At 38.0% G+C, this 254,858-nt stretch overlaps 2 long non-coding RNA genes across 3 annotated transcripts; one reads left to right on the top strand and one right to left on the bottom strand.

The window, feature by feature from the left end:
* Positions 1-52,657: 52,657 nt before the first annotated feature.
* Positions 52,658-71,769, bottom strand: LOC148057456 (uncharacterized). The gene is made up of 3 exons (XR_015699836.1): positions 71,717-71,769; positions 55,071-55,230; positions 52,658-52,907 (listed from the first exon to the last, which is right to left on the bottom strand). It is a non-coding gene; the product is annotated as an uncharacterized LOC148057456 (long non-coding RNA).
* On the top strand, positions 69,965-212,669 carry LOC148057455 (uncharacterized). 2 transcript variants are annotated; one of them, XR_015699835.1, is made up of 7 exons: positions 69,965-70,336; positions 71,580-71,682; positions 194,755-194,840; positions 199,721-199,854; positions 201,593-201,624; positions 209,736-209,864; positions 212,506-212,669. It is a non-coding gene; the product is annotated as an uncharacterized LOC148057455 (long non-coding RNA). The 2 variants fall into 2 exon arrangements; XR_015699829.1 differs by lacking the exon at positions 194,755-194,840.
* The last annotated feature ends 42,189 nt before the right edge of the window (positions 212,670-254,858 follow it).

Here is a 254,858-nt window from a genome sequence, read left to right as displayed (position 1 = left end):
GGAAACAATAAAGCAAATGCAAGTAAAAACATACTGATGCATCCATGTGGGACTTTGTAGAAGTAAATGCAATGAGCTCGTGATCTGCAGAAATAAAATCAAACAATTATTGCAATTAAAATGCCAACCAGACAAAGTGCAATATATTTTTCAATATTGTAACTCAAATATTTATTCAAAATGAATGAGTGATTACAATATCTATTCCCCTGCATCTGTCTATCTTTTAACTGTTACAAAATCCATTCAGTCTCTTTAAATAAAAAATGGATTATATAAATATAGTATTTCATTACTGAGATTCATTCTTTTGTGAAATAGTTTTACTTATTTCTAAACTAGTTTCCTAACTAGAGCTACTTGTAAACAGAATTAGAATAAGACATGTCTGAAAAACATGTCGATGTACTGCTGCCAGTAGTCTTGGAGGGAAGATCTAGTGTGACTTTTATTACACTGAGAGATGTAATTCTTTGGAATTTTTTATATATCGGGGTTTTTTACATTGATGGTATTGTTCCTTGCAATCATTCCAGTCAGACAGGAACTGTATTTGTCAGCAGGCCGATCGATCGGTTTAAAATACAAGTTAGAGTAAGATACAATGGGGTGTAAAATTGCTTCTCCACAGATGTGGAGTCAATATCTCTCTTGCGTTTATTAACCCTTATTAGCTAATTAACTGATTAGTAACTAATAGTTAGGCTTGGAGGAAGAAGTTTTTGGTTTGTTTTGTTTTTTTCCCCAGACAATTTTTTCTTTCTTTTATGTGGTAACTTTTCAGCTAGATCTGTCACTGAACCAGCTAAGTGAGTAGTCATGTGAGCATGAATGCAAGAAAGGGGTAAGAACATGTGGGATGAAAGGGTCCCTGAGATTTTGGTAGTTTGTAATATGTTTTGTCTTAATCTAAAGAAAAGCCTTCCATAGAACTGATTTTTCAGTGGAAGTGTTGAACTTTTGTATGCAATCTTATATCTGAAATTTTCCTGAGAGGCCAGACAGGTTTAATATTTCTCTCCGATACTTTATTTTTCTTTTTGTTATTTGGGACATAGCATGGTCATTGTTCATAATTAAAATAAGCATTATTTTGGTTATTTGAAGATGAAAATGAATCTTTGATAGACCAAATGTCATGCCCTGTACCTTTGCTTCAGTAGGAGGTATAATTCCCCCTGCCCTTTGTTAACTCAAGCTGTGATTCTGTGGGTGGATGAAGGAATGCAACAGCCAACAAAGAGAAACCAGTACCTTGTTTCCCTCTTTCTGCCCCCTTCCCTAGTCATGGTTGAGTGGCCCTAACCTTTTCTTTGAGCAAAGTCTGTTGCTTATTAGGCTTTTTAAAGAACTAATTTAATTTACTCACTGGCAGGAAAAGTACAGATTCTTTGTCAATAAGCAGAAATTGTTCCTGGAAAGTTTTGAAGAGGTGTAGAGCAGAGTAAGGTAGTGAGTGGTTTGGAGGAGGAAAGGTAGGACTGGGATGTTTCCATGGAGGCAAGTGAAGAGAGGGGACCTCTCAAACAAGGTTACAGAATCAGGTTTAATTGCAAAAGACAGCAGTTTTGTTGATTCAGGTTGCTGTGATACAGCAGCTGCATTGTGCCTACTTCTTCATGAAATGCCTGTGTTTTGGGTCAATCTGTAAATTAAAAAACGTGCTTAGGGTAGGATAATTAGCTGTTTACTGGCTCCTGACATAGAGCAATCCTGACATTAGTCAGCCACTTCAACCTACAAAGGATCTGGGGAGAGGAGGACATCAGCAGCTTTCTTCTCAGGTTACACCATTACATTCTTTTTCTTAGTAGGTCAAAATACAACAAAATATTGTGTTTGACTCCAAGTACTTTTCTTGTAGTTTTTTTCACCATGATAAGAAATAAGGCATCTTGACATTTTGGTTTGAGTTAAACTTAAATCTTACTTACAGTCTCCAAAACAAAAACTTCGCCCATCACTTTTGTGCCTTACTTTTTATTTTCTCTGCATCTTAAGGTCAAGTATCTAAAGGACAGAAGATGTCTCCTAGCTGTTTTGTGGCCTCTCTGGCCAAAGGTCTAGATTAAATACTTACTGAAAAAAATAATATTTTTATTTGGGTTTCAATTATATTTAAAGCTACTTTCTGCTAAGCAATTTAGTGCCCCCTTCAGTATCCTGGCTTCTTGTTTAGAACAGAAGAGTTACTAGCTACTGGTTGTGGAGTGCAAGAAAGCAAGCTTCTGAAATGTTATGACAGATACAAAGTATTGTTTCTTTTCATTCTTTCCTGTGCCAAATAAAAAAAAAAAACCTTCTAGAGATGTATAATAATAAAGGCAGCAACCTATGCAGCTGTCTTATTTGCTAGATTTCTTCAACCAAATTCAATGAAGAATGAGTTATGTGAGCTCATTTCTCTGCTTTCCCAATTGAGATGCCAAAGTCAGGATGAGTGAGTGCATGCTTTGAGAGCGTGCATTTTAGGGATAAAAATAGCTCTTGCTGGTAAGTTTGCAGGTAGATATATAGGCAGAACACGACCAAACACATTAATGAAATAAAATCAAGCTTGAATAAAAGAAGCAACTTTCTGTCTTAGGAAAGGCTTTGTTTGCAGAGTAGTTGGCAGTTGCTTTGAAATAATGCGGTTACACTGACTGGCACTAATAGCCATGGTCAGAGGAATTTCAGATCAAAAAGCAAATGAACCAGAACAAAGTAGGACAAAGGTGTTGCCAAGTCCCCTCCTTTCAAACACAGGCGGATGTGTCAGTGTAAGAATAATGTGTTCAGATCTGCTCAACCATACCAGGAGCACCAAACTGCAGGTTTGACCAGAAATGGAGAAATTCTCCTTACTGAGATGTTTCCTTCTTTATAAAATTAGGGCTGAGGCAGGTGACTAGCTTTAGCTGAAGACTTCTCAGGCTGTCTTGATTTTTATACAGCTCTCAAATGCATTACAAACTCATCCTCATAACGGTAAAAGTCACAGTGAATGACTCAGAGCTAAATTTGTTACGTTGTCAAATGCTTGCTTTTCAAAGACAGCCTGCTTGTTAATGTAGTGGCAGACATACACAATTTTGTGGGATTTGTTTTGGTTTGGGTTGAAGATTTTTTTGTGTGTGTGTGGTTTTCTCCGTATGTCCATAGCTTGAGCTGGACGGTAGACTTACCTTAGAAACAAGAAAATCATAAGAGAGTGCTCAGAAGGAAGACATGGCCTCCATTGAATCAGCTGGGTTTTGCCCAACATTACTGGCAAGCAAGACTTAGAGTTTCTGAAGTTTCTGACCATTTATTTGTGCATGTTTGTTTTGCAGGAGTCCACAACAGATGCACACAATGCTGCCTAGGTTTGGGCTACACAGTAAATTTTAATGTACTAACAGATGGTACTTTATTCATGGCCACACCCTTTCCTTGCCAATGCAAAGCACTTCAGCTTCAGGGTAAACAAAGTCACCTTCCTTCTTTTCCTGCTGGTAAAGGTTCCTGGATTCCAGCTAATGAAGCAACTTTCCTCTGCGCCTGGATCTTTAGTTGGTTAGTTTCTCCACCTAAGGAAAGCCCAGCAAGGCCCTAGCAATCATCTCTGCGCTTGACCTGGAAATTCTCCCACAGAGAGGAAATAAAAGGGTTGTTCTTCTTAGTGCAAGTGAAATCAGTCACCTGGAGAAGTCAGAACCAAGGAACCTATAGACAACAGTCTTCCCAAGACAGCTGTTTCTCCCCAGGATTCTTTCAAATGCTATATATGTTAGTCTGTAATGCTAAACCAATCACAGTTGTCAGCAGCAGGATATAATCACAACTGCCATTTTACACCAAACACCCAGACAGTATGCAGAAAACTGTAATTAGCTATTATATATTTATCATCAAATCTAAGACATATCAGTGACCATTCTCATTCGTTATGTAATGTCTTTGAGTTGCCTTTTAGTTCCTTTCCTTTGAAGAACAAGTTAAAAATAAGTTACTCAATCATTGATAAAGAAAAAGGGTTTTTGTTTGTTTGTTTGTTTGTTTGTTTGTTAATGTATTTGCCTTGGAAAAAATGATGCTGATGGTTACTCCATATAATATTTAAGGATTAAAAATGACAAAAATAGGACCACAGAGTTGTCAAAGAGTATTAATTTGCAAAGATATCATGGTGCTGAAAAATAAACTACCTCTGAAACAAGGGGATTCTCTGATGTTCAGAAGTTTTCATTAATGTATTGCACTAGGAGGTGCTGGTTCATTATGATCCTAGTTTGAAAGACACTCAGACTCTGTAAAATGTCCTTTAAAATGGTGTTTGTTAGAGCTAACACTGTAAAGTAAGAGAGAATAGTAGAGATAATTTTATGTCCCTTCATATGCCAGGGACCTCCAGGTGTGCAGCATGTAATGGGCCTCCAAACAGCATGCAGCAAGCTGTGCAGACCCTGTCCATAGAAAGGTTTCCCCAGTTATTGTCATTTGAGCTACTATAGGATTTTTCTTGCAAGAAAACAACTCTATTCATTATTTCAACTGTCAAACAAAAAAGGATGTTTACGTGAGAACTTCTTTCTGCGCAAGGCCATGCAGGTGATGTAGTCACCAGTACTCTTCCAACGAGCTGCCTAGACTACAATTGTCTACCTAGACTTTAGTAAGGCCTTTGGCATTGTCTCCCATAAGATCCTCAAAAAGAGGCTGTTGATGTATAGGCTGGATGAGCACATAGTGAGGGGTGGGTGGAAAATTGACTGAATGGTGAGGACCAGAGGGTGCTGCTCAGTGGCACAAAGTCTAGTTGGAGGCCAGTAACTAGGGGTGTACCCCAGGGGTCAATACTGGATCCAGTCCTGTTCAACATCTCATTAATGATCTGGATGATGGGGCAGAGTGCACCCTCAGCAAGATTGTCAACGACACAAAACTGTGAAGAGTAGCTGGTATGCCAGAGGGTCATACTGCCATCCAGAGGGACCTCAACAGGCTGGAGAAATGTTCTGACAGGAACATCATGAAGTTCAACAAGGAGAAGTACAAAGTCCTGCACCTGGGGAGGAACAACCCCATGCACAAGTATACGCTGGGGGCCACCCAGGGTCACCCTGCTGGAAAGCAGCTTCGCAGAAAAGGACGTAGGTAGTCCTGGTGGACACCAAGTTGAATATGAGTGAGCAATGTGGCCTCATGGCAAAGATGACTAATGGCATCCTGGGCTGCATTAGGCAAAGTATTGCCAGCAGGTCGGGGGAAGTGAACCTTCCTCTCTGCTGAGCACTGGTGAGGCCATACCTGGAGTCCTGTGTCCAGTTTTGGGCTTCCCAGTTCAAGAAACATGAACATGTGGGAGAGACTCCAGTGAAGGGCCACGAAGTTGATGGAAGGACTGGGTCATCTTTCTTATAAGGAAAGGCTGAGAGAGCTGGGACTGTTCAGCCTGGAGAAGAGAAGACTGAGGGGGATCTTATCAAGTTACCCAGAGAGGTTGTGGAGTATCCACACTTGTAGATACTCAAAAGCCATCTGGACATGGTGCTGGTCAACATGCTCTAAGCGGCCCTGCTTGAGAAAGGGTGTTGGACCAGAGGTCCCTTCCAACTTCAACCATTCTGTGATTCTGTGTTTCCGAGCTAGCTGAGTTTATCCTGTAGACAAGGGATTTGTGCAGCACAGCACAGGCCTGGAGGCCTGCTCATGTGGATCTCTTAACTCTTCGATGTACAATGGTCTTCTGATCAGGATCACTACAACAATTTAACGATGCTGGATTCACATACGATTTTTTTTATGGCTTGGAAATTCTGAAACAAGTGTGATAGGTTGTGGTAGTATATTTTTACTCAAACATAGGACTTGTAGGACTGATATATTTTATATTCACCTTGTGAAGTGTAAAGATTTATATTGGGAACATATACAGCCTCCAGCAAAGCAGGATGCCTTGTTCTAATTGAACCTCTACATTCCTGAACAATACTTAATTTATAAGAATGTGGAACTCATTATGGCTAAACTCTCATATATTACTGTCTTATTTTTTTTTTTCCTTCCTCAGAGGAAAGAAATATTCAATAGGGAGAAAAAGTGCAGATCTGGAGCAATATTTCGTTCCTGTAAAATTACTATTAATCTGACATGATTTTCCATTTACTGTAATTTGCTCAGTGATCAGAGGAAGAATGTATTCATTTTTCTTTTTTTTTTTCCATGGAAAATCTGGTGAAAATTATTATTTGGATTATGGACCAAGTAGGTCTGCCTTGCAACACATGCTTTTAAGTGTCCAATGGGTTGTTTGTTAACAAGAGGAAGAAGCAGTAAAAGTGTTTTTTGTCTGAGCTCAAATATGAATATAAACAGATTTTGGGGGCTTTTCTTTTTTTGGAGCTTTTATCAGGGCTGCTACTGTAACTGGCGTTAACTGGGGTTAACCAGTTAACAGGGGTTGTTGAGTTTGGAGAAGAGGAGGCAGAGGGGAGACGTTATTGCTCCCTACAACTACCTGAAAGGAGGTTGTAGTGAGGTGAGTGTTGGTCTCTTCTCCCAAGTAACATGCAATAGGACAAGAGGAAACGGCCTCAAGTTGCGCCAGGGCAGATTTAGGTTGGATATTAGGAAAAACTTCTTCACTGAAAGAGTAGTCAGGCATTGGAACAGGCTGCCCAGGGAAGTGGTTGAGTGCACATCCCTGGCAGTATTTAAAAGATGTGCAGATGTGGTGCTTAGGGACACAGTTTAGTGGTGGACTTGGCAGTGTTAGGTTAATGGCTGGACTTGATGATCTTAAGGGTCTTTTCCAACCTTAACAATTCTGTGATTCTATGATTCTATGTATCAAATTGGATCAGTGTTCCCTTCAGTAAGAAGGGTGTAAGAACTTCCTTTTTCTTTCCTGCAAAAAAGAAAAGTTTTGAGACTTGGCATTGCCTTCCCTATTTGTCTTGTGTGTGTCTCTGTCCAAGAGATAAAACTGTCATACCCTGTCCTGGCTTTTGTACATTGCAGTAGCTTGGTCTTTCCTTAATTTACCTGGAAGGTATGCAGAAATTATATTGGTGTTCAGTTTCCTTCATAAAAATTACAAGTATTGTTGTTTCATCTGCTTCTTAAATGCCTCTTTTCTTTCTCAGAATGAGTTACTAAAACTTGAGAATTTCAGTCTGAACCCCTTGAGTTTTTTTCCAGTTCCGTGTGAAAGAATGAATACACAGTTTTCTTACTGTTTTGCAATAGAGTGGGGATTGCCTTTCATTGATTTCCTTACTCTGCAAACTTTTGCAAAGCAATAGTTGCTATGCTAACAGGTCTTACTGGATCATTTGAATTTCTGAACCCTAGTTTATCGCAGCTTTTATGCCATATCAGCAAAACATAACTGCAGTTTCAAAACCTGACTTGGGAAATCAGTGATGAAACAGTGCTGCAAACAGAAGTCTCATACTTTATCCAACGAATATTTTAGTCTTGTTCAGTATTGTCTATTGGTTGTATATAGTTAACTAAAAAAAAATCATCCTAATACTCCAAGGGTAAACTGCTATAAAAATGAATAAGGAATTGCTAGAATTAAATGCTATATGTAAGTCTACCTGCAGGGAAGATTACTTTATGGAGTCATTTAAACATTGACAGCCTAAGATATGGGCAAGGCCATTCTTGAGTTTTGCAGTATTTTTGAAGTAATAAAATTATGCTCAAATGGTTCTGGAGTTTCCTGAAAGTCAGTTAGTCTAGTTTTATTGCTTCTGGGTATTCGAGTTAAAAATGAATACGTATGGACTAGAAACAAGCATTTTACTTTTTTATTTACAATGTTTAGGGATTTTCTGACACTTAAAAGATTAAAGTGATTTGCAGCTCTCTACAGATAAAGGACACTATGTACCCGATGTTTTCTATACAAATTTTATTTGTACTCTAATGGCATTACACCTATAAAAAGGCAGAATAATTTATATTAACAGTAGAACAGTAGCATGTATTTATTTCTAACAATATGTTAACCATTGTCTCAGGGATTTTTAGAAGATATTATGCATATGCTCTACAAATTTCTTTATACATTTCTCAACATGTTATCTTTTTGTGGACATTTTAGAGCAAGGATAAATTCACTTAATAACTCTGTGTGCCTTCATTTGAAAAATCTTGACTATTTGTCTCCTGAATAATTGCTGTATTGGTGATTACTTACAAAAAACATTTACAACGCTGCACAGTGAATAGATTGGTAGGAAAAAATTATATACTAAATAATTTATTTTTTCAATATCCCAATCTATGATAAATGATTTTGCTTTAAAAACAAACAAGAAATACAAATAGCAGAACACTATAAAATCAGTAGCAAATTTTTTTCTAGAATGAGTCTTTATAAATATAGCTACGGTGCCATGCTTACAGCTCAGTAAGTTGATTTTTCAGTACATCTACTCTACCACAAGTGACAATAAAAGATAGTTAGCTCTACATGGTCAACCATGTGCATTGAACCAATACTTATGATGTGATAGTTTAAAGAGAAATATTGTCCATGTAAGTTGAAGGCATTATAAATCCTTTTGTAAGCATATAAGATCTTTTCTATGGAAACTTCCCTAATAACTCTAATACAATGTTTATCATCTAGGGCATTTCTTTATATAACCTACGCTTCTAAAAAGACCTTTAACTGCATTGCTACAACTACAGATAGATAGTGCAGGCGTTTCACTGTGATCTGGGTTGTATGATTCAAAATCCTTTCTATTTGTTGAGTCAGCAGGGACAGGAAGTTATATTCACGTATCTCAGGTGGGGCTCTGAGTGGATTCGAAGACAGTTTAAAGGGGGGGAAAGCGTGAATGGGAAAATTAGTAAGTTTCTTTCAGTTATATGTCTTGGCTTGGCAGGCAAGGAAAACTGTGTAAGCAGGTGGGATGCTGGACATCATAGAATCACAGAATAGTTGAGTTTGGAAGGGACCTCTGGAGATCGTCTAGTCCAACCCCCTGCTAAAGCAGGTTCACCTAGAGCATGTTGCACAGGATTGCATTCAGGTGGGTTTTGAATATCTCCAGAGAAGGAGACTCTACCACCTCTCTGGGCAGCCTGTTCCAGTGCTCTGTCACCCTCAAAGTAAACAAGTTTTTCTTCGTATTCAAATGGCACTTCCTATGTTTCAGTTTGTGCCCATTGCTCCTTATCCTGTCACTGGGCACCACTGAAAAGAGTCTGGCCCCATCCTCCTGACACCAGCCCTTAAGATATTTGTAAGCATTGATAAGATCCCCTCTCAGTCTCCTATTCCAGACCCAGCCTTTCCTCAGAAGAGACATGCTCCAGTCCCCTAATCATCTTCATAGCCCTCCGCTGGACTCTGTCCAGTAGTTCCTTGTCTTTCTTGAACTGGGGAGCGCAGAACAGGACACATCACTCCAGATGTGGCCTCACCAGGGCAGAGTAGAGGGGGACGATAACCTCCCTCGACCTGCTGGCCACACTCTTCCTAACACACCCTAGGATACCATTGGCCTTCTTGGCTGCAAGAGCACATTGCTGGCTCATGGTTAACTTGTCCACCAGGACTCCCAGGTCCTTCTCCGCAGAGCTGCTTTCCAGCAGGCTGACCCCTAACCTGTGCTAGTGCATGGGGTTATTCCTCCCTAGGTGCAGGACCCTATACTTGCTGTTGAATTCATTAGGTTCCTCTCCACCTAACTCTCCAGTCTGTCCAGATCTCGCTGAATGGCAGCACAGCCTTCTGGTGTATCAGCCACTCCTCTCAGTTTTGTATCATCAGCAAACTTGCTGAGGGTACACTCTGTCCCTTCATCCAGGTCACTGATGAACAAGTTGAACAAGACTGGACTCAGTATTGACCCCTGGGGAACACCACTAGCTACAGGCCTCCAACCAGACTGCACCACTGATCACAACCCTCTGAGCTCTGCCATTCAGCCAGTTCTCAATCCATCTCACCATTCACTCATCTAACCCACAGTTCCTGAGCTTACCTATGAGGATGTTATAGGAGACAGTGTCAAAAGCCTGAAGTCAAGGTAGACAACATCCACTGCTCTCCCCTTATCTACCCAGCCAGTCATGCCATCATTCCATAAACTTCCTTCTTCCATCTGAGTTTTGCTAGAAGCTCCTTGCTCATCCATGCAGGTCTCCTGCTCCCTTTGCTTGATTTCTAACTCATAGGGATGCATCAATCTTGAGCTTGGAGGAAAAGTGATGCTTGAATATTAACCAGCTCTCTTGGACCCCCCTACCTTCTAGAGCCCTAACCCATGAGATTCCTGCAAGTAGGTCCTTGAAGAGGCCAAAGTTAGTTCTCTTGAAGTCCAGGGTTATAATCCTACTTATTGCCCTGCTTCCTCCACACGGGATCCTGAACTCCACCACCTCATGATCACTGCAGCCAAGGCTGCCCCCAGCCTTCACATCCCCAACCAGTCCTTCTTTGTTTGTTAGTACAAGGTCCAGCAGAACACCTCTCCTCATTCACTCCTCCACCACCTGTGTCAAAAAGTTATCATCAGTGCACTGCAGGAACCTCCTGGACTGTGTGTGCCTAGCTGTGTTATCTTTCCAGCAGATACCACAGTGGTTGAAGTCCCCCATGAGAACCAGGGCCTGTAATCATGAGGCTGCTTTCAGCTGTCTGTAGAAGGCCTCATTGACTTCTTCTTCCTGATCTGGTGGCCTGTAGTAAACACCCACACCAGTGTCACACATATTAGCCTGCCCCTTTATTCTTACCCATAAGCTCTCAACTTATTCTTCATCCACTGCTAGGTAGAGCTCGATACATTCCAGTTGCTCTCTCACATAAAGAGCAACTTCACCACCTTGCCTTGCTGGCCTGTCTTTCCTAAAAAGTGCGTAGCCATCCATGACAGCATTCCAGTCATGTGAGCCATCATTTTTTACTCCTTGCCATATTGTGCGTATGCCTATGTTGCAAGCTCTCCAAAGTAACAAAAGTCCAACTTGCTTTCTAACATGTTACATTGAAAACAAAATTTAAAAAGTTGAAAATAGCTGAGTCCAAGCAAAAATACCTAAACTCGCAATTCTAACAAACAAAAGAAGTGTGAAGATGGAAATCAGCAGACCAAGGGTTATGTCCTGTATATAGACTTAACTAATAAAGCAAAAAATTCTCTGTCAATTTGGGTGTCCTTAATTTGATACGGATCCCAGCACAAACCAGTATCTTATGGACAATAGTAAATAAGCTTTCAGATCACAGCTGTCACATCCACCACTCTGGGGAACCTGACATGACAAATGTCACCTTCTCTATACCATTCCAGGTACATATCACAAGAAAAACAACCCACAAGGAAGGGTCTGGCTGATATATTGAACTGCTGCTGGCTAAAGCATAAGGCTATGTGCTGAACATGTAACCTCTCGTGTCTAACTCCTGTCTTCTTACCACCTCTTCACAACGTTACCATATTTCCCTTCTTTTCTATTTCTTTGTTCTCTGTTTAACAGGAGCTGATACATTCAGTTAAAACTATTGTGAACTGTGACCAGAAAAAAACACTACATGCACTGTCATAAATAACCTGACACAGATACGATTTTGCTTATGGCTGTTAAAGTGAGAAGAGGTTAGTGGCTGCCTCTCAAAAGCAGCAAGGCTACAAAGAGCAGTAAGCATCACAGACATAAATGCCATTTTACTTCTCTCTCTATTTTGTTTTCTGCCCTTTCCTGTTCATTTGTCTTCAAAGCAGCAGGATCATTTTTCAGCACAAATCCAGCTCACCTCACCTTACTTCTTCGCCTCAAAAAGGACAGTTGTTTTCATCTTTAGCTCTAATACACCACCAAACTGTTTTTCCCTCTGCAATTTCTCTGAAGTAGTCAGGGAAAGAAAGCAAAAGACATTGTCAAATTAAAGACCAAAATACTTTGTATTTCAAGCTTTAACTGTTTTTCCCATCTTGCACTGTACCTCTAACGAGAACCTGGCCAACAGAGACCTGTATTCAAAACCTTAAGTCTTGTTTAACAGTTCAGTGTTGTTCAATGGCAAGGTTGTCTTTGCATCTCTGTGTGACACCCTGAGTCTAACTGTTCCATGAAAGCATACACAGTTCCTCACACTCTTCTTTATTCTGGGCAGGCATCCCACTTCATTGTCAAGAAACAAACATTTAGAGGCCAACTGCCTTCAGTAGCTGCTGCTGGTTTAGATTTGACTCTGCCACCCATTTAGCTATGAAAATAGGAAGCAATACTCTGTGAAGAAAATGTGCACTTGAGGTGGCCTAGATTTCACATCCTGAAGTGTATTCTGATAGTAAATTTAATAAATAAGTAGAAAAGTAGACCGAGACTTTAGTCTGACAGCTCTCTGTTTCTAGAATGTGAGTGTGGGATCGAGGGACACTATTTCTAGGAAAGGACACGTTTTATAGGTGTTAAAGTTGTATTTTGACTGGTGAGAATAGCCAGCCTTTTCCATATATGTCCTTTATATTCCCCATATGCCAGATCAGTGTTGGACCACCATTTTGTGGGTATTGTAGAAAGGTTTCTCAGTGAACTTACAACCTAATTAGGGAAAGACAAGCCAGAATCATAGATATAGCAAACAGAAACAGGAGGAGAGGAAGGAACAAAAAAAAAAACACAGCAAGAGCATGTTTTTTGTACCACCAGACTTATTTAAATTCTGAGATAAATGACAGCTTATGTGCTGGAGTGAGTGTAAGCAGCTGTTACGCTAATTGTAATTCTTCCCATGTGTGCTAGTGCTAACCGTATTGCATTGGAAACACAAGAGGCAGAAGCAGGAATGTCAGAGAAAATACTTTTTTTCAGTTCTTTCATCCCTTTTAAAGAAGAATCTGCAGTAAATAGTCACAATGTTCTTTGCCATTTCCTTCAGTGACAGAAAGACAGACAGGATCTAAACCTAGATGGTCAATGAAAGCATGTACTATTGTTTTATTGGTTGTTTTCTCTGCCCAGTGCTTATATATTATAGGAATATAGAGAATTTAATATTTTACAGGAATTTTTTTCCTCCTCCTCAGTTGGGATTTTCGTAGACCTGTACTGATCTGTATGATGATAGTAATTCACAACTATAAACGTATTTGTTTTTAAAGCCCTGTGATACAGAAAAATTCTCCATTTTATGGATGGAGAACAGATATAGACAATGGACAAACGGGCTGCTCAGTCTCAGAGGAAATCTGGATGTGCAGTAAGGAATACACTCAGGAGACCCTGGTTCTTAAAACTGCTGCCCTAACCACTTTTCCATTGTTTTTCTTCTCATACGTATGATGAATACAAGCATAAAAATGGCTGAACGGGACCAAAACCCTATTTAGTTGCCTTTACAGTATTCAGCAGTAGGCAGTATGTAGAGTTGCGTCTTCTGAATACTTTCACAGTTTTGGGCTGTTTGTGGCTCAAGGTATTTGTGGTTTTGAGCCATAGAAGATGTCCTTGTATTTGATACTAGTCAGTAGAGTTTTCTTCCAAAAGGTAGTCTAATCAATCAACCTTCAAGCATTTGAAATACCCTGTAGAGATTATATTACAAATTTAAATGTACATTTCTGTTTTGGACCAGGTACCTTTAGTTTTTTCTAATAGTCACTAGTTCTAGCTCTGGAAAATACTGTGAACAATAATTTCATATCCGCCTTTTTTAAGTCAGCTATAATTCTGTTAATAACAATAATATGCCTCCTTAGTTGCCCCTTTTCCAGTTAGAGTTCTTGTCTTTGTAGTCATACATAAGCCATTACTGTTGCTCTTCTCTGTTCCTGCTGCAGTCCGACTATATCCTTCTTGAGAGAGGGAGATCAGAACTGCATTCATTATTCACAATGTGGCCACATTATGGGTTTATATTGTTAGTTTATGCTGGTTTATGCTCCATTTCTTTCCTAATAATCCCTATTAGTCCGTTTGTTTTGTTTTGTTTTTCTCAAATAATGCAAATACAGGAGATACAAGCAAGCAAACAAGCAAGCAACCCCCACCCTAGGTTTTTGGATTCTTTTGTCATTAAAAAGTATTTGGACATCTGATACCTTTTTTTTTTCCTTGAAGAGCTATGTAGGAACTGTAGTTTTCTCCTCAAGAAAAGTGAATGCTTTTTTCCTAAAAGTTAGAACAACAAAGAATATAAAGTCATTTCCTAAGAAAGAGAAATTTCAAAACATCCATGCTTCCTGTTGTCAAGTCTGAACCTCCCCTGATGCAACTTCGAACCATTCCCATGTGTCCTGCCATAGGATACCAGGGAGAAGAGATCAGCACCTCCCTCTCCACTTCCCCTCCTCAGGAAGCTGTAGAGAGCAATGAGGTCACCGCTCAGCCTCCTTTTCTCCAAACTAGACAAACCCAGAATCCTCAGCCACAGGACATGCCTTCCAGCCCTTCCACCAGCTTTGTTGCCTTCCTCTGGCCACATTCAAGTACTTCAACATCCTTTTTAAATTGCGGGGCTCAGAACTACACACGATACTCCTGGTGAGGCCACATTGACACTAAATACACGTGAATGCTAAAAACATGTCAACATTGAGTCAAGGAGTAGGGCCTAAAACCCAAAAACCTCAAAGACCTTGACCCTCTGGAACAATGCAGGAAATACTTAAGCTAATGCCAGAAGGGCTGGCTCAGGAACCAAAGTAGAGTTGCTCCTAATCAGTTATGTTTACCCATATGTTGTCCTGACCTGTACCTACTGTAAGGTGGTAAATAGTATCTGTGAACCTACCAGCTAGCTAAAGGCCAGTTGAGGATCCCTACATCAGGCTGCATCGTGATGCACTGCATCTCTCTGAACTTCCAAAAATAGAGCTAAGAACACGTACTACTACGTTGATGTAGCTGCTTGTCTTTGGTTTGTTTTTATTCCCCTTGTGCATTCAGCTCTTTGGTCTCCTACATATTCAAGAAAGGTTTTTTGATATTGTTTAACTTTTATTTATTTTTTTAGTCACAAGCATGAGTAATGAAAAAAAAGATTATGCCTTTATGTCTGTATAGCACGTGGCACTGAGGAAATTTCCAGGGAACAGAGCAGCACATTGCAACTAATACAACTGTTCCTGCTATTTACCCACTGTGTGCCCATTAAGGACTTTGTTTTTCCCCCTCATCTGCATCATTTTTTATATAAAGTGCATAAAAATGACTGCCCCCCACAGTTATCTCTTTGAGATAATCTGATGAAAGGTGAAACCGAAGAAGAAAGGATTGGTATTATTAGCAGTAATGTTGCAATTAGTTCAGTATCATTGCTATGAACGAGAGCTTTAAATTGTTCTTGTAGTAGGAGTTGCACTTCCGTACGGATACAAATGAAGTGCAACTATTCTGGTCTGTGGCAATTGTGTGTGTTTGGTCAAATGAACAGAGGAAACACAATAAACATGATCTGGATGCTATTTTGGGAAAATGCTCACTTTCTCAAACACCAGATGATTACCACAATGTCACCTGCTATAACTACTTTTCTAAATAATTTTTTGCAAGGACTTTTACTAGAAGTTAACCGTGTTCTGCAGGTTATTGCTCTGAGATAATTGTTACCAAATAATGAAGAAATTGGCTAATTGATCTTAAAACAAAAATGCCAATATTCTATGCAATTTTAGTTCTCATTCATTTATACATGCACATAGCTTGGTAAATCCTGTTATGAACTAAATTTATAGTATGCTAATCATTAACTATGATGAGTTTTCATTTTAAGGTTATGCTATACTTTTATTCTATACATTTTGCAGGTATGAATATTGTTTAATATAGTCAGTATGCATGTCTAATTTTTGCCAAGCACAAAGTCAGACAGAATATCTAATGAATGGAAATGTTTTTCTTTATACTACATCTTGATAAAACCTCTTTATGATGCAGATCATCAGCCTAACTGCAATTAATGATGGAAGTCTGTGAGAACAGCTTCCGTGCTACCAAAGCTTGTTGAAATTTGTAAATATTTTTGGGTAGTTGTTAATCTAACTGGCAAAGATGAAGTAAGGAGAAAAAAAATCCACAAACAAAAACTACGTATCTCCAGGGGCATTTCAACCTGATCTTCTACTGCAGCCTTCTGCCCAAACAGTATCACTGCATGGAAATATGTTAAATGCTTATATATTTTGTTGGATTCTAACACCAGAGCTAGCAAATGTTACTTGACTGGCAATATTTGTGGAAAATTCAGAAATCAACATATTTTTGTAATCTAGTTCAGCTGATAAGAAGCATACAGGGAACTATTAGAAATACATGAAAACTGCTGTGAGGAGGTAAGTAGAGTGAATTATTTAAATTAAAAATCTAAAATTAAAAAAATAAAGTCTTGAATTACTGGAAAATATCTCTAATTCCGTGTGATAGAAGGTCTTTCTCCAAAGTGCTTGATGACATTTGCTTTCTCTATTAGTAACACAGTGTTAGCCTTCTATCTCCATCCTTAATGCTGACTTTGGGTTTTTTTCTTCTTTGGAAATCATCACTAATCACAGCCATATACCAACATATTTACACAGGCATATACCAACTATTTAAGGCTAACAGTAAGCAATTTAAATGCAATAATACAGAGTTAAGTGTGAGCTTCACAAATCCTCCCAGCTGTGCTGGGTAGTTAATAGGTGACTGAGGTTCCTACTTTTACAGGGAGATTGATATAGGGATCAAAGGTCGAAAAGTTTTTACTCTATACAGATAATTATATGCCAACTCCACAAAAAAGTCCCTGCAACTTTTTGTTTGTAGGACTGTGATGAAAGAGGGAAACGCTATAACTGTGAAGGGGATAGTTAATAGTCAAATATGTATCAGTAGTTTACATAGGCCATAGAAGAAGCTGCTAACTGGCTTATTCTGAGTATCTATCTCATCTGCCTCCATCTTCCCAGTAGTCTTGAGCTATGAGTGGTTGATTGTATGTCTCCTGGGTCTTGGCCAGCCTTGCTTTCCAACATGTGAGGAGTTGTCAGTGAGTCTTTGCTAGCCAAGGTCAAGACCATGTCCAGATGACAATTTCCAAAACTATCATAATATGTGCTGGTTTTGAAAATCAGCCATCTCAACAGCGACAAATGAAAGCCCATCAGTTTTCCTGGCTGAAGTGTCTTCCGTCAGACCTCATACTTCATTTTGTGGTCAAAGCACATTTCCATCTATGTGGAACAGTCTGTTGCTGAAATAAATGTTATCAGCTGTCCAATGAACTCTGTGAAGAAAATAAATTTCATCATAGTTAAGTCACAAAATAAAAATTTGCTTGGATTCTGTCATCCTGTCAAGCAAGCATAATGAATACAGCCACTCTGTCACTTTGTGTCCGTGAAACAGATTGAGGTATTATACTATAAACATAGTGCAAAAACCGCAAGATTTTTCCCCTTCTGACATGGTAGATATTAATGAAGGTCATTGTGAGAGTAACTCTGAATCTGAGAAGTACTACCCAAAACCCCCTTTTTTTTAATTGATTGTACAGAGTATAAATAAGCAGTGTAGTACATATCTTCGTGTTAGCAGCTTACATAACATTGTACCTAAATACAGTATGTTTCGCCCAAATTCTCAAATATTTTTTTTTGCCATGTATTTAAAATACTAGTTTAGTCAGAGTTGCAGGTCTGATTTTGAATGGATTATAGGAAGTCTTTGCTTAAGCTTCTCAGGCATGTTATGTCATGACACTAACATAAATACTCAGGGTAGATCAGAGGTTCATCAAAGAATGGTATTCATGTTGAAATACTAAAAAAAAATTAACAGTAATTAGATTTCTAAAAGTTGAAACATTTTAGAAAAATATGAATACAAATTCTGGAAATTATTTTGGAATGTGAGCATTTTGAAGTAGGCTTTGAAAGTTGAGTTGTATTTTATTGAAAATTTAAAAATTAAATAGAACCTCCATTTCCCTGGAAATCAGTTTCAAGTTTTGAGAAGCCATGTTTATTTACAAACAAGTCGTGTGAAGGATATTACAAGGATCATTTCACACTAAGACATGTTGTACACATCTATACAAAAGGAGGCCCAAGGTATTTTCTAGTTGCATCTGAAGCTGGAATCATATTTCTGTGGCTAGATCTTAGAAGACCATCATAATCTTATCACTAAATATCCTAAAGACATTTTTTAATTTATTTTTGAGTGCTAACCACATTAATGAAGCAGTTATGACTGGAATGATTTCAGATAGTAGAATTATTAATTAATATATTTAGAATATGACTAGTAAGCAGAATTTAAAAAATAGATCTAAGATGTTTCTTTCTCTCTATCTTTAATTAAACTTGGTTGTAAAAATGTAAAATAATGAAAATATGAAAATCTAAAAGGTATTGTCTGGAATAAGATCAGCTGCATTAGTATTGGAGAGAGAGATACCTCTGTTTTTAAATGCATTACTTACACAGAAAACTGCAAAATGCTCCTCTGGTTTAGTGCAGGTAAGCCTCAGCATTAGGATTATGTTTTCCAGTGGAAATCTAAAAGCACATGCTGTAACAATTAAGCATTTTAATTAACTCAGGATTCAGAAGGACTGGAGGATTTTCAGCATTAGTCTACCTCCCTGTCCCTGCATCTTTTATGGTGCTCATTCTGTAAAAAGGAAGAAGATTTAATCCCCCTAGCATTTTCTTCTTTGCTTATCCTGAGTATTAACATATTCTTTAGAATTATATGACTCCATTTCACTTTCAGAGATATGTTGAAAGCAGGTAAGAAAATTAAGGCACTTCACTGCTTGTGTGGATGGTTATACTGCAACAATTACATATTAGTAATACTCATTTGTATTAAAGTAGCACCTGGAGGCCCTTTCTGAAATTAGGGCCTTACTGTGCTAAGCATGGTACTAACATACAAAAGATGGTTCTTTCCCTTAGGAGCCTGCGTTTCTCAACACATAAGACTGACAAAGGCTAGAAGAAATCAAGAATTAATTCACCAAATTCCACAGATGGAAAACTGTAGCACAGAGAGGTTTAGGTCAGGTGGGTTTTTCTGGGGGCGTTTTTTGGGGGTTTTTTCTATGCTGATAAAGTTTTGCTGCTATGATTTAAGGTATAAATTTAAACTGAGATAGCTTTACCAGTAACCAGTATAAAATCTCTTTGAACAGTCATAATAAAATAAGTCACTTATTTCAGCTTAGTGGAAATCATTTGGGAACAGATTTACCTAAACTCAAATAAGCCACTCTTATTCCTAAAGCATAAGGTCCACACAATCTTTTGCATTCACTTAAAATTCATTTTAATGATACAATTCCCATGAACGCATGCCTTAAATAACTTGTAAGTAGTCTCATGAATAATCTGAAGGCACAGCTGTGACTTTGACCTGGGAAGACCTATTGTTGGGTTTATTGTGTTGGTCAGGAGGCCTTCTTTTTCTTATATATCCCCAATTCAGTATCAAGATAACTTTTTGAATTTAAATCCAAATTTCTTCATCAGCTGAAGCTAGGTGTCAAAAAAGACTGCCCAATGCACTAGTCTGTCCATTGCTTAGCATCTTATTGGACATCTTTCCAGACTCTCATCTGAACTGCCAATTAATTTATTTCAACTTCTCATTAACTTTATACGGATGAACTCAATAGGAGTGATTTCAATAGAACTGCTGTCATAGTAAATGCTCATGCAACTTAAGCATGAGTAAAAATGTGTTCAAAGTCTGGTGTAAAACTTAGAACTGAACACAACTTACAGCTTCTTTCTAGGGATGATTGCCAATATTTTAATTTAAAGCTTTTTCATCAATCCAGGCAGAAAAAAACAATGCCCGAAACCCAACTAACCAAACAAAAAAAGCCAGCACCAATGAAATGCTTCTGAGGGATTAGAAATATCCAAGAAACTGTGTGCATTTTTTTGATTTTATGACACATTAAGTTGTACAATTGTAGTTGCCTCTTTCTTTGAATAATGGAGCAGTAGTCCTATGAGAGACCCCAGACTGCTAGAACCACTGGAGCAAGTCTGCAGATACTACAGTACAAATGAGGCAGTGGGCCACGAAAGAACAAAAGTTGCCTTTAAAATGGCATTAATGCAAAATGGATTTCTTGTTGAGCCAAGGCAAAAATGACCAATTTTCTCAACTGGAAGTTGACAAACATCATTAAAAGCAAGATCTGTATCAAAAGATTTTAATTGTACATAATCTGTGCTTTTATCAGAGGAAAAAAATAAGGGAATAGTTCTAATGGTGCTGAAAGAACATTAATTATCTTGGCAATAGTATAACATGTTGAACTTACATCAGTTACTAATTGGAGATGTGACATTTGATTTGAGGATTAGTTTGTGTGATTTAAGACCAAGATTTTGTAAGTGACTGCTGCTTTTACATGCCTCCAAACCGAATGGGGGGCTCTCTTCAGAGTCTCTCACTTTAGGATATGCTCTGATACTCTCAAGATGTATGTTCCATTAGATAAGCACTAGTTATTTTTAATATCTAGGTTGATATGCACAATCAAAAAAGTGAAATTTACAGTTTTAAAAGTACACCCTTATAACTGTCTTGTCTTTACCTCAGTTAGAGGCATTTCATGTGTTCGATCTAGATGTGTGGGGTTCAGACTTTGTACGTGACCTCACTTAAATTTGATTTCACTGATACTTTCAAGTTACTCTTGTTGCTGTTTTAGGAAAAACATCTCTGATTTTCTTGCAGTGTGTATAGATGTCATCAATAGCTGCACACAGACAAAACTGCAGAGATTTTAAAAACTTTTTTTTTAAACCAATTTAGGTTATAAGACAGTTAATAAGACAGTTTCTTACAGTAGATCTTGCCATACTTTAACAATGTGATACTTACACTGTCAGAAGATTGAGAAAGGCTCATAGTACAGTCCAAAGAGATTTTGTTAAATCACCAAAAAGGAAGCTGCTCAGACTTTGGTAAACTAATACCAGAATGGTTCAAAATTTTTCCATTATATGCAGTTACAATTTCAGTCCTTCTCCTGATAGCTGTTGCCATCTCTGGCTCTGACTGAAGTGTCTTTCCTGGTCTTTTTAGTTTCTTCTGAATTTGCAGTACTCTGGGCTTGTCTCTCCTTTTCCTGGGTATTTGTTCCCAACTGGCTAAAAAGAAGAGGAAAGGGTAAAAAAAATATTATTTCTCCCTAATTACTTTTAGCTACTTTAAAAGATTTTATTTAGGATTTCAAAAAGGTAAGGTATATTCAGATACCAATCTTCTTTTTACTTGCAAATTTTTTATTGCATTCTGATTATCTCCTTGTTACCCTTCCTTCTCTCTTGATCTGACCCTTTTGCAGTACTTGCTTTGTCTTCCCTTTTATATTTCTGTGCTTTACATTCTAGCCTATATGATTTTTCCCTTACATGATATATATCCATATGAATTACCCCTCTATTTAGGGGATCCTTTTAACTTCTGTTTCAGAAAGAACTCTAGTTATAACACGTATCTATGAGTTGTGTCTGAATGTTTAAATGGCTGTGTTGTGAAGAACTGAGAAAATGTATTCTAAAAAAAGGAAGATTGTGCTTTGGCTGATAGTTTGTATTGGTTGCAAATCATCATGTGCTGTCCAAATGACTGATCTGTGCAATTGTGTGTTTAGGCAAAATGCACATATACTTTAGTAAGATCTTCAAAGGAGTCTGGGTTGGGGGATGGGCACCCATGATATTAATAACAATACTTACTGGAATACAGACAAGTTCTGTATTTCTTTTGTCTGCCACATATAGAGCTAGAGATTTAGAAAAATAAGAGACAATTCATGGACAATAAAGTTTATCAACATATGCCAGATATTTCTTAGCAAACTTATTTATAACTGCTAATGGATAGGAATCATGCCTTCTTCCCAGCAAAAGCTCTAGAAATGTTAGCCATCACTTACAAGTATTGTTTTGGGAAAATTACCTTGTATCTCACAGGATTTTGGGGCTATGTAATACTGCGTGTGTGGAGGGGGGGTGGCTTACTTTCTCTCTGTCTTTCTGAGCAAAGAAATACATGTAGAGGACAAAGCAACAAATGCACATCCCTCCACTCAATAACACTATCTTGACTTTAAGACCATTGTGTGTACAGTACAGCCAACAGACAAAGCCAGCAAAGTGTACCAGTGCCTTATCTCTCTGCTAAGCTCATCCAGGGTGTTTGATGAAGTGCATTTAACAAGAAAGAACAGTGAAGATAATGACAAAGTGCTTCCACCCTTTAAGTTTTGCAGATCCCTTGCCATGGGACTGTGGAAACTGCAACGAGAAATCTCCTCTCCCCCCAGATTTTGTTTTTTAGTGCAAGACATTTTCATTTCTCTGTGGAAAAGAGGGATAGTTTTATATCTGGACCCAGTGTGAAGTATTTTACTGATTTTAAAATTAAAGATTGCTGTGCTGGCAAGTCCAGAAAACTATACACCTGTACTTCATAAAAAAATAGTGTAAACTCAATGAATTAAAGATGTCCATTGTTCCTAAAACACCCTGTAAACGTGTCTTTGCAAACGTGCATATAAAATGGTACCAGGTGTGGGATGAAACGCAGCCTTGCTGCTTGACCCTGGCAGTCAACATTAAAATAATGTACAGCTCAATAGCACATTAACATTTTCAAAGACTATGATTTCCATTTCTTATCATAACAAAAAAACAAACCAAAACAAAACATAAAAACACATAACAAAGGAAGACAAGGTGCAGAAAGATTGTTAGTTAATTTAGCAACTACCTGAAATGCTAAGTGGAGCTGAGTTAAACTTTTAGAAACATAAATCACATCCGTCAGTCTTAAGTAAATCTCTGCAAACATTTGCTTTCCTTTAAGCTTCAATTTTAATTTAAAAAATGTTTCTAATGTTGATCATGTCTTTGATAGATGATGTAGGGCATGGTTTGTAAATACATTTTTGCAGTGATCTGAATATTTGTACTTGAGATATTGCAGCAGATATAAAAGAAAAGTGAGGTAGAGCAGAGAGCAACAATATTACCCATATTTTCTGTCAAAGCCATCATCATTTGGTACTGGCGCTTGCACCGTTCCTTCATCATGGGCCTCTGGCAGCTGCTATTCATAACACAACTCTAGCTGAAAAGATTGATACCAACCTTCATTTAAATAAAATAAATTTATTTCTGAAAAATGGTTGGAATATACTTAATCACGAAAAGGGAAACATCTAGACTGTGTCATGCTCATGGTGCTGAAAAATGTGCCATGTCATATAAAACCTATATGAATGTTTTTCATGGTTTTTTTTTTTCAGTTGGATCTGATATAGATGCCAGGGTTGCATGTCAGGACTTGCAGTCACACTTTTAAGCATTATCTTAGCTTGTGGTCCAAAAGAATTTCAGGACTTTATTAAATTGTTTTTGTGAAATAAAGTTGCCTGGAAATAAAAGTCAAGTGGAAAGTATAGTAAGTGAGACAGTAACCCAGATGTTCCATATTCAGTTTTCTATCAGTAAGTACTGTTAATATATTCTGCTATATTGTGTTGGGTAAATAATATTATTGGCAGGTTATTTACTTTCAATAATGTAAAAGAACGAGATTTCCATTAGAGAGAAAGATTTAATAAAGATACAAGTAATAAGACTATAAAAATTACAGAAAAAGTTAGAATATGCAACTGAATATCCAGCAGATGGAGCTTCTTACCTCTAAAATGTTTTGTTTTATCAGAGTAAATTTCACTTTAAGGTAGCTGTTAAGAAGCAATCCAAAACTAAATATAAAAATTACAGCAAATGTTGTATCAAAGCAAACTAAGACAGGATCATGATTAAAAAGCTTAAGCTTTTTAAAATCCCTTGTAAAGCTGGTTTTAAAAGCCCTCGTTACCTGCTGTCCTGTTAGTAAGGCAGCTAACAAAGCAAAAATAAGTGTATTTGATTAAGAAATACTAGACAAATGGACATTAGTATAGTTTCCTCTCTGTTTGTTTTTTTTTTTTTTTTTATATCTAAATTTGTACGTTCAAAGGACAAGCAGTAATTCTTATTCGCTTCTGCAGATTTTAGTACCAGAGAGCACCAAGTCATATTTTTGGAGATTTCAGAAAGACCTAATGAATACAGAGTTGAATATGTTAGAGAAATTTTTTCATAGACTCTGCATGGAATTAGTTAGCCTTGATTTCTGATGAGGAGATATTGAGGAGAGAAAAGAGGCTATGTCAATGAATTTTTTATGAAATATGATTATAATTCAGAATTAATATTTTTGAGGAAAACTTGAGACAACTTGAAAATAGGCTAATATGTCTGTATTTCTACTGTAGAATGATATTTGAACTAGCCTTTAGTTTCTATGAAGGTTGACATTTACCCTGTTTGTTATATTATAGCCTGTTTTTCCAGAAAGCTTGAACAGTGGTGTTAGGTAGAAAGCTTACTTGGAGGAGAAATAAATGTTTTTGGAAAGATGGGCTTTCCAAAGCAAGGGAAGGCAGTTATTGCACTTTATTATTTATATTCTAGGGGCATATTCAATCATTCCGTCTGCAGTATTTTGGATTCAGCTTCTGATGCTTGAAAAGATACCTAAACCTCAGCCTGTGTTAACAGAATTCTACCTGGGGTAAGCATAAGGCCAAAGGACCTTATATCAAGTGTCTGTGCCAGTCAGACCTAGATACTGGTAGGTATTAAACACCTCTTAAGCAATAACAGAGTTCATTAAGAGTGTCAAGAACTCAGTGGACTGTGGCTGTGATCTGTGAAAAGTAAAGGTTGGGTTTGATTTTGGTGGTGGTTGATTTGTAAATGATTTAAAGAGAAAGCAGTGAAAAATAACATGGTTTATGTGGCTGCTGTAAGTGATTTTGCATTAATATTACACAAGTATCTATGAAATCTGGTACTTTTGGAATAGCACTATATACAATTCAAGGTCTAATTGCATTAAATCCTGAGTACCTTAGGATTTCTGCATATACCAGTGAAGCTTTCATTCTGTTTTACTCAGAAAGATAGAAGTCACAGGACAGATCTTGAGACCCTTATTAACAACACAGATTTGAACTGGAAAAATGGAGAAAGGCAGGGAGTATTAGTTTGGATGTAGCGTGTCTTTGAATCTTGTGAAACAGAGCGGATTCAGTCCAATTCAGATTCGCAAACTGACTTTCAGACTGTCTGTGCCTATCAGCATAGATGCGTCTTAACCTGTTTCTGGCTTTTAAGCCATTTATTGCATATTTGCAGGCTGGAAGTCCAAAGAAGTGGGGAGACAGCCCATTTGGTGATGGGATGATTTATGAATTATTTCAGTAAATAATGACAAATGATCTCTGACTTTGCCCCCCTCTCCCAAGTTTCTTGTGAATACATTATGCCCTTGCAAGCATAGTGTTTGTTTTCACCCAGGAGCACAAAATTGGTGCAGATTTAAAAATGCATTAAATATGAAGATTTTATTTAGGACTCTCTTTCATGAACACACTTCTCTTTGGATTAAATCACATCTGATCATTACTGCCTTTAATGTTCCTTTTTGGACATCTAAATCCCCCCTCAAGAAACGGGAATTGCTCCTGACCCTCAAAGCCATCTCTTCCTTCCCAGAAAGCTCTTCTTCCTTTCTCTAGAGAAAACTGTCACTCTTCTCTGTGTCTTTTTTTTTTCCTTTTCTTGTTCTTTGCTTTCTCCATAGACAACTGTTGCTACATTGATGGAAAACCCATTTCAATGGATTCCTGCAGGGTAGACTAGCACCTTGAGGAAATCCCCTGTTGGCTTCTGTTCTCTGTGCAAGGCCAGGCAAATGCAGATGGAGGATGTGCTTGCTGAGCTCCCGCCCAGTGGAGGCCAGGGGAAGATGCTGCCAAGAGTCTTCCTTGTTCTGGTGCTGTTGGCACACATGGCAATAATAGGACACAGTGGACGGCATAGGGATTAGGTTCAGCAAAGAAAGTCAGGGCGACTGAAGGGAACATTCTCTGTTTCAGAGTCTCTTGAGGTCGCCAGTAGAGCTACAGATGTTCATGCCAAGCAGACATGAGCCCTCTCCTCTCTAATTTGTGTTCCTTTCGTGGCCCTTTATATCAGTGTTGGCAGAAATCGACGGAGTAAGTGGCTTTGAAGTTTGCAGAGAAAGATTCAGGCTAGAAAGAAAAGAGAGCTGGACTTGTCAGTTGGAACTGGAAATACTGTACAAGCCTTCAGGGGTCCCTGAGGCCTCTGCTTTCAAATCAGAGAAAGAACAGCTCTATGTGAAAGAACAGGGGCCAGTTGCACTCGAGTGGGAGAATGGACTCCTAAGGCTCTGCTGAATGAAAGGGAAAATGAAAAGGAAGGAATGCTGCTCAGAAACACTATTTCGTGTGGTGTGGAGTTCAGCTGTCTCCTACCAGTTCAGAGTAGGGGATTGTAGCATGACATGACAGAGGTTAAGGTGAGACCAGAGGGCAAACTGCATAGCCATAGGCATAAAAGTGTCTGTGTAAATGCTTTGCTCAGGATCGTCCAACACTAGATTCTCAATGGTGGTGATGACAGAAGAGTGGCTATTCATGCTATATTGCTGAATGGGGTAGGATGCTCTCAACAATTTCTCCTAACATGTGTTGAAGGACAGAGGCTATGCAAAGCAAATGATGTTAATAAATGTCCTGTTTGCAAAAAGAATTGCAAGATGTAACGGATAGATAGGAAGGAGAGCTGGATGTTAAAGGAACCATTTATTCATATTATTAACTCATAAAACAGCAGAAATTTAATTGCTTAGAAAGCATGTGACATATTTATCATTCATGTTCTCACTTTACATAAATATTTTCTGATACTTGGTTCAACATTATATCCATAAAATGTTCTAGACATTTTGAAAACAATATAGCAAACCACAAAACAGAAAATCTAACCCCAATGATGCACGTACTTCAGGCAATATCATTTTATTACCAACATCTGAAAAAGAAAATGCAGAAATGGGTCAGTAACCCATTTAGATGACTTTACAGCACACTCAATGGTGTACTTAGATGAAAGAAATGCACTTAACCTGACTGCTAAAGTTAACTTCAGTAGGCCATTTCTTGCATGACAGGAATCTGCACAATATAGCTAGCTGTATTTTAGTGACGCAGTAGCATTAGATAACTTTTATTTTATGGAATGGACCTACATTTTATTTGGTTTAGTTTGGTTTGGTTTTTGGAAACCTGCAATTAAAAATACTTCATTATTTCTTAGTATGACTGCAGGTGATATTTAACTGAAAACAACCTACAGATAAACAAGCTTGTGAAGCTATAAAGGGATCAGAATAATGCAGATATGGTAGTTAAGATTTAGTGCAAAAACAGTTCAAAGAAAGTAGGATTGTAATTTAAAATAACATCTCATTAGTTGGTTTAATTACTCACTGCCAGCAATAACTGATTTTTAAGGCTGGAAACAGAAGCACATAGCACTTAGAAAAAAGAAAGAATTTTTACCTCTGGAAAGCTGGACACAAGATGAAGGTTCCCTTGAAAGAGTGTAAGATTCTGATTATCTTTCTTAGCTACTTTGAATGATACTGATTATATTGTACTTGGAAATTAAGTGAAATAGCTACAATATCGATTGTATCTTTCTATAGCATTTCCTTAACTTTTCCTTATTAGTAGCAAAAATAATTTAAAAGTGACTATTCTTAAGACTCCTATTTAAATAAGCAGTTTACTAGGTGATGATTTCATGTGTAATATGCTTCTTTCTCTCCTCACAAACACTCTGATAGAGGGTTGTCATCAGTCCTCTGTCATATGGTAGCATATACATCTAGCTGTCAAACCATAGCACATAGAGCTTGCTGCTTTGTAATGCAGAACAGAAAGACCATCCCAGTTCCCCAAAATAAGATGAGCAATCCACCTATAAAATGACTAATAATGAGAAAACTACTTACTTTTGAGGTTTATTATCCCAGTATGAAATCTATGTTAAATCTTGAATCAGGGTTAGAGACTACAAGTCCCTATATCAGAGTAAGGAATTGTATGACTTCTCTAGTCAAAACTGCTCTGTGGAAGAATTCAGCCCTCCCCTCTCCAGATGGAGATTGGTCCAGTCACACTCTGAGATGGTCTTTTGTGTTTGGGCCTGTCAAGCTATGATATGGTGATACGCTATTACCTCAGTACTGCAGCAGTTCTGAGCATTAGCAGAAGTAATGTTCTGGGCGTCTTGGGAATTTTAAAGCGAATAAGGATGATGTCAAATTTCTTTTTCATTATTTTTTAAAAGACTTCAGTTCAAATTTTTAGTTATTTTCTGATGTGAAAGCAGATCATGTTAGTTTTAAAAACAAGCATTATAAGCCAAGCCTGAAGAAACAAAGAGACTAGGAGAATGGGGGTCTTTTTTGATGACAGAAACAAAGATTCTTGTTGGCTACCTGTTCTGTCCCGCTCCAGAAGTCACTAAAACATGTATTTAAATGAAGCCTTTTTTCTTCTAAACCAAGCACATGAATGTGTATTTCTTCCGTTACTTCTATCACATAATCACTTGTGCTACTTTTAAATAATATTCATACACAGAAAAAGCAACAACAGCAAGTATACTTTAAGTTAAAGCTGTTAGTAGTTACTAAATTTATTTACATAGTGAAATATTGGGGGGCTTCTCAGGCACACTGCAGCCTGCATGATTTGTAACAGACATAATGCAGTGACTTAAGCTGGTTTGCCCCAAGTTTAGTGAGTCTTGACTCTGCCCAAAATGGTGTTTGTGTACCTAGTTATTTTCACAGAAATACTAAGTTTCAGTTTCAAATATTCTTCACAGGAATGAAGAGAAATTGTATCTGTGTAAGGCAATGCATGCATAAAAAAACTTCTTCATGTTAAAATGAAATGTATTTACAAATTTTGATTATTTTTTTTTTAGTAACTTGAAATATATTCTACTGCATTTTACAAAGTTTGGACAGGGCTTAAATGCTTGATTTTTCAAGTGGTGGGCATACAGAAGCATTCATGTAGTCCCAGGTCTCATATAAACATTTCTGAATTCTCATCATGATGTATAAACTCAGTACATCATTTAAAGACAGCTGTGATCATGTCTTAAGTGGCAACTTTCCTAATGCACATAGGTATATTCTGGGGTTTCTGCTTCTTTACCCTCAGATTTCTCTGCTTCTGCATTGCTTCTAGACAGGACCAATTAAAAAAAAACCACTGAAAAAACCCAAACAAAGCCCAATAAGTCCTCCATCACTTTATTAAGAAAGTGTCTGGCATTTAGGCCTGATGTACACCATGTTAGGTTTGTTTCTGAATAGGCTTTATTAACTGATTTCTTTCCCCTTGGTCCAGAAATCCAGAACACCTTGAAGCATTAGTTCTTTTAAATGAAATCTTACACATTCTTTTTATTCCAGGTGCTGTGGCTTTCATAAGAATAATAAATATTCTAAGATATCATGTGAAACCACAAGAATTAACATAACGGTCTATTATTCTCTCATAAGAAAATTTCCCAGGTTGAGTCAAGCCATGAAAAAGTTCTTTATCAGCTCCAGTTAGATTGAATATCTTAGAGAAAACTATGAAATCAATCCTTTAAGAGGTTTCTTTGAAAATCAAGGATAAAATTTATAATCACAGCTTGTCTAGTCCTAAAGTGGTATGTGCTTTTTTTCCTTAGCTGCCTCAGTTGCAGCTACAGTGTCTCACTTTTGACATTGACCCCAGTCAATGTTCTTATACTTCCCTTGAACCAGAGAGATTGCCTCTGAAGGCTTTCTTCCTGAGTTTTCCCATAAGATAAAATATTTTTCCTAAGGTGATTTCTTTCTGTTCATTTTTACAGTGTTTTCTTTGTCTCTCCTGCTTTGGAATCCATACATGAAGCTGTCGGAGATTTTACTGGGGAGCTAGGAGTCTGGCTATGCCAATGACATTTGGTTCTTTAACTCACTCCTGTCTTAGCCATTGATTGCCTTAATTAGTGGCTGGAGAAGATTAAGGCATTCATATTGGCTAGATGACTGAGGTTCCTAAGGGTTCCTGGGCACATTTTATTACCTGGATTTGCAATGTTGGGTTTTGATTAATATCTAACTTAGTGTAAATGGTAGTCAAAATGTTCTTGCCAAACATCTTTGAGTTAAAACAGCTTTTAAAAAAATTAATATGAAGTAGGTATGGTTCGTTTGAGTCAACATTTTCCCCGTGCACTTTGTAAAACAACATTAAAAATCACAGCTTTGTTCAATGTTTGTTTGTTACATTTTGCATACTTTTTTCAAAATTGAAAGTATCAGAAGTTAAGAATACCAAGATTTGAGAGTCTGCCTTTTCTAAAATTTCTGAGTGTTCATTGGTTTTAACCTTCAAACCTCTAGCTGATTTGGGACTACTCCTTTCAAGAATCTACCTTTTTGCATGTTCTAAGTGGCTGAAACTACAGCAATAGTTAGTGGAGAAGCTCAGTCTGGAGTCCTCAGTTTTAATGGATGAAACATTTTCCAGGAGCAGCCTTGATCATGAAATTATCTTTTCCCTTGGCCCCTAAATAATTTGAAAATTTCAAGGCCAAGGTATTTTCTTATGTCTGTGGTGTGAAGATGGGAACTCTTTTGATTAATTCTTTGCTGAGTCAATCTTGGCTGGTAACTGTAGTGATGCTGTCAGTTACATATTGATTATGTATATAATTATTAGCAGACCTGCCTATAGTAGGTGCTTGAAAATGTAGTGTATATATTAAAGTAAGGTAACAAGATAATAGAGCACTTAGTTAAAATTACATTTATGTTTCAAATAATTGAAAAAAGTTACAAATATTCTTAAGCTGTATTTGTAATTTAGATGCATTTACAGTTTCTAATATAATCTTCCTGGCATGCTTCCCTGAAGCAAGAGAAAATAAAAGAAAAAAACAAAAGGGAAACTAATTATAGTTGTTTTCTTGCAGCTTTTACATTCTGAGGCACCTTTATGACCAATCATGATACGTCCTCATTTCAGAATTAATAAGCCAAAAAGGTGAAAGTTACTTCAGTTCTTGTTCTTCTACCGTTGTGATTGTTCCTGTTCTTCAGGTCATCTAAAGGGCTGAATTAAACAAAATGTAGATTTGGCTGCTGAATTCTCAAAGCAATATTCATATGACAGCTGATTGCGTTCTTACTAATGGTAGGCCTTTATGTAGTTGCTTATATCTGTGAATTATGTGGAAAACAAAAGAAATGAAAAAAAGGGGTTACAAACAGATTTAGGCACCCCAAATCTTGAAGGTTAGCTCCTGTGAGATATATATATATATAATGTTTTAACATAAAATATAAAGATACATATGCACACTGTAATGAGAGTTATTAAGTAACATTCCTTCTTCAAGAAAAGGTTATAAATTGAGATGTTTAGAAGCTGCATTAGACTCCTTTACCCTTAGCTACTAGATAATGCCCTTATAGGTAATTTTCAGACAATATACCTACCAGTGTATTAGTCGAGCGTTAGTAAAAATTTCCAAAAGATGTACTACATTATTTAAGTAGTAATAATAATAGATATAGTGTTTGGAATATTAGAAGCTAGAAATGGAAAAAAAACCAAACCACATTTGAAGTCCCTGAGAGAAACAACCTTGAGTGAAGTGGGAAGAGAGAATTTCTTCCTCATCTGTTATTCTTCATTTCTGTTAAAGACAGAATATACGTTGTGACCTATATCTGCCCTGGATGTCAATATCATTCTAACTCACATTTTTTTTTTTGCACTCTGTCAGCCCAAATGGCACAATTATGCAGAACTGAAAGAATGACAGTAGCAGTAGTTAGCCAGAAACTGGGCTGCAACCTCAAAAGTAGTGATGTTTGGCATTTGCACAATAGTCTATTTTTATCCAAACTCTGATCTTCTACTTTTTCTACAGCCAAAGCACATGACTGTTCTGCTGAATATGCATAATCCTCTAAACATAAGATTTCATTTGAGATGTCTCTCATGGCTAAAATTAAGCATTATTTAAGAGATTTAAGCCACCCTTAGCAGAAGAGCCAATTGAGAATGATATTTTTTGAGAGTTGTAAAGAAATTCTATCAAGCTTTTGAGTTTTGGAGCAGGACCCAAGGGCAAAACCAGATCAAACAAAGCCTCAATACCTATTTCTTCAAACCAAGACTTCCAGCTTCACATTCCTGTATTTTCCTCTACCTTCTGAGCAGCAACAACTCAGGATAAACAATAATGGGATAAAGATTTCCCAGCTACACTCTATGAAAGAGGTTTAGGCCAGAATTTGATTGTACTTCGTTTTGAAACCAGAATAATCAGAAGCAAAGAATATTAGATATCAATGAGAAAGAAGGAAAAGACCTGACAGCAGCTGCAGTACAGTTTGCAGCATCCATTTAAATAATTTCTTCTCCCTCCCCAGTCAAATAACAATTGTCCCAGTTCTTCAGGACAGCAACTCTGATCATTCTTTTTTTTTTCCAGCGAGCAGTTACTATGTCACTGGTTTTCTAAGTGACCTGGGCAGCTTTCTAAACAAATATATCCTGTGTCTTAAATGGAACTTTTTCTTTGGGGTTAAAAATAAAAGGCAAGTCCATGTGAACCACTTAAGTCCCATTATATTGGCTGCAATAAAACAATGTACAGTTCTTCTGGGATAAATTTTTCCTGATATGGATAACCAACCTAATTTATTCTCTGACTTCAGTGAAATTTTCTCGCAATATTCTCATTATTTTTTGTGAATCTCAAGATGATCATAAAATAAGAATTATGAAGCATTATGTATAAAGGTGCTACGCCTTTTGTAGAATTAAGAGACGTTTGCTTATATGCATGACTATGTGCTTTGCCTCCAGTTGAGTATAAAAGTAAGCATCTCACGAGACAGCAAACGTATTATGATGTTTTTTTCTGGCTGCCTTAAAGAAACATAATAAGTCAATTTGCATTTTGAAATCTACTGAGAGCAACTATGGATTGTTAAGTTCTTATGAATTCCACCTGGTGGAGCGTGTAGAGGAGTCCCCTGCAATATCATATGGTGACACTTTCATTATCTGAAACTATTTCTGTATGCAGACAAGACTATTCCTGTAATATTACTGTCTCACTGTGCATTGTGTACATAGAAGACTGATTTGCATTGTTATTCTTGGGTCTTTATGGTTCACTAAGGGTTGATGAAGTCATGTGTGCGCACTGTGGACCTTAGTGAGCTATATTATTACTTTGATACTCTTTAGTGTATGAATATGTAAGGATAATAAGATAGCAATTTTTGTATTCCATAACTTTCTGTATATTCATGAGAGAATTGTAGTATGGTACAACAAGTAAAAGAGCTTTTATGTTCACATTTTAAAGTAAGTGACTAAGATAAGAATTTAAATTAACTCCAATAATTACTGTATGTTAACTACCAGTAAATTGTACAAGTAGCAGGACAACATTACATGACTTTCAGTATGGTTTTATATATAAAACTGTATTTGCAGGTTCTGTTTTCAACATCTAATTTAAAACTTAAAGAATATAGAGCAAAAAAAAAATCTGTTTATTCCTATTTCCTATTGATGTCACTACCAAAACAATAAAAAGAAAATTGCACATTTTCAGTATATTTAAACTGTAGATTAAGAATTACTTTTCTAGAAGCAAGCTGTTTGTACTAGTGCTGACCGTGATGTAGGGCTTAAAATCGTTCCTACCAGGTATCAGTGTGGGGATATACCAAAGAGAATCTTGAAAATCTATCTTCCTAGTAAAATGAGCAAACATGAAGGGACTGTTAAATCAAAAACCAACACATATTTGATCTTTTTCTTTTATTTGTTTCTCTTCTCCAAAAAGAAACATGGGCATCAACATGCCTATTAAATCTAATTTTACCTCTTATTTGTTTCAAAGTTTATTTTCAAACGGTAATTATGCACCTAAATATCTGTTTACTTTGTTTCTAGTTCTTATTTATTGGTGTGACTGCAGCTATGCATTGAATCATAGTATTAAGGTGATTTTTTCTGTTGCCTTCACTGGGACTAATCCCGTAAATAAAGCTGCTCAGCCATTTTTGTGGGATTTACTCTTGTCCTTGTGAAAAGTTTCAAAATGTAGTAATGTTTTCTGTGATTCCATTCTAAAACAAATGAGGTGGGAAAGGAGTGCTTTTTTGCTTCAGTCCCTCAGACATAATGAAAAATATTCGCTGATTAGAAAAAAAAAAAACAAAACAGAAGAGATTGTATCAAAGCCTCAGAACTAAGCATGAATGTTTCTGAGTTAGCAAAAACAAGACACAGTAACTGATATTTTTTATCTGAGGTCACATTCTCTGTTTCCTTCTCCTAGCGATCAGCACTTTAATTCACAAATTATTTCCAAAAACAGTATCAAAATTTTAAATGGGATACCTTGGGATGCCTTGTAAAATGAGCCTGCATTTTGTAGGAATATAATATCAACTCTTAAAGATAAATGACTAAAAATAATTATTGTTTATTCTTACCTCCTTACTCAGTGTTGTGTTAGAATTGTTTCCCTTTAATGGAGTTCTTGCAAAAACTTAAGTCTACCTTGCATTCTGTTTCCACATTGTTTGAGCCTTCAAGTCTTCAGGTAGCTTTTTTTAACATACTGATGACTGAGTTAATGACTTTATTTATTTTTTGTCAAACGTACTTGAGTTTTGCATTTGTTACTAATTAGAAATCAAATGAATCTCATTAAAGGGGCCTTGTAACCTTTTTCTACAATGAGAAAGGGCCAAGATTTCTCATCTGAAAAACTGTACAACTGGCAGCACCTAATGAGTTTGTCAATGTTATTAGGAGTAAATAATAAACATAGAAAATGACTTGACATGAACTTTTGCAAAGGATCTATAATGAGCTTGACAACACAGATCAATATATTTCCAAGAGAGTGACTATTTATTGAAGGCACTAAAAGCTTTAGTGAGAGAACAGGAACATTTTCCTGCTCAATTAGCCTAGATCCCTTTCCAAAATGTGAAATGGATAAATGATGGCAGATACACAGCATAAACCAAATATGATATATTTTAGTAAAGTGTGTTTTTATTTTCTTTTGCTTAGATAATAAAGAATATAGGGTAAATCAATTATATTTTAAAAAGCTATTTCATATGTTTTGCCCGTGTCATTTTAATCTGTGGTCTTTGCATGTCATTAAACTTGCATTTCTAATTTCTCAAGAAATTGCCTCCTCTTCTATATGATGATAGAATCTTTATTTTATTCAGATATTTTCACACATTAGAATCTGGTATAGAAACTGAATGCGTATTCATCCACAGAGTAATAAGGTTTGAAAATAGTAAAATAGTTGAAGTTCCTTTTTTTTCCCCCTCTACAGTTAGTAACATATACCTTCATAGCTTCAAGCAGTCTGTCCTTCTAAAAAGGGACTAGGAACAGCTGTTCTGTTTTCAGAGCTGGTTAACACACCCAGAACTTTTGGCAAAATCTGGCTCACAGCTTCAGTGGTGATATTGCGGGTAACTTTTTTAATACTTTTCTTCCTTTTGTCCTTGATGAAAGAATAGATGACTCCAGACTTGGCTCTTAGTATATAGAAAAAACATTACAGTTTTCTTTATGTTGTTTTCAAGATTTAAAGTGTTATATAATTGGTAAGACTAAAATTATTACAGTGATACAGGGTTTGAAGGAAATCAACTACAAAGAAGGATCAAAGAAAAACTCTAGTGTTCTTTACATATTACAGGATCACTTAGTCTTGTTTTAAAAACCATGCACATACAGCATACACGATATATAAATCATACCCATATATATCTAATTAAAATTATAGCGATTGCCTATAAGCAAGACAAAACAAGGCTGCTTTATTAGAAAAGTGTTTCAGTTGTTTATAAGCTGTTTACAAGTCTGCCAAAATTTAATTGTTTGGGAGGAACTTGAAGGCTGATCTTCTTCCTCAGGCTAGCTTTCTGGAAAGTTTCAGCAAAATGATCAAAAGGTTTCTTCTAATTAGTTTAAGGAAATCACATTGTTTTTCATCTGAAAAACGACCAAGAATATTCTGTTCCATTTTAAACAAATGCATACGGCTTTGTAGCATGGACATGAAAATCAGCAAGCTGTCTTGTTTAGGAGTAACGGATGAATTCTTATATTCTACAAAACTTATACTTAAGTTGCTACCTCTGAAAATTTCAGTTTGTATATGCTCAGTAGTGGCTTGTGTACTGTGTGCAGGTCCCATAGATACCCTGTACAGAGATAAGCCTTAGTATGTCCCAACCCTAAAAACAGGAACAAAAAAAAAAATTGCATAGCAGCAGCTCTCCTCAGGAAATTGTAAAAGTAGAATGGGGTATGGAAGTGGCCACAATGGTGCTGAAGCACAAAACAGGAGGATTTTCTTTGTTCTTGGTCTTTCCTTCAGTGATGCTTGATTAAGAGGAGAGAGGATCTTAAACATGAATGATGAAGAGACTGAAGAGGTGCAATCGCACATTGGTAGAGAAAAGGAGGTGCACAGGCAGTCTGTGATGGCCGAACACAGCAGATGAAGGCAGATAAAGCTAGTGCGGATGAGCCAAATCTGGATATGCTGTAAAGATAAGTACTTCACATAAGATGCTGAACTGTGACTCAGAAAAGGAGGAAAGAGAAAGATGCACATATAAATAATTATGAAAAATGTTAATTGTGACATTGTCAAACAATTCCATGCTTCATTTGCAACCTTGTTGGTTTTCCTTTCTGTGTTTGTTTACTACAGGGTACCCAGCTGCATTTTAGTGGATGGAAAAATATAAGTTTAGAGAAAGTTTTCTAGTTAAATTTCAAAATGTACTTTTATACATATCAGTAGGCTTTGGTTCAGAATTGTTTACACTAGAAGCAAAAGAGTACAGCAAAAAATTTGCAAAATATCTACTTGAAAAGACAACTTGATTCATTGCATTTGTGATTAAATCTTGAACAATGAAGAAAATTAGTCCTATTGGCATTCATGTCTTGACAATGTAACTATGCAATGACGTGTGCACACCAAACTCCATGCGGAAGAAAATTTAAACATGGGCACAATAGTACACGTTAAGGGAATCCTGTGTATAGGATGATGTCATCCTGACAAAGCATGGAAACAGAAGAATGAAAACACCTCACTGAACTCTTAATACAGGAACAAATAACGATACTGATATTGTCCAAAATATGAAACTATTTTGTCTTCATTAAAAGACAATTAAATTATTCAATCATAAAATTTAATGCACCCTTGTTTTCCTTAAAATGTTGCACATACAAAGACAATACAGAGAAGATATCAAAATTGCAAACTGAATTTTTTGAAACAAAATAATTTTCAGTTATACATGATCTTGCTGAATTCACATTCCTCTCTCACATTACCCTGATTGAGGGAATGCTTTCGTTGTTCATGTTTGAAGCAATGAGGGTTGCAAGGGACCTTAAAAATCACCTGGTTCCAACCCCCCTACCATGGTTAGGAACAACTTCCATGAGACCAGGTTGCTCAAAGCCCCATCCAACCTGGCCTTGAACACTTGCAGAGATGGGACATCCACAACTTCTCTGGGCAACCTGTTCCAGTGCCTCACCACCCTCATAGTAAAGAATTTCTTCCTTATATCTATTCTAAATCTACCCTCTTTCAGTTTAAAGCCATTACCCCTTGTCCTATCACTACATGCCCTTGTAAAAAGTCCCTCTCCAGCTTTCTTGTAGGCCCCCTTCAGGTACTGGAAGGCTGCTGTAAGGTCTTCCCAGAGCCTTCTCTTCTCCAGGCTGAACAACTCCAACTCTCTCAGCCTGTCCTCATAGGAGAGGTGCTCCAGCCCTCTGATCATCTTCATGGCCCTCCTCTGGACCCACCTGAGCACGTCCATGTCCTTCTTATGTTGGGGGCCCCAGAGCTGAACACAGTGCTCCAGGTGGGGTCTCATGACAGTGGAGTAGAGGGGAAGAATTGCCTCCCTCAATTGGCTGATCACACTTCTTATTGTATGCTAACATTGAAAAAAGAGAAGGAAAATATTCAATCCTCTATCACTTATAATTTTTGTTTGTAGTAATGACTAATCATTTATAGAAAGTGAGATTTTTGAGGCTTTCTGTTACTCTTTGAGGTTTTACTGGTATCATGTGATGTTAAACCAGTGCCCTTATTAAATTTGAGGAGTTTAGATTTTTCTATAACATGTATTCAGATTGTTGTAGACCTCATAGTTCATTCAGTATTGTTTCTTCCATGTATTTTCAAACTGTAAAGGTTTCTTCTAGCCTTATTCTGAATGAAACAGAAGGACCAATAATATCTGATGTGGGTGGCAGTCACAACTGACTAGAAAATTCAAATGTTGAGCATCTAATATTTTTTGTGAACTCTAATTCAACTAAATTATATGAAAAAGTGCAATATACTTAAAAAACCCATACTATTAACAAAAAACCCAATAAATTACATTGAAGCAGGGAAAAAATTCCCATGTATCAGCAACTCAGTCCTTAAAAACAGGACATCCCAAAAAGAAAATATTAGTATGATGGTAAAAAAAGGGTTTGGTTTACAGATGGGAGAAATATTTGAAATTAATTGGAGGGAATTATCTTTTAATTATTTATTTTATATTGTCTTTTAGGAATTATCATGAAGCAAGACTTTATTAAGCTGTGTTTTGTGTTCAAAAGTGGGCAAGTTTCCCAGGATTTAGAGGTTTACGGTCATTGTTTAGTGCAGGCTTAATTGATGGCTTATGATGGGATTAATGAAATGGAGAACAGTTTTATGAAGATATTCCCCTACCTATTCTCAAAGGGCTGTGAATACTTTCACTTATAGAGCTCCAGTTAATAGCTGTACTGTAAAAAATTAATTTATATTAAAAATTCCATAGTTAACTATACTTTTCTGTAGCTACTGAATCTCTGGGCAGAGGGGAACATCTCTGTTTTCTAAAGATGAAAAGATGATAATCTTTTGTAAAGCTCTGACACAGGGTTATAGATAGTATATGGTTTTTCTCTTATATAATTTTTTTTAATAGAGTGTTGCTTGAAAAAGAGTAATTAAAACCCTAAAGTCTTCAGTAAAATGTTAAAACTTTGCCAGCAACTCAGCTAAACAAGCTGTCATCTCTATATAGAAAATTTTAACTTTGCTTACCTGTTTTATATTGTACAGTGACAGATTATATCAGTGCTTTGGCTTAACACAAGAAAGATTAGTGCTAGGAAACAATCCCGCAGCCATGCTAGTAGCAATGAGCAGCACTGTCGTGGTGTCTGGGACTTTGGTAGCATTTATCAGTCACACCTGCACTTTGGGGGGTGGGGAGAACAGCACCTCCTTTCAATTCTTTCAAGCCTTTCTATCTGTAACAAGAAAGCTTAGTAGGGACTAATTAAAAGTTCAAAATAAGCTTTTAAAATAAGTAAAAGGGAACCATAGGTGTGCACTTCAGTTATACGCAGATGTGAATGAAGAAGGGGAAAAAGTGCTTTCTGAGGCTTCAAAGTCACTTGCTATTGGCTTGGAAGCTTTCAACTTGAAGTTTAAAAAGCTTCATGAAGCGGACTTTTTTTTTTACTTTTACTCTGATTAAACTTTATAGAATGTTTGTAAAATTTATTTAGTGCTGCAGGTAGGAACTATTGACATTTACAGGTAGCAAAAATCCTCTAAACTTAAAAAAAACAACCTCCCTTAAACGACACCCCATCCAAACTGAAGGCCGCATGAACATCAAAGATCTATCAGATGTTTTATTGCATTACACAAGTTGTTCTGATGACACCCCAGTGTAACAATTGGCTGCTTTTAGCAACATGGTGATTATGAAGCACAATTCCAAGAAACGTCACAGCTTTGATTTTTGTCAAAGATTACATAATGATTTGAATGGAGTATATAAAAAGGCTGTGTCGCATCTATGGGGAGCTATTCAAGAGCACTACAGTTCACTGTTTGAGGACTCCTTTGTTGTAACCAAATCACTAAGTATAAAGATGAAACCATAGAGAACTGATTTATCTATAAGCGGAAAGAAACATGATGGGTTGTTAACTGTATTTTTCTTGTTAATAGTTAAGACATTAATAGTAAGTCCTGTTGTCTTTAGAGAGAATTATGAATGCTTTTATAATCTCTTCACACACTAATAAGACAAACTGTGTCAGCATTTTAGCAAATGTTGTGTTAGACATCTAATGTCTTGGGATTAAAAAAAAAAAACAAACATGCTGACTGCATAGCAAAATCAGCGGTACTTGAGAAGAGTAGAAAAACAATGAGAGAGCAGCAATGGCACGTCTTTCTAAAGGAATAGATCTGGAGAATGCAAACTTCATCTGACCAGAGGCACCACGGTAGGCAATGCTGGCAAGTAAAGTGCTGCAAGACTCCCAGGCTCATGTGGTAAATCTACTTTCAGACTTGGGCAAGGAAGCCTGAAAGATAGATGGGAAGATTATAAAGCCATAAAAGAAGAAGAAGCAAATGTGAATGGACAGAACATAAAAATATATTGTGGCACTTCTAGTCTCCTCTTTTTATTTTCTTTAATCTAGGACAGAGCTGTGAATCTCAAGGAATATAAAAGATAAGAAAAAGAACCTCTGTTAACAGGTGAGACCAGGTTATAAATAAAGGCTGTTGAGGTGAAGTAAAGTATGAGGAAACGTACCCTAGAAAGCTGCTAGAATTCCACCTGAAAAGATGAATAATAAACGCAAGGATTTTGGATAGCTTCCAGTTTTAAAGGAGAATTCTGATTTTTTTAATAACATTTTGAAATAAGGAGGGCAACACCTCCAGGAACAGCCCAAGCCTGCATGAAAAGATAAATTTTCAATTCACTTGGCTAACTATTACAAAACACCTGATTAGTAATCTCAGTGTCATAGAGTGAAAAAGTCCTGTACCATAGAGCTGCCATGGAATACTCTGTATTGGCACAGAAGAGTCTCATTTCTTTAGAAGAAAATCATAGCTGCATCATTCTTGTAAATTAAGCTAACAACTAGGAACTATATTGAAAAATATGACCAACGTTGACTCCTATTTGAAGTGCAAGCTGGGTATCTTACCTTCTCTAATGCATAACAAGACACATGTTCCTGTAAAAATCTTGCCATAAGCAAGCCCTTCTCTCCATTCTTTTTTCTGTAAAAAGAAGTGAGAGGAAAAAAACCCAAGCCATTACATGATTTCAACACATGTTCAGGTTCTAAAAAGAAAAACCTGTCAATCTAGGCAAAACTGGACAGAAGCCCAGGAATGAGTAGATGGGTTGCCAAAAAAATTTCCCAGAACAAACTGAATAGATTACTAATATCTGTTACTCTAAAAATACCTATACAACAGCTGACCTTTTGTATAGTAAATCAGTAAGTTCTCACCTCTTGAGAAGTACAAGAGAACTCCCCAAGGTTCCGCATTTAGCCCAGAACTGCAAGACTTTGCTGCGAATTACTGCTTTATTGCTTCATGATTAGAATAGTGTACATTTTTTGACTCATTAGCAGATTAGAAAATGTGTTATGTCTACTTTTTTATTTTTATTGTATTCTTCAGGCTTGTTTAATTACAGCAGTGGTGGGCTGAACTACATATTATTGGAGAGTTTAAAAATATAGCACAACTTTCTGCTGGATTTCACTGGAATTTTCCACCAGGGTCAAAAATCAAGATCCTAACACTGATGCTGTGATTGTTCCTTTTGAATTTGTGATAAAATGCATTAGGATAACCATACTAACAGTTTCTAAAAGCATACCTTGGAGTCCTCCTGCAAAACTAAAGTTTTAAAGAAGCCAATCAGCTGAATATTAACCTATATAGATATATGTATGGAAGGAAAAGCCAATTCATTAAAATCAAGTGTAAGAACTCTGACTTAAGATAGGGTGACATTTTCAAATTACAGAGCTTTTTCTACTTAACTTTGTTGTATTTCACTTTACTCAGATAAATAAATACCCACGATATACTGCTGTCTATCAATGCTGTTAAATTCTATGAACTACAGCGAATACCAGTATGGATAAGCAATTAGTAAGTGCCATAACCAAAAAAACAACCCAACAACCAAACAAAAAGACACTGATGTACCATATTAGTTTATTTTTTACTGTATTCAATAGCTTTCTTTTTTTTTCTATACTGTAAATTTCTGTAGGACAGTTGAACAATAGCCATTGACTTTTGGCATAATTCTGTGTAAAATTCTGGTGGTCCCATTCGTTTAACGTGTATGATATTCTAGAAAGTTTATTTCGAAGCTGTTAGGAAAAGAAATGGATGTTGTGGATCAAACTTAGATTCATGTAAAAGTAATACATGTATGGTGTACAGATGCATTATTTGAGAACTCCCAAAGAGAAGCTTATGATAATGTATTTTAAATATTCATGCTACTTTGCATGGAAATTGTATTTGCAGTATACCGTCATAGGAGCTATCTCATGAAACTGTTTTGCCAAAAACCAGATTATAGATTTGAGACCCATGGATTCCCTCAGACTCCAGTTCAATAAGAACATGCCATTGACTTTTGTGGGACTGTTCATACTCAAATTTAGGCATGTTCATGAAACCACTCATGCTTACCTTTAGATGCACGCCTAAGTACATGGTCAAGTAAAAAGCACAAAGGACAAATAATGTACCTTTAACTGAGAATGATCTGAGAATAATACAGTAGAAGGACTCACACTGACTTTGTTATTTTTGGGATTAGGCTTCATCAACTTTTATGGACAAGAGGGATCATAGTGTGAAAATGTGTCATTGTAAAGCCCTTTTTTTCACTAAGTAAGTTCACACCAACAATCCTTTATCTTGGCTTAAATACAAGCCACATGTTCTCATATATTAATGATAGAAGAAATTTGAGAGACTTGAATATTATTTTCTTTAAGAGTGAGTTACAATATCTCTGTTTTGTCAGGGAGCATTATTTTACATGCTTACTTTAACATTACATTCCTCTTAAGAAATATAACAATCTAGTCACTTTAATCATTGTAATACAGGCAACTCAGTCTTAGTGAGGTTTTACATCGCATAAGAATTAAGAAGAAGATCTTCACCATTGGTGACCTCTTTGGACATTTCTTTTATCATTACATTTTTTTCATTCTTTGTATTTGATTGATTGGTATAATAACACTGTCAATGAGATTCCTGATACAGTCCTGTAGTAGGTCTACATCTTTGTTTTATCATGCAAAAAATAACAACAGAAAACAATGTGGTGCCTAAGGGGGAAACAAGAAACTGTATCCATTCTTAGGTGAGGAAAAAATCAAAAGAGGAATAGTAACATTAACATTTTACCGTTTTATCATGACCAAATTAAGACTCTGGATAAAACATAAAAGTACTCAAAAAAGTGTAAAGTACAGAAAAATATGAGCTAGCTGTATTTTGCAGGAGCCACGAACATCTTTCAGAATACTTTACTGTATAACAAGATTGGTTGAAACCTTTGAAAATCATGTGGTTTACTTGCAATTTACAAATCATAGTGATTTGCACCTAAACAAATAGGCATATATTGGTTAAGTTAGGCTATTGTACCTGAATAAAAGTAGTTAAAGCTTCTTCACAATCATGAATAAATGTTTCTTGCTTGTCCACTGTGTACAAGGAAACAAATTTAATAGGCAAAGGCTGTAAAACTAAGACTTAATCTGGCAGCATTTGTGAAATCACTGGGTATGAGGAAATGCATATACTGAGAATAAATCTAATTTTGCTACCTCACATGACCGTAACAATGCCAGTTTACATTTATATGATACCTAAAAAACAATGTAGGTTTAAACCATTGCTGATACATTTTTTCACAGTTGTTCAAGCTGGTGAAAGCTACTCTCTTCCCTCACAAGAAGCCATAATACATGATACTAATGTGATCTTACAATGCACCCTCAGCCATTAAACACATATTCGATGTTTATTTAGTCATGTTTTTGTTCCTGCCATAAGCTTAAATTCTGTGTTAGAGGCTGTCCACTTTCTTTGCAGCCCTGGCAGGGCACAGAGTAGGTGAGGAGACAATAGGGTGTATTTTTGACATGTTCTGTCTATCCGTAATTGATGATATCTTAATTTGAGTCCCATAAAACAGATATATAAGTAGTCTGCTTTTCCAAAATCATAGTGGAAATCTCATGGATCATTACAATTGTAATCTCTGTTTTAACAGCAATCAAAATTTTCACCGACTTTCTGTTCAGCATTTGCGTCTTAGTGTGCTGTTCCAAGTAAGTATGATGTATAATCTACTTTATCCTTGATCAAATATTAAAAAGGTTCTGAAAAATGCATTAGCGGTGTAGTCTTCCTTAAATCAAAAAGGTAAGTCAATAGTCATCATAATCTACTCACATCAGAGAAAAACACCTTCCATGCTCTTGGTTTGAGATGTCCCATCAATAATATTGAATGTTTCTTTATTCATTAATTTCTGACTATCAGTCTGCAAGATACACTCAGTTGTACTATTTTCCTTGACGTATGTTGCTGTGGTGTCATTGTTCTGATATCTGAGACCTGAAAGAAAGCTCTAGTGGGTAGTTCCAACTTTCCAAAAGGGGTTACTGACATCGCGTAGTGATGAAAAAATTGTATTTGGAAGAAGTTACTATGCATACAAAAGAGACGATTTCACAATATTCCTACCTCAGCTCAAATGTTTTCACCTAACAACACACAGTGAAAAGTGCTTTCTGTAAGCAATAAGTCTTTTTTACAGCATTGGTGTTATCAATGTCCTGCTGTCCCAGATCTCTGATAAAGTGCAGTTTTAAGAAAATCTACCAGTTTGAAAAATGATGTGTCAATATCATCCATGCTCTGAATTTAAGGTCATTAGCTTTGAAAGGTCTAAGTCATAGCAAAATGCATAGAAATTTAGAATCCAGAAATTCATTTGGTCTAATCAGAGCAACTGAAGTATTAGACATAATGACAGAAAGCTTCTGGAGCTATTTCATAGATCATAGCTGTTAGTCATATAGGAATTTCTAAATGATAAGCAAAAATTATATCTTGCCAGACTGATCATTGAGACCATTCATGCATGGAATTACTACTGAAGTCAAAGGTAATCTTCCTGAATTGATTTACTAATGACTTCTGGGATTGAGTCATTTTTGGTTATGAACCAATAGATATTTTTCTCAAAAGCATATCTGATGAAGAAATATCTTGAAGGTATTGGCGTTTGCCACTTTTTTCACAAAGGACTCCATGAAAATTAAGCAGCTGTAAGAGTATTTGAAACAGAAAAAGAGAAGTCAGTCTGCCATTCTTTTTACTAGTAACTTCAGTAATGCTTATTTAAAACCCACTATGCAAGTTGTTCCAGTTATTTCAGTGTACACTCTTCAGTACAATTTATTATATACCTGTGCAATGAAATATATTCCAGAGGTAAATTCAAGTAGGCTATAACTACATTACTTACCCACTAAATGTCCAAGGCCTGAGTGAATTCTGCCATCGTCCTGAGGACTCGGCAGTGAGGGCTCAAGGCCAGCTGTGTTAGAGCATCTGTCTGGCCTTGATGCTGTTTGACACAGGACTGTTTGACAAGCCGGGGCAGGGCCTGGCCCCTTCTCATTCAGGAGCTGCGTTTATCCTGAGCCGCTCCGCCATGGTCCCTGCCTGAGCTACCTTGCATCCATGCCTCTGCTTGCCATGTACCTTCCTGATCTGGACCAGGATGCTGACCTGCAGCCCCCTGGCTGACTTCAGACCTATGTCATCACTGCAAATCTGCCTGGCAATCCCTGGCCAGTTAGCTGACCTACTGCTCTCCTCCACTCTTGTCTGGGTGCTTTGGTGCTGTGTCCTTGTCAGTGAGGCCACTGCCCTGCCTGCCTTGCTGTCACCCTTGCCTCCGAGTTTGCCTTCCCTTAGAGAGCAGAAAGCTGTTGGTGCTCCCTGATGCTAACTCCTTATTATATTCTAATAACTTAAGATCCTGAACAGTCATACAATTGCATATTGTATGCATACGCTCAGTAATGAAACACTTCATTTTTCCTCTAAAGAAGCATCTTTTGCCTCTTTGCAGATTACAGAAACCTAAAATACGTGGAATGGAAGATTAAGCCTTTGACTATTATGACATATAGGAATACATGTGAAATATATAGATCATGAGAGAGAAATTAATAAGTAATAAAGAAGGCTTCAGCATATAAGTGGAGATCTTGCAGATGGAGGAAAGTTAAGCACAGAAGGATGTCCACTGCAGAGGTAGGAATAAAATACAGATTTCATGACTGTCAGTCCGCGGTTGCATTCACTAAGCACTGCAGCCTCCATTCCTGCCCATGATCTGCTTATAGCTCAATTATATAGGCAGAATAATACCTTTCCAGGGTTGACAGAAATAGCTGAAATTCTGGAGAATAAAAGATGAGCAAAGAGAAGCGAGGAATTTCAGTTAACATGACTCCAATGCTGAAGTACAGCCAGCTGGAGGTAAGAAAAACCATGCTGAAGACAGGGATGGGACAGTGATTGATAGCCTTGTTTGAGAGATGGCTGAGACCAGCCTGACAGTTTCTGGCACAAATTGTATTTCCTGCTGTTCAGGCAACTTAATTTCATTTATGTTCATTTATGCCAGCTGGGTGTATCTTATTCTTCTCTTCCCCCTTCCATGTGCTGTAGTTTCACATTTTTTTCCTAAATAGCATCTCTACCTTTGGTAAAAAATGTAATTAAAAGACAGTTATTCACTTAATCCATCTAGCTGACATTTCTTTAGTTTTCCCTTTTGTGTGCTCAGTAAAAAAGGAAAGCTTTATGTGCTCTTTATTATGATTCTACCTGGAGATACGCAATTCAGACCACAGGCCAGTGTCAGTTTATTGACCTGTCAGTTCACTGACCTGTGAAATATTTCCTGTCCTGTTATCTGTCTGTTGTTCTGTAGCTTTCAAGATCTGCATTCCCTGTGACTCTGAAGTTATGTATCAGCTAACAGTGGGACTGCTGCCCCCTGTGTGCTGTACAGTAATGCATCAAGTATGCCATCATTAAGATAAATTATGTCCTTTTGTGAACATCTAGGTCTGTATTTTCCAGTACAAAAAAGCAGCTGTGCTTGAATTAGGATTCAGGATGTCACTTAAATGTTGGAAATAAATTGATTATTTAGCACAGTTTTGGCAAGGGAATTAAGAGGATTCAGGCTAGTGTTTTGTGCAACATGATATTTCTGTTGTAATACTGAAGCAGAAATAAAATTACAGGAAAAGAAATAAGAAAAATATCAGAGGTGGGCAATAATTTTTTTTTTTATAATTCAGGTTTGAATTATAAAGTTACAACATGCTGCTAAATCTGCAAACTTTTAGCAAACCTGCTATGTCTTGCTAAATGTCATGAGCTGCAGAAGGTAAGTGCTGAAAGTATTTTACAGTGGCAATGGTAGGAAAAAAAACATGGAAGAAAATTTATGCTGTCACATATTTTTTAAACATGCACATTTTTATGTACAATATCTTACACTCTGAATACGTGGACCTGTGTGTGTATTTATGTAAGCATAAAGTTCTGTGAGTATTGTAATGATTGCTAATCAGATTGATAAATATACACCATAAAAATATCTTGCAATATTAGGATTAGCATTGGCATTTAAGGAATCAAGAATTCTGTTCACTGCAAGTTTGAAAGAGCAGATGAAATGTCTCTGAGTAGGGAAATAGATGGAGGACTAGAAAGCACCTTGCAGATTATATTTCTATGATATACCGAGTGTATGAAATATGAACAACTGATTTTGAAAGTATACCAAAGAAATTTACAAATCCAAAGTCATATCTTCACTTCTTTGTGAGGGTCTCCTATTATACATCAGTGGCCACATAAATGGGCAGGAGCAGTCTAGTCACTCACACTTGTCCCCTCCGTCCATGGATTTTTTGGCAAAGGAGGAAAGGGAAGCAGTGAATGAGAGGAGTGAATGCTTCCATTCCTTTTACTTCTCTTTACTCCTTAGGCGAGCAGCATGGCTTACTCAGCCATTAGCATAATGTCCTATAATAATAGGACAATGTCCTATAATAATAGGACAAGTGGCATCAGGTGAACAGGAACTCTGATCCACAAGTGACATCCCTTCACCTATGGTTGGAGGAGGTTCTAGAAGCAAGGCAAGCTTCTGCTAAAGGTTTGATACGAATGTAAAATTAGAGCAACTTCAAAGTTAAAAATTCTCATCGTAGAACATTATAGGGTTATTGGAAAAATACATTACAGAGGCAATACAAAATATTCCTGCTCCTTTCTCAGAGAACAATAAATAACACATGATTCAATAGGCTAGCCCTTTATTATATTATGAATCTGTGAGACATATTAGTTTTCCAGGACACATTAAACTCAGTGTGTCATGTTCGTATTATGAAAGTCTGTCTGAGAAACATCTTTGTTGGGAAGTTAGAGTGCCAGCTTTCATGGTTGTCTCCAGGTATTCTAAAATATGTTGTTTCCCACCTCAATCCCCACTTTCTCAGATTTCCTTTAAATTTCCTAATATATTACTTGCTGCTTCTTAGATGAGTTTAAATGAGTTCTTTCTCCAATCCTTGCTAGCTATTCTCTTTGAACTGTAGGAATAAACTGAGATTTTTGTCAGAGTGGAAGCACTCATTAAAGATTTCAGTGTGTATTTGAGTATCGGTAGAATAAAACTAGTGTCTATACACTTGGTATTCAAAGACTTCTGATTTATCCTGTCAGGTACATAATAGTAATAGTAACATTTAAAAAACTTTGCTTATCTACTTGAGAGTTGAAACTAGTTAGCTGAGAGGGCTAAGAACTGATGCTTGTTGAGCTCCTTAGAGAAGATGTCATCTCTATTTTTGTGAGGTAGGTCAATTCATTGTTCCAAATTAAGTTACATGAGAGGTGATGTTTGGGATTTTGTCTTTCAGAAATTACTATGAAAATTTAAATACTCCTCAGCTGCTCAAAAAAAAAAAAAAAAGAGTAGTGGAGAAAGAAAGGAACATCGGGCTAGTTTGAAAAACAAATGATAAAGCTCCAAAAAGTGAGCTCAAGAAAGCATGAAACACATTGTACTGTGAATATGAAAATGTGCCATCATTAATTTTTTTCTGTGTTTATGTGGCTTTCTGGATACTAGTTTTATGATGGCAGACATATATATGTCATATATATACTTACTAGACCTTGGATTTGTCTCCCATCCTTGCTTCCGAGTATAAAAACATCCCTAGCTGAAAGTGAAGTCTTCACTGATAGAAAATGTATTTGAATTCAGACATGCCAAAGTATAAGAAAGGTGTTCATGGTTATGGTGCCTTGTTTTGCTCCCCAGGTTAGTCTTGGCAAATTACTGGAAAAATATCTACAGATACTTTACAGATACTTAAAAAGAAGGTGTATTGGGTTTGCGTGGCAAGGTTTTGGTAGCAGGGGCACTACAGGGGTGGCTTCTGTGAGAAGCTGCTAGAAGCCTCCTCTGTGTCTGACAGAGCCAATGCCAGCTGGCTCCAAGATGCCTGCCGCTGGCCAAGGCCAAGTCAATCAGTGATGGTGGTAGCACCTCTGCGATAACATATTTAAGAAGGGGAAAAAAAAACCCTACACAATTGCAGCCAGAGAGAGGAGTGAGAAAATGTGAGAGGAACAACTCTGGAGACACCAAGGTCAGTGGAGAAGTAGGGGGAGGAGGTGCTCCAGGCACTGGAGCAGAGATTCCCCTGCAGCCCATGGTGAAGACCATGGTGAGGCAGGCTGTCCCCCTGCAGCCCATGGAGGTTAACGGTGGAGCAGAAATCCACCTGCAACCCATGGAGGACCCCACACCAAGCAGGCGGATGCCCGAAGGAAGCTGTGGCCCCGTGGGAAGCCCGCACTGGAGCAGTTTTGTTGGCAGGACTTCTGACCCCGTGGGGGACCCACACTGGAGCAGTCTGCTCCTGAAGGATTGCACCCTGTGGAAGAGAAACACACCGGAGCAGTTCATGAAGAAGTGTAACCCGGGGGAAGGACTCACAATGGAGAAGTTCATGGAGGACTGTCTCGTGTGGGAAGGACCCCATGCTGGAGCAGGGGAAGCATGTGAGGAGTCCTGTCCCTGAGGAGGAAGGAGCAGCAGAGACAACGTGTGATGAACGGACCGCAACCCCCATTCCCCGTCCCCCTGCGCCACCTGGGGGGAGGAGGTAGAGAACATCGGCAGCAAAGTTAAGCCTGGGAAGAAGGGAGGGATGGGGAGAAGGTGTTTTAAGATTTAGTTTTTATTTTCTCAGTACCTTACTCCGATTTGATTGGTAATAAATTAAACTAATATCCCCAAGTTGAGTCTATTTCGCCCACGACAGTAATTGGTGAGTGATCTCTCCCTGTCCTTATCTCGAGCCATGAGCTTTTCATTGTATTTTCTCTCCCCTGTCCAGAGGAGGAGGGGGAGTGACAGAGCAGCTTTGGTGGGCACGTGGCATCCACCCAGGGTCAGAAGGAAAAAAAATAGGTGAGTGTAAGCTTATAAATATAATCACAGCTTATAAATATAATACAAGACTGTGGAATACATTCTGATGGAATGAATAATGATCAGAAAGTAAAAGAAAATAGGATAAAATGCCACATGGGTATTCCACAATTGAAACCTTCTGCATTACTCCGATTTCAGTAAGAACAAGTTTTCAACGGAAAATAAAGCAGGTCTAATATATTTCAGTGAAGTACTTGTTATGGTGCCATATGTAAATTATGTAAGGTGGAAAACGTGGTGTTTAATACAAGATTTACAAATAATGATTTGGCAAAACACAATGTACAGAAAGAGAAATATCAACTGAAGAACATTATTGGTAAAATTCTTTAAGGATCATTCTAGAGGCTGATTTAATATTTTTATTAATAATCTTATTGCAAAATGTAGTATTGCAGTAATTGAAGGTACTGATGGCTGCAAGTAGAACAAACTGTTACAGAGGAGGATCAGAAGCTTGTACAAGGCAACTCATTTTATCCCCTTACTTGGGGCAAATGCTTGAATACTGGAAAAGTTGTGCAATGCAACTGTCCCATGGAACTTTACGCTAGGATTCTCTTTTTTCCTGTTTCTGTTTTAGTCCTTGTTTTTTTTTAAAAAAAAAAGGAATAAGATTCCTGACATGTAATAAATATATGGAAAAAGAAATATTTCTTTTTTGTTTGAGTTTTTGGTTTTTTTTTTTTAATTGTACCCCTGGTAAACCTAAGAAAATAAATGAAAATTCTAGACTGATGAGAGTCTTCCTTTTTGAACCACTGGTTTGAACCGCTGTTTTGAGCTGCTATGAATTAGATGGATTTTTACAGAATTATATTAGGTCCAATGTTTTGGTGCCATTGTTCACAATTTCCAGTTTTACTAGGATAAAACTAAGCATCAGCTCACAGGGGAAAATAGATCAATGAATGGATGACAGATGAACTTTTATTTTCTATGCTATTAGTCATAGGATGGAGCTGATACTGTGAATCATTAGCAGCACCACTGATAATGCCTCTGCTGCATGAGGAAATGGGGAAGGATTTCTGATGGCCCAATCTACTTTGCAAAGCTTAAAATTTGGGATAGCAAGTGGGACAGATTATGAGCAGCTTCATCTACTACGTTTCAGCCGAGAATCTGGACTGTGTGATTTGCTACGCAAGCCACATATTAAGCTCTTCAAAAATGACTAGGTTCATTGAATGCAGGAGGTATTTTTGGAAATATAAAGATGTTCAGTTGCATAAATTTTTGTAGCTCCAGGATTTAAAGTAACAATAAAAAGAAGCTAATAGAATGTTGGTATCTTTTTAACTCCATTTTCATATGAATATATTGAAAGAATGACACATTGCCAGCATTTCCATGAAATGTTTCTGCTGGCACGTGGTAAGGTAACAGACATAGCATGCGTATTAGTCGACTTGTCAAAGGGCTCCTGTTCTACTTCAAGGAATTCTGAGGTGCAGCATCAGGAAGATCTATTTGACGATTCATCTAAATGATAATTTTGCAAACATATTCCATGTTTGAAATAAACCATAAACATCTTGCTATCTAAACTGAACTTTTGTACTGACCATTGTACTACAAACACTTTTAATTTTCTTTTCCAAAGTAATGAACATACATTCATAAGTATCACTGGCCAAGAACAATTTTGCAGCTGTTTCTATACAAGATATTGTCTACTAAGACAAACGTACAAGAGCAGAACTAAGGAAATTATTTTTCCTAGATATAAAAAGAAAATTTACTAGAGTGACAGAACAAAAGGCTATAGGATTTGTTACCTTTCTGCCAGCTGCTACATTAACAGAAATGAACTAGAGATTCCATGAAATATTGTCAGAAAGTAAAATTTAATTGGGTATTAAAAACTCAAGCAAATATTATTGTCTGGCATGTTTAACAGTCTCAAAGAACTGCGAGTACTACTTATATAACCAAAGAAAAATTGGGTAGAAGAACCGCAAAAAATGGTTGTTTTCTCATCTGACAACTTGCTCTTGATGAAATTAAAGGGCATTATATGTTTATTAAAGTTTTCAAAGTGGAAATGGTACAAGAAAGGGAAGATACTGGCTATTTTGAAGCAAAAGGAAAGAAAAAACCTAAGATTGCAGTAAGGTTATAAGCCTGGAAGATGGGGAAGGCAACTGAATACTAAACTGTGACAGAGAAAGAGGGGGAAATCAAACGCTTAAGATTGTCAGAAAGATTTAGGTGTGCTGTCCAAAAAGAGGCTGGAGACATCACTACTACAGCACCGTGCAAGCTCTGTGCCTTGTCACCACAGCTTCTTATAATTAAAGGGAACTTGGAGGATGATGGGTAGAGATGTTGACAAATTTTTCCCATCCATCCATTTCTTCGTAATCTGTCTGGGAAAAAAAATGATACAATATGACTTTTACTTAAGCTACACTCATCTCTGCCTACTTATGATGCTTCAAATGCATGTAAACTCTGTCAATGTGTACTGATCTCTGCGTAGTCAGAAAGCAGAAAGCTTAGTATCATTTATCTCCCACCAGCAAATATACAAATTAACCAAAGACTTGAGGTAGCATAGGCTATTACAGTGGTGTTCTTCGATTGCATTTGTGGATCAGTAAGAAAAATATAAGATGTTCTAAATTCTACAGTTCTTTCTTTTTACAGTCTGCAGAAAATTTACGAGAAATGGTAGAGAATAGCAAATACATAAACAAAACTAAAGAACACTCCACGTCAAATGTGGTTGGTTAGCAACTGAACTGTTTTTCTGGTCTGTTTATACTTTTCTGTGTCATATATATTTAGCAGATGTAACAATACTTGCTCAGTCCTAGAAACTTACAAGTGGCTTTCTCTGAATGAGGAAATAACTTTAGGGAAAGAATTTCTGCTTTTTAACATTAAAGTAAATCCAGCCATGGCATATATGAGAATTGGAAGCTACATCCATACAAGTAAATTAAATGTGCCTGGGACCATTCCTTACCATTAAGGACAATTGGCACAAAACACTAGGCACACAGGCCATTAGCTATCTCAGCATGGAAAACAGTTAGCTAGATACAAAGGGTCTGGTAAGGACAGTCACTCAGCCATGCCGACTCCAGAGCGGTGCCAGTTTGGAAGAGTGCTAGCCAGTCAGGCTGCAGCACTCCCAGGCACAGCTGTAGCAGCTTCCCAATGCACACAGCCCAGTTCCAGTGCTGGGATCTGTTTTATTTCCTAATGCAGGCAGGTGCAGAGTTCCTTTCCCTACCAGCACTCCATCTTCCAACTGTCATTAAGGGGGACAGAGTAAACACTTTTTCTTACTATGTATCTAATGCAGTGACTTGCACGGGGGCGTTGCTGATGATGGCATTCCATTGAATGGAAATCTGCCTTTCACCAAGTAAAATTTCCAGTGGAATCTGGCAGGTTTTTGTCAAGTGAACTGGATGATTTTAAGGCCTCCTAGAACTCGCAGTGCCAATCCTAAGATTACTAAACCCTTCTGTAGGACATGATCTTTCAAAGCACTTAAGCAGGGACATGAACTCCAGAAAAAAAGAGTATTCTTATTTTAATTTAAACAAGTGCCTTTTTGGATGAGGGCCTAGAAGGCATGTACATAGAAGGGCAGAGTGAGGCTTGCAGTGGGATTCTTAATTTAAACTTTCATTTGCAGGAGGAAATCACAATCTTAGCAAGCCTATAACGTGTGTTTTCCTACTAAGTTATAAATTATGCAGTATAGTAAAGGCTTGCTTCTGTTAGACAGGAAGTAACTGAATAAATAACTTAGATCTTTTTTTTAAGTTCTGAGCATTCATGTAGCATAAATTGTCTAATTATAATAACTTTTTTTACCCCCTTTGAAGTCATTGGTAAAATATTCTGGCAAGATTTGAAGGAGAAAAAACATAAGGCTTGAATTTTTCAGCAAAGAAGGCTCTTATTAATTTTCTCTCAGTACAATAATTGTAAAAATACAATTCTGTTTCATCTTTAATACAAGGTAGAGAAATGGAAAGTGAATTTTCTGCCTTAGCAAAGAGATTACTAATAATGACATTACTGTCTTCTTGCAAGTATCAATTTGCTGTTTAGTAATGTGCTAACACATTGTTTCAGACTTCTATGATGTACCATACCAGAAAGGAGCAAATATGATTGTCATTTGAATTTCTGCTGCAACTCATCATGTTATATTGCATGAAATGCAGGTGAAAAGCTTCACGTAGTCAGATGACATGACACTAACCATAACAGCATCTACCCAAATCTATTTGCCTTGAAAAATTCGTTAATTCCTATCTGATACCTAAAAGAATGATCTCTGTTTCAGTCTGTGAAGAATCTCTTCCCCTCCTGCCTTCCTCCAAAATCTTCCCAAATGCTATCGTGCTTCTCCTGCTAGATGTAGAAAGGTCTGTGAGGGGTGAAGATGCCATGTAAAGATAGCATACTCCCTTTCTCTTAGCCCTCTATTTTTAAGAGGAGCAAAGAGGCTGTAGTGGGCCTTTTGAGGTAAAATTACATGACAGGTCAAGGTCTCCAGTACATACCTGAGAGAACTGCATACCACAGGTTCTCCATCAGGGTCTGTGTGTCGCCTGTTCTGAATGCTGACTCTATGGGCAAGGGGAGGTCAGTGGGATGTGGAAGAAGCGTGTCAACGGAAACAATTCAGCTCCTTTAAATTCTCTTCACGCTCCCAGGTCACGGCTGAAAGAAGGTGTATATTAATAGAGTCACAGAGATATTCATTGGCACCTCTTCTCTAAGGCAGAAGCATCAGCTAGGACATTAATACTCTCCAGAGCCCAGGATGAGCCTGTGAGGCTAGGAAAGACATGATCTGAATGGAGAAAAGAAGCTCTTGGCTTCTGTGACAAGAAAAAGACATGTAGAGTAATGGGCACAAGAGGAAAAACATCATGTATAAGAAATATTTAGAAGCTTGCTGAATAGAAAAGTGTTCCTTTATATTGGGTCATAACAAGTAAAAAAAAAATACCACTTTTATGAATATCCTTTTCAAATTAGTCTTTACAAATGCCTTCAAAATTGTTTTCTTCACAACTATTTTAGCATTCATATATTATTCTCATTTTTTCTTGTTAGTTATCAGCCACATCAAATTCTTTTTGTTTCATGGCTCTTTCATTACTTTTCTGAGCCCAAACCATCAGATAGCAAAAAGTGCATCAGAGAAGACGCCTTTTGCTAGACTTCAGTTAGGCTTGAGTGCCACAAGCTACCCATTTTTTGCAACACTTTAAGTGCTGAAATCAAATAACCTAAAGTTTCCCTGAAACATCTCTCAGAAATAATTTGCTGTTTATAATGGAAAATGAGTCTCTGCATGTCTTCTGCAGTGCATTTCAGACTTTCCCAAACAATTCTTTTAGCAGGAGAAATTTAGCTACTTGACGGAATGACATTTCGATATCTTATACATTATAATTTTGCAAGGAGAGAATAAAAACGGGTTTAGAAATCATATTAGCACTATAACCATATGTGGATGTAAAAGAAAGGCCAATTTATTTTTAACCACATGCCTTTTTGACAGGAAAACAGCACAAGTTGTAACCTTTATGATCAGAAGTATCCCCATTAGGTTTGTAAAAAAGGAAGGGGTATACAGACATGATCCTCCTTACAAAAGTGACGATAATAAAATACTTTCTTTCTTATGACATACTAAGCAGTTGTTCTGGATTACAACAAAAACTGCTAGGACTGGAAAACATAGAACTTGTAGGAGTCAGGTTTGTCCACTTGTGGAAGACCTCCTACTACACATGTCATGACTTTCACCATTGTCTGTTCTATGTCATCTACATTAGTCCCCTTACAATATTAACAAGCTAGGATATTTATTATCTTTACTCTGACAGCAAAAACAGATTGGCCAGCTTCATCCCAATTCACATTTTACGCTGCATTGCCAATAAGTTTGGCTTCAGACTTTGGATGCAAGAGCTAGTCCCATAGAGGCTCAGAGATCTTTTTTACAGAAATACATGTTCTATTTTATTATCATTTTTTTCTGAAGTTCTACTGAAGAAAAAAAGCTGATCAGTACTGATCCCTTGAGATGTCACCATTTTTTCTACAATTCTAGTTTCACCCAGAACTAGATTTTTTCTGCTCTTATTATTAGCATACCAACATATTTTTATTTTCTTTATATAAATACATTTAGAGTCACAGGAATACATTGACTGCAGCTGCTGAATTTGCTGCGGTATGTGTTTCTGAATCAGAGAGCTGCAAGCCCTGAAACGTTCCAACATCTTCTACAAGCTGTCAAGTTCTTTAATAGCATCTATATTAAATATTTTGAGCTACTTCATTAAGCTGTTATGAAAAAAAAACAAAACCTGGCATCTTCTTTAAATAATGTAGCTGTTGTGTGAGAAAATGGGGCAGTTCTGGGAGGGGAAGTAGAGAAGGGCTGCACAATTAAATCTAACACCCCAAACCCTAAAATTGTTTAGATGAACAGAACGGAAGAAAAGTGAATGTGTAACAGACAGATGAAGAGGTGCACAACTTGGTTTAGGTTTAAAAATGCTAATTATATTAAAATAATCCTGTGTCAGTAAACCAGCTCCTGGCTTTAACAATACCCATGCAGTGAAAACAGATTTCTGAAAGCATAGCCTTATTAGTAAATGCAGACAGATGGCCCCTCTATTTACCATCATGTCTTCCACTGATTTCCCAAACAGCCTGAGGAAACTGCATTTACCAAGATCTCCTCAGATAGCTCTAGCAAGCAGGGCACTACCCATCAGTATCGGAAGCACAGTCCTCTCTTTCATATCATATTTTGAGCACATCCAGTAATCTGACCTGTCGCAGGCGCCAGCCAAGTGGAAATGACAGTGAATGACAGTAACAGACTAAATAAGATGGCTGCCAGGAGTGCAGAGAGACCCAGGGACCTCAATCAACTGAACCACAAATCCATTAAATGATTTAATTTTGTGTATCCAACTGTGGGGCAATGTTTACAGCAGGAGAGCGAAATATACACACAAAAAATAAAAGCATGTATAGGAATAAACAGTTTGCAAAATAAAAGTACTCTGAGGAGAAGTTAATCTTACATGCTTGATTATGGCTTTTTTTGGAAGATGCTACAAACTTTACGCTGTTCTATAATATGACCTTACATTTTAGAAAATGATTCAGAAATGAAATTGAATTTGACTGGTAATGCAGAAACGTAAAAAGCTACCATGTTCCATGAAAATAGGCTAGTCAACTTGATTTTTGTTTGAAGTCATTTTCCTATCACTTTCACTTTCTGGCTGGCACTGCAGTGGCTGAAATGCAGAAAGAACGTATTTTTACTTGAATTAATTCAAGCTGGTAAATGCCTAAATATGGGCTGTACTAGTAGGCATTGAATTAAAGGTCCAGGCTCAGCCTTGCATCTCAAATGAAACCTCAGAAACAAAACTGGTGTAAAAAAATATGGCACAATGTCATACATATGCTGTAAAACTTTATTTTTCTTTTCATCCTCTCTATCAAAGGCTAGTTTGCCTCATTCTGTACTAATTATTTCAAATGCAGTTAAATCTAGTTAAAAAAACCCTAATCCCAGGATATAGCTATACTGTGCTTTCTGAGCATCTCATGAAGAGGTAAGGTGAAGATCTATTGCCTCCCCCTTTGCTGTGTGAATAGCATGGTTTTGATACATGATGAACTTGGGCATTAACTCATGCCAAAGTAAGGTGTTAAGTATCAATGACGATTAGGCTCTATTCATTCAACCGCATAAACTGCTTGTAGCTGGAAAAATTGTTCATAAAACATACACAAAAATTAGAAAAGGTGGTTTACTTTTGGTTTTGTTTTTGTTTGTAATGTATCGTATCTGCTTAGGAAGCGAGATATTTTTCTTTAATTAGTAACAGCCAGATGCGCCTAGTTGAAAAGCAAGTCAGCATGGTACTCTTCTATAATTCTTCTGGTTATAAGAAAACCCAGATCAAATACAGCTGTATAGTGTGGCTGCAATGCAACTGATAGGACTCTATAGAGCACTCCAGACAACATTATATTTTAAGGCTGGAGACACTCATTAGATGAAGGTTGAACAAAGCTTCTGTAAAGCTACATAACTGTGTGATCACCCTGTATAACGTGCTTTTGCTAATAAGCAGTGCCTTCCTCCCAGTGTAGACTCATTATTATGTTAGAACATTGAATTTGCTCTTCTGAATAAAAAAGGTAGAGAATTTTGTCCAAGAATCCCTGCCTTTAGCCAAAACACTTGCAGGGAATGGATTTCTTTCTAGTAGTTTTTTCTTTTAAACTATTTCATTCTGTGAGAAGGTTTAAATTTGTAGCAAGCAGATCAAAAAAACCCAACCCCATAGGAAAAATACCATTTTGTTTAAAATTGGTCAAATTCCCAACTGTCAGCAAAAGGGTACTCAGTCAGGCTTTCTAACCTTTTGAAAGAAATTGCATGTCACTGTGATACGTCAAATGGCATTCTGTTCTGCATTTTCATAATATGCCACTAAGTCAAAGGATGCATTTCTAATGTTTTTTGAACGCAGGCCAAAACCAGCCTTCTGGGTAGACTGAACAGGGTTCAAGAATGTGTTGCATGAATATTAGTCTCTGTTCATTTAGAGGCTTGAGGTGAGCACCAGAATATGCTTCGAGAGGTTAAAATGCAAAATCAAATACACAGTTACTTGTAATTGATGAACATTTATTCGATCCTTTGTATGCAGCCATGGGCAGATATGCTGGTTACAAGCTTTTTCCTCAACTGTCTGCTGCAAGGCCAGTAATACTCAAAGGCAACTGAAGCTTGAAGAATTCTTACAGCACAGTGGGTGTATCACACAGTCCTGTACCATGAAATAGGACATGAAGACAGGAAGCATCCTGGGTTTTAACTCAATCCTTGGCATGACCTCTTGTGCAAATACGAGCAAAAGAACATAGGAGGATAAAGGGATTTTTTTTTCCGCATGTATTCTAGTTGTCCAATATAGCTGAATATACTGCCTCATACATCTTTTTAATTTATCTGAGTACATGCAGGTACACACATTCAGATATTCAATTATTTTATCCCCACTGAAAGCTTTGCACTAGTCTAAAGGAAAGCTTTGCATTGTTTTTTAAAAAAAAGAAGGAAAAAAATTCTACCAAGATAAACAGATTTTTTTCAAAAGAATCATATGCTACTCGTTTCCCAAAGAAAATATGGAAATCTTAATTATGAAGGCTAATTCAACTAGACCAAATAAAACTGCTCAGTCTTAGAGCAAAAGAACTACAACTACTGCTTGTTTCTAGTATGTTGCAAATACTGCCCTATCTCAACAAGCAACGTGGAGTGTATCGTTAGATGCAGAACTACTTCTGTTCATGGATTTTTCTTTTTCAAGACCAGATTTGGCTGTGTGTATTTTCTTTTTTGTGGAACTATAAATTAAGCCCTCAGAATGACCATTTAGACTTTGATGCATACTAATCAATATAAACATGTCATTTTATAATTAATTCTGAACTAATTAACAGTAATTAGGTGTGTCTGTCAAAAATATCAGCAGTCATTTGGAGTATAGTACTTGTCAGTCAAATATATTTTAAATAAATTTTTATGGCATTTCTGGCTCCAATTAACAGAACATCAGAATCTTGCTACAATTTTCATGGATGTTTTTCTAAAATATGTGAGGAAGGGACTATATACTTATTTATGGAAGAGTATTGCCAACTGTATTGCTAATATTAGAGTGGCTTGAATCAAGAAAAGTGCATTATCCTCACATAGCTAAATCATAAAGAGCTGAACTAGAACTATAATAGCCAGCGAGGGAAATAGACATATATAAACTACTTTATTAAAGCCTAAACCAGAATTAGAAAATATAATTTTGTTTTCCCTTTTTTTTTATATAACTTTTATGACACTATTGATTCTATGGCTCATAAATCATTGCCTAATAGTATCTTCAAATTAGAGTTTTTGTAGATGACTTTAAATTTTACGTCCAATGTGGGTGATGGAGTTGTACCTGGGTTAGGCTTCAAAGGATATTTTTCCAACCTCTGAATGTTTATATCTATCTATCTATCTATCTATCTATTTATCTATCTATCTATCTATCTATCTCAATATATATCAGGCTGAGAATTTGATCTTTTCCATGTTGTGGTTAGAGATGAAGCTTCATTACAATTATGAACAAATGAGAAATACAGCAATGAATGACTAAGCATGTACAGTTATTCTAGATTTATACCAGCTACACTATGCCTGTGTAGACAGATGTTGTTAGCTAATATTCTGACTACACATCTAAAAATAAAGCACCTCTTCAACAAATAAGTAAGTACAATCAACTTTCTTCAGAGACAGAAATTCTACAAACGTGAATCCTTTTCCAAGGAGCGGCAGCACAGCTATGGGGCAGGAGGGCACAGAAACTTCCTTTCTAATGATGTGGACTGACTCAATGAGAGTCACCTACCATTCCCTTCCATCTCTGTTTGTCAAAAAGATGCTGTGAAGGAAGAAAAGAGCTTAGAAAGTGATTCCTGTGTCTGGAATCCATGCTCTAAAAAGGACAGGGATGGAATGGGTTGAAGATGGGTCAAATTTAAGGTAAAAACATTGCTGCTTTATGGACTTGATAGGAAATTTTGCATGGAACTACACTGCTAAGAACAGCTAAGGGGAGAGCTGGTAAAATCAAAACAAGAAATACATCCCAAGAGAGCTCAAGCCTCTTGCCATATTGGGCTTTTTGAAGGTGAACCTGTGGCCGCCTTTATAGGTAAGAGCACATTTTATGCTCCAGAACAAGCAAATGAGCGAGAGTGCACTTTTTTCTGGATGTCTCCTTTCCCACACTCTTTTCAGAATTTTTTATGAGAGGAGAATGATCTGATTTCTGACCAATCAGTCATTAATGATCATTAGGTAATTAGACAAATCAGGAAGGAAATCCCCTTTCAGAGAAGAAAAAACAGTGACTTAGCAGGTAAACAGATTTGCAATGCTTCTTCCTAAGATCATACAACGTGGTATTAAGCTGTCAAAGCTGAATTATGGGGTTTTGTTTGGTTTATATTCTCTTTTCCTGCAAAAAAGTGTATCTCCTGGGTTATGGTTCTGTCTCTGAGGAGTCTACAACACTCTAGAGATTTAGATGGAGTTAAATGCTTTGTTGCTAGGTTTATCAGAAACCACAAAAGCAAAACAACATACCATCCTCTAATTTCAACACTGACGTGAAATGTCAGTTCTTCTCTTCAGGGATTTGGTATCAGAAATATGTCCATAAAAATGTGAAATCAGATCTTGAAGGCTGAACATGACCTTGGAATATAATTGGAAAAAGTTGTACAGATTCCAGGTGAAAGGTATTTCCAGGAGTAAAAAAATACACTTTTGTTGAAACCTTTAAGTATTTTTTCTACAGCATATTCATGCTAAGACTAACTCTTTAAAAGCACATTCTTGAACCCCTTCCTCATTCTTTTTCCATGTTTTGAATGCAAGCTTTGTTTAAATATTAAGACAAATTAAAAGAAGTGGCTTAGAAAAAAATAACAAAAAAAGTTTCTCATAGCATACAGCTATCCAGAAAAAAAGGAAAAAAAAATGTGTCAACAAGGTTTGTGTTTTTTTTTCAAACACACCTCATGAACTTATTTGAAAAGCAGTAATAATTCCTTAGAAAATAGGCCAGTACAACAACGTGAACAAAAAAGAGACCAGGATACGTACGGGTTATCATAATGTGTCAGGTTTTCACACATTTCTTCCATACAAAATACCTGGTTTTCTGAGCTTGCAAATGACAATATCTTGGGCCTTTAACTTGCATTTACTTAGCACACAGTTCTGATAGTTTAAGATGGCACTACATAAACTGTTTGTTATTATTTTTCTCCCTTTCCTGTGTCTTTATGTTGATAAAAATGGTGAAATGAAACACATGCTCACAGCACTGTGTGAAGTAGAGAGGCTCATCTTAAGCTACCCATCTCCTCGGCCAACAAAGAGAGAAGCATGAATTGACACTGCTTTCCAGGAACACCAATCTACAGTACAGAGTATTTTCCTAGTGTATTGTCTGGCTCTTGCTCCATTTCCTGCTATTTATTAATAAAAATTCTACATCTTCAAACTAGAAATTATAATACAATAAGCTAATATAGTGCCTGCAATTTTTTAATAAAACAACTGAATGTCTAAACAATTGCTTCTAGATGTAATTAAGAGGTTAGATACGTATCCCATCTGCATAGCATCAATGTTGCTGTGGTGTTAATAGCTGGTCTGAAGCTTAGTCACTGCTTCTCATGGTTTTTGTTTCATTAAAACTTGAGTATCATTATACATTGATGCACTGGGATGTTTGATTTAAAACCAGTCCAGTCCTAGTTCACTTGGAAAACCTGCTTTTCTCACTTAGGCTCTTATCTGGGAGAAGAGCTTGGATGAATATATGCTTCGAAGTGTGCGGAGCGGACCCACTGCTATATTGCTGAACTCACACTGATTTTCTTCTTTCATTCTTCTTAGCCCTATGCTGGAGACTACACAAAGGAGAAGAAACATTACTAATGAAGGGACCTCTGCAGACTGTTAACTGACATGACCAATGAGCGAAAAAATGAATGGTGTGCAGGAAACAGTAACTAATGGCAGCTAAGCATGTCTCCTCACTCAGGTGATGCTGTGTCAGGGATAGATGAGCTGGCTACTGGAGAGAGGGCACAAACCCACAGTGTGGTGCAGTGTGGAGGCAGGACTCTAAGGAATGAGGTTAAGGCTGGGTTAATTGCGCCTGCCTGTGAGGACTAGCAAGTGTGGGTAGAGCGGGAGCCTAATATGGCTGTAATGCTTTCAGCTCAGGAGCTAACAGCTAAAGCTAAGTCAAGGTATCGCTCCACACTGCTGCGTTCACAGTGTCGCCATATTCTCACAGTGTCAACCTGCTTTTTCTGACAAGAAGCTTTTAAACTCAAAACCAAATGTCTGAGTTGCAGATCCTTCCTTATGGATGAGAATGATAGGGACAGCATGAGAACCTTTTTCCCCCCTCCCACTCTCATCTCTATACTTCTGCTATTTTCCTATTGTGTAATTACATACTGTGTAAGGACATTATTCTGAACAGGCAATGAGTCATTATTTCCCATTAAACATATCTAGGGAAGTAGAGATAGTGTTTGTACTTTCCATAATGATCATGTCAGACCAAAGGTCTACATCTGGATCAAGACACAGATTGGTATTCTGTGTAGTTATATCCTGCTTAGATCTTACTGAGATCATTTAAATATGGAGCCAAAACAACAACTTTCCTAACTCCTCCTTCCCCCAGAGAAGATATGGATTCTAGAGGGAACTAAAGCGTTTTTGGTTTGCTCTTGCTTCTGAATACTTTGCCTCTGACACCAAAGTACTTAATGTGAAAAGGGGTAAAGAGCAGGTGATCTTTGGTACAATACAGAATCTGCTGTTAGGATGCCTTTTCACGGTTGTGATTCCCATTTTCTTTATTACATATTATATTCTAACAGGTTTATCTTCAATGTATGGAACATTTTGGTTAAGTGCATGGTAAATTGCCAAGGAAGTCTCTAACTTCCTTTGAACTCTTTCTGGAGCCAAATGTTTACGCTTAGTTATAAATTGCTACCCTTTTCTTTCCATTTGAAATTCTCTAACTATTCTAATTAGGCTTCCCCAAAGGTCAGAGAACATTAACAATCAGGGCACAGTCTGGCTTTTTGAAGTGCTTGGAAATCTACTGTTAGTGCTATTCGAGGAAACATAAGAGAAACCCAGCTGCCCTGGCTAGCACAGAATAATTAATAATAATAGCTATGTAGTGATGACAGATCCAGGTTAATTGCATACTAATTAAAGGCTACAGTAAAGCAAATGACTGTTTGCATTTGAAATAATGGCTCGTGGCCACATTAACTCACAGAAATGTACTGTATCCTCTTGGCAAGATCTCAAATGGGAATGAAATTCATTTGAGACATGTACACATGATCTAGTCTGAGAAGTCAAGAGCTTTGAGAAGCTATCTGCAGTGAGACAGTGACAGTCGTTAATGAAGAAGAGTTTGATATGAGCTGAAGTGAAGTTCTGAAAGAGTGAATGGAGAGAGTGACTAGCAGAGCTGGGAGTCAATCAAAAGATAATTAACAGACACTGCAAAGTATGAGGAACTATTCAGCATGCAGAATCAGATCTTTAGTTAGGGACAAACATGGAAGGAGCCAGGAGAGGAGTCCCTCAGTTAGCTACTCCCGGATGCTTAGAAATAAAATTAAGGAGCTTGCCAGTTGAACGATGACTGGCTGAAAACAGAGTGCTGGCCAGGTAAGAACTATATTAGAACTCGGTGCTGTTCAGAAAACTAGTTTGAGGCTCTACCTGAGGGGTTTTTTAGTGTGCTGTGAGAAAGTGAACGGGATAACAGGCTATTTCTGGGGAGGAAGAACATCTGACACATTGAATAATCAAAAGCTAAACTGAACACTCTGAAGAACTTCTCATGTTAGTAAAGACGTCCAGAAAGACAACTTGCAGTCAGGCACTACTAAGTACATAGGCTAATCGCAGGTTGCCATCCTGGATTTCTCCTGTGTCTGATTCTTATTAGACTTTGGCCACATCCAAACTAGAGGCATTCTTTTGATAAGAGAGCACAAAGGAATATAGGAACTGAGAAAAAAGAAGAAAGAAATGGGTTTGTATCTAGTGGTTAGATTCAAGTATAGCTGAAATTCAAAGGGTTTGGAATTATATATGGTTCTATTTACAGAAGAATTCAATAGAGAAATATGAAATTTGAAATAAAATAACAAAAGCAGTGACATGAAATAGTGACCTAATTAAAAAAAAAAAACAAAAAACTGTTATAATGATACTTACTTGTGTTCAGTTTCAGTCTACAGGTTCTATTGACATGCCTCAAGGACCAAACCTCTCCCCCAGAACCTTGCTAGAATGCATAGCCATGTAGTCCTTGCATTGTAGTTAAAGTAGGACTGAGTCATCCCTCTAAAACAGTAAAGGATTTCAGAGAGGATTTGCCCTGGAACGCCTCATCCTGGAAAAGATATCAGTATCCCTTCATTGTGAATACAGATGGAATGAGAGGGAATTGACTGTAAACAAGTTCTCACCCTAAAATTCTAACTTGGTTTCCTTTGTACATGACTGCAACTCTTAGAGCAGATCATACCTATGTGGGGTTTTTAACAGTAAAAAAACCCCTGTATACTGGATATTTCCTTATGTGCATTTTAGTGTTTCATTATTTGATTGAATTAAGAAAATAATAAATAAAACTTTAAAATTATTCTGTGCTACACTGGAATACGCAAAGTAATATCCAACTGATTAAGAAGTTGTGAATATTCTAATTAATACATCCTGCAGCAAAAAAACTTTGTAGCTAGCTTTCAGAATTTCTTCTGATTGAGCAAAATACTTAATCCAAATTAAGTTTTGCGAGGATGCTCTGTTAATCTTGTTTTTATAGTCCAAACTAATGTAAACTTTAAATACAAATGTCTTTGTTTATACTTGGTAATAAAGAAATAACCAAATTAGAGCCATTAGTTTCAGAAGATCTGATCATATAAAATTGTTTAGTCAAAAATAGCCTTTAAAAGGGTCTTTTTTAGCCAGAAAAATAAACTATACTACCTTATCAAGGGGCTAGACCTGCAGCTGATGTTAGTTGGCATTGTAAATGGACTTCAGCAGTGTAATGGTAATCAATGTCAGTTGAAGAGTTGGTCCAAACTGATAAGCAAAATATTAAATACATCATGTGTCTTATATAGGTATGCTGTTTTGCCTGTAAAACTCTACAGCACCAACTGCAGCTTTTTCCACTGTTTTATTATGGTCTCCTTTTTTTTCCAAGATAAAAAGAAGTGACTCAAGAATTCTTGCTCTTGCAGTCAAGCTGCTGAGAATGTGTTTTAGAATCATTAATAACAAGATACTCAGTTCTTTTAGCAGCTTAAGTGAACTCAAACTATGGAGTCAGAATTTAAAAAAAAAGAAAGATGACTTCATGCACTTTGAAATCAATGTGCAAATCTGAGAAACCTTGAATAGGCAGAAGCAGCTAATGGGGCTGAAACTTTGCAGGACCTGAGCTAGATAAATGACCTGCAGCCTACAAAGCCACCCGTTTTCTAATATACACAGTGACAAAAGATTAGGATGTAAGTGCCAAGCTTATTTAAGCAGAAGGAAAAAGTATAGTTTTGCTGTTCAAGGCATTTGAGGTATATTTTTTTCTGAGGAATAAGCTGTTCACAAAAAGAGAAAAGAAAAAAAATGCTGAGAGAAACCTGAAACCCACTGAGGCAAATGATGAAGGGTAATCAGTTACTGCCAATATTAAGAAACTGCTTTTACAGGACAGGAATTTAAATAGATCACATCTGAAAGACACAAAGGGAAATACTACCAGAGAACTATTTAATTATTTAATTAAGGGTAAAACAACAACAATATCCATCTACCCCCCAAATTTTAGAACCATTAGAGAGGCATACTAAAAGCAATGATTCACAAGTCTGGAGACATGCACTGTACCTTCTCCTCCCTCCCTCCTCTACCAGAGAAAAATACTTACAGTGCCAGAACCTCAAAAATGCTTTAAAGGGTGAGTTTAACAACACAGTTTTAATTTTGGCTATGTAAGTAATAAACAGAGCACTAACCAACAGATATAAGCCCAGAAGAACTATTTATACAGAAATTGGTGCTGTAGTGTGAATAAACAAGTCCTACTCACGCATTACTACCTTAATGAGTGAGATGGGAAAAGTAGAAGGGCCAACTATTCTGACAGACAGAGGAAACACCATGTTAAGTGTAGGGACAATGACAAATCTAAATTTCTACCTGAAACTAATAGTGAGTCTGAAATCCTTAGAATCTTTAAATTGTGGGGGGGGATATGATAAATTAATGACAGTTGGTGCCGTGAAAGAACATTTTACAGCAAATGAGATAAAAAAAGGGATATCCAGCTGTTCCTGAAGACATAAAAAACCTGCCAAGGCATTGTAAAAGCAAGCTATCAGCAGAAAATCATGCCAGGAGTATAAACACTGCTGTTAACTATGATGCTTGACATGTGGAATATGAGGCAGTTTAATAAACTGACTAATAAATTTACTGATGACCAGTGAAAATAGTTTCCTCAATAAGTATAGTAGAAAAGAGAAACATCGGTCAAAATGCATGTTAGCCCAGAAGAAAAGTAATAGAACAGTAGTTTTGAAATAGTACAGCATCGATACTCCAGGATAGCGTTACTTGGACAGTCTTAGCTCTAAGTTCATGCAGTGTATTAGACACTTTCTCAAGATACTTGCCAATTGGACTGCAGTAAGTAACTGCAGGTAAATTCTTTCACTTCACTGCTCCTCACTAGAGTTTTCAAAGGCTGCTCCTCAGTGTATCACCTGCACAAGGAATGTCAGGAAAAAAAAGCTGCAAGCATATTAAAAGAGCTAATAGGATACAAAGTCACTAGTAGTAGATAACATGAGGGCCACGTAAAAATTCACTTCAGAGAACGTGACAGCAAATTGAGAGCTCTCCAGGAGAAATCACTACCTATTAGTGATCTAGCAATCACCTTTTGAAAGTACTCACATAAGTGGCACTTTAACCTGCAAAACAGAATTACACCACACCAGGACCACCTTCACCAGATACACCATTTGTAATGAGATGCTTTTACTGGACTTAATCAGAGGGATTTTTTAGAAAGTAAGGGGTTGTCCCTAAAAGTATGACTGTTTGCATTGGCTTCAGTCTATCAGAGTACCTAAGAAATATGCGCAAACCTTAAGAGAACACCAAGACCCACCAGGATATTTAAGATATTTACCCCAGTTCACTGAACTAACAAAACATGCCTGTGAAACCCCAGACTATACCTCAACTAAAATTAATGAACTGCTGTGTGGGCTTCACTGCAGCTGTTAACAATACTGAGCCTTCTCTTAGGACCTTCTGTTGGACCTGTGTAAAACCTGGGTGCCTGATGCTGCTTTGAATCAGCAGAACAAACCAGACCACAGAAATTACATGAGGTAATGTAAGAAACTACTGAGATAAAAAACACTTTTGCACTGCTCCTACTAGTACAGCCCAATGCACAGTAGAAATACAATTGTTAATGCTTGTACAATAGATAAAAGTAACTATAATTCTGCTCAAAAATTTTCTTTAAACCTGCAATAAAGGGTTTAATGTACTTCCAGCACAGCATGTCAGGCTCCTGCTTTGTTATGCTTTTTGAAAGAAAGGTTTAGGTTAACAGTTTCCTCTCTCACACCTGGCATATTGTGATTACCACTGCAGAATTTGAAGATTTCCATCAAATGGTGGCAAGTCTGACGTTTATGAGTCATACTGGATTACCTGGTTATATTTACCTCTACCTGCAAAACTGACGCTGAGCGTTTGTGAATCTAATCTGAAATGGTGCTTAATGTTAGAGAGGAGTTACTCCTGAGTTTTGCAGAACAAAAAAGCCTCTTTTAATAGAAAACATGCTATTGGCTAGATTTTACACACTAGATTTTGAACCTGATACAGAGTTTAAGGAAACATTGTCATTTGATTTCCATTTGGTTACTCTGATTTAGTTTCTGTGGTGGGTTGGCCTTGGCTGGCTGCCAGACACCCAACCAGCTGCTCTCTCACTCCCCCTCCTCAAAGGAAAGGGGCAGAAAATAAGATGAAAAGGTCATGGGTAGAGATAAAGACAGGGAGATCACTTATCAGTTACCATCACTTACAAAACAGATCTGGCTTGGGGAAACATTAATTTATTGCCAATTAAAATTGAGTTGGGTGGTGAAAGACAAAGACAAAACCTAAATCACCTTCCCCCCATTCCCCCTTTTCCCAGGCTCAACTTCATTCCTTCATCCCCGACTCCTCTGCCTCCTCTTCTCTAAGCAGCGCAGGGGAACGGGGGGCTGCGGTCAGCCCGTAGCAGCTCCTCCCTGCCGCTCCTTCCTCCCCACACTTTCCCCTGCCCCAGCCCGGGGCCTGCCCAGGGGCTGCAGGGAAACACCTGCCCCAGCGGGGTCCCTCCCGGGGCCGCAGGGGAATCTCTGCCGGGGCGCCTGGAGCCCCTCCTCCCCTCCTCCCGCTCCCCCCTCGGGGCTCGCAGGGCTGTTTCTCACCCTGCTGCCCTCAGCCCCGGCTGCCGGGCAGCGTTTCGCCCTTCCTCACCCAGGCTTTCCCCGAGGCGCCCGCCCGTGGCTGAGGGGCTCAGCTGGGCCCTGCGCTGGGGCCGCTGGAGCCGGCTGGAACCGGCTGGGTCCGGCGCGGGGCAGCCCCGGCCGCTCCTCACAGCGGGCCGCCTGTGCAGCCCCCGCTGCTGCTGCTGCCGCTAACGCAGCTGCCCGGTACAGATTTACATCTGTTTTCTGTTCTCTATTCAATTCATAGATTGAAAAGTCGTCTCAGGTACATGGCTTCACAGAGGTATTTACTAGCTACTGTTTTCTACTGTCTGTTTAAGAAAGACATTTTCTTTGAACCAGTACCTAAGGATCAGCTCAGCACTACAGGCCAGCAGTCTTCTTGAATGGATGATGACATTAGGTACAGATCTTCTTTCTCAGCCTGTCCCCTCCTTAGCCTCCTGAATATAAATAGGAAATTTTTAATCTCCTGTGAATTTGAAAACCAGCTGGATCAAGTTACTGTATAATAAAAGCTATGCTGAAGATGTGGTGTCTGATGGTAAGTAGCATTAGCTTTATGCATACTTGTTTTTGGCTGGGCAAGTAATGGTTAGAGTTATCACGATACAAATATTTCTCTTCATGTAAAATGCTCAGTAAGAAAGAATGTATGCCTCCAAAATGTCATAACATTTTCATTGTCATCCATAATTTTTACAACATATACTTAGAGAACTACTTTTATATACTTTCCTGGTAAAGAATGTGGCCTACTCCTAGCTCAAGATATTGCTAGATATAGCCAACTTAAACCTTGTTAGCAACAAGAACAACAATAAAGAGGTGGGGGGAAGACACCACAAAAAAATAAGACAGTAAAAACCAATATTAGGCTTTCTGACATACAAGCACTACGTAACCAAAAGTGACTTTTGTAAAGCTCTCACAAGGTGGAGGCAGGATTTTTTTCTAAGTAAAGCATTTTTCTGAATAAAGCATCACAAGATGCAGTCAGACTTTCCAATCAAACACAAACCTCCACAGTTACGCCTGACTATTAATTACAAACATAAATAACAACATAGCCACATTTACAGATTATTTCATACTACTGACAAAATATTGCACCAATAAAATACACTTCTGGGCAAACTGACCACTAAAGAAGGTGATGGAGATCAATTAGTATTCTTTGTTCTTAGGACAGAAGTATTTCACGGTTTGGAAATAACCTGCTGAGAACTCAAGCTAACTCATCTTCCTGTTCCATACAATCATGGTTTAAGGCTGCAGTTTTCTTTCAAACCACTATGTTTAATATTAACAGTCTTGAGTACTGTGTAGTACCTGCATTTTTATTCTGTGCACAGTAATGCAAAATAGCATTTATTTTAGGACAGGATGACTGCAAAGAAATACACATTCTTAAATAACAGTGTATAGACAGGTTAGTTTTTAAAGTGTTTTTTTCATACACCCTTGGGGTACTGGAACGTATGGGTACAAACTCTGTTCTAGTCTACATCTCTGGATGCATAGCTCCAACCCCCGTTAATGGCGCGCTCTGAACCATTTCATAATCTGTTTCTTAGCTTCTTGAAGCAGAACAAATAGATATGATTTTCTGCCAAAGTAAATATCTCCAATATATTTTCCTAAGAATTTGTGCCAACTACTCAGGAACTCAGAATCAGGGTAGCAAGTACAGCTCTGACAAAACTTCAGTCGCTTTGAATATCCATTTGTTCCCTGCAACTCACAGAATATGCTAAAACACTCTACAAAATTTCCATATTTTTTAGGTCTGACTGACATCTCTTTCATCACTCTGACAATTTTGAGTCATCAAAAGTTGCAAGGTGTTTCTTGGTCATCTGTCCCTTGCCAAAGAAATGCCGGTCAATCGTAAGTGAATCTTTTATTTCTTCTCTGCACTTACCACTGTTGCCCTCTAAACTGTGTCTTGCAGCATGATGAAGGGTGCACTGCTGCTCCAGATACCCAGTTCCTGTATTTTTATTTGTCCTGGTTCTAGCTGGGATAGAGTTAGTTTTCCTCCCTAGTAGCTGGTATAGTGCTGTGTTTTGGATTTAGCATGAGAATAATGTTGATAACACACTGATGTTTTTGTTGTTGCTAAGAAGCACTTATACTAAGTCAAGGACTTTTCAGCTTCCCATGCTTTGCCATCGAGGAGGTGCACAAGAAGCTGGAAAGGGAGCACAGCCAAGACAGCTGACCCAAACTGGCCAAAGGGATATTCCGTACCATATGACGTCATGCTCAGTATATAAACGGGGGGGGAGTTGGCCAGGGACAGCAATTGCTGTTTGGGGACTTGGCAGGTTCTGAGTGGTTGCATCACTTGCTTTTCATGGGTTTTGTTTCTCTTTTTGTTGTTTTCCTTTTCATTGTAATTTTTTATTATAATATTTTATTTCAATCATTAAACTGTTCTTATCTCAACCCACAAGCTTTCTCACTTTTACCCTTCCGATTCTCTTCCCCACTCCACCGGGGGTGAGGGTGAGCAAGCGGCTGTGTGGTGCTTAGTTGCTGGCTGGGGTTAAACCACGACAGTCCTTTTTGGTGGCCAGTGTGAGATCTAACCAGAGTATGTTAAAATAAATTTGTTATAAGCATTCATTATATTAGTTTAATAGTCGCTGGTCACAATGTTGTTTTATTTGTCTGCATGGTTGTATTATGTAAATACTTACTTGCGGTATGTATTCCCTGTGGTGCTGTTTATCACTTCTGGGAGATGGATCAGGATTATAATTTTGGTGTACTGTGTAACATCGGCTTATGATATGATAATGTAACTGGTCAAGAGATTAATCTGGTATTTGTACTTGGTATTGCTGTCATCTCCATACCTTGGGCACCATCTCTCAGAAATTATTAATAATCACACTCTTCACCTTTTCTCCTTGGAGAACCAATCTATGGGGAAGACAGCGAGGGATGCTTTCCCTCCCTCTTTCACCTTCCCTTTCTCCTTCAGGCTAGTTACATCAGCTCTCGAGAATTTTGAATGTCCTTGGGATGTTCAAGCCAGCATGTTCCTGTTGCTGTGTCTCCTGAATGTGTTTCAGGTCTTCTTTAGGGTTAAACAACTATTTTAAAAAATCACCCAGAGATCTGCCCCGAGGCTGGATGGTTATGGGTGGCACGGCATGTGGGAGAATATGGGCAGATACGCAGAGAATTTCTCACTTCCAGCGGTCTGGAACTTCACTCCCAAACAAATACAGGATCCTGATGAAGTGATAGACTGCTTGAAAAAGAAATTCTGTGGTTGTTCCAAAGAGGCACAACTTACTGCACTGTGCTGTGCCCTGGTTGGTATCTACCAAACACTGCTTGGTATTGTTCAGCACCCTCAGGGAGAAGAGAGGGAAAACAAACCAACAGGCACTGTGGTTACTCCAACCCTGGCGACGGGCACTGGGGTTACTCCAGCCCTTGCGACAGACTGGTGCTTAGTTGCTGGCTGGGGTTAAACCATGACATTATTAGATATGACTGTTCTGACTCATAGCTCTTTGGGACTGAGCCTTTCCCACAGTTCCTAACTGAAAGCAAGTACTGTCAGCATAAAACAATGACCCATGCTGGAGCTGTTAATTATCTGAATATACCAAAATATCTACTGTTTGAATGAAAAGAGGCTCCATATCTTTTAAAGAAATTGCTGATTCATGTTGTGAGCACGCAACTTCAGTGTTAATATTCCTGTAGATACCTGTGGAACAGTGAAAATTCTCCATTGCCTGTTTATTACAAACCTCACACTTCTGTTGAGGAAGAAAATCAGACAAATAGAGGAATTTTCATCTTTTCTTATTACTAGAGAAGGCAGAAATAAAAAGTAGATTCTTTAGAGAAATACACTGGAAATCTTACAGGAGGAATTGGATCTTTTACAATTTCATCAGTATTTCTAGACCAAAAAATTCTGGATAAATTATTCAAAGGAAATCCTCAAGCTTTTTTTTTTTTTTTTTTTTTTTTTTAATTGCCCAGCCCTAAGTTAATGTAATTTGTGTATCCATATCACAGTGCATTTTTTCTGTAGTTTTGGTAGTCCCTCCTTCCTTACCCTTACAAAATGACACAGGATATTAGTTTTGCTTTAGAAGTTACAGCATTTAACACTGCTCTGGAAGTAGACGAGTATATTCCCCTTGAATTAGTAGATTGAAAGCTGAAGGAAGATGTATCTGGTAGAAGTACTGATAGGGCTTTTTTTTTCTCACAGCACTCTCTAGAATTTGGCTGGAGTAGAAGGGTTTGCCAAAGAAGGGAGTTCTGATGAGTATCTTGAAAATACATAGGTAAAATTGGGTATATTTTGAGTTCTTGCAAATTAAATGACCTCCCTGCATTTTTCACTTAATACCTTCTGTCAACAACACATCACTACTTATCTTGCTCACCTGGACTTTTTGGCATATGTCAGGCCAGTGGAGTACAGCTGTGTCTTTCTGAATAGTGAATACTTGAAAGAGTAGCTGATGAGACTGAGCTTTGATACACTCAATGTATTAAAATTTTCATAATAGATGCATTCAATAAATTAGATGTGGAAATGGAGAAGGAACTAGCAAAGAAATCTGAAAGCACAGATCAGATTTTCACATGCACATGAATTACATAATTTTACTGTATGCCTTTTTTTAAAAAGATCAAACCAGCTAATACTATATTGTAACTCTTCTCCAGTTGTTTTTGTGTCCCAGAAGATAGTAGTAATTGGCTAACATCACTTTCTGATCCTCTTAACCCTTTTTGCCTGACAAATGTATCGGATGCCTTGGGAAATGATTGTTTCCATTCCTAGTCACTTTGGTATCCTTTGTATTCTAATATTGTTAGGGCTTTAGATTGTCTGCACCATATGGATTTGACAAACTCCTCAACTTTTGATTAAATCAAAACAGAATGCTACACCTTCTCTGGACTACATATAATGTCCTGTTGAAAAAAAAAAAGTACCTCATGAATAAATAATAGGCAAGGTTTTGTGCAGCTGAAATCAAGAATACATGCAAAATTGGGTTCAGATGGAACAGAAAGTTCTCTACATAGCACTTGAAAAATATTTGAACATAAAAGGTGTAAAATTTCCAGATATAAATAAATAGATGTGGCAAAAAAAATCTAATGGAAATACTAAATGGTGCTTAATTTTGTTTTTCATTGGAAAGTATGTTGAAACTATTCACAAAGAGAAAACTATTAGCAGCGTTGTATTAATGTGCATTCATTGATGGATGAATAAATCTAACAATTTGTGCTCTTTGAGTAGGTGATAAAGCAGTAATTCAGCATCTTGAGCAAAACGCAGCAAAATGTCATTTGCAGTGGAAAAATGTTATTTTTATGAAATACTTATCTAGTCCTTTTTACGGTGCAGATTTTGGCCCAAAACACAGGCTGCTTAATGATCAGAATAGTTTAGCGAACATGTAACACATCCTCTCAATACGTCTCCTTTCTGCTGTGTATAAAGGGGCAGCTAGGCTGACCATTTCCATCTGCACTGTACGTGTGGGAAGTTAGATGAGAACAATTTCACTTTTTGCATCTGAAATTCTTACAAGTGTAACCAAGACTGTGTTACGTAGCAAAGGTGGCAGGCGCAATGTATAGGCTAAATGCTGGCTGCAGTACCCAAGGATTTTCCTGCAGGTTAGTAAGCGGGCAAGTAAACAGAGGATGATTGCTCAAGACAGTACCTGGAACATATTTAGCTCAGTCCCTACAGCCACAATAGCTGGGACAATTCAAAAGGAATATAGTCAGTGTCAGGCACTGAGTTTGCATTTTGTCTTCTGGTAACTACCAGAGGAGCCCTTGTTTGGCAGAATAACAAAACAGCACTAGTGGTTTTGGTGTTCATACAAAGTGTTTATGGCCACAGCTATGGTTTTGTTCCATATTAGAACTAAGTTGAAAGATATTGATAATTAGCTTTGGCTGTCATCATATTAAGATCAATAGGCTTTTCACTGTATTATTAAAGTTTGTCTCAGAATTCTGTGTCTTGGCCCCGAGGGTACCACCATCCCTGCCCATCCCTGCCCAGTGCCCGCAGCTCCCCCCACCCTGCCCAGGGCCCGGGACCCCATATCAGCCCCCTGGGGCCATCAGCCCCTGCCTCAGTGACACCACAGCAGGGGTGGTCTCCAGCTCCCCGCAGCCCTGCCCTGCCTGGCCATGGGCCTCCTGTCCTGCAGGCCCATGGCCTGGCCTGGCCTGGCCTCATCCTGCCCCATCCCCAGAGAGGTGCCCAGTGCCCAGGACTGGGGCTGCCCCGGTGCCCCCTGGCTGCCCTGCTCCTGGCTGAGGTGGTGGGTTGGGCCCTGGCTGCCAGGCCCTGCTGTGCCCAACCCAGTGGAGCCCCTGATGCTCACAGCCCCAGGTTGCTGCAGGTCCCCACAGTGCCCTGATGGGATTTCAGTGTCTGGCCACATGCAAATCAGTGAACCATCATTATCTTCCAGCCCCCCCAGAGTCTCAATATTCTGTGCTCTCATTTTGGTAATTCCTCACATCAGATATACACCTGGGTTCCCCCGCCCCCCCCCCCCCCAATCTTGCTCAAACTAACTATACTGTACACCTGAAGCTTTTAAAAGCAAATGACATGAGAATGAAAATAAATGTCGTCTTGTCAAATGAGATCCACAACACCACATGTTAGTTTATCTTTCTTAAGGCAATGCATCTAATTGCTGAGCAGTCACTAAAGCATTATTTAAGAATTGTCCTAAGTAATTAAATTAGGCTATTCCAGTTTGCTTAAACACACATTAATCTTTCATAGTGACATCAAAGTTGCAAACACCTTAGGGAAAAATTCTGCTGTAAATCGTTTGTAAATGTAATAAACATTTAACCTGTAAAATGAGGTAGATGAGGTAGAATACTTCAAAGCAATTCTAGTTTACTTCTTTTTTTCCTTGATTAAAAAAGTGAATCAGAGCTGCTTAACAATGTCATTGTATCATTCATGCACAAAGTCTACTGTGTTGTATTTGACTGATGGGAAAAGGGGCAATTTGTATATGTTTTAAACTTAAAAAGTTTTTTAAGAGTTCACATTTTAAAAGTTCAAATTCTCCTCATGTTACATTCAGTAAAGTGCATAGAAGCTGCCTTGTTTTCCCACTCCAATTTAAAACTGGAAGTGGGAATGCAAGAAATACTATTTTTTGATGCCATGGCCTGAGACTAGACTTAGAGACATGACCAATGTTGGAAGGTAATTCAGCAATATCACTTCTAATATTTGTGCTCAGCCTGAGTTAACCTTGTGTGCAGTTTTCTCTCAGTGTGAGGCAAGTGGTGGCATTAGAAAGTTACACAGTAGGTCTCTGCCACTCCTGTTGAAACTTGGCACAGCGCACCTGGGCTGTACACTGGGTGAGCTTTCTCCTCGAAGTAGCTGAGCCACAGCCCTTCTTAGAGGAATCGGTAGCAGCTGTGACTGCTCTGCCAGGTGGTGCTCATCATCTCACTGAATTAGACACTCTGTGAGCAAGAGCATCAAAGTGTACCAGAAACTGAAAATGCTACACTGTGTTCTAGAATGAGGCAAGTGGGAAATACATGCTATGGGCATCACCGTACGTTGAAATGATGTTCACAATTTGCCTGCATTTGGTTTTCTGTCAACAACCCTATGGAAATCACTTTTTTGTGTGCAAGTGAGTACTTCATATGAATCCATGTATTTTTGTTTCTGTAAATCAAACACATTGTTTCATAACGTATATTTTATATCACTTGTTTGTGGAAGTGATAGTATGAAAAAGTGAGGCCCGCACATGACTATCCAAACTGAATAGCAGACGTGCTACAACATCAGCTGAGTTTTTCGTTGATCAGGGGATACTCTACATATTCTGTGACCAGCCCAGACCACATTGTATCATCCTTTTAACATATGCTAACATTTCTTTATAAATACCAGGGTGCAAGCAGGGCACAAACATGATCTGGAAATGAAAAGAGCTTTTGTGTCCTGCAAGTCTCTGACTATGACTACAGCAGCAAACAGTTTGGACAAGCAGAAGTAGATTTTTAGCACAAATGCTGATGCTGAGAAACTGATGTCTATGTTGTAGCTGTCTACTGTAGAGTGCAAAATATGATGCTGATGCTGAGGATCTGACATGCATGCTATACACATTTCAAACGCTTTCTTTGATTTTACTTTTTCAGGCTTTAGACTAGTTCTAGACTGGTTCCATTAGTGGCATTAAATGCACTCCTCAAACACTTTCTGGCTTAAAGCTATCCCTGGAGTGAACCAAAGCCTAGTAAATGGGAATTATCAGAAACTTTGATTCAGAAGTAGTCATGATTTGAATTGCTGTGTTCATGTAGATACATTTGCAGTGAGAAAGTTAGTAATACACAACTGGAAATTAGATTAACATCCCATGAAGAAAATTTTCTTTAAAATTAGGCAACACAATTGGAATGGGACAATAGAGCTCCTCTTATTGATTTTCAGGTGTATAAAAGTTCAGTATCTATTTTACATTAATTGTTTAGGCTTCCAATACAGGTAACAGGAACAGAGATAAGTACGGTGAATAAAAAATGTTGGATGTATCATCATTGTCTTAGAATGGGTGAAATTATATTTTGTATGATGTAACAAACTTCTTTCATTGACATCAGAGAAGTCTAGAGCAATGCCAAGATGCTTAATTCTTAGGCAGCTCAAAAAAGATGGTGTGAGCTCCAATTCTAGTAGCATCTTTTAAGAAACAGCGTGAGCTTTAAGTTCTCACTGCTTTTTGGTGATTTTATGCTGAAGGCTATATGTATATATAAAAAAGTCTGTGGTTTGCAAACAGTGCTGGCAATTTCTGATTTTCAGAAGAAATCATGCCCTTTTGAACTGAGGAAAATGGGTGAAGCCAGACAGTGGTTCAGTTGCTCAGCTGGTGTGCTAGTGGTGTTTGAATGTATTACCATAGTTTCACAAATAACTGAGAACTAAACTGAGCTTATGGGTGAAGTGCTATTATTAAACCTTCACACATAGAAGTGTTTCGGGACTTCAGATGGGATGGAGGGCCAGTTGTGTCAGGTTTCATACAAAGTTAATAAAAAACAGTAACTCTAAAAAAAAAAAAGTATAAAGAAAGCCCTTGTCAAAGGAGAGTGCCTGGGGCATAGTCTTCCACTTACAATAATGTATAGAGGATTCTGATGCAGTAGTTAATTTCCTACTGAGCAGAGTTTCTTATTTCAGATGACTGTTAATCAGTCATAGAGGGAACACAAAGCGAGATCCTCAAACCAGGTTATTGCACCTGTGCTTAAGAATTCAATGATTAATCTTTTCTGCTTCCTTATGACACAAACTTTGTCAAAACTGATGTGTCAGAATGTTTCAGCTTCAGTGAAACAGCGTTTTTTCCTGTGTGACCAGCTCCATTTATCACGTTCATGTCAATGTTAAATTTGCTGGTGAAAAATCCAATTTGAACTAGCGTGAAGTTTTCTGAAAGGGCTTGTCCGGAATTTGTAACTTAAGAAAAACTTTGCTATCTGTAATCCTTCCCATTAGCAAGCAAAACCTGTTTCTGGGATTGAGGAGACTCCAGCACTACTCATGGCACTACCCACTCATATGTCCAATGGGAGAGAGACATAGTGAGACATGCCCAACAGTACTGCAAGATCAAGAGCGTGCAGAGAATTTGCAAGAAACAGAAGTAATTCCAAGGGAGCAGGACTGCACCACAAGGGAAGACTTAAGAATTATCTTGTATTAGGAAATATCTTTTGATGCATATAGAATTTTCAGGAGGATGCTTATGAGGTTCTTTTTGGACATGCTTGCACTTTACTGTATTTTAGGTGTTTTGATAGGCATCAGCCCTTTCACCTGTCATAAAGAGTTCAGAGCAAGCATAAGAATCCCACACTTGCTTTTTATATTAATTTCTAGACTCTGTTGATTGTATTAAAGTCAATAATAGAGCTCCTAGTTTTTCAGCAGGATCAAGATCTGAGTATTTTACTTTCCTATGAATTTTGCTTGCATATAGAATCTAATAAAGGACTGCATTTTTTATATTAGAAGCCATAAAAAAGTGTTTCCCAGTTAGAAAGAACAGAGAGAAAATATTCATTTTCATAAATATAACACAATGTTTATTACTTGGTGAAACAACATTTTCACTACCGTAATAATGCATTTTATACAATTTTATTATCATAGGCTTAATAATTTAAGGGAGAGGAAAGCCATTTTCTTCAGCATGGGTCCCACATGGTCTTGCACTAACATACAATACAATTATATGTCTCAGATGAGGATTTGATAATAATTGTGACAGACGGACAATGGCCTGGTAATAAATGACTATTTCATAACCAAAGTGCATAAGGGAAATTTCTTTCAACTTTAGGAAAAAAAAAAATCGTCCCAGCCAGATGGTTTAACTTCAGCAGCAACGAGTGGACAGGCTCATAATGAATGACTGCTTTATAAGTTAGTTTCCCTGAGAACAACTTAGTTGTTCAACAATCTTTCCAAATATGCTGAGATTTAATAATCAGGCTGACTAGTTGTGGGGTGTGTTTGAGCCTGTTCTTTTGCCTTCATCTGTCTTCCTCTTGCTCCAAAAGAATAGTAAAAGAAGTTGTGTCTATATCTTTGTTAAAATGTCACTACAGCTCTGCAGCTGATCTACAAGCATGCTCTCTAACTTAATTTGGTTTATGGGCAATGTAGGTCTAGTTGCTTTAAGCAAACTTTTTGTGTGAAATTCTTTCTTCCTCCCTAATCTTACAGAATATACTTTTGAACGGCTGTATCAAACAGTTCATCCCTAAGGAGAAAGGTTCACTGGAGAAAAGGCCAAAAGATTTAATGGTATATTAGCCTGTTGCTTTGGGATATGGTTTCCTCGGGTGAGAGTTCAGATCCTTTGAGTCTTTTGAGTTACTGCTAACAAAAAGTAAATTATTACAGTATCACCTGTACTGCAATGCTATTAAACTTTTTTGACAGGGCATCTGAGGGATTTCATAATACTGCTGTTGAGGGCAAGAGTATCTTTTTCTGCCCTTCTTAATACTCATCTGGTAATGGCTAGGGGGTCAGAGCCTCTGCTTGGGTCAAACATTGTTCCCTGGAAGAGGCTATAGCAAAGCCAACACTGAGCAGGCTTGGATTTCATTGTGCTATTGAGTACTGCTACCTTCAGACAACCTTCTCTTTGTCTGTCACTCTTCTGAGATCCACAGGAGCTCTGTCCTGGCATTTTCCTGAGGGTAAGGAGCACCACAGGCAGTGTTGGGCTAAAATGCAGTCTGCTTCCAACTTTTTCCCCTCCCCAGCAGAGAGACAAAGCAAGTACCAGTATTATTGCTGCTGTTTTGGACACCGGTTATGGGTACCGGAGCATGACAAAATAAACTGGAGATGAGAAATACTAAGTTCAAATGCACTGGACTGTGCAGAGCAAGGCACAGCACTAGTATTGCTGCAGAGAGTGCAGCAATGTACTACTATCAGCACCTAATAATTGGTGTCACATGATCTAAATTTACAGTGTTATAATGACATAGGTATATTAGCTATTACCAGTGCCATGTTGAGATATACCTTTGAAACTGTTAATTTAGTCTCTTGGGCTTCTGTTTTATTTGCTCTCATTCAATTATTTGCTCTTTTAATAGTTAGATCTCCAACCACACTACTTGCAATTAGCTCACAAAATCTTGTCTTTCTGACAATTAGATTGTACCATTTTGGTTGCTTACAATAAGAGAGAATGAATTTACAAAAAGTATAGGCAGGTTAATGAGCATATCACTACTATGTCTCTGTCAGAGATACATTTTACTCCTCATCCTTGCGTGCAGCAAGATACTTGAGCTAGTAGCTAGATATCCCTTTTGGGACACAGTGCACCCTTGTAATCTTGAAATTGTCTCTGGTTCTCTCTGCCATTCCATTCAATCTACACGTGAGCTATGCAAGAAATTTTCCCACTAGCTCCCTAAAAAGCTGTACAAAATTGCCCTCACCATCATATATGGCTAGACATAGCAGGGCTGACCCTAATATCTTATTTCTGGAGAACTGCCTCTTAACTTTTTAAAATCCTTTTCTTTTGTTGTACAGCTAGTAAATCAACAATAGCAAAACAACAAAACAAACCTTCTACCCCAAAAAGCCAACCCTCCAACAGCTGAGCAAACGCCAATATTCTGATATTTAAAGTTTTTGCATGGTTTGTTTTTCTTTTTTTTCTTTCTAATCTATTGCAGGATTTTCATTTTGTTGCTGAAATTGGACACGTAGATAATTATAGCTCTTGGTAGCTCATTAACAGCTCTGCCTTTAAATCAAAACATTTAAATAATGAGTTGGTCTAATTTGATTTCCCTGTTGACTGTCAACAATTGCTTTTCTTCCCTGTCTTAATGAATGATTTTATTCTTTAATTGGGAAACTAGTTCCTGGGCTAGTCCAAGAGGTAGGTCTTTCATGATTGCATATGCGTATGCACTTTTCTTTAGATTTGTCATAAATCATTATTTTATGGTATCTTAATTCTTTATTCTACTGTAAGCTTTATGGAACTGAAATTTCTGTCTATACTTATATATTTCCATGGATGTGTGTTCCATATGTTTACTGTGAAATTTATTCCAAACAGAGATAGGGAGGCCTATAACAACCTTTTAAAACTGTATCTGAGGTGAAACATAATGATTGGTTTGCAATATATAGGAGTCACAATAGTGATTAATAATCTTTATTTCAACCAATACATAAACTGTATTTTCACAAGCACTGTATTTTTTAAGCTCATTTCTGAAATCTCTCAAGAACTCTTTCTCTTTGTGAGATATGAAGACATCCTTTATTAGTGAGGTGAGTGAAAAGATGGAACGACAACTCAGCAGCCCTGCATGTTAAGATATTTTAGAATGTCATGGTACAAATATTTTGAGTTTACCTGTTCTGACTGAGGCTGCCAGAAATACAGACCATGCTCCAGTAAATCTTGCTGCAAGAGTTAGAGATGTTATGGTTCCCCATTGTCTGGCCTGCCTCACTTCTGAAAATTATTACCTGCCTCACAGAAGGGGCAAAAGGTTGTGCCTGGCCATTTCAAGTTGTCTTTTCAGTGTCTAAACTTAAGCCATAGATGATTGTGAGTTTGAACTAAAACAGTAGGCTTAGCAGTGGGTAAGATACAACTATCCTTCTGCTGCCTTTGCTGGAAGAGCTGCTACTAGTGATGTGTGGGCAAGCTATAGCTGTAGCAGGGAGTCTTGGTGCTTGTCTACCACTGTCAGTAGAACTGATCTCTATTGTTAAGTTCTGCCAAGATGACAGAGCTGTGGGGAAAGAAAGCATATGCTCTACTTAACGCAACTGTGCCTTCAAAACTCTTGATGTCAGTGTAGCTTTACTGAATGCAAAGCTTCTGTCAGTTTAACTGTTTGTGCTGTTTCAGGAAGATGATATATCTGAGCTGGCAGGACAACTGGAAGCACATATTTCTTCTCCACTAGGAGGAGCTCTGCTGAGAGACCAATCTTATAGTCTCCAATATAGTCATGTATACTTTCAAGAGGCTGTGGTATGTTCTTCTGTCTGTAGGTATCAGAAAAACATGTATCAGAAGTGGGATTAATACCAAGATAAAAATAAAAAATCAAATTTAAAAGTTCTTACGGTATTACGTGATAGCAACCTACTCATGAGAGAAATCACAGCAGCAAGGAGTGAAATGAAAAAAAACAGTCTCTCTGATCTGTTTAGCAGAACCATGGTTTTGAGCATTTTGTCTGTAGGTGAAATAATTGGTTGAAGGTCCCCGTTAATGATCTCTGTTATGACAATATCTGTTTCTTTATCTATTTCTTATAGTTGCCTCCTGCCAGTAAGAGTTAACGGGTTGACACTTAAATTATCCTCTCTTTATGAGAAAGAATAGAGTGAGGAGGAAAACAAGCAATGTAAATGTGGGAAATAAGGAGCTGCATGCAGCCTCGAGTTAGGATATGGAGAAATGCAAAGGAAAAGGTTGGAGAAATGTGGAACTGAAGAGAGGTCTCACACTCCTTCACTGTAGTATGTGAAGAATGGGGGAAGAAATGAAACATGTGCCGCCAATAGAACTGAGGTGTATAGTGGCACTTACGTACACATTCATGGCTGGCAATAAAATGGTGGAAGGCACACAAAACTCTTCGTAAAAGACTCCTTATGATACAGATCCCTGAGAATAAGGGACAACAAATCATGATCCAGTGTTTTTTAACATCAGTTGTAAGAAGAATTACAAAGACTTAAAAAAAACAAAAAAACAAAAAAAAAAACCCAAAAAAGACACAATATAACAGTTGAGAAGGGCTTTCAGGAAAATGTTTGCTTTGTAACTGAATAAAAGGGAAAGTAAGAGAACAAGTTTTGTTGATAAGCTGTCTTTGGATTTGCCTAGACCTGGAGACAGGTTGTAAAAAGCCAGCAGGAATCCCACACAGGATGTTCTTAATGAAATACCAGGAATACTTTTTCCAGTTTTCTACCAGTGCCAAATGCAACTCTAAGTGATAGGTCTTCCAGGCTTCCCTGGTTCATGCAAAAAAGTACAGTGACAGTTTTATGCTTTGTGCTACCCATTGCCATTCGATGGGTATACCCAGGCTGTGTAACTTCCAGTGATCCTCAGTGGAGCTGCTAAAAATGTGATCATCAGGCCCACCTACAGCAAATACTAATATCGGACAAGCAAAACCTATGTGAGTTAGAGACAGAATCATAGAATCATTTAGGTGCTTTCCTCTGCTCTTTCTCTTCAGTTCTTCATCAACTGCAGTTCTGTTGAATTTGGTGTACAGCTTTAACTACCATGGCTGATATAATTGAAAAATGTATCAAATTCTTTAAAGTGGTTTGCTGTACTAGTGCAGAGTACTCTATCTTTTTACACTATTTCAGGAAACTTTGGAGGGTGGTTAAATGCATGCTATCATACTCCCCTCAGAGAAAGCAGAAGCTTTTATTTACGTTTCTCAATTCTTAGTTCTTTTGATGGAAGGGAAAGTTATTTTTCAGTAACAGTTACTGTAAACCCTTCTGAGACATCAATGCTTTAAATAAGGCATTTGTTCTAATAGGATCTAATGAATAAAGCATTTTGCACTGTTTCCCATGACATGCTGTACAAGCATGTCTGCTGTAGCTTTTGCAGAATTACCTTTTCATAGGTTAGATAAGCAAAACCAGTCCAAATGTTATCGACACATTAAATCTCACACCACTATTTCTTTGAAAAATTATGAAGTCTAAATTCTTTGTACATTTCATTAGTTTTATTAGCACTGAAAGGTGCAGTGATATAATTTTGGCCAATATGATCGGGCAGATACAAGTTGGTGCAGAATTGTTTCCAAATATTCAGGGCTCAGGCTAAAAGGCACAATACCTGGACAATGCAAATGGTCAGAGTACTTTCATAGAATCATATCACAGAATCATAGAATACCAGGTTGGAAGGGACCTCAAGGATCATCTGGTCCAACCTTTCTAGGCAAGAATTTGGGCAGTCTAGACAAGATGGCTCAGCACCATGTCCAACTGAGTCTTAAACGTGTCCAGTATAGCGGAGTCAACCACTTCCCTGGGGAGATTATTCTAATGGTTGACTGTTCTCATTGTGAAAATTTTTCCTCTCGTGTCCAATCGGAATCTCCCTGGGAGTAACTTGTGCCCGTTACCCCTTGTCGTCACCATGTGACTCCTTGTAAAAAGGGAGTCTCCACCTTCTTTGTAGCTCCCCTTTAAGTGCTGGTACATGGTGATGAGATCACCTCTAAGCCTCCTTTTCTCAAGGCTGAACAAGCCCCGTTCTCTCAGCCTATTCTCATATGGCAGGCTTCCCAGACCCTTGATCATCTTGGTGGCCCTTCTCTGGTCCCCCTCCAGCCTGTCCACATCTTTTTTGTATAACGGGGACCAGAACTGTACACAGTATTCCAGGTGTGGCCTGACAAGCGCTGAGTAGAGTGGGATAATGACTTCTTTATCTCTGCTGGTGATGCCCTTTTGGATGCAACCCAGCATCCTATTGGCCTTCTTGGCCGCAGCAGCACACTGTTCGCTCATATTGAGCTTCCTGTCCACCAGGACCCCCAGGTCCCTTTCCACAGAGCTGCTCTCTAGCCAGGGGGATGCCCGTCTGAGCTGCACTCCTGGATTACGTTTTCCCAGGTGCAAGACCTTACACTTGTCCTTGTTAAACTTCATAAGGTTCTTGTTAGCCCCCTCTTCCAGCCTATCCAGATCTTCCTGCAGGGTGGCTCTCCCTTCCAGAGTGTCTACTTCCCCACTCAATTTGGTGTCATCTGCAAACTGCAAATTTTTATTGTTCATATAGTATAGTGTTTGCCTTTTTCTGAAAATTCTGAAAATACTGAATCAGACTCAGTTAGGTTGGCCTCCTTTGTACTTTGATTCCTAAATTCTTACTGAAGGGCCTGGTGAAGGGGAAAATAATTATTCCTTATACTCAATTGTGCAAGATCAAATAAAAATCAAAAAGGAAGACCTATGTTCTATGGCATGTTCTCCTTCACAAAGGTATGGCTGTTTCACGTGAAAAGTAAGAGAGTAAGTAGTGCTGCCCAGATAGTCTGTCCTCTGTGCACAAAGCACAGTGCTTATGAGTGTGATGTGAGTAAGCTTTTCCAGGGGTTAAAAAAAAAAAAAAGAGATAAAGATATAGAAGGACAGAGATACTGTTGTGTCCAGAACCTGCCATCGCGTCTAAGTATGAGAAAAACTTTGAGCAGAATTGTTTATACGTACTAGAGGGAGAAAAAGAGTGAGAGAAACAAAATTTTTAAAAGAGAAAGAATCATTTCTTCCTCTGTCAGGATTAGCAAATAAATATTTCTCTGATACTAAACTGTCCTTTAAAATTGTTACCTTTTAATGTAATTCTTCATTTAGGGATAGTCATTAGGCTGAGAATTAAACATTCTTTTTTTAAAAAAATCAGCCCCCAAAAGAAATTACTACCTTTGAGCTCTCTGAGCTCTTATATACGCATGAAATAACGAGGGGGAAAATGTCTGTCCTTCCACAGCTGGTATAGGAAAGATTTTATATTTAACACAATACTTGTCTTTGTATAGTCACTTCTACTAATTTTCCAGGAGAGAGACATGATGGAAACACTACTAAAAGAAAAGTGGGGTGAAAGCAGGGTGAGGCAGGAGAGAGAACTTGTTTGTGATGTGGATAACTTGGCTTAGTTCTAAGGGGTGGAGAGTTTTAAATGCTGAGCCCCTTAAAATTCAATGGACTTGTAAATATTTGTGCAACTCAAAGTCTTGTAAAGAACATTGCTTATATCTGATGAGGTCCAAAATGAGTAAAATGAGAGAGGACCTTCAGAGAATAGCCTGCTAAGAAATAAATGTAGTCTGGTAAATTAGCATATTGAGATTGCAGCTTAAAATCTGCCTAAAGAAATGACACTTTTACTTCAACTTTCCAGTCTCTTTGCTCTTTATTATGTTATTTACTGTCATTTGCTGTCTGGACATAGTCCTATGGGTGGCCCTGCTTGAACAGGGATGTTGGACAAGATGACCTCCAGAGGTCCCTTCCATCCTCAACTGTTCTGTAATTCTGTTATTTAATCTAATGTCCAATAGCATTTGCCAGTGATCCCCATTTGTCACCAGAACTCTCCTAGCATTCACCACGTTCAGGTGATGATTAATCCAGGCTTGTGGTACTCAAAGACATTTTCTGTCTTATTTTGCCCTTCCAGGGGTGGCTGTTTTCTGCTCTGGGTGGGGTTCTGGAGTTTTCTGCCACTATTTATTATTTGCTTCTCAATCAGACCAGTTACCTTCTGTAAAAAGTAAGAAAGTGTCAGTCGGCCTGAATACAGTTCACTGAGATGGGTCTTTAGCTTCCCCCCTCCTTTCCTACTTACTTAGCTGTATTTTTTTCTTGTTTCTTTTTTTTATTTTTTAATTTCCTTCTTTATTCATTTTATATTCTCAACTGTGACTCAGACATTAGAAGACATTGACAATCTTGCTCAGCCTTACTTTGCACATTTCATTTGTTCTGTCCCAGCCATTCCAGAGATTTGACATTTGGTACTATCTCACTATTATATCTCTAACTATTGAGACAGGAGCAGGAGTCTTGGCAGCTGTGCTTGCTGAAAGCAAGCTGAAATGGGAATGTGCAGCTGAAAGAAGGAATAGTTGGTGTGTGAAGAGGTAGGTTTCAGTAGGCCTGTTTGCCCAAATACTAATAACATACAGAGGCCGTGACCTTTCTCTGATTTAATGGAGGGTAAGAAAGATTGCTACTTTCCCATCACGTAGGTACTTGCATTGTGATTGAACTCTTCAAACCTGACCTGAGGATTTAGCCACACAACATTCATTAATTTTAATAGGAGTTAACTCCCATAAACTCATCCTATCTCTTTGGGGTTAAATTTTGTCTTCAGTTGCATCCATATAGTGTCACTGTCAAGTTCCTAAAGTATGGTCAAGAAGAGAGAATTGTGTAGCCAAGGCCAGATTTTTGTTTAAAGACTGACTCTAGCTGACAAGGGTCCTTAACTGCAAGTGAACTGGTAGTATACTGTGTAATATCTTCAATTTACTGACAGAGGTAAATTTGCTTAACTGAAAACAGAGATCCAAGTTAAAGTATTTGTTTGTAGTTGCTGTTTAAGACAAGAAAATATATATTAACATACTTTGTTCTTTCTTTTCTGATACAAAGTGGAGGGATCATTTTCCAAAGTGAAAAAAACCAATGTACAAACCTGTCTATGCCATCACTGTAATGATGTTGCTGTGACTAGGATTTGAGATTTGATTCAGACACTTTCTCGAGACGTTGCAGAACTTCATTTATCTTAAAGGTTTACTTTTTCCTAGATGCTTAAGGAAAACAAATTAATGTATAAAAGGATACCATCAAGAAAGAAAGTCTTGATTTGAATTCAATTAAATGTCAGCTTGTCATATATTAAGTAGCACTGTGGGAGGACTGCTTTGTTGTGTAATTAATATGGCTCATTGTTAAGAAGAAATATTTACAGAGATATTGAAATATTAGTTGGGATTTAAACATGCTTATAAACTGGTCTCTTGATACCTTCTCCACGTTATTTCCTCCAGCAATTGTATTCATTCCTACAAGTTTCATTCAAATTGCTAAAATCAGTATTTTCACCAAAACGTGGATCACCCTGGCCTAAATAAAAATGCATTTACTTACTCCAGTTGCAAAACTGGGTGTTCATCTGGCATTTTATCTGTAACGTCATTAACAAAACAACACAGTTTTTCAAACCTTTGCGATACTGAAAGCCAAAAAGAATCTCTGGAGTCATCCAAAGTGTTGCCCCAAAATCTGTCTGTAACTAAGACATGTCTAGCTAGAAGGAGAACTGGAACAAACTCCTAAATCTGACTGCCACATAAAAGCATACCTGTTTGCTCAATTTCTGTGAGCAAGTGCAGATACTGTCTTCAGTCTTGGGAAAAATAGATCTGGCAAAAAGCAAAACAGACGAGAACGTGTCAGGGCTATTTTCAGTTCTATACAAGATGAGGTCCTGGATGAAACTTCCGCATATCACAGAAAATACTTTAATATAAAAAGTCATAATCAGTGTCAGAAGCATGGATAAATGTATCTAACATATGGATAGGAAATACAGACCTTACGATGTCTAAGAAAGGATGTCTAACAAAACCAAGGAGTTTGTTCCACTAGACTTTCTGTTGGTGAACCACCATTTTTTCTGTTTTCTCAGGCTATATTCTGAGATCATATCCATACCTTAACATTTGACGCTACTTGTTCTTGCAGAAGAAAATCCCTTCACTGAGATGTGAACATGACCACATTAGCTTTGCAGAAAATAACTGTTGCAATGTTTTTTCTGGCACTGAATACTGAATGGGATACTTAGTGCCCTATGAAAGTGCTGCGATGCTTGAGACCATGTTACACTTAGACATTACCAAAGGAATTAGGAAATACGTGTAATTAATTTTCAGCTTCTTAAACAAATGCCCTAGTTCATCAGAAAAGACATGTAAGCTTTGTACCTTGATTTGCGCTATGTTGCTTAGAGATATTATAAAATGTGTCAGGAAAGAAAAGTCCTTGAATTTCTTCTGCTTCAGTTGCAAGTCTATTAATAGAATGGGCAGAGAATTGTAATGCTTCATTGCTTTTGGCTGATGGAGGGGAATACAAGGACTTTCCTACTTTCAAAGTGGCTTTGAAATAGTATTACCAGCAACAAGGCATCAGAGGAGTTCAGCACTGTAAAGTAAAATGACATTTAAAGAAAGTAGAAAAATGCAATTTTCTCCTTACTTTTACTTTATCAGCAGGAAACTCAGATAACTGGCTCTTTCATTTTCCTCCTCATCTTCTGCAGCTTTAAATGAATGGGGTCATAAAGATATACTAATAAAATTTAACAGTAAAAGCTTTCCAGCAATCATCTGATTGAAGTGGACACTGCATGACCCTGTAGAATAATCATGATCAGTTACTAGCCTAGTGACTAGGAATAAACAGCTGATTATATGATTACATAAAGCTTCAAAAATTTAATAGTAGCTGAATCCCCAGTCTATCTGAAATGTTTGGCCTGACCTTGTGTGAGATATTATACAATGCCGTTCCTGTGGGCTGCTAAGGTCCTGCGGTTTTCCATTAAGCTAAATGAGAAAGTCTTGACCATCACAATTTGCACCGTTGGGTCCATTATCTTTTGCCCTACAGGTGATTTGCTATGTGCTTTATTACAGAAGACAGAAGAGTTGAGAGGGTATTGTCCTGCAGACAGCAATGTCAAAGCTTATCCATTTATGGGTACAATGATACTTTCCAAGTTATACAGCAGAAAGTGTTGTATGATCCCTATTAATTTTGGTAGGAAGTACATTATTTCATATTAAAAAATTACTCTGAAAAGGAGTTAGAATGATTTTATTGATGAAACCAAGCATAAAATTGCATACAGACATTTTTAGTTGCTTTAACACAATATATTTGAACCTAAAAGAAGAAAGCAGGTCTGTTATAACTGGTCACATAGCTGAAATACACTGTCATGTGCTGGCAGACTAAAATGTTCATGCAAGTGTAGTCGTTATATTAAAATGGCTGCAACTGTACAGAATTCCTCAGAGCAGATCTAAACAGCTTTTCAACCAGCATACTTGTTTCTTTTATTCTGATAGGTACCAAGCATCTCAGTATTCACTGATGAACTGTTACGCTGTGAAAAATGTTGACATGTGACTAACCTCATGTAGCTCTCTTTGACTTAATTCTGTGCATTTGTGTAGCAACGGCAGGGCTGATGCCAGGCGAGGTGAGGAATGTCTGTTAGTTAATCTCCTCAATAGCCGGCAGGGGAAGCTGTTGCATTGGTTTTCGGTGTGACTCTCAAATATAAATGCTGGTTATTTTTAAATCCACGGATGAAAAGGTGAAGTTATCTTAAAATGAGAGACAGAATATGTATGTTTGCATGAAGGAGTTTTTGTTAGACTACGATTGGGATGACTAAACTACTCACAAGTGAGAAAGCAAGGAATGAGTGGTGCACAATGAAACAAACAGGTGCTATTTAGTGTCTAAATTTAGGATGTCCTATATATTTACTTAGAGACTTCAAAAGCTGGCTTAATATAGATTCAGTGATTTAAGCAATTATTAGATGACTGTAGTCCTCGCTCCATATGCATAAGAAAAGTGTTTCTGTAGAAAAGATGCTGGACTGGAACAAGCCCGGGTTCTGCTCTCAGGCTCGTCATGACAAGTGTCAGAAAGTCACTTGGGTTCTGTTCAAAATATTTTTCTTAAGCACATGCTCATGGGCTTCACAGAATTTGGCTTTTAATCTTTCTGATGCTCAGTCTTTCATCTTTAAAGAACAATACAATACTTTGCCCTTCTCATCTTTTTCCTCATATTAAGAAGAGCTATGTTTTGATGGCCAAAAAGCTATAGACCTCCAACTGGTCTGAAATAAAAACAAAGTCTTAGCACATACTTTTACTTTATCCTTAAAGCATTATTAGGACCTTATGAGACTTCCACATTACAAGGGCAAATACCATGAAATTGATTATTAAAGAGAGCTGGGAACCAATAAATTTTTCCCAAATTTGTCTGCTGAATTTGAACTACTGTGTATATGATCCTAAAACCAATACTTTAGCTATTAATACATCTTTTCTTCTCAGTTTCTGCTAGAACAGGGTTTGTATGCGTGTTATCACACTGGTAAACTGGCAATATTCCCTTCGTGCTTTACTAATAAAAGATGTGTCAGATAGTGTGATAGAAAAGAGGTTTTAATTGGGCATCTATAGAAGCTCTGCAATTAGAAAGGCCATTGTCAATTCTAATATGAACCTTGCCTTGAGCTTATCTTAATGACCCATGAAGAAAGTTTTCTCGTGAAATCTAATACTCTTGGTTTTGTCCAAAGTAATGATATAGTCCTAATTCTAATTTAATTCTAATTCTAACCTTTCTGTTGACGTAACAGTCCCTCAGTAGGAACCTGCAAGATTGCTAGATATTTGAATGAAAATTATTATTTCATCTGTAGGAAATTTACTAGTTTAGGACTGACTCTTTCCTGTCTTTAGCTTCAAATAAATGGATTTTGTTCTCCAAATGGAAGTTTGTTTTAAAGATGCTTATAGATGTATAGTGGGGATTTACTTGTGGTTCTGTGCAAACTAATGCATTTGTATAGCAAATAACAAAATACTGTGTATTCAGATGTTATGATGTTCATGACCATAAATGGCACGTGTTGATACACATTTATAAGTTCAGTTCTACCCTGGTAGCAACTGAGGGAATGGCCACAATTTATCCCTTAAGGTGACAGAATCAGTTGGTAACTTACGAGTAGTAAAGGGAAATTCCTACCCCATATGCAATTATTTTCATGGTAGAAGCCCTTACAAGAATAAAGATGATTTGTATTAATCTTTTATCTTCAAGAAGATTAAACTTTACTTTAGAAATTGATTCAACATGTATTTCAGATCTTATAAAGGTTGCATACTTATGTTTCCGGAGGAGTCAAGACACCCAGAAGTACTGCTGTAGAAAGCTTAAACATTTAATTTGTCTGTTGGGGAAAGTTTTACCAAAAAGACTGAAAAACAAACCAGCAAACATTCAACTGGTACAGCTTGAAAGAGTCTACTTGGCACAATTTATTGCATCTGTTATCTTCTAAGCTGTTTGCTCTTGTTCAAATAGCTAATGCAATGCTGGAAGCAGGGAAATACTAGATGCAGGATGGTGGCAGGGATTTCCCCCCAAGAAAATATGGATAGCATTGTTGGAACACTGAGTTATGGGGTAGACTCAATGTCCAGGCTTCAGAATTAAAAGCAACTTTAGAGGAACCATAATTGTGGGGAAAATACCTTTATGCATGCTATTTAAGAGATTTAGCCTCTGGTTTAATCCAAAGAAATGACCAAGATCTATGTCTTAATTAAAGCCCATAAGCACCTCTAATGGAGGAAAGATTTTTGACAGCTTATCTCTAAATTTAGCAAGTAGTAGCACAAAAGAACTAGACCTGCCGTACAAACCTTGATACATTCAGGGTAAAAATAAGGGGTACAGTGTCTTAAACTATGTATGCACGCACAAGATAGCACAGTTCCCAGCTCCAGTTGTCCTGTTCTCAAAATTTTTCTCCCAGTCATTTTTGGTTGTGACAGTAGTGTTATAGACTGGTAGAGCCTAATCTATGTTATACAGAAAATCAGAGAAGTATAGTGATTCATTCTTTCTGTTCTTAAGAGTCTCTGAATAGAACAGTATGATTAGCAAAAGTATTAGCATTAGCCAAGTGATGTTTAGAAACAATCCTGTCACTAATTCCTTACAAATATTCCTATTTCCCCATTCTACAACAAAACCTGATATTCCTTTTCTATCTGCCATATTATAAAATTTCTAGTTTCCAGGCTCCCTTCCAGTATTCACTGACTTTCTATCACCTTTCTAATGAACTATCTGTCCAACACTTCCAACACACATATGGATGTGCTAGCTCACTATCTTGGGTGGTTTCAAAAAAACAACCAGAAATATTGCTTTGAATTCACTTCTTTTTTAACTTCCATATTATACCATATTTTATTTATAACTACCGTTTGCACTCCAAAGCCAACTACTTGCATCCATCTCATATTGCTTACAGGAATATATTAGCCTTTCTTATTTTACCCCAGCATTCATCTGTTTTCTCCATGTGCTTCTTGCTACATCTTGTATAACTGAAATATCTCCAGCATATAAAAATGTTGAAGTACGCAGGTACCCATTATACTTAGAAAAAAAATGGTTTTCACATACCCTTACATAATTCTTACCCTTTTAATTTTTTTTTTTTACATTTTACTTTTCTTCTAAGTGGTTGAAGTCACTGCCTGTTTTAGAGGAATACTGAAGGTGGTTTCTAAAACATCATATATGTAGTCAAGTTAGGTTAAATATGCATCCTTTCTTCACATTCTTCAGCAGTTCTCTTCCTACCTTCTGACTCTTTTCACAGGAAGATTTTATTAGAAGAAATTTTTAAACGCCTTTTAAATAAATCATGAATGGTTCCATTTACAGAGCAAATGTTTAGCCAAAGGCTGAAAGCTTGAAGCAATAAGAAATTTTCCTTTGGAGCAAGAAGACCAAATGTCTCACAGGGAGGAAAAAAAAATGTTTAATTTCAGAAAAGATAGTGCTCAAAGGAACTTGAATCTTTCTCCTAAGTTTGAGCATTTCATGTCTCTAGGTTTCTTTAAAGAGCCTCAAATTCTCACCATTTCACTAACATAATTGGTCCCAGCTATGCCTCTGGAATTAGGTCCTATAGACTTGATTTGGATGAATCACATGACTAGAAGCAGAACTGCACCCAGAGTCAGTAAATACCAGATGGTAAAATAGCCAAATACATTTGTAAACAGCTCCCTAGGCTAAATCTCTGCATCAACAGCTGGAAGAGGGTATTCAATATGGTTAGTGTCTTTTTCTGTGTGGATACCAACTGTTACCGGACATTTGCTGTGTTTACTGAATACTGGAAAGAACCTTGATGTAAATGGGGCTTTATATATATTTTTTAGCTTTTCATACATGGCAGATGTTGCCTGAAAACAATTAGGCAAAAAGCAAGTAGATTAAAAACTTCTTCAATAAATGATAATATAATTTAAATGACAAAATTTACATTAGACATCTTCTCAGAATAATTATGAAACAATTACCTAATAATGAAGCTTCCAAGCTTTTTCTAACAGATGGTTAGAAGCTGAAATATATTGGATCATAGATAATCAGCAAATTTAATATGCAGGATAAATGCAGCAATCTATCATCCTGCTATAACCCACTGTACTATAATGTACTTGTTATAACTCCAAGATCAGAGTAATATTCCAGGGTCTCTAATCTAATATAGAGGTGATACAGGGGTTCAAAGACAGCACTTCAGAAAGTTGTCTAAACTTGTAGCTTTACAGCAGCTACATTTTTGACTTACCGCATGCTTAGTTATGTCACCTTTAAAACACTCTTAAGACAACTTCAGGACTCATTATGTTTCACATCCAATTACTATAGCAGTACAAATTACTTGCTGTATGTTGTCATTATAGACAATGATAGCCACTTCTTGTTTTATGTGAATTTTATATTAACTTCTTTATAAAATGCTAAATAAAAACTAGAAGTGCGTATTATGTATTAGCCACATAAAATATATAATGTCATATAGGTGTATGTGGTGGGTTGACCCTGGCTGGATGCCAGGTGCCCACCAAAGCTGCTCTATCACTCCCCCTCCTCAGCTCGACAGGGAAAAGAAAAAATAACAAAAGGCTTGTGGGTCAAGATAAGGACAGGGAGAGATCACTCACCAATTATCATCATGGGCAAAACAGACTCAGTTTGGGGATATCAGTTTAATTTATTGCCCATCAAATCAGAGTAGGATAATGAGAAATAAAAGCAAAATCTTAAAACACCTTCCCTCCACCCCTCCCTTCGTCCCAGGCTCAACTTCACTCCCGATTTCTCTACCTCCTCACCGCCAGCATCGCAGGGGGACGGGGAATGGGGGTTGTGGTCAGTTCATCTCACGTTGTCTCTGCTGCTCCTTCCTCCTGAGGGACAGGACTCCTCACATGCTTCCCCGGCTCCAGCATGGGGTCCCTCCCACACGAGACAGTCCTCCATGAACTTCTCCATTGCGAGTCCTTCCCCCGGGTTACACTTCTTCATGAACTGCTCCAGTGTGTTTCTCTTCCACAGGGTGCAATCCTTCAGGAACAGACTGCTCCAGTGTGGGTCCCCCACGGGGTCAGAAGTCCTGCCAGCAAACCTTCTTCAGCGTGGGCTCCTCTGTCTCCACAGGTCCACAGGTCCTGCCAGGAGCCTGCCCCAGCACAGGCTTCCCGTGGGGTCACAGCCTCCTTCGGGCATCCACCTGCTCTGGTGTGGGGTCCTCCATGGGCTGCAGGTGTATATCTGCTCCAGCATTAACCTCCATGGGCTGCAGGGGGACAGCCTGCCTCACCATGGTCTTCACCATGGGCTGCAGGGGATTCTCTGCTCCAGTGCCTGGAGCACCTCCTCCCTCTCCTTTTTCACTAAACTTGCATGGTTGTTTCTCTCACATATTCTCACTCCTCTCTTCTGGCTGTTGTTGTGCAGCAGTTTTTTCCCTTTATTAAATATGTCATCCCAGAGGCACTAGCACCATCACTGATGGGATTGGCCTTGGCCAGCGGCAAATCTGTCTTGGAGCCAGCTGGCATTGGCTCTGTCGGACACAGGGGAAGCTTCCAGCAGCTTCTCACAGAAGCCACCCCTGTAGCCACCCCTGCTACCAAAACCTTGCCACGCAAACCCAATACAGTGTATAATGAAGTAGTTTTCAGAGTCAAGTACTGATCACCTCATACAAAAGAGGAGGTCTTATGCCTTCAGTATGTCTCATGAATGAACAGGACATCGCAGAAATGTTTATCTAGAATAGTTGCAAATAGTAACTACATATATGTAAGAATGCTTGAGCCAACTTCTGTTTCATTTTATAGTCCTAGTCTGTACCAAGCTGAAGTTAATGTGATTCTTTTACCTTCTGTATGCTAGCGTCTTTATTTGATGTAGTTTATACTTGTTATGACTAACAAGCAGTTTGAATTTCCATGTATGATTCTGCACTTCAAAGCTGATAGTAGTAGCGTGTGAGTGAAGACAGCAATACATTACAACTTAATGAGCAACTGTTCTTACTCTGAATCGTGCTAAGAACCACAGAAGGCAGAAACTAATATGAAGAAAGATGAAAAACAAAATTCAAACTAAAGGGCTTTTAATTCAGTATCAGTAGCATTTCTGACAGAAGGTTAAAAGTACCTTTTTGTTAATTTGATTTTTATCTTTATGTTTTGGCCATTTTAAAATAGATTAGGTTTTCCCAGCTCAGCTATACAGTTATAAGAGTAACTACACAGTGATGTCCAGAAAACCTGAATAGCTTAGTTAAGTGAGCTGACTTGATGTCGCTGGAAGGTATGCCATATATTTCAATGGCAGTTTCTGGTGCAGAACTGAAACAATCACAACTTCTACAGGAAAATTTAAAAACATTTAAAACCAAACTTAGAAATTCAGCTCAGGTTATAGTTTCAGCACTAAGTTATTAAATAGTACAAAAGATCCAATAAAATTACTCTTGGCCTTACTGTGACAGGATCACGTATGGTTATATTATGGAATCTTCATGAGCAATGGAGACTAATTGTACCTGTGAATAATGTAGAAAGAGTGCATACAGGACAACATAACAGTCTATGTAAATCAAGCCTATGTAAAGATGATCTACCATTTCCTAAAGTTTACTTTCATGTAAAATATAGTCAGAAACCTCAGCATGATCCTTGATGCATCTCCTGCATATACCAATAAACCTTCAAGCCTACACTTGAGGATCCTCTAAATCAGAAGTCAAAATAATCTATTACTTAGCAGTAAGAGTAGAGTCAACTTAGCAGGGTGAACATATAGTAGCATCTACCTGTATTCAGATACTACTGGGGCTTGATCCCCTTGAACAGGGCAGCAGGGGAGGAAATAAGCAATCTGACTGAAGGGTAGCTGGACAGCAGTGCTAATAACTAGTATCTTCTGGTTAAGACCTGCACATACGAAGCATAAATAGATCAGGACTAAAATCCAATGTTCAGTCATGGTATGACATAAGATAAAAATTGTAAATACTTAATTATATTGATTTATTATCAACAAAAATAGGTTAACAGTTACTCAATTGTGATTTATTACTATTTATTCTAATCATGTAATATTTATGTAATATAAAATTGGACACATCAAAATCTGTCATTTACTGATGGGAATTTAAGTAGTTTTATACCTTTTGCATTATGCAAGGTGCTATTCTACTCCAGCTGTACAGTCAGTCACATAGTAAAGCCAAAAGGATAGTCTAAACTTTTAATTTCTATATTTATTTAAAAAGTGACTCTTAGTAAATCCTTGATTTTATTTTCTTTGTAAATTACACTTATTTCCTATATGGTATTATAATCACTTCTAGCAGGCATTACATCATTGTATTTGTATGCTTACTTTATAATATCTTAGGTCTATGAAAAACAGATTCAGAAGTCACGCTTCCTAAATGTATTTTTCCATGAATATGTAATGGACAATCAGTGAATAAGATGCTTAATGCACAGAATTACAGATGGCTTCAGAAAGGAGAAGCCACAGTCAAAATAATGATGTTCATGTCTTAAACAGGACACAAGCTGGCTTTAAACATGTACATCCAAAAAGCCATCTAAAAAAAGTCTCTTTTACTATACCCCTGCAAGTATCCAGAATTTGTAGGCATCTTATTTTCACCTTTTGTATATTCTCTGGAAGCTAGCAATTTTCTTCGCTTGCCCTGAACTGCCTTGATGTGGCAATGAGATGCCTTTTCTGATGTTGAAATCCAGGAACCAGGTGGAATGAAGCCTAAGTCTCCTGGGAGCATCTAGTGAATGCATTCAAAGCATACCTATGCCATTAGAGAGACTTTATTTTTTTTAAGTGAAGATGATACATAACTTCTGTAGTGGAGAAATTACGTGGTTCAGAAGGGGAATGGTCTACCTTGCAGTTCATTAACTAGGACACGTAGTAGATTAGTCCCGGTTTCCCAGGACTATTGTTGCTTTAGCCTGGTACTGCTTTAATAGAAAACGATCATCTATACATAGGTGAGTACCCCAACCATAATGATACAGAATTATTTTGCTCTATATCTTTCTGATAGCATGAATGTTGCCTATCTTTCTTAATACTGGCCTAGAAAAGAAAACAACGAATAACGTACTTCTAGTGTGTCAGCTTCATGAGCTTCCTTTCACCTCTTCAGAAGGCAAAGATGTATATGGAGAGTGCTGCTTTTCCATCTACATCCTCGGGCATGAAAGTGTATGTTCTTAATTTTGAGACACTGTGTCACTGCTTTTGTGTAAGAGCACTGCCGTCTCTACACAGCTGCAAGATTGTTTCACATTAATCCCTCACTTGACTGATACAGTCGAAAAATACAGTCCAGCTTTTCCATACACTTTCTGACAGTTTTAAACATGCCGGAAAAGCACTACTGAAGGACTTCTATTGTATATTCTGGTGAATGTCACCACTTCAGGCTAATCTGAGCTTTGGAGCTCTTCTTTTCTTGCTCAACACCTCGCGAGGCAGCTAGCTTTTGGCACAGCACTCCTTGCAGCCCACAACCTTGCAGCACCTCTGACAGCTCCTCTTCTCAGCACCCCGCGCTGTATCCCATTCAGCTGCCAGTCAGTTCTCTCCTCTAATCTGTCAGCACGAAGCAATCCCAAGCAGAGGTTAGCAACCGCCAGTCCTGGGCCTGATCGCTTTCTTCACAGTCAGAAATCCATTTGCTTCACATAGGCATCTGGGGCAGAGACCTAAGCCATGCGAGGGCAAAGTCTTTCTACTGGTCATGTAAAATTTTCAACAGATGTCCTCTTACAGCCATGTGTCAGGGACAAATTGATTCAACTGATTCCAACCAGTCTGGCACAGCTGGGTAGGATCCAGATTAACGTTTCTGTGTATGCTCAGCCTGGAGGTGGGAGGTCTCATGAGTTTGAAGACAGCAGAGGCAGGAGGAGACACGGATGAGAGGATTTCAGGAGAGGAAATGTTGGGCCCTCGCTCCCACCACGGGCACACAAACACACCCAGACGTGCTTCAGTGTGCGCAGAGCAGCCCATGGAGTCAGGAGTGAAGCAACGTCCCTTGCAGGAGCAGGGAGGGGCAGAGGAGCCGGCCGAGGCGCAGTCACACACGTGCCTCAGGAGAGTATGTGAGCCCCTTGCCCCTTCCAGGGTGCTGGTGCCCACACGGAGGCCTACAGTCCTGTAGGTCCCTTGCAGGAGGGGTTCCCTGGTCCCTGGTGGCTGGTGACCAGCCCCTTGACTGTGAGGACTTGTCTGCGAGGACTTACGTGCAGTGCCCCAGAAGGAAGGTGTCATGGCAGCTCCTGGGCTGGCGTCATGCAGGGCCCGTGTGAGGGTTTGCCACCCAGGGACGGGCCTAGCACAGCAGCAATGTCTAGGTAGCACCCAGGCCTGCATGGGCCCCTGGCCTCCCTGGTGCTCTCCTCACCCTGTGGCCTTCAGCCCTGATACCACCACTGGGTCCTCATTGCCCCTGTATTAATGATTCTTGACTCATTCTCCATGCGGTAGCAGAGAAACACCCCAGTCCCATGTACCACCTTCGGTCCCCGTTCCCAGCACCCGGAGCCCAGGACCAGGTGACTTCCTGGTAGGGGTTCGGTGCTGGGGGAGGTGTCTCTCCTCCCTGTGCAGCACCAGCAGCATGCTAGGAGTCCTTCTTCCCTGGGAGTAAGACCTGCCCAGTGGGATAGGCACACTCAGGAAGGGTTGAAGTGGCTTCAGTTAGAGAAAAGATTAATAAGAATGGTAGACTGGCCAAGAAGTTTTTACATAAACAGAGACATCCTCAGCTGAGGTCATCTAGCCTAGCTCCTACATGGTCAATGAAAAGAGATATCCTGGCTTGCGTCAAATACGGATGATTGGATCCTGCTTCAAAACACCATGTATGATGGAAATAATCTCACCCTGTGGGGGAATGTTAGAAAGGAACCTTACAAGGCCAGTGTAGGTTTACTTTTGAACAGTGACCTGAGAAGATATAGTGTTTAGTTAATATCAGCTTATCTAAACTAAATCCAACTGCTTTATGGTCCTCCCCATCACTGGATTTCTAAGCAGTGGCAGCACCGAAATCCTCTTGAGTGCTGAGAGTCTGTGGTTGGCCTTGCCTTTGAAGTCCTATGAATAAGCATCACAATTGCTCGTATCCTTGAGCAGTAAAGTTTCACTCATGCATTGGTTTGTATGTATTCTGCTGGGGCATTGTGACAGAAGTGAAAAGAGGGTAAAACATGCTGGTTTCCAATTTCCAGATGTCATTGCACTGGTATGTTCAAATCTATCAAATAACAAAATGAGACCTGTAGAGGTTAATTACTAAATTGCAGCAGTGGCAAAACATTGTGCCACTGGTTTGTGTTTCTTACATAGGTTATGGCCAGTTGTTCAGAGGCTTGCCATGGCCTCAGTGTTTTCACTCCTTCTCTTGCCTGTACATCATTACTCCCGTAAGAATGATGAATATAGTACAGGTGATTTAATGCTATTACTTACTTGTTAACTGAGGGGGCTGGGGGGGGGGGAGGGGAGAAAAAAATTTACATAGATAATGAAGTTCAATTATTGAAGTAAACCTAGCTGTAGCAGCAGAGGCAAATGAATTGAGTGGCAGGAACTGCTGCTGCGTGAGAGGAAATCTGTAGGAAAGGGGATGAGCATGATGGGCTGAGCACTGCAGAAGCAAGCTTGGTGCACCTATTGTAGGCAGGGTTTGAGAAGAGGAAGGGAGAGAGATGTCTGTATGTAGCAAAGGTTGACAGTTCGTATGAACTGGTGGAATAATATCTGAGGAATTTCAGTGAAAGAATAGCATTTAAATTAGAGAATAAAATGCATATTCAGGTACCTACTCATTTGTGCATGGAAGAGCAAGTGTTAAGTGTTTAGTTAACACTGGAGGAGGTACTTATGTTACTGCAAAGCATGTGAAAACAGGCCTTTTGTTGCAGAAGCAGTAGCTTTTCCAAGTCAAGTAGCATTGTGAAACTAATGTAAAATGTAAAACACCTTCCTCTGTGTATGTAGCTGCATGCAACTGTGCTTTACTTGATAATCTAAAAAGTGTAAGACACATATTCTCATTATATCAAGTGTTGTTTTTGTTTTTAAACAATGAATCTAAATTTCGTACTGAAAATTTTTGTGTCTTGAAATTCCAAATTATTCTGGTTCATGATAGTTTAAATATTTCAGGTTGCTTTTTGTACTATGCTGCTGAAAACATGTTTATGTAGCTCAAAGATCAAGCCAGAACTTTAATAAATGCATACTTCATATTAATGAAAATACTATATTTAATAAAATAAAAAAAGTCAGAATACAACATTTAGATACTTTCAATTAAAAAATTTCCTTTTTCCCCCTTTCTTCCACGAAACCTTTCAATAGTGTGGAAATTACATTATTTCCAAAAAATAGTACCTTGCAGACATTTATTTGTCTGCTCTTAAAACTTCTGATCCTTCATTGTTCAAGAACAAATAGATACTTATAATCCTTTTTCATAATATGCAATATGAAATTGTGCAAAAGTCTTAAACTTCTTATAAGAATCAACATTCATTAATAAATACTCCTTCATGATGTACCATATATTGACATTGAATGCAGAAAAATCAAAAGGTTCTCTTTTTCTCTCATTCAAAATGCCTCTATGAACTGCTGTAGATACTAATATCCTTCTATGCATCTTTAAATAACTGTGACTATATAAACCCATAGCCTAGTCCTCTAGGTAATTTGCAGAAGATAGTAAAGGGCACTTCAACAGCAGCCATATGTCAAATCATGGCGCTTAGGAAATCTCTTCCTGATGTTTTTTTAATAAAAAGGGATGCATTCAGGTGTTTATTTTGTTTAATATAAAGCTTTAAAAACAGTGATACTGAAATCTTAAAAGTTTCTGATAAATTATTTAAATGAATCCCAGTGAGTTCAGAAGAAAATTTGCAAGACACATCAAAAGTACAGTTAAAAAACTAAAAAATACCCCTTCAAAAATGGAGTTCATTCCACTGCTTCATAACATCATTTTATTTCATTTTTTGTGTTTTGTCTTTTTTATGGAATTTTGCTTGAAGCAAGTGGGAACCATAATTAGCTAATTAAGATTCTAAGGCTCAAATATTATTGACCTTTTCTTTTTTGCAGTATTGGTTGGCAAGCATAAAAAAGTTGTCTTCTCATCTACTTGGGGCTCTTCAGGGCGTGACTTCTAATTGCATTCTCAGAAATCATCACCCCTAGTAATTTGAATATAGGGCACATACCATTATTTCCTCCTTGCATGGCATTTGCTGAGCTACAAGCAGAAAGACACAGAATTGGGAAGGTTTGTGAATGACTACTAATTGCATAGGGACACATGTTTGTACTTACTGTCTCTACTGGTGTACACAGGGGAGGAAAACTGCATTTGGTATTCCTGATATTTTTAGAGGCATGCAACCTTTTCTTAAACAAAGTAACCACCTCCCATCCTGTAAAAAACCCCTCAAACTATACATCAAAAACAAAGTAGACACACAGACAGATGTTTACCTTAGAAGAACCACTTTCATTCTGACTACTTCATTTGCATTTTTTATAAAACAGTATTAAAATCAATTGTTATATTACTGATGAAAGCTCAATAGCATACAGCTCAGACTGCTGTTTAGACACTGCATTACCTCTGAGGCAAGCAGACTGTTCCTACTTAAGAGGTTGTCTAACTTGTTGCAGAATCACCTGTAAATGTGCAGTAAACCCACGGAGCTTCAATCATTTTCTTATCTGTTCTGTTGCCCGCAGGAGAGTCATTACTGCAGTATTTACAGCTGTCACAATAGTTAACATAATCTAGGCTTAGCTACTTGTTTACTCATTGATGTGATGTGACAGTTTAATAATAACCATCATAATCATGGGTATATAAGAGCAGAAATATGTTTTACTCCAATGGAGATGCTGTTTTCATCTTCTACCAAAGGCATTGTATCCAGTCCTTTAATTTATTGCACTTCACTGGAGGCATTATAGGATATTTTTAGCTTTATCAGCAACTTAAAAACACACTGCTTTGTTTCCCCAAAGAGGAAGAAAAAAATGGCAAAGATTTTATTTTTTCAGATGAAATGGGGTATTCAATGGCAAAAAGTAAAACTGAAAGTTATCCCAAAAGGTTGAAAAACAAATAAAATCAGGTATAAGAGTATTAAATCGTAGAACAAGAAAGAAAAAAAGTTATGACACAAAGATTTACTGTGACAAAAAAAGCAGAATAGTTTCCACCATAATCAAATGCATTCGTTTACTGCTACATTTACTTAGCATTTTGTCTGTTTTCTATCAGGTTCAGATTAAATGGATGATTTTTAGCTGCAGTCTGAAAGGAAGATGCTTTGTTGGCCAAAGGACAAGGTTCCTATGGGTACAGATTTGGATATTTTGTATGACTGATCCCCAACCTCCTCACCCCACCTGCCTTTTAATCACATACAACACTCAAGAGATGAGAAAATGTTAGTCAGACAGTCCTTCATTTCTCTTTCATAGCACGGTGAAGCAAGAAACTCTTAAATAGTAACAGAGCAGACCATTGCATTTGTTAAGCTTTTAATCTTAGTGTCAACCAAAGCCTCACCAGATGAAATGAAGTTTGTCTCTTGCAGTTGTGTGAACATTTGTACTGTAGAAGCTCACTTGAGATACTGCAGTTGGATCTTGTGTCTATCCGTGACTGGCACATTAAAAAGACAGAAATAAAGCCCTTGTGTGGCTACTCAGTGTGAATGAATTGACAGATCCATCCAGGAAAGAATTAAACTGAAGGCTTTAAATGAAAAGGCAATGAATTTATAACAGGATTATACAGCAGCTTGAATCAAGTTTGTACAATGCTGAGCTGAGAATTCAAAGAAAAAACAAGAGAGGGCACAAAGTATTGGCATTTATAATTGGCTAACGAGACTTCATCGACACAGGAATTTTGCAGCAGCAGCAGATTCTCACATAGTTGGAAAGACTGAAGAGGATTTTAGTCCCTGTACTTCACCAGTTAGCTTTACTAAAAGATGAGTCCCCAAGTGAGTGGCAAGTTACATCTAGTTTTTTCTGCTCCTCAAAACTTGCAGATATTTTTAGTCAGAGTATTATTTTGGTTGTTCATGCACATCAAGTCTGGCCTAAAGTTTGTGACAGTTTTAGACCAGTAGGATAAAGGCTATTATCAGCTGATCAACAAGCTGTAGTGGAAAGCTTTCAGAACTTTCCTAAATTAGGGGATTTTCATACCCAGAATGTTTACCTCCTTGTGCTTACTCTATTTTAAAAGTGAGTTTGGGGCTTCTTTCATAGTGGTAGGGATGGATTAAATAAAATGTTCTATATAGAATTTTGCATACAAACCAAATCTCAGATGATGCAATTACCAAGTTCAATGGGAAAATATAGCAAAGGGAGACAGAAATTAAGAAGTACAAGTTAGGAAGGAAAAAAGTACTTTCAACCAGGATATGAAATCAGATGTTGATGAGGCAAAAAGATACAAGAAGGCTGTCATTTCAGGTATAAGGCACACATTGTTCCAATTTAAAAAAAATAATTAAAAAATAAAAAAGTCACATTTTATTGCACAAGCTTTCAACCAGAAGTGTTTACCCTTCATCTGTCATCTCAACTGACTATTCATATACTGTATTAGGCTATAAAATCAGCTCCCTAATGCTACAGAACATCTTACTAGAGATTAGACCTTGGGGAAATACTATCTTTGGTTGTTTCTCACAAATACTGCATACAAAAAGCTTTCCATTGTAATGTTTAATGTGGTAATTTTTGGATTTTCTATTGTAAATATATATATATAGATAGATATTGAGTAATTGACCCTCTGCTTTTGAAATGTCACTGTCAAAAGTGTGGTTTGGAAAATAGTAGTAGTTGCATCCCTAGAAAGTAATTCTTGCGAAAGAAATTACATTTAGGAACAGGCATTTAATCTTTAGTTTGTATTTATCCTCAAATATCCTGAAGAAGATCCATCTTTGACTACTTTTGACTAGCTCTCACAGCAGGCATCTTTGACATGTCATTTTCCGCAGCCTGGGACGCATCACAGGGTTCTTCTCAAACTTTATGTTGCCTATGTGCAGTTCCATTTGCTCAGATTGTTTGAGACATGTTTGGAAGAAGGAGGAGGGACTGAATATCTTGGGCTTTGCAGAACAATCTCCGGTGTCTGCTATCCCAGAGGTAAATCTGCCCTTTCTCCTTTAACAGCCTGGGCCACAGGCAAAACCAGAACTCCAGTGTCACCACCATGCTCTCCAAACTGATCTCCACCTTCATTAGTGCTTCCTAGACCACCCTCTCCTCCCTCACAAGTCACATAATGGTTGTTTCATACAGCAGTTTTAGAGCAAATATCCCATATTTTCCTCCACCATGAATCCAGGTTGATCCCTTTCACCATTTTACCTTCATTTGCCCCCTGCCCCAAGCAACCGTGGTCTTACTCCTCACCCTTTCTTAGACTAGCAGCTTCTTTCACGAGATGCTTTTTGTCTTCAGTGAGATTCCTGGTCTGGGCAGCAGCTGCAGATCTAACTCTCTCATTACAATATGTTGAAAGTAATCAAACCTGGTAAATGGAAATATATGCTATTACATTCTGAAAATGCATGTCATTCAAAACACTGGAGTAACCTCACCACCATACTTTTTTTTTTAAAGTTGAGGAGAGAATACAGATATTACTAAAAATAACTTAAAGCTGTGGCAAGTTAATTTTTTTTCATTTTTTCCTCTGTCCTCTCCCATGCTCCCAATTTTTCAGAGAATTTGTGATGATTTGGCCACTGGAAAAAATGACAGTCTCAAAACCTGAGCATAGGGAGTGCATAAATGTTCTCTTCAGTTCTGAGAGGAAAATTTAGCCAAGGAAGTTAAGGCTGTGTTTAGAAACTATTAAATCTGTCACTTTAAAATGTACCTACCCTCATTTTGACACTGATAAGGAAACTCCTGCTGCCTAAGTGTTTTAAAGGAATTTTTTCTCTTGAGGAATGACAGATCCACTGCCTTAACTGTTGCTTCCCACTGCAGTGTTAATGAAAAGTCTGTTTGCCAGGACTATCAAAAAAAAAATCCATGTAATTCCTTTTCCTGTCAACATACATATCTTGAAATCTACCTGTATTTGCAGTTACCATATTAAAAATAAGTGATGCTTTTCTATCACTAATGTCTGCATCAAACTTGTATCTGCTGGCACACCAGCAAATAAGCTTCAGTGAAACCAGTGGCATGTTTCTGAAGATTCAGTGACATGAGATTGAGCTTCAGTAATTTTATTCTATGTCAGGCCTAAATGTTTAACAATTTTCACAGCAGTCAATCAAGCCTGTTTCTTTTTAGCTTGTTCTTTCTTTCTCTCACTCTGGTGTAAACTGGGAACAATCCCCTCTGAATTCAGCAGTTATAACAGTCTAAGGAGAGAATAAGACCACTTTTGTCCTAGCTTTGCTCTCTGACAACTGCCTTAAAATAAGCAAGAATCAAAAAAATCCCCAGCAACCCTAAATAATACTGACAGGGTATGATAGAGGCAGCCAAACTACTGAAAGTCAGAAACCCTGCCAGTCAGTGTGATGACAACTATGACTATTTTTGTTCTTTGGCCTGATACATGGTCATTTTATCATGACCTCAGGTTACAGTTCTTGTCTAACATTATACAGTACCCAGAGGTATTCACATGCCTGTTCTATATCCCCTTCACATACGTAATTCTCACTGAGTTATTTGGGGAATTATTTTTTTAGAATTTTGGTGGATTATGACTACTAATTTTGTAAAATAACAGTTTGGCACTCATAGTTTTTGTAAATAAGTTAATATTATGAGATAATACTAAATTTTCTTTATAGTTCTTGGTATGGTGTCTCCTTGTTTATTTTTAATACAGTTATTGTACCATGGGCATTTTTTCTTCATGTGCATGGCAGATGTGTAATGTGTTTCACCATGTGATAGGGAAATGGAGTAGGTGACCTTTCAGGGTACCTGTTTTTCATGCTTCCCTATTTAAAACAAAGGGAGCTTCTCGGTATATGCAATATGCTTGCATCCTGTCTTCACTGTGTCTGCATTAAGATGACGTAATATAGATACAATAGGAATTTAAGAAGAAAATCATAAATATGTGTATTGCAAATCTTTCATAGAAAAGATCGGGAATGTTGCAATGTGTAGGTGTTACTTGTTTCTGTGTAGTATAGCTGAATTTTAACTGCCTTCATTTCTCCTCTTCAAAAGCAGATATATGGGATCTTCGATTACATCTTTTACATTTTCTAATTTCTTTTATAATTTGACCGTGCAAGTGCTTTAATTCTTTAATTCTTTAATTAAAATATATTTTTGGTTAAATTTTATTGACTTGTAAGACATTTTTCATTGTTAATCTTAGTTAAATGGATTTATTAAATGGTCCTTTGGAGAATATGTGTCCCCTCCAGGTTCTGCTCTTCCTCAGTGCATTAGAAATTGAGTCAGTCATTTAAATTACCTAGTATACTGAAAAGAAAGAACTTTTCCAGAAAACTGATGGAGTGCATAAGCCACTTGCCTGTGAAGTACAGTTTATTCTTCGTTTTCTTACAACAGTGTCATGTTTTGTACTATAAAAAGATAGTGTGGTAAAAATGTCATGACTATCTGATTCTGATACACTGCTTAAGTATATGTAGCTGAAACTTGATCCTCTTTTAACTGAAATCTGCTCTATTTTGTCAATCTTTTCTGCTGCTGCAGGCAAAGGAAGGAACATAAAGATAATCCCTCCATATTGTTTTTTAAAATCCTGATTTTTCTTCAGGTTTTAAACTTCAGTGTGAAGGATCACAGGTCAGCAGGAGAACACATGAAAAGCAGCACAAAGGAATTCCAGCCACTCCAGCCAGTAAGTCAGCTTCATCAGGGGCCCAATGTAAATGCCTCTATGCAAACATATGTAGCATGGGGTATAAACAAGAGGAGTTAGAGATGTGCAAACACCTGCAGGGATATGATCTTATTAGCATCCAGGAGATGTGGTGGGGTGGCTCCTGTGACTGGAGTGTTGGAATGGAAGGATACAGTCTCTTTAGGAAAGACAGGAAGGGGAGACAAGGAGGGGGTGTTGCCCTCTATGTCAGTGACCATCTGGAGTGCATGGAGCTCTGCCTGGGGATGGATGAAGAGCCAAACGAGAGCTTATGGGTCAGGATTAAAGGGAGGGCAGGGACAGGTGACATTATAGTGGGGTTCTGCTACAGGCCACCTGACCAGGAAGACCAAGTGGATGAGGGCCTATACAGACAGATAGGAGCAGCCTCGTGTTTGCAAGCCCTGGTCCTCATGGGGGACTTCAGCCATCCCACTATCTGTTGGAGGGACAACACAGCAGGGCATAAGCAATGCGGGACATTCCTGGAATGCATTGATGATAACATCCTTCTCTAAGTGATAGAGGAGCCAAGAAGGAGAGGTGCTATGCTGGACCTTGTTCTCACCAACAAGGAGGGGCTGGTGGGGAATGTGAAGCTCAAGGGCAGCCTTGGCTGCAGTGACCATGAAATGGTGGAGTTCAAGATCCTTAGGGCACCAAGGAGGGTGCACAGCAAGCTCACTACCCTGGACTTCAGGAGAGCAGACTTTGGTCTCTTCAGGGATCTGCTTGGTAGAGTACCATGGGATAAAGCCCTGGAGGGAAGAGGGGCCCAGGAAAGCTGGTTAATATTCAAGGATCACCTCCTCCAAGCTCTGGAGCGATGCATCCCAACAAAGAGGAAGTCAGGCAAAAACGCCCGGAGGTCTGCAGGGGTGAACAAGGAGCTCCTGGGCCAACTCAAACACAAAAAGGAAGCCTACAGAGGGTGGAAGCAAGGACAGACAGCCTGGGAGGAATACAGAGAAACTGTTCAAGCAGCCAGGGATCAGGTTAGGAAAGCTAAAGCCCTGACAGAATTGAATCTGGCCAGGGACATCAAGGGCAACAAGAAAAGCTTCTATAGCTACACTGGTGATAAAAGGAAGAGTAGGGAAAATGTGGGCCCTCTCCAGAAGGAAATGGGAGACCTGGTTACCTGGGATATGGAGAAGGCTGAGGTACTCAATGACTTTTTTGCCTCAGTCTTCACTGCCAAGTGCTCAAGCCACAGCACCCAAGTTGCAGAAGGCAAAGGCAGGGACTGGGAGAATGAAGAACTGCCCACTGTAGGAGAAGCTCAGGTTCAAGACCATCTAAGGAACCTGAAGATGCACAAGTCCATGGGACCTGATGAGATGCATCTGCGGGTACTGAGGGAACTGGTGGATGACACTGCTAAGTCACTATCCATCATATTCGAGAAGTCATGGCAGTCCGGTGAAGTTCCTGCTGACTGGAAAAGGGGAAACATAACCCCCATTTTTAGAAAAGGAAAAAAGGAAGACCTGGGGAACTGCAGGCCTGTCAGTCTCACTTCTGTGCCTGGCAAGAGCATGGAGCAGATCCTCCTGGAAACTACGCTAAGGCACATGGAAAATAAGGAGGTGATTGGTGACAACAACATGGCTTCTCTAAGGGCAAATCATGCCTGACAAATCTGGTGGCCTTCTATGATGGGGTTACAGTGTTTGTGGATAAGGAAAGAGCAACTGACATCATCTACCTAGACTCGTGCAAAGCATTTCACACTGTCCCGCACAACATCCTTGTCTCTAAATTGGAGAGACATGGATTTGATGGATGGACCACTCAGTGGATAAGGAATTGGCTGGATGGTTGTACTCAGAGTATCCAAGTGGAGATCAGTGACGAGTGGCGTTCCTCAGGGGTTGGTATTGGGACTGGCACTGCTTAACATCTTTGTCAGTGACATGGGCAGTGGGATTGAGTGCACCCTCAGCAAGTTTATTGACAACACCAAGCTGAGTGGTGCAGTTGACACACCTGAGGGAAGGAATGCCATCCAGAGGGACCTTGACAGGCTTGAGAGATGGGCCCATGCGAACCTCATGAAGTTCAGCAAGGCCAAGTGCAAGCTCCTGCGCATGGTTTGGGGCAGCCCCAAGCACAAATACAGGCTGGGCAGAGAATGGATTGAGAGCAGCCCTGCAGAGAAGGACGTGGGGGTGTTGGTTGATGAGAAACTCAACGTGACCTGGCAATGTGCTCTCGCAGCCCAGAAAGTCAACCGTATGCTGGGGTGCATCAAAAGAAGCACGACCAGCAGGTCAAGGGAGGTGATTCTCCCCCTCTACTCCGCTGTCATGAGACCCCACCTGGAGTACTGTGTTCAGCTCTGGGGCCCCCAACGTAAGAAGAACATGAACCTGCTCAGATGGGTCCAGAGGAGGCCCATGAAGATGATCAGAGGGCTGAAGCACCTCTCCTATGAAGACAGGCTGAGAGAGTTGGGGTTGTTCAGCCTGGAGAAGAGAAGGCTCTGGGAAGACCTTACAGCAGCCTTCCAGTACCTGAAGGGGGCCTACAAGAAAGCTGGAGAGGGACTTCTTACAGGGGCATGTAGTGATAGGACAAGGGGTAATGGCTTTAAACTGAAAGAGGGTAGATTTAGAATAGATATAAGGAAGAAATTCTTTACTATGAGGGTGGTGAGGCACTGGAACAGGTTGCCCAGAGAAGTTGTGGATGCCTCGTCCCTGCAAGTGTTCAAGGCCAGGTTGGATGGGGCTTTGAGCAACCTGCTCTAGTGGAAGATGTCCCTGCCCGTGGCAGGGGGGTTGGAACTGGGTGATCTTTAAGGTCCCAAACCATTCCATGATTCTGTGATTCTATGATTCTATGATTTGCTGCACATCTTTTCAGCAAAAAAGTCAGTGTCGGTGAGCTCAGAAATACTCAGAAACATTTTTGGTGCAATGATCTTTTGCTAAATCCAGGTGGTCATTCCTAAGAAACTAACTTAGATTCTTTGCCTAGTGTGCTCTAGTGCCTAGTATTTTTCTCCAGGGCCAACCAACTCTTCACTTTCAGCCACTTCACTTTTTTGGTATTCACAGAAAATCTAAAAGGAAATAATTTTAACTGAGCAGCTGACAGTATCAAGAAGTTTCAAGTTTGATGAAAATCATAGCTTAAAAAATCCAGATCAGTCCAATGGCTGGTCTGCTCTTGTGCTATGCTTTTAATAGCAATCATTAACAGATGCTTACATGTAGGTGTATAGCTGCTTATAGTGATCCTAATCATAGCATTGTCACAGGTGGTGAGAGCCTTGCTATGTATGTGGAGGGATCAGATCCATGTTCTCAGTCACAGACAGTGATATCTTGTTGGTTCTTCATAAACTTCAAAAGATCTATTTTTTTTCTAGCCCTGTAATAGGAAAGCTTCTGGATCTTTTTTCTGAGAGATGGAAAAAGAGAAGATTGTTTCCCACATCACTTCAGGTCAAAGCACTCCTGTTCCATGGGCTCCTGTAGAGCCAGGGGTCAAGGGTTTCAGGGACTGTGCTGCAAAAGCAGCATCCTAGAAATACTTGAGCTGCTAGTCTTCAATTTGTAGTTAAAAATGGAAAACAAAATAAGAAAAACTTTATTAAAGTGCCATTGAATGAGATGTAGTCTGTTGAATGTTCTGTCTTTGCAATTCAGGGCTTTTTTTTTTTTAATACATGTAGTTATTAAATAGTTAGTAGTTAGTGATAACTGTTTAGTTTTTAATGACTGTTTAGTTATTGAATAGTTAGTATATTAAAATACACTCCTGTGGTACCCACTTTGTAGAGATATTTAAAAAAAATCAACCAAATATATGTCATCTATAACTTTTAACTTCAGAAGTGAAATAAAAAGAAATTCCCTTTAAAGACTAAATTAAAGTGTAATTTTCAAGTGAAAAAAATTGCAAGTTTTTATTAGTGTGAGTGTTAAAATTCCAGTATTGTGAGGTAAGAATGGGTGATGTTAAAAGAGTAAAGAATTAAAAATTATTTTTAGATCAAAGCCCATAATTTAGGCCTCGTAGTTTCAGATTTTTCTGTGTAACCTTGAGAGAGATATTTTTAAGTAATGTTTCATATATTCTTAAGAGTCTGAGATTTAAAAATGCACTAAATTCAGAAGATTTAGGATGAAATGTCCCGTGGTGGCAACAATATTGTTTCAGGCTCTTGTCAACATCTCTTACATTTGTAAAACTACCTTATGCCTTAGGACTTTTCATGCCATAAACAGAGGTTGCTAGTGAGTTTTGTATTTAAAAACTTGTATCTTTAAGGTGAAAAGCAATTAAAAGAAGGTGCTTGTGGCACAGTACTCAAATGAAGATTCAGTCTCTCTCCAACATGCAATTCACCAAAAAAGTTATACATTGACTTTTTGGTATCTGTAGCATATCATGAAAATATGAACTTCTGTGAACTTCCAAAAAACAACAAAGCAGCCTGAGGAATCCAGAGCCCTGCAGCTGCTGAGTTTCTTCATAGCTCGGTTGAAAGGCTACATAAAAGATAGGTTTCCACAGCTGCAGAACAGGCAGACCTTGCAAGGCTTCTGTGATCCTTGATCTGGAGAAGTGCACGTATTTATAAGGATACTAGATGAAGCGAGATTTGCAGGTTCAAGGAGACATACTCCTGGCTTGGTGGTCAGGCTTCAAGGGCTGTAGTTCAGCTACGATGCTGCTCAGTTTTTTGTTCTCTCAAACCTGCCTTTTTTTTTTCTCTATTCTTGAAAAACTTTGAAAAGTAGCAAAAAATTCAGAACTGTCTTAAAGTTTTTGACCAATTCTACTTCCATTACTGTTTAGAATATCTTTTTTTTCCCTCTAGTAATCAAAAGACTGTTGTTTTCGAACTATACAAAATAAAGAACAAGTGACACAAATTCCCCTGTGACTCTTGAGCTCACTGCACTAAGAATAATCCTGGAATTAGAAGCCCAGGAGATAAATTTTAGGTGACAGGATACAGAATCAGTATACAGACCTGTGCAAAATAGGCATATTAGTCTGGCTTAGTACAAGTTTGGCACATCATGCTTCATTTTGCTGAATATTTCAGTCTCTGTAGTTCAATAATCAAACTCTAAGTCTATGAATACTCAAAAAATACTGAAAACTTGAGAAATAGTATCTTAATAGCAGAATTTGTTTAAAAACTTTTATTACATTTTATAGAAACATGTTGCATTATAGTTTTACATCAAAGGATAATAATTAAAGATACACCTAACTGTAGTTAAGTCTTGAAACCAATACATCACATTAGGGTTTGTAATTAATTTCATAAAAAGTGCCATACAATGCCATTTCTTGACTTCTAATATAACCCTGCCTGGCTAGCTATTCAGATATCTCCTTCCATTTCCCGTCAGTGGGGGGAAATATTCAAATATTCCTTACAATAGCTTGAGTTGTGTAGTAGATGTTATAATAGCACAGAATAAAACTCTTCCCAGATTACTCGCTCTCTGTCCTAGCTTTAGGCTGTTTTGATTTGGATCTGAGTTTGCTGTAGGTTCTGAACTTGCTTCCAGGATCCATATGTCAAAGTCAGTGTGTACCAGAACCTGAAAACAGGGCTAGAAATAAGTAACCCATTCATACTAAACCAAATCCGATGAAATGATTTTTAGGTAGATTAATTTTGTTAGGTAAACCATCCTCGGAGTGACAGATTTAGGAGTTTTTTGTGGTAGTGGTGGTGGTGGTGGTGGGGGAGGGTTCACAAGTATTTCAGTCAATAAAAGTGAAGATGCTCCCTGTTTCTGTAGAATACCATTATATCTAAGACTAAAATGAATTATGGTACTTGAAAGCAAGTAGTGAAACTGGGTCATTCTGAGGAGAAACTGCTTAGCACCTTCATTGTTCACATCTAAAAGCACTAAAATTAATCAACTTTTATCTTAGTTTTATATTAGCATTTCTATGTTTAACATTAATTTCACTGTTTTACATAGAAGAAAAAATATAATCTAGATACATTTTAAAAGACTGTCTTCATCCTGTTGGCTCTTTATGTATTCTTGGTTTACAAGTAATCAGTTTATCACTGCTCTGAACAGTAAGGGATAACCCTGGTGAGAGACATCTGGAGTGCTGGGTCCAAGCCTGGACTCTTAAGTACAAGACAGGTACGGACTTCTGGAGTGAACCCAGCGAAGGGCTACAAAGATGATTAAGGGTCTGGAGCATCTGACAAATGGTGGGAGGCTGAGAGAGCTGGGACTGTTCAGCCTGGAGAAGAGAAGGCTCAGGGGGATCTTATCAATGTATACAAATACCTGATGAGGGGAGTAGGGAAAATGGAACTAGATTCTTCTCAGTGGTGCCCAGTGACAGGAGAAGAGGCAATGGGAACAAACAAAAAACCAAGAAATTCCATTTAAACATAAGAAAAAACTTTTTTTTTTTTTTTATGGTGAGGGTGTTCAAACACTGGAACAGGTTGCCCAGAGAGGTTGTGGAGTTTTTATCCTTAGAGATGTTCAAAACCTGACTGGACATGGTCCTGAACAACCTTTTCTAGTTGGTCCTGCTTTGAGCATGGAGGTTGGGCTAGATGATCTTCAGTGGTGCCTTCCAATCTCAACAGTGATTTTGTGAACGCCTGAAGTTTAATGGGATAGATTTGAGCCTCTGACAAAAAGATATTAAGAGTAAAAGGAGGTAAGAGACCACAGCATATACTCCCTTTCACAAACTTATCAAACATAATCTTAAAAAATACATAATTGGAGGGTTGCTTTTTTTTTCACACTATCAATATATAAGGAAAGTACAGAAACTATTCTAGATAGCACCTGCTGGAATTTTCTCAAAAAACATTTCGAAATGAAAAAAAAATAAAATTAATTAAAGTCAAAACATCTTACTGAATGGTCTTCTCTTTTTATGGACTTTTAAAGAAAACAAAGAGATGGCTCTGACATATCTAACACACAGATTTCTGACAGAAACTTGCCTAGTTTCTAGCTAATTCATGGTGGGATTTACAATTCCCACACTTCTAAATCCCATAGCTACAGCACAGTAATGTCACATAATGTTGCACATCTCTTGTGCAGGAATTTTGGTAGTTTGGACTCCTTTCACAGAGGAGAGGGGTACAGATTAGTCGTCCTGAAACCCAGAGTCCCAAGTCCTGAACTGGGGATTCCGATGGCTCTAGTGAGACCTCTCTAGGCTGTTCTTTTGAGAAAAGACATACAGGAAAAGTCTCAAGCAATGTTTTCCTGAGGGAGTTTACTGTGTCTTCTGAAATGCAGGTTTTATTTAAGACTAATTAATGTTGGATTTGCAAAAAATGACATTTTTCATTGTTGTTAAATGATAAAGACCTTTTTATTTACCACATCTCACATAAATAACAGATTTATTTACTTACCAAATTGTATTTATTGAATAGTCTAGCTGTATAACACAGATAAGTTCTACATAGTGGTGTTGTTTCTAGGTGGCTGTCATTCAGTATATGAAAAGAATTAATGTGTAGTCCATTCCTGCTCAAAAATGTCTTAAAGGGGAGGAGAGTCCAAAAAGAAGCTGTGTTCTATTGACATCTGTTAAAGTAAAGATAAATGAAAGGGCCTTTGGAAAGGTTTACAGTATTCTTATGTTTTGTATGTTGCTGTATTTTTTTAGAAGCTTATAATGAAGCAGAGAAAAAATGGCAAGAATATGGCTCTTGGCCAACTAACAATACTTTAAAATTTCCTGGAGTAAATGGTCATGTTAACCTATAGCAATAATTTTGGCGTTGGGAAGAAGTTAAAGAACAGAAGAAATTTAAAAAATTAGAAGAAGTACCATGTTTCCTTCAAGTAGAGAACTAAATAAACAGGAACTGTTACCAAAGCTACACATAAAAATTTCTATCTTTGAATCACTTTGTTCAGATAGCTGGAGCCCACCCTTAGGGAGAGGGAAGACTGCAGATTGGATGTGGAGCAGAGCATGCTGAGGAAGGTCTCAGAAGTGGAGCAGGCACAACTCGCACAGCAGGCTGAGCAGCAGGTTGAAACCTAGCCTTGCTGCTAGAGACTTAAAAATCCCTAACTGTAATGTGAGGTGTAACTAGAGGAAGAGTGAAGTAACTACCTGACCAAGAAATTACCTTGGATATAAAAAACAGAACTGTGATATAATTAAAGTTATAGTTCAGGAATTAGGAATTGGATGGTATTGTGTTTCTATTTAGTTGTCTATCGTCTTTTCTCCCTTAGTAAAATGCTATTAGGTAAGCTAATTGATTAGTATTTGTGAGTAGAGAAAATTAGCTCACCAAGTACCAGCAGGTTTAGCTTAAGTTTTCCTCAGCTTCTGGGTGAAGATTCAAGCCACTGTTTGTCAGCAGACTTCTATTTTAAACTTAGGCCAAGTTGCTGCCAATCCAGATCTGAGAGGTGAGTAATATATCTGGATCTTCTGCAAATCGCTAAGCTCTTTCGTTCCCTTTAAAACTGCTGATGAATCCCACTCCTTTTAGAGATTTTGGAACAATGGGTAGACTTGGAGAGAAATCCTATGAACAGCACCTAGTTACCTAACTTCTACCAAAATGAATGGGAGGTAAGAGTTTTTTAAAATCTCCCCGATGTTTATTTGTGTCTTTAGGTATAGAAGTTCCTAGCAAAATTTGTCTTACAGAATCTCAAAAAAAATTATCAAAAAACTCCAAAGACATACTTTTGTCCTGATAAATAACCAGCAAGGCTCTTCAAAGTAAGTTGAGGAAATCTCCCCAACAACTGAAATAATCTGTATACTCCTAAAAAGATAGAAATATAAATTTATCCAGTATTATGACAAGTAATAAAGAAGGGGAAAATAAGGGAAGGGAGGAGAGGAAGTGTTCATTGCAAACTTAGTAATTTTTCATTGAGAGGGTCTACCTGCAGTCTTGTCTGGATTACTGTTGAATTAAAAACTCCAAACAGGATAAATTTGAACCCTCTAGTATGCAAATACTCTCCTGGGGCAATAGCACCTGCACATGTTATGTCTTTTCAATGCAATGGGTAACTGGTTTAATTTAGTTAACAGTCTGATGCTTTAGGCATACTGCTCCATTGGTTTGCACATGATTCCGGCTTTAATGCTTTCCTAAAGTTTAAATTAGAATTTTGACTGCTGCTGAACTTTTGAAATTAATTTATCTGATATATAATTCCAGTAGCTCAATGCCAGTAAAAATGGTAATTATTATTTAAGTCCAAATGTAAGGTGAGTTTGTGAAATGCAATAAAGTCAGATTTTCTAAGTATTTTTATAATGTCCTTTTGCAAATGTCATAAAATTTTAAGATACTAATAATTCTACTACTTGACAGCATTATGAATTATGAACAAAGCATATTCTCCTTTCATTCCCTTTTGAAGGATGCTTTTAATGCAAGTAATAAGCAAAAGTTTCAAGTTCTTAAACCACAGGTTCCTTGATCAAACTGGCTTTAATAAAATCAAGGCAAGTCCACCCTGAGCTTCCACAGAGTCAGATATTGGACATAAATGAGAAAAAAAAATTGACAGAGAAAGAGAGGATGAAAGTAAAAGGAGTAGATATTTTTAATTAATGACAATTCTACTATTGCTGTAGTTTACAAGAAACAAGCAAAAAAGGGTATCAAAACCAGATGATCTAAATATGATTCGTAGTGGTTTTGTTAGCTTTTTAAAATTTTTTTACCAAAATAGTCTACGAAACACCTGAACCATGACAGCGATGGTATTAATGCTTTATGATGTCTGTATTCACCTATTTATTTCAATTAGACCTCTTCTGGGCTGCATAGGAGCTCATGTTGGTATATTTCTGTGTGCACTTTTCTGGTTTTCTCAAAAAGTAAACTAATACGCAAAGCATTGAACAAACTTTATGCTTGACAGAGAATGCTAATGAGCAGTAGTGAAGAGGTTGATATTTTTCTGTCTGGTCCGAGAACAGTGGGACTGTCTATCTCAGATCATAGGCCAATATTGACTACATTTTAAAATAAATTTATATTCCTTTTTTTTCTGTCGGAAAATCTGTTTGAGTTTAAGCTGTGCATCTGACCAGTTTTATTCAAGTATTCCTCATCTTCCTCCACACTAAAAAAAGCATTGTAATTTCAAGTGTTTCTAAGTTACCTGCCTTGGATTGGCAACTAATCATTCTGTGTCTGGGACTTATACTGTCAGATTCAGTGTAAAGCAATGCTTTTTCTTGGGATGAGGCACTCAGCAATTTCTCTAACCTCCCAGAACACAAAAGCCTCTGACCTTCCCTTCTCTCTCCAGTAATGTATCACTACCTTCCCCACCATCCCACCAACAACTTTTGGGTACTCCAGACTTCTCCTTTAATCCTGAGGCAACATGGCAGAAAGCAAGGAACAAAAACTTAGCAGAAGAAAATTTGATCTAATCTTCCCAAAGACATGCAACAAGTTAAAGATATCCATTTTCCATTCAATATTAAAGCAGTTTTATTTTAGTGATTTGATGATAAAAGCATGACTGACATAGTGTTCCTCATATTCACCCCAAGGTTTCCGCCTGAAGGACTGATGATATCTTTAATGTTTTGCATGTTAACATCTAAAACTTGGGTAAGACTTAAGAAAGAAATCTTCAGTTTGTGGTTTTCAGAACTTAGCATTAAGAATGCTTTCTTTCTGTTAAATCTGTAATATTGTATTTTGTTTTGTGTTTCTATTCTGTGGTCATTTGCTGTATTATATAATTAATATTTTCAGAAACATTTGAAAGTATTTCTTTGGAGAACTTGGCTTCTTTGGATAAATTCCTTGAGCTCCTGATATGCAATTCATGTCAATAAATCAGCAATGTGCTGCTTCTATATGATGGCAACTGTCTTTCCTTTCAAGAGCTGTGTCCTAACCTTCTCCATGCCCTGGATGATTTGAGTCTCTCCCAGTTATTTTTTCAGGCTTTGAAGGAGGCAAAAATTCCATGGTGCCATGTGACTGAGTTTGTAGTCAAGAGAAACTGCTGAGGCACTGGATCAGTTGGCATTTTCCCAGTGAATAGTGTAGAAGGGGCTATCAACAATAAGCATGCAACGTAAATCTGTATTGTTTACATTTAAATATGTTTTCAGCATGAAGTTCAAAATGGACGATTTAGGACAAAATGAAGTTCCCAGTGTGATACAGGCTGATCACAATCTGTCACAACAATTAATGGCAGTCAGATGCAAAGACAGTCTTAATTACTTAGTCAACTTACAGGAGAATTCCTGAAAGAGGAAAAATTAAATCAATGCCTGGCAAAACTCAGAATAGGCTTTAACAATGAAGAGTAAATTATCTTGACACCGGTAATGTGAAGCTTAAAGGGAGATTAATTAGCAGTAAATCAGTAATTAAAATATTTCTTTTCACGTTTAAAATGTTGTTAAAGTTGTTTGTTGTTTTGATACAGAATGAGGTTGTTGACATATGTCCCATGAAAAATTGGTCCTAAATGTTATAGCTTTCAGTTCAAGAGTGGTATGAATTTGATTATTAACCTTCCTTTCAGATTTACTCATAAATGCTCTTTAAAATATTTATTTCCATTAACATCTTTCAGGGGCACTGGGATTAAGCTTAGGTCAAGCAAGAGATTTGAGGTTTTGATCTGGTTATCATGAGAGCTGCTTAGTTTTTGATAATTTGTAGTAGATCTAATACAGTTTCATAATCCCTTAGCCTGTGACAAGGTAAATTAAAAGTTATGATTTAATAACCCGATAGATGCACTATAATATCAGTTCCTATTTTCATGCCTGGAAGAACAACCAGATATTTTTCTACTTTGTTTTTGAATACCTAAGATGTCCATGAGCTCCAGCAGACTATGTATGTCCCAGCTAATATTGTTTTAACACCATAAAGCTGCCCTGGAGTGAAAATATCCATTTCTGTGGCAGCTTACTGGAAAATTTTATTCAAAACCAATTATCTATGGTTATTTTCAAGCTTGTAGATCATTCATTATTAATGGATGAGTTAATTAAATTAATTTCAGTGAAAATGTTGAGACAGAGTGATTCCTGTTGAGGTGATATGCCAAGATATGCCAGGCGATGTCTGCTTCTTCATTAATTTTGTCTTGATTGAGGTTAGGTGAATCCTCTGAGAGTCTCTTAGCAAGCCTTAGTCCTTTAGGTGAGAATCAATTTCTACTAAAGGCAGTCTTGTGTGTAGCGGTGATTTGTTTTTCTCTTAGCTCAAACAAGAAATTGAGACTTACATTAAGCCTTCCTATATACTGACTGCTTTTAATTTGTTAAGCATGAAGATTAAAGCTGCCTCCTTGTGCAAAACGTATCAGGAGCTGCTACCCTTGTGTTTTCTGGTGAGTAGAATAGATTTTATGACCTTGAATTAGGTTTGACCACTGGGTGCATATTTTAGGTTTTCAGTAGCTTCTGTTTCAAGAACAGGTAAGTGGAAGCAATGCAAATTTTTATTAACAGGAGAGGAATTCCCCTGAGCTCCATCTGCTCCAGGCCGTCAGGAAGCTCTGAGCAGTGCTGTGCAGATATCTCATGATACCTATTAGTTAGATTTCACCATTTAAATTTCTCAGCTTGCCTTGTACAGCTAGACAACATGACCTAATTATTTTTTCATATGTTTCTCTGTTCACCAAGAAAGACACACTGACAGCAATTTAATTAGATGTTGAAATACTTTTCAGTAGTGACCAGAACTGAAGATGTGCATGGGTGCATGGTGGCAGAGATTTCCTGCCGTCCTTGGTGGGCTCAGCCTGTGTATGGATTGGGATCATGCTCCTTTTCTCCTTTTTTTTTTTTTTTTTTTTTTTTTTTTTTTTTTTTTTAGTGAATAAGGCTTTTCATAGAGCATGCTGGAAGTCTGACTATCTGCCAGATAGACCTTAAGACTGTGGTCTTCTTACATGGTCCTGACAGTCAATACAAGGAGCTTTAACTCTTGTTTATAAATAGAGGGGATGGAGGAAGTTCTTTTTTTCTGAGCTTTCTCCAGCATACAGCCTGGTGGAGAAATATGGCCAACTAGGCCATACACTAAGATCAGTTTTGGTAGCACAGTTTCTTTGTATCACAGAGTCACAGCATGGTTGATGTTCGAAGGGACCTCTGGAGGTCATCTTGTCCAACCCCTTCTGCTCAGTCAGGGCCATCTAAAGCTGGTTGCCCAGGACCACGTCCAGATGACTTTTGAATAACTCCAAGGAGGGACACTCCACAACCTCTCTGGGCAGCCTGTGCCAGTGCTCAGCCCCCCTCTCAGTAAAAAATTATTTCCTGATGTTCAGGGGGAACCTCCTGTCTTTCAGTTTGTGCCCACTGCCTCTGATCCTGTCACTGAGCGTGACTGAGAAGAGCCTGGCTCCATGTTCTTTGCAGCCTCCCTTCAGGTATTCCTACACATTGATGAGATCCCTTCTGAGCCGTCTCTTCTCCCAGCTGAACAGTCCCAGCTCCCTCAGCCTTTCCTCATAGGAGAGATGCTCCACTCAGCCCCTGGCAGCCAGGGCCCATTCCACTGCCCCAGCCAGGAGCAGGGCAGCCAGGGGCACTGGAGCAGCCCCAGCCCTGGGCATCAGGCAACTCACTGGGGATGGGAATGGGCTGAGGTTAGGCCAGGACAAGGGTGCGTGTGTTGGCCCAGCCCAGTGGGGCCCGTGGCTGGGCAGGGTAGGGCTGTGGGGAGCTGGAGTCTGGCTCTGCTGTGGCATCGCCAGGGCAGGGACTGGCAGCCCCAGGGGTCTGACATGAGGTCCTGTGCTGTGGGCAGTGTGGGGGGAGCCCTGGGTGGCTGGGCAGAGACAGTCAAGGCTAACAGTGCTCTCAGGGACATGACAAATCCTTAGAGTTGATTTTGTCTTTACACTCAGTTTGGTTTTATATGGGACTTTGAGATTGGCACTTCTATCTAAAAAAAGTACAGTGTGTTGACAGAAAGTATTATATTCCACAGTTCTGTATTTATTATGTAAATATGCTTTTTTTTAAGAAATAGCTGTCAGTAATGTCTAAAATTACCCACAATAGCACTGTGAATCTTATTTTTCTTGTGTATGTTTGCCATATTTAACTGTTTGGCATGGAGCTGTTTGGATAAGGTGGCCTTGCCAGGGTGACTTCTGATTTCTCATAAAGAGAAATGTGAATAGGAGAGGCTCTGCCCAGAAATTAATCTTGCGCATATCTTATAAAAATCTTCTACACCTAGAAACAAGGACATAAAATGTAGTAATCTTGGTGTCAACTTTGATTTTTTTTTCTTTTTTCCTTCTTTTCCAAATGAAAAGACAATAAAACTTATTTAATATGTAAGCCTATGAAAAACTGCTGCACACATGCAGTTAAAGCTGATAGTCAAGTATTTTGAGGTTTCAATCTGTGTTGGCCAGAAACTTGGACTAAAGATGCAAGCAGGATCTATAGGAAACAGGCTGGTGGCTGATGATGGCTGCTAATTGCATGACAGAAGTGAAGGTGACAAGGTGTTGTTACAGGAATTAGGGCAGAGGCAGCATTGCTTTCTCCATTGTCCTCAAAAAGTGCTGTAAGGAGAAGGAGGGGAAACAGGGTAACTAGAACCGAGCGGGGAGAGGCACCTGAAGCAACAGAGTAAGGAGCCACAGAGTGTGATAGCTCAGGAAAATGGATCTGGGAGAGAGATCTGCACTGATGGGAGAAATAGTAGGACTTTATGAAGGCACGGAATCATTTTAAAATGGGCTTAAATTGGTGCTGTTGCTGAAAAAATCATCTCACTCTACTTCCATCTACTCCCACTATAGCCTGGAGGAGCTGGGAGAAGAGAGTGAGTGAGTGGAATACCAACGGGTATGAGATGCTGGAAGGGAAAATATGAGATGTAAATGGGAGGTAAAAGCTAGAGCCAAGGACAGGCTGGAGCAAAGGGGTACTGAAGAATGCATAAGAAGTGCTAAATCCAGTGCCTCAGCCTTTCCCTGATATCAGAAATAGTGTAATAGTTACTGGAAAATGTTTCCAGTTTCCATGTGCTGTGCAACACATGTAAACTGTGAGACTCTTTCATTATGATCACCTGCCTTGTTTCCTCAGAGGATTAAGTTCTGAGTATCTAAAAGTTCTTAGCTTCCTGATGACCAGTTCTTCCTGAGAGTCAATATAATTGGACACGTCAGAAACATTTATGCCAGGATTTTTTTAATTAAATACATTATTTTAAAAAAAAAAAATGTTTAAAAGTCAGGCATCTAAACTGGGAAGTGATTTTTCCAGATTAGTAATCTGGTTAAAACTCGCACATGAAGCACAAACATAATGTCAAATTAAGAGTTTCTGTTGTTCCTGACTGACTGTGCAGGATACACAGCATACGTAGAAGCAGCACCTACTCTGTTTTCTCCTGGCTCAGGGCATGGTTTTACTCCTGCATTAGTCCACATTGTTCAGACTCAGCTCTCAGTAATGAAGTATAAATTTCCTCCTGCAGCTTTCTGATGTATTTAACAGTTGACTATCAAATGCTTTGGATGGATTAATTTTTTACTTTGTAGAGGGGAAGCAACAGCCAGATTAAATTCAGAAGCTGATTTGGAAGTCTCTATTGCATATACACAAATATGATGAATTAAAGGATTATCTGTGACAATATAGTTCTGGCACTTGCTACTTTTTCCATTGTTTGGAAAACAATGTTCTGTAAATGTATCTATTTTGCACAAGATCTCCTTGGGCTCTTTCGCTTTTTTTATGTCATCGTCTGCTAAAAACATAGGAGAAATATAAAATAATTTTCTGCTTCTTCAGAAGCCTATCAAGAGTCTGTGGGAGCCATTTATCTGTTTAACAGCATACTACAGTAGAAGTGGTCATAGGATTAAGTGATCTTTTCTAATTGTGTTAGCCTTCGTCACAGTTTGTAAACGAGGAATTTCATTGCAATTTTAAATGGTGTGACATATCTCTGTGTTCACTTTGAATTACATATTGATGAGTTCTTTTCACATAACCGTGAAATCAGGAAGTAGTACATAATGCCGTAGTATCAGTTCCCTAAAGAGGCGGACTTCACATCTGCTTTTGAATACTGTTGCCACATGCTCAATTAATATGGAAGGGTTGTAAACATGGAAGGTAACCATGAAAGGGACGGCATATAAATGTGTCGGATTTTGAGATCTTCATTGTGAGAACATGTGCTGCTGCTTTAAACTGCAGTCAAAATCTCTGCAATTAAGGTATGACATGCTTTTCTGGTAATGAAGTTTTTCAAATTATGTTAGAATATGATTCTCCTACAGAATCACATGATTTTTTTGAGCCCACTACTGAGATCCCAAAGTATCATGCTTGAATTACAGGCTGTTAATTTCACTTTAATTAGAAAATCACCTTAATGTCCAGGTCCAGTTTTAAAGACAAGGAACCTTCAAAGCTTCCGTTCATTTAGTTTTTCTTATTCAGTAGTCAGATCCATTTAGTTTTAAAGCTTATTAATCCATTATCATTTAGGGACAGCAATATTAATCAATTAAAAGCCTACTGTATATATTAAAAGCATTTGCTCATTCAGATTGTTTAGTGTTTTTATTAAAATCTATTTTAAACTGATTAATAGGAATTTATGTATAAATTTGTTCATGTGAATGTAGATAACATTTAATGAAAGTAAAGCTCCCAAACATTTAACTTAGATAAGGAGTCACTTAATGAGCTTCTTATAAAACCCAAGCTACTTAGCATAAATAATCACATTATGATTTATTGCACTTTTGCATAGTTAAGGAAGCAACTCAAGAAGTGATTAATTTACGTTCCTAACTTTAATTTCTTTGCAAAGTAAATATTTTCACATTTAAAAAAATCAGTATATTCTTACATTGATTGTTGTAATTATTTTTCATAATACAGTCACAAACTTGAACCAGTCTTCTATCTTGGCCTTTAAAATAGATGACTTCAACAGATAAAAGCAGGTAACTGCATTGGAATAATGGATGTTATGAAAAAAAAAAAAAAAATAGAAACAGTCACATCCCTTTAGAGAAGCTATGCTAGTACCTGGAGCACAAAAGTAAGAAATTTGCCCAAGTAATTTTCTCTCATGGCTATGTGATACATCAGTAGCCAGCTTAAAACATTTGCAAGATATCCACCTCCTACAGAAAGCCATGCTTGTGGTAGCTGAAGGTGTTTCTTGATTGCATTCTCCTACCTATAGCAACTTCACATTTCATAGAGGCATCTTATGTAAACTGGAAAGCTTAATACAAATTCTTCCCTATAGATTTCAGAGTTGCAGAATGGTTTCTGACCTTGAAAGACACCTCTGGAGATCATCCAGTCCAAACCCCCTGCTCAGAGTAGGGCCAGCTGGGGAGTGGATTGCTCAGGACTGTGCTCTGTTGTGTTTTTAGCATTTCTGAGGATGGAGTCTCCAAGCCTTTCTGGACACCTGTTCCAGTGTTTGACCAGTCTCATAGTAAAAATGTTTTCTTGTGTTTAGAGGGAATTTTCTGTATTTCAGCTTGTGCCCATTGCCTCTTGCTCTTTCACTAGACATCACTGAGAAGCGTCTATCTCTGTTTTCTTTGCTCTCCCCAACTGATATAAATGCATTAAGGAGATGCCCCTGAACCTTTTCTTCTTGAGGCTAAGCAGTCCCAGCTCTCTTAGCCTTTCCTCATGTATCAGATGCTCAAATCCTTTTAACGTCTTCATGGTCCTTCACTGGATCTGCTTTGGTATGCCAACACCCAAAAGAAGCATCTAGAGGGCTTGCCATTGTCTATGCTTTGTGCCAAAATCAATCAATATTGTACAGGCATTTTGTGTTTCCTCATTTTCAACCATTTGAGTCTGAAGTACCTTATTATTATTATTGAATTTTTTAGTTTAGGTTTTGTTGCATGTGATGCTTTCAGAAGGCACAAGTTATCAAAACCAACTTTAAATCTTCATAAGCAACTTTATTTTGGTATTAAAATTATTTAAAAGATTAGTGGTTTTAAAGAATAGCTCAAAATCAATCTATGCCAATGGAGCATTTGGTTTATATAGTGTAATTTATAACTGTGTTACAACAGATTCATACCTCTGTAGGTACTGACTTGACCTGGAAAACATGTACGTCCCACCACTGTTTTAAATTACCTGTCTTCTACTAGAGATAGTGAAAGAGTGAAATAGACTGATGTAATGGGAAATAACAAATGCGTTAAAAACTGTGATAACAACAATCCTGCACTGTCAAATAGCTGTAATTGACCTGTGATGCCTTTCCTTTCACCAAATGTGCTTGCTATGTCCAATGTTTCTTTTACTTAAATTATTCAGTAGTTGAAGGCATACCTCTAGTGAGTTAAATTCCAAATCCCCAAATATTAATTTATGACAAGGATCATCAACTTTAGCTCAATTTAATTTCAAATCCCAAAGTGTGCATTGAAATTTCAATGAATATTTCTAGTGCTAATTACTCAATTTCTATATTTATAAGGGAACTGGCACCTCATAAATATCACATTGTGCTATTATCTCCATATGTGCCTGTTCCCTCTAAATATAGAAAATCAGCAATTAGCACTAGAAATATTCATTAAAGTTTGAAGGTAGATAAATAACAAGTAGGAATGCCATTTATTTATTATAATTTACAAGGCAAAGAACATCTAACTGCTTCTCATTTGATTAATGTGCCCCATACCACCAGTTACACTAAATACTTATCTGACTGAACTATCACTAGATAAAATTCATACTAGTTAGTAAGACAGTATGCTAAATGGCTTGTCAATTTTGGCATGACACAATGCCTTGTTAAGTTTTGATTAACCTCACCTCTAACATCAGGATTGCAAAACCATCTTAGAGGTACCTTTTTTCCCCCCACGCCTAGGACTGGTTTTTTTTTCAAATAGAAAACAAAGCCACGAAGTGCACCAGGGGTATACTTTATGTCAGGAATGTTGTTTCTTCCTTTTTTTTTGAGAAGCTGTCTGTCAAATTGTCAAGTCAGTGAGCCGCCTGTACTGAGAGCTGAGTCAGACTGGAAGGTACAAAACTGAGAAAATTGGCTTCATTATACAACATAATCTCTCCAAAACACATTCTCATGATAATTTCTGTACCATCAATAATCTAGCTAGTTTCTCTTTCCACATATTAACTGTTGCTTATTTGGTGCTGCACTGCTTGCTATGTAGAGCAGATGATATTGGAAGTTTTCAATACCTGTCCAGATACCAGTCTTAAGTATAGAGATGATTGAGTACAAAGTTGTAATTTTCTCTAACAGTATTAATGTCTCCCTCTGCACCAAAGATCAGGGCAGGTGAAAAGTCAAACCAGCATGTGTAAAATAACCTCTAAGCAAGGGAATCTTAGGGTTAATAAGCTGCCTTTCCTACTCTTTACCCTTTCCTTGACAGCACTTTGGTTTATGACTTGGATGTCTTTCCACATAGCCTCAAGGATTAGTGATACATTTGAAATATAAAATTATTCTTCCCTAAGCAATTCATTTTCCTTTAAGCATACATTCAACAGAAAACATTAAAAAGAAGTATCGATTCTATAGGTTCTTGGAAATTCATTTTTTAAAATCAAAATAGGGATAAAGAAATATTTAGAAAATCCTATTGTAATCTCAGACTGATTTTCATACTGTTTGTTTTCTGTTTTGCCAGTGTTAGGGCTTAACACACAGATATTCACGTTTCTGAGGAAATCATTCCAATTTGGATTAGTTTCACATCTTGTGTAAGTCAGTATATTTAAGTGGTATATGGCTGCTTCATATACACTAGACCTGATATTTTTTTCTGTGTGTGTGTAAAATGATTGTGTGTATTGTAAAATTGTTATAACAGGTACCACATATGAAAGGTTGTACATTTTCATCTTTAAAAAAAAAATCTTTTAGGAATAAGAGGATCTTCCAGATAATATGCTTATCTGTGCTGAACACAAATGATACTTATGGTTGAAAGTATAGAAAAAGAAAATGTTACCAATTTATTATTATAACAAACTACCCAAATGAGCCCTATTGAGTGTCTGTAATGGTAAAACAGACTAGAGATCAGGAAGAATGGGAAATGAACCGAAGTGCTTTTGTGACAGGGGATACTGTTGTGTGAAAGCTTTGGCTACATTAGTGTTAGTTAGGCTTTTAGGCAACATTGTCTGCCATCTTACACCAGAAAAATCTCTGATATGTTACTGAATATTTTGTTGTCCCTCATTCTGTGCAAGAATCTGTCTTGGGACAATTGCTTTGAGAATTTAATTTACTGTAAAACCATAGTAAAGCCACACCAGCACTCACTCTGTGATTTATCCGGCTAATTGATGTGTAAAAAAATATGGAAAATGAGGGCATATTTTCATGGCTCACTAATGATCCGAGGTACCTAATTGTGCCTCCAGATTTTGACAGAAAGAGATAGCCTGTCTACCTCCCAGTTTGGGAGGCAGTCAGTATGCTCCAAAGACCACACAAAGAACCTTGATGGCACAGAGAGATTCACCGAAGGGGAATCCATGACTGTCACTTATTACATAGGAAGGAAGAGAAATCATTTGCCAGTAGCAAAGGAGAACACAACACCTGGGACTGGAAGCCCAAAGGGAATAGAGTTCAGGATGGTTTCAACAGGCCACAGCAGCAGCTCAAGCTTAGTTTTTATACAGTGCTTAAGAATAATACAAGCTTTGCTACGGATGTCTCTTAAATTTACCTGTGTTTTATTTGTAATTGACTTTTGTTTTCTGAAGTGCTACTTTATGGCACATATCTGATAAAGCATAATACTTGCATAAAGCAAACATTTCCATACAATGATTTTGTTTATATGACTTATGAACCTTGTTCATACATGCTTAATATTCTCAACCGATATTCTTACCTCAGCTTTTGAGAATGTGTAATGCACTTAGCATTTTAAAGTAGGATAAGCAGAAAAAGTTACAAAAGAGAGGAAATTTAAGCACTTAGTACCAGACTGTGAAGTTAATCATATAACTTCCTGACGCAGCTGGTAAGCGAGCCAAGCACGGGAGGTGCCCCACTGGACCTGCTGTTTACGAACAGAGAAGGCCTGGTGGGTGATGTGGTGGTCGGAGGCTGTCTGGGGCTCAGCGACCATGAAATGACAGAGTTTTCAATTCCTGGAGAAGTAAGGAAGGGGGTCAGCAAAACCACTACCCTGAACTTTAGAAAGGCAGACTTTGGATTGTTTAGGAGTCTGGTTGAGAGAGTCCCTTGGGAGGCAGTCCTGAAGGGCAAAGGAGTCCAGGAAGGCTGGACGTTATTCAAGAAGGAAGTCTCAAAGGCGCAGGAGCAGGCTGTCCCCGTGTGCCCTGAATTGAGCAGGCGGGGGAGAAGACCGGCCTGGCTGAACAGAAAGCTTTGGCTGGAACTCAGGAAAAAAAGGAGAGCTTACCACCTTTGGAAGAAGGGGCAGGTGACTCAGGAGGACTGCAAGGATGTTGTGAGGTTATGCAGGGAGAAGATTAGAAAGGCGAAGGCCCAGCTAGAACTTAAACTGTCACTATGTTTCCCGGAAACATAGGAAAAACTTCACCGAAAGGGTAGTCAGGCATTGGAACAGGCTGCCCAGGGAAGTGGTTGAGTCTCCATCCCTGGAGGTATTTAAAAGATGTGCAGACGTGGTGCTTAGGGACATGGTTTAGTGGTGGACTGGAAGTGCTAGGTTAACAGTTGGACTTGATGATCTTAAGGGTCTTTTCCAACCTTAACGATTCTATGATTCTGTGGTTCTATGATTCTATATTAAAGCAGGTGGTGACAATAAAGACAGTTTTGTTGGCTGAACTAAGAGTAGAGTCTACTCCAAAGGAATTGGTACATTGGATGTGCTTTCAGAAGCTTTGGAGTATGTAATGATGTATGGACCCATAATGTACTGCAGCACTGTCCTTAAAATAAGGATAAACCTTGATACAACTTAATGTTACAACTTAAAAGGGAGTAAAGACTTGGGAGGACTGTATAACTTTCACCATTATGTGCACTTCATGCTGTTGGCATTACAGTATTTTATTGTGCATCATATAAGACTGCCCCTTGACTTTGCTTTAAAAATATTGGCTTTTTTTAATGCACTGCTGAAGGTGAATAGATGTCAAGAATGATACATTAGCTAACGTCTAAATGTATTCATATCAAAAAACTGAAGGACAGTTAGTTAAATGCAGCTGGACGGCAGGAAAATAAATGACAGGGTTCTCAGAGTGTCACTTAGAATTTCATAGTTGTCAGTCATCAGAATAAATTCCAGCGTGCCTATAAATGGGGACTCTAATTATATACATAAGAGGAAAGCTGGTTTCCTGTTTTGGCTCTTAAATTAAAAAAAAAAAAATCTTTCAGTATTAACTCTCATTATAACATTTTTATATATATAGGAGTCATCTGTACTAAGCTTATCATGTCTGAGCACTTTAACTATGAATGCTCATATTTAAAATACTTCTTCAAGTCCATTGTATAGTTTAATTATTATTAATTGGTGTGTGCTCTGGTAATACATGATGAATTACACTTGTTTAGTCATGATTCTGTAAGAAGATTAAATTAAATCTTTTCATTTTCAATCACTTACCAATAAATGTGGTTATATTATTACTGGCAGTTACCAGATATTACTTCTACTCTAGGTGGAATGTTAATCGTATTAGATCTCATAGATTGTTGCAGTCCTGCAGACTGGATGTGTTGAAGTTCCTGAGAAGAAGTCAGAGGATTCAGCAATAGTTATTAACCTAAATGTCTCTAGCTGAAGTGACTTACTAGGTGACGAACTGCTAGCTACAAAATATTATACAGCCTTATCTTTCTTTCCGGTAATTACTGCCTTTGTCAGGATCTACTGTATTTGCCTCCACTGGGCGCCAGTCCATAAAGATTGCAACCTATACTGGGTGTAGGTGCTTTCAGGGGAGGTCTGCAGGGGTGGCCCCTATGAGGAGCTCCAGCGGCCCCAGCGCAGGGCCCAGCTGAGCCCCTCAGCCATGGGCAGGCACCTCGGGGAAAGCCTGGGTGAGGAAGGGCAAAACGCTGAGGGCAGCAGGGTGAGAAACAGCCCTGTGAGCCCCGAGGGGAGAACAGGGGGAGGGGAGGAGGGGCTCCAGGCGCCCCGGCAGAGATTCCCCTGCGGCCCCCGGAGAGACCCCGCTGGGGCAGGTGTTTCCCTGCAGCCCCTGGGCAGGCCCCGGGCTGGGGCAGGGGAAAGTGTGGGGAGGAAGGAGCGGCAGGGAGGAGCTGCTACGGGCTGACCGCAGCCCCCCATTCCCCATCTTCCGGCGCTGCTTAGAGGGGAGGAGGTAGAGGAGTCGGGGATGAAGGAGCGAAGTTGAGCTTGAGAAGAAGGGGAGGATGGGGAGAAGATGGCTTAGGTCCTATCTTTTTTCCTCGCTATGAAACTCAATTTTAATTGGCAATAAATTAATGTTTCCCCAAGTCGAGTTGGTTTTGCCTGCAAAGGTAACTTATAAGTGATCTCCCTGTATTTATCTTGACCCGTGATGAGCTTTTCCATTCTGCTTAACTCCCTGACCACAGAAACTAAACCATTTTCAGGGCTGAGGTCCTTGGAAGTTTCCTCCAATGCAAAAGCTTGACTACGCTGCCTATCTCAGGGTTGTGAGAACCTTCAAATGCTGCTGTCAGTGCTTCACTACACAATAATACTCACATGGGTATTGTTGGTGAAGTGGGATGTGATACAGTAGCAAGCCATTAATCTGCTCTTGTGGCCAGTGGTCAAACTGCTGGTGTCATGTTAGGATGGCCAGGTATTTCTTGTGCCACTGGTCCTACCCCTATAGGAGCTTCTGCCTATACTTATCCTCCAGCAGAGAGCTCATTCAAGGAACTGCTTCACTGAGTTGTGGCTGCTGGGTTATTCCTCCTTCTCAGTCCCCTCATGAGTCAGTTCCTCCACAAACTATTAGGATGGATCCATCATGATGGATCTGCACAGCTTTGGCCCGGAGGTCGCATGCTGTCCCTTGCCAGGCTTTCTGTGGGAGAGGTGGCAGGGGGTAGCAAGACCTGCATTGCTCCTCTTCCGTTTTCTGTCATGTTCTGTAGAGAAAGCGGGAAATAAAATGGGCACTCCTAGCATCAATGCTTACATGATCTATGGGGAGCTGTGGAAGGCTTGAAGGTAGGTGGTTGTTGGGCATAGGCTATTTAACAGTACACCCTGATCTAGCTGCAGGCACAAGTGACTGCTAGGTTTTTTCACTGACATCCTTTCAGCAGTATTGTCAGGTCAGAAATGTAGGGGCTTCCTTAATCTAAGACTTGTCTGACTGTAACACGTTTTTCTATGCACTAATTCCCATGTGTTAATTTTAGTAGATGTTGACAACTTTGTGGTGGTATGTTTTAAGACTCTCACAGGATACGTTATAAGTTGTCTAGTCCTAAGGTGGGGAAGTAATTTGGGGCCTATCCCTGACTGGCAATGAAGCAGTATTATAAATGAGGAGGTGGTATATCATTTTGTGGCATAGTGTTTTTTGTAGAAGGATTTTCTGTGTGAATGCGGAGGAGGAGAAAGATGTTGTGCCAGGGAATGCTGAAAAATCTATCAGGAGGCGGGTATTGCTTCAGGAAAACATTTGTGCTTATTTCAGCTACCTGAAGGAGGTGCTGTGGAAAGGCACGGTCTTGACAAGTCCTGAGACCCTGAACTGTCAGGTTAATAGAAAGCGCATAACCTTTTACTAGTGATGGAAAAATCAAATGTACTGGGCTACATCCCTTAGCACACACAATGGCCTCTTTCTTCCCAATGGCTTATGAATTAACTGCCTTGGGGTTTTTTCAGTGCTCTTGATGTTTGTGACTATGTAAACAGACACAATTGAGCTAATGTTCTCAGAGGGCAATGTCGATAAAGATGTTTAGGCCTATACAAAATTTGTATGATAATTCTATTTTGGATTCTACCATGTCTTTCTAGCACAACAAATTTATAACAGGAAGTTCTTTAGCAATATTAATGTAGAACTCTTGAAAAAATATTTTAAGCCTTAATTAGAACTTTGCAAAATTGCATCTTTAAGTTAAATATGCTTAGCTTTCATCTTCCTGCATAAACGTTCAGCTCTGAAGTAATTTGGTTGATTTACAGTGGACATTTTAATAGCAAACCTATTATCATGTCAATCAGGACTTTCCATGTTTTCTTTTCTTTTAAGCAAATAAAAAAACTCCAAATTAGGTCCACTTAAAATATTTGCAATAAAAAGTGTGATAAAAACTTGAACAACTGCAGTTAGTACTAAAAGGCTTGTCTTAAAGTTTTCCAAAGTTATTGTTCCAAAAAAACTTAACTACTTGATCTAAGCATTTCTGAGGTTGTATGGAATACAGTGTTGAACTATTTCTACCCTGTAAAATTAAAAGACAAAACAAAACAAAAACCTGGTATTTTTACTTCATTGACATTAGAGTCAACTCTCATCCCTGATTGTGGGGTTTTTTTTATACTATCCTGTCAAAGTAAGTGCACAAATATTACTGATTTTATCAGTCTGATAAAATACAGAAAATTGTACTACTGTATTATTGGTATTAGTACCTTTTTTTTCAGGATTTTTTCACTATTTTGTACAACTAAGTTTGCATGGCACACCCAGGGTAAACTCATGTCTCCCTTTCTGAGCTATGAGAAGGCACAGAGTTGTGCCTCAGCACAACTCATTAGAGGATCATGTCCTAATCAAGTGTTGAACTTGATTTTGAAAGACAGTGGACAGTCTAACCTGGGTCTAGCCAAGAGTTTAGGCAGATGATTAAGCCAATAGATTTGCTCACTTTTCAAATATAAGTATATTTTTACATTCTGTGCTCTTTTGGATCCCAGCAACTAGAAAACTCTCAAAACTTTACAGTAGCTTCCCTTTAATATTCTGTGCTCAAGGTAACACTTTGTTGCCAAGCAATTTGATTTGATTGTTAAATACAATATTCACCGTGTGCTTTTGAAACACTGCTTTTATATTCAAGTGGGGAACAAAATATATGTTAAAAGTTAAGGGGCATCTTGGATATGCTTTTAAATCTTAATTTTCCTCATCTGTGCCTCTTGGGCTCACCATGACTTTGGCAAGCATAGTTCTGTTTTTCAGAATGCGAACTGGTAGATGTCAGTTCATTGCAGATGCAAAACATTTTACAAAATGTAAACTCAGATATTATGATCTGATCTTGTTTTCTAATTGCAAGGAGCAATTTCAGTGGAAGCAAAATGTGCTCCATCTGGCTTAAGGAAAAAAATAATATATAGTAAGGCTTAATATAAACATGTGCTTGATTCTGCTCACACGGATGACCATTCTAACTTTTTTATCACTGACAGTGGTCAGTGGTAGATGCCTAAGGAAACAGGAGGCAAGGCAATTGCATAATAATAGTTTCTCAGGTCCCAGTTGTGCTCATGCAAGCACTTTCTGATTTAAGAACTTCCTGAGGTCATATCCCTGTTGCTGTTTTAATATCATCAGTCATCTTCTTTCCCTCACTGAATGTATCTAATTGTTTGGGTTGAAGCTCCCAATGGTTTCAAAAGGTTATGACTCAAAGGCATGGTCAGAGAATTTACAGAATATGCACACATACTTGCTTTGTCTAAGTATGTCAACCTAGGAGTTTTCCTGGATTATTAGGGAGAAAGTTAGATTTAAAACAAAAAAATAATTTAATTTTATATAAAAAAATCTTATTTGTTCAACACTACAATTCAGAGCTGAGAATGAAACAGTTGGTGCATAATATGCTTGTTATAATTTGTATTTCTTTTACCTGACAAGATATTTTTGGGGGAAGAGAAACTTAGCTATTCTTTCCTATATAGTCTCAGTGGAATCCAGAGCAAAATGGAAATGGGGACATTTAGCTGGAAGATTTTTGCATACAAAATAAATGGCAAAGTTTTAAGGGCACATGCATTTGAATACTATAATCAAAATGTCATTTAATGCAAATTCCAAAAGTAGTATCAACACAGAATTATAAATTTGACAGTGAAGTGCCTTTCATGAATAAATAGTTAAAGAAAGGTTAGAATATTGCTGTCTCTATCATGCTTCTGTTTGCTCTTCAAAGTTCCTGCTATTTCAATATTTCAATTTTTTTTTTTTTTTGGCTATAGGTCACCAATTTTCAGTACTCTGCAGATATTCCAAAATATCATTTTCCTCTTAAAAGAGAGAAATAATCATCCATGTAAAAATATGCAGTCAAGAAATTACATTTGGCCATTAAAAGAATATTCAGTCAAATCACTTTAAGTGGGAAGTGAAAGGGGGTTTATTTTTAAGCTTGATAAAGTGTGTATTTTAAGATGGGAAAAGCAAAGTAGACCCATCTTAATTTCATGGTAATGCATTCACTGGAAAAGGGCAACATTATAAGATATAAATATATGTTCCATCTGTGCTGAATTTTCCTCATTGGATAAAAAGATAAAAATAAATGAATCATAGAATCATTTAGGTTGGAAAAGACCCTTAAGATCATCGAGTCCAACCGTTAACCTAACACTGCCAAGTCGACCACTAAACCATGTCCCTAAGTGCCACATCTACATGTCTTTTAAATACCTCCAGGGATGGAGGCTCAGCCACTTCCCTGGGCAGCCTCTTCCAGTGCCTGACTACCCTTTCAGTGAAGAAGTTTTTCCTAATACCCAATCGAAACCTCCCCTGGCGCAACTTGAGGCCATTTCCCCTAGTCCTATTGCTTGTTACTTGGGAGAAGACACCAACTCCCACCTTGCTACAACCTCCTTTCAGGTAGTTGTAGAGAGCAATAAGGTCTCCCCTCAGCCTCCTCTTCTCCACACTAAACAACCCCAGCTCCCTCAGCTGCTTCTCATAAGACTTGTTCTCTAGACCCTTCACCAGCTTCATTGCCCTTCTTTGGACACGCTCCAGCACCTCAATGTCTTTCTTGTAGTGAGGGGCCCAAAACTAAACACAGTATTTGAGGCCTGGCCTCACCAGTGCCAGGTACAAAGGGACGATCACTTCTCTAGTCCTGCTATTGATTCTGCCATCTTTTTTTGTGGGAGAAACACTGATTCCCATATGACTGTTCTGAGGTGCTTCCACAGTTTCTAACGCATCGACAATACTTATGCCTTTGATGCTGCGTGGATCTCCATCCCCTACCACCACTGAAATGGCTAAGGTGTTGCGCGCATTAGTACAGGGACATTTCAAATGTGCTCCAGCATACTCAGCACATCATGGAGCAGACTGAAGGACCTCGCTAGCATACTGTCCCACAGACACAGGCGTGTCGTCCTCAGGCTTATATCTAGCGAGCCTGGTTTTATCCTTTTCCCCCTTCAAATCTAGTTTAAAGCTCTTTTGATGAGCCCTGCTAATTCTTGTGCAAAGATCCTTTTCCCCCATGCAGAAAGGTGCACCCTGTCTGTCACCAGCAGGGCTAATGTGTAGACTAACCCACAATCAAAACACCCAAAATTCTGCCGGTGCCACCAGTCACGGAGCTAGGTATTGATCAGCTCAGTCTGCCTGTTTCTTCCCTCATCATTCCTTGCATATGGAAGGATAGAGGAGAACACTACCTGTGCTCCTGACCCCTTAACCAGTCGTCCAAGGGCCCTGAAGTCTCTCTTGATGGCTCTTGGACTTCTTACTGCAACTTCATTGCTGCCTAAATGAAAAAGCACTAACGGACAATAATCTGAGGGCTGTACCAGGGTAGGAAGTTTTCTCATCACATCTTTAACTCAGGCCCCAGGGAGGCAGCAGACTTCCCTAAGTGCGTCCTTTGTGCACTGTGGGGCCTTCTGTTCCCCTCAGAAGAGAGTCTCCTGTGACAAAGACACATCTTTTATGCTTTATTGAAGCGGTTTTGACGCAAGGCGTAGGCCAACTTAACCTTGGCGAGACCTCCAACCTAGATGAACCCTCATCCTCATCATTGTTTGGTTCCAGTTGCAGAACCTCATACCTATTATGCAAGGGCACCTGGGAAGGTGGGGTAGTCAGGGAGTTCCTACCCTGCTGCGCTGTGCAGGAACTTGTCACCATTCCTCCCTATTCCTTAAGTCACCACGTTCTGCTGGGTGGAGAGAGGATAGGGGATCCTCCATATCATGTGCCCTGTCTGCCTGACCGGCCTGTCCCAGGGAAGGTAGGGTGCAGTTCCAGTAGTCTCTTCTCTCTCAGACTCCCTGATACTCCTCAACCTACTCACCTCCTCCCAGAGCTCTGTCACTAAGCGGAGGAGCTCCTCTACATGGGCGCACCTCCCACAGGTGTGCTCACTGCTGCTGTCTGGTACTGGCATAAGAGTAGGGCACACCCTGCAGCCTGACACCTGGGTGGCAGTGTGTTCCCACTGGAGCTCTGCCTGGGAAGCTGCGTCAGTCCCGGCCATAGCCTTCTGCCAGGTAGATACCATTGCTCCCTGATTGAGCTGGTAGTCTTACATCGCCTTTCCTGTGTGAACTGACATGCCCTGGCCACTAATGCTCCCTAAGAGCTTCTTTTGTACGTGTGAGGAGGTTTGGCCACCATTGCTCCTGGCCCTACCCAGGTCTCCTCAGCCACTGTCATGCAAGCTGTGGGCTCCTGGCAGGTCTCTTCGCTCCCCTGAGGTTTCCCTGGTTCAGGAAACCCCTCCTGTGCACCACACTGGAGCGCTCTGCTGTGGATCCTGCTGGCACTGGAGCTGCTCCTCAGGGGAGCTTTTGTTGAAAGTCCACTTGATGGTGAGTGTTTATTTACTTGATGGTGGAGTATTTATTTAAGGTTGAATTAAGTTCAGATAGCACAGAGCATGTACATGTGGGTAACCTCTGCAGCCTTTTTCCACTCCCCTTTCTGTAATATGAGTGTGGTCATGGGTGTGTGTGGGACGTGCAAAACTGCCTGACAGGGCGTTTTCTCCAAAACTGTTGTTTAACAATAACAAAGTTTGCTTAGGATGACTGTCAGCCAGCTAAAATGCTATCCAGGGAACTGCCAAAGAGTTTTTGGAAAAAAAGGAGGAGTCAGCTTGAAAAATCAGTATAAAAGAACCAGTATAATTTGTAATGAGAGGGGAGAGAGAAGAGGTTAACAGCAAGAGTCGGACCCTGGTTTGACACTGCTGGCAGCCACCCCACAGGCATCATGATCTCTGCCTGGGGTTGACAGTGCAGCCTCGCCGTGAGGTGCCAGGAGCAGCCTGCACCCAGCTGGGGCCATGAGTGTGGGGTGCAGCAAGTAAGGACCTACACCTCAGGGTGTGTGTGTGGCCAGTCATAGGGTGCTCCCTCACCAGCACGTGCGGTAGCAGGTGGTAGGAAGCAGCAGAAGCACACACAGAGCTGGAGCACCCACATCTCCCACAGGAGAGGTGTGCAGTCAGGGAACCCACACTGTTCCCCAGTAAGGGGGTGTGCTGGTAGACCACACCACCAGGTGGAGGCTGTATGTATGTAACTGCGTGGGACTAGAACTGCTTAGGGTTGGCTATAGAAGGGTGTTGAGGCATTTTCACTCTAAAACAATGACACAAAGATTAAAACAGATAAGAATTTGCTGCTGCGTAGATGTGGTTTTAGAGGCAACTCATGTATGTATGCAAGAGCTGGATAGTGTTGAAATCTATATAATCACAAAGCATTCGTTACTGTTGTAGAGGCAGTGATGAGATTTTTAACCCCATTGAATATGTAGCCTTCTGGACTTCAAATCTGCTACACAGCTGTCTGTGAGAATCTGGACTTGACAAACTAGGTGCTTACTGAGTAATGAAGGCATATTAGCTCAGCTGTTACATCTTATAAATATGCAGTTTATTTACTACTTAGCAGGAGGTAGTCATAATACATGACTTCCCAGAGAGGTGGGTAATCTTTACTCAGCAATCATGAACTGTAGACTCTAGCATTAGAGCCTTACAAGTACTGTGGTTCCAGGAAGGGTGTGGTTGCCTCTGGTTGTGTTGGCTGACTTCTGGTAAATGCATGGGTGAAAGAACACAGCCAAAACACCTAGAACGTATACAAATTACAGTTTCAATTCCATATTTAATGTAGTACATTATTTTTGCAAACTACATGACACAATGCATAGGAGAAAAATCAGCGGAAGGAAGTAAATAAACAGGAACAATGGAAAATTAAATGGTAAGGTTTTGCATGGGCAAATCATGATAGTATGTAATATGAACGAGCCTTACAAATGAGTGGTATCAGTAAATTAAGGACTGTTAGGAAAGTAAGAATGAATTTTACTGTACATATGCTGAAAAAAATTACTTAATATTTTATAATGTGAAATATGCTTAAAAATACCTTTAAAGTTGATGTTCACTCAAGTTAAAGACTAATCTCACTTAATTTTCAATTAGTTCCTACACATTGACAGCATAGTTATGTAAAACAAAAACAAGCCTAAAGATCAGAACTTCCACAGGTGTTTTTAACTAACCACTGTTTGAGCTAACTGCTTTGTTAAATGCTTTCCACATTAAAATGTATGTGGATCTTTTTGACTTTTTTTCACCCATCACTCTGTATTTCTTATGATCTGTACAATTAATTTTTTTTTATTCCAGTGTACTCCCTTTAAATGCTTTCAAGCATATAACACTTTTTCTATTATACTTCAAAGAAGAGAATCTTTGAATGGCTAACACCCAGCACCGACTAAGGTCATAGAAAACTTCCCATTTGCTTCAATCAATGCTATTGTGAGTCTTGCACCACAATGAGTGAGTCTCGCACCACAATGAGTGAGTCTCAAAATTTCAAGTTCAGATTTTATTGTTAGCTTTGGGGACTGTGCTCCTTCCATCATAACTTAATAATGACATTTTTGTGTGTGTGCATGTGTCTCTAACCTTTTAATACTGAACAGTATTTGCTTCATACTAGTTAATATGATTGTTCTGTATTGTCGCATATTTCTAAGAGAACATGTCCTGAGTTGTCCTGCTTCCATCCAGAAACAAACATTTCAAAAAGTCAGAATTTAGTGGGTTTTACAAGAACCATGCTTGAATTTTTCTATTGGCGACTCATTGTTTTTCTGTTAATATGACAATTCAGTCTACTTTTATATCTTGGAGTATACATTTGCCTTGCAAAAGATCTGATAGGTGGTGGTTGAATCAGTATTTTTTCTGGTTGAACTAGGAATGCTAACACCCAAACATGCATGGCTGCAGGCCCAGGAATGCTTTAATTTCTGTTCTTTTTAACATTCCATAGCAACAAGCTGAATATTTTTCAAATACTAGTGAGGGAAGATGAGGGAAGTATTTGAGGGTGTTATGTCTCTAAAAGAATATTAAATAAATTTTTGAGAGAATCTTGGTGTTGGGGGCATAGAAATACAGAGAGATGGTGAATATTGAGATTCTGTCCTTTGATCAGTCCTGGCAATCAAGCAGATTTTAAATGATGCCAATATCATAATTAAGTGCCATACAGTGGAGACTTTGGCATCTTTCAGATTAATTGGTAAGTGCTTGAAAAAGGTGAGGAAAAGGAATGGTCATAATTTCTGTAGCAGTTTATGTCTTAGAACAAGCCCAGGTAGCTGAGAAATACGATTTGCAGGAAAGCTAACAGCAAGGGCCAACTAACTTGAGTGATCTTCCCATCACACTATAAAGCACAGTCAGTGTCAGAGACTGAGGTAAACAATGGAAGAAACATCATTTACCAACCTGTCCTTTCTCCTTTCTTCTCCATAAAGAGCAAAACAACAGAAGGTCTTATGATTCTAGGAGGGAAGGTATAATAACTGACAAAATACTTTTGACAGAATTTAAAAAATGAAGTGAATGTTTTCAAAATAACTTTACATATTTCTGTAGATCACACTATGTACGAAATACCCAGACCTCTTCTCTTTACAAAACCAAAAACTATGAAATACATACATTCTAAGACTTGATGTATTTCAAGTTGGGAAAAAAACCCAAACAAACCAACCTAAAAATGTTATATATTCTGCTATGAGATGCTGTCCCAAGAGGTTTCAAGCTTCATGAAGAGATTTCAGCATTTCAAATAAGTCTGAATAGCTTAAATATAATTAAGTTTAAATCTTTACATTTATTTACAGCTTTTCATTATCACTTCATTATCTTAAAAAAGCAAACAAAAAACCTGAAAAGTGATAATTTTATTGCCCATCCTTGTTTGAGTGTAGCCTGCTCATGGCTCCTCTACTTAAATATTATAAACCACATTTCTGTTTGAAGATGAATGTGGTATCTATAGTTACTGAATGACATTACATTAATCAGAAGATAGAAAGCAGTGTTTTTCCACCAATGGCATATATTTCTCTGGAGACAAGATACAGGAAATGCGCTTTGACAGTGACGAGAATATGGAATTCACCTTTATCGTAATGCATATTCAGCCTGGCCACTCAGTTCTCATCTTGCCATATTCTTATCTTGTTTTGCTTTTGTTGAACACTTTCAACTCCTCCAGCTTGCAAGAGAATGTGATTTTACTTTCATGTGGCTAGACAGAGCACACAGATGTCATGCAAACAGGAAAATATAGTTTAGATATTCCCAGAGCATGTGTGATAAATGGAGGGCTAAGAGAACCCTGAAGTTCTTGGTAGATGTTTTAGGAATTCACAAAAATGCTGGTCTTTCCTCATGCTTTAGCAAAACTTTAATATCAGAATGCTCTGTTAAGGATTCATCATGAGTCTTTTTTTTTTTTTTTCTAAAATTGCATAGTTCATCTTCTTTAAAAAGTAGTAGTTGCCCGTGCAGCGTATACCAATAACTTCAGTCTTTGCAAAACTGAATATAATTTGTGGTAGAGGAGATGAAAATTCTTACAAAAATTATCGTTACTGATTATTTATGATAAAATCTTTTCAACATAATGTCACCAAGGAATCGTAGTTGTAGACTGGGGCTGTACTGTAGTAGTCACTGTGAACAAAACCTAGAATAAGACAACAGTCAAATGTAGAGATAAAGCGATACATGCAACTGAATTTACAACGTTAGCCCTTTTAATGTTCATCTAGACTGATGTCCCTATCCCACTATAGGGGATGGTAAAACTTTCTCTGATAACTGAGTAATTGATCTTTGCTAACTGGTTAGTTAACTTCATTACTCATGGTAGAGTATTTGATTCTATTAGAGATGTCAAAGAGTTTAATCATGGCAACTGTATGTATCTTGGGGTTTGGGGGACCAGTCTCTATGGCAGACCCACTGTGTAGCTCTGTCTTAATGTACAGAACTTTAAAAAAGACTATAACATACAATTAAAATGAAACAGCATTTATTGAAAGAGATTGAAAGTAAGATTTTTTTTTAATTATTATTATTATTGTGTTGAAGAGGATGTGTGGTTACTGTGCTCTTCTTCCTAGGTTTTCTGAAAAGAAGAAATCTTCCTAACAGTTAGCAAATAGCTTCAAATTACAGAAGGGAGAAGTGATTGGAATGGTATATTCCACCATTTATGCACAGGACTTGCATGTACTCTGTTGGTGAGTTTGGAACCATAGAGGCACTAGAAGACATAAAAAATAAGAGAAATGTAATGTTGGTATAGATAGTAGGATAAGGGATGTTCAAGGAAATGTTTAGAAATTCCACCTTGGTATGCCTTTGTAATTGTTCTTTTCCTGGTGGAGAATTTTCAAAAGGACCTAAACAATTTAAATACTTAGCTACGACTGATACATAATAAAACATGAGAATCTAGTTAACCAAGATTTCTTTAAAATATCTTCGCTGATAATTTTAGCTGGTAGTGTGTTTAGTGGTCTTTTCTGGATGCTTGTACATTGCTGGCATGCTTTAAAGATGGTATTTTTGAACTCTGGAATTTTCCTTTCATTAGTTAACACACAATTTTCTGTATGTAGAGTTTAAAGATCAATAGCAACAATAGTCTGTCTTGAAGCCTGATTTGAAGATGATGGACCACCAATTCAAATTATAGACAAATATATCCTGTGCTATCTTTCCAGATAACTTATAGCCTAGATGCCGTTGACAGCATTTGCCCAAAGATATCAGAATGCTGGTCAGAAGCTTATATAATTAATCCATCTAGTTTTATTCCACTTTTCAAATTGCATGGGGTACTGCAGTTTGTCATATTCTACTGGATAGCTACTAGTAGCAGATCTTGGCTTTTAAAAGTAACAGTTCTGTGATTATTGACAAAATAAAGGCATCACTAATAAAACATTGTCGGTATTCCACCTGAAGACACAATTTAGAAACTTGTGAAAAATGCAACAGAATATAAGAAAATGTGATGGCTGTATTGTGTGTTCATATATGTGTTTCACAAAAAAAAATGGCTGAAAGGAAGTAATTAATTACAATGTATCTGAGGAGAGTGAATCAATATCAACCTGTCACTCCGACTAGACAGGACTGCTGTAGTTCAAAGTACTAGAAGTCCACAAAATCAAAGGAATCAAAATGTGTCTGTGTTTTATCATATTATGGTACATTGACTGGTAAAACCATAACTGAATAATTCAATATTTCTATGTTGAAAATAAACTGACAATAATTAAGCTTACATTTCTTGACTCTCATACCTGACATACAACAACTCTCCATCACTGGGATATTCAAATCCAGTAAATGATGTGAAGAATAAAATTGTTGAATTTAGATCTATAGGTGTTACTCAGCTCAAAACTCATTAGTATATTTTCAGCTGAAATAATAAATGAGATAGACTCATTTATTTTATCAAAGTTGGAAAGTATATTAATGTATATGCTGCAGGAGAAGAAACAGAAGTATAAAGAAGTACTGTTTCCAGTTGTTCCAGAGCAAAGTGGATGTTCAGTGACTTGTCACAAGTTATATATAAAGATCATGGCAGCACCAGGAACCTGAATGCATTTCCTAGCTCACAGCATGGTTCAAGGTGCATCCCATCAAACTTATTGACCTAAAGCTAAGTCAGATAGTAAATAAAACACAAACCTAAACCACATTCCAGCTAAAAGCCAAGGAGTGTGTAAAATAAATCTGACTGCAGTTGTTAAATTTCAAGTCTGTTTCAACAATTAATATTAATTAACAGATTAACTATGCTTTAATTCCAAATGGAACATGCTAAGCCTATTTAGTACACTTATTTAATTTAATGTGTTTACCTAATTGAATCACTATACCAGTGCTGGTACAGAGCCAGGCTCCAAGTGTAAGGAATTCAGAGATGGAGAACTGAGTAAGAGTGCTTTATGCATACAGACAAAACTTAATAGCAGGATTTGAGGATTTGTTCAAAGCTCAAGGTGCTTTCATGCTCAACATCCTTACCTTAGAGTTGGCAGGTCCTGGTTCCATTCTTCCAGAGGAACCTGAACAACTGAACAACACACATTTCTATTGAGCCACATAATTGATATTTGAAGAAGAGTCTTTGAGTCCTTTTCAACTTTCCCTGAGGGGCAGGAAATATTTTTGTATAAAACATTTAAAGACTGTCCAGGATGATGGCTATGGCATTCACATAAAAGTAGGATGCCTGAATTTAGTAGAAGACTATGAAAACCAAAGCAAAACCAAAGGAAATCTGCCCCATCTTCACAAGCACATATACTAGAGTACACCATGGTCTGATGGTTGAGGAGCTGCCCTACAGGGGATATATGTGTGTTCAAACCTTCTCAGATGGAAACCAGTCACCCACATTCTTGGCAAACACAGTAAATAGCAGTCATAAAAGGAAACAAAGCCATCCTAGAATACTTGGGGGGGAATTTTGATAAGAAATAAATTATTTTATTTGTATTTCATAAAACCTGCATAATTTCATTTCAATTTTACAAACTTAACTTGATTCGTTAATGCAAAGAATGTAAAAGAAATTGCTTGCACAGAGTCTGTTTTTCAACAGCAATGACAAAATAATTCAGGTTGGTAGAGGCATCTGGAAGTCATTGGACTGCCACCCCTCCCCCAGCTAAAAGTTTTCAGCTGGTATATTATATTTTTTCATGTGCTTATTACTGAAATAAAACTGACGTTCTATTTCAGAGAATGCACTTATCCTGTGTTTTTTCATTTTCAGCTGGACTGGTTTTTACAAGTCTCTTGTTCTTTACTGCCTGACTTAGTGTAAGGTCATTAAATGGAATTAGATCATTTGAGATTTCAGAGAAGGACTGTAATCAGAAGCCTTTTGCTTATGTTTAGAAATCCTAGTATGGCAAGCACCATTGACATCATGGGTAGACATGTTTAGATACCAATGACATAGAACTCTATCCCAGGAATGTTCTTGTAGTCAGTTAATGAAATTTATGATTTGACATAGACAGTATGTTTATCACTAAGTTTTTTCAGGAGATCCTCAGAATACTAAAGGCTTGAGCCCTAAATCACCACTGTTCTTCAAAGTATGCAGTAATTTACACTAGAGCAGCATGTTAATAAAATGTTACCATTCTGATCTGAGGGCATTATATGCTTACTTCATATGTGTTACTGATGCTTGCACAATGCCCATAGGAATGGTGATGAAAAAATGCTTTGCTGCTATTTATATTTGTAGGCATCCAGGACTGTGGGCTTGCATAGTATTTGCAAAGAGTTCCTACTGCAAAGAGTTCCAGACTACTCACAGACTAAGAAGTGACTGGTAATTTCTCAACAATTCTGAATGACATGCAGGGCTTAGTAATTTCATATATGCTTGCCATGGATAATTCAAAATCAGAAAAAATAGATCCTATCTATAGAGAAATTATTAAGCAGGAATTCTTTTTCAAGCTGTAGCTTTTTAAATTACTGATAAGAAAACATGCAATAGCCTCAAACATTACTGTGCTTAGCCTACCAGTTTCTTACAATACCTGTGTTTGTGTCTAAGTAAACATTTTGTTCAGTCATTAGTTCCTGGAATGTACAAATGACAATTTTTTTACACAGAAAAAGGCAAAAAAAATGTCAAGGGTGAAGCTCTTTTAGATTTGATGTTAACTATTAGGAAGGAAGTGACAGTTCACAATCCTTAGGAAGAAGAAAAGCAGAATAAAAATAATAGACTTCAAAAAGGTGGACTTTAACAAGCTCAGGACACTTAGAAACAAATTTAGTGAAAAATGAGTTAAGGAGAGTCTGCTGATTCCTAAAGAGACAATATTAAGGGCACAAGTGCAAACTATCCAATTACAGAGGATGAACAGGAAGTATATTAAGAGATCAAATGACCTAAACCATGAAAGGGATCATACAGACTATGGAAAGTAGGTCAGAGAGAAACTTGGAAAGATAAGTAGCTCACATAGGTAGGAACAACACCAGAACAGATATAGCTCAAGAAAATACAGTTAGGAAGTGACATGCAAGAGTGCTGAGAAATCATTCTGCAGGTGCATTTAAGGAAAAAGAAAGCCAGGGATGGCAATGGTCTATCAACAGGGGAAAATTGCCTTGTCTTTCTATCAACATTCCCTGAAATGCTCAACTACAGGCATAGCTGATGTCAATGATAAGTTCTTACTGCCAAACAGAGAAAAAATAAGCTGGAGCATACTTGGAAAAGATGAATCTGCTCAAATCTTTTGGCCCTGATGATACATGCTTTAAAGTGCTTTAAGAACCAATTAAAGTAATGTCAGGATTGTGGGCCAATATTTTTGAGGGTGTGTGAAAAATGAATGAGGTGTTAGAAGACTGGAAAATGAAAAATATAATAATGTTTTTAAGAGAAATGGAAATAAGAGTTGGGAAATTATTGCTAAATTATTTCAGTTTTCTGCTCAGTTCCACCCTTTCTTCTCCCCTAAAATATTGTCACAATCAATCAAATGATTTGTAAGATTTTAAAAGATAATGAAGTAACTGCTAAATTGGATTTAATGTTCCATGTATAGTAGAGAATCAAAAGATACTCTCTGTTGTGACCGTAGTAAGACTTCTGACACAGTTTCACGTATTTTCATAATTAACCTTCACAGATACAGTGTAGATGAGACCACCATAGTGTTATAGCGAAACCGATCACAAGATGGTATTGAGAGAGAGATTGTCAATGGCAGGAGCTTTACTTTTGCGTAAAGCTCCTCAGTGGATCCTACTTGAATTCTAGTTTATATTTCATTGCTATCCTGGGTGGTAGAATAGAAAGTATGCTTGCTATGCTTTGCTGGTATAAACTGCAAGCATATTGGAAGTCTGTATTATAATTCAAAGTAATTTTAACAACAGGGAAAAAGACATTTTAAAATGTATGATTAAATTCAGTAAAGACGACTACAGGCTTCTACTTTTGGGTTGTAATATCAGGTGCATGAATACAGAGAGAGCAGTTCTACATGAGTTGATTAGATAGCAATTCAATATCAAAGGATCTGAGGATAATCCTCAGCAGATCATAAGGCACACATCAATCAGTGGTGTCATGCTGCTGTAAAGGAGAACATTGTATATCATGCTGCAATATGTAAATGAAGTACAGCTCACAATAAATGCTATGTAATTCTTCTGCTTTGTTCATCATATACGAAACCTTAGCTGGGTACAGTAACCTGTTTTGGGGAGCATTTGGACCCATCAAGGAAGCTATACACCAATACTGCAAATAGTTCAGAGGAGAAAAATTAGTATAATTGGAGATCTGGATAATTTTTCTGGTAAGGAGAAACTCTATGATTTGTGATTGGTTCTTTGAAAGAAGACCAAAGATTAAAGAATATTCAAATATGTAAAATACTACTTGAAAGAGGAAGGTAGTTGTCATTTCTCCGTGTTAGTGATAGGACAATGGGTATTTAAGAGGTTTAAATAGCAGTTTAATTTGCATGTTGAAATAATAAACATAATGATATATTAGAATAGGCCAGTTTCAGAGTCTGTGAAGTCTCTACTGTAGAAAATCTTTCAGAACTGGAAAGAAACATCTTGCACATAATTATACTTCTTTCCATATTGAAGCAGAGATGTACCAATGACTTCCTGAGATCCCTTCCAGCTCAGTTCTATAATTCTGTACTCATTAATTTAAAAATTGAGAGTTTATAAATATATATATCTATATATCTATATACATATATTTACTATGCAAATGAAAGTCAAGAAAAAAGTGGTAGAGCAAACTTTCTGGTATAATTATGACACTCTAAGAAAAAGAGAAACTGACAGTTATTTCCCCAAAGAGCAGGTTTTCAAGTTGTCTAATTGATCTACATTTGCAAAGAAGTATAATTAAATCTTAGGGCAAATATATGCATTCAAATCCTGTTAGAAAATAATAGGATTCAGATGTATAATTTCTCAACTCCTACACACAGCTTTGAAAATACCCTGAAGTCTAAACATAAAGGTATCCACAGTGACAAAAACGGGGTTTAAAAGCAAACATTAAACAGTTTCATATCTGTTCACAAAACAAAATGCCACATTTCATAAAGACCTGCTTCAGGTATAGAAAGAAGGGGAGCTATTTTCGTATCCAGGAGTCTTTCTCAACAACCAGACAAACTCAGTAAGTTGAATTTGCCCTGAAGCAGATGACACCAAACTTAGCAGTCACTGTTCAGTTCAGTGGGAGACCTCAGCCCACCTCTGGTTGTTAAATAAAATGATTAATTAGCTCTGTTCAGCATAAAATAATTTTTGGCACTGTAGGGAAAAAAGTGAACTATCAAAAAATCTCACTTTTTCTCTTGTGGTGTCATGGTTCTGTGATTGAACTGATCCAACATATACTGCTGAATGACATAAACCCATAGAAATTAATATTAAGTGTTTAAGTAATGTGGTATTTACATGAATTAAATCAGCTAATTAAGAAAACAATTAAGAGCTTGCAATATTAACAAGTACTTGTATAATAGACATTTATTGAAGTTTGTCCATAAGTTTATGTTATAGGCATTTTAATGAATTTCCTAATTGTACTGACACATTACACAAATTAGAATCAGACCAAAAATGTGGAAAAAGCCTTGGACAACACTAATTCAAGTTTCTTAAACATTTATGGATAGCTTAAAACAATACTCATTGATCTAACTAATTATATTTGCTACTTAATGGAATACTTCATTGCAGCCTGAATTGTAAGTTTTATTGGCAGTTATAACACAAAATATTATGCAGATAGTTGGTAGTTATAGAACTGTTGTGTTGATACACTAAGACTTACAAATTATATACAGCTTTTATAAAGCTTTAAGGTTGAATTCAGAAGAGAAAACTACTTTATTTGGGTCACAGTATTGAATATTACAGTACAGTTATCAATGTTTTATCATAGAGTTTAAAGCTTTCATCTTAGTCTTTTGATCTTTTTATATCAACAAGGGATTCATTACATCATGGAAAAAAGCTGTGCAGGTTTTATGTCATGGGAAAGGGATCATATTTCTGTGTGCTAATGAAGAAATTTTAAGATACTGATTTAAGAAAAGAAAAAAAACAAACCTTGCCAAATCTTCCTCAGCTACCTCACTTTCCTCTTACTTCTGCACTGCTAGTTATGTATTCAAGAACAATGGAACAACTGTATTGTTCTTTCTTTGGAAATTCAGTATATGACCTGGTGTTTGCATGATGTACTTCTCTTTTTATAAGAAATGAAAAAATTAAGTAACTCCTGCATGTAAACCAAATCTTTTTTAAATGCATATATTGGAATCTGCTTGATCCTAAGAGGTTCCTGTCTAGTAGTAAGTAATTTTCAATATCAGATTTTTTCCTATATCTCGCATTTTCCTGTTCTCCAAAGAATTCAAGAAATAAATTTCTCATAAGACTAGTATTACTCTGTTGACAAAAAATGCTAGCCTATTTGAGGGGATGATGCATATAAAAACAAACCTTAAAAGCAGTTAGTTATTTAATTTGATTTTAAAATACAAATACAGTATTATGTTTTACAATACAAATACAGCATTATGTACAAGTGCCTGAATGATCAGGCAGTTGCCTGTTTGGAGGAAAGATACTGGAAGAACTGTTTATGTGTAAACTATAAAAAGCACTATACTATAAGATGTACCATGTCAACCAGAAGAACACTTGAACAGTGATTGGAATACATTGAAAAGGAACTCATGGCTTCCCCCTCTCATGTGAGGGGTCTGCTCTGTAGAACTAACAAATTAAGCAAATAAAATCATCTGGGAAGGACAAATGCCCCGTCCCCCAGAAAAGAATAGCTATGCTTAGTATCAGGCACACTTCGTGGACATAAGCGACATGGGTTTAAATTCTTTTCCAAATTCAGGCTTTGTTTGGATTTTCCCTAATTTGTGCTCAGGGATTTTTATCCATCAATCTGTCATGCAAAAGGAGGTCTTTGGAGCTGTGGTTCGTATATGCAGGGAGAAGACACAAAAGGCCAAAGCTCAGTTAGAGTTGAAATTGGCCAGTGTTGTGTCAGATAACAAGAGGGGCTTTTTTAAGTATGTTAATAGCAAGAGGAGGTCTAAAGAAAACATTGGATCAATACTTGTTGAAGATGGTAATCTGACTAATAGGGATGAAGAAAAAGTGGAGGCATTCAATGCAATTTTTGCCTCAGTCTTTAGTAACGGTGATAGACCTTGGGCTGCCCAGTCCCCTGAATTGGAGGACCATGAGTGTGGAAACAGTCACTTTCCATCTGGGGACACTGAAGTTGCAAGGGACCAGCTGTACCAGCTGAATATTCACAAGTCCATGGGGTGTGAGTACTGAAGGAGCTGGCAGATTTTATGGCAGGACCCCTCTTGATCATCTACCAAAAATCTTGGGAGTCTGGGGAGGTCCCTGAAGACTGGAAACTATCCAATGTTATTCCAATCTATAAAAAGAGCATGAGGGAAGACCCAGGGAACGACAGACATGTTAGTCTAACCTAAGCTAAGGACTTTGGGCTTGTCTAGTTTGGAGAAAAGGAGACTGAGGGGCGACCTCATTGCTCTCTACAGCTTCCTGAGGAGAAGTGGAGCGGGAGGCGCTGAGCTCTTCTCCCTGGTGTCCAGTGACAGGATGCGCGGGAATGGTTCAATGCTGCACCGGGGGAGGTTTAGACTGGACATTAGGAAGCATTTATTTACCGAGAGGGTGGTCAGACACTGGAACAGTCTTCCTAGACAGGTGGTTGATACCCCCAGCCTGTCAGTGTTTAAGAGGCATTTGGATAATGCCCTTAATAACATGCTTTAACTTTTGTTCATCGCTGAATTGGTTGATCGTTGTAGGTCCCTTCCAACTGAAATAGTCTAGTCTAATCTATTCTGTTCTGTTCTATTCTATTCTTTGGATCTTGAGATGAAAGCATGTCCCCCTCCCATGTTTTTAAAAACACAATTCAGATGACACCCTCGCAGAAAAGTTTATAGCACAAAGTCCTGTGTGGACAGTTTCACAGAGTAAGATATTCAAACTGCAGAGCAGTAGTATGCAAAGTGATAGGCTTGTCCTAGTTTTGCTACTGTGTAGTTTAGATGGGACCTCATTCAATACTACTGGCTGTGCTGAACTGTAATCTGAAGTAGTCACCATATATTGTGAATGGAAGAAAGATCTGTGTTTACGGATCATATGTATGGCAGGCAAGTGCATAAGTTACAGGAGCTACAAGCCTACCTGCTGAGGTTCATTAGTTTCTTTCTTCATGTGAACCTTATTTTGTCTGGTGCCTCTCTCCTTCATCTGTAAAATGGGAATTAGAAACAAACAGGGCAGGATAATCTGATGCAGGGGTAGGACAGGGGTAGGGAGATGACTGTGTGACTGCCTAGGAAAGACAGTTGCCTTATGTATTTCTTGAGCTCTCCTCTATGAGAGGTTAAATATCAATTTTATGAACTCTTCCACTATGAAATATAATCTCATAGAAAGTTTTCCATTCTCTTCTCTTCTGCCTTTTTTTCCCTTCCCTCTTTTCCTGAGAGAAACCATGCATTAGGCAGAACTGGCTAGTTCTTTGAAAAGAAAGAATTGTGTTTGCATCATGACTCTCAGAACACAAAACCTTCATTTGTCTCACTGAAAAAAAATATTTTTGTAATAAAATCATATGAATAAACTGATTTTTTAAGCTAATTATTGATGTCGTAATTTGGTTGTTAATGAGGAGTCTGAGCTTATAGCTGTAATGTCTTCAGTATAAAAGAATTACAATAAAATAATGGATAAAAAAGCTTCTTAGGAAAGAAAAGGATTTGTGTTTGATTCATTCAAACTGTTAACTATCTAAAAGCAAGGAGTCTGTATCAAAACATTTTGAAGGATGTTATATTTCAGAATAAGACTTCTAAAGGGCGAGATATATTATAGTTAGTCTTAATTGTGGATGGCTGTCAGTACTTTACCTTTCAATGAATTTCAATCTGTATCACTCATACTGCAGATAAATGCTATACTATTGGTTTTTATATACTGTGGTTTTGTCCTGAAATTTTATTTTGGGTTTGAGAAACCTTTCTAAATGAGAATTTAATGGAAGAGAAATAAGTTCTTGCAAAGTAGTTCAGTTTTCAGGTATTGAAAACTATTCCACTAGAAAACTATCTGACAAATAAAACCCTTGTCCAAACCTAGTGTAAATGCTTGGAAATGCTGACAAGCAAACAGACTCTGGAAGAAGTACATTTTTGAAAGCTTTATGTTCCCTTTTCCCGGTCAGACAATATTCGTGCATCTTTTTGACATTTACAGTTATTCTTACATGGCAAAGGAGGCTCCATAGTTTCAAGGGATGTGAAAGCTCCCATTGGCCATGCCTGGCACCCCAAACCAGGTTATCAGGCTTCTGCCCCATTCTGCATTAAAGAGAAAGTCACTTATACTTCTGGCAGTGTTAATAAGTCAAAATCCTGCAACTGTTCCATAAAAGTTTGAAAGATTTATTCACATAATAAATCTCTGAATCATACCATCTGTTTCATGCTAACCACAGCGCGTAGAAAGAAACAATTTCAGAGTCGTGAAAGATGAAAAAACCCCTCACCTCATAAAGTGAAAATAATTAAATACTTAAAAGGTTGACAGTCAATATGAACCAAATGAGCTAGATCCTAAAGTTCAAAAAATAAGTAACATTTTGTTTCATAGAACTGTAAATTAATGCCTTTGGAATAGCACTTAGGAATAGATGATAGGAAAGGGAAATTGAAAAGCATATTATTTAACATGAAATGTGTAATTTTGCTGGACTGTTAATATTGACAGAGGCATAGAATAGATTTTTCATCTGACATTACTGAAAAACATTTTAAAATGGAGAACAATTTCACTTAGGCTACATATGGCATGTAACCTACTTCATCAACAGAAAGCAATATGATCCAATTTATTGAGTGGTAAATATTTTCACTTGTGCGTCTGCCTTCACAGGGATTTATCTTAATGTTTCAGACCTTTTGGTACAGGGCAAAGCTTTTATAAGTCTGTCTGCTCAGAGGAGAGGTATTGATTATGCAAACTTGCTAAATGTTACTCACAGTTACAGGGATTCAATAATAACAACAAATATTGGTTGTTTAGTTGAGCTGGTCTTTCAGTAAAGGTCTGATGAAACTTTAAATGTTGGGGCTAGTTTAAAGCAATTTATTTCAAAACCAGAGAATGAAATGGAGTTCTGACTACAGACTGAACTTTACAAATTGACATTATATCCCATTTATGTACCTTATAAGTTGAAAACAGTTATTTTATTTCTTGTATTATTTCTAAATGTTGTTTGGCATTTCTTTTAAAATATGAATCTTTCTACTTGACTGAGACTCTTATCACTGGATATAATTTTTCTACTATATTTGACACACAATGACTGTCACGGATGAGTGGTTAGGCCACTTAAAAATCACCATCAAAGATATTTGCAAATAGTGATTTTAATAGAAATCTATAAAAGTGTGATTTAGCAGAGTTCAATGGCAAGGTTCACTCTATTACTTATTAAATGAATGGAATATATATATATATATAAAGAGAAAGAAAGAGGAAATTGAGCCCAAAGAAAATACAAGGAGGAAAAGGGGGCCCTCCCATTGAGTCATGAGGTTCAGAATGGACCCCCTTGCTTTCTAAACTCCTTCTCAGAGAGGAGCCTAGGTGCGGCTGGATCCAGTCCTAGTGTCAGATTTGGTCAACGGTTTATGACTAAGGATTATATATGTTTAGCAGCAGTTTAAGGTTTGTTTGCAGCAAGGAGAGAATCACAAAAAATTAGCAATAACTAATCATTAATTAATCTAGCATCTACAAAATGATCAAATGAGGTTTACTATAATATTTGAATCGATTCACACACACACACAATAGGCCTAAATACTCATTATATGCACAGTTAAAGGTACCTATTGAAATATGCACAGTTAAAGGCACCAATAAAAATTCCTCGCTGGCTTTAGCGAAATACTCACTTTAAATGACCGTCTCAACAGGTGAAAGTTGACCCTCGAGGAGCAAGGAGCGCCAGAGATCGGGCAAAAGTCAAACCTCAAGGAGCGCCAGAGATCAGCTCATGCAAACTTAAGAGTTTGCAGCTCCGAGAGGCGTCCCACTCAGAGGGAGATTCTGGTGCAGCCTGCTGCAGTCCAGGAGAACTCAAAGGGTCTCACTTGATACGGCTGTTTATAGAGTTATGAGATGATTGACTTTAAGCATCAGTAAATTTCCCTTCTACTTTCACAGCCCGTGTTGAAAATTACTAAAGTTCTCAAAAAGTCCAGTGATGCTGGTACAGATCCTCCCGAATTACAGCCTAGATAAGATAGGCTGCAAGGCTGCCAGGTGGTGACTAGTACAGATGAAAAATATGTTCCAAGGTTGTCAGGGCTGCCTCCCTGGGACAGACAGGGCTGCTCCCGCCTCAGCCATGTAAGAGTTTTCATACAGTCAAGGGACGCTTAACCGCCAAACTCGTTACACAAAGGCCAAGTTTTGACAGGAGTTACTGAGATTGTAAAGCAGCTTCGCTTCCCATGCTCTGCCAGGTGCACAAGAAGAAATGGGAGGGGGGGAATGCACCACCACAATGACATTCAGAGGAGATAAACATCAAGATTCTTAATAATTTAGTACCATAATTTTGGTGTATCTTGAGTTGTCAGTGTTTGAGGGATACATACTGACAGCTAGGGGTGATACTGTCTGCACATTTTGATTCTGTGCAGAAAATAACATCAAGTACTAAGATGTCTGCAGTTTCAAAAAAAAAAAAAAAGTGAACCTTCCAGAACAGCTACCTGTAAAAGTACAAACCAGGTTGCTTGGTTTAAGGAGATGGTCCTATCACTAGATCTGGAATTGTAAACTCTATTTAGTGGCACTGCTGTGCATTTTTATTCCTTGTTGATTGACAAGCTGCAGACCAAATAGTAGGGCTGGAGCTTGAAATATCTTCCCAACTAAGAAAAATTATAAACCAGAACAAAATAGTCAAGTCTGTTCTGAAAATGTTTTTATTATTCTTTGTTGAAATGCAAGGCAACACATTTTTTCACATGTGAGACCTGCAGGTGACTGTTTCAAAAACTGAACAACCCTTTTGAAATGCAGCAGTTTGGATGCTATACATATTTTCAGATAATAAAGACAGACATTAATTTCAGAGCTTTTTCCTTCCTAATAGGTCTGAGGCATAAATCTTTTATAGCGTCATTGTTCTAACTCCAAAAGCTCCTTATCACTGATTTCTGTGTCCTGTTAATATTTGTATTTATTCTCTGAAAGTATGGACTGTCTAAGAAATTTAAGGTGTTTGCTGAAGTACAGATATACAACTGTGTATAATTCTTTTTATCGCATTTTTTTCTGTCTGCATTTACGTATTTAAATTATATTGGAGAAGGGGTGAGTTTATTTAATTTGGCACCAGTTGGATTATAACTAAGACTAAAAAAGTGATACCGAATCCAGGACATATAATAAGTAACCGTAACATAACTCATTATGATACTCTCCCCAGTGTAAGAAGTAGAATTCCTTCATATGAACAAACCACAGTGTCCTGGAAGACATTTTTTAAAAGGAAGTCCTGTGACAAGCCAACTACATTATTTCTTTTTTAATATTTATAATTTACAATGCAGCATTGTATGGTAGGAGTCTTTTGGCTCTAGTTTGAGCCATCAATTCCACCTATACAAATTTATAGGTGTGATTTTATAATATGTACCAGCAACAGTAGTGTGGAACAGTGAAGCTGATTGTAAAGCTGACAGTAGGAATCCACAAAGCGTAGGGCATGAGCACTTAACTGAATATACACTACCATGGTTGATGTGTTAGCAGTACTGCTGCTTTTCAACAAAATGGATCATTAAGCATCTCATTTGTATATCGTGGGAAGTATAAACAAATTCTACTCTTTGTGAGCATCTATAATACTAGGTAAAGTTAGAAATGCACACGCTATCTAGAATATTGTAAGTGGGTTTTTTTTGCTTCCTTTAATATTCATTTCCAATATAGAGCTTGATTTTGATTATAAATGAAACCCTCAGCATTAAAATATTTTTCCTCTAGAGCTCAACAACCCCATATAAATCATTTCAAACATACACCATTTGTGTACTATTTTTAAACTAAAGAATTTAAAAAAGCATTATACTTTAAGCAAGTTTCAGCAGGAAGTTAGAATAATCTCAAAAGCCTTCTAATTCTTCAAAATAAAACAAAAATATAACTTCTCTTTTACAGTTAGCAATCATGAGTCTGTGTTGGGGGGTTGTCAGTGCTTTGGGAACTGTTAACTGAAATTTAAAAGTGTAAGCTGACAACTTTCTGAGGACATTCATATAAAAAGTATTATTCCCTTTACATTAGAATCCATTAGCTTCTTGGTCCTCAAAACCACAGGTGAACAGATGATGGAAAAGCTTTAACAATCTTTAGCTGCAAAACTGTGAATAAATAATAAGCAGATTATATCAACTGGAATATTCCTTGTCAGAATGCAAGTGTTACTGGGTTAAGAAAAACAAACCTATTAATTTCTTTACCTCCTAATTAAAATAGTACTGCTCTTTTCCCATCCTTCTTCATCTTGTCATTTGGAAGCTAACTATAATTATGAAAATATTAGGGCAGTTATAAGTTGGTAGCTTGTGAAACCCACCTCTGCTGCTAGACTGGTCAGCACATTGTTTTGTGGTGCTTGCGGCCAGATGGTGCACGCTCTTGGCTCTTGTGGACTTCAGCAGCATGTGTGGGAGCACATTGCTTCTGAGGGTTGGCCCAATACTGCATTGAAAAGCCTAGTATTACATTGACCTGTAAACTCTCTTGGATGTGAAATCACTGTGTCCTTCAAGTTCTTCTTCAAATGAGCATGAATTTGGCTAGAGGAGTGATGCAAGTGAGTTTTCAGGATGGGATAGCTGTCGTGTCCTTTGGAAAGTATGAATTATAAATGAACCCAGAACCAGGGTTACAGGCTGCTACCCACAAATAGCTTGATCTTGACATTTTGATTTTGACCAGCTTTTTTCCTGTAGGTCTTGCTGTTGGGAGACAAGTCCAGTGGGATGATTTTTTTGCAATTGCATGTATTGGAAAGAGAAGCAGGAACTTACCACTAGTGTGCAATACTGCAGAGTAAGTCTGTCATAGGGGAATTTCTGTATTCTTGCTTGCAAAATAAAGATATTGCTCCTATGACAGGTTGGACCAAGTCCTGAGTGAATCCCATCTGCCAAAGCCATAGACATATGCCACCTGCATGCATGTTGAAGATGATCAGACCTCTTGGATCAGCAGACAGGAACTGTCTTGACATGCCAAAGAAGTCTTCGAGTCTACTTTGTCCTGAATTTTTATCCAGATCTGGGTTTTTCTTATCTTTTGAGTTTTAAACAGTATTCCTGCAGCCTACCCATTTATCATGCAGAAGAGACAGCAGGCAATGCTGAGTCATCTAGTGAGTATGTCTTCATTATGCAGCCCCAAGAAGCAAACCTTCTTTTGTAAGCAAGCTCTGTGGGCACACAGCACTATCACACTTTCAGAGGTTTCCCTTTTACTTCATCAGAACACAGTTGAAAGCTGTTTAAAGTCCTTTTTGTTACATGTTATTGGCAGCACCACCTGATCACCATGCCACTAGTGATTAGTTCATTGTCTTCAAAGTTACAGCCTACAAGCAAAACAGCTTAAAATGAAGCTCTTCATTATGGCATTGCTGATTTTTTTTCAAGTGTAAGAAGCTGAGTGTAATGCCAAATTGCTTGATAGTTGTTGAGGAAGATGTCAGAAGTATTTTTAATTACATAGACCACCTTTATACTCAAACATTCTTTTAAATTTTGTGATAGTTCTTATTGCTGTATTTGAGGAAGGCCATACTGTGCAAATGTAAAATGTAATGTGTAAAACAGTTTTATTGTTTTTTCAATATATACTAAATGAAAATAACATTGCTTTGCAACAGTTTTGGAGGTACAGACTTTCCAAGTCAAATCTTAAAATAATTATAATCTCTGTGGCATCATATGAACAGCTAAGTTAGGCCCTCATACTGCACAGAAGCAAAATGACAAAGCTAACTGATCACCTCTTGCATCTGGAGAAGGCATCACAGATATTACTAAAGCATTCAGATTACATAGTCACCAGCTAAACACAATTCCCATAAATAATTTAAGTGTCTAAAGTAGTACGCAAAAGACCAATAAACAAAAAGCTTCCTCCTGATATATTACAGCATCCAGAGTACCGGCTGGCTGACAGCAAGGATTCTCAGTCATTGGAAGAACAGTAAGATTGGGTAAATAGGAGAATTATTTTCCCCATTTTGCAAAATAAATAAAATTAAGTGATTTTGGATATATATTTCCTATTAGAGAATTCATACCTCTACTTGAAAGTAAAATAGTGGAAAATCCTGTGTGAACCAATTCTGAGATACGCTTTCTCTTTGTAGAGAATTAACGTTGCTTAAATTTTATATACATGTGAAATCACAGTTCCAGATGAAGCACTGGTAGATTTGCCATATTTATCACAGGAATTAACTCTTACCTTTGGCATTTCTTCTCCTACTGTGTTGGCTATGTGAGAAGAAAATTTTTAGTTCTCAACAGGCTCCTGAAGATGTTTTTGTTTCACAAGTGACTCTTTATACTTTTGTTGTGAAATGAAATAGAAAAAGGTTCACTGTCATAGATGTGACCAAATTACTGCTTTGGTTTAGGCACAGCAAAGATTAAAAGAATCACTATATCTGTACTGGAGACCAGTATATTTAGCTTACAGTGTATTAACATTTAGTGTATTAACATTTAGTGTATTAGAAGAAGCACTTCGGAGGGCACACCCACAATTAATTTAGGGTTTGCTGCATATTCTGTAGTGCTCCTCATTTTCGTGAAAGACTACTGTCCTTGAAATTCTTTGTATGTGGCATATTTGTTTAGGATTTAATTCTGAACTATCTACATGTATAACTTTAAGCTTCTTTCTTTACCTAGCTTATGTAGGATGCATTATCATAGCTCTGAGCAGCGCATCTTGATAATTACTTGACTTGGTAATTCACATCCCACTTTTAAAAATTCCCATAACATTGAGTAAAATATAATATAGAAACACAAAGTAGGCCATTGGTTACTACTATGGCTGATCCCATTGTCTTCAGTGGAATTATTCATACAGGTAAAAGCAGCATTTCCTGGGTTGGTTTCACAACCAAGCACAGAAAGATAAATTTGTTAAGCCTTAAAGATGAAAAGGGCAACATAAGTGAAAACAATTAATATTATTTTATAGTCAGCACATTCTCATGGTCAGGGGTTTGTGTATGTCTGCGTATATTACACACAGATACACACATGTATATGCCTTTTTGTCTTTAAGAAATGCTGAATTTTATTAGGAATTACAGAAAGAAGACATGCCAAGGTTTCATACAAATAGATGAGTAAGACAAGAAGAATTAGATTTCCTAGTTGCTAAAGTAACAGTTCTTGCTGAAAGGAAATAACTGCTTTAGGTTTGAAAACAACTCAAAAGCCAAAGTGATCAAGACAGAATTTATTGTCTCTTCCAATCTTACTACTCACTCTGGTAAAGCGTATTTGACAGAGAAACTTCTATGCTAACCACGTAAATACTGGGAATGGAATTACACTCCCACTGGCATCAGTCACTGCAAATCAGTGGGGAAAATATGTTTCTTGTAAACACAGTAAATCTCAACATGTTGTCCTCTGCTCCTATTCTTCTTTTGCTTTAGTAGAAGCGGAGGGCATGAAAAACGTCCTATGAATCAAAGCTTGAGTGAGTTCTGTTAACAAGAATGGTGAACTGGCAACAGAAGCCAAAAGCACTTACTGCTAGTTTTTCTGAAGATATAAAATGGTGTGCTTCATAGACCATTCTGGAACAGAATGCTATAAATTATTAATGTGCAATGTGATCTGTAGGATAGGTCTAAAAGAAAACATTTTACTTATTTGAAAGGGCTCAAAAGATGAAAATTTTAATATCTTTCCAGATCATTCTTAGAATTTGACTCATTGTTTTTCATTTAAGGAATACAAAAGCTGGCTTTAGACATACTGCATTATTTTCAAGCCTCAAAAACATTTTTTTCCTCAGCAAAGATGTTACATGTCACTTTTGTTTTACTTCATCTTTCTACAGATTTAAATTTCCTTTAGCTTCGTTTCTCCATCGTTCAGTTATACCCAAAGAGAGATCACTACTAGGCAAAGTACTAATCATATGAACAATTTACTTTCTAACTCCAGCAAGGTTTTGGTGAGGTGATGTATTCACTACTTAACAACATCAATAAAAATAAGAGAGTAATGGAGCACTCACCAGTTGTCATTATGTTTTAATATCAAATGGTGATAGGACAGATTTGCTTCTGGAGAAGAAAAAGGAATGATGGATTCTTTCAAAAATACAATGCTTTCAGGCAGCAGTCACATCAGAAATCACACAGCAGAACATGCCCTGAATTTCTGGACTGTGCCACCTGACTCTCCGCATCTAGAGTGCCTCATTATTAGGACAGGAGAAAATATTGGTATGATCACTCTTTCTCTTCTGTTCTGGGTAAACCTGTAAAACTCTGTGGCAAGGTCTCCTTTGCCTCCTGGTTAGTGAAAGGAGGAGGAAGGCAGCTCTCTTTTCCTATAGAAGAGCCAGCCCTGCTGATGGTTTCTCTTCTGTTCTGAGGGGGTGGAGGGAGGTTCTCTGATCTTCTTTTCTGTCCTGGGTTTCTCTTCTCCCCTGCTGAAAAGACAAAAAAAAAAAAAAAAAAAAAAGCCAAATTGTGGAATTATATTGTGGATATTTTTCATTCTATTCAGAGGTTAATATTACCCCAGGGACTGGGAAGAAAAGTGGAGAATATTTGGAGAACAATGCATTTCCTATTCATGCTTTTCCTGCTGTTGGTTTCCTCGCTTGATTTGCATTTTTCATCATTCAGTGGCAAGGCAGAGAGTTGAGCAGCTGGAAGAGAAAAAAGGAGGAATGCTTCATTTCCTGATAACCAAAAGGAGAGAGAGAAAAGGGAGTCTTTCTATTCTGGTCATGCAGGAAGTGGTATACATTACCACAGGAGTGACAGTGTGTGTTAGAGACTGCTAATTTCTGGTCCCTGTTAGCTGATTGGATTGATTTTTCCAAAGCCAAAGCACTGTTGTATTGCTAGATCAGTAAGTAAGCTTTCAATGCTTTGTATTATGTATTTGCATTTGTAGCGAAACAGGCCTGCTAAGCATGGGGATCTGTCAAGACTGATCCTGTAATGTGTAGGTCACTTTTACTGTTTTCCAAGCATTTTTACCTTTATAGGTATAGAGAAAAAGAAGTTGGAAATCCCTAATTAGATATTAGGTACTATTCCCACCTCTGCATATCAATAGTAACACATTAATGTTTCTTAAATGTCAAGCAAGAAAGCAAAGTATCTTCACCCAATATAATAACGAGAGCTATTATTCTTCAATAAATGTTACAATTCTTCATTTAGTCTGGACACTATTGTCACAATTGCTTCATCTCTATTTCTTGCTATCTTTCATGGGTTTTTTTCCTCCCGCATTACGGTAAATGTTGACTTACCTCTATGGTTGATTTAATTTAAACACTATAAGCAATTTTTGGCATATGTTGCCCTTGGAATGTTTGCTTGTGCTTTGTTGCTGGAATAGGAAGGTGTGTTTCTTAGGCCGCTATCACCTTTAAGGTTGGTTTCCTCCATGGCCAAACATCTTTGGTAGTAACAGGGGTTAATTAGCATTAACGCCTTTTTTATTCTTTTGAAGTTCCAAAAAATCCCATATAAAAGTTAATCAAGGGGTTTAGTACCACAATATGGTAATAGGATGTAATCACCCAGTAGATTGATAAGATTTCAAAATGTTACCGATATTCTCAAAGTATACAGTTATACAGTCCCAATTGTCTATTCCACACTGGTGTTTCAGCAGTATAAGCAGTTACAACGCAAGCTCTCTCATTGCAGGAGGCCCTTGCTGATTTGCTCATAGCTTCTTACGACATTCATCACCGATCAGCATTAGTGAGCATTCACAGCCCTTAGCCCATTGCCATACTCACTATGTAGCCTGTGAATCAGAGCACTCCACCTAGAAGGGAAAATGTCCACCATGTGAAAATTACCCAGAAATCTCGATAACGACACATGACCACATCTGCTTGTCCAATGTCACAACTCCCTGATATCCTCAGGATGTTAAAAGACCCACTTCCATGAGCAACTTGTTGAAAATTTGTGATACTTATGACCATAGGCAGTCCTTTTACAACACATTGTAGCCAGTCCGGATTAGTTTCAACTGTCTGGAAAGAGGAGAGCAAATGCGGGATTTCAGGAACACTCTCTTTTAGCCACAGAGCAGGAACAGAGGAAATTACTGAGAGATTAAAAAGAAACAAAGTGCCCTTCAAATAGTTTTCCGATCAGTAAAAACACCCTGTGTGCATCCTTTCAAAACTTGCTAGAATTTCAGAGCTGTCTTGCCAAATTTAAACAGAAACTTACTTCCAGCAAACATAGTATGACTAATTTTATAAACTCAACTGGAGACTCTACCCATTAAAGAAAGCACCTTTCAATGACAGATTTGTGATTTATGTACCTGTTTTGGGGGCCTAGTGGCAGAATTTGAAAGTGCCCCATATGACTCCAGAGGTATGATAATCAAACTGGATGCAGGATACATAGCATTATACATCGCTGTCTAATCAGGCTGAAGTGTGAAAAACAGCCAGGTACAATGATATATATTCCTTGTTCCCTTACCCAGAAGCAAACTAATTTATGAGGTTAACATAACAAGCAAAAAAGGTATACTTTGACCTTTCTATACAACTGTTTTAGAAGGAACTATTTGTTAACTGCCACTGGGATTGAGTGCTCCAGAGCGTGTTAAGCCTTGCCAGCCCAATGGATTCACTTCCGTGGATCAGAGGCTGAACATAACAAATATGCCTATCAATATATTTCTTGGAGCTACATGTGTTTCTGTATTTTCAGGATCAGCAACCTTGTTAAGTAAGAAGTTATGGGAAGTATGTATACAGGATGTTGTAACAAACTATCGTTGCAATATAAGGTTGAATGTTTCATTTATTTATTCGTTTGGGGGAGAAGGGAGGACAATTTATATTTTAAACTGCTTGGCTATAAATATACTGTTATGCCAAGATAAATGGTTAAAACAATGGTTATAAATTTTATTTTGGCATTGCAGTAAATTGTGTGTATTCTTTCCTGAATGTATGTGTGAATTAGCATTTTTATGTATTCATACGGTGACCTTTAGGTTTTAAACTTTCCTTAGGAAATAGTCCTCTTGGAATCTGTGTAGTTTTTACCACGTCCTTACTGTGACATGAACAAGTAAGGTCTGCGGCATCTGTCCCCTACAATTTAATCCAGTATTTTGTGCAGTCTTAGAAATTCTAACCCTAACATCTTTTTAAATTTTCTGTCAATGCTCTTTTCAACATCAAAACTTTATTTTTTTGATAAAACACACTTTTCAAATAGGGAACTACTGTTGCTTATTTAAAAAAAAATATCCTTGGGAGGGAGTAAGGGGTAAATCAAACAAAAATACTTTTTTTTCTGTTTTTCCCTTTCCAAGTCAATTTGGTAGTGAGCTGTTCTGATGTGCTCTTTTGAGTTTTGTTTGACTCTTTGGTTGAGTCCTCTTTTGTTTGTCTTCCGTTGGCTGGGATGGATGGAGTAAATCCAGGGCCTCATACGCAACCCCACAGGTACTCTACACTGAGCTGCACAGTTGTGCTTCAGAAAGTGCACTTTTCACAGAAGATATACTAATGAAAACAGGTAACTGTACTGGACATTAATTTCCTTACTGGATGCCATAAATCTGTCACAGAAAGATAATTAAGCTAATATTTATCTTTAGTGATCTTCATTTTTACATTAAACATATTAATAAAAATAATAGAGCTTAAACTGAGCCTCATTTCAATGTTTGTCAAGCAATCAAACAGGAAGCAAATGAATATAAAGTTTTTTGGGTTTTTTTTAAAAAAAACTTAAAAATATTTATTATGCTAAAAAGAGGTGCATTAGGAATCTTGTCATTTGGGTTCCATGTGGAACACTTTGGAAAGTCACATGTATTACTGGTGAGCTCATTGTTTATCATTAAAAATATTTGTCAAACTGTGAAGAAAATACGTATTTATTTTCAGCATATTAGATAAAACATTAATTATTTTCAGCTATTAGAACATTCTAATGAGGACCTAATATTAATTCATCTAACAAAGTTCACTTTTATTTGAGACACTCACCAAGGTAATTAGTAGAATCCCTTCATTTATTAACATTTCAAATCTCATTAAAATGTAAATGGTGGGAAAAGTTTTTGTGTATTAGAGGGCATTTATTGGCATTCATCATTGTAAGTAATTTGGTCTTCATTAATTATAAAGAATATAATAAATAGTCATTTACTTTTGTGAATACATCTGGTTAAAGGTTGTACTTCTGTTTTTTAGCATTGCAATCAAAATGGATGATTCTTTGTGTAGATATAATTAATGCTCAGCATTGCACTAGATGGCGTACAAAGTTGAAGAGACTGTAAAAAGGGTTCCTGTTCATCCTGCAGCTGTGTATATGCAGGAGAAGTACCTTGAAGTAAAGGGCTTTTTCTAAGCAAAAATATACTACCCTGCAGATTTTCTCCCACAATTTAGATGGGTAAGATTACCACAGGGTCTTTGATAATGTCTCTGATGCTCACATTCTGCTTGTAAAATGGCAGTTCAGAAAATAACAGAATGAATTCTAATAATCAGGTCTATTGAAATGTTTTCATATGGATGCTCTTTACACTTTTCACCCCACCCTCCCCCCCAGGCTAACAGGTAATGGTGAGCAACTATTTAATCTCTACTATATATTTGTACCTCTCCTGTTCTTGAGACTACCTCGGTTGTGAGCATAAGACCACAAAGTGGCCAGGACTAGAATAGCGCAAAGTGTAGTTAAAGGACGTAGACACTAGAACTAATCTGGGCTCTGATGCAAAACCAGGAATGAGAAAGCAGTCACCAGCTCCTGTAGTCTGGGCACACTGAGTCTGTCTTTGTGGGCTCTGGTCCTGGGTGTCAACATTATATTGACCACCTCTTTGCTAAGCTATTGGAGGAACTCTACATCATGTTTTCACTCTGGATCAGATCATATAAGATCTGATTTGTATGCTAAAATTTAACAGGCTTATAAAATACACTGTTTTCTGCTATTAGTTTAATGTAATAAAGCAACAGGGTTTACTTCAGCATATAATGCTTGACTTTCACATATATTAGTGTACTTTTTCCTGTCTTGCATGTATCAGGTCATTCTGTGTCAAAGCAACCCATATAAATATGGAGATGAAAGAAGAAGAAGATAAACAAAAGGAACAAACTGAAAGACATAAAAGTGCTAAGAAAGTGATTTACATATATTTCTGTAAATACAATTCCAAATTAAACTGTTCTTTTGATAGCATTTTAACATACTTTCTGACAGTTTGTTATACTTAAGTCTAGAAAGGTTTGGTGATTGTTTCATCTGAATCATTTTATATAGGTATAATAGTTGGATTAAATTTGACCAACACTTACTAGAACAGTTTGATTTTTTTCGAATTTATTTAAGGTTAGCATCTCTATAAATGAGCATTTATTTCAAAGTATGTGGCAACAGCAGGCACTAGCTGTTCAGCATAATTTATAAAACACTAAGAATAGGAAAATTGATGTCTTTTCTTTTTTCATAACGGGTCTTGGAATGAAGCATTTCCTTTCACACTTCTTAGGATACCAGCTTTTATAAGTATTCTGAAGTGCCATCTTCAAACAAAGGATTTATAAGCCAATTGAAGGAACAAGCATACTGTAAAATAAATGAGTAGCTTTTTTATCGTGGAAGAGTACAACAAGCCTTTTTATTTGATAAGCACAAAAAGAATCATTTGGAACATATCACAAATATGGCAAAATACCAACCTGTGAAATTTACCTGCTGAATAACTGAAAAGTAAGAATAAATAGCATCACAATCTACTTGGGTATTATAGAAAAGATCAAATCAATAAAGGACTTATGTGCTCAAAGTGGGACTTACTGAGTTTAGGTGCTAAGATGTTCATTGTTAAATGTTGATTCAAAACTCCTCCCCGAATAAATCCAAGCCTTAGAGCGTCAGTGCTCCAAAACCTGCTGATTTCTTTTTTTCTTTCAGGTTCTCCAACCACTTTGAGTTGCGTCTCTGCTCATCCCTTGTAGCGTCCCAGGCTATGTAGCTTAATACCAGGTTCCTCCTAATGGAAAAATATAGTATTTTTTTATCCTAGTGTGCCAGTCGAGAATGTGTCCTGCAACAACCACTTAGGAGACAGCCTGCCAGAGAATGCATTTTGGTCAATATTTTTATGCTACCAGAACTGTGGTTATGGCTTGTCTACCTTTTGCTTAGAAGAGTGGTTACATGCTCAAAGACTTAAGTTGGAAGGAAACTTAATAACCAGTAGCAAAGTCAGATTCTTTTTCTATCTTCCGTTTCTCTAAAATTCCTTTTTTTTTAATGTTGGCACAGCCTTCAAGAAAGGGAAAGAAATGTAACAGCCTGGAAGTTAGGGCAATATCTCGTTAGTAATTATGGATTCAAAGTACTTTCAGGTTACTAAAGCAATTATACCTAGGTCTCTTATTACCTCAGTAGGTGTTTTGCCTGTTATATTACTGCATGAAAGGAGGAAAGAGGTATGTGAGTTTCAAGAGAAGTGTTTGAGCTCTACTTGTGTCTCTGAAGGAAGATACATAGGCTTGTGAATCTGGCTGAGGGATCACAAGTGCAGGATTTTAGACTCGTTCTCGTACTTTTCATTTCCCTACAGATAACTTCTGGATGATGCTTTGCTCAACATAGTGGCTCCTCTGGATCCTATGCAGATATTTATCCCTTTGTAGGTGCAGTGTGTGCTGTGCGGAGTGGCTTGGCACCAGGATTGTGTAGTCCATCCTGGGACCAGTGTGCAGAGGTTGGAGATTACAATGCCTAACTCTAACTATAAGCATTGAGTTATTTAATTGAATGTGGATCTACCACCATCTTCAGTGCACAGTTCCTCGAGGTCTCCAGTGAGATGCTCTTTTTTTTTTTTTTTTTCTTCAGGAGCTTTTTTTCTTGGCCTTTGTAGGTCATACCTTTAGGAACTCCTAATTGGCTTGGATGAGTACCCTGAAGAAAACCTTTCTATTGTGATTGAAGTAAAATGTAAACTATAAGTACCTCTATGTGCTCTGTTTGCATTTTCAAAATATTTCCTTCGATGAGCCTGCCTGTGTTAGAGCAATCAGAACAACCCTAATTTTAACGGTTTTCTGTCCAGTCTGTTGCTTAACAAAGTGGCTTTTCATCCCACCCTTCCATTGTGCATCGTTTAGGGTAAAGATTATTTCTTCTTGTGTTTTCATAAAATACTAAAACAATGAGATGGGGGCTTTTAGGTATTCTTGTAACACAGGTAAGGGTGTTAATAGTTAAGATACTGCAACCAGTTTTATGCCTAAAATGATAATTACTGAGGTATTAACTTGAGAACCAAAACATTTCTCATAGAGTTGGTTAAAAAAATATTTCAATTAGTGGCTCAGAGTGCATGGCACTTATGTAGAGTCAGTCACTAAGGGACTTACCATAGTTTCAACAACGTATTGAAGATTCCCTCCCCTGAAGGAAGACTGTCTTTAGAGGAAAGGCATGAACTTGATAATGAATCCTCCAAGTACCTGTAGTAAAGAGAGATTTCACATTTTTGAAAGAATCCCACTGGTGCTGTCTCACTTATGCTTGTCAAGAAAAGTCACCAGCTTCTCTAAGTAAAAGAGTTCGGGAGTTGACTTGGAAGGTGATGCTGTGTTTGCAACTAAAAACTATGTAGCAGAGAGAAATTTATGTTTTAAGTTTTCACCGCTTATTTCTGTTCTGCAGTAATCCTTTCTTTTCCTTTAACTTTACCTGATGTACCAAATACTTTGGTTACCCATACCTGGATTTGGTGAAATATTCCAATTTAATATAATTTGAATGGCTATTCCAGCAAGCAAAAATAAGCGTTCAGGAAACTGAGTTCACAAACAAGGAAGTTATCAAAATCATGCCATTTGTTTGGTAATAAAGTTAAAGAACAGTTCACTTGAAGAGATATCGGCTTGTGCCAGACAGCTGCTCACACTAAATGGCCGTAATGCCTACAAATTGACAAAAGTTCTGCAACGACCACACCATTTTCATGTGTGAACCTTCCAAGCTGCAAACCAAATCTGGTGTGACTAGACTTGGTTCTTGAAAGAACATTAAGTGGACTTGCTTGAGGCAACGTTAGCCCAGGAATTTCTGCATTCCCCATTCTTTCCTCAGTGCAGTCTCTTAGAATCACAGAATGTCCTGAGTTGGAAGGGACCCACAAGGATCATCGAGTCTAACTCCTGTCCCTGCATAGGACAACCCCAAAATTCACACCATATGTCTGAGGGCGTTGACCAATTGCTTCTTGAATGTTGTCAGGCTTGGCGCCATGACTACCTCCCGGGGAAGCCTGTTCCAATGCTCCACCACCCTCTGGGTGAAGAACCTTTTCCTAATGTCCAATCTAAACCTCCCCTGGCATATCTTCCTGCTGTTCCTTTGGGTTCTATCATTGGTCGCCAGGGAGAAGAGATCAGCACCTGCCCCTCCTCTTCCCCTTGTGAGGAAGCTGTAGACCGCAATGAGATCTCCCCTCAGTCTCCTCTTCTCCAGGCTGAACAGACCAAGTGACTTCAGCTGCTCCTCATATGGCTTCCCTTCTAAACCCTTCACCATCTTCCTGGCTCTCCTCTGGACACTCCCTAGTAGCTTCGTATCCTTTTTGTACTGTGGCACCCAAAACTGCACCCAGTACTCAAGATGAGGCCGCACCAGTGCAGAGTAGAGCAGGACAATCACCTCCCTCGACCGGCTGGCAATACAGTGCTTGATGCACCCCAGGACACGGTTGGCCCTCTTGGCTGCCACGGCACACTGTTGGCTCATGTTCAACTTGCCATTGACCAGAACCCCCAGATCCCTCTCCATGGGGCTGCTCTCCAGCCTCTCGTTCCCCAGTCTGTATGTACATCCAGGGTTGCCCTGTCCCAGGTGCAAAATCTGGCACTTGCCCTTGTTAAACTTCATAGGGTTGGTGATTACCCAGCTCTCTGATTTGTCCAGATCTCTCTGCAGGGCCTCTCTGCCCTCGAGAGTGTCAACAACTCCTCCCAATTTTGTGTCATCAGCAAACTCAGATAGTAATCCTTCAAGTCCTGCATCCAAGTCATTTATGAAGACATTAAAGAGCACTGGCCCTAAGATGGATCCCTGCAGAACCCCGCTAGTGACTGGTCGCCATCCTGATATAACCCCATTTACTATAACCCTTTGAGCCCAACCCGTCAGCCAATTGCTCACCCAATATGTTTACTATGTTGTTGTCCTAGAACATAGTATACATTTTCTTTGCATTGTCCATAATGTACTATTCCCAGATTCTTTATTCCCTTTTTTACATGAAATAATTGAGACTTTTTTCTTATGTTCAAGAATAAATCTGCTCTAGAATTTTAAAGGTACGATGTGCAAGTGTTTTTTTTGCTTCTACATTACTCAATTAGGTATACATTCCAAATGTTTGTATCTGTAAGTATATAACACAGTATGTTAGATTGAAAAAAACATTTGTTTACACATGACTAAAATTTATTAGTTCTGTTCCCAGAAAATAGTGGTGATGATTTAATCTTCTTGAAAAAATATCTGTAAAAAATTCTCACTAAACAGAATTTTTGGAAAATAGATTGTCAACAAAATACATGCCTCCAGTCTGTAGAACAAATCTATTGTTTTTTTGTCTCTTGAGTAATGTGAGGTGAATTCCTAATTAGGCTATAGAAACTCACCTAGGAAATGCTGTTTGGAAGGGTATGTAGATGGATTCCCAGACCTTAAGCCTAGCCCAGGCTTCCCAGGCTCCAGCTCCAAGTTTCTGTAGCAAAGAGCCTGAACACCCTGACGACACCAGTCATCACCAGTTCTTGGTGACTCTTTAGGTGCTTCTAAGTCCATGACAAGGCTGAGAGACAAGACTGTTGCAAGCGTGTGCTCCTTACCCTGTGGCATTGAGTTTGTATGGAGGTTGCTCTAAGATGAAAGCACAGGTATCTCACTCAAAGGCAGCACAACAGGAGGGCCTGAGATGGCTGATGTCCATGCTCCCAGGCACTGGAAGTGCCAAAGGCACTGCAGTAGGGGCAGTTTGGTCGGCGGGTTTGACACAGAGGTTCTGCGGGAACCCTGACTTCTGATTTGCCATAATTAAGTTAAATTGGAGATATTTCAAATGCAACATTTTTTTCTTTTAATAAAGTGACATCTTTTATAGCAATTGTTTCTCTGAAAGTTTCCAGATAGTTTTGCATCTATGCATCCCTTCAGTAGCACAGTGTTCAGATGGTATATTGCAGTCAGCAAGTAGCTGATGTAGAAGGAAGAAATTATGAAGAGCTGCTATGGAGAGGTTGTCAGGTGCTATTTCCTATGACTGAGGAAAAAAGGTGACATCTCCTTATATCCAATACTTACATTCCACTGACAGTTTTCCATGGAAATGAGTCTTGGATAATCACACAGTATTTCTGTCTGCCTACCAACGGTACCATTCATGACTTTATTTACTCCTTGCATACTCTTCATGCAATTTTGCTGTATTTTCCAAAATTATTGCTGGATTCTCACATCACAACTTCATAAAAGATTTTGGGGTTGTTTTTATTTTTGTTTTTTTACTTTTCTTTCTTTTCATATTCAGTATAATCCCTGAAAAATGAGTAGTTCTTTCTGATTTGTTTCTCTCTGAGTTTTGGATGGAGGTCCAAACTAGTTTTGTTTTACATTTTGGTGTGGAACTTTTAGATTTTGCATTTGATTCCCAGGACTGCTAATAAGACCTGAAAGCAGGCTTACCCTTGCATGATTGCTGTTGTCAGTTTGTAAAAAAATTAAGGGTGAGCCACATTCTGCAGTACATGTGTGAGGGAAACAAAGCATCATTCTTTCCCTATGCAGTCCCGGCTGGTACTACCATCTTCTGCAAAACAGGCAAGGAGGGATAAAAGAGTCAATGCTGTATAGTTCCTAAGGCTGAGAATCAAAAGACTTGTATTTCCAGCTCCGTCACTGACCTGCAGTGTGAATTTGTGTTCCTTTCTGTAAAGGGCAACCTAGCGTGTTTGGATTCTGACTAGACTTTGTGTATTTGTCAGCAATCTCCGCTTCTGCCCGGTGACAGGTTGCTATACAGAACAATGACATCTTTCTCCCAAGCTTAGGCAGAGCTGTTCCTTTTTGCTTTTTGATTAGGGCCTTTTATGGTTCCTGAGCTTCCTCTGGGACAGAACTCCCAGTACAGGGCTGTACTTTAAAGGGCATAACATAATTCTTGATTTTAAAACGAACGTGATTTCCCTCTAGTCAAACTTCTCAATACCCTGACAGAGCCCAAGAATGTCAAAATGAAACCTAACAGGAAGAGAGCAACCTGCTTTATTCAGACAAGCAGGATCCAGTGTAAAGCCAAAACCAATACACTATGTATTAGCTTATCCTAATAAAAATAAGAATTGTATCAGATAATACAATATAATACATTAAAATATCAACAGCAAAATTTTAAATTTATGTTTTGAATGTCTACTTCAAAAAGGTCTTTCAGTGTGTATAAAAGCAACGCTAATATTTTTTAAAATCAGCTGAAGCACATTTTCTAATTAGCTCAGAGAAAGGGAGTCATGAGATGAAATTTGATTATAGTTTTGGTTATATTTGTCTATATTACATACAGTGTACACAGATTCTTTTCATTTGTAGAAGTAGGTATGGTCACTTTTCCATCTATCTGTTCTTACTGGCGTGACAAGTGTTGACAGTCATCAGATAATATAGAAATTAGTAGGTAGCATAGGCATAAATGAGAACATACCATGAACTTTTAGTGGCAATGAGTTTTGCTTAAAGCATTCTTCATTTACTGGATATAAGTGAGTTTAATTTTAAAATACATTTTGGATGTTGACACCGCTTATTATAGCAGCTGGTTCTTTGTCAAATTGGATGATATTCAAAACAGGATTTTGTTGTTCTTTTTCTTCTTGCCATCTGTTGCTGCTATAGACATTTTTTCAAGTAAGAGCTTCTAAACAAATTAGGTCATATTGTAAATGTGTTCTTTTTATGAAATGTTTAAAATTAAAAGCATAAGGAAAATTATGGTGTAACTTAATTCTATAGTATAATTTAATTCATATACAAATTTCCTATTAAAAAAACCCAACAAACATTTCCTTTTAGATATGTGTGTTCAATGGATACAGCTTGTCACTTAATCTTATAATAAATCTGATCGCTTACAAACCTGTAATTCAGTTTGCTATTTGAACACCAGGCAAATTATATAAAAGATATAATTATGTGCTGAAATATAATAAAATAAGAACAAAGGAAAAATATGATCCTGAAATCTGTTTTTGTTATACAACCTGAATCTTATTTAATATGTGACTTTCAGCCTTGTTGCAGAGAGTAGACAAATTACTTTAGACCCTCAACTCAGCAAATCTTACCAGCATGTGTCTGTAAGCATGCAAGTAGCTTTTTTCACCTCACTCTACCTGACTTGAGTTCCTGCATTATTTAATTATTTTCAGGATCAACTATTAAATTACACTGGAGAGGAGAATTAAACATGCAGAAAATTAAAGGTTTTCATGTCTGTCTCTACCACAGCTAAGCAATTTTTTCAAAAGGAGAGAAAGGATTAGTCTGGATATTTAAGGCCTGAGCAAATATCTTGATTTCATCTTCAGAGCACAGAGTACCCTGAGCCTTGAATGAAACACAAAGACGCAGACAAGGTATGTGAACCTGTTGTTAAATACACTGTCATACTGCACAAATAAAGAAAAAGCCCAAATGACACCTGTGCTTTCCAGTTTTTAAACACTTGCCATTGCAATTTTAAACATGGTTTTTCTGTAACATTAGCTATGCAATATATAACTAAGGAGACAAGATGTCTGAGCTGGAACAGGCTTCTTGGAACAATGTTCACATTGTATGTATGACCTGGGTCAGTACCCAAGGCTGCATTTGTAATGTTTTCAGCATACAAAGAAATAAAAGCCACGTGGCAAAGCCCCTGTGAGTTGCTGCTCATTTGCAATACCTGATAAATGTGACAAATGCCATTAATGTCCTCTCAAAAACTGATGCATTTTCCAGATGTTGATCAATGGTTGGTAATTAATTGTTGTCTTAGCAAACAGCTGACTGAAGGCAGAGTTTGCACACCTGTGCAGAAGATGCAATGTGTTGCAAGGGCAAAAAGGACTATCCAGGTTGAAACCTCCTTTAGCCAGTACTTCCAGCCATGCTCCATTTAGTGAAACTGCCGCTTCTGTAGCAGTAGCTAACGTTTCTTACCAATTAGCACATGTTAATTGTCATAGTCCTTACATGGGCAGGCATCACCTTGCTAATTCCTGGCTAATATTTAATTTAAAGATGGGGGTTACTTTTCTCCTGCTTAAATAATTATTTGACAACTGGTGAAGTGTCAGATGAGTATAGGATTGTAGTAAGTTTGGTGTTGTCTAAAAGTGAAGGAAGGTGGGAGGGAAACTGCTGACTCCCAGCAGCATCAACTCAGAACAACACCAGAACAAGAATACCTTAGACAGACTCATTTGCAAAGCCTGTTTTCACTGATTACAGCCTGAATCCAAAAAGACTCATTGAAGTCTTGTGCTACTAAGCAGCAAGTTTGGAAATGCAAAGTCAGGAGATCTGGATCCTAGTATTCAGACTTTAGGTAAAGACAGATAAGCACTTAAGCCTTGAGATCTGAACTCCAAGCAACCTAAAATGAAGAGTGCCTTAGGTCAGGTTCAGTCTCTTGCTCCCTAAACCACCCCCTCATATAATTTCCACCATACATTGGTGAAACTACAACTTTAAAGTACTTGGTGTTTTTTTGCTTCCATTTCTCCTGATGGAACACTGTTACAGGAATTTATTCCTCTTGTGACTTGAAATCATGTTTCAAATATCAGCCTAAATTCCTCATGGCCAATTTACTCCCATTTGATCTGTACCAATGTTGTTCTTTTGCTTAAATAGTTCTCTCTCCCTAGAGTTTTATTGCCCCAATTCATTTATTAGATTTAGTCTCTTTAGTCTTTGTGTTTCTTACTAATTCTCATACGATAGCTTCCTTATTCCCTGATGATCTTACTAGCTCTTCTCTGTATTCTTATGAGTTTGAATTTTTTTTTTTCTGATAAATGATCATCACTAAATACCAAAATTATATCAGCCTATATTCCAAGGTCTGCAGGTGATACACAGAGCAATGGTAAGCAGTCCTAATTTGAACAGTAACACAAGAACTCAGCATATGTTATACTGATAATACAGCAAATATTTCAAGGGTTAAAGATAGTGTGTCAGTCCACAACAATTTGGAAATTGCATGCATGCACTGGTTCATATTAATTACCAGTACCTTGCGCAATGGCATCAGTAGTTTCCTGTTATGCTTGAAACATACCACCTGATTCACTCCTAGATATAGTTTTACATATATATACACACACATATATTTTATATTTAAGTAAAATACATACATACATGTGTGTGTGTGTGTATATATATATCTGTATACAATTACAATTGCACACATTTATAATTATGCTGTTGCCAAGGATTGTTCATGGGTTTTCTTCATTCTCTGCCACTTGCAATTGATGAGCTCTGAGCTGTTAACAGCAGTGTTTCTTCTTTGTCCATGTGTGCACCATTTTCCACATTATACTGTTGAATTTCATCCCATCCATATTACTTTAGTCTTCAAGATCATCTAGTTCTTTCTATGTGGTTTTCTCTTCCCCTTTCCCACTGGAGGGGGCATCCCAGCCTTATGTTGTCAGCATATTTCATTAGTCTGATTCTTTTTCTGTGCCATGACCGTTAATAAAAATACTAAAAAATGATAAACTTCAAGGCCAAAACTTAAGCAATTGTCCTGGTCACCTCCTGCCAGCCAGACAGTTATCCTTTCACTACAACCTGACTCCCCCTAGCTAATTCCGTATTTTAGAATTCTTTTGCTAACCCCCAATTTAACTAATAATTTCCCATGAGGAACTATATCAGATTCTTTTCTGAAGTACAGGCAAATTAAAACATTTCCCTTGTTACCGTATTCTCTGCTGCAAGTTAACAGCATATTGGCTGTGTAGTCCTTGTATACGTCTTATTGCTCATAGAAGTGAATGTATTTTTATCATTATTAGATGACTTTTTACTTTGTTAATAACCCTTGCTATTATAGGTGTCTGGTGCTTTGGGAAGGATTTTTTGTGTTCCTGAAACATTTGATAACCTCTGTTCTTTATATAATGTTGCCTTACCAGTTCAAAGCAATCAGATAAGAGGTAAGAAAATACAGCTTAGAAATCTTTATTTGATTTTGCAAGGCTCAAATCTGCAGTGTTTCCAAGTCTTCTAGTCTTACTAAGGTGGGAAGCTAAGCTTTTTTCAGACAGAGTTAATCTTTTTAAGAAATATTTGGCTTCTCAGAAACCAGTTATTTTGTTTGTAGCTTTTAGAGTCCACACTGCCAATTTCGGTTTCTCTGAAACAGCTTTTCCATCTGCAGCTAAAGTCTGCCTATCATGATACACCCAGTTAGTTCAGGGTTTTTTTTTTGTTTTGTTTTGTTTTGGGATGAAGGGTTTTTTTGGGGTGTGGGGGGGAGTTGCTGGGTTTTTTTGGCTGTGTGTTTTTTTTTTTTTCCCCTGAAGTGTAATTCTTGCTTATTGGAGTATTATTTCATTGCAAAATCCTGTTCAACCAGCAGGTCTTTTCACTATGTGAAAGCAAAATTATTATAGCTGTAAACTATTACTGATGGCATAAGGAGATATAAATTGCCTTCTATCAAAGATTTTACTATTATGGGGAATAACATTATTTTTAAGAGCAAATAAAATCTATCATCTTCTTGTTCTGTGCCTGAAGTGCACTAATAGCCACTGTAAACTTTCAGGGCTGATGACTAAATGAAGCCTGGAAGATCCAGCCCCACAGACTTCAAAGTGTGCAGAGTGAAAAAACATTTCATGGCAGCCAGGAGGGAAGGATAACTTATTTTCTGCACAAAACCGTAAAACAAAAAAAAATCTGAATAAATAAGCAAACACACACACACACACTCCACAACAAAACCAGGAATTATAAAGAGGTTCCACACATTTTTTTGAATAGTATACTGGTTTTCAACCTGATCCAAACCAAATGTTAAAATCAAATTTTGAAAAAATCAGTGTGCATATTGTTGTGATGGTAACTTGATTGGTGTAGTCTGCTTGACAGTGAATATGCTCATTAACCAATTACCATGCTTTTACTAACAAAATCCTTCTCTGTTCCACTTCTCTGCTGCAAAATTCAGCTATTTTTCAAGGCTTGTATGAGGACTTTGGACTTCTCTGGTTAGTTGGTAGACTCAAAAGGATAAAATTTTTAGACACTAAGGCCTACTGTGGCACTTTATTTTCTTGTCAGAAAGTTTAGTCATTAAATAATTGGATAAACTTATATGTAAAGAAGCAAATTATGTCTCCAACAGATTTATTTTTTAATAAGAGACCTTTTATTTCCATGTGTTTAAACATAAGGATAGTGAGTAGATAAATCAGACTAATAAAAATCAATCAAAGTGAACAAAATAATAGAAATGTAGAACACAATCACGTAAGAAAAAAAGTGAATATATTCAATAATTTTACTTGCTCTCAAACTCAAATATGTAATTATTTTGATTTTTCACTCATGAAAGTATTTTTTCTAAACTGTAAATGAAATTATGTGCTGGATTTACTTTTATAGCTGTGTGCAGGATTCATGCACTGGTCTTCATGAATGGTCTTATACAGCTAGCTGATCATTCATGTCTACTTGTTAATGGGTACATATGGTTATAAGTACATATCTGAAGTAGCTTCACAACTGACTTCATATTATATTTACTCCAATTTAAAAAAAAAAAAAAAAGTTTTTCTCTCCTATTGCTTTTCCCCTAAACTTTAAACACTGCCTATGGCAAGACACATGTTGAGACATCAGGATACGTTTAAGTGGGGTCATTCTGAATAACTTTCAGTTATAATTTCTTATTCATAGTTCTTCATCATAATCACTGTTCTTTTTGATGGGCAGGAATGACAGTGATTGAGCTAGATCACAGGTCATTTCTGGTAGCAAATTTTCAGTGCTTGTGGAGCAACAGACACAAAAAAGTTTGAAAGAATCTATCTTCTCTTAACCAGACTGGTTGTTTGACAAATGTATGTATATGCTTTTGATGTGACATGCCACTTTTCTGACTTGTCACTTCATATTGATGATACACAGCAGTATGCTTAATCATTTCATGAGGAGTCTTGTCATGGTAAAATGAAATGCAAGGTAGCATGCATCGACACAGAAACACAAAATACAAAAACCATATAATATGCTATGGCTTTGACATGATTAAGTACAACACTGACATCTAGCAGAGCATGTGCAAAAAAATTAAAGATACTATTTATGAAAGACAAAAGGGACATTCTTGTTCTTCAAGCAGTTTCATGGATTCAGTACATTAGGATATGAGTTCTCTGTTTTGGGGAATTTTAGTACATACAACACTGGAATTGGACTCAGGAAACCTGGTTTCCTCCCATGTCTTCTACAGCATTGTTGGATAACAGTCACATTATCTAGGGAGTGTATTCACTCTGTTGGCTCTTCTGTTTGAACTGTAACTGCTGAAGAATGTCCTCCAGCAGCTTTGCTTTAGCATCTGCCTAAGAAGTTTAAGTATATGATTTTGGGGTTTGTTATACTCCTAACTCCTGGAGACCTGAAGAATTTAATTCAAAAATAATTTCTTTAAAATTGAAAAACCAAATTTTAATTAATGTTCCATTTAATTTTGGTAAATTTTTCAATTGCAACTTTGTCCAGTTCTCCCTCTTGGAAAACAGGGACAGCTTTCATTCTTTCTGTATGCTATGCATGTCTGCAAACACTTGCAGGTTTTGCAAGTGATGTAATCACAGAATCATGTCCTTAGTCTATATCTCTGTCACATCCCTCTTTTCAGATTTTCATTTCTTCCCTGTCTTCACCAAGCCACCCTCCACATAGCAAACTTGCAAAACTGTTTTTTTTGAGGATTTGCATCAGTCAGAACCTCTTTTATATTTTTTCCCTTTGTATTTTGCTTGAAAACATCTCTCTCCTCTCTCTCTTTTTGTAAGGTATGCAGTGCCACACTTTTTTGTTTAGTATCATAATTGTCCTCCCCTGCTGAAAACTGAAAACTATTAGAAGCATCACGTGCCTCAGAACTATCAGTAGGCACTTTCCACCTGTCAGTCTTTGCCCGCATTCATTGAGTGCAGATACATTTTTTTTATACATCCCTGGGGAACTTTAACCTTGATAAAGGTTGTAAGTACACCATTCCCACTACATGGGGTTTTGTCTTAGTTTTACTACTGGTGCTATGTATTTTTTAATGGCCACTCAGAGCAATGGAGACAAAAAAAAGTCCTTCATTCAGTGTCTGAATTTAACTAATGCATGATTGTTAACAACTTTGCTAAACATTTTTGCCATAGTTTTATTAGCATACATAAAAAGCCATTCCCAGTGATGAATAATCTTTTAATCATGAACAAATTAAACTCAGTTTAAAAAAAAAAATTCATGTGGAACAAACATATTCTTTTATAGTGCATAGGGAGAGATTACATAATTTTCCATATGAAACATTAACAGACAACTATCCTGTGCAATATTAACTGCAGTCAAAAACTGAACTCTGTTGGTCATAAAAGAAAATTAGGAGGCTTAAACACCAACAGCACAAGATCAGCATCATAACAATATGTATCAGACCTTGATGTAAGACAAAAAACAAAGCAAAGAAGCATTAGTTGGAAGAAAAAAGAGCCAGAGAGGAGCAGAGACATGTTTTATGTGGCAGGTACGTGAGTGGAGCATGTGGTAGCTCTTTCTCAGTAGGAAATGGTGGAGGCAGTTCAGAAAAGCCCCTGGAGGCATCCAGCAGTGACAGACAGACAGTTCCCAAACCAAAGCGAGTGCAGGGACAAGTCCTCCTGCCCTTTGCATAGTCAGCAGTGGGGAGAAAGAAGGCAGAAACCCATCCAGGCTGCTGTTTGTAACCAGGCAGACTGAAGAGATATTTTATTCCTCTCATGCCTAGGAACAGCCAGTAAGCTTCATTCCTGGTGTCGTCTGTGTAATGTTTTCTTCCACTTACTGCAGAGCTGCCTTGCCTCTGCAACGAGCTGGGAGAGAGGTTATCCTACTGCTGCTGCACTGAGGCACATGACAGTCTCAGTGTTTCCAGGCTGGATGACCCACCACACCAACGTGTCCTGAGAAAAATGAGAAAAGTAAAAATAACGCCAGCTCATCCTGCTTGTCTGTCTGCTACGAGACAGAAATCTAAGTCATGTACAGCCTTCCCTGAATCCCCCTGGCAAGGGATATCGTGTTGCTATGCCACACAGGAAACAAGAGAAGGGGAAAGCTGTGATGCTGTCATGATCGTTTCTCTGGCTCAAATCTTTAAGTTAAGATCTAAAATTAAAAAAAAGTAATAAAAAACAAGCTAAAACCAAAAGAACACACACACACAGAGGAGAACAAAAACAAAATGTCTGTCACCTTCTGTCAGATGACAACTGGCATTATCACTTTTCTTATCAGACCTATTAGATTAGCCATGCAGGTGTGTTTCCCTTAGGCCTTGCCTCTGTTGATTCCCTACTCAGCTCCTAAATGCATAGAAAGAGTAAAAGATGGGAGACGATATTTTGAGGAAAGTGAAGGAGCTTATAATTCCCAGCTATATTAGGTTCAGGTACAGCCTGGCCCTAAATTACTCATTGATTCAAGTAAAAGTAATTGATATCACCATTTGTTCCCAGAATATCTCTCCAACAATAGGCAGACACTGAGCTGAATTTACATGTAAAGTAGAAATTACTTTTGCACTAAGAATGGTGAGACCTGTAGAGTAAAATGTACTGTTCTTGACATGTTTGAAAAACACTTCTCAATGAGCATGGGGCCTGCGGGAGGGGGGGTGGGAAGTAGGATTAGCAAAGCTACAACAAGAATCAATCCTTGACTTCTGTGAGAAAGCATAATCCCACTCAATAAAAATACATTCTTATTTTTCAGGACATTGGCTACCATTCATTATACTGCTTTGTGACATGACTGCATGGTATGTGTGAAGTAACTCATGAATCTGAACTTGGTTTAGCAAACCCTATGTTATTTATCAGCATTAGGCATTGCACTGGTTACCTTTTAACTACAGGAAGAAATGTGCTGAATGGCATTTTGGCCATTTTTGCAGCATTCATGGTACATCTATTACATGTGTAAATCCCTGGGTTAATGCCAATCCCAAAATGAGCACCTGCCTTTTCCTGAGTATAAATTAATGGTTTTCCTTATACGAATAGATATACAAGTAGATTCTATGAAATAAATTGAAGTAATCTTATAGAAAATAAGTAACATGTATGTAAGAAAAGATTTTTAAAACATTTTCATAGCTCATGTTCAGCTAAATAAGGCCCTTATGCAGGCATGGAGTTTAGCTATATTGGCTATGCAACAAATGATCCCTCTTTCATGTAGTTTGACTTGACTACCTGTAGCTTTTTCTTGACCATTAGGAAATTTAGATCTCCTTTCCCACCTTGCCTGAGAGGTAACAGACTTCCTTCTTCAAGTACATGGGCTGAGGCTTGCAATATGTCTTTATAATATACAGCATTTCTGTATAATTTAAATTTTATCATTTATAGAAGGACTAAGCCATTCTTGAGAAAGGGAGAGATCAGAAAGTATATTCGCTATCTCAGCTTCAAAATATTGTCTTTCAAACTGCATAATTCTGGAAACAAGAGTTAAAATCATGGAGACATAGGTCAATAAAAACTACTAAGAATTATTTCTTTCAGAGTACCTGGTTTATCATATCAAGTATAATTCAATCTTTCTGAGGCACAAATATATATCATATTGAATATTTGGAAAAGCATAGTCTAAAGATAAAGATTAAATACTGAAAGTGAGAGGAAGGTTTATGCTAGTCTTCTTTTTCTTATGAAGGGATATGAAATGCAAGACAACAGAACAGGAAAAAAGTGAACATGTTCTTGTTATACTGACAGGTAAAATACAGTCACTTAAAATACATGTAAGTTTGTATTGATTCACACATCAGAGTTTTTGGTTGTGTACGTATAATGAAGCAGAAGTCTGATTAGCTCCATGAGCTCTTTCAGAGACTCTCCACGAATTCAGTAAAGTGCAGGACACCTCTTATATATTGACAAACGTACAATATCTGGGCTTTGAGCTGTCTTTCTTTGCCTACCTCTGAAGGGAACTTTGATTTGTTATTTCCACGTCTCTCCAGGTTCCACCATGACACCAACTCCAACTCTCCCCCTGGGAATTGCTCCCTAAAGCAGTTGTATTTATCTCCTTGTATTTGCTGAGGTTTGTAGCTTTTAACCCTGATGATAATTTTCTTCTTTGTTTTTTTTGGTTGGTTGGTTGGTTGGTTGGTTGGTTGGTTTGGTTTTGTTTTCCAGAAACTGAGTAAATTTTAGCCTTGTTTGATGGTCTGTTTGAGACAAGAACCTGAAGAGTGACCTTTTTGGTTGCCAGTCTCATTTCCCCAAAGAATTTAAAAATCTTTAATCATCTTCTTTCTTTTTTAGTTCCTCTCTTAAATGTTCAGCTAGGAATCCCAGTTAAGGAAATTATGCAAATATTTCCTTGGAGTTCATTTGAGACCTTCTCTGGTATCACAGCTTTCTCTTCCCCCATTTTGTAAGCTAGCTGTAACTGACAATGAAAACATTATGAGAAGATTTCCACCTCACCTCAGGTATGAAAACTTTGGAAATTTATGACAGTAATTGTAGACTGTGTGATCAGCAAGATAAATAAAAGTAAATAAATAAAATGGAATTCATTTGCTCCAAGGAAGGTAGCTAGTTCGGAAATTAAATTGGTTAATTAATTGGAGAAATACTCTTGAGTTCCTGAATGCAAGCAAAACTTTTAGATCTAAATTTTTTTAAAGTTAGAAATGAGGACATATAATTATAAACACTGTCTTTAACACTGTTGCCTTTAAAGTACTTAACCTCATATGTCAAGGACATATGCAGGAATCGAGAGGGTTTTGTATGAAAAAAGCAGCTAAAATGTTGGAGTTTTTCAATGATAAAAATAACAATGATTAATTTCCTTAGTATTCAAAAGCTACCAACAGGGCATTTATATAATCAGTGTTGAGTTTAACTACAAATATGTACATAATTTCAAATAAATTCCTATTGTATCCTATGTAGGCATGATATTTTAATATGCTGTGACAGGAATATATACCCTGCAAAACATTAAAAGATTAATATATCAGAAATTCAGAAATCTCAAGTGAAAGAAGTAAACTTGTACCCCTCTATTTGTGTGTGTGCTTACCTAATAAACTAAAAAATATGATAAAAGATGGAAATCAAGAGACTGAAATAAAATATTCAACAATAAGAAAATACTAAAGTTATTGTGGTACAGTCAACTTAGAATTTCTAGCTTTGGCAACACGCATATTTCAGATATATCTTTTATATTCAATGGTCTCAGTCAAAATAAGTCTAAAACAAAACTTCAGAGCTATGTCTAAATACAAAGGCTGTATGACAGTAAGTATACCAGTCATTATCTGGAAGGCAGAGGAGAACATTCTGGAACCTTCTTTCTACTTTTTGTTTTTATTCCACAGGATTTCCAGTAATTAGCAGTGTACCACAGGGTTCAACATCATTATTAATGATCTGGATGACAGGGCAGAGTGTACCCTCAGCAAGTTTGCTGACGTTACAATACTGGAAGGAGTGGCTGATACGCCAGAGGGTTGTGCTGCTATCCAGAAGGACCTTGAAAGGCCAGAGAAATAGGCTGACGGAAACCTCATGAAGTTAACAAGGGGAAGTGTAAAGTCCTGTACCTGGGGAGGAATAAGCCCATGCACCAAAATATGCTGGAGGCCAACCAGCTGGAAAACAGCTTTGCAGAAAAGGACCTAGAGAGTCCTGGTGAACATCAAGTTGAACATGAGCCAGAAATGCACCCTTGTGGCTGTATTGGGTTTATGTGGCAAATTTTTTGATAGCGGGGGGTAGGGAAGGGCTGCAGGGGTGGTTTCTGTGAGAAGACAGAAGAAGCTGCTCCCATGTCGGACAGAGCCAGTTTCAGCTGGCTCCAAGATGGATCCACTACTGGCCAAAGCTGAGCCAATCAGCAGTGCTGGTGCAGTCTCTGTGATAACATATTTAAGAAAGGGTAAAAGATGCTGTGCAGAAGCTGGGAGAGAAGAGTGAGAATATGTGAGAGGAACAACTCTGCAGACACCAAGGTCAGTGAAGAAGGAGGAGGAGGAGGAGGTGCTCCAGGCGCCGAAGCAGAGATTCCCCTGCAGCCCATGGTGAAGACCATAGTGACACTGGTTGTCCCCATGCAGCCCATGGAGGACTGTGGTGGTGCAGATATTCACACTGCAGTCCATGGAGGAGCCCACACTGCAGTGGGTGGATATGACCTGAAGAAAGCTGCAGCCCATGGAAAGCCCACACCAGAGCAGGCTCCAGGCAGGAACTGTGGCCCATGGAGAGGAGCCCACATAGGAGCAGGTTTTCTAGCAGGACATTTGGCCCATGGGGGACACACACCAGAGCAGTCTGTTCCTGAAGGACTGTACCCCATGGAAAGGACCCATGCTGGAGCAGTTCATGAAGAACTGCAGTCTGTTGGAAGAACGCATGTTGGAGAAATTTGTGAAGGACTGTATCTCGTGGGAAGGACCCCACACTGGAGCAAGGGAAGAGCATGAGGCAGAAGGAGTAGCAGAGATGAAATGTTATGAACTGACCCCGATTCCCTATCCCCCTGTGCCACTCAGGAGGAGGAGGTAGGAGAGTTATGAGTGCAGTAGAGCCTGGGAAGGAGGGGTGGGGGGAAGGTGGTTTTAGTTTTGTTTTATTTATTATTGTACTGTGTTACAATTAATTGGCAAAAAATTAAATTAATATCCCCAGATTGAGTCTGTTTTGCCCTTGATGATAATTGCTGAGTGATCTCCCTGTCCTTATCTTACCCATGACCTTTTCATTATATTTTCTCTCCCTGTCCTGTTAATGGAGGGGAGTAATAGAGCAGCTTGAGGGGCACCTGGTGGCAAGCCAAGGTCAGCCCGCATTAGTGTCAAAGGCAACTAATTGTAACCTGGGCTGCATTAGGAGGACTGCTGCCAGCAGGTTGAGGGAGGTGATACTTTCAATATACTCAGAACTGGTGAGGCCACATCTAGACTCATGTGTCCAGGTCTGGGCTCCCCAGTTCAAAAGCGACATGGACATACTGGAGAGAGTCCAGTGAAAGGCCACAAAGATGATGAAAGGACTGAAGCATCTCCTCCATGAGGAAAGGCTGAGAGAGCTGGGACTGGTCAGCCTGGAAAAGAGCAGGCTCAGGGGTATCTCATCAATGTGCACAAATACCTGAAGGGTGGGCGCAAAGAGAAAAAAGCCAGGTTCTTCTCAGTGGTTACCAGTGACAGGACAAGAAGCAATGGGCAAAAACTGAAACACAAGAGGGTCCATCTGCATAACAGGAAACACTTTTTCCCTATGAGAGTGACTGAGCACTGGCACAAGTTGCCCAGAGTGGTTGTGGAATCTCCCACTTTGGACATATTCAAAAGCTGACTGGACATGGTCTTGAGCAACTGGCTCTAGGTGGCCCTGCCTGAGCAGGATTGTTGGACAAGATGACCTCCAGAGGTCCCATCCAATGTTAACCATGCTGTGGTTCATTTAAAAAAAAAAAAAAAAAAAAAGAAAAAAAAAGACAAATGTTAAGAAACTGTTACCCTAATAGAAGCTTTTCAATATCTATTAGGCTGAAAAGGATTTCAATTGCCTGAATGCTTTCTATGGTCTTTGTTAATTAATCTGATATCCTTAATAAGGATTTTTTATTTTGTTTTCATTGCTGAAATTATAGAAATCATTTAAAGTAGGAGTTCTCTGTCTTTTACCATCTCTCTACACATATATTAGAAATTACTCTTAGCTTTTTATGGTTTTCTGAGATTTCAGTTCATACAGGGAAAAAAAGCAAAACTTAGAGCACATGTATTTTGAATAGAGTTGGATACAAATGACTAAGAAAGAGAAATAGACATTCAAATTCCAGATGCCCAGTTAAGTCTGTAAGTAGTAAGTGGTTACCATTGACAATAATTATGGCAGACACTAATAACAGCATGTTGGATAATTCTAGTGCTATATTATTTACTAAACCGAACCTCTTAAACTAACATCTGAATCTCATAACATTCAACAAAGGAAAATGCTAAGTTCTGCACCTGGGAGGAATAACCCCACGGACCAGTATATGCTGGCAGCCAATCAGCTGGAAAGCAGCTTGGCAGGAGCTAGAGGTACATGCAGACACAGAATTGACCATTAGACAGCAACGTGTCTTTGCTGTGGAGAGGAGGCCAATAGCATCATGGGCCGCATTAGGCAGTGTTGCTAACAGGTTGAGGGAGGTAATCTTTCCTATCTGCTTAACTCTGATGAGACACAACTGGAGTGATAGGTCCAAGTCTGGGCTCCCCAATAAGAAGTAGAAATACTGGAGCAAGTCTGGACCATGAAGATGGCTGAGGGCAGGAGCACAAGGCACATGAGGAGAGGCTGAAAGAAGGGTAAAGACAGATCATATGCCTGCCTACAAAAAAAAACTAATGGAAGAGTACAGAGAAGATGGAGCCAGACTTCTTGAAGATGAACAGTGATAGGACAAGAAGTGGGTACAAGCTGGAACACGAGAAATTCTGATTAGATATAGGGAAAAAATTTCCACTAAGAGGATCATCAGACACTGGAACAGGGAGCCCAGAGAGACTGTGGAGTCTGTATCCTTGGAGATACTCAAAATCCAACTGGACACGGTGCTGGGCAAATGCCCTAACTGGATTTGCTTTAAGCATAGGGTTTGGACTAGACGACCTGCAGGGTGCCCTTCCAACACAAATTATTCTGTGATTCTATGGTTGTTTCTGATCATTATTTTTATTATTTTTATAATTATTATTATATTATTGTATAATATTATTAAATTATGTAAGGAAAGTACATCTGAGTTGAAATGCAGTACTGAACCATACAACAACAATTCTCTGTTAAGGCTTTTATGCCTCCTACGACTCTCTCATCCACCCCTTCCTAAATTACTACTTTTTGGAGCATAAAAAGGAGGGAATTTTGCAGTTAGAAGCCAATGAATACACACTACCACTCAGGAATGATTGCTGTTCTGTGAATTATTATTTGAAAATGTGTATCTTAATCCAAACATGCATTTTCTGAACAAAACTCCATCAGCTTATAATTTTCATCTGCATTAAAAGATGAATACTATTAGTTTATTTCTCTTAGTATGTCTGGAAGGAAAATATTCATTTGGTTTGTCCAGATCAATTGGGAACAATTTTACCACACCCAATTAAACTTTCTGTCTGCTTCAGACATGGCGCACAGGGGATGATTATGATTTCATGTTCACAAAAAAAAGTTTAAATGTCATTCCTCACAAAACAGATCAAAATAACTAAATATAGATGCTGCTTTAACCTTGTATATGTACAAAAAAACACTCAAACATATTATATGCATTTTGTTCTTTCCTTTTTCCCTTCAGATCTCTTAATCTTCAGTCCAAATAGTTGTAAGGAAAAGGATGTGCAATATAGCAATTGTTTATGCCTTCTGCCAGGTAGGCACATACTGTAACTCAACATTCCTGAACTGTCATAGGGTGTTTCATTACAGTGTGTTTACTAACCCTTTAAAGCAAATTTTATTTACAGCAGCTCAGCTCTTGGTAGGTTTTGCGCCGCAGTAGGAAGGTTTCCAGGGATGTAGAATGGAAACCTGCCATAACTAATAATTACAATCTCAAAGATACCAAGGAGAAAGCATTTGTGTGATTAAAAAAAAAAAAAAAGGAAATGGAAAACTGAAGCATTACTCTACACAGAAAGTACAGGCAGAAAATGGTTCATTTAATCTCCTTCCATTTGCACAATGGTAATAAAAATGCCAAACAGAGTGATTTTTTCAGGCAAACTCTACATTGCAGTAAAGTCAAGATTACAAGAGAAGATTTCTTGCAATACAGCATTTTTACCTCTCTTTCAAGGATATGCCTATGTGTATGTTCAGTTTAGTTTGAGTTGGGTACTACCATTTAGTTTTTAATATTTAGGAAATGACATGCCTTTCTCTGAGATAGCTGCATAGAATTTGCATTTCACAATGTGTTAAGCATTCCTTCCAGAGTGGTTAAGACTTTATTGTCAGAAAAATTCCACACAACTGAAGAGAGGAAAAAAATACCTGTTCCAGTGAACTGGTCAATGGATGCCTTGTTTAATTTATGTATTCTAAAACTGTTATAGATCATTTATATATTCTAAGGCTGCTACAAATTCAAGTCCTCTTGAAGACAGAACATAGTACAAAATATCACTGTTTGTTGCTGTTTTTTCCTAGATGGATCTCAACATTATCTCATCTTAACTAAAATTTGATTGTCAAATCTAAAAGGAAACCATTTGTCTTTAAAGATGTCACAAAGCTAGGGTTTTTTTTCCCCAAAACGAAGGGGAAAAATAAAAAAAAATCAAACAAAAAAAACCCAAAGGCAAAAAAACTCTAAACCAAAACCCCCCAAAAGCTCCTACAGGATGAAAAAAATCAAAGCATGCAAGAATTATTAGGCCAAAGACAGAGGGACAAAGAGATAAAATGTAAGACAAGGCCTCATTCTAGAGATGCGAGCGAAGGACCTTCCCTATGAAGGCTCACCCTGGAGTCTGAGAATTGATTAATCATGTTCTATTTAAGAAAAAATGGACAAAATGGGACTGAAGTAAAGAACCTGGAATGCTACTAATCAGTAGTTTACAGAATCATATCCTTTCTTTCTTGCTCTCCTGAGCTACATAAACTGTGCATCCTTATGTGCACAACAGCAAACATCAGCAGGGAATGGGCTTTTCCCTGGCCTCTACACCTAGTAAGGTGTAGAGAGTGGTATACTGGAAAACTGAAGTCTGGATATAATCATTCCTCCCCCTCCCCACCACTTCACCCATCGCAGCTCCCCCTTATTAAAATCTAAAGCTTCTGAAGTTTTAAAGTTTCTTGACCTGAAGTTCAAGAGTTTCTGTTTCTCAAGTAAACACACTAATCATCATGCAACCACCTCCGATGGTGACCCACTGTATCTCATGAGCTAGCACTCAGGCTACACTTCAGAAGAGATTCAGGAGTCCTGAATCCCAGCTGGATGAGAGGGTAAAGGACAGCCTGAAGCCAAGGGTCTCTCATCTACTGCCTTCCCAATCAGTGCATAACTGAGAGCACACATTTCCTAATAATGTATACTGAGTAACCCTCTGGAGGCATACAGTCAATAAGAGATAGGTGCTTCAGTTAGGACCTCTGAATTGCTCCTCAGAGGTTCTTCCCTCTCTCTTGACCAAGCCTAGGAAGCCCATGGATCTATCTTATGTTCTAAGTCACGGTGTTGAAACAAAGTACCTATCTTTAAGGCATTGTGAGGCTTACATATGGATCCTTGAGATGATCAGAATCTGCCCCATGGTATCTGCCACGCATCAGCTTCTTTTTGTGTGCTGTGATGGAGTCTTATGTGAGAAATGGTCTTTTCTACAACCTTTTTATGCACATCACTCTTCCTAGGCCCAGACTATGGCCTTATTCACTCTGAGTAGTACCTGATTTCAATAGTCCTATTAAAATAAACAAAATCACATAGTTGTTTTCAGAAGCCAGTCTGCAAACAACTTCTGTTATTGAAGAACTGGAATAAATATTTCCAGATGGAAGACCCTCATTGTGTTTGTATGTCTATCCTTTCACATTCCTTCTTTCTAGCTGCTCTCATAGTGTTATTAAACAACCTCATACTCAAGGACATCCCTCTAGAAAATGACAGCCAAATACTTCTGCCATAACTGTCTAGAAGTGACCATCCTATTGAAAAGAAACAGCTCATTCCTAAGAATGGAAAGCCAGAGTCCTGAATATTTGCAAAAATGGGGGAAATACCAGAGCTGCAATGTAACAAGACCTGACATTAGTAAGTATGCTGATGAGTATATTGAAATGAACACACACAGTCTTAACCCAGCATACATTATGACATTAACATGTTTTATATAATGCTATGAATCAAATCTAATAGTATACAATACTGCACAATGGCCTATTCATTAAAATAGGCATAAAAATGCCTAATCGAGGCTTCCGTTTTGAAAATGTATCAAATTTTAATGATTGATTAATCTGCACTTTTTTCTGACACTACTTCTTCTTGAAGTTAATCAAATAGCAAAATGTGTAACTCGGGAAATTTTAACTTTCTAAATAACTGCTTGTCTTCCTTTAGGTAATAATAGTATAGAAATCTCTGAGATACTTAAAGCTGGCAGTTTTCTTAGAGAGAAATCTCTAAACAGTGTAACTTTCTATGTTCATGGACCCTGACATCAGCATACATTCACGTTTTCATGTTGTGTTCTTACTGGAGGCAGAGAGATATTTAATTACACAAGCCAGAGTCTCTTAATGGGGTAAGGTTACGTAGTCAAGGAGAGAAATTATGGCTAGTTATGAAAAAAATATGATGTGTGTTTAAACCAAATTGAGTTATTTAATGAACAGCTTTAGAAAAATGGATGGTACCCCATCATGCCACTTAAGCATATTGAGTACCTCAAGGGGAAAATGTTGTATGTAAGCTTTAATTAATTTCCACTTTCAAATCCTCAGAGACACCAAAGAAAAAAAGTCTGACACATACTGTTGTCAGGATACACAGGTTCCAAGGACATTTGATGGAATGCAAGTATTATGATTATGATAACATTTTTATCAGGAACTTTGTTTCACATTCTAAAGGTGTGCATATTAACCAATGATTATATGGGCTTTTCATTGGTATAAGTTAATAAAGGCTTTTTTTTGTTTCTTCTCTCCAGTCAGTACTATTTGATTACAGTAGCTCAAGCTTTACCTAGAATCGTAGAATCATAGAATGTCCTGAGTTGGAAGGGACCCACAAGGATCATCGAGTCCAACTCCTGTCTCTGCATAGGACAACCCCAAAATTCACACCATATGTCTGAGGGCATTGTCCAAATGCTTCTTGAATGTTGTCAGGCTTGGCACCATGACTACCTCCCGGGGAAGCCTGTTCCAATGCTCCACCACCCTCTGGGTGAAGAACCTTTTCCTAATGTCCAACCTAAACCTCCCCTGGCATATCTTCCTGCCATTCCCTCAGGTCCTATCATTGGTCATCATGGAGAAGGGATCAGCACCTGCCCCTCCTTCCCCTGTGAGGAAGCTGTAGACCGCAATGAGGTCTCCCCTCAGTCTCCTCTTCTCCAGGCTGAACAGACCAAGTGACTTCAGCTGCTCCTCATATGGCTTCCCCTCTAAACCCTTCACCATCTTCCTGGCTCTCCTCTGGACACTCCCTAGTAGCTTCGTATCCTTTTTGTACTGTGGCGCCCAAAACTGCACCCAGTACTCAAGATGAGGCCGCACCAGTGCAGAGTAGAGCAGGACAATCACCTCCCTCGACCGGCTGGCAATACAGTGCTTGATGCACCCCAGGACACGGTTGGCCCTCTTGGCTGCCACGGCACACTGTTGGCTCATGTTCAACTTGCCATTGACCAGAACCCCCAGATCCCTCTGCATGGGGCATACCTCATTATGCTTCTGTGATAGCTAGAGTTTTGGAACTGCTCCACCTCCTTTTTTAAAGGAGAACACTAAGACAAAAGTGTCTAACTTCTAAGGCTAGGTTTTACTGGAACACAAAATAATACATTAGAGCAGAGAAACTCTTTATTTAAGGAAACCTCAGATAAGCTGTGTGAGCAGGATTGAATAAAACAGGTTAAAACAAATCTTAACACTGCTAACTGTCTCCGTGAAGGGTAATCTTTTCCACCAAACTTTATCTCAGTCCAGCAAACTTTAGAGGTTCCATTGGTCACAAAGACTTCACAGTCCCCTCACATTAAAGACAGGTTAATTTTTGTTTCTAAACAAGAAAACTGCTCATATGCTAGTTGATTTTTCTTATGACTTCTTGTCATGGCTTAACCCCAGCCGGCAACTAAACACCACACAGCCGCTCATTCACTCCCCCTGGTGGGATGAGGGAGAGAATCAGAAGAGTAAAAGTGAGAAAACTCATGGGTTGAGATAGACATTTTAATAGGCAAAGCAAAAGCCACACGCACAAGCAAAGCAAAACAAGGAATTCATTCACTATTTCCCATCGGCAGGCAGGTGTTCAGCCATCTCCAGGAAAGCAGGACTCCATCGTGCGTAATGGTTACTTGGGAAGACAAATGCCATCACTCCGAACATCCCCCCTTCCTTCTTCTTCCCCCAGCTTATATACTGAGCATGATGTCATATGGTATGGAATAGCCCTTTGGCCAGTCTGGGTCAGCTATGCTGGTTGTGCTCCCTCCCAGCTTCCCATGCACCTGGCAGAGCATGGGAAGCTGAAAAGTCCTTGACTAGTGTAAACTCTACTGAGCAAGAACCAAAACATCAGTGTGTTATCAACATTATACTCATCCTAAATCCAAAACACAGCACTATACCAGCTACTAAGAAGAAAATTAACTCCATCCCAGCTGAAACCAGGACACTTGTTCTCTGAAAAGAGGGAAATAATTTCAATGGAGGGAAAGAATAGATACATACCAGCAGTTAATCCAGTAGCAATCTCCAGTACGCTAAAACTCTGCTCAGTTTTTCCTTCTCTCTACTTCCATCGTAACTCTCAATAAGCCTCTTCTGCCTCTGAAGACTACATACATCAATGAGCTTAGCAGTTGTCTTCAGTAGTTCTGAAATTCCTGTCACTTCAGCCCAGATTTTGAGGAGCGGATTTTCAAGAGGAGGGCGTCTTATGGAGGAGATAAAGAGATTCCTACCATTTTTCACTTTCTTGTGGCTTCAAAGTTCATGATTCTTCATAATGTCTTGGGAGAGTCCAAGAGAGAAGAGAGGCTTCCTGAATGTCAAATGACTTGGTCTTTGTGGCACAACCTTCTGAAGTCGTAGATGCACCCTGAGCTGCATCCAACAGAGGACAGACCCTCCTCCCTAGCTTTTAACACAATGAGGAAGTTCCAGTGCTAGAGAAGTTCTTTGCTGAATTATGGCAAGGGTACACAGAATCTTAGAGGGTAAAGACCCTCTGTGTAGGTTGAACCCACTCCCTTGCATTTGATTCACAAAGAAAAAAGCAAAATAATTGACATGTGTTACATATACTCATTGCAATAGAGGGTTTAAAAAAGATAATGTTATGCACATAATGTAAATTTCAGTATGCTATTTCCTGGCATTAACACTCAGTGAGAGAGACAGCTACAAAAACAGATATGAAGCTGAAATCATGCTGAAAGGATCAGTCTTGTTTGTTTATATAAAACACTTTCATAGAAATCCTGACATCCCATAGCACTTTTCACAGAAACCTGTTATTTACATAATGGCATACCTAATACCTCCTCTATCCTCCAGATTTTTACCTTAAAAATAGAGCTCAGTATCAGCTAATATGTATTTAAGTATCAATTGTATGGGTATCATTCAGAGCCTTGGTATCAGAATGCAGGCAAACACATGCATGGCCATCAAATACATGAATATATTATTCATTTTTTTTTTTAGAAACAAGATTTGGATGAGTAGAAGTCCGCAGATTTTGGGCCACAAACTCCCTGAATGCTGAAGATCAAATATCTTTAAGTTACAAAGTACGTTACTCATAAAGTAGCAACTTACTTCTTTTAGTTTTATTAGGATTCAGATGTTTCTAGTAAAGGAAGTAAATCCTGTGTTATTCAGTTCTGCTTGTTGTTCAGAAAAAGTATCTTTTCCCAAAAATAATGGAGCAACATATTACTTTTATGCACCTGGCATAGAAAAGTACTATTGTGTACTATCTCCAAAGTACTAAACTTCCATAATATCAGCTAAATTTCTATGTCAACCATGAGCAGTTTAAATGAGCTGAGATTAAGAAAATGTCTGTTACACAGCAACTGAGAATTTTTCTATGAATAACATTAAAATGATTTATATTCATCATAAACTTGTACTGATAAAAAAAAAAATCAAGTTAAGGTTTGTCAGGTAAAATTTTATTATGCAGTTATTGTGAAATGCTGACCCGAGGTAGTTGTAAGAAAAAACAATGCCCTTCTAAATCTTTAACTCTGCTACTGAATATAATTTTCAGTTTCTATGGCTTGTGCAATTGACTGCTATGCCTTAATCTGATTCCATAAAAGAAAGTAAGTATTTTGAGGAAAGAGAGTGACAACTAACAAGGAATACTACTAATTCAGATAATGTCTAATCCTGTGGAACAAAGAGCACCCTCAAACTCCTTGATAAGAACAGAAAATTCTAGGCACCATCTAAGGATACCCAGTACCTGGCAGAATTTTACCCAAGAGGAGAAACAAGAATATGCCTCTGCTTGACAGTGAAATGAATTTAAGGACATGACTATTCAGAATAGTAATTCGGAAAAGCCGTTATGAAACCTAGTCTGTTAAATGAATTATGATCTCAAACAATATTTTCAATATATGACAAATTTCTGGGTTTTTTAGTTCTAAATAGTTGAAAAATGAGCTACAAGTTTTAGTGTCTTGTTTCTGTATCACAGAATTAATATGTTTCATCCAGAGAGCATATTTAGAATCATAGGACAGCCCAGGACCTCAAAAGATCATCTGGTCCAACCTTTCTTGGGAAAGGGAGCCTGGATGAGATTATTTAGCACCCTGACCAATCGCATCTTGAAAATATCCAGGGATGGGGACTCTACCACACCCCTGGGCATGCAGATCCAGTGAATAATTGATCTTACTGTAAAAAAAGTTCTTTCTTATATTGAGATAGAACTTCTCCCAGTGCAACTTGTACCTGTTGCTCCTTGTTTTCTCCATGTGACCCCTCGTGAAGACAGAGCCTCTGACCCTTTTGTAGTCACCTTTTGAGTACTGGATTTCTGTGATGATATTCCCCCAAGCCTTCTCTTCTCAAGGGAGAAAAGACCCATAAACTTACAGACATTACATCCAGGAAAGATATCAGATAAAGTACAGATCACGAAAGAGCTAGGACCAAGGGTTGAGCCTTCATGAAAAGTTTGCTTAATTGTTTTCACAGGTGTGATGGACAAAAATACGTGAAATATAAAGATGTCTCTGCACTCAATGCTTTTCTAGACAGTATTTTCTTGGTGTTAGATTTAAGCATTTAAAGAATAGAAGAGGTTTGATGTCTTTTACTTTCAACAAGGTCCTTGAAAAGAGATCAAAGAGTAGAAAAACACACTGGAAAAATAAAGATGGTCATGAACCTCCTCACAGGTCATAGGTTAACCTCCGTAGGGAGCTCATCAGACTCCCCCTCAGGGGGGTGGAAGAGAGAATCAAAAGCGCAAAAGTGAGAAAACTCATGGGTCATGATAAACAGTTTAATAACTGAAGAGGGAAAAAAAAAAGAAAAGAAAAAAAACCAAAGAAGTGACACCAAAGCAACCACTCACCACCAGCAAACTGATGCCCAGCCAGTCTCCGAGCAATGGCTGCCTTGGAAGAACTCTCCTCCATGTTTATTGCTGAGCATATGTATGGAATATCTCTTTGGTCAATTCAGGTCAACTGACCCAGCTGTGTCCCCTCCCAACCTTTTGTCCACCCTCAGCCCACTCCTTGCGGGGGCAGAGTGTGAAACAAAGGTGGCCTTGATGCTGTGCAAGCACTGCTAAGCAGTAGCCAAAACTCTTGGTTTTGTCACGAATCTAAAAGATAGAACTATATGGGCTGCTATGAAGAAAATTAACTCCAGCCCAGCCAAACTCAATAGAATGTCAAAGCCCTTTGAGACACAGGACACAGAACCGAAGTCATTCTCCAGCTATAAGTTTAGAATACTTATCTCCTCATCCTGCAGATTTTGGCATACAGTCCATAATTGGACTAGGATGATGGTTAAAGCCCTTGTATTACTTTCATGGATGAAATAATTCAAAGTATTGTTTAAGATCAGTTCATCAAAAGTCCATGAAAGCTAATAAATCTGGACACTGAGCATTAAAAGAATACAAAAATAGCATAAGCCAAGCTAGCATCTGTATTTTTAGGGAAGCAATGTATGAAGCAGGCAACCTTAAAATGCAGAAAACACTGAGGTACAAAAGCTGGTCAGCTGCAAACCAAAACCCAAAATATGACCCAGGGGAAAATATGAAGAACAGGTGTACCTCCAGCAAAACGGCAGATATGTTTTAAGTAAAAACACATCATTATACACATCTGTGCAAATCCAAAAGAACGGATGACATTAATGAAGAGCAGAGATTATGTTTCAGAAGAAGCACTCAGTGTGACAATGCTTTCAGCAACAGGCCAACTGGCTAATGTCAGCAGTTCGTAGACATGGTCCATGGGGAGAGATTTCAACAAGTTAAGATTAATTTCACATGAATATGCAAATTACTATAATCCTCACAAAAGTATAGATGTAGGCAAACATCATCGAACACTTTCCTGCCTATCCTTACGCACTGATTGAATGCACTGCTATGAATAACCACAAAAAGTATGTAAGCTTATTCATAGTAAGTGCAAATATAGAGAAATACCAGAACTTCTGTGTACACACTGGGGGAAGTATCACTTTGTACTTGCCTTGTGTTTGTATCACATTCTTAACCCATTACAAACTGACACTGCCAGAACTAGGACACAGTTCTCTACATCTTGGAGCAGGTCCTTCTTTAGGTATTTTTGTCTTTTGCACATCTGTGCTCTAACACATTAGTTTGAAAGAATGTCTCTCCTTCAGGATCCATCAAGTTCATTAAAAAATGAAACAAAAACCAAAATATCCCCAGTATGGGAACTGCATTAATCTTACAGCAATTAGATGGAGAGGATAATAAAAGATGTGTTTTGCAGCATAGAGGACAAATATCTGTAGGATAAAAAAATACAGCACTAAGGATTCCATACAGAGTTGTCCCCTATTGTAATTATATAGCAAACTAAATGATAACTTAGTTATGGGGATTTCCAGATCCAGTTCTTAAAGTGCAGTGCTTACATATGACATTGACTTTATTTGAGGTTTTTTTGGGTTTTCTTTTGGTGTTGTTTTGTTGGTTTTTCTTAGTAAAGTGTACTTCTGGTTTTAAAAAAAAACATGAAAATTTGACTGTAGTGTCCCTTTATAGGCTTAAATATTAATTAAGCAAATATAAAGATGCATCATGCATTTTTAAAAAACTTAGTTCTTAGTTTAGAAGTAGTGCCCATGATTTCAATTCAGATGTCTTGTATTTCGAATTTATGGTGTTTGAGAAGTCTCTACTGAGCTGAGAAAATGTTTAATATTTGGGATTAGTATCAGCAAAGAAGCTCCTTTTCTAATCCTTTACTTCAGTCAAGGATCTTACAAGTTGTTGAAGTCACATTTTGTTCAGTCATAGACTACATTTGGCTGATTCGGAATTAAGTTTCATATATACTGAGAAGAGTAAGAAACTCTCACATACACCATAATCATGCATGTTTCTGTTTGTTTTATTTTTAAATTTTAAAACTAAATATATTTTCATTCAAAAAATGGAAGATTAATATTGGATGTCATCTGAGATTAAAATTCAACTTAATAAAATTGGAGAAATACTTTTTAAATTCTGGTACAGTTGGTTTTAGACTTTGAGAAAATCTATTCTGTGGAGTGACTCTCTAAGAATAATTACTTTGTATAGCTGTTACCAATAGCTTACACCCCGTGAATCAAATAAAGCATGAGATGCTGCTTATTATTACAAAGCATGCAGTGAGTAGCGCCATGAACTGATTAATTTTTTTCTTTACATAGAGAAGGAAACCTACCCATTGATCTGTTTGATTTTGACCACTACAGGAAAAAAAAGAAAACCAAAAAAACACAAATACCAATGATTCCACCAGCCTACCTATATCCACATAGCCAGAATTAACCAGGCAGAAAACTGACAGATAGAAAAATACACTCAGTCTTCCTGTGGGCAAAATTCTCATCATGTCCCTCTCCCTGAAAGGTCAGAAAATAATCAGGTCTGCACCGTCTCCTAAAGGTGGCCTGGGGTCCAGAGTCAAGGGAAAGCAATGCACCCGCAAACCCAGAAAGGATTTGAACCCAGAGTATTTCCTTGATCATAACTTTAGCAATATCATGCAAAATGGGAAATCATTCTCTATCATGACGCATGGCTTATTAAAATATCGGTCAGTGGGTACAGGGCAGTCCAGGACAGAGCCTGCACTGGCAATATGGCAGAGGTCTCCTGCAAGCTTTCTCATGGGGTTGAAGAGAAGTGTGGTGATGTATCACTTGGGGAATGAATTGCCTAGCTGGTATCGTAGGCTCTTGACGGTCGAACAGTTGTGCTGTAAACCATTCCCGAGTAAATTGAACCAGCCAAAACATGGCAGTAAGCGAACTAAGTAAGTAAACAAATGTAAGTGGTGCTGAATTTTATGCTGGTACCACAGTTCTGCTTCTAGAGTTTGAGCTGGCCAGTTTTACTAACTACTCTTCACCTTTGTGTCAAACCATTTCCTCCTAGGAGTGACGCTGGCGAGCCTGCCCAGGAGAGCCCAGAGGCTGCTGTTGCACTTGGTTCCCATGCAATTGTGCAGGGTGCCAGGCAGCCGCTGGCAGCGTGGCCAGCTGGAGCCCCTGCGCACGAGTCCACCACAGGTGGGTCCCGAGCACTATCGCAGGAGATGGGAAGGGCTGTAAATAGGAACAGAGTGCCAGCCTATGCATCTGTGAGGTAGTTTTTATTCTAAACATAACATAGATTTTCCTTTTCTTTTTCTTTTCTTGATCTTTCTTTACTTTCCCTTTCAATTACCTCTTGCTTCTTTTTCTTTTTTAGAAAACTTTTTCAGTCATACATCTTCCCCAACAATGCACTTCTTCCAGTCTACTGAGGTCATAATTTCCAATGTTTGTTTTTTTTTTTTTTTTTTGCTTTAAGACATAGCAATTAGGGCCATGTATTGTGTGTTCGGATATCAAAAACTGAAAAGGGTACATATGCTCTTAAAAGTAGGCAAAGCATTTAATTATAAGAACCAAATTAGGGTAAAATGAAGCATTTTATTTAAGGTAACTCCACAGATACTCTTTTTGCTCCCTGACACAATTTTGGTTTGACAGGAAAGAATGATACCCTGTTTGCTGAACTGTACTGTTGTACTGGTCTCTGCTAATAAACAATACTGGTGCAGGAAACTCCTTCTTGCCTTAGACAGACATGGCACACAGTTGTATCACAGAAAACTGTTTGTGCAATTTCGTTTTATTATAGCATTCAAAATGCCATGTCAGAAAAACCCTTCAAAGTACACAATGGTAGTAATGGGATATTGTGGAGACCAACTGCAATCAGGAAATGCTACTCCACTTTTTATCATTTATCAAGCACTTATATCTGCTTTTTTGGAAGCAGTGGTTCAGAAATGTACTATATGCTTTGCTATTTAAACTTTTAATTTAGGAATGGATAAACCAAACAACAGATTTGTGGAAGAACATGAATTTTAGTCCTTTACAATCAGATAAATATTGCCAGATAGAGAGAGTCATATGGTACACTTAGGAAGGAAATGTAAAAACTGAATGAATAACATTCAACCAAAATGAATCAAGGGTTCTAGAAATGACTGAAGGAAGATAAATTTTCACAATGCAGACATGAAATGAAAAGACTCAAGGGTTCATGACCACAGCCTATAAATTATTTCAGTGTGACAATAATAAGGAAAGGGTGAATGATTCCCTGCAGGTATATGGGACTTTCAAAACATAAGCCAGAACGCAAAAAGAAACCAAAAAAGAGGTGGCAATTTATGCAGCAAGCAAGTAGACAGTTCAATGCAGGTTAAATACAAGTATCAATATGGGTTTACTTGGACAACTTTTAACTAAATGTCCCTATAACCCTTCTATAAACAGGTAAAATGAAGTCTAGAATAAAGCAGAAAAATCTTAAAAGGCTTATTTTCATTATAAAAATAGACAAATTAATAAATTGTCCTAATTTAGATGGTGGGCAATAATTACTCAATATTTCAATTAATGAGTCTATGTTTTTCTTATTCTTATAGTAATTATTTGCTTATTTTAAGGAGTTTCACATATCAAAAGCAAATGCAATCTCCAATCTTTTTTGCTTCTTTTAAGAAGCTGTACCTATGAACAGTAAATACAATCTTCAGCCAATTTTTTCTGTAGGTATGTTTTAATTAGAGATTTGCTTGTTAAGACCTTTTTTTAATTCTATTTTGTGAAAAATACTGAATATTAGATCTAAAAATTATCCTTCATCCTAGCAAAAACAATCTGTCACTTTGATACCTCAACTATGACTATGAGACTATGACTTGAGGTAAAAGCATATCTAACCTGCTCTTTTTTCTGTTCATTCCAGGCTATATCGTCCTCTGCACCCAGTCTCATGAGGTTTGAATACTGAAAACTCTTAAATATATCTATCCTCGCAAATTCATTCTGTCTTACTACCTCAGATTTGGAGAAAGAGAAGCAAGGCTCAGAGAGGTTATAAAAAGGAACTTAGATTCGGGTTCACTGAAAATTACATCACCTGCTTGTGCATTAGCCAGGCTTGAAGAATGGAGCCCCAAACGCTGTGTCTGGCACCTACATTGACCATCAGATAGCTGGGAAAAGTTGCATGTTACATAGTCAGCTGATCATTTTAGATCGTACCTAGTAAGAGGAAAGCAGTTTAGGGTTAGCCAAAAGACAGTGTTGAGGAAACAAATCCTAGAAGAGGAAATAAGAGACAGCACATGCTAATAAATCCAGCTAATGGTTAGGTGGGCAGAAGCCAAGTCTAAGACTGGGGGTCAGGGATCCTGCTGGATGGACTACAGATGCACTTCTTCCTGCTCTCAGAGGAGTGCTGTAATTCCCAGAATATGACCCATTATAAAGGGAAAAATAAGGCTCTGCTAGTTCCTTCCCATTAAAGCTGTTCAACTCTGCAGAAAAGAACTAAAGGTTGGCCAAGAAAGTAGGAGGGCAGTAGTAGTGAGTTGGATACTTAGGTTTAGAGGTTTTTGGTCAGTGTTGTTGCTCATCCAAAGGGATGGTGTGAAAATGCCTGTGAACTGAGTTCTGCAGGAGAGGAACATCTCTTTCTGGCCATGACAGTGTGTCAGCCATGTGCCAGGGCTATCAAGACTGAGGGACTTTTCTGCATGCTCTAAAGCAGAAGTGGGTTCCAAGGCAACATTAACATCAGTGCCTGATGTGCTTAGACTTGTTAGGTTATTTGCAATTAAAGTTTTGAATTTATGTACTTATTTATGCCTGAGACCTTCTTTGAGAACCTGAGTCTAGACCTAGGCAATTTGCCCAAAAGTGTATCGAGAGATTTGCCAGAGCACAGATTTGAAACTCCTAGCAGTGCTAGATAAAAGCTCCAAGTAACAGAAACAGCTTTGTTTTCTTGGTCTATATGGTATCTTGTGCTGTGTTTATTCCACAAAGATGCCACTCTGATGAGGTTTCTGTGTGGTTATATATCCACTAGGAATTAGGAATTAAAAAACTTTAATTGTGAAAAAAGCTTTCTGGCTGCTACTGAGCTGGACATAAATCATCTCACCATAATCAACATTAAAAATGAATTCTTTCTGAAGACATTAACTATTGCCATTGTTATTCCCAATATTGTACTAAATTCTGTATGTCTGAATATATAATATGGTGATATCAGGAAGTGCTAACCATTTCTTGCTCTAGTAACGTAACACTGAGAATTACTACGGTAAACTTAATCGTCAAGTGAAATATTATCCGCCAAAAGAGAAGCTTTTTTTCTTTCCACAGAAAAACTAATAATCTAATGATCAGCTGCTTTGCACTTTCAGACAGAAATCTGCTTCTCAGATTCTTTTCTCCTTCAATTGCAAAACATATTTAACTTTAAGCACTGAGATCCTTTTGCGTCATCTCATAGGAATACACATTTTATAACACTGGCAAAACAAGTCTAATATGAAAGAGGCATTTATGAAACATTAAAACTTCTCTTGAGAGCTAACATTTTCACAACAAATTGGGCAGCTGACAAATGTCTGGCCTCCAGATCTCAGAGAGAGAGTTAAAAATTGTGATCTCAGGATACTAAGGAAAAACAATTAACAGAGCTTGGCTTGAAACTGAACCATTTGTTATAAATGCTTGTTATGAAAACCCATGTAGAGGATTCATTTTTTACTCCCTATAGGTATTTTGCCAGTCTTTCCAAAATCTTACTTTTTACCAGAATCACGGTAGTTCTTTGCCTTGAAAACGCTTTGAAATACAGACATCATTGTTTCACCTAAACGAGTTGTTACGTTTCTGCTTTGGAACTGGGGGAAAAAGGCAAAGGAAATGGTTTAAGTTCTGCCAAAACAGCTTTATAGACTACTCAGGAAATGATTTTTTATTCAAATATTTTTGTAACTTTCCCATGAATTGCAGCGATGCTGTTGTTACAAAAACAACAACAGCAAAAATATACATAAGCTAACAAGATGTTGATGTTGGTAAATTAAGACAAACACCACTTTTTGTCAGTTTCTTTTGCTATCTCTTTTTCTTTTATATCAGTGCAGTGACAAAAATATGAACAATGACTGTTAAAAAGTTTGCCAGTTGCTTTTTCTCAAAATTTGAAAAATAACTTTGTCACAGGCAGTGCAAGATACAGTTCAAGCACCAGAAAATGTCTACAGATGTTTGTATCTTTGCATTAAAAAATCTGTACAGCTGTTTTTATCTTACTCTTTGATCCTCTGTGAACTACTTCGATGCTCTGCCAACCTTTGCTGTTGAAACAGATGCACATCTATTTCATACTTGCTGTTAACTTCTTGCTGTCTTGGGAATGGAAATACATAGATTATAAAATCCAGTTGAAAGCTGATTTATAATACTCTGAGTCATAAAACTTCTGCAACCAAACTGGAGCATCAGTCTTTAGGACAAAATAAAACTCAAATAATCTTGATTTTAGAGTGTTCACTGATGAATGATATAACAACAATTTGACAAGATGTTCCAATTATTCACAATCCTAAAAATTTGTCTTTATTTGTAGTCTGATTTGGTCTAGTTTCAGCTTCCATTATCTTCTTATATGACACTGCCTGCTAGATTTGAGGAGCATTTTATTATAGAGATACTCACAATCTAATCAAAATTTTCTTCGAGAAATCAAGAAGATTGAGCTCCTTGAGGTATTTGCTACAGAAAAGTTTCCCAAAACTTTAATTCTTCTTGTGGACTTCTGAGCTATGTCCAGTATTACAAAACTCCAGTTGACCTGTGAACATTCGCAGGCTTGTAACAGCTACACCGTTGCCAAAGATGAAGAAAGCATGTTGTCTTCCTGTTTCCTCTTTTCCTATTTGCCTGTGAATTGCTGTAACACAGAAAAGTAAGTTCCACAGATGAGGCATAATTATTTTGGTTGCCATCAATCTCCTTCCCTCTTCCCATTTGTAGTATCTACATAGGTGGCATAAATAACTGCAATCAAATCACTGCAAAATATGACCCAAAAGGTTACATGCTAATAGTTTTTGGTTAATGTTACAGAAGAATGTCTTTATTTCTGTGTTTGCTCTCTAGATCATTTTGAGTACATCATTAGAGGAAAAAAATTGTCCCAGTTCATCCCTTATCCTATTTTTTTTTAAATGACAGTAGTGAATGTGATAGCAAAGCAGAGCAATAATGACGGGTATAAGAGATCAGATATAAGCATATATTCAGTTTGTTGTAGAAAGTATGCTAGCTGACATTATAAAATTTCTAACTATATCAAACAATATTTGTACTTGAATTCACCAAGTTTTCTTGCTTAATTTCTTAATATAGCCTCGTTTTTTCACTTTGTGGATGATGACAGCATATGTCTCTCAAGATAATGGATATTTCTAATATTATTTGTCAATTACTCATAACAGATATAGAAAGGTATTCTGAAGAATTTTATAAAGAGATTTTCTCAAGTTAATGAATATTTTTTCCTAATTCTTTTCTTAAATGTTTGATGGAAATAGTTATTTTCGTTTTAATTTTCAAAATAGTCCAAGTGTACAATATAGTCTGTTACAGTATATCTTCTTAGTATACAGTGTGATATGGGTGCCTACCTCCTGGAATTTTATTCCCAAGTTGCAATTTTTTGAGTGAATACAGCCTGAACTGGTCAGTGATATATTAAGTTTCTTAAATATGATTGTACCATTTGTAATGTATCAGCTCAGTAGCATTTTTTCTACCTCTCTTTCTACAAGATAGTTATAAATTTTACTAATCTCATCATTGAATTTCATGGAAGAGTAAATAAAAGCATAATTATGCCAGTCTTTAAAGGACTTTAATGTCCTTTAAAAATTATCTCATCATAAGACATCATTAAATTATTATAAGCAAATTATCAAAAAAGCATAAAGAAAACATAACTAGTTTAGTGTGCAGGTTGTATGTTATTAGCTAACAGAATAAACATAGGACTTAAAATAATACAATCTAAAAATGGGGAGAAATCAATAATTAAATCATAGTTAAGTATATATAGCAAAGTAATTTGAAGGTAATAATGTTAAAGTAATTGGTTGTGTGCTCTTTATTAACCTGAAATTCTGGTATGTTGAGTTTACAATGTAGTTTTTGACATTTTTCTTAAGAAGTGTAAAGGGGATAATCAATTGCATTATTCTGCTCTTTCCATAAAACTAAAAAAAGTTAACATAATTTATACAGAAAATGTTAATTATGTCTTTAAAAGCAGCTATATATTATGGCTGCAGTTACTTCATTATTTGCTATAAATGCATAGAGGGTGAAAGGCTAGCACAAGTATGCTTATGCATGCACACATCTTTTATTCACTGGACGTTGTACAAGTGCCTAGACGTGCACAGCTGACTTACTAGCAAAGAACAACCACCCACAAAGTAAAATTTTGTATCCAAGCATGAAACCCGCAACTGAACTTAATAACAAGAATCACCTAATATCATGGGTGTGTAAAAATGGAGGATCTCAACTTCCACCACAAAGCCAGATTTTAAATAGATGACAAACTGCTTTATTTACCATTGAGAAGCATCAGAAATGAGAGGAAGGGAAGCCAAGAACGCCCAGAAAGAGATGAACATGACAAATGCTTTCAATTATGCTTATTAAGTAGCTGTAAGGAACCAACAGAGCATTACAGAATTTCACCTCATAATGAGCAACTCCTACTTCGGTATTACGAAAGATAATTTTAGTCATATTTAAATCCATTAATATTAAGACTATCTGTCAGTGGTAGTCTGCTTCAGCACGTACTTCTATGCATAAATGCATATATTTCTTTACAATCTAGAAGTAGAAAACAAGCTGCATTACAAGATCTACTTTATTATTTCATAGTACTCTCAGATTTGCCACTAAATTTAAATGAGCTTCCCGAGATGCAAAAGAAAGAAACCCACCCATTAAGAGGTCAAACCTATTTGATTGTTTTTAAATTAATGAAATGCTCTGTTGCCTTTCTCCAGGAGAGTCATTTTCTTTCTAAATAAATTAAAAACTCTTGAGAAATAGGTGTGAAGCACGATTTTCTCAATAAGGTCCAGCAAAAATGTAAAGGGTTATAATTTTACTCAAGAGGTTTTAATGACCAGGTTTTAACCCATCTTAGAAGACAACATCTGACACCAGGCTGATTCCTGTCCACTGCCCTTACTCCACCCCCCTGAAAGACAAAATATTGTATTATAATCAGTTCTTGAATTTAACAACTCTGGCTACTAATATAAGGTACTTTATGGAAGGAAGTATGAGATGAATGACAAGCCATCAAGGAAACGCATTGGAGTTTAGCACAGATATATGTAGAAGTGTGCAGGACCGAAAACATGAAATAGTTGTTTCAATTACTGTCACTGTATTTGGGCTGGGTACAGGTGCTGAATGCACATGGTGCTTCCATAGAATCACACCATCATAGAATGGCTTGGGTTGGAAGGGACCTTTAAAGATCATTTAGTCAAACCCCCTGCCGTGGGCTAGGACACCTTCCACTAGACCAGGCTGCTCAAAGCCCCATCCAACCTGACCTTGAACACTTCCAATGATGGGGCATCCACAACTTCTCTGGGCAACCTGTTCCAGTGTCCCACCACCCTCATTGTAAAATATTTCTTCCTTATATCTAATCTAAGTCTGCCCTCTTTCAGTTTAAAACCATTGCCCCTTGTCCTGTCAATACAGGCCAATCCCACTACGTCATTGATGAAGATATTAAATAGTATTGATCCCAGTATGGACCCCTGAGTGACACCACTCATTACTGGGTTTTTGAAAGTGAAAGCACTACTCCTTATCTTGGGCCCAAGTATGAGCAGAGTGCTCCTGTTCCACTGGAGCAATGGAGGAACACTCCCTCCCTTCCTAGGAGGGAACTTTCCACCCTGCAGTAGCTTCCCGTGACCAACATCTGGCCGATATGTGAAACATGAAGTCCGTCTCAGAGTGCCCTGTAGTCATTTCACATTAGTGAACTACTGCTGGAGGAACACCAGCCTAAATACTGATTTACTGTAACTCTAAAGCATATACTTACTCTAAAAAGTTTTCATAATTTTCAGGGATTATCATAGTGCTTAGAGCAACATTAACTGCTTTGGCCAGTCTGACTGCAGGAATCACAACTAAAGCTGACTCTTTAAATAGGCATACAGAATACAGTAGAATTTGCCAGGAAATTGCACTCAGTCAAGTGTTACTTTTGAGCATCTTTAAGACACGTTTTTGAGAAACCCTGCTTTATTTTTCCAGGTTGTAGATCATGAGATAGGTAGGACTCCCACAGTCAAATGTGCCAGAGCAGTTAGCATTTCTTTAAGCACTATGATAATCCCTGAAATTATAAATACCCTTTACATTAAGATTACTAAAGTTCTTCTGTTATTGCATCTAAAAATCTGCACAGAAATGCGGAAAGGGTAATAACGGAGTTCGCTGTTAGAACAAGGGAAGGAAGACAACTCCATTTCATGCTGAATACCTAGCTTTCTGGATAAAAAAACTGCCTCTCCTTAAATGTCAGCATGACCATTCACAACATTTAAATTGGTGATTACTCCTGATCCGGTTGCAGAGGCAGCAGTTCGATCTTTCAGTTGCAGAAGATTTTGTGCTGGTGTGCATTCATTTGCAAACTGAAGTTCCTCTCTGACCCATTTTGTAATCTCAAACCAACACAGCCTGGAGGCGCAAAACATCTCTCCCACAGTTCCACAGTGACTTCAAAGCCCATTTTAAGATTGCAAACCTTCTCAGCCATAACCTTCAGGTAAATCATGAAGCTAGAATAAGCCTTTGCAGTATCAGAGAGAAGAGACCAGAAGTGATTCTGACAATCTCTACCCTGTCATGCACAGTATATCTTTGTTTTTATGAAGCCATCAAATACGCTGGCTGTTTCTTGACTTTAGCATCAGAAAATGTAGGTTTTCCCATCAATTTGAAATCCAGGTCAGATCACCATGATTCCCTTTTCATATCAGCAAAAGTTATGCAGTTTGCTCTCAGTCCTTGCTCTGGATTTCCTGAGCTGCAAAAACAGTACAAGTATCAACAGGACCTAAACGAAGAGTTCTGCCGCAAATATGCATAGAAAATGCTGAACGTAAATAAGGATGATTAGTTTATTTTTGCTTTAAATGTTACAGATTATTGAAAAGGGGATATATATCCAGACACCTATTAGCTAGGAACTGTTCAAATGCCAAGAAAAGTAAAAATGACATGACCATGATGAATTCTGATGGGCAAGAGAGAACGAGGTTTTAAAAAAAGACAGTAACACTTAAATAGAGGTTTTCATTTTTTTATCATCTGAAATGGAGTTCACCCAGAGACATTCCCTAAATTGGCACTAGATCATGAGAAAAGCAATGAGTTAGATCTCCCAGTACCCACTAAGGAAACAAGAGCTGCTATTAAATGCCTTAAAGCTCAAAAAAGGCTCCTGGGGTTGGCAGTCCTCTGCCTGTTATGCATTTTCTATAAAGATGCTGTTTCTACTAAACTCCTAAGATTAAACTCAGATTTTCAGTATACAGCCCCACTTGGCTTGTTCATTGAACTGTTAATTATTTCTTAAAAAACCCAGCCAGGATACATTCAGCTGACTGAAAAAATAAAGAAAAGGAAAAAAAAAGAATCCGTAACTTTTATAGAGGGATATGTACTGTGTTTTTGCAGTGATGATGGATGCTATAATGCAGGGTATTTTATATTCAGATCAATTTATTCAAATGTATAATTCTATGACTCTGTAACTGAATTCACAAGGGCAACTTAAGCTGGAAAAGGCATTTTATTATGTTGTAAAGGCAAAATCACCATGTTTTCAAATGTTTTGACTAGGAGCAAAATTTCACAGATCCCACTGTTGTACAATTATAGTAGAACAACAACTAATATACGAGATTTATCTTCATAGGATACTTACCAAATTATCCTCTCTTTCACATTTCCTATTTACTCAGGAGACACTGGATTTGGCAATCAATTGCAAGATGGCTGCTGTACTCAGGACAGACCAGATTTCTGGTCTTCTTCTCTTCACTGATTGTGTTCAAGTGACACCTTGCTGCTTTACTGCATCAGTATATCAGGTGGGTAAAGCGTCTTTGTCCAACACCATCTCTCTTGCCTGCGTACCAAGCCAGCTGTGGCTACCACAAAAGATGCCAGATAACAGCTACTTAGAAATCAGGATCATGAACCCAATAGTGAAAATGTGTAGGGGATGGGAACTGGCAGGACTACGGACAAAGAATATACAACAGGACAACATCTTGAACCATCCCAGTGGGATTCAGTTTCTTATCAGTGTTTGTCTCAAATTCTGAGTAAATCAGCAAATAAGGGTGAATTTTCACACATGCTTCCAGATATTAACATGCAGGAGACAAAAGGAGCTTTACAAAACTTTTTACAAATTTACAAAAAAAAATAAAAAAAATTTGCATTTTTATTCTGTATGGAACATGAAAATCTAAGTCTCACCTTGCTTTTTCCTGAACATGATCTCCTCATCTCCGAACAGGAGGTATGTATTATCATTTAATACTCAGAGGAAATAAGTGCTTTACATTTATACACCAGGAAAACTGAAATGATTTGTATCAGATGTTCCAAATTACATTAGTAAGAATAATAATGTCTTGCAGCATTGTTTGATATAAAACTGTCCCCTATTAGGACCAAATAAATATTGTTCCTGACTAAACACCACTGAGAAGGTTGCAATAACTTCTGAGAGATTCATATCTTCACATTCTGAATCTATTAAAATAGAATACATTTGGGCTGAATTTATTGTGGCTTTTTTTTTACAGTACAATGTACAATTATGTATATAGTGTAAAATTCTTTTTACAAAAAATTACCTATGCCACTAATAACTTTAAAAAAGGTACATGTGAATTTTTGTTTTTATAAAAAAGTTTGCTCCAGTTTTACATCTGCTCTGTCTTTCTGACTTGCAAATTCATGCATTTTAAACTGAAATAACAAACACATTTTTGGCCCTGAAATAGATTTTTGTGCCTGAAGTCACTAAGACGATATCTTGATGCACTGTTAAACCAATCAGCACAACAAAGGTAAAACAAAAAATTGTACCAATAATATCACATAATGTGTTTCTTCATTATACCTACCAACATTTTGTCACAAACAAGTTGATAATTTACATTACTTAATCACTATCAGCAAATTCTATCATTTTGTCTTAATTAGTGTGTCACCACTAGGAAAACACACAATACTTACAGCTAAAAAACATTAGCTAATTATCTAAAAGCACCAAAGTTAACCATGTACTACCCTTTTACAATTTCAAATTACTTTCTTATTATTCTGTGACTGTGCATTTGAGTAGGCTAACAGAATATCAGTTTTCATCTAAGTAGCTTGAAATAGTTGTTTGCTTTGTGAGGTTTTTTAAATAAAAAAAAAAAGAAGTGAGATACAAGCTTTAAACCAATTGATCTTTTTCAGAGAGTTCACTTATGGATGTTTGTATACAGTAAGGACAAGTCACTTTATAGCAAATTGCTCTTTTTATGTGTGTAGAAGGTTGTCTGCACACACACAAAAAATCAGGAATCAGTAACTGAGCCAGTTATTGACTGAAAATAGAAATAATTGAAAATAGAATGTTTTAGCTCTGGGTATGACATTTTACTTAAACTGCATTTGTGGTGTGTGTAGATTAATATTTTTTGTATATGGCTTGAACGTCTTCTTTTTCTGCTATCACATGTTACATTTGTGTGAAAACAGCTAAATAAAATATTGTTTGCTGACAGCTTATTTAGAGTATTGTTTTAAAGTCCAGTTCAAAATAGATGTCTGCATACAGGATCTGTATAAATAATATGTTCAAGAGAATAAAAATACTTTGTCTCTTTTGAATCACTATATATAATTTAATAGTTTATTATGTTCCCAACTGTAAAATCTGAATAAACATTTACACTGTTGGGAAGTATTAAAGTAGGCTATATGAGGAAGCTGCTGTGGCTGCAAACAATACCCTTTCTTCAATGTTCAAGGCAGAGATACAACCCAACCCATAAAATTAAAATATTATCTTACAGTCCCTCCCATAGCTGACACATGTCCAGGTAAAAGGCAGAGAAAAGGGATGGATTAAGAAAATCACACCTTGCAGCATACCTGAGCCCCTCTTAGAATATCAGGATAAATTAATCACATCAGAATGGAAAATCTAAAACCTTTATTTTAGATTTACATTTTTTAAAAAAATCTTTAGAATCTAATTTTAGATTCTTTAGATTCTAATTCTAGAGAGTCTTGAGTCCCTCAGCTGACTTAAATAACTACAGCACTACATAAAGAGAACAGATATAGTTCAGCAATCGAGTGTTTTAAGTAAGTTACTACCTGAGGTGAGCAAAAATCCATGTGGTTCTTGAAGGAGCAGTGCATTACATAATTTGCAAAATAGCTGCAACATTCTCTGTAGAGGTTTGGAATATTTACAAAGCAGTCTTCTAGGGGAAGAAAATTGAAAGAAAGTAAGTGCAGGAAGAAGTAAAACTATATGGTAACTAATGACAACAAAGAGACTAAAAATATCTGCAGTTGTAAAGAATATCCCAGAAAGTGAACATCTTTCCTGAAGATTAAAGAAATCTCTTCAGCGGTGAAAACAAGCATTTTCACTATAAGCTCAGAAATGTCTAACTAACAAAGGACACTTCCCTACCTCTTCTTACATTGCAGACTTGCCTAGCTGCTGAAAAAGTAAAAGCACTGACTTGCCTGAGCCTGACAAGACTGGACTGAGGAATGTGAAAAGCGAGATGTTTGCTTGGAAGCTGCCTGAGATGGCTACTACATCGTACAGAAAGAAAGGAGTCTGGAGAAGGCTCCGTCATTGTTCTGAGGAGGAGGAGGATGATACAGGAAGAGAAGGCTAGAGACAAAAAAGGAAAAAGGGTACAACCTATTACTGTCTATCTAGTGCCTCATACCACCTCTTATGACATTGTGTATCTTGTAACTGAGATGAACAGAAAAGTTCTTAGCAGACTTAATCCATTTTCTAAAATTTCTTCCTTTTTTCCTCTTTGGAAGAGAGAGCAGTGGCTCAGGACCCTGCTTGAGTTGTGCTTTCATCATTGTTGTCTGTCGATTTTACCAATACCTTACATGGATTCAAATAAAACTCAAGTATGAAAGGAGAGTCATTGAGATTGTTGTGGATTAAGCTTGGATGGCCGATACCCACCCAGTCACACTCTTATTCCCCTTTGACTGGCTGCCAGACACCCACAGGCATGGATGGCACAGGGAGATGGGGAATGCGGGGCTGCGGTCAGCCCGTAGCAGCTCCTCCCTGCCGCTCCTTCCTCCTCACACTTTCCCCTGCCCCAGCCCGGGGCCTGCCCAGGGGCTGCAGGGAAACACCTGCCCCAGCGGGGTCCCTCCCGGGGCCGCAGGGGAATCTCTCCCGGGGCGCCTGGAGCCCCTCCTCCCCTCCTCCCGCTCCCCCCTCGGGGCTCGCAGGGCTGTTTCTCACCCTGCTGCCCTCAGCCCCGGCTGCCGGGCAGCGTTTCGCCCTTCCTCACCCAGGCTTTCCCCGAGGCGCCCGCCCGTGGCTGAGGGGCTCAGCTGGGCCCTGCGCTGGGGCCGCTGGAGCCGGCTGGAACCGGCTGGGTCCGGCGCGGGGCAGCCCCGGCCGCTCCTCACAGGGGCCGCCCCTGCAGCCCCCGCTGCTGCTGCTGCTGCCAGCACCTTGACATGTAAATCCAATACAGCGATAAATCCTATGTAAAGGCTTAGAGACAGTGAGATTAAAAGGCATAAAAGAAAAACAGGACTAGAATCTCAGGAAGCTGATAAAAAGGGAAGAAATCTATGACAAAAAAGAATGGTGTATAGATCATCATAGTAGCTTAAAAGTTAAAGAATTTTCAAAAGTACTTAATGTAGAAAGAGAAGCACAGAACAAAAACAAGGAAGCATGATGTTTTATTACTTTATGAAAGCAGCTATGTCAACAGTTTAGAGCCTGTGCCTTCTGTTCATTTCTAGGTTTTTTCAAAATTCACAAATTTCAATAGTGTTCAAAATACTAAAACAACAGCACTCATAACTTGTCCAATGACCTAGTCCATAAAGACACCATTATCAGTCAATAAATGACAGTTGAGTACCAAACCCCTGGAGTGAAGTGTCCAATGCAATGTGGGAATCTCATTTTAAGTTTCTCCAAGGAGCCAGGGATGGGTCTCCAAAATGAGATACACCAAACTGGGAGGGTTAAGTAGTTATTGTTCTTGTACCAGTTGCCTTTGTCTAAAGAGCTTGTGAATGAGGATCTTCTGCTACCACATGCTGGTTTGCACATAATTTTCTAACATTTTCTTTTTTTCATGAAAAAAACCTTTGTATCACAGTAAGTATGCTGTGCATATTCCAGGTTTAAAAGTATTTCAGAAATCACTTAAAGGGGTGTAAAATATTAGACTATTACTAGTCTTCATGTCATACCCCTAGCAGAGCCAAATGTCTTCATTACTCTGGGTGACACAGCACCATGTGGAGGCCCACAGTGAAGAAATTCCTGAGCCAGCACAGACCCACACTGGTACACCCTCACAGCGTAGTAGAGCTCAAGCTTGAGACTCGAAAGCAGTAACGCCATCTCAGAAAGATATTCAAATTAAAACAATGAACTTGCAAATTATAGGATTTAGAAATCTCACACTGTTCAGTTACATGTGGCTTGAAAGATGTTAAGATCATTTTTAAATTGTCTAAAATGGATTCTATTTTTTAATAGAGGAAGATACTATGAATATTTGATCCAATGTCTTGTTGTCTTCTGGAAACTGCAGTGTTGTTCTCTGGGAAATAAGTATTTCTTTCATACGAAAACCTATAAATTGATCAATTTTAATCCCAGAAAGTCATAAACCACAAAACATTAAAGTCCTCCTCAAAATGAATTTTGCTTTTAATGAGCTTCCTCTCAGCTATGTTTCCAGAAGGATTGACAGCATAGTGGGATAAGTTCATGGAAAAGAAAGAAACAGGGCTTGTTTCTAATGAATTTTAATTCTAATTCTAGTTCTAAAGGTGTTCTAATAAATACCATTGAAGCTATTCATGGGATATATGTTAGAAATGGAGTAATATTGAGAGGATGGTAAGTATAAACAGTGTATGAAAAACCTACTTATAGAACTTGTGATACATTGTTTCTTAAACAAAGCACACACATACTTAATCTTTTTTTTTTTTTAAGAAATGCAAAAAAAAAAATCCTGTACAAATGATAATTCTAATATTCCTTCTGGTCATGTATGGCCCAGCTAAGTAAACTGAGAGACATCAAGTTTGAAATTCCAGTTCTGTTGAAGGGGAGGTTTTGTGCTTTTATATTTATGTATTCAGAAAAGACTTCAAATTCATCATTTTCTGGTTAACTGCTGGAATTTATTTTAGCATTTTTCTTAAATTGTAGCTGGAATTTTCAAAGGTGCTGAAGAAAAATACATACTCATTGAGGTTTAGAGTTCACACCTAACTTGTATGGTGTCCTTTGAAATTCCTGTCTGTAGATACTATAGAATTTTGTCTGCAGAATTCATAGGAGTCCTGGAGAGATCTTGAAAACCAAAATCCTCACAGTCATCTCATCATAAAGCTCCATACTTTAGAAAGGAAATTATGTTTTTACCTGGGAAAAGAGAGCATTAACTGAGTTGAAAGTCTAACCACTGACTGAAGGGAATTTTTACAAAGAACAGTGGAAATGGCATTTGTGTGAGTGCTACGTGAGGGGGTCCATACATATGACCATTTCAAGGCAGCAATCATGGTAAATTAATACACAGTTTGAAAGAGCTGGGAAAAGGAGGGGAAGTAGTTGAATGACATGTTCAGAAACGGGAATATTAAATTTAATCTGCAGCTGTAACTCTTGTGGGAATTTATGATGAGAAACAGCAGTAATTATTAAAAAGGCTTTGTAAAGCGTGGGATTACTTTGAATGAAGAAATGATTATGTTAGTGGAATAAGCACGCTGAATTTCACAGCATAATGTAAGCTGTCAGGTTTCTGTTATTTATTTATTTATTTGCTCTGTTGTTTAATATAATGCTATCGCACTCATTTCCAAGAATAACTTATTATATTTTATTTCATCTAGTTTTTGCTGTGTTTTAGTAATGCCAATACAATAAGTGCAGCTTTGCCGTCATTTCCTTTATAGACTTCTGTTTTCAATTGCTTATAACTCAAGTGAACAGAAAAGGAAACATTCTTCACTCTGACTTCAAGTACTGTGCAAATAGGTTTTTGACTAGTAAGGGCCTTCATCTTGTGGCCTTTGTTTGCAGTTGTGCTTTCTCAGTCACTTGTGTATTTGCTTTTACTATACACAAAACTCTTTTAATGATAGACATACACACATTAAAAAAAACCTGCTAGCATCCTGCTTGCACATGTAAAAATCTACAGACAAAAAAGTAAGCAAGGTCAAGAACTGAGTTTATAGATGTATCTACACATGAATAAAAGTGTTACTTATAAAAATCGGTATGAAAGATCAGTGAAATTTTCAGAAGAAAGTAATAATTTGTTGTGTTCTCCTCTACCAGTTTTAAGTTGACCGTAGAACTGTTTTATTTTCAGGATGTGCCAAGGACTAAGTATCTGAAAATCATCTATTGAAAATTAAGAACACTTTATTGCCCATACTTTATTCAAACAATCCTAGCTGCAATTTTTAGTAGGCAAATTCTGTTGTTGCTTTGGCATTAGAAATGTTAGACTCAGGTAAGGAAGACATAAGTCAGCATTACCTTGTGTCTTCATGAATAGAATGATTTACTAAATCTTTACAAAAGTTAAGAGTAAGAATGAGTATGGTCCACAGATGTATTACCTTAATGAAGTGACAAACATTTCACCATTGTGTCAGGACTCTTCATAGACCTAAAGATACTGAATAAGCAAGAAGTGAGCAAAATTTTGATTTGGCACCATTTAACAGGTCCCTAGAAATATTGAGGACAGATTTGACCAATGAACCATGTAAAGTAGCCTGAAGACTGATGTATTTCTTCTTTCTTGAGTCAGATCCTGGAAGTTATTGCATTATTCACAACCTTACCCATGAGACCTGGAATCCTGTCACAGAGAAAAACTAGGTTGGTTTGATATAAGTTGGATCTGGAGTATCTTTATGGGCAATTATTTATTTCCTAGTTATATTTCACATGCTTAAAATAGTGTGACTATTTGTTCCAGTATTTTCCTGGGTTTTAAAACTCAACTGTCTAAATCACTTGTACCAGAGTTAGTTAGGAATTAGTATTTCTTTGGCTTCTCCTTTTCTCTTGCTATAAAAAAAGGAATGATGTTTTCCTTTTCCAGTCTTCTTGATTAATACAGTTAATCTGATCACACCAGTTCTCACTTCTGTTAATGAATGGACAGCAGACCAATGTATGGAATAGGCACCAATATTATACATAAACATTGCAAATATGAAGAAGGAATAGATTTGGGGTAAAGACTTCTTCTGTGATGATTAAGAATAACATCTATGATAAATGTGCATAGAATCAAGACTGAAAATGGCAAGCTGTAGATATTAGTAATTTATTAACCCAGATATTTTAAAATAATAAAAATTGCCTGTAATAAACATTTAAGTTAGATGCAACAAAAAATCTGTCTAAAGGGTGTGCGTGTCTCTGAGTTAAGAACAAATGTACACTGATTATCTTCCCATTGTACCAAGAAATAGAGGCTTGAGACCGTGAGATGTTTTCTTATCAATGACTATTTCCCCAAAATGACAATGAGTATTTCCCCAATAAAACAGCTCATGAAACACTACAATAAATAAATACTGGGGAAAAAGAAAGGATTAGGAAAAAAACCAAAATTCTGGCACACAAAATGTGATTACAGCTAAACAAGATGCAGAGGAATAATCCAATGTATGGAAACCTTCTGCTTTCAAAATAATAGTTGCCAGTAGATGAAGAAGGAAAGAAGAAGGGTGAGCAAAACGTACTACTGAGGCTCTCCTTTGTACACACACCTCCTCCTCTTTTTCCATTCACACCTCCTGCAGCCAACTACAGTAAACATATGAAAAAATTGAAATGTGGAGAGATCAGAGTTTTCATTTACTTGTGGTGGCATATATGAAGTCTTCTGTACAACTTCCTGTTGGAAAAAATCCCAACTATCAGAGCCTCTTTGTATGGAGCTAAAAGTTATGTGATAAAGCCAGGTTCAGGCAAAAGAATGCCTAAAGAAAGCAAGCATCCTAGAAGAATGCAAATGAAAATATTCCAGCAATGATAAAGTACCTGAAAACACAAAGACTGTACTTTCACATTGCCTTGAGTCCCGATCTTGGACTGAGTCCACCATATCTGCCTCCATGCATCTGTGACTTGCACTTCCATTTGAACTTCTCTAAGCAGGGAAATTTGAGTGCACAGCAAACTTATATTCTGTTGATAAAAGTGTGAGTGCAATCGACCTAAATCATTTTATTCTGTGATGTTTAAACTAAATGAAGAATAGGTACTAAGGCAGTATACACATAATCTAAAAGGATTTTACCTTCCTGAGACAGAATGGTTCCTCCTGAGACATTTGCAAGCTGTGCAGCATTCCTATAGCCATATTTCTGGAGTGCTCTGTATCAAACCTTCCCCAAGTATATGGCACATATGGAGATATAACTCTCAAAAGTCAGTATCTGTAGAAAACAACAGTATTTTCCACAGATAGCTGAACCACTTAGCATTCTTTTCTAAGAAATATTTCTGAAGATTTTTTTTTCAGTTTTCTTCTTTGACTAAAAAAAATAAGGAGTTCAAGAAGAAATGCCTACTTGCCAGAATTCAAATGGTGAATTTGTAAGGAGGCTTAAAAATGAGAGGGTAATTGGATCCACAGCTTGAGGCATTTTTATATTTTCAGAGCTTTCGTAGACATCAACCAGAATTTTAGCAAGTCTCTTGATGAGTTCCATCCTCATCTTGCTATCAGACCTACTTCATCTTCTTTAGCTACAGTTTCTTCCCCTTGAGTTTAAGTTCTCACTTCCATTTTGATGCTTAAGAATTCAATGCTTTACTTTCATTTACCTTTTGTTCCACAGGAAGTATTTCCTCTTTTTTATCCCCCCCTTTTTTTTTTCTTTTCCTATATGTGTTTGCCCTTTTCAATCTTCTTTATGAATTACTTCTGCTTGGGTCATCACCTTCTCCTTCTTTCATTTTCTAATGTTCAGCTTTCACTGTGATGTACCTGTTCTGTACAACTAGTATACCCAGCTTGAGAAACACTTTTGAAAAATGTTCAGTTGAAGAGCAGTTATTAGTGTACCTGGGTCTTGTGGTTTAACCCTGGTAGGCAGCTGAGGACAACACAGCCTCTCACTCACCCACTATGCAGTGGGATGGGGGAGAGAATCAGAAGGGTAAAAGTGGGAAAACTTATGGGTTGAGATAAAGACTATAATAGGTAAAGAAAAAGCCGCACACGCAAGCAAAACAAAATAAGGAATTAATTCACTACTTCCCATTAGCAGGCAGATGTTTAACCATTTCCAGGAAAGCAGGGCGTCATCACGTGTAATGGTTACTTGGGAAGACAAATGCTGTAACTCTGAATATCCCCCCCCACTTCTTCCTTCTTCCCCACAGCTTTTATTGCTGAACACAATGTCATATGGTATGAAATAGCCCTTTGGTCGGCTGGGGTCAGCTGTCCCTGCTGTGTCCCCTCCCAAATTCTTGTGCACTCCCAGCCTACTCACTGGCAGGGCAGTATGGGAAACAGAAAAGGCTTTGACACTGTGTAAGGACTGTTCAGCAATAACTAAAACATCCCTGTGTTATCAACACTGTTTTGGTCACAAATTCAAAACATAGCATCATACAAGTTACTATGAAGAAAATTAACTCTATTCCAGCCAAAATCAGTACACTGGGCATATGGGGTCTTCCCACATTTACCTGCCTTACATCCCACTGACTTCACGGAGACAGTTTCTGCAAGCATACCAGAGAATAGTCTGTGTCAAGCATGACTGGAAACATTGTAAGACACTTAACACATTAATAATGATATCCTAAAGTGTATATTGGGGCATGAGGAAACTATGTGCTCCATGTGCCTGTGCTTCTCGGTTTGATGTCTGGATGATAAAAAATGTAACCTTGAGATCATTCTCAGGGTGAAAGTACAGACATACTCAATGATGTCACGTTTTCTGTAGCTGGAGCCAGTAAATATTGAAGCCACCCAATTCCAAGTTATGTGGCCAATTAATTGAACAACCTGTTGGCAACTCTCTTTATGGAAGCAAAGCACTCCTACTCATTTATTCTATCTCCATCTCAAAGCACTTTGCACTGTAACAATTGGCATTAGTGTTGCTTTCTTCCTTTCAAAAAATTAAATCTTTAATTAGCGGAAAAAGTGAACCATATACTGTGGTTTGCATTAGTCTTCAATATTAATAAGTCATTTAATAGCCATAAATAATAGATGCAAATAAAAGCTTTTAGATGAAAAAAATCTATTGAACCTATTGTACTTTAAAAACATGACTTTTCCCTAACTTTTAGCCTTCACAGGCTTTAAAGGCACTTTCAGTCTTGCAGTTTTCTAACTAGCATAAAACATTATTTCCAGGGCCAGTCTGGTTTATTTAAATTTCAGTGACCAAAATTTGACAGCCAGGGCCTTAGCAGCTTTTAAACAACTCAGTTAGCACTGAAGCTGACAGGTCACTGTATTTACTAATGTTAGAGAAAGAAAGATCCTTTTCAGCTAGATGATTCCTTATCTTTATGTATTCATGTACAGAAAACAAGTTTAAACTGAAGTTGAACAGGGTACGCTTACCATGTTGTATATCTCCAAAGGAAGGAAAAAAATGTTTACCACATAGTACACTGTAGATTGCATTGTCCTTGATTTGCATTGTCCTAAAGTATTCAGCAGACTGTATAAATCACAGGATCCTTGAACGGAAAGTTACTGACCCCTATGTATCACTCTGGAAGCTGAGCTGTAACAGTCGGGGGAAGTATTTAGAATGCCTCTTGGATTTCCTTCTTTTCTTTCAGGAAAGTGCGCATCTAAGAACACCTCTCAAAGATGTTATGTTATAACCCTTGGCACCTGTTAGGAACAGAGCTAACTCCAGTTATTCTCTGATCTTTCTGGCTCTGTCTAGCCATGTAGAAAATAGATTAGAAATTAAAGCTCGAATGATTGCAATATTCCTTACCTCTGTGCCTAATCAAAAGATGAAATAAATGGCTAATGTTTTCATATTTGACCACATATGGAGAAAGATATCGAATACAATCTGTTTGTCTTTCTGTCTTCTGTGACTGTCATCGTTGTGGCATGAATGTCAAATGTCATGTTAATGTGCTTCTCTTCAGTAGACACAGTCTCCAGTGGTTAAAATTTTAATACTATGTGCAGGTGTGAGTATTTTACAGGTGACTGCTGCTGTATCATCACTACTGAAGTCAAACAGGATTGTTTTCCCAGTCTGGTAATTCAGTTCTTAATGAGTTCATGGCCAGCAAAAACAAATGGCTGAGATGGAGTATGAGATAGAAAATGACACTTATGACTTTAGAGCCTTCCAGTTACAACATCTCATGTCTGAAACTCTAAGTTAGTGAAACTAATACTGAGTGCAGTTCGAACAGAAGCAGAACAGTTTGTTCTGATACTCACTAAGGGATGAATTTTGAAAGCATGCCAGATCCATTCTAGCTTGAGCAAGCAGTGAGCAAAATGGTACATTATTTACCCTACTCACAAAAACCAGAAAACAGCAGGCACATACTTAAGAGACTAATTCCAAAGCCAATTGACAGCAATTGGAGTCTTTTCAATTGCCTTCAATAGGTTTTGCATCAAACCCTGAGTGCACTAAACAAAGATAATAGAGATAATGTTGTATTTGTCTTTTACTAGAGCTGAAGAACTCCTTGCATAACTTATTATGTGAATTAAAACCAAATATACTTAAAAAATTGAAAGATCTGAACAAATTTTTCATTATGCACATAACCTATAGAGCTTCTTGAACCATTTATGACTATTTGTGCATCTGTATGTCCTACTGACATGTTTAGAAAAGTTGCAGGGCTTTTTTTTTTTATTTATACACATGGTACTACAATTTTGGGACTAGTAGGTGTAGGATAGGACAAAAAAATATCTGTGCTTTTGGAGTTTGCAGCTCTTGAAATATAGATAGAGTTGTGAAAGCTATTTAATAGTATTTGTTCTTGCAAGATGAGTGTCTAAGTATCTGTTTTAAGGAAAAGAAAGAAAAGAAAGAAAAGACTTTCTATTTGTGGACACTGAAGTTGTAAGGGACCAGCTGTAGCAGCTGAATGTTCACAAGTGCATGGGGCCTGATGGGATTCATCTCAGACTACTGAAGGAGCTGGCGGATGTTATAGCAGGACCCCTCTAGATCATCTACCAAAAGTCTTGGGAGTCTGGGGAGGTCCCTGCTGACTGGAAACTAGCCAATGTTATTCCAGTCTACAAGAAGGGCATGAGGGAAGACCCAGGGAGTGACAGACCTGTTAGTCTAACATCAGTTCCTGGAAAAATTATGGAGAAGATTATACTGGGTGCTGTTGAAAGGCATTTAAAGAATAATGCAATCATCAGGCACAGTTAACATGGGCTCACAAGGGGAAAGTTCTATTTAACTAATTTGATATCCTTTTATGATAAGGTCACCCACCTAGTGGATGAAGAGAAGGTGGTGGATGTAGTTCTTCTGGGGTTTTAGTAAGGCTTTTGATACTGTCCCTCAAAGCATCCTTCTGGACAAGTTGTCCAACTGTGGTGTGAGTGTGTTCACGGTGCACTGGGTGAAGAACTGGCTGAAGGACAGAGCTCGAAGGGTTGCAGTGAATGGGGCTACATCTGGCTGGCAACCAGTCACCAGCGGTGTTCCTCAGGGTTCAATTCTAGGGCCAGTCCTGTTCCATATATTTATCAAGGATTGGGATGCAGGAGTTGAATGCACCGTTAGCAAGTTTGCTGATGATACCAAAATGGGAGGTGCTGTTGACTCTCCTGAAGGACAAGATGCCTTGCAGAGGGATCTAGATAGATTGGAGCATTGGGCTATGATTAATGGAATGAACTTTAACAAGTTAAAATGCCAGATCTTGCACCTAGGACAGAGCAATGCTGAGCACGAGTATAAACTGGGAGAGGAATGGCTGGAGAGCAGCCCTGCAGAAAGGGATCTGGGGGTGCTGGTCGACAGCAGGCTTAATATGAGTCAGCAGTGTGCCCTGGCAGCCCAGAGGGCAAACTGCATTCTGGAGTTCATCAAACACAGTATAATGAGCTGGTCAAAAGAAGTGATTATCCTGCTGTATTCAGCAGTGGTGTGGCCTCACCTTGAGTACTGTGTGCAGTTCTGGGCCTCACAATTTAAGAAGGATGTGAAGGTCCTTGAATGTGTCCAGAGGAGGGCAAGGAAGCTCGTGAAAGGGCTGGAAGGACTGTCCTGTGAGGAGCAGCTAAGGACTTTGGGCTTGTCTAGTTTGGAGAAAAGGAGACTGAGGGGCGACCTCATTGCTCTCTACAGCTTCCTGAGGAGAAGTGGAGCGGGAGGCGCTGAGCTCTTCTCCCTGGTATCCAGTGACAGGATGCGCGGGAATGGTTCAAAGCTGCACCGGGGGAGGTTTAGACTGGACATTAGGAAGCATTTATTTACCGAGAGGGTGGTCAGACACTGGAACAGGCTTCCTAGAGAGGTGGTTGATGCCCCCAGCCTGTCAGTGTTCAAGAGGCATTTGGACAATGCCCTTAATAACATGCTTTAACTTTTGGTCAGCCCTGAATTGGCCAGACAGGTGGACTAGATGATTGTTGTAGGTCCCTTCCAACTGAAATAGTCTATTCTGTTCTATTCTGTTCTAATAGAGTGCATGTGGGGGGTGAGGACCAGCTCTGTGTTTGGTTAGTACTTAACACAGTAGGATATTCATCCATGTCTGGGGACCCTAGTCATTAATACAAATAAATAAATTATGGTTCTATGCTTTCACCTCTGTATGAAGACAAAGGAAATTCAAGTCTAAACTCTGTCAGTTTCAAAGTAGTATTTCATAACCTTCAAAAATTCCTTTCAGCTCTTTGCATTTTTTATATTCTAATATACATAATGACTTATTCCAATTGCTGCCTTACAGTGATGTTATAAAGGTTCATTCATTAAAGCTTTAAAATCCCACACTTTCTCTATATACATACATACATGTAATATCTATATTTTATACAGAAGCATATAAGTGCCTACATGAGTGTCATAGGGTGATCATGTGCCTTGATGAAGACTATGGCAAAAGTGAAAATTAAATCCTGTATTCCAGTTCTAAGAAACAATTTTATGGCCATTAAAAACATTTTAACTTTAATGAGACAGTGAATAAGTTTTAATACTTTAAAAGTACTTTAATGTACTTCTGATATCTAAAAATTCATATAAGTGAATCCCAGTCAAAACTTAAAAAATAATCTTTACTGAACTATTAGGTTTGAAAATATTCAAAATAAAATAACCTGCCTGAAAATAACACAGGGTACTGTTGTATGTTTTATGTCTGTGGGTAATGGCCTTACACTACTGAGTACTGTATTTTATATATGATATACTAGGCTAATTAATTTAGTGGGACATATTTGGAAAAGATCCATAGTAAGTGAATAATACATATTCAGGATAGATGGATGCAGAGGTAGTAGTAGAGTATAAAATTTTCATTAACATTAATGTTGCGATAATTATATTCCGTGTAAATTAAAAAGCCACAAGTGAGTTCCATCTTTTTCAAAATGGGTGAACTAAACACTCTACCACATAAAAAACCTAAGTATTCTCTTAGGATATTTTTTTTTGTCAGAAATTGTTTCTAGAATTCTTTCAAACTATTTCAAACATTTTTATTTGGAGTCTTATACAAATATCCTTTCAATTGGATAGCTTCACTACTATGAGTCCAGATTGACAGGCCTTGGAGACAGAGTAAATAACTAAATATTAAAACCTCAGAAAGAACAAAAACAGCCTCTAGCGACAGTAATGTATGCATACTAGAATGTTTTCTCCACCCACCCCCTTCTCTCACTCTCCATTTACCAGTATGATTGTCTTCTTCATCAGTTTCGAGACACCAGACCATATATAAAATGCTTTCTTTTTGCCCATCCAGTATTCAACACTGACTGTGCTGCGCTGCAGAATGGTTTGGCTTCAAAAAAAATTGAAAAGATTTTTGCGGCTACTGTCTTTAAAAATGTGGAACATCACTGAAATTTTCACACTGGAAATGATGTGTGAAGTAGCTTAAGAAGGAAGGCTTTTAGTTAGTGGAATGTAAAACAGATGATCAAACAGAAGAGATAAACCTACTACATTGTGTGATCCCATTAACTCCTACCTAGACAAGATGTATAACGAACACTTACTTTGCTTGAAGTTGCTTTATATATTATGAAGTCTGTTCTTTTTCCTTTTACTATTCAAAAAATGTCAAATAGGGCATTAAATACTTGGACTGTTCCAGAGAAGCAATAATACGGAAGATATGAAGACAGGTTTCCCAGCTCTTTTTGACTTGCATAAGCAAAAATGCAATGACAAAAACCACTTTAAAGTATGTTTCAAACATGTATGTTGTGCATAGGATTTAATGCGATGTGTTTGCTGGTTCTAAATCCCTGATCATTTGTAGATGTCAAACAATCTAAGATTTAAGGAATTGATAAAGGGGAAAAAATCTGCTAGGGACTTAAAATACTAAAAATGTATGGGAATTAGACAAGTCCACGACTTAATTTAGTGTGTACGTAAGTGCTGGTGTGTAATAATGGATCAGTTACGTAGGATTATGTTTATTTTCTCCTTTCGTCATGTGTGGTTTTGTTCATGAAAGTCTATTTTAAAACTTGCAAAAGAAAATGTGAAAAGGGCCAATAGCAGGTGACAGAAACTTGACTACTTCACTTAGATATTAAAATAAGTAGCAATCAGGAGGATTTCTAGCCACCAGAATAAAGTACAAAGCAAGTGATAGATGTCTTGATGTGCTAAAACTAAAACTGGATGCCTTTCCTATAGTCACATTTTAGCCAGATACATGTTAGGAAGCATAGTCACTGGGCTCAATATGGAATATGTTTATGTGATAGCTTAAAAGGCTTATGGATCCTAGGAATCTTTCAGTTTATGTAACGGTCTGAATCTTATGATATTAAATCTCTCACATAAGGCAGAGGCCAACATCTGATCACTTCAGTATCTACAACTACAGGTCCAATTTGCACACCTGTTAGGACATGGGACACTGAATCTGTTCTCTACTGGAGGCCATAAATGTTAAGCAAATACTCTCACTTATGAATTTAAATTTACTTTCTGTAATATCACAGAATGAGTCAGGTTGGGAGGGAGTTGTGGAAATTATCTAGTTCAATTGCCCCTGCTCAACAGAGATTCAGCTACAGCGAGTTGACCAGCATTGTCCAGTTGGGTTTTGGAGATCTCCAAGGACAGACACTCCACAACACCGTTAGGCATCTTGTTCTAATGTTCAACCACCCTCACAGTAAAAAAAAAGTTTCTTCTTATGTTTAAATGGAATTTCTTGTACTTCAATTTGTGCCCATTCCTTCTTGTCTTGTCACTGGGCACCCCTGAGAAGTGTGGCACTGTCTTCTCTACTCTGCCCATCAGGCATTTATACACATTGATAAGATCCCCCTGAGCCTTCTCTTCACCAGACTGAACAGCTCTGTCATAGTCTCCTCATATGTTGGATGTTCCAGTCTCTTCACGATTTTTGCAGCCTTTTGCTGGACCTGCTCCAGCATTTGTCTTGTAATGGGGAGCCCAGAATTGGAAACAGTGCACCAGGTGTGTCTCAGAAGTGCTGAGCAGAGAGGAAGGATCACCTCCCTCCACCTGCTGGCACCATTCGTTCTAATGCAGCCCATGATGTTATTGTCCTTCTTTGCTGCAAGGGCACATTGCTGGCTCATGTTCAACTCAGTGTCCAGCAGGACCCCAGGTCCTTTTCTGCAAAGGTGCTTTCCAGCTGGGTGACCCCCAGCATAAAATAATGCCTGGGCTTACTCCTCCCCAGATGCAGGACTTTAAACTTCTCCTTGTTGAATTTCATGGTGTTCCTGTCAGCCTATTCCTCCAGCCTGCGGAGGTCCCTCTGGGTGGTGGCGCACCCATCTGGTTTATTGACTGCTCCTTCCAGTTTTGTATACCTGTAAGCTTGCTGAAGGTGCGCTGCATCCCATGATCCAGATCACTAAGGAAGGCAATAAACCAAATTGGCCCTGCTATCAGTCTCTGGGGTGTGCCATTAGTGACTGGCCATCAGTGTGACTTTATGCTGCTGATCACAACCCTTTGACACCAGCAGTTCTGTCAGTTTTCACTCTATGTAAATGTTCTTTCATGTAGTCTGCAATCTGTCAGTTTGTTAGTGAGGATGTTATGGGAGACAGTGTTGAAAGCCTTGCTACAGTCAAGATAATCAACATCCACTGTTCTCCCCTCGTCCACCAAACCAGTCATTTAGTCTTAGAAGGCTATCATGTTCTCTACTTCTCACTTAAACCAGTCTTTTTCATAAATTATTGCTGCTTTTATACTCATAATAGATGCACAGATACAGCAAGATCTTTTCTTAATTAAGTGAATAGTTATAGAAAATGTTTAAAGGTATCATGCATAGATGAAGCAGGCTTTTTGGTCCTTTAAAATAAGCTACATATGTAACTTGACTTTACAGACATAACAAGGTGAATCTGGGAAACATAATACCTAAGAGGATCCTTGAAATGGGAGTTTGGGAGGAACAAGGAAGTAGTTTACGCAAAACAGATTTCCCATAGCATAACAGATCCAAGAAAAACAGTTTGCTGTGAAGAGTTCCTGGAAAGGAGAATCTCAACAGTCCTTGGGCACCACCTATTTTTGGAAGGGAGCAAAATAAATCATGTAGGCAAGGAAGATGGAAAGAAGTGCCTGAAATATTACCCCAAATCAGAAGAGACATACACTTTGTCAAAGAAAAGGCATATTCTATAATGAGTTGCCATCAATAACAAAAAAAAAAAAACAAACCAAAACAAACCAAAAACCAAACCAAACCAACCAAACAAAAAAGGAGCTATGGTCAGGAAACAGGAACCAAATCAGTGGCTGTATCAAAGCAGTGAACAGTACGCTTTATGCGAAATTTACTCAATGTGGAGTAAAACTCTGCATAAACAGTTATCCATTCAAAGAAGATTAGAAAGCCCTTCCAGATAAAGACAGTTAAAATTGCTTTGACTAGCCGCATCCACATAACATGAATATTAAGCCCTTTCATGAAACCATAGCTGTTTAACTATGGCCATTCAGAAGTTTCTGTGTATTTACAACTTGGTAGATTCTCAGTCCAACATTCATTTCAGTTTTTGAAAAATAAATAATAAAAATTAGATACATGCTTGACAGAAAAAAAAAATCAGTCTTGAGGCATGATTGATAAAAATAGAAGTTTTTATATAGTGCTCAATTTGGTTTCTCAGCTGACACAGGTGCTATGATGATACAGAGAAGAGCAGAAAGGGATATAATAAAGATATGTAATGCATAACAGTTTGATGGGTGATTACTTTCTCTTATTAGACCATGGTCTCAAGGGATGGAATCAGATTACTATTGATTTTCTCTTTGACATTGCAAGCAGAGTATCCACAGTTTACTGGATTATTCTTGCAAGGTTGGTGAAAGTTTGGTATTTGCTTTGGGTATTTCTTGGTTCAGCATATACAAAGTCTTCTGAGTTAGCAAGGGCAGTTTATGAATTTTTTTAGAAATAGTGACCGAGGAGCTCTCTGTTTCCTTGCAATTTTCGCTGATAATGAAGACATTTGCAATGCAAGACATTTGCATGATGGCAATAACAATAAAGAGTAGTAAAGTAATAAAAATATAATGGCCTAATAAAATGGAGTAAATAGTTGTAAAGTTATCTATTCAAAGTTAATAACGGTAATAACAAAATAAATAATGTATGATAATAATTACAATCTCGGGGCATCTAGACAAAGATAGTAACAATAACTATGTCCATAGTTGTAAAGACATCTTTTGCTAGTGTAGAAGTTCTTATCATGTTACTGTATTTGGTAAACAGTTCTGCTATAAATTCTGCTTAACAGCCTAAATGTATACGTACCACATGTATTAAATCTTACAAAGCATATCTGCACTGTATTTATAGAAAGAAGATATAAACTGTACAAGGGAAACTGCATGAATATTAAGTATCTCTCAACTTTCACAGGTACCTCAACAGGAAAATCTAACCATATAACCTGCCTAATGAATTCCTAGTAGAATCCCTGTGTCTTGTTTTATGATGATTAAGGTCTGAGGTTTGAGGAGTTTTCTACCTGAAATATAAGTGAATTATAAAGAATGTGATCTAACACCATTTAGGTAGATAAAAGACAATGGTGTCTTCATCTTACTTGCAGCTTGAGAAATAAAAAATGTTAATACAGACAGCTGACAAAGAGCAAGTGGGAAGATGGCAATTGTGCCTTAGTGGCTGAGGGTGTCATGGAGGTACACTAAAACTAACTGAAACGAAGGACAAACTCAAAAAACTTTATTGCACAAAACGACCAAAACCACACAACAGAAACCAATGAGAAACAGGGGTAAACAAGGGATTGATTGTTGAGATCAATTAACAGTCCAATAAGATTTAACACAAAACAGGTTTGAGGTGTCAGTTGGGCAGGGTATTGTTACTACATGTCAATACACACGAGAATGATGATCCAAAGTGCACACACACGCACACCCACCCACTCACAAAGGGGGGGAACTCTTTGCCTCCTGTGGGTAGCCAGAGGATGTAATCGCTCACCGGGGGTGGGTGAGGGCTCACTCAAGGATATCCAGAAGAAATCACTCACCCAAAGGAGGTGAGGACCCTCAGTCCTGGGGGGTGGGTGGGTGGGGAATGTACCTGTTGCAGAGGGTTGCGTTTCTTTTGGACAGCATCTGGATAGACCTACAGAAAAAAGTGCTGAATTCTAGGAACTGTTGCAGCAGCTGGGGAGAGGCATTGGCAAAGTACAGGAAGAGCTGTGAGAAAGGGACTGCACTTTGGGAAAAAGATTGAGCTGTATAGCATTTCTTCAGCACGTGGCTGAACTGAAGCAAGTGCACATAGAGTTGGGCCTTTTTATTAGAGCAGACTCATGGCCCTGCATAAAGCACTGTGCAGACATAGGTAATAATCTTCTAATCCTCAGTAAACTTCAGGAGGAGGAAAGATAGGGCATACTCCTTGGATACAATAACCAATTTCTTCTGTATCTCTCCATTCTTATATCACAGAGGGAAGAAGAGGCTGAAGAGGAAAATATGGCAAGATGGAAGTGCAGGGAGCAAAACTGATCATCACTGCTGCTATCTCCAATCTCTTCTTGCCATTTTGTTTTTTCACAAAATGCATCTTGCTTTTAGTGTGTTTATTTCACATTTTGTCTTGTTTTAATTAGAACTACAGTTTTATCTTTGCTTTGGTTTGCAGATCATTGTGATGTCTACATGTCCATTTCAGATAGTTGCTCTTCTTAAATTGCTTCCATTTTCCTCAGTTTATTGAACTTTCCTGTTTGCTAAAGGTCTTTTATCCACTCAAATTTGAAGAAAGGGGAAGCTAAAATATTTGGTTGAAATACAATAGTAAATTAAGCACTTCACAGATCCTACTGAATTGATGCCCAATTAGTCAAAAGTAGTTAGCATAAAGAGGCACAATTAAAATCATTACCCATGTCAGCAGACAAATCAATATGGTACCTATATAATCAGGTAGTTCCTCTCAATCCATAAAGTTAATCAGGGACAAAATGGCACTTACTTCACCCAAGAGATGCAGTGAATGTTCAGAGCAAGTAATTTTGAAATAGACAGAATGTCCAAGCAATTACTCTTCAAGACTGTCATGTGTGACATGGAGGTAAAATTATTTGGCATGCTTTTTTCCTTCAGCTTTCTTCATCTCTGGTGCTCTCTGTTTGTGGGTTGAGTCCACCAGTGTCCATTTTTCTCTATAGTCTTTTCTAGCTTTGTGAACAGGTCATAGGAATAATGCCTTTCATACATTAGCTTTCAAATAATTTTGAAAGCAAGATTTTTGTCATTTTCACGTTTCCAGATATGCATTTCCAGTCAATACAAGCAAAATGAAGGTTTTATATCTCTCTAAACTGTACAAAAAGGTATTTTCACATGTACCAGGAATAATGTCCGCTGCCAAGAAAACTCTAGGGAAGTAAGGGACATCTGGTGTCTTTGGTTCTGTCTTTTCAGTGTGTCATATTATAATTACCTGCCCCTACTGCTAAATGCAAAGGAACTAAGAGGAGACAAAGTCATATATCTTTTGGTTCCCTCTGATTCACCATGGCTGCTGAACTAGATTAGGAGGAAAAACAGTAAACCAATATAAAATCACCTGCAACTTTCCCTTTCTAGAGGACTATATTTTGGCTAGAAACTGTAGGTATAAAATAGAGTTCAGGATGAAAACATTATTTTTTGGTTGAAACAGGAAGCCTGAAGAGGTGCTAATTCCAATGGCCAGCATCTTAATCAGTATGACAGGGACTGAAGATCTGATCCATGTAACATTCATGTAATGCATAGAGTAGTGCCATGTGAGCTGGGGACGTGAGGTTCGCTGCTGCTGTTCCTTCCTACTGAGGTTTGGTACAGAGGGAGACCAGAAAGAAACTTGCACAAGTGAGGTTCAGAGTTTTCCTACGATAAGAGGCATCTGCATTTTTTTTCTTGTGCCCCACTCTACTCTCCACTCCTTGCTGATGCAGTCACTGCCTACAGACACTGAAATCTGGGGTGCATATGTGGGAAACACATCCCTTCTGGGTAGACACAAGTCAACTCACAGGAAACTTGGCCAGAGTGGGATATCTGTGTCAAGGGAGATCACTGAGAGGACTTCAGCAACATTACTAGAGGAAAACCCCAACGGTAACTAAGAAGGAACCCATGCAATGGGCTGCACCAAAGGGGCTACTGGAAAGAGCAAAAGCAGCAAGACCCTCTGATTCTTGGGAGTCACCATGAGACAAGAGATGACAGGTATGTTTAGAGTTAACATCCATTCATCTTAGAAGTTCCCAGCAGCAATGAGTTTCCTCTTCTCCTGTTCTTGGTGCAATTGTAATGTGGCTGGCTGACTAGCTTTCAGTATTTCCCTGGCCACAGGCTTAGAAGATGGGTAAAACAAGATGAAACATTGCCTTTACTGAAATCTTTTCTTTAAGGAGACCAGTCACAGTATCAGTCTGCATGCTGGAGTTCTCACTTCATTGACTTGAACATAAGTAAGTGTTAACATAAACAGCTGTTAAACAACAAAATATATGTGTAATACCGAGGTCGTACAATAGGTATATCTACTATTCTCATCACTGGTTGCGACATCATGATAGGGGAGGGCATTTACAAGCACCCAGGTAACACATGCTCCATTATCTATATCTTTCTTTGCTCAGTCCTCATCTAAATGTTTTTGAAAATACTGTACAGTTATGCTACAGGCAAAAAATAGGATAGAAATAATAAATTAAAAAAGGCCAACTAACCCCCCCCCCCCCGATAAGCTAATATTTAAAGAAATGAAGTGGCAAGTTTTAAAAGTTTTTGATAAAGAGGCTGAATAACTACTGCTTTGCAGGAGTCAATGTAGATACTTAAGGATACTAAGGAATTAGCTTAGGAATTACCCTTCATTTACTGAGAGAATGGATTAAAATTGCAAATCTTACACCAACATTTTTAGTCTAGGAAATGTTACTGTGTCAAATAGCCTAGTTAATAATTTAGCTTCCTTGCTCCTCAGTGAAAAAGAGATGTTTTCTGAGAGGATAAAGGGTGATAAAGTTTCATTTTACAGAGTGGTCAGTATAGTGGAAATCAGTAGCTCTGAGAAAATAGGCAGGTATTTCATTATTTATCTACACCTAGTGTCTGACAAGGCAAAAATCATACGTTTTCATCTCTGTTGTTGATCTTTTCCTGAAGGTTAAGCATATGACCTTTAAATCTTCAGACTCTGTGAGAGAGGACAATTTAGATTAAACTATGAAGGAAATTAACAAGTTTATATTTACCATATTTCTAACAGGACAAATTGCTCAAAGTGGCTTGTGCAATTTTTGCCTTAATTTCTGAATCTTTCTGAAATGTACTTATCCCACCAAATTAAATTAATAAGATTTTCTTGAACTTTACTCTCTACCTTGTGGGCTGGAATAATACTGCATTCATATAAAGAAATTGTCTATCTTTTCATTGGCATTGGATAGACTTTTTACCAAGACTGCTCTTTGGAACAAGTAGAAATCCACATCAGGGGCCTCAGAGCAAAAGTAACTATTAACCACGTAGCTGGCATGCTGTGTAACAACAGTGATGTCTCTCAATGGGGACATTTCAGGAAGCTCTAGGCTACCTCACCCCTCCTGCATGTGAAGCATATATGCATGAGGACTTAGTGCAGAGAAAGCAGTGCTCTTTAAATTCATACATTACCTTTCTTCATGGTAATTTTCTCTGCATATTTCTGTCTGCAGAGTCAAATCTTACTTCTTTGCCATGTAGTCCCATAGCAGGCTTGTGTCAGCTTCAAGTTAAGTTAAATGACTGATATTGAATACAGTTACTTTGATGGAAGGAGACATAATCTGAACCTAGGCTAGAAATATCATTAATGAGAATGAAATTGCTACCTCAGAACCACTTGTCACATATATTTTCTGTAAATATTGCCTCCACTCAACCAGTGAATTGTAACAATTTCAGGTCTTGAAGAACAGGAGGGGGGGGGGGGGGGGCAGAAGATGGACACTGGAGCATGAGAGGAAAAGAACAGAAAACAAATCCTGAATGAATTAAATATAAGCACGTTATTCTGGAGAGGTTTTGAATATCCCTATAGACTTCTTTTTCTTTATTTCACTTGTCTTGAAGTCATGTAATTTATTGGTTGTGTAAGCATTGTTTGGAAATAAATCACTGCATAAGAACAAACCCCAGACACCAATCTGTCCAGGATTTGCACTATGGAGTGTGTAGATGTATGTGTACATGCATGCATGCATACATACATGTAATGATCTACAGATGCTTAGCTTAGCTTTTGTTTTGGTTTGGTTTTAACATTTCCTTGTATATCAGTAAGAATCTAAGAGCATGAAGTGAAGAGAGATTTTCAGAGGAGGAAAGAACCACAAATTCTCATGGACTTTCAGTGGGAGCTGTGTGTCTTACCCTTCTCAATGACTAAAATTCTTTCTGCAATGTATACAGCTGTGTAATCTATTCAGTGTGCTCAGATATTGGCTACTTGGATTATTATAATCCCAAGACTGCAGTAATGCAATAAGAAAGGTGGGGGTTTTGTGGTGGTTCTTTTTGTTTTATCAAAAGATTTGTAAGCCTGATGCTATTTAGAGTATGTGCAAGTTCTCACAGGTACAAGGCTACTATGTACTGCAGATTTTTTTTCCCATGGATAGTACAATGAATGATTCTTCACTATGTTGTCTCACACTTTACGTTCAGAGGCTAGTATAGGCTTCTGGCTGTTCCCTACACCTCTTCATCTGAAATTCCCTCTGGAATGAAAAATACCCACCTTGCTGTTTGAGTTGTGAATGCACTGTGTGATGAGAAAAAATGCACCACATTATGAACTTCTGAAGGGAAGATTAGTTCTTTGTTACGTTTGTTCCCAACATAAAGAACAATGGGATGTCAATCCCCTGCTGAAGTCCCCAGGCACTACCACAAAACCAAAAATGTTTATTAAAACAAAGTTACAAGAAGGTGAAATTTACTGACCTGCAATATATTAGGTTTAGACAACATGATCTGACAGATCTTCTCTACTTTTTAAAAATCAATGAATAAGAAATGTTTTTGTAAAGGTGACTATTTTAACTCTATCTGTATCAAGTAGTGATCAGAAGCAAATTAGCGATAGATTCATAATTATGTCACATCTCTGAGAGGTTTGCTCTTTTTGTCCACTATTATATTTTAAAATGACAGTATTTTGTGTTTTTAAATTGGCACTGTACTGTAATAGTCACACTAGCACTTCTTTCTTATCAATGGAAAAATTGACTACTTAGGCACTGAGAGACGAGTTCTCCAAGTTTATGCTACAGTCTTACAATAGTTTGAAGAGTTTTATTTCCACTAGGTGGAGCATTATTATCACAGCAGAATTTTTTTAAGCTGAAATAAGGCTTTTGAAGTCAAGGAAGAGAAAAAAGAGATTGAGCTGGAGAATTTGGATCCAGATCTAGATAAGTTTTTCTGAAGTGTGTGAGGGGTAGAGTATGCAAACTCCTGTATTCCAGCTTGATTGGTCTGCCTCCTTAACTTGTGAATTCTGTCTCCCTAGTCCATCATTATCCTTTCAGGTCTTGATTGAAAAAGTGAGTATTTTAAGGTAAAAGACATGGAGTTCTGAGGCTTTTTAGCATTTCTAGGAAAAAAAAAATCAAGACGGCTGCTATGGTGCAGATTTCTCTGTCCAAAGGATGGGTTGGCAAGAATTGAAATTAGGATATTTTAGGAGACTGTATTTAATGACTGGTTTTGTAAAGACATCATGAATTGTATGCCATTTTGGTTCTAACAGGCTCCAAAGGGTGTAAAATTCAAAACTACAAATCCACTGCTGAGAGGTGCTGCCTTTTTTGAAACAGGGTAGGATGCAACTGAAACTGGGGAAAGAGTAAGGTTAGCTTGCAGAAGAGCAGTCTGGCTGAGGCTTCTCAGTTAGTCCAAGCTGTGGGAACTCAGAGCCTTAACAGATCAGTATTAACTTTAACTGCACTCAGAAGCACAAAAGTGCTAAGACAATTGCAACATATGCATGACAAAACACTGATGCTAAATTCAGTTATAGCAAGAATTGTGTATGGATACTTATGGCTATTACTGTTGACACATGTCCTCTTGTGTTTTCAACACTACTCTTATCTGAAATCAGCTGAACATGAGTGGTGGATCAGCTGTTTCTACTGTCTCTGTGATGGAGCTCATATCCCCAAGAAAGACTTGTGTTTGGCTTTTTTTGGTGCTTTTTCTTAATTGGTTGGTTTTTCTTAATTGTTAACCAAGTATACAAGAGTTAAAGCGCTTCACTTTGCAGATGTGTAGGACTATTCATGTGCATTGTACCTAACACATTGTCCCACAGGAAGGTACAAATGGGTCTGCAGTGCTGTAGTTGGGTCACTGTAGAATTTCCAAAGGGATGAACCTGGCAACACAGGGACTTTCAGTTTCCAGTAATTTCAATCAGAAATGGAATCTGCAGCAGAAGAGCAGTCAAGAGCAGCTGTTTTGTGTTGTGTTAAATAAACCGTTCTGCATGCAGCAGCTGGTGACAGGTAGGCTGTTACAGCTGAAGCTGGCTGTGTCTGCTCAGCAAAGTAGACAAGAAGTTTCTGCTTGCTAATACTGTGCATACATATGTATGTATGTATGTATGTATGCATGCATGCATGCATGCAGGCGTCAATGACAATGTAGACCTCAGCTTTGGCTAGCGGTCCAAGAATGAATGTACTGTGTTATTGAGATGTATCTGAAGGCCTGAGCTGATAGAGCACTGAAGGCTTTCCTCCTTTGACCTTGTGGCTTTCTGACTCCAACTGAAGGTGTGATTTACTCTAATGTCCATTAGAGAATATTGTGTCATGTTTATAATATCCTATATGTTTGATGTAGAGTCCAGTGTTAAAACTAGGTGAGTATCCTTTTGTAACTGGATGTGTGTGGATCTTCTTAGGGTAAAAGAATAGTAATGAAATAGTGAAGTGAACATTGACAGACTGAGGTGTAATAATTTGTAAACTCAAGCAACACAATTTTTTAATTACACTTCTCCTGCACATTCTTGTGTCAGTGGAAAAGAAATGTATGTTTAACAACTTGAGTACTCCTTCAAATATGTCTTAGAACAGGCAACTTACACCTGCATTACAACTATGCACAACACTGGTCCACTCTGAGGGGTGACTAACTAGATTGTCAGTACTTTAAATATAACTTCTTTAAAGACAGCTATGTTTGCTCATCAAACCGTTGACAAAATGGTAGATATCAGCCAAAATTCTTTTATTGGGCTCCATGTGCTCTTCTGGGATATTCATTTCTACAATTTACCTGACAGCCTAGCATAATGGAGGGCTATTGAAAAGAAGAGCAAAATTTTCAAATGGTTTCTTCAGTTATGGCTTTGTAACTCAGCTAAATTGTCCTAAATTGCAGGAAAATATGTATTATACATTGTGTAAGTAGTAGCTGAAAAAAATGAACTAGGTATAGATTGAATTCAAAATTAATGTGTTGCCAGATGAGTGAACCCCAATGTGAAGAAGGTTTTCTGCAGCTATCCACAGAATAAAAAGGTTGAGAATACATAGTACTCCACAAGCTTGTTTGGTCCCCCTAGCTTTCAAATCAATCATGTTATTAAATCAATAATATTATTTTTCTTTGTGTGAGACCTAAGGAAAGCACATAGTAGGTTAAAGAAAACACTCCATTTTCTGTAGCCAGTTGGGTTCCTGTCTGTATAGTGTTTTGCTGATTATCTAATGATAATTGAGAGCCATTTTGTTTAATGACTTGGAATACAATTAAATCAATAAAATGTTTATGGACATTGTTAAAATGGGTGCAGTACCTTCCACCTATTGAAATGTAACTGACAAGTTAAAAGTTAAGTGTGAAAGACTATAACAAAATACACTGTCATTTATTTTTTTCTGTGACACTTCTAAATGTGTCTTAGAATGTGTGAAGTCTGTGTGATCTATCTGTTAGCAGGACAAAGGGAAAGACAAACCACATGTTAATTTATACCATAAAGATACCATATAAGAAACTGCATCAATATATAGTCTAAAGAGGTTAAGTCAAACCCAGTTTTCACACACAATGACTGATCAAGTACAAATTTTACTATGAGTTTGGAAGATTACATGGGGCTGCTAGAAAGCTTAGGGGGACCATAACAGTCTTTCTTGGGTTTACAATATATGACTCTATAGGCTGTTTTAGGTGCTACTGACTGTTGTCTATGGGACAAGCACTATCAGTGGTGTGATTTTTTTTTACTATCCTGGGCTCTAGGAGTGCCCTACTTCATCCCAGCTCCATGCTGGGAGAAAAAATTCACTTGTACGTTCAGGTTCTCTCTCAGAGACATGAACTAGAACAAGTGCATGAACAAGAAGAGAACTACATTGCTGCAGTAGATCCTCTACTGGGTATGATGAGAACATCAGGATTTCAGGGTACCCCAGGATCTGGGGAATGAGTCGTCACTGCCATTTTCCCTTTTCCTTTACCCATCGTTTACATAGATTCATTTGTAGCTTGTATTTGCCTTTCTAGAAAGAAAGTTATTTAATCAAAGCCTTTTTCATTTTTTAAATTCTGGACATTTAATTTCAGAATTTTCATTCTCAAGTCCTTCACATTTCTATTTTTCCCTTTACCTTAATCTTGATCAGGACTATTTTCAGCTTTGAAGAAATGACTGCTTCAAAGAGCAAGGAACAGCTTATTTCCCTCTGGGCCACTGGTCAGGGCTCCCGTTTCTTTGGCATGTAAAAGAAATGGGTGACAAGGAAGCAGAAGTTTTTCCATTGTGAGATCAATGCTTTTGTGCTTTTCTAGGTGATGAGATGGACAGAAAAGAGTCTTTCTGTCTTTATGCCTAAAACATGGGAGCATCTTGTGTGGCTTTTCTTTACCATTTCTTCTGGAGAAAAGAAAAGCTTTTCCTGCTCTTCTCTTGATGTCTACTAAAGCAGAGAGAGTTTCATTCAGTAGCATACAGGTAGCACCAACGGTGAAGGTAACATCTTTTTTTCTTTTCCGTGGAGTCAGAAACACAAAACTTAACAGTATTGCTCCACTTGCCTATGGTTGTAAGTCAGTAGAGGGCAGCAGTACACATGCCCGCTAACCAGTACATTTTATTGATGTCTTAAAACGGATGGCTTGCTATATTTATGATAACATTTATTACAGGACATAGAGTTCATCATGCTGGAACAAACCATTTAGTTCATCTTGTCCAGTAAGCGGTTGACAGTGGCAGTGAATAACTGATGTCTCAGAGCAAGCATAAAAATAAATAAGATGCACTCAGCCAATTGTGCAATGCCAAACCTCTGCAGGCGATTAGCTAACACCCTCAAGCATGAAATCTGATTACGTTATTATCATCTTAGCTTGCATAGGCATGGATTCTTAGCAATGCTATTAGTTATCCACTCCTCTTTAAAGGTAACTATAGTGTTTGCCTCAGTGGTTTTCACAAACATATGCAAACTTTTTTCCTCTTGGTCGGTCTTGTTAACCGAATTTCAACAGCAGAAGCATATGTTCGTATAAAACATATAATGGCTGATACTTGAATAGATACTTAGTTTAAATACATTTTTAGACTGAAAATTTAGTCAAACCTTAATTAAAAGTCATAACATGATGAGTTTTCCTCAGTAATCATGATCTTAAAAATAACAGAATGTGGGGGTTCTTTTTCAAAAGAGAGAGAAAGAGCTTTTCTCCATGTCCTACAAGGACCGAAACTCATGCTACTTTTAAAATGAATCCTGAGATTCTTATGTAGTCACATGGAACAGAGAGCTGGGGATTTAAGATAAGGGCAAGACTTGCAAAATTCTGCAAGTTGATAAGAGTGGGTTTATAATAGCTACATAAAAGGGAGACCATCCTAAGCTACAATGCCCTTGACAAACTTGAATACATTTAGTAGTCCTAAGCAGACTTGATCGATTAACCACTGACAGTCCTACCAAAGCAAATATGACAAATACCTAACAAGACTCGCAATCTGAACAGCTATAGTCTCTTGACTTCAATTCCTTCCCTCCTCCCCTTTGCAAGCAAGCTGGTAGAACGGATATGCCTTGAAGAACAGCTTATAAGAAACTGAGACTTCTGTGTAGTCAAACTTCTTATATTACTGTTGATTAAATTTGCATATTAGGACTTTAAAGAACAGGATTGATTTTCTGCTCTTTGGCACTTTGTTCGAGTATGACCACGATTCACCATCCCCCACTCCAAATCACCCATGGTTTGCTATGAGTTTGGAATCATGCATGGTTAATTACTCTTTTCACAGGTTTCCATATGCTATATCTTCTCCTTTAAATGCCAGTGAAATAGCACTTTACTGTGGAGTTTACTGTACTGCATAAATCTGGCATAATTTTCTGCTGTAAAGAAGCAAGGAAGTATCAGATGTCAGATTGCATATGATGTCATAAAAGGTCCATGCAGAAAAGGCAACAGTGAGTCAAGCACCTGGTTATAAAAATCTGGCTTTTTTTTTTTTTCCCCTCTTTTTTTTTTCCTTTTGGTTTTCCATGGATGCACTGCTAAGAGAGTTCAGAAAATAGATATGAGAATGAAATAGGAAGGTCTATTCGAATTGCACAGGGAGAGAGAGCATCAACATGCTGAAATGAAATCTTCCCCTCTTTGTACCTGTACTTCACAGCAAAAACAGAAGCTGACAAAAACCAGTGTTTGCAGTATCCCAGAAATAATGGAGATATTCCCAGATGACAAGCTGAGACACATTAAAGAAAAGGAGAAAATGAAGAGTGCATGTCCCTGTTTTACCTCCTATACATCACTGCTTTCAGCAGCACAAGTATCAGAAAAGCAGACGCAGTCTTGTTGCTTATTCTACTGGTTGCTTCTCCCAGGACCATATGTATCTCACATTAAACAGTTGTGGATTAAACACAAAAGCAGCCCTGGGTGCCGGAGACTCCTACTCTTTCACCTGTGCGTGCTGGGCTCTGGGATATGCAGTCATATGCTCCTTTTCTCACCTTGCCACAGTGAATGCTGTGTTGTCTTCTGCATATTCAGCTATTTGGGCCAGAGTATGTATTTTTTTGTAGTTCTGAGAGCACACAGTACTGACAAAACATAGCTTTCTAATGTCCACAGGGTGACTCCACACTGCACTCTGTCATTATTTGCTCTATGTATATTGTCTGATTTGGTCCCCTTACAGCCTGACAGGTAGTATTACATCTGTTGCCACAGTAAAATTCCATGCCACCGTGAAGTCTCGGTTTCTATAGTTTTGTCAGCTACATACATAAAACTCTGTCCTTTGGTCTTTGCCACTCTGCCTCATATTATAAAGTTAATTTCTATAGTCTTTCCCTGTAATAGTTTTGATTATTTGGGGGGTGGAGGGAAGGGATGTTGTTGGATTTTGAGGTTTTTTTTCGGGGGTAGCCTTTCCAGTAACATAGAAATTGGGGCTCCAGATACCATTAGGATCTTTCCCATTAAACTTCAAGTCAGATGCTGCTGGCTGGAAGGATATTTCAGGACCTTGTATTTATACATGGGTCATATTTTCACTAGTCTGGCCACTGCTGGTTTCATTCTGGACGAACTAATGGGTAAAATGACCAGACTTCTGATACTTCCAGCAGTAGGCTCATTTCTCTGTGTCATTTGCTACTCCACTTCAGAGCCTGCTGAATCACAACCAGGGTGCTGCCCGGTTCCTCTTCACTGGAAACCTGCCTGTCTCAGACTCTGGTTGCTATGGAGTTACTTACTGCCTTTCAGTCTGGAGATGTCTGACTTCCTTGGCCAATTCTACCTGTGGCAGTTGAATCTCATGTTGATGCCTTTGCTCTCTGCACTGTGACCCAGAGCCCTGTGTCCCAGCTCCTTGGTACTGCTCCTTTCCAGCTTATGGATCCATTCCATTTCACTTGTTAGTGTAATGGCTTTATTAAGCAGCACTCAGCTGCCTTAGGCTGTAGAACAGGTATTACAAGGGGACCCTATTTGAAAGAGACGTGCATTCTTCCTGAGATGAGACCATGAATTTCTGAAAAAGTAAGGATTTATATAGAAATGGAAGTTTGTTTAAAAAATACTGGGATTTTTTTCTTTTTTTCTTTGAATGATTGGACTTCAGATGGAACAAACAGACAGGAAGGACATAACACACAATACATAAAAATAAGTGGGAACAAAGGAAGTGATTTGAGAAGAAAATTGAAAGCTTAGTTTTTCAGTTCTGTGGCTTTGGTAATTGTAGTCAAGAATGTAAATGCATTTGATTTCTTCTGAGGGAAAGAGATTTCTTTTTAATAAAATTTACGCCATGAAATTTTTTTTTTGTAAATAATGACTCTTCAATACTTCAATTTATGCCTCACGTACCAGATAGTCTCATCTTTCCATTGTATTTCATACTTGTGCTGAATGGTTTTCATTTGTGAGCTTGCTACTGTAAATGGAATTCATTAATCTGAGGCAAAAGTAATTATAACAAAGAACGTAAAATATCAGATTATTAAGATGATATCTTTCTCTGTCGAGATGGGTTACTTCAATCCATTCATCGTCTCATACAAACACTAAGCTACTTTAGAAGGAATGTGTCCCGAATTTAAATCCGAGGACATATATAACAGTATGTCTTGTACTGCAGAAAAAGAAGCGCTCAAGAAAGATATCTGCAGTATGCCTGGTATATTGAAGTCTGATTGTTAAATGTCCAGATATTTCACTTCTGTTTTAAAACATGACTCTCACATTGAATCAAACCTCACAAAAGTGAATTTCACCCCTGTCGAGAGTGCCAAAATGAACCATGAATGCTGTGAGGACATTCAATAGGTTGTGGTAGCAACTGTTTTAGGTGTGGGGAATGAGCAGTATTTCAACCCCTACCTTCCAGTGAATGGGAAAGGATGTACTCAGTCCCGGAGTGCCTAGGGACTGCCTGATTTATGTGAATTGCCTCAAAACTGGGCAGTGGAGCCCACTTCACTTTCCCTTCCTTTCCTGAGTGTCATGGAAGCAATCTTTTCATCCTCCCTCCTCTTGTCTGCCAGAGCAAGGAAGCAGAGGTCAGCAATACAGAGAGCCAGCTTCGTTTCCCCGGGACAATACTGGTCCGTCTTGGAGCTGGCTGGCATTGGCTCTATGGGACATAAGTGAAGCTTCTAGCAGCTTCTCACAGAAGCCACCCCTGCAGCCACCCCCCACCCCTCTACCAAAACCTTGACACACAAACCCAATACACACTAATACATAGAGCTACACATTGAACAACTCATAAGAAAACTGTACTCGAGATAGACTGTTTAAAATATTTTGTTTAGATTCAAATTTATTAATCTAAAACAAATAATATACTCACTTTCAATCAGAAAAAAATGAAAACCTCCAAGGAATTTCCATAGAAAAATTTCAATTTAGAAAAGTCTTCATTTACTATTCCTTACCTAAGTGTAATTTATTTGTCCAGCTCATAGGTGTCATAGTACCTAGTTATAAAAACAAAATAAAATTTAAAACTATGGTTGAAACTGTGGTGCTACATTTTTGTGGGATCTGTTGAAGACAAGAGAGAACCTCTGTCCATCTCTGGCATCAGATTCTGCTCTGTGCTGGTTGTCAGTAGAATTACACTGGTACTTGTGGGTGAAACGAAGGCAAATGTCAAGCTGAAGGGCCTTTAGGGACAGTAGAGCACAATGCATCAGAAATTGTGGTCTGTAAACGTGCTGTGGACCAGCCGCATCCTTGCTAAGGCAAAGGCCAAGATTCTTCTTTTATTTACTTCTGGGTATAATCACTAACTGCAATAAGTCTCTACAGGATTTTCTGAGGACAGTATCTGTCTCAATTTGCTTAGCAAAAGGATGGTTGTTAATTTTTCTGGAAAATACTTTTAACTTCAGTCCATCCGCTAGAACAAAAATCAATATCTAAGCTGACTACCAAAGCTTGAATCACTATTACATCTAATATAAAGTTATACTGTGTTACTGAAATACATCTTTAAAATTAGCAATAAAATATGTTTTCTTTCAGTCTTTCTGTCACATATACATGTCTTAGGGGAAAAAAAAAACTAAAAGAAAGGAAAGATTTTGGCTGAGGAACCTTCATTTGTTTCTGTGATTATTTTGAGAACAAGAGGGGTTTTTTTAATTATTTTTTTAGCTGTACAGTCTGAGAAACTTAAATTTCCCATTTAGTGTTTTTCTTCTTTATCATTTTTGGGTGATAATTTACCACGTAACTCATTTTTTGGCAGGGCCCCAGGAGTGAGATATCCTCACTGACTTAAATAGCGTACAACTCTTTCCATTTCCACAAACCAGAGAAAGGAAGAATGTACTTTCAGTGCTTTACATAATGAATGACACTTAAATTTGTTCAGCAAAATCCTTCCTGAAATTGTAAAATTATGAAATTAACACCTTATTTCACCTTCCCACCCAAATCCCTAGCAAAGACATTGAAAAGAAAACTGGAAACATAGATGCCTATATTTAAATGGGCTGGCCACAACTCAGGTGGCTATCTCTGTATTTAATAATTTCTAAAAAAGTTTTTAGTCTGTTGAGGTCAGTAGAAAGATACACATATATACCAGGTGCAGGTGCCCAGGCGCTGGCAGGAGCAGCAGCAGCGGGGGCTGCAGGGGCGGCCCCTGTGAGGAGCGGCCGGGGCTGCCCCGCGCCGGACCCAGCCGGTTCCAGCCGGCTCCAGCGGCCCCAGCGCAGGGCCCAGCTGAGCCCCTCAGCCACGGGCGGGCGCCTCGGGGAAAGCCTGGGTGAGGAAGGGCGAAACGCTGCCCGGCAGCCGGGGCTGAGGGCAGCAGGGTGAGAAACAGCCCTGCGAGCCCCGAGGGGGGAGCGGGAGGAGGGGAGGAGGGGCTCCAGGCGCCCCGGCAGAGATTCCCCTGCGGCCCCGGGAGGGACCCCGCTGGGGCAGGTGTTTCCCTGCAGCCCCTGGGCAGGCCCCGGGCTGGGGCAGGGGAAAGTGTGGGGAGGAAGGAGCGGCAGGGAGGAGCTGCTACGGACTGACCTCAGCCCCTCATTCCCCATCTCCCTGTGCCACCCGTGCCTGTGGGCGTCTGGCAGCCAGTCAAGGTTAACCCAATTTACCATGGAACCAGAGTTTTTTAAAACCACTTAAGGATGCTTCCTACTCCTATGTTTGAAGGTGGCATTGAGCCTTGTTCACATCCTACACTAACTTCCACCTTACAACAACTAGACTTCCACTCAAAAGAAGTAGTGCATTCAATCCATACAGGAGCTATAATGCAGTTTAAAAGGATGCTGATCTGAATGACTAGATGTCTTGACCCTTGGAGCAAACATGCATTGAAAAGTAAGTCTAGATACAACCTCAAGTTGCTAAGCACTCTGACTTCTATCCAACAAAGCATTTTAACACACTCCCCATCCTAGATTGGTTCTAGAGTACTTGACTTCAAGTCCAAAGACCCTAAAAACTGATGACAGTGGATAATACCATAATCATAAGGAACACTATAATATGGAATTTAGTTTTGATGGAAAAATATTAATGTACGTATTAAAACAATGCTTCACAGTAGATAAAACTACCACACATTTAATAAACATTTAATAAAACCAAGTAAATAATAAAAGTTACAATCAACTCTCTTCATTCTTCTGTAAATATTCAAGAAGGCCATTATTTTTAAGCAGCATTTGTTACTATCGCCACACCATTGACAAATAATTATTCTGCTCAAAGCAACAAGGAGCATTTGCAATGAAATGCTGACAAACATCTTAACTGTAAATCTCTGAAGATCTGATTCATATTGATATGGAAATTAAATTTTAAAAGGCTGATGCTGGACTTTGCAGTGTTATCCTGCATCCTAAGCACTTACAGTTTGACACAGATCAAATGCTTCATCAGTATTCCAGAAGAGATATTGCCTTTATTTTAGTTTGGAAAGCAGTGGCCTATTTGCTTAATATATGTATATTAGAGGTATTACTGTTTCAGTTAAACACTGGAAATTGCATCTTTGCTGAAACATCCCTGAAACCACTGACTCACACCTGGGATATTATTCAGTGTGGATGGGTCATACAGGTCACACTGGGATTCCAGCAAAGGGATTACACATTGCCTACAGCTAGCTGTATGCCACTGGATTCTCTTCCTCTTAATTCCTATCATCAGAAATGGCTACTCTGAGGGCAGTGATTGCTCTGCAGTATGTTCCAGATCCTCCTGGTCCCTTCCTTAGCCAGGTCAGGTACTTGGCCAGACAATGCATAATACAGGTGGAGAGTTCCTCCCACCCCAAATCAGGATCGGAGCAGAGGGTCCATCTGGTCCCAGCGATCAGGATGCACTCCCAGTTCCCACAGTTACAGATACAACTATTCATAAGGTGGTATAATTGTGATAACAGATTTCAAAATGGGGATATTTTTATATAAATAACAGCTTTCACCAAAGTAGTCAGTCACCTACACATACCTAGGAAATAGTCTAATCCATTCTTTAGTAAAAATATCATGATACCTTGTTTCAGCACTCAAGACTAACAGGAAGGATCTGGTATACATGGATCTGCTTGTGTCAGATTCAGACCATTACCCTCAATGTGTATATTGCACCATGCAAGATCAGAGGTACAAACCAGTCATGCAGACTTAGCAATGGAAACGGCCTGCATGAGTGCAGTTGCAGATCTGCTGGACACTAAGATCCCTTCATGTGGAAACACTACATCTCTGTAGGGGGCTCTGACCCTCTTTGGTTGAAAAGGTGCTAGATGAAAAGAGATGCCTCAAGTGAGTGCCAGGTATTTCATGCATCAGCATTATGTACCAAGTAATGAATCATAATCTGGGGCTCTTTCTGTGGGTATAGGGGCAGATGATATTTTTTCCCACTGAAAATATTTAAACTTTCCAAAGGCATATCTTCTAGAAAGGACTGGATTTTACTTGGAAATCAAAACTCTGGAGACAATTTTTTCAAAAAAGAAGCAGTGTCATTTGCATTCACAGCTTCATGAGGAGATATTCTTGCTTTCAAGTGTTCCTCTTTGACTGAAGCTTTCAGTACTCTGTAGATTCTTAAGAAGCATCTTTAAAGAAATATCAAGCATAGTCATTCAGACAGGTGGATAATATACACATCTTCATGGCATGTGTAATTTTCTGTCTTAAGCCAATCATTCATTCAAAATAGATAGTATATTATAATTCAGGAAATCCTAGAGGAGCAGTCATAATTAGCAATCTTGAGCTGCAGACTTGCCAAAAGAATAGTTTTGTGTTCATATAAGTCAAGACAAGTTTTTTTTCTTTGGAATTCATTCTTTCCACCTCTCTCTTTTCCTCATGTGAAATCAAAAATTTCCAAGCAGTTTATCATCAGATGTGTCTAAAGTACATATATCCCTAATGGATGGCATCTGATCAATTCTTTTAAATGTCTTACAGTAAAGGGCAGCTGCAGCAAGCAGCTGCAATTTGTTTGATGTTGTTCAGCAAGGTTTCATTAACAACAAATGGCATGTACCCAGGATGCATGCATATTATCTGTCTTGGAATATTCTTGATAATAGGGCATAACAAATTTTATACCATTGGATGAGGTTGCATAGAAAGGACCACTGTTTGACTGGGTAAGAGGGTTTATATAAAAATATGCTAAGATAGATCTTTAGCTTACGACTGGTCTTCAGAAGTTTTCTTCACATTGTTTGAGTTCACATACTATCAACTGAGACAATATTTTCTATAGAAAGACTTAAGTAAGAAGCCAGGACTTAGAGGAAGGAGTTTATTTTCCTAATGGGAAGCCTAATAAGAATATGAGTTATCTTAATATCTTAAAAGCCTTGCAACCAATATTAATGAATGCCATTATCAGATCTTCCTGCCTAGATTCGCCTGTAGGCAAAGTGACCAGGGAAGCTGTATTACAATAAACACCTAGACTACATATTGATAGAATTGCAATGCTACAGGCTTCGGGAGGAGTGGCTGGAGAGCTGCCCAGTGGAAAAGGACTTGGGGGTGTTGGCTGACAGCTGCCTGAGCATGAGCCAGCAGTGTGCTCAGGTGGCCAAAAAGGCCAATAGCATCCCGGCTTGTATCAGAAATAGTGTGGCCAGCAGGACCAGGGAGGTGATAGTGCCCCTGTACTCTGCACTGGTGAGGCCGCAGCTCGAGTACTGTGTTCAGTTTTGGGCCCCTCACTACAAGAAGGACATTGAGGTGCTGGAGCGTGTCCAAAGAAGGGCAACGAAGCTGGTGAAGGGTCTGGAGCACAAGTCTTATGAGGAGTGGCTGAGGGAGCTGAGGTTGTTTAGCCTGGAGAAAAGGAGGCTGAGGGGAGACCTTATTGCTCTCCCTACAACTACCTGAAAGGAGGTTGTAGCGAGGTGGGGGTTGATCTCTTCTCCTTAGTAACAAGCGATAGGACGTGAGGAAACGGCCTCAAGCTGCGCCAGGGGAGGTTTAGATTGGATATTAGGAAAAACTTCTTCACTGAAAGGGTTGTCAAGCACTGGAAGAGGCTGCCCAGGGAGGTGGTTGAGTGCCCATCCCTGGAAGTATTTAAAAGATGTGCAGACGTGGTGCTTAGGGACATGGTTTAGTGGTGGACTGGAATTGCTAGGTTAACGGTTGGACTCAATGATCTTAAGGGTCTTTTCCAGCCTTAACGATTCTATGATTCTATGATTCTAATTGTATAGTGTTTTGTAAAGCTAAATCAATAACTAGAGAACAGAAATTTTACTACCTGATATGGTAAATTGATGAAGTTCTACAAAGACATCTGCAAACATACTCTGTTTAAAGTAATTTGATTCAATCGTTGCTTAGCAGCAGATATTATTTTCTTACCCTCCCATTTGATGTATTTTTATATTATGACAGACTTTAGATATTTATTGCTCAAAAAGTAACACTTAGAATTAAAAATATATGTTATTTGCTTAAATGTACCATTGATAAGGAAAGCAAACATACTAGTTGTTCTCAAAGACATTTTCTAAAGACTGGATACTTCAGACATAATTGGTCTTTTCCTCTTCCTTCCCTCTCTTCTCCAAATCTTCACTTAATCAGTCTCCTACAGCCTCCTCTTCTTTATTCTTATTTGGCTGGCACACATGTCCAGCTTGATATGTCTCTCACTTAACTACATTACTAATGCATAATTATTCATTACTAATGGACGCAGATATAAGTTCCAGAGTAACACAAGATGTGGGTGATGCAGTTATCCATTGGACATCTGCATTTCTTCTGGCTTCAGCCATGGCTCCTTGTCGTACTCAGTATGATGGACTCACATGGCATTCGTCTCCAAGATTTTTCTTGATAATCCACATGTGGAAATGAACTGTCTTTACATGGCAGAAATCATCTAGAGTCAGTGGTGTCAGTTTTAGTACAGAAAATCTAGCAATGGCATTTATGGTATTATCCATTGCTACAGTTCTAGGAATAAAACAATGAGTAATGATTTATTAATTCTTCCCCAAAAAGTTGTCCAAGCTTGGAAAGGTCTGTTTCAAACTGCATTCTCAAGTTTCTTTTTCATGCAGAAGTGCTCACAGTGTCAAACTGGAAAAATGTGCAATCCAGTCGGTATTTTGCATATATAAATCCTAAGGAAGTCCTTTCTTTCATTAATGTAAAAATCTTATTTGGGTCTATGTTGCAATATCATTACTACACTCAAAGTTTAAAACAGTAATTATGATTGATTTACCGTTAGCATTTTTGTCATGACATATATGGAAAATAATGAGTTCTCCTCTGCCTAAGAGGATTTCAGAAATTTAGTTTTCCAACTATTGTTAGTCTGCAAGTCACATGTGACAGATCTTTGCCATGTAATTCATCTGTGTATTCTTTTTTTTTTTTTGTTTCCATCAACAAATAATTTGATGAAGCCTGATTTGTTGGTGGAGGCGCACAAATGATTTCACTATTGCTGAACCTTTTTACTGGTAGCTTTTTTTCCTCAAAAATAATGCTTGTGCTGGCTCTTCGTTGCATATCTCAGCATCTTTTATTAATATCTCCCAGTGCATGCTGAGGTCTATATTCATTATTTGACTTACAGCATCATCTTGTCCTGTTAGCTACCAGGTATGTTCTGAAAGTTCTGCAAGTGTTTTGTTAGCATTCAGGCTGCCAGTATAACAAAGGGTGTGGGGATGGTTTCTGTGGCATTCACAATCCATACTATCCTTTTACCCAGAAATGTCTTGTTTGCTTTTCAGTGTTTCACCTAATATTGCTGATGCCTAGAGAAAAAGATATTACAGTATTTCTTAAATGTCCCACCATTGTCTTTGAGCCTAAATACATTCCTGTCTGCTTTAAATATAACTTTCTTTCCTAAGGTATTTATGATTCCTTTTTTGAGTTGATGTCTGAAAACATTTTAAGGACATCTGGTTATATAGTTTCTGCAAGGAGGATGAGAATCATCTCACATTTGAGATGACTCTTTTTAAAATTGTGATATGTTTATCCCTCAAGTGACTTCATTAAGTTATCAAAAACATCTGGTGTTGACCAGCTGATAGACTGGCAAGGCCTTTCTGGTAAGATTCACTGGATTATTCAGTTTTCTCAAATATTTCATGCAAGATTTGAAAGTGTCCTTGGTCTTTTCAAATGCCAGACTCCTAGACATTTGCAGAAATTATTGAAGTGTTATTCAGTTATGTCAGATTTCTCAGCAGTCCCATAAAAGTGCTTCATTGCTTAGGAATTAAGGAGGACCTATTAAAAAAATTCTGGTTAAGACCTGTAGTCTGAGTGTTTTTGTTTGCTGTCTCTTCTATTGCCTGATGTATTGTAATTCTCCAGTCTGAGCCAACAAGCTTCCAAGCTGAGTAGCTAACAAATACATCCATCATCTCTGCATAGTCACATAGTACATAGGAGATACAGTATGGATTATCAAATCAAGGGAATCATGGCATGGATGGGATTCACACAGAGCCTCCACACCCTTTTCTCACTTCTCATAAACCTGTCAAATGAAAATCAGTGTAAGAAATCCAAAATAGTGACAGGCTTCCATTAGCATCCTCTCTTTGATAACTGAGGTGCCCTTCAAATAGATACATGCTTTGTGAAAATGAGTAATTATAAAAGACTTAATCAAAAAGCACTTAGCAGATGTTATCTCAAGCACTGCTGATACATTTAAGTGCATCTTCCAAGTGGGCAACATCAGCAATGTAATTATCTTGTAGGCAAGGAGAAAATTCACTCCATGTTAATCTAAGAAGTGTTTTTTATACACCTTCAGCACTTACATGTTCTCCAATGACTGGTTCATAACAGCTGATGAAGGGCAGGTTTATTTTAGGGAAATGAATAGTGGAACAGGTAGAATTTCTTATCAAAGCTCACTAAAACAGCACCACAAAACAGCAGTGGAATTATCTCATAAACCAAGTCTGGGATCATTTTGGTATAGAAGCAGGCGAACAGACATAGGAAATCAGTATTTCAATTTTTTTTTTTTTTCTTTATTCCATGCATTATGCTGACAGTGTTCTTTTCCTGTACTGGAAATGGAGAAGGTTCAGTCCTTTCTGAGCATTTTAATAGGACAGAAACAATGTGGTTGCATTGATTATTCTGTACTTACTTTTTGCACTATTAGCTAGGGTCTTTCTGGATGCTGATGTAGTAAAAGGAGACAGAAAAGCAACTTACTCTACATGAGGCAGCATTCTTTCCTCAGATCTGTCAAATTTATTCCAAGCTGGATTTGTTTCTGTATAGAAAAGGTTGAATATTTGTTGTGGAATGAAAGGGTTGTATCTGTCCCTGTGATAATTCAATGATATGAACAATGTTCCAGATGTTTGAATGTTCAGAGTGTTCAGGATGTTCTTGAGTGTTCACATTTTGCATGTTCAAAACAAAATATTTTTCATTCTATGATGTTTTTACTCGTGGTTACAGAATCCTGGGTGAAGAATATTAATATTAAAATAGATTGATAAACTGGGCACTTCCTCTGTCCTTATGACAGTGTTAAAAAAAAGCATCTAGCTGAAGCACTTATATTTATTGAATCTTTATTCAGTTTTTAGAGGGAAGGAAGCCATGACTCATTCACACTTCATACTTAAATGTCATCTTTAACTATAAACTTGCTTTACTTAAAATTGCTTGTATGTCTGCTGTTTTTGATTTGGATCATTTCAACACCATCTTTAGTACTTTAAGAAAGCTTTCTTGGATAAGCAATAAATTCCCTTTTTTTCAACAAGAGAATATGTAGCATGCCTGTAACCTTCCTTCTAGTTTATGGTATATATTCTTAGATATTTTTTAATTCACTGACTTTCATATGTCTTCTAAGCAACACTAATCCTTCTGTGAGGTCAGTAGTTCTTAATTTTTTCAAAATAGCAAAGAGATTATTTCTGATGAACAAAACCATTTCTTCACAGTTTTTTTCAGAATGTTCAGAATCTGGATTATGTCACTGCCTTCTCTGTTGTTATTTTGACTTCTTCACTGCTGGTGCACAAATGTGCCTTTTGATGAGAAAGAACTTCTTCAACAACAGTCTCTTTACTGTGTAAGTTGAGGAACTCATTTACCTTTTTCTTCATGGTACAGATTTGCACGTCTACACCTGCACATGTTTGCTTTAATTGGGTTCTCATTCCTTTTCCTTTCATTTACATACTTGCTTTTCTTAGCCAAAATATCTCTCTCTTAAATCTCTTGGAGCCTCACTGACTTTCTCTAGTCAGTGTCATTTTATACTTGCACTTTTGACAGAAAAGTATTCAAAAGTTGGTTAATGTGAATATGCTTACTGTTCCTGATGATATCACATCTGCATTATTTCTCCCTTGCTGAAGTTTTCAGTAATGCCAAAACTGGGATATGACTCTGAATCTCAGAAGAGGATGCCGTGAATTTATGTCCCAAAGTGACATGCAGTTGACATATGAATCTTCTGAATTTCTGTCAGTTATTCATGTCTTTCATGCACATTTGAAAGATGTATATAGGATCTATCTTCACTGTCTAATTTCATAGATGAGACACTTATGCTTCAAACCTGCAATAAAATATTGCATTGATTATAACTTATATTATGCAAATGAGAAAGATAGTAGCAATATATAAAAAGCCCACTCTTGTGTTGTGACATCAAATTTTAGTTCACATAAAATAGAAACTCTGGTAACACATACAAATAAACCTCCCTGACTCAGAGTTTGCCACCTCAAATGATAGTTGTTACGATTGCTTCATTGCCTATAGCTCTAAGTGAGTTAGAGGGCTAGAAATGGTATGACCGTAATGAAAGTATATTAACATATCCAATCCAAAACCATGTTAACAGAAGCAATAACCTTCCTCCTGAACAACTCCTGGGATGAGATTCTCAAATTCAATTTATTTCTCATGGTCTGAGGAAATATAAAAAATCTGGAAAAACTACTTATCTGAATCTGAGTACTTAAGTATGGTTTCATTATGTACTGGAAAGAACACAAGTTCAAGTAAGGTGTTTTTTCCTTTTTGCTTGTCATCTGTACAATAAAGGGATAGTTTCTGAGCATTGAAGGTGGTGGGGTAGCCTTGTATGTTGGGGAGTGGTTTGATTGTCTACAGCTTAATGATGGTGACAATAGGGTTGAGTGTTTATGGGTAAGAATCAAGGCAAAGGCCAATAAGGCAGATATCATAGAATCATAGAATAGTTTAGGTTGGAAGAGACCTTTAAGATCATCAAGTCCAACTGTTAACCTAACACTGCCAAGTCCACCACTAAACCATGTCCCTAAGCACCACATCTACCCGTTTTTTAAATACCTCCAGGGATGGGGACTCTACCACTTCCCTGGGCAGCCTCTTCCAGTGCTTGACAACCCTTTCGGTGAAGAAGTTTTTCCTAATATCCAATCTAAACCTCCCCTGGCGCAGCTTGAGGCTGTTTCCTCACGTCCTATAGCTTGTTACTAGGGAGAAGAAACCAACTCCCACCTCACTACAACCTCCTTTCAGGTAGTTGTAGGGAGTGATAAGGTGTCCCCTGAGGCTCTTTTTCTCCAGACTAAACAACTCTAGTCCCCTCAGCCACTCCTCATAAGACTTGTGCTCTAGACCCTTCACCAGCTTCGTTGCCCTTCTTTGGACACGCTCCAGCACCTCAATGTCCTTCTTGTAGTGAGGGGCCCAAAACTGAACACAGTACCCGAGCTGCGGCCTCACCAGTGCCAAATACAGGGACACTATCACTTCCCTGGTCCTGCTGGCCACACTATTTCTGATGCAAGCCAGGATGCTGTTGGCCTTTTTGGCCACCTGGGCACACTTCTGGCTCATGTTCAGGTGCCTGTCGACCAACACCCTTAGGTCTTTTTCTACTGGGAAGCTTTCCAGCCACTCTTCCCCAGGTCTGTAGTGTTGCATGGGGTTGTTGTGGCCCAGATGCATGGTGCAAGATGTCATGGTGGGAGTCTGTTAGAGATCACCCAACCAGGATGAAGAGGCGGATTAAGTATTCTGTAAGCAGCTGGGAGAAGTCTCACAATCTCTAGTCCTTGTTCTCCTGGGGGACTTCAGATGCCTGCTGGAAATACAATACAGCAGAGAGGAAACAGTCTCGGAGGTTCCTGGAGTGTGTGGAAGAGAACTTCCTGACACAGCTGGTGAGTGAGCCAACTAGGGAAGGCACCCCACTGGACCTGTTGTTCCCGAATGGAGAAGGACTTGGGGGTGATGTGATGGTTGGTGGCTGTCTTGGGCACAGCAATCATGTAATGGTAGAATTTTTGATTCTTGGAGAAGTAAGAAGGGGGTCAGCAGAACTGCTACCTTGGACTTCCAGAGGGCTGACTTTGGTCTGTTCAGGAACGTGTTTGACAGAATCCCTTGGGATGCAGTCCTGAAGGGCAAAGGAGTCCAGGAAGTCTGGACATTCTTCAAGAAGGAAATCTTACAAGCAAAGGAGCAGGCCATCCCCATGTG

The sequence above is a fragment of the Nipponia nippon genome, unplaced genomic scaffold (assembly GCF_047370975.1).
Source record: "Nipponia nippon isolate SJK-2023a ecotype South Korea unplaced genomic scaffold, ASM4737097v1 scaffold_1, whole genome shotgun sequence".
Taxonomy (NCBI): Eukaryota; Metazoa; Chordata; class Aves; order Pelecaniformes; family Threskiornithidae; genus Nipponia; species Nipponia nippon.
The sequence above is the reverse complement of the archived record's forward strand: the minus strand, read 5'-3'. Positions and strand labels throughout refer to the sequence as shown.